The sequence below is a fragment of the Phyllostomus hastatus genome, unplaced genomic scaffold (assembly GCF_019186645.2).
Source record: "Phyllostomus hastatus isolate PE091 unplaced genomic scaffold, TTU_PhHast_1.1 phas_contig_283, whole genome shotgun sequence".
Lineage (NCBI taxonomy): Eukaryota > Metazoa > Chordata > Mammalia > Chiroptera > Phyllostomidae > Phyllostomus > Phyllostomus hastatus.
This window is the reverse complement of record NW_025333833.1, coordinates 5267803-5549116: the sequence shown is the minus strand read 5'-3', so window position 1 is coordinate 5549116 and position 281314 is coordinate 5267803. Positions and strand designations below refer to the sequence as shown.

The window sequence follows — 281314 nt, the reverse complement described above, 5'->3', positions numbered from 1 at the left end:
TGGAAAAACAAATCGTGGTAGGAAGATGTTTAGGGCAGCAGGACTCTGCGCCTGAGTAAGTTCGTGCTCCACTTCTTGCAGGTTTTTGAGAGGATTAGAGCCATCTCCAGTTCTGTGTTACTCCTGTGCAGTTGTTTATATCAAAGACGCCACATTGTGTCAGACACGCTTTCCCCTTCACTCCCTTCAAAACTGACTCAGCCTCGTGTCGCTCCCGGTCAGCGTTCAGGGTTCCCTCGCGCTGCAGATGAAAGGACTATTTTAACCTGTAGGAGGAGGTGGTTCACCTTTTGGTTTGTAAATATGTGGAAGTGTCTACACGGTCTTGATCTGCTTTCTGTCAGCATTTATATTAAATGATAAATTAATGAGGAGAAACCGTGTGGTGTGTTTTTGTACACGAGTCTGCGCCATCTTATTCTAACCCTGGGATGAATTTCTCGCACCTCTTTTTCTTTTTAGGTGGAACACAGAGAACGTAGAGCAGTGAGAGAGTTCCAGATACAACTTAGGATAGAGAGATTTGTCCTGAAAGGTGTGAGCACATGCTTCACACAAATCGGCTGGGTTAGCGGGGTTTGCAGAAAAAGTGCTTTGAACCTGAATTACTTTGTCCGCCTTCAGGTTGTCAACAGCTGGGTAGAGAGACATGTTTGCAGGATTTTTCTAGGCTGCGGGGCCCGCTTGCTGCGGTTGTCACCTCAGGTCATTGTCAGGAAGGTTTTCACACCTGAAGAGGGTGGGCCTTGGAAAGTCCCAGGGGGGTGGTATGATGACCCCAGTGGGGAGCGGAGCCTCCAGCCCGGGAGTGCACGCCGCGTCCCGGGAGAGCGTGGCCTTGTGCTGGAACTAGGAGCTGGACGAGTCAGGTCGAGGCCGGGTCTGGAAAGGTTTTGTGTGCATTGAGTCACTTGGATTTTAGCCTTTAACAACCAGGCAAGATTTCAAGCCCGAGCCCGATGCGATCCTTGGCTTCTGGGGTGGGACCGGGGTCTGTTGCAGATGCGGGGAGGGATTCCTGAGACAGTGTTTAACCGGGGCGTCCGAGAGCAGATGGCACAGGCTGCTTCCCAGAGTTCCCTTGACCAAGCAACTGGGTCTGCTCTCGAGTCATCAGGTTCAAGGGGAAAAGCTACCACCGCGGTTTCAGGGAGGACCCACAGTCCTCTCGGGTTGTCGTTGCCCTCTTGTCCCCCCACGTCCCAAAAACCTGCAGGTTACCGGGATGGCAGCAGTGCCCTCTGGGCTTCCTCGCTCGGCAGGGCCTTTTGTCCTCCTGAGCACGCACTAGGGAAACGGGGGAGCTCCCAGAACCGGGAGCAGCCCGAGGCCTTTGCCTCTGGCATCACTGCCTGCCGAGCTGAACTTACGTAGCCACCCAAGAGGTAGGTGGTTTCTTAGGCCGGTTTCTGTTTGAAGTCCAAGTGCCCTATGCCCAGGCGGCACCTGCTGGTGCTTGTGCTGGCCGTTTGGGGGGGGCCGAGACCCACAACGAGGCCTGACGGTGTGGAAGCTGCCAACCGGCTTCCGTTCCTCGCCCCTGTCTCTGCCTCACCGATGGACATGGTCAGGGTGGCCCGAGCGGGGAGCAGGGACCAGCCACCCAGCTGACCTGTGCTTATCAGAACACACACCCTCGGCCTAAACTAGCTCTGCTCTGGGTTTCTTCCTGTTGCTTCTGGGCCCGAGGTCCACTGCCCCCCCCCCATCCCTCCAGGGAGCTTTCTCCCACCGCCCTGCCCTGCGCTCTGCCCCTGCCCTTCTCTCTCTGCCTCTTTCGGCGCCTACAACCCCCTGCACCAGTGTAGGGGCCATGAGCTTAGACGCCACGCAGTCGTCTCGTGCTCGGCCTCTCAAGAACACGGTCCCCCGCCGTTCCTGCTCATGAGACATGCCAGTTCCTCGGAATCAGGGGGCATTTGTATTTTCCTTGGTAACTTTCCACTCGGGAGGAATCTGAAGTATGTTCCTGTTAATAAATCAGCAAAACTACTCTGATCCTGGGTTTCTTCAAACACAAATATTTATTGAGTACCCAGGACATTCGAGACCCAGTGGCACTGGCACTGGGCATGCTCAGTAAATATTTGTTTTCGTTCGGTTTCCCTGAAACCCACACCGAACTTTCTAACGGTTGTGAGAGTGTGGACCAGTGCCAGGGAGCTGCTTGGGAGAGTTTCTCCAGCAACGTGCCAAACGATACAATGCAGGATTTAGTTTTATGAACTTGATTTTGCCTTGATTAAAATGCCACCTCCACCTGGTCCACTGGAGGACCGGCAGGTGACAACTCCGGCTCTGGTGCCAGGTGTTTTGCCAAAGGTCCGTGGAAGAGCTCAGACTCGAGTTACTCAGTAACCACAGCAGGAACCGTGCGCTGCTGTTTGCTCCCGCCGAGGTCTTGCTCTTGAATCCAAAGAAAAGAACAGCCCGGATGTAAGGCGAAGGCAGGGACCAGCCGAGTGACCTGCTGGTTAAAGCTGCTGCTGAGGCCAGAGGCAGGCTGAGGGGCCGAGGGACTTTTAATTGTGTTACTCACCTTGGAGGAAGTATGTCTAAAAAGGGAGGGTGACGGAATGCTACAGCCTTTCCTCTCCCTGGCTCCCCACATGGACCCCCACCCCGAGCTCGGCAAAGCACAGAGAGTTCCTAGGAGCTGCCGTCAGCCTTTCCTCCACGCAGAAGAGCGAAAAGCTGTGCCGCCCCAAGGTGGAGGACCCTCGGCCGTGACTGGCGTCTCCCTGAGAGAAGCCCCCCAGGCTGCCCCCGCTTCCAGAAACGGCTAGGAGTTGCCATGAAGAGTTTGATTTAAATGTGCTTTTACATACATAAGCATGCACAATCATTAAAACACGTCACAGAATACTGACAACGCTGTGTGTGTGTGTGCGTGTGTGTGGACAGACAGACAGACAAACCCAGGCTGGTGTTCCCCTCTGCATTCAAGCTCCTTTTTCTTCTCCTCCTCAAACCAAACTAAGAAGAACCGAGAGGAGCAGGAGGGACTCCGGCCATCAGAATGCAGAGAGCGAGAGGCAAGGGGAGCCGTGTGCAGAGAGCGCGGCCAGGCTGGCAGGAGGGACCCTGAGGGACCCGCTGAAGACTGCCTCCGGAGTGTGCGTGTGCAGCAGAGACAGACACGTCCCAGCAGCACGTGGGCGACCGAAGAGGAAGGTGGCGGCCCTGGGCTCATCGCCGGGCCGGGTTTGGAGGGAGTCGTGGACGAACGTGGCACCGGCCATGCAGGGAGGAGCCCGAGGGGGACGTGTCCTAAGCCTGGCCCCAGGAAAACCAGCGGACAGTGAGTGTTCATCTGGACGCTGCCTGCACAGCGAGACAGGCAAGACAAGGGTTCGAATGTCCGCTTTCTGACCGGGGCAAGTTCTTAACCCTCAAGAACGGGGCATAACGGTGTCTCCCTGGCCAGAGAGCTGTATAAGCTAACGCCTGCAAAGCACTGAACGTGGATCCTGATGCACAAGGGAGTGGGTTTTTAAAAGAACACACGTGTGCGTGTCTGTGTATATGTGTATGTAAATTAGCTCATTTATTGTCGGTCTCACTCACTAGAATATTTGCTGTACGAGAGCAGAGACTGGGTCCGATTTACCATCCTGCTCCCAGTGTCTGCGCCAGTCCTTGCCACGGAAGTGTCCCTTAAATGTTAATTAACCCAGTCAGGTCCAACGGTTTCCCTTGAACGCCAGGTGCCGCGCAGACGCTGCTGGTGAACGGCGGGGAAATGGAACCACCACAGCAGCTTTTTGGGGGCGTCAGACAGCGGCACCTCCGTGCAGCCAGAGCCACGGTCAGATTCAGTGCATGTCAGCGTCAACTGAGGGTCTCCCCGGAGGACCGCGGTCCAGCAGCCAGGCTGGGTGATGCGGGGATGCTTCACGTTCCTCGGGGTGCTGAGGCCGTCTGGCCTGAGCACGGGAGGCAGAGCTCGGAGGACTGGGGTGCCGGGGGGGACATTCAGGGGCCACACGCATCCTTCGCAGGGATGTCCTGTCGCCCAGAACTTAACCCTGTGCACCCCCACCCCCCAACTGCAGGGCTACGGGAGGCTGGAAACAGATTTAGCTGTGCTCCCAGGAGGAAGTGCAACTGTATTAACTCTGACAACAGACCGATGGGTGATCTCTAATTCTTAACAGTCCCCGAGAGCTCAGCACTCTGTGGCGTCTAAGATTTAACAACCCTGCCCCCGGGGAGGCTGGGCCGCACATCCGACACCAGACAGCGAGTGACTGACTACGTGGCAACGAAGCCAGGGCGTCGCTCCAGGCGTCCTGCGATTTCCCCACCACTTGGGGCGTTAGAGGTTCCAGGCGGTGCAGTCCTTGCCATGAGGCTGACTCTCCCGGTTCACCTGCGCTCACGCGTCAGTTTGGAATGCCCACAGGCCTTGCCCTTGAATATCGTCAATCTGTTTGTTTGCATGCCGTGGTTTTTCTCTAGCGTTCGGTCCTATTCGCTTTTCGATCTTACCAACCAGTATTTCAATAATAAAACAATAATTTTATTATCGAAAAGTACTTTCTTCAATGATAATGCAACAGAACTTTTTGTGTGTTATAGAATTCTGTGATAACTGGGTTCTTTTCTACATAAACATACATGTAGAGCAGGTGTTTAATACGGTGCCTATTATTGTGACCATATTCAAAGAGTTAAAGAGTTTGACCTAAGTGAACGTAAAGTCACAGTTCCATCACAGACGATGGGACATGTACAGCTGCTGGAAACTTCTGGCCGGGCCAGGCGCACCGCGACGCCTGTGCTCCACCTGCCGTCGCCGAACTGGGCTTCTCTCCGTCTCCTCTTCTCCTTGGCCACCAGGCCGGGGCTCAGGGGACTCTCGTTTCTCTTTGGTGTTGCCCACAACCCCTCCCCCTCCCCCCAAAGCCGCTGTGGAATACACAACACCCTCCTCGCTCACAGTCAAGACCTTGTGGGACAGGTGAGCTTCGCCAGGCCCCCAAACAGAAAAGGGAAAATCACTGCACGCGGGAGGGGGTCCTCAAGGGGTCCGGGATCTGGAGCAGCCCAGCGCTGAGGTGCAGCTTCAGTCCCGACAGAGGTTGCCTGTGTAATGATCCGAGAACTCTCCGGAATTCCTGTGGCTGGGCCAACGAAAAGGGGTCTCTAACCACAGAGGGCACCTGCTCGCCCCGCCTGAGCGTGAACGCCGTCGCAGCAGCCCTGGCGACGCTGTTCAGGGCTGTTCGGGAAGAGAAAAATATAAGCGGGCCCTTTGTCTCCACTGGCTGGAGCTTATGGAGTCTCCCCAGTAGCTAAACTGGGTCAGGACAACAGTACAGGCCCACCGTGGTTTGGGTTGTTTGCCTTTAGAGTGCTTCAGAGTTGTGATTTCACCTGCCCCACACTCTGTCTCCTGAGCCCCAGAGGGATCGTGCGAGGCCCCCCCAGCCGGCTCTGCCACCTCGGAAGCATCCTTGGCGTGCCCCTGGGGCCCCTGGGGCCCCTGAGGCCCCTGCCCGCGTCTCTTCAGGGCCAAGTGGAGAAGGCTCCATCTGTGGGCCGCACGTGTGGCCACGGGGTGTCGGGTTAGAGGCCCAAAGGTAGTGCCTTGTTCCAGAACATTCCGCTTCTCCCTACTCTGATTGGAGGCAGTGCACTCTCCCTGTCTCTCCCTTCCCCCAAAGAAGTCTGTGAAAGTGGGGGCATTGCGCGGGGCAGGTAGAAGCCCTGCAGGTGAAGGGCTGGAGTTTCTGGATGTCCCACTCGGCTAGTTACAGTCGCCTGTTTCCCGCCTCCCGGCTTGGTTCACCGGGAGGAGCGATCCTGCGAAGCTGGCCTCAGCCTGGCGCTTTCTGACCAGGCTCTCGAATGTGCAAGTGCTCTTGAGCCCGTCCGTCCGGTTGGGACGGAGCAGAGAGTGAGGGAGGGCGCAGGAGAAAGGTGGGCTCTGCTTTCCCTGGACCTGCCTGAACTTTAAAACTTTTCCACTGATTAAACAACACCTGGCCCCATGCTTTGCTTAACCCTGGCTTCTGGTCATCAGCTTTTGACCTCTGTCCTCCCGTCCTCGCCAGCCCCTCCCCCACCCCAGCCTCTGGAACCTCAGATGTAGAGGAAAGAGCCAGTTTCCAGAGGGTTTGCCTCGGATCACACGATCTCCACCTGCCGAGCCCCGGGGAGGACTAGCGACCATGTTTTCCGGTGGGACGGGATCTGGAGCTGCTGGGAAAAGGTAAGAGAGGTGAACTTGGCCTTCGCTTGCCCTCCCTGGGCTTTCTGACCTCTGCAGGGGCCACGAGGATGACCTCCACACCTGCGAGGGGCCCAGATCCTCTCCCTGGGGGTTACCATTGAAGACCTTGCCCTAAGTCACGCCTCGGGGTCTCACACTGGTCCAGGAGACCCTCCGAGGGGCAGCCCGGACCGGCCATGCCTCTGACGTGATGCAAACTTCATCTGTGAGGACCTCCTAACTTCCTTTTCGCTCCTCCCGCGGGGCTGCCTCCCTCCAAGGTCTCGCTGACCTTTGACCAAAGGACGGCAGCCCTGTTCGCTGTCCTCAACACCACACTACTCCCTCCTCCATCTGTCGGCAGCTGGACAGGAGGCTGTGGCTAGGACGCCTGGGTTTCCCTTCATGTCTAAGCCGGCTCCCAGGGCCGCCCAGCCCCCAGGGCCGCCCAGCCCCCAGCTGCATTTCTAGGTACGGCCGGAGGTCAGAGTGGGAGACGGAGGCAGCCAGATGGGGAGAGGAGGGGCAAGATTCTGTGTCTTCCCCCTGCCCCCGCCTCTCTGCCTCAACACCCCCACGGCCCTCCCACCCTGGGCCTCTGTTTTTCACATGGCCGTGGCACTGGCCTCCCGTCCCACCACGAGGAAGGGGTGCCCCCAGCTGCCGGCCAGCCCCACACTGGCCCAGCGGACTCCTCAGCGAGTCCTCGCCACCCTGTGCGCCTGTCTTCTCCTGCCCGGGGGAAGGCTGGAAGACTCGATGCCCACAGACACGCTGCCCTTTCCCAGACCCGGGGACCCAGGCCAGAGGGAGCCCTGGCCCACCCTGGCCTAGCCGCGGACCTCCAGGAGAGCGTCCTCTCGTGGTCGGTTCGATCGGTGTCCCGGTTCTCATTTGCCAACCTCATGATCTCATTTTCCTTTGAAGTGAGATTGGTTTCATCCACCTTGAGTGAGCCCAGGTTGGGAGCTACTGAGATTTCCCGCAACAGGAAAGGAGGAGGCCCGAACGAAGGCAGAGAGGAGCAAGGGGGAGAGTTAATCGAATCTCCGTCTGACTGAACGAGGAGGCGCCGAGGGAGGGATCCGCTGCCTCCCAGGTCTCCGGACTGGACCTCGGGGTGCCGAGGCTCCCGTCTGCTGAGCTGGAGGACGCGGAAGGAGAAGCGGGTGTGGGGTGGGGGGATCACTGGGGAACGTGCGGGACACGTGGGAGGGAGGCGTCCGGCAAACACTCGTCCAGGGCGGGCGCCGTGCAGGGCTGGAGCTGCCCTGTGGGAGGTCGACGCAGCGCCCGGGGCCCTGGGCACCCGTTCCTTCCCCCTCCTGTGTTCCTGACACCTCTCTGCTGAGTCGGTGGAAATCCTTCCAGGCCTTTACCGCCCAGGTGAAGTTCCGTGCGTCTCCGAGGTCTCCCCTACACAGCTCTGCACATGGCCCCCTGCCGCCCCCACTCTTCATTGGGCTCCAACGATCCCCGCCCGTGTTTCAGGCCCGCCCGCCCCGTCTCGCCAACCGGAAGCTCCACACTCTTTGTTTCTCCCTGCGTGGGGCCCTGGGCACCATCGTTTGCTTCCATAGTCGATTCCAGTTTCAACGTGAACTGTCCACTTGCAAGGAGTCCAGGACTGGACCTGTCCCGGGCCCTTGTGCTTTACAAAGTCCAAGGTCACACGGGTGGGCCGGCACCCTGTCTACGCTTCATGGGGCCGCTCTGTGACGGGCAGTAGGGGGTGGGGTCTCCCCGCCTAGCTTAACTCAGCTTTCCGTCACCTGCAGGAGGGTATGTCTCCTGTCCTTGCTGCTCATTGGCCTCTGGGGCTGCGTGACCTGTCTCGGGAGCCCCGTGGAGGACATCTGCACAGCCAAGCCTCGGGACATCCCTGTGAACCCCATGTGCATTCACCGGCCCCCAGAGAAAAAGGCCCCCGAGGAGGCGGGCTCAGACCAGAAGGTCCCCGAGGCCACCAACCGGCGGGTCTGGGAACTGTCCAAGGCCAACTCCCGCTTTGCCACGGTCTTCTACCAGCACCTGGCAGACTCCAAGAACGACAATGACAACATTTTCTTGTCGCCCCTGAGTATCTCCACAGCTTTCGCCATGACCAAGCTGGGGGCCTGCAACAACACCCTCAGGCAGCTGATGGAGGTACAGTGCGCAGCCCCCGCCCGGCTGCCCATGGGGCCTGGAGCCCGTTGGAGGGGTTGGGTGCTCCCCGCTGTCCTGGTCTCTCCGTTTCTTTTTCCTCTTATCCTTCCTACCCTCCATTCTCTTTCATCCAAATGCTCCAAGGAGCTCGCAGCCGAGGTGGCCCTTGGTCAAGGCTGGCGTCACTGTCCTCCTGGCCCGTGCTGCCAGGCTGCGCCACCAGACTCACCGCCCCTTTTCTTGCGGCTTCCACAGGTTTTTAAGTTTGACACCATCTCCGAGAAGACGTCTGATCAGATCCACTTCTTCTTTGCCAAACTCAACTGCCGGCTCTACCGAAAAGCCAACAAATCCTCCCAGTTGGTGTCAGCCAACCGCCTTTTTGGAGACAAGTCCCTTACTTTCAATGAGACCTACCAGCACATCAGCGAGCTGGTGTACGGAGCCAAGCTGCAGCCTCTGGACTTCAAGGTGAGCCTCACACACGTCACCCCTGACCTCCCAGTTCTTCCCTTTCCACTCAGAGACCACGGAGACAGAGCAGCAGAAGCCAGATGCACACTGCTGAGCCAGCTGAAGGCGGAGGGCGGGGGCTGCAAGTCAGAGCCCCTGCAACACTCTTGCCTGAAACCCGGACGTCAGTGGTATCTGTGGACGATGGTGACGCCCCGAGAAAGTGGCACAGATAATAAACTCTTCATTTCACCCACCAAGTTCTCACATATACCAAATGCTATTTGGGACACGCCAGTCCTGCAAGAGGCCTTATTTAAGTCAGTGTTTTCAAGTTACCACGGTTGAGTGAAGTTGGCATGTGGCGCATGTCGTACGCTCCTGGTGGAGATTCACGAAGCTATTGTCTGAGAAGTCTCACTGAGTTTAGTTCAAGCTCCTTTCTCAGGCTTTTTGGCTGCAAGAACATCCCTCCTGTCCCCTCCCCCCCATCACTCATCAGCTTCCCACTGAACATGGGGGAACCCTGAACTCTTGCCAGACCCTGACACTACAGTAGACACATGAGGTTTCTCCAACCTGGGTGAGGGTGAGGGCATAGCCACGTGGTGGGAATGGGCCTCGGGATTCTGGGTAAAGCGGAGTGCTGCACAGGGAACTGGGGGGGACGGCCGACTAGCACAGGTGGGCAGCTGTGCTTCCGGCTCTCCCCAGGAAAACGCAGAGCTGTCCAGAGCAACCATCAACCAGTGGATATCCAATAAGACCGAAGGGCGGATCACAGATGTCATCCCCCCCGACGCCATTGACGAGTTCACCGTTCTGGTGCTGGTCAACACCATTTACTTCAAGGTATTGACCTCGACCTCTGCAGAGGCCCTGCCACTGGACTGGGCGGCGGGCCTTCCCTGTCTCAGGGAGCCGGAGTTGGAGAGACTCCTCTGGGCTGGCTACATGGAGGGAGGAGGGCGAGGGTGGTGGGAATAAGCAGACTGCTGACCCCCTCTGGAGGGTCACCGCTGCAGGCGGGTGGCGCTGTGGCACGTTTGCCCATCCTGAGTCATGCTCCACAGGCAGACTGCCCCCTGCCTCCCAGCACGGGCCCGGGGGTTAGCCCGTCACTGCTGTGGCCGACCACTCTGCTGCTTGGGGTTTCCGTCTCTCCAAGAGCGAAGTAGGTTGCATGTCCACAGTGTGCACTGGCCTTGACCGTTCGCAGAACACCAGGCCGTTTATCAGCCCTCCCGGTCCTCCTAACATCACGAAGGAGACCTTGGGCCACGCAGACGGACTCCCTAGTAGAAATCCAGACTCTTCCATTTCTGACGGCGTGAACTTGGGCTAGCCACCGAGACCTTTCTCTGCCCCGATTTCTGCATCTATAAAACGGTGGTAATGATACACCTGCCTCACAGGGTTACGGAGGGGACTTAGTTAATACATGCAACAGGCTTGGAGCAGAGCCTGGCGCACGGTACTCGTGATCGCCGGCTCCTCACGTTACAGATGAAGACCCGTCACTCAAGGGGTTAAATGACTGGTCCCAGGATCAAAGAGCTGGGAGATGGTGAGGAACAGCACAACCCAGAAATTTTGAAGGAGTGTCTGGTCCCCCTCCCTTGGAACAGGACTCACCTTCTGCCCGGCAGGATGCCCGGACCACCTCCTGGGGTTGTCCCCTGCGCGCGGCCACTACTCACCCAGGCAGAGCCCGGCAGTTCGGAGGGCAGCCTTGGACAACGAGACTGGTGGGAGTCAGGAGGCAAAAGGCAGTTAGATTTAAACTCAAGAAGAGAGTCGTGAGGAGCCCAATAGGTTGTTCTTGGTTCTAGTTGTTTTTTTTTTTTTCAAGATTTTATTTATTTATTTTTAGACAGAGGGGAAGAAAGGGAGAAAGAGAGGGAGAGAAACATCAATGTGTGGTTGCTGGGGGCCGGGGCCTGCAACCCAGGCATGTGCCCTGACTGGGAATCGAACCGGCAACCCTTTGGTTCACAGCCCACGCTCAATCCACTGAGCTACACCAGCCAGGGCTTGGCTTTAGTTTTTATTTTTCTTGTTATAAATGCAAATAGGCAGTCGCTGCTAAGAATCTGGGGAATACAGGAAAGCTCACAGAAAACACTCGTGAGTCCATCACCCTGGGCGTTCATCTTTTCATGCAGACCCCTCTGGCCAGCTTTCTTGATAAGATGCATACATGATAATGTAATAAAATAATGTGAATGTGCCCAGGTCAGCACAGTCTTCTTGCTTTGTGATTCTCCCACCCGACGTCATCTTCCAGGGCCTGTGGAAGTCCAAGTTTAGCCCTGAGAACACCAGGAAGGAACCTTTCTTCAAGGCTAATGGGGAGTCGTGCTCAGCATCCATGATGTACCAGGAAGGCAGGTTCCGCTTCCGGCGCGTGTCAGAGGGCACCCAGGTGCTCGAGTTGCCCTTCAAGGGGGACGACATCACCATGGTACTCATCCTGCCCACGCTGGAGAAGGGCCTGGCGAAGGTGGAGCGGGAACTGTCCCCGGAGCTGCTGCAGGAGTGGCTGGACGCGCTGGCGGAGACGCTGCTGGTGGTCCACGTGCCCCGCTTCCGCATCGAGGACAGCTTCAGCGTGAAGGAGCAGCTGCAGGACATGGGCCTGGTGGACCTGTTCAGCCCGGAGAAGTCCAAGCTCCCGGGTGAGCCGAGCGGGGCCTTTCCTCCCTTCTCTGCCCCCCAGGCGGTCCCACCAAGGGCAGAAAAGGGCCGCGAGCTGGGGCAGCTGGGCTCCACCCACCGCAGCTCTCCTGCGCACCCCGTTTCTGCTCCTGGAAAAGGGAGGGTGGGCTGTGGGACGGCCCCGGGCCCAGGGGCACGAGGGCCCTGTGAGTCTGTCACTGAGAGGAGACGAGACCAGGTAGAGAAGAGCTTGAAAAGGCACCAGAATGCAGCGCAAGAGACAGATATGACGGGGAGCCGGGGACGTCCGGGTCCCACGCGTGGGCAGAGCGGACACTGAGGAGCTGCACAGGACTCGCGTGCTTTCCTCAAGGTCACCGGGACAGACGCGCCAGACGTCTCCTGGTTGCGATGTTTCCGTCATGGTGGTCACTTGACTGGGCTCCTCTAATGCGCCACCCTTTAAAAATGTGCATCCAAATAGCTTTTTCAAGCATTAGTTCACGACATTAGGTAACTGAACTTACCTTCAATGGGATGACTCTAAACTAGGTCTGAAAACCAATCCCCCTCTTTAAAATGTTGCCAGACTGGAAGGACACACATTCCTACCCGTGGGAGGGAATTTTTCAGTAAGAACAGAGTCCCCTGTCCCCCCGCCCCCCCCCAAGGGCCGAAGCCTGAGACCACACCCACAGGAGCCGGGCTCAAGCAGCCCCAGCACTTGACCGCGGCCAACATGCGTTCATTCTGAGGGTATCGTTAGGTGAGGGGCCAGGGTTGCCTCCTGCTTTTCAAAAAAGCCCCAAGGGACCTCTTCGCTCCAACCGAACTCCTTGCTGCTGGTTGAAGTCAACTTTCTCCTCGTCGGGTCTTCCTTCTAGGTATTGTGGCCGAAGGCCGGGACGACCTGTACGTCTCGGATGCGTTCCATAAGGCATTTCTTGAGGTGAGTACACCGCCTTGTGCTCTCTCTTCTGATTTTATTTTGAATCCCGTGCCGTTCTGTTACTCGTTCATCAGTATCTCGTGTGATTTGTAACTCCGGGGTCTCTGCTGCACTGGCCGTCACAGGGTAGTGACTCACAGGCTGCTCACACCTGCATGAGCAGCAGGAGACACGCGTGGGAGAGCCATGTTTCTGGCGCCCCTCAAACCCCAAGGCCACAGCTCCCTCCTCGGTGGTGGCGGGGGGCTGCTACCCCACAGCCCGGCCCTGAAGCCCTGGGGTCTGACGGTCCCACCTGCCCCCCCCCCCACTGCCCCTCCTGAGGCAGGTCAAGCGGGGACACAAACACTGAGGCGAAGGCGAGACAGGCAAAGGAGCCAGCCAAGGCCCCCGAGAAGGAACCCTGAGAAATATCAGGACAGAGTGAGCGCACAGAAACCCAGGGGGCAGTTTTAAGGAAATGGAAAGCATCTCGTAGGAAGACTGGAAGGTGACCCTGGGCTCCTTCTCCTGAGGCACCTGGACAGGACAGCAGGGGCACAGCCTAGTGACGCGGGACCGGGGCACAGGGAAGGGAGGGCGGGGAGCTGGCGAGCGGGAACCGGGTTCTGAAGCGTGTTCCAGAGAACCGGCGGCGCTCCAGACTCCGAGCAGGCAGCAGAAGCTGGGTGGTTAAACCAGTGCACTCCCTCTTCTTGGGGCACCAATGAGAATGAAGGCGCAGCAGCGTGGGGAAGTCCGAGAGGGTCTCCAGGGAAGAGAACAGTTCAGTGTTTCTTGCTTTCCTGGTGTTGCCCCAACTAAGATGCCACAGCTAGAGACATAGCTGTGGAAAGCTCATACCACGCTGGTTCGCAAACAAATACTGAACCGGGGACCACCAGCGGTGTTAGTTATTGGGGGCTACCCTCTTGGCGAGTCCAGGGTGGAGCCCAAGAATCTATTTTCAAAGCTCCTCCAGGGAATTTTGATGCACAGCCAGGGTTGGGAACTGCTTCTGTAGATTATTCTTTGGGGAACCAGGCTGTGAGGGCAAGGAGAGGTGGGCCAAGGTTAGAGAAGGTCACGGGATCGAGGAAATCGCAAAGCAAGAAGGCTGTGGTCAGAGAGACAGGTTGCAGAGCACGGAGCTGCTAACCGCAGCTGCAGAGCCCCCGCTCGGTGGGGGAGGCATGGTTAGGAGAGCGGAGGTGTCGAGGGGCAGGAGGAAGTCAGCTTGTCAGCTTTGATTGTAACGGGAGTGAGAGAACGAGACGGCTTGGAAACACAGAGGGCTACCATCGGAGGGGGGCATAGCGTGAGTGCACGTCCAGAGGGACGGCAGCTCAGGGAGATGGTCCTGGGCGGTGTGGCCAGGGGACTGGTTCGCTCAAGTGGAGGCGAAGGCAATGCTCACCGGGCTGGACGAGGTGGAAGACACGGGAAGTCAGGGAGCTGAATGGGTCTCCTTCTGAGGTGTTTCAGTTGTCTGGGCCCAAGACAAGCAGGCGCTGGCGGGGACAGAAGGGCGATGAGCTCGGTGCCCAAACCCTCAGTGCAGACATAGGTCCCCCACAGGACAATGGAGGCCTGTAGGGGGGACAAGAGCAAATGCTGAGCGATATAACCTAACAGAAGTCAGAACGAGGGATCTTCCAGGAACCACCGAATTGGAAGGGAAAGCGACGCTACTGTCGCCCTCTTCCAGGCGCATTCTGGGAGAAAGCACACTTAGAAAGGCCGCAAGGGAAGATGAGCCCTCGGGGTTTTAACTACGAAAATCCTCTTTGAAGGACCCAAGTAGAAGTGGCCAAGGCATGCCTCTTTGAGGGCTCTGAGCTGCTCTCGGGGGAGGCAAGGTCTGGATCCACTTCGTCCACCCGAGCCCGCCAACCAGTGATGCCAGCTTCCCGCTCCGTGGCTCTGGGAACAAAGCTGTTCCCCTTGAAGTCCCCGGGAACTCAGTACGCAGGACCCCAGCGGACCGTAAATCTCGCGGGGAGCCATTCGAAACCAGAATCTGATGTGCATAAAAGAATGCTGGTCTTACAGGAGCTCCCGTCTGCTTCCACAGTTAGTCCTAGGAGGACTAGGAAATAGATAGCGTGGGGAGATGGGGGTGGGTAAGGAGGGAGGCAGCGCAAGGGGGAGGAGAGAGCACCGCCAGCCAGCTCCACAAAGCTCAGGCTCCGGAGGGCTTGCATGCAGAGGCCCGGGCGGACTTTCCGTGATATTCCGGGTCCCCACACGACCAGTTTTCTACAGGTGTCTCCTTCTAGACTAGTGATGGTTCTGCTTGTCAGCAAACCCCAAAGCCACCGTTCCGGCCTATTATTCCAAGGAACACTCGTCTCATCCAGCCAGAGCGCCCTCCTTGTCTCATGAGCCCTCGGTCCCGAGTGGCGGTTCGGGGTAGTTACACCCAGGACCCTGATGCTCCAACAGTAAAGCTCTCTCAGTTGTGGAGCTCTGAGCTCGAGTCAGACTCTCTCTCAGCATCAAGTGCAAAATAACCCTCCTGTGACGCCATGTACCACGGTGCCAGCCAAAAATGGGACAACCCTGTCTACCTACAGACTCCTGGTCCCGCTCGCGGTTAACCTGAAGGGATCCAGCCAAAGGCATGGGCGAGCACAAATGCTCACACCCACGCTCACTGGATGGAAGGAGGAGGAACATTCCAGTAGGGTTTCCGAGGGTACTCTCCCCGGGGTAGCAGCCAGCACTCGGAGGAAGGGCTGTCTGTGCGTGACGCCCCCGCGTCCGGGGAACTGCAGAGTGGCTGATGCGGCGTTCGTCTGCTCTCTGACCCGCAGGTGAACGAGGAAGGCAGTGAAGCAGCAGCCAGCACCTCCATCGTGATCGCGGGCCGTTCGCTGAACCCGCACAGGGTGACCTTCAAGGCCAACCGGCCCTTCCTGGTTCTGATCAGGGAAGTCGCTCTGAACACCATTATCTTCATGGGCAGAGTAGCCAACCCGTGTGTTGACTAATGTGTTCTTGTTCTTTGCACCTCTTCCTGTTTCGGTTTGTGACGAGAGGTAAAAATAAATACAGTTACTCCCACCTCCCCAGTACGAATGGACGTTGCCAACCGACGCGAAGACGAGGAAGGGAGACACCGACAGGCGTGCTGCCGGGCGTCCGGTAGAACGGCGCCCTCCTCCGCACTCTGCCAGGGGACGCCTGTGGGTGGAGGCGGTGAGGGCTGTCTCAGCGCCTCCTCCCGAGAGAGGGCGGGCGTGCGGGGGCGGCGGGCGGAGGGCTTGAGATCTCGGGTTCCCACCTTACTAAAAAAATCCCAAAACTTAGAACATGTTAATATCTATGTACAGAGAAGTCAGAGACTCGAATCTGAGTATTAAATCGTTTAATTCTCAAACCACTCACATGCATAATGTTCTTTTACACAGTGTTAAAATAAAGAGGAAAATGTGTTTTTTTATACAAACAGAATTTCAAGTATACATTAATAGACTTTTCAGATTACTCACCAAGTCGCTAAGATTTCATTCACATTGTTCTTAAAGCTGTTCAACGAGAAAGCCTTTGCTAAGCTGCTTTAAATATGTTTATATAAACCCCTATCTTCACCCTTGCTCTGAATCGCCCGCCCCCAGCCCATCTCTGCCCCCCCGCCCCCCGACACAATGGGCTCCTGGGGCTCTGGGAGACATGCAAGGCCACCAGGGACATGGGCCTGTCATCAGGGGAGGGGCAGAGTCTGCGGGAGGAGAGCTGAGGGCGCCTGTCGAACTGCGGGCGAGAACAGAGCGGACGGAGACACGACAGAGTCAGACTCGGTCCGATGGCCGCGTGGTCCCACCGCCCACCTCTCCGAGAAACCAGACCTGGGCCTCCCACAAGAAGTCCCCGACAGGTTGGCATCTGAGGAAATCACTTACCATTGGGCGTTTTCCCCAGTGAAACTTATTTTGAACTTTTTCATTTTGGTTGTTTCTGTTTCCCTTTGGCAGGGGGTGGGGGCAGCTTCAAAACGGATGTTGTCATTTGTGTCTAGGTTAAGGGATTTGGTTAATTTCAGAGTCTGGCAAGGGTCCTCTCCCCCTCAGCTCTCCTCCTGCAGTAACCTGGCTCCAGGGCGGACGGCCACTCTCCCCAGGAATTAAAGTGCATTTTTTCAGTAAAAGGGGTGTGGGGAGGTGCGGTTTACACGTAAGTGATGATGATTAAAAGAGGGTGGGGTGAGAGGAAACCCTACTCCTACGTATAGGTACTTATAATTAGAGTCGTGATAAAACAGATGCTCTCTAAGGAAACACGACGCGCAGACCCAGCCCGGCGCCCTGGCAGGGCAAGGGCAAGGGCGAGGGCGAGGGCAAGGGCGCCGCTGCGGGCCTCGCGGCCTTGCCCGAGGCACCTGCAAGCCACTTGAAGGAATCGCTGTGGAGGAAGGCGCAAACCCCAAGGGGAAGTTTTTTCAAAGGGAAAAAACAGACTGGTAGGTTCTTACAGTTAAAAACTATCTCGCTCCCTTTCAGGGACAACAATATTTTAGAAATTGATTGTCTGTTTTAACATGAATCCTTGATTAGCGAGTCGTGGCGAGGGTCAGGCTCGCCCGCGGCTCCCGGACGCCGCAAACCCAGGCAGCGGGGCGGCCGGGCCCTGCTCCCTGCCGCCCGGGAAGAGCCACCTCCCCGTGATCCGCGACCCGACAGCCACCGCGGACTGTCTTCCTCTCCATGCTTGACTGTTCCGCGGGGAACCACCCGAGAGTCTTCCAAGGGGAAGCAAACGCTACATGATCAGCTGTAGGAGGAAGTGCCGGGCTCGAGGGGAGGGGAAGTCGTCCCGGATTCTGGCCTCTGAGTCCAGTGTGATCTGCTTTTCACAGTGACCAGTGGGAAGGCACAGTGCCAAGGACGGCGGGTGGGGATGGCTGCCGCCCACCCTGTAAGCACCATAGAGAACAGGGGACAGATTGCTTTCAGACCGCATCCATCTGAAGGAGGCCGCGTCCCGGCCATCCGAGCCCGCCCTCCCCTTCTCCCCCCCACTCCCCAGGGAGGGCAGAGGGGCCCCACCCGCAAACCCGAGGGCTGTGCTGGTGGGTGTGCCGCCCCCTTCGCCACGTCCACCAGACAGGCCCCAGTCTGGGTTCTGATCCTCAGATCCCTCAGGGAAGCCACTGGTTCCTGCCGAACTGGCAGCTCTCTTTCAGGTCTGCCGTGCGATCTCAAAAAAATGCAACGGGCTACACCTGAGAGCAGTGCGTGGGCGGGGACAGGACGCCCGGCGTCCGCCTACAGTCTGGGAGCGCCTTCCTTTCTCCTTTCGTGGAGAGGACGGGGCGGGGCAGGGCGGCCCTCTGGCAGTCAGACCGCGTTGGGGTAGCTGCTCCGGGAAGGGGTTCTCAGAGGTCTCGGGGGCATCAGCCAGCTGACGCGGGAGCGTGGAGGAATGCGACCGAACTTCACAGTCCTACAGGGAATGTCTCATTCCTTGCTTAGGATATAGCACAAGGTTATACGTTATTTCTCTACCACTGCTTCCCCGTCCTCCTCCTCGACTCTCCCCCGCCCTCTCCAACCTCAAAATCCAGTGCGGTATGATTTGCATAAAGTTCAACAATGTTTCACAGTACTCCGCAAGGTTCTACAGTATGAGAACTCCGATGCACGCAAGTTCCAAAGGTGACCCTTTCCACTGCCACCCAATGTCAGGAAGCCTTCGTAGTTTTCTAAGGCAAAGGAGGCATTTTCTCTGACATGGCAGCATGTGCACGCTAAGCAAATAGCCAGGCCTTACTGTTACTGGAACAAAATCCCGTAGCCTGCTGCCAATTCAGTCCTCTGCACTAACCAATCTTCCCCTTTCCTTCTCAAACACACCACCTACGTGAAGTTTAAGTGATCAGTTATTTGGAGGCGATATATATGAATGGATTTCTACGGTGCCGGAAGACAGACAGCTATCCCGGACTTGCTCTTAAACACAAAGTTCTTTCATGAATTAGAAATCACCCAGTGGCTCGTTAGTTTGAACAGTGGTTCTCACTTTTCAAGGGAAATCGAACAGTTCTCCCCTTCCCATCACCCTGTGTGAGGCTGCCCCGGGCAGGCACCTTTACCACCTGCGGTGGGAAGAAGGAAAAGACAGGGAACCTCATTTGGGAATTACTGGGTTAGTCTTTGACATCCCCATCTCGGACCAAGGATGCTGAAAGGGCTCATTTCACATTTCATATAAAAAAATTCAGAAATATTTAAGCTTTAGCTAGTGCATTTCATTCACAAAGAAGTAAGGAAAAGGGAAAGTCGCTTTGCACTGAGTCCCCACGGAGAAGACGGCTAGGAGACACACACTCGAGCGGGCCGCCGTCGCCCGGGAAGGAGCCTCTCCTCCCCCCACGGCCGTGAACAGAGCTGCCTGTCGGGTCTGCAGACAGAAGCCACCCGGCTGGCCTGGGCTCGGCTCTTTGGTAAGTGTGAGGGCTCCAGCTGAGCTCGCAGATTGAGGAACCCCCACTCACGTCTCACAGGCAAAGCAAGGAGGGTTCCAGAGGCCAGACTGGGCAAACGTTCTGCTCACTGAAGCGCCCTTTGCACTCGGTCCGGAGGGCACCGGATGGACGGCGGCCTCTGCCCCCAGAACTCCTCTGAGGACACACTGACCACCCTCTCCCCACCGAGCCTTGGCCCCCGGAGGCTGCGAGGTCGGAGGCGCGCCGGGGACGTCCGTAAAGGTACCTGACAGGAGGAAGAATCAGACCGAGGGTCTCCTGCCAAAACCCACTCGGGCTCACCTGGACAGTGCCTCTTCATCCTGGCTGCCCACTAGAATTGCCCCGGGAGCCTTTGAAGCCCGGGGCACACAGTAGGCCGGTTAAACGTGCGTGTCTGGAGGAAGCCCTGGGCATCGGTGATTTCTTAAATGCCCCACATGAAAATAATGTGCAGCCGAGATGGGGATCTACTGGCCAAGGTCAACGGCCCTGCCAGAGAAAGCTTTCAGGCCAAGGTTCAACCAGGTGAGGGGGAAGAAACACGCCTCGAAGAAGTTACCTGGGCATTTCTCTCACCTTCGTGTTTGCTCTGTGTCTAAACAAATCACTTTAGCTGTGATAGGCTGCGTCGCGCACTGTAAATTATGGACTTTCGGGTAAGACTGCACCTCGAGCAGGCTGTACGGACACACAGCTGGGGACAGGCCCCGGACAGGACTCTGGGCACAAAGCAAAGATGAGCCAGAGGGAAGACTTTCCGCAAGCAGGAGTCAGTCCTGAGTCGAGGGTATTAGCATGGCCCATGGGCTGGCCTTATTCCACAGTCAGCCAGAAAGCCGCTGTGGCGAGCAGACTAGATCCGCACCCCTTCCCGGCCTCGTCTCCCTGCGGGGTTGCGGCTGTCCTCGGGCAGAGCTGCTGTCCGTGCCAGGTGCCACCTGCGGTAAGGCCTGGCTTGTTATCTTGCACTTCACTCTGCTGGCATCGTCGCCAGCCCTACCCAGTCCCCGGGCAGGTGCACACCTAGCAGCTAGCGCCTAAAACACAGGAGCAGCCCCTGGAATCTGGAGGTGGGCCGCCCTCCCGAGTTTTCACTGCCGCCCAGAGAATCTCTGCTGGGACACCGCCGTCAGCCGGGGCGCTGGAGAGAAGGGTGGCAGCTGCAGGAGGGCCAGTGGTGCCCCCCGCCGCAGCTGTAACAGATGCTCACGGGGAAGGGGGCCGGACCTGGCTCGGTGCACCAGTGCCCCAAACAGCCAGCCTGCTGAGTGCTGCCCCTGGGCTCAGAGGTGAGGGGGCCTGCCTGGCGGCACCAACTGCTGAAACGACACTTCCCGCCGCTCGCCGCATCCCAGCAAGGCCACCCTGACAGTGATAACAGCATCGGCATTAAAAACAGGAGTCTCTCTCTTTGGAGTGACGAAAAGCAAATCAACGCACCCAGAAATTCATGTCCTGCACACCTCCATGTCTAGATGCTGGCAGAAGGCTCGTTATCAGGGAACTATGGTTTGTATTCCACCCCCCCACCCCAAATGGACTGCAAATGGCAACTGATGAAGCACCAACTCAGGGTTCAAGCACATCTGTCCCATCACTACACGGAGTTGGGCGCATCTTTAAAAACAACAGGAAGACTCCACTTCCGGGCTACTCTCGCCAGACAGAAGCCAGTGGCTAGAAGCACTGAAGCCACGTGTGCTGACACTTTGGTCTGGGCAGCAAAACCAAGCACTAACGTCTGAACGCGACAAGGAGAACTAGGTCCTGCAGCCTCCGCATTCGGGGCCTGGCTTCCCTCTGCATGCGACGGAGAGCTACACTCTTCCTTCAGCCAAGTGCTCAGAGGTAGAGGAGCTGAAGAGAGTAGAGTACAAAGGAGAGAGGCGGGCAGGGGGCAGAGGCTGAGGGGTCCGGCCTCCTGCCCACGGAGCTGCAGGGCGACCTTGGAACATGCTCAGTCTTGAATGGGAGGTAGAGTGTTCGACACTGACTTATCTGCCTCGTCGGACGCGGGGTGCTCACATCCATACATGCAACCATGCACACGTAGCCGGCGACCCACGACGACACTGCAGCCTGCGGCGGCGGCACGCCTACCCCCACACTGCTTCCAGTCCGCCGTTCACACCCACCCCGGCTCTTCTCGGGCGGGTGCAGGCCACGGGGGTCATTCTGAGGTCCCTCCTTCCATCAGGCTTCTAGACACACATTTCATGCTGACACCTACGTCTCTGTCTCCAAAGGAGAGCTGCACTAAGTGGGTGCAATGTGTTTTAACATCTTTATAAATAGAAAGTGCATGAGAGAATTTCCTTGGCCAAAATACAAAGCAAGCAACCAAAAGCTCTCATAGCCTACTGTGCCAAGAATCAGATTTTTACAATCAATGCTACAACTAACAAAATGCTTCTAACACTACTCCCCAGGGCATAGTGGATGAGTACATACGTTTATAAACATACATTTGTGAAAAAGGATACTAAGAAAATAGCCAAACTTCCCACAAGTTATTTGCATGAGCTCTCTTTAGCATACTACTTTGTGTTCAATGCACATGCATATACAATTGAATTATAGTAGTGCTATTTCTATTGGGCCACTTTTCCAAAAAGAAAACCGGCTCATATTAAAAACTTCAAGTTACGTGATTTTAAATCATTTTTGTAAAAATAATACAAATACCATATAAATTCTAAATCTCTCCGCTATCTGCCTGATAGCCATTCTAGAGGTGGGTTTCAGTCACACTCGGCCTTCGGGGGAGACACACCGCAAGCTCTGCCCCGTGCTGCTGGGGTTCTGCTCTGGCGGTGGCTCTTCGAGAACCCCTGGAGGAGCTGGGGCTCCGTGACCTTCTGGGCAGCCCAGCAGACCATCCGCTCCCGACGTAAACGTCTGCTCTACAATGTAGCTATGGGCAGAAAGCCAACCCTTAAATAAGGAATTTGCACTCGCTCAGGTCGCTGTGATTGGCTTGAAATGGTTTAGACTTGCGACGCTGGGAAGAAAGAACAAATGTTTTAGTCTACAAGTTCCCTTTCTTCTGACTTTGTTCTCTTTTGCAACTCAGGACCACAGTACTGAGCTTTTGTGCCACCACCAGATGATTTCAAACTTCAGGGTCACTGAGCATCTGGAGGAGGCCCAAAGAGCTGTGAGATCCGGAATGAGAGACTGTGAAACCCAGAGTGAAGGACAGCGCCACAGATTGCCATAAGATTCTCCATTGCCTGGGAATATTTTCAAAGGCTTTCTCTGTCACAAAGAGCAGACTCTGAGGTACACCAGAGGGCAAAGGTGGATCAAAAAGAATATATTAAGGCTCTTTTATTTTTATTCATTAAAAATGTCCCCAATCTTTACAGGATCAACAGTCCGTCCCTGACTATCCAAAAACAAAGCCGAAGTCTCCTCTCCCCCTCCTCAGCATGCTGTGGAGCCCTAAATGAAGTCCTCAGCCCTGGGGACCCCTTTTCCTTTATTCCTGTATTTGCAATTCCTGAGGCCTGCCTATGGACCGAGGTCTTACTATACAATCGGGGTGGCCAGCAAGAAGCCCTCACAGCTACCTCTCCAGGCATCTCCTGCCCAAGGAATGGATGGATAGTCCTTAACCTTTCCTCTCTTAGAAAGAGTGCTGATTCGAGAATGATCATGTTTAGGGCAGAATTCACGCTTTTCCCCTATGTCTTGTGACGGCACTAACAGTCTAATTATTACAGGCCAGCAGGGGCTACAATAAAGCATCTTAAATCCGACAAATCTAACCACTGGCATACAACTTCAATGATCTGTTATTTTAGGTAAGAGAGGCTGGTAAGCAACCGGCAATTTTAAAGGACTAACAGCGTGTCAAACTGGGCAGTGGACTTCCCCATCTGAAAGGTGATGCAAGCGGGACGGCCCCGCTCACCTCCTAGCACAGCCTGCGCCGGTGGAGGCGGGTGGCCACGCAGACGGGGCTGGGACATGCGGGCAAAGCTTTCAGTCCTCTCAGGAATACGACCCAGCTCGCTGCTCAACAGAAACTCCCGTGGAAAGAGATTTAGTAGCCACGTAAGTTCTCCTACCAAGGAGTCCCCGCCTATTTGTAAACTTAAAACACAGTTGACGTCAGGTTCTGAAGAGTAAGCTTTTCACTCCCCCTGGAGAACTTCTGGCTCAGCAAATATAGTTTCTGTGGCTTCACAACCACCAGCAAACAACAAACAAAAAGTGGGCAAACGCTCACAAGTTGGAACAAAAGGAAAAATGGGAAGCCTGCCGTAAGATTCGGGAGACTCAGGGCAGGCGGCTGACGCGCTCTGCTGCGGGCGCCCGTCTCGCCTCCCTCGCGCTCCTGTGCCGACCGGCCGACGCCGGGCCTGATGCGTGGCTTCGACGGCACGAACACCGGGCCGAGATGGACGACCACGGAAGAGCCAGCACCAGTCAGAAAGCTCAGAGCCATCCCAGGCTAAAGATGGGCCCGTCTCTCACACACCTCCCCGCGAGTGGGAAGGTACTGCGCCTGGGCCGACCAGTGACCACTGGGCCGACACTACTGTATGGCAGTGGCTGCACGCCTGTAAGCCTGACTTTGTGGGGCCTGGCACCCCCTGCCCAGCCTCCCGGACACCTGGGCTGGCACTCTCAGTACGCCCGACTACCCTGATGGGGCGACCGCACAGAGAGTCGCTGCAACACCAGCCAGGGCGAGGAGCTGAACACGACCGAGCGACCTGACTCGGCCCCACCGGGAGCCAGGGACTTGCCGAGAGGAGTCCCCCCGAACTCCGACCCACAGCATCATCAGAGATACGAAACAGCTGTTTGAAGCCACTGAGGTTTAGGGCAGTTTGTGGCTCAGCAACAGATAACTGGAATGCTGTCTTTCAAAGTCTGCCTCGGTAGCAACTCACTCACTCACTCACCATCAGACCTACTGAACCAGCGACGCCTCTGAATCCGTGGGCAACATCCCCAGAAAAGAGCCACCCTTCAACACATGCTCAGAAGAGCTGCGTTATCTTTCGAGGAAATCTCCCATTCTCTAGTTTGTGAATTAGCAGTTCACTGTAAGCAGCACTGTTAGGGGCTGCCGCACACCCCAGTTCACCCCAACTCTGTTGGTAAACAGTCGACATAACACAGCGGAGAGTCTGGGCTTTGGAATCAGGTCGGGGAACAGAGCTGTGCCACGTGCCCACAGTGTGGCCTTGGGCCATCGGTGTCCTCGTCTGCACAATGTGGTGTGAGAACACTCTCAGTGCGGAGTGTCGGCTCCAGGGCAGGGCTGCTGGGGGCCAGCCTGTGTGTGTGTCTCAGCCTCTCCCTCCCTGAAGTGAGCCCGACAACAGTGCCGCCCCCAAGGGGACTGTCGGGGTCAGATGAGTTCCCCCATGTGAAGCACAGAGAACCGAACCTGGCACGTGGCAAGCCTTCAAAAAAAGTCACCTCCTCTTCGCTCCTTCTGTTACTACCTCACAGGGCTGCTTTCTTAGTGCGCTCGATTCTGTCCACCACCCCCTCCGTCTCCTTCTTTTTAACCTGTTGTCTATGTAGTAAAAAGTGCAGGCTTTTGAAAAGCATAGATCCAGACTCCAACCAAGTGGGTTTAGGACTCTCAAGTACAGGAAACCACATCTAAACTACATCTAAAATAATTTTCATTATATAAACTCCAAGCACACTGTCTGGCACCATCCAGTACTTAGTATTTACTTAAGGGTGCAGACGCTCCTGTATGCTACCTACCCCTTAAGGTAAGTGATTTCACACAATAGGAATATTTTCCTATGAGACACTTTCACTTTTGGCATCATGGATTAATTCAGACTCTAAGATTCACAGTACTTATCAGTTATCAATCATTCATCCGACATTGTGCCGTTGGCCACAGGGAACGCATGCTGTGTGTGTCTCTCTCCTCACTGGATGGTGAATTCCAGCCACTGCAACGGGATTTACTGAACAGACACAAGAGAGGCAAGCATCAGAAAAGTGTTTTCTTTTTATAACAAAGCTGCTCTGCCTCTGTAACTTCGCTTTGTTGTTTAAAGCTTCTGCTCTTTGAGCTAGTGGGCCACTCTTAACTGTGTTAAGATGGGAGGTACGTGTTATATAAATACTGGGAAAGATGTGTGATAAGGAATTTACTTGTACATGTTGTGCATGTACCCTCTGGAAGGTAATGTGTATTTCAAGTAATATCTGCCGTCTAAGTCATCGCTGTCCCGTAAGTTTCGGGGAAAGGTAAGGCAGCTACAAAACCCAACCGGAGAGTCGTGCAGGTGTTTCCCAGGTTCTGACACCATTGCTCCCGTCAATAATCACATCCTTTGGAATGTAACCAGGTCATGTACTTCAGAGTACTCACGATACCCAGCTTTGGCTTGTCCTGAGCGAGAAAACCTACTTGCTGCAAAGGAAGAAGACTGACCCTGGAGAAAGCACCACTGAAGAAGAAGAAGACTGAAAACTGAGAAAGAGACTCCGAAACAAAGAAGGCAAACGTAAGTGTGGTAATTATCAAAGAAGCCCCAGAGCTGGGCAAACTCCGCCGTTTCCTCTTGAAACTGATTCGTGTTTGAACGGCATCTGCTCCCCAGACCTCCAACCGAGGCGGACGCAGATGATTCACGGAGCTCAGTGTCGAAATCCAGCTTCTTTCTCGAGTCCAACACCCCAGATCCACCCGAATCCCACATTAGTCAGACAAGCAGCACTCCGAAGTCTCCAGGACCCATTATTACTGTAAGTGCTCTAAGACACAGCGGGGCTAATCTAGGCAAGTAGTCTGGGACCCTACAGAGGAAGGTCATTCTTTACTGATATCCAATTTAGAAAAAGGCAACTTTCAGAACCAACTGTCTAGAGAAGCAGCGCTCTCGCTCTAGGGGGCGAGGTCACTCACCCGAGTTCCGTGTGTGCCGCAGAGCTGCCGTCACAAGGTCAGAAGCGAACTCCTGTGCCGCGTCGGCACGGCCTGGACGCCTCGTTCGGTAAGTGCGTCTAACTCGGACCTCCGCGCACTGTCTGCAGATGGGGAGCAACCACATTCTCCTTTCGCAAGGAATTCTGTTCACTGTGATCCTGACATTTTCCATGTTTCCCACGTCTAGCATAAATAAGCTGTTTGAACAGTAAGAAGGAGCATTCACAAAGCAAATACATAATGGCCCCATATATATTTAGAAGAATGGATTACAGACAGGGATGGAAACTGGAAGATAGGCCCAACAAGAATTTGAAATCCTCAGGTGTGTCATTATGTTTTAAAACATTCATTAAAAAGAGACAAGGAAGATTTGGCTTTTAAGCACTCCACATGGAACAGGGTGAGTTTACTTGAGGAAATTAAAATGAAGATTCATAGTACAGGGAAGAGTTAGAGGCTTCTAATCTAGAAAAACAGTACTTTGGATAAGAAGCAAACCACTTATTCAAAACAGAAATAAAGTTTTAATACTCGTGGGAATAAATTTGTCCTTGCCATCATTATGCAAGCAAGTTCAAGTTAACTCAGAGGAATGGCAAAACTGACTTATAAAAACATTATTTTTTACAGTATTTTATGTAAACACGGTACTCATTTAACCTCACATTATTACACATGGGAATTATTTTAAAAAATTGTTACATCTGTAAAAAATCGCCCTAAAGTTGAATCTACCTGCACCTTTAAGGCAAGGTTGCATCCTAAGGCCTATTCTAAAGGCTCTGAAAGCAACGGAGTTGCTTATAAGTGCGAAGTGGGGTGGGAGGAAAGGAACTAGAGAAAAACGGCAAACCCTTGAAGAGACCTGCACATATGGCAATGTGAATTTAAAACCTCTTTAACCTACGAATTTACAAAAGCAAAATGGCAGGACTGACAAATTTGGGAGGTAAGTCCTCCCAAACTAATTCTGGAGTTGCAGACTCTTCCGTCAGGTAAACACTGTGGGATCGGGCTGCGCAGGGGCTGCGTAGGCCACCGCGTCTCAGCTCTGCGGTGACAGCGGAGAGCAGCCGTGAACGCCACCCAAATGGGCAGGGTGGCCCTGTCCCACCATCGCTCTCTCTGCACACATGGGCAGCCTCCCGCGTGTGGCTGAGGGCTGTGGTGTGTTGGTCCCCTGTCTAATTCATAGTCCTGGAGATGCACTTTGCTCACGGACACCCTCTCAAATTTAGGGGTGAACCTGACTGAACTGCTTGTGGCCCCTTTTCTCAATCGCAGGAACCACAACACTTCACTATTTTGCACTCTTTCCCGTGTGGCGTAGGTGAAGAGCCCCGTTTCCAAAGACTGACTGCAGTAAGGACGTGGCTGTTCCTTGAACAAGTACGGACACAGATGAGGGGGCCTCGGAGGGAGAGGAAAACCCCATCTGCTGCGTCTGAGAAAAGTAAAGCTCCCAGGATTCCACCTCGTTCTCAGGATGACATGCCTTTCCATTGTGAGTAAGAATTCTGTCTTTGTTCAATTTAAATCCCTTTCCATTATCCATTGCTTTCATTTCTTTAAATTAGATCTTCTAGTCAAACAAAATGTGATTTTTACCAGTTAAAAGAAACAAAATCAGTGTCCAGTAACAGCTCACACTTTCGAAAAGTTATTTCTTGACTAAAGACTATTCAGCTATTAAGGATGAAGTTTCCTATTTTTCTCTTCAGCCAGACCACTTCCAACCAAGGCCAAATTCCAACTATGAAGTTCAGAAGGAAATCGTTCATTTCTATCGTCAAACCATCTTTGGGAAGCCCTGTCACTGATGTGGAGGGAACTGGCAACATTAAAAAAATACCCCAAAACAAAATACCACAAAAACTTTCCTTAATTGCCAGCTCCCTTCTTTTCCCATCTTTACCCTTTAGTAATTTATTTTTACATATTCAAAATTAGATTTAATGCTCAGAGTGGTCCGATGAAATGGCCTGGGGGTGGTCTGTAACTGACATGAAATAAAACGCAACTTAGTTCAGAGGTAAATATGGTTCTGAGGAGAGAGAAGAGGTCATTAGAAAGAGCCTTTCTGCCTAAGTACAGTGCCACTGCTCATGCCAACGCTGTCCTTTAGCCGGTACCAGAGTTCACAGGAGAGAAAGTGCCTCTTAGAAGGAAAGTAGGTTAGTATATTACCATTTCTCTTCTTTTGCTGAGCATGTTGGGTAGCTCCTTTGCTATGAAGTGCCACTCAGTGAATGAACAGTCCCAGTGTTTGCTATTTCTTGGCATTAAAGTACTTAACCATGACTTAGCTCTCATTGCTAATGCAGTTCCCTTCCCAAGGTGACATGTGCAAGTCAAGATTTGGTAACGAATTTTCAGCATCAATTAGCTAAAGTCCATTTAGTACACCCTTAAGAGAGGTATCCTCTGTGCACATAACAATATAGCTATTCATTAGTGTAGATAGAACACTACTGACTCCTACAGGGATGTTAGCTAGAAACTAGGACGACGTCACAGTGAACCTGGAGAAGAATCCTGGGTAGTCGTTCAGAATAGCGGTATCTCTTCTAGCTAAGACGGGAGAATTGCTTTCGGAAACTTGAGTCTGTTCAACAGCTAGCCTGGCTGGGAGCTTCACGAATGTCACGGCTCTGGGCTGGACCAACGAGGAGGAGAGAACCAGCACACGCGGTGGTGCGAAAGGGTCCCGCACCACCTGGAAGCACTCTTTTCACAGTACCGACACGGCAAAGGCTGTCAGGAGTGAACACGAGGGGCGGGGGCCCACCAGACACGCACGGCATTTCCACGTCCACTCGGCAGCCCCAGCTCCCTCTGAAGTGTTTGCTGCCAGCCCCGGGCGGAGTGCTGGCTGATGCCGCAAAGCTTCTCTTTACAGAAGTTACTGCACTTCACCGTTACAATTTGGTAATAGTTTTAAAAGCTCCACTTTCTCACACAAAATCTAAGAAACTGACAAAGCATTAAAGAACTTTCCAGCATACTACTTCTCAGAAGTAGGATGGATGGACTTAATATTTTTTTGGCAGGCTTAAAAACTCCATCTAAAGCAGGACATCCCGTACTTCTCACCTATTGAGCAATGGCAAGATCTGCCCACTGGAAGCCTTGACGACCAGCTGAAATGTTCCCCTAAAGATCTGCATCTAACTTCCACTCCACGTTTTCCAGGCCACACAGCCTCGCTGGTCCCTAGCACAGTCCTGGGCAAGAGTTCTTCCCCCTCATGCTTGATGCCTGGCTAAAGAGGATAATGTCCCAGTCTGTCTTCTAAAGAAAAAATTCAGCTTCAACACTACGTTTAAGGGTAGGCTCTTAGCAAATGATAGTATGATTACATTTCTATTGAAAGACACATTTCTGTTTTTCCAGAAGAGACAAAATCACCCTTCTCCAGCGATACAGTGCAGCTGTGTGTGTATGTACAATTCTCGGAGTGCTCAAGTTACCCTTTGCATTCTAACATCCCAGCGTCAAAGAAACGGCATCATTACCCGCCTCTCCCCGCTCCCAGTACACAAAGCGTTCTCAGGAGGGGGCGCACCACTATGGCTGGCTCACAGACGGCCCCCCAGTGCAGGCAGGACCAGCCCTCTCCCAAATCTCTGTTACAATCGCCCATGTCTCTGCACCCAAACAGCTGCTTAAACTGCCACACATTTCAATACTCTTGGCAACGTAACGATGATTAGGAGAAGCTAGAGATTGTTCTTTCTTACCTGCACCGTGAGCATCTACTTGCCTGCACCCCTCACCGACCCCCCCTCACTGTGCACGCACAGCAGGGCATCTGAAGCTCTACACGTTTGGTAAATTCTTTCCGACTCGGTGCTGGATTAAGAATCTCGGAATTACCAAAAAGGTCTCTTGAAGTTTTAAAAAAATCTCAGGAATGATTAAGGAACCAAACCTGATCAAAAGTGATGCCTTGGTCAGGTTATTGCAACACGACTGTGCCCGATGCTGTCTGGGAAATGCCCTGTGCTGTATTATCACAAAGCGAAGCTCTTGGAGCCACCAGCAGCTTGCTGATGGTTGGTTTTTCATGAGTTCCTAGGCTTGCAGACACGAGACACGGATTTAGTGAGGTTCTTCTAGTGCACTGAGAATACAAACTATCGCTTACGAAGAAGGAAATGGAACTGTGGTCGCAATGAGAACCATAGTGTTGAATTTCTTCAATCACAATACTGCAGGAAAAAAACGTGTTTAAAACTTCATATAAAAGTTATCAAATAGGGAGACCTGTGGATTTAAAAATACAATCCAGGCTCATTTCACCGGAAAGTGGCGTTTCTGATGCGTACTATTGCTGTTGGGTGAAACTGGGAGCCGAGGAGACTGGGTGAGACTTTGGTAGTCAGAATTCACCTAACACGTGAATTCATCTGGACCGAGAGCCACTTCCTAATCCCCAGAGATGCGCGAGCGCTGTGGCTGCAGCAGGCTCTCTACTGCTCCACGTTGGCAAACCCCAAACTCCCTCCCCTGCTCCCCTCGCCTCCACCCAGCCCCCAGGCCCCCGAGCCTAGTGGTACCTATTGCGATCACTTGCTGTCACTTCCCTTCCAGCTGCCTAAAGTGCTTCAGGGGACGCTGCCCCAGAACGCCGCCCCGGGATGGCTGTTTCAGGCAACAAGCCAGCACCTCCCGGGTGCCCGGTCAGGGCGAAGATAAGGTCTAACCTTGCAAAACAGTAAGAAGCACCAGGATACTGTTTTTCCCCCTTGACACGTGAAACTGCATGTTCCAGCGGGAAGGGAGAAAAGTCCCTCATCACCACCACTGTGGTAACTTCCTTCTTTCCTGTGGTTGGCTGGTTCCGATGACCAAGGCTCCTGCTGTGTTTTTGAGATCTGGGCAAGTGACAGCCAGGATGACATGGACCGAAAGTACAGTGTTCAAACGTGACTGGTAGATAAATGACCATTTATCATGGTTAAAACTTTTCTCTTTTATAAAGTTAACAAACCAAGGCTGTTGATCCCTGAATTAGAAAGTTGATTTGCTTGATTATTTTCCAAAGTGTGGGGTGGGAAGGAGGAGGGAAAAGCCTCTAGTGCTTTTGTGTATGTTGCTGATCCTCTAGTTTGGCAACATCTTGGGAGCATCTTCCGACCTAGTGACGTGGCATTTTGTGAATCGAAGTACCAGCCCACGGCTCTGATGCTGGCTGCTTACGGCCCAGAGGGGAAGAGGGTCTGCCCCCTCCCCCTCGACGTTTCAATCTGGCCCAGTGGTGGACACGGAGCCCTGGGCCGCTTCCCCGGGGGCAACCGTCTCTTCTTGGGAAGGTGACTCTTCCTCAGCTTGTCCTCGAGATGTGACAGTCGTCTCCGGGGAGATGCTGTGGGGCCCCTCCAGCGGTATACAGCCGGGGTGGTTTTTGCGAAAGTGCTGATTCAAGATGGCCTGGAAGGGGAAGCTCTTGCCACAAACGTGACAGTGAAAGGGCTTGTTGCCTGTGTGCTTGCGGATGTGATACTCCAGCTGATCTTTGCGGGTGTACTTCTTGCCACACATGCGACAGACGAACGGTGTGATCCCCATGTGCAGGCGCATGTGCCGGTCCAGGCTCCCCTTCTGGTTGAATGATTTGGCGCAGTAGATGCAGGTGAGACGGGGGTTGTACCGGAACCACCGCTCAGATACTTCCTGCTCTCGGAGATACTCCACATAGCCGCTTACTCCCATCATGGCTGACTCTTCCACCTGTGCCAGGTGAGGGGCAAGCACAGAAATAAGCATGTATTTCTAAATATGTACTATGAAAGACAGAGTAAAAGAAATCAAATCGACTTTTATTTCTGTTACTAAGCTTTATGCTTATTTTGAGTAGAGATCCAAACAGAAGATTACTACCAAAAAGTAGCGATGTTAACAAAACAACAACAAAAATCCGAGGACAGGGTATTTCATTGCCACAACAGAACAAGACAGCAGAGTTACTCTGTGGCTGCATGCTCACAAACGGCAGGCTTCTTCTGAAAACCACGCTCAACATTCTCTTTTACAGCAACGGGAGAGTCGGAGCCCGCTCGTCCCATCCTCCTGGACTCTGACCTCGTTATGCCCGGGCGGCCCGGCAGGTGCCTGGACAGTGCTGGTCCAGCTGAACTTCCTGTGGTGACGGAACTGTTCCTTTATCCGCACCATCTAATGCAGGGGCCAGCAGCCACATGCGGCTACTAGGCATTTGTAGTATGCTAATGCGATTGAGAAACTGAATTTTTTATTTAAATTGCTTTCGATTCATTAACATTTAAAGAGCCACATGGGACCTGGCTAGTGGCTATTATACTGGCAGTACAGAATACATTACGGCAAGCGCAGTATAAATTACACTTAACAGCAAACTTACACTTATCCCAGAAATAAATTACACTCACACCAAAATTTAACCCAACAGTACCTAGCTTTATAAAAACGTAAATACTTTGTAGGTGACAGTATTGCTTTTTATCCCAAAGTATTTTACTACTAAAAGTATTAGTACTAAAACACTAACTTTGTCCTGCAGACTACTCAAAGTTTAACTGACCCTACAGCCAAGGGGCGGCAGAGCTGGGAAAGCAAACTGGACCGAGCTGTGAATTTACTGACTGGGTCATTCCCTCCTGTGAGCCTTTGGGAAAGTAGTCTTCAGTAAGTATTCACTGACGCTGTCCACCGAATACAGTGACAGGTGCCACGGAGGAAGGAGGGCAAGACCTGGTTTCTGGCTGTGCTCTCTGAAGACGAGACTCTGAACAAAGTGGACAGAGAGAAACGGGGAGACATAACACACACTCCTCGTGACGCTGACAGTTCACTCTTCCAGCTGCTTGTGCTAAAGGGAAGTGTCCTGGGGGTACAGTGCGCAGACACGGTGTCATCTGATTTTACGTATCTGTTATCTGTAGTGCATTTGAATGGACTTAGACTAGAAGTAAATAATCTGTGACTTATATACTATTTCTCTAACCTTAGTTTATAAAGTATCCGCCCAGCCTAAGTTAAATTTCTAACTGTGATAATAAATTTACTTAAGATTGATTATTATAAAAGCAGCATTAGAATTCTGCTGTTGTTAATTAGATAACTAACCCTTTAAGTTATTGCAAAATAAACCCTGTCTTTTTTCTCTGACTTACTTTATGAAGGTCACATGAATTAAGGTAATTTCTTAATATCAAGGACAGAAGACCTTAATTTTGTTTTACCTGTTCTGACCATTAACAATTTCAACAGCCACATATTTAGTACATGAGAGAAACACGGGTGCCCCTTTCTGAAAGCTGGGAGTGCAAATACAATATTCCTTTGAATGGATAACTTAAAACTGTTGGATTTATAAATGCTTTGATTCAAAATTCATATTAAAATATCATCATTCAGTATTGATATAAATTATGTCCACGCTTTGAGTGAAAAGCTTATACATGTATATAACATACGTAGAAGAAATTATATATGTTTAGCAGAGGCTGAAGTATCGATGCAACAGGGAAAAATGTGAAAGCTGACTCTGGATTAACTGGAGAGTCATTTGATTAGCAATTAATCTTGTGCCCTTTTCTTGCAAGTCTGAAGCTGGGCTCTGCCTCCTCACGTGCTGGCGGACAACGCTCCCCGGCGTCTCCAGCAGGACGGGGCAGCTCTCGGCGGGCTTGGGAGGCAGCAGGCGAAGCCCCGCATTAAACAGTGAGACTGTGGTTTTACGTGATTTCCGGTGTTTTAGACAACTTCTCTCTCCGCTTCCACTCCCAGGATACCAGGAATGGAACTCCCAGGAAGAGGGAGCGGTGATCCCACTAAAAGGCCCTGGGTGACCACGCACAAGGGGGCACCACCGCTTGTCTGAGGCTGTTTTCCCTCCGTGAAACGAAAGGGTAGCAAAGGCTCTGCTGGACCCTGGTTCGAACCTGCGTCCTACCGACTGTGTGACCTTGAGCAAGGTACTGAACTACTCCGTGGGGCAGTCCTTCATCTTTAAAATGAGTATAATAGCGTGTAGCTCAGAAGTTGCCAGGAGCACTGAATGAGTTAAAGTGCTTAATGAGGCCCAGTCAATGTTAACTGTTACTAAACATTACAAACCATATTATTCATAATCTGGAGAGTATCAATTCCCTAAAGCAAGCAAACAAACAAACCCTGCCTAATTCTAAGGAAAACGACGTCCTAATGTAACGCCAGGACGGTCCACGAGCAGAAAATACATACAGGGTCCGGCACGAAGAATGCCCTTTTCAAATCACAAAATCCTAAGCATGTCATTCTGTAACATAACAGTATCACACTCAAGCACCCCATATGACATTTTAGGTGAAGTGTTCCAATTGCTGTCCATCTGGTGTGAGACATTCAGTACCCTACCAACCACGCTCAAGCAGGCCTTCCTTCGGCCAGACCCTGTGTGTTTTAGTTATCGGTGATGAACTAGAATCACAGAACTGGAACATTATGATCAATCTCACCTAAAAAATTAGTCAAGTTGCAATAAAATAGCAAATGAATGAGCATAAAGTGTAGATTAGGCCCTTGTCAATGGCAACAATATCTTCAGTAGTTTCATTTTAACAGGGAGCAAGCACCGACGCGGCTGCTCCCTGGCTCTCTCTGACCCCGGGGTGGGGGTGGGGTCCTGCCACCACTCCCCCCACTCCCCGCTCTGCCTTGGCCATTCCCTCCTAGACTGTACACTCTGTGAGCCCAGGGACAGCTGCAGAACGTCCCAGACTCGAGCAGTGCTTGCTATGTCGTTATGTTCAAGAACTATGTGTTAAATAAATTATTCTATAATTCATAAATTCCATGTAAATAAATGATTGCTTTTATGTTCCGAAACAAATAGCTGTCTAGATTCTTGACATGGCCTCCAACGCTGTCCACCCTCCTAATCTTCAAACACCAACCAGAGACTCAAAGACTTGAAAGAACTTCAGAAATCATGTGATTTAGTTCATTAATTTTATTTAAAGATCTCTCTCCAAAACTGGGGATTTCACAGGCAACTAAGTAATCCCCTATTTACTGGGCACCCACTTGGTAACCTTAGCGACTCAGATTACTTAGTGGTTAACTCCTTTTGCGGGATGCACAGGAGAAGACAAGGTCAGATACAAAAATTAAGACAGTGGACTCTGCTCTTGAGGTGATTTCAGTCTAGATGGAGACACAAAAGTAATGCAAATAAAAAAAGAAAGAAAGATTGCATCGTACCATCTGCAAACCATTGTAAACATACCACGCGTGAGCGCTACCATGGTTTGGGGGGAGACAGAGGACCGGGCAGTTAGGGCAGACGGCTCTAGGAGTTGGGGCTGCGGGGGGTGCAGATGCCTGGGAAGAACAGGGCATCCTCGACTGAAGGGGCAGAGGAGCTGGTCTGACGAGGTCCCAACAGGGAAAGTCTGCCTGTTGGGGCGGGCAGTGCATGCTGACGAGTGGTGAGAAAGCTGTGTTAGAAAGGTTATGAATTACTTGGAACTTTAGGCCATGTATTTTACCCTTCACGTGGTAGAAAGAGGGGAAAAGCTACAGAATGTTTTGAGTGAAGAGGGGGCCTCAGTAGTCGGTTCCACTACAATCACCCTTATAAGCAGGAAGCTCTTCAAGTCTATCGAAATTTGTTCTCACTGTCATGAAGTCCATGTCCTGCTTTGGTTCTGTGATGGGGAAAAGAGTCTACTCAGCTCCAAAACAAATTCTCATGCACGTTAGGGTATACATGCACTCTTAGTATCATCTCCAGGCAATTACTTCTGTTCTGTTTCTTTATAGCTGCACGTTCTGCTACAGCCAGGCACACAGCCTTGCAGAATTCCAGCTGTCATCCCCATCACATCTACACAGGGAGTGAGTTACCCTTCCTAACTACTTCATTACGTACTGCATTTAAACTCTCCCGAATAACGACTTTCCTTAAGTGGTTATTGATTCCAGTTAATTGCCTTGTAAGCGCTTCCTATTCCCTCCGCCCTGTCACCGAAGCCTACACAGTCCCATCTACACCTGCCTTGTGTGTCTGTGGGGCTGCCTCGTGCCCCCGTTCAGTTGTACCGTCTGTCTCCTTGTATTTGTTTGCGTAACAGTCACCTGCACACAGTCATCGCACCCTATTTGAAAGACGAGGAGAAAAAGGGCCCTAATTATATCCCTAAGCTTACTTTTCCTCCAAAGCTCCTAACATTTTCTCTAACACCTTATTAAAACTATAAAAATTCTTGTAATAATTACAATTCCTTTCCTGGTACCAAAAATCTGCTGTGATTAATATGCAAGTAAAAATAGTTTGGTAACAATGTCTCGCTGCTGTTACTATACCAGTACATCCGATGTTTAGGTAAAAACCAAACAAGGTACTATCAGCATAAGGCGGAAGCTGCAAAGATGAGCTGTGCAATGCAACCTCATCAACCAGCGGTTCCTTTGAAAGGACCCAAGTATTTGCAATGTGTTGTGTTCTACTTGGTGAGTTCACCATCCTTCTAAAAACCAGTCTTCCGTGACAGAGACCCGTGAGGGAAAGCCAACAGAACTACCAACCAACTACTTACGCTACTTGTTGAGGGCAGTTGCAAAGAAAATAGAAGGCATACTTCCTGTCCTTTCTAGAACATTTTAGTTAAACAAAATATTCAGGAACAAAAACAAATGAAAAGATACAAGCATATAAAAACGCAGAAGCAATTGCTCACAATATGTAACATCCCACAGAGTAGTGATTATGTAGCAACAGCCCACCCACACACAGAATCAGACTTTCTCCAGCCCAGGTCCTACCTTGCCTGCACGCAGTTGTCAGGGGTTACTTTTTTATTTCTACTACAAGGATTACAGACCGGTTCAGAAGGAGCTCCACAGTCTCATCTTTTCTACTTCCCAAACTCTGCTGACACCAAAAGTGTATTTCTTGCATGCTTATAAATAAGAATTAAAAAAAAAAGTAATCAAACAGAGCATTTATTTAACAGGCCACCGTCCCCTCTCCTACATCTTTCCATTCAGACGCCCACACAGTGGCGATTTTCCTCGGCGGCCGCAGCGACGTACCTGGGAGCTGGGCTGCTTGGGCTCGTCCGTCCTCCCGGGAGACTCACTTCGGGCTCTGTGTCTCTCCGCCAAGGGGACGACACTGCCGGAGGGGCTAAACCTGTGGGAAGAGGAGCAAAAAGGGGGCTGATAGGAAAGTGGCGTCAAGGCACTTAAGTCACGGTGACGTCCGTCCTCTGTGTCCGGCGGCTGAGGAAGGGGAGCTAACTGAACACCAGATGACCAGGACACGCTCTGAGGGAGTCAACACACAGGAGTCTGGGTTGAAGTAAGACAAGAAAAGTTTGCCGTAGCAAACTGAATAAGTACAAAATGAGCCCTGGCTGGTGTGGCTCAGTGGACTGAGTGCCAGCCTGAGAACCAAAGGGTTACCAGTTCGATTCCCAGTCAGGGCACATGCCCGGGTTGTTGGCCAGGTCCTCAGTGGCGGACACATATTGATGTTTCTCTCTCTTTTGCCCTCCCCTCCCCTCTCTCTAAAGATGAATAAATAAAATCTTTAAAAAAAAAAGAAAAAGAAATACAAAATGACACAGCAAGGAGACCCCGTGAAGCCAAGGTTAAATCTAAGTTCTATCCTTATGTAAGTATTGGGAAACCATAACAAAATAAAACTGGGTCTGTAATTTTGTTTCTTCTATGTAACTGTTGGGTTTTTGGTTTTTCCTTCCCCAGGCCCCGGGGAAAACTTGTTATATACCAGTATTTCAGACTGTTGGTAATAGACAAAGAGATTCAAAGTCTTTGCATTTAAGTGATTACTTCTCTTTATAAAAAGCTATTTATTTATTTACTTATTTATTTATTTATTTATTTTCAGACAGAGGGGAAGGGAGGGAGAAAAGAGTGGAAGAGAAACATCGATCAGTTGCTTCTCCTAAGCACCAGACTGGGCCCGAACCTGCAACCCAAGCATGTGCCCTGACGGGGGATTGAACTGGCAGCCCTTCGCTTTGCTGGGAGATGCTCAAGCAACTGAGCCACAGGGTCAGGGCGGCTATAATTTCTGATACAGCGCCAACACCGTGGGGCAGTAAGTACTGGGCTCAGGGGTGCGTTAGCTGTCACTCGGACTGGTTTCCCTCGCGTGTCCATGTTTCTCTCCCTCTCGTTCTCCCTCCCTTCCCCTCTCTCTAAAAACAAATAAATAAAGTCTTTAAAAAAAGAGTATGTTTACTGTTAAGAACACAGGAAGGAAAACACTCAAACCAAGGCCGCCTGAAGTGGACACAGCACGTACTTTCTGAGTCTGCAGCGCCTGTCTCTCAAGACTAGGTGCTAACCAAACGAATAGCTGCTTTAGTATTCACTGTGGGCGCAGTCAATCTTAATTGATTTTCAGGAGAGAAAACAAATACTGCCACTCTAAGTTGGCAATATTTCTTTCTTTCAGTTGAGACTTCCGGTGTCCTTGGATGCAAACTATTGCTATTTCCACCCAAGAAGAAAGGCTCTTGCTGCGAGTAGACAGAGGAAAGGTGGGCGTGGGACCCAGTCGCGTGGTGGAAACACTAGGCCTGTGGCGGCAGCTGTCACCGATGAAAGACACAGGGAAGACGCCACAGGAGAAGAGAAAAAAGGAATGAAAACCATCCCAAAAGCTTTTCCTTGGAATAGCTACTGTGGACACACTAATTTAAGAAGAACAATCACGGCTGGTGCCACGCCTCCTCTGCTATGGCAGGTGGGGGGCAAAGGGAACTGAACAGCTCTGCAAAGTACGACTCCTCCGAGACCAATGGCCTGGGTCCCGACACACCGAGGAATGGCAAGGCTGCTGGGCTGCGGGCTGCCGACCAGCCCCCTGCCTGGAGTTCCCAGGAAACCCTGCCAACTGCTGCCGCTAGTGGGTGCAGACGCTGTTCTGATTCATGCAAGTGTCTCCCCTTACCACAGTTCTCACAGCACTGAGTTCTCTGACACTAGGAGCTTCCTGCTTTAAAAAAACAAGAATGCAGTCTTTGGGCACACCTCGTTTCCCCAACATCAACTGCCTCTGGCTAAGAGCTTCAAGGAAGGGAGATGCTCTCTGCACACACGCAGAGGGGAGGGTTGGGTGGGCTAGGTGGACGAAGCATCAAAAACTCACCGGTCAATCTCACTGCTTGTTGGCCGAGCCACCTGGGCTCCTGACAGTCCTAAAGGGTAGCTGTCCTGTGCCATGGAGCCATGGCCTGTGGTGTCAATCACCATGGCTGTGACCTCCTCCGCACTGCTCCCGTCTTCCCCGGAAGGCTGGTTCTCGGGCCCCAGCCACTCCTCTAGATTTTCGGTTTTGATGTGGACTGCTCCCAGCACCCTCACGTCATCGTCGCTCCGGGCCCCTCGGTCTGCCACTCCTGTCTCCACGTACCACTGTCCCGCGCGGTTGATCCGGAGGATGGGCTCGCGGCTCTCCACGTCGGAACTGGGCTCAATTATCTGCGGGCTGGTGGACTCCTCGGGCGGGCTGAGCTCCCTGATGTCCAGCACGGCACTCACCTGACCTCGCCGGCTCCCCTTTGGGGGGTTCTGTCGCGGGCTAAGGGAGCGGTTTAGAGTTGGTGTGACCCTGTGAGACTCGGGGGGTCTCTCTGGATGCTTGGTCCTCGTTTGACTTAATTCCGCTTCGACCTCAGCCACGTTAATTTTGAAGTGGATGCCCTCCAGGATCTGGGTACACTTGTCTATGATGTGCTGCATTTGCAGAAAGCTGGCCGCCGTCAGGTAGCTGATGATATCCGCCAGCTGCAGGCATATCCTCCCCGTGTAGCAGAAAGAAAGGAGCTGTTCGAAGACCGTGGGGTTCTTGATGACTGAAATGGAGACAGTACTCATCTCGTTCAAGGACATGTGATCCCGGAAATAGGGGGAGCTGGCGGCCAGTACTACTTTGTGAGCCCGAAAAGCTTGGCCTTGCACATTGACCACGATGTCACAGAGCCGGCCCTGCATGCGCAGCTGGTTGAGGTGGCTCAGGACAGAGTTGCTGAAGTCAGGGATCTCCAGTTGAATGTTGCCACCCTTCTCCATGGTGGGGCCTGAGGGTGTCGGCAGGCATTCAACCCTGCTGGAAAAAGAAACCACATTCTCATTAACAATTAGAACTGCACTCCCCTAGTGCTTTCGTGTTCAAACCTACTTGAAAACATCATTTGGCAAAATTTCAAAATCTCCCAGTAAAAAGACACCCGCCTCATGTTTAGATATGGACTAGAAGTACTCACAGGTCTTTCAGTTTAAAATCAAAAAGTGATTGTCAGACTGCTAAAAGTTTAAGCTATCCCCATGCTTTCCTTACTAAAAAAGGATGCAGCATTAAAACAGAAGGTCAACAGAATAGAGGAGAAACACAGTTGTGTTTCTTAAAGTGTTAATCACAAGGTGTTTGCACTGAATATAAAGTCCTGTGACAACTTTTCCTTGGAGGAAATGAGTTTTTTGAGTAATGGTAATTACATACAGGTAGGTCAACTAGATATGCCTCTTAATGTTTTTCTACATGTTGTGTCAGCTTATTATTTTGTAAAGTCACTAATATCCCACAGGAATGTAAGCCATTATTTGTAAGTATAAGAGTCAGAGCCCCCACGAAGAGGCTTAGAGTTCAGGACTCTTGAGCACAGGACCCAATCGCAATGCAGAGAAGTTGAAGTTCACTCTCAGAATTAGGAAAGGGTAGGTATACCCGATCCTATCTAAATTATCTAAATTCACACTTGGGAATTTCAGGGTGGTGATGATACTATGATTTGGAAATTTAGTTCCCCAAAGCTGGTAAAAAAAATAGGGCACTTACCAAGTACGGTTAATACTTTTACATTAGAATCTTTTTTAAAAAAATGGTGAAAACACTAAGCCTGTAATTGCATCCAAGAGCCTTCAGTGGTTGAGAGTAGTTTGCATGAACCCCAATAAGACACTGCCTTGAGCCCCATGTGTTTCCATTTATCTGTAAAGTTATGACATTGCATAGTTAGTTACCTAAGAAACTGCAGGAACTTCTGACAAGCTCACAGGGTCGCCCGGCATTCACCACACACTTATCAGTACAGAGGGAAGTGCACCCTGCTTTCAAGAACCAACTTGAGCCAATCTGACCTTTTTCCAAAGCGTTTTTGTTTGTTTGCAAACTTTTAATCCAGTAAGAGCCTCTGTCGATGCCATCCTGAATTCAGATGTGTTTATTTTGGCGCCTACACCAGCGCCTTTTTTGTGTGCTCTTTCCGGCAAAGCCCCAGTGAGGAGGAGACCCCTGGAGGAAGGTCCTTCTCTCCCGCCGGCACTGGAGGGTGAGAGCTGTAAGAGGAGGAATTGGGAACGCGTGGGGTCGCCCACTCCCGTACCTGAGTGGCTTCCGTGTGCGTTAGGAAGCGTGGGGACCGGGGGGCTGGCTGAGCCGCCAAATGTCACCGAGGAGCAGGGGGACAGGGAGAGAGGGCAGCAGCGGGTGGGGCCGGGAGCGGGCCTTCAGGTGCGGGACCGGACCGGGAAGGGGGCGGCGCCCCGGGACCCGGGCCAGTCAGGAGGTGTAGGCGGGCGGGGAGGTGCGAGGGGTGGGTGTGTGTGCCTGGGTGTGGCTGGCTGCGGTGGGGGAGGGGGCCGCCCATCCCGGGGTCCGGAGGGAGGGGCCAGGCAAGGGGGCGGGTCTGGCAGTTCCGCCCGGCCGGGGGCCAAAGGGGTGGAAGGTCTCTGGGTGCCTTGCGGTGGGGGTGAAGGGAAAAGACTGAGCACCCCAGGAGCAGGCTGCGGGAGGAGATCGGGCAGGGCAGCCCCAGGGCAGGACAGTGGGACGGTCGTGCGGGGCCCCAGCCCAGTCAAGGAGCAGCACCTACCTCCGGGGGTGGAAATGGGCCGGAATGGGCCGGAACACCGTCCCGGAAGTGAAACCCCCCGCCCCCTCCCCCAGAGCGGGCGACGTGCCGGAAGGAAATCACTCACCCTTACACCATCCCCCTTACCCCTCCCCCAGCACTTTCCTTCCCTCGCGCCCCCTCCCCTCTCTTGTCTTCCTCCTCGGTCGGTAGGAGGGTGGGAACCTTGCGTCACGCGGGCGATCGTGGCCCCGCCCACAATTCTAGGGGGCGTGGCCAAGGGCGGGCTTAGAGGCAGGAAAGGAGGTGTGGCTGGAGGCGGAGACTGAGGGAGGAGAGGGGGAGGGGCTCAGGCGGACGCTGGCAGGGCAAGTGCGTGCGTCATGACGTCACGGAAAGAAACCCTTATATACAGGTGCCTGGACGCCATCTCGGTCTTTCGCAGATGGAAGTCGGGTTTGGGTATGTGTGTCTTTGTTTACGGTTGCTAAGTGGGTTCTTGGCTCGAGCCCTCCAGGTCACTGCAACTAAGGTCGCTCTAAATTGCTTGGGACTTCCAGGCTAGTCGCAAGCCTTTGGAGGACCCACAGGATGAGGATTGTAGAGGATAGTGTGTTGGGTGTGGGCTCGACGTGAACTCAACAGTCGGGTTGTTGGGCCGAACTGCGGAAAAACCTCGGCTTGCGTGCCCTGCCTCTGATGAAGCTTATGTTGGTAGGGACATCTGAGACTGTTGATGAATGCCAACAGCTCTGATGGCGGCACATGCCGAGTCACCGAATGGGCCTGGGCCTCTGTTAATGACCTCGGCCGGAGCCACTTCCTCCTGGGAGGCGGGTAACTGGGCTAGTCCACGTGGTTCTCTTAAGTGGCTGCATTCTGCAGTGCACCGTTATTTACATAAGTCTTAATTTTAACTGCGATGCTGTCTTTATAAAACGTTAAGTGCACCCGTTACAGCTATGAAATAATGGGCGGTGGTGTAAACGACTTGCATAGGTGATAATAAAAGGACATAATTAGAAGAAAATAAACTAAACAACCAAATCTTTTTCCTAGGAATGTTGCTGGGCACGAGTGCCATGTGGCTTTGGATGGAGTCTGATGGACAGGTAGGATATGGGTAAATGCAGTGGGAAGCATGGAATTTGCTTAGATGAGACCTTTTTGTTAAGCCTATGATGGTTCAAGAGTAGTGGGCAGAAGGGATTTCTGAAAAACTTCATTCTGAGGCTTAAATATGTGTGAGGGTAATGTCGCACGTGGTTGCACAGTATGTGTCATTGGTGTCTTTTGTGTTTTCTAGTTCTGTGCCAAAGGAGGGAGAATGCCTGCTGTGGTGAGTTACCGAAGTTCCCTGACAAAGGAAGGTTGAAAGACCGCATGCGCGCGGTGTGCCACAATGATGACATTTTATTTGCTACTCTTGACTGGGAGGATGACGAGAAGTATTACCACCATTATCCTAACTGAGGCACGCCAAATGGTGATTGAGAGAAGAGAAAGATGCACCTAAGGTGACCTGAAATGAAACTTTCTTTGCAGGTCCTAAAGCACAAGCATCCCACCCTGGCCATGGGCAGACAGGTGAGAAACCTTTTCATAGTTCATGTTTGCCCAGTCCTTTTCGGTTCCTTTTCTAGGGGGTTACCGGTTGCCAAAACTGTGCTGATAAACTTAGGGCTTTCCTCTTTCCCTTTTCAAATGTGAACTTCTGCACTCTTGCTATTTCATGCTGGGTGACATCTGAAAACAGATACTATGATGTTCGCATAGTTCAGCAGATTGAGTCCTGAAGAGATGTACCATTTGTCTGATGTGTCTGGTATAAAATTTTTGCTGGTGACAGCGTAAGGAAAGTACCACTACTGATCTGGCTTCTTTTTGTAGGCCCTGAAAAGAACCAACTGGGAGTTGGGATGGTAAGTAAAATTATACCTTACATACGGGTAACTGGACAGATACGACAGTGCCGCCAGTGGCTTCCTAGGGGTGCCTTCCAGTGCACAGGAAGGACTCGCCATGGCGGGCCCAGGGCATTGTGCTACAGATTCTGGTCCTTTTACCGCTAAGACATCATGATTAGTCAAAGCAGCCTGCATGATGATAAGCAAATACTGACTGGACGTGAAGGTCTTGCTTATTAGCTCTACCTGATTTCGGGCATTTTTGTAGATTTGTGAGGGGAAAAGGCACTTTTAGCTGTTGTAAAACTGCCCTTATTTCTTTAGGTGGACTTGAGTCTTTGATATGTCTGGACCAGCTTTAATTCTTTCTGGTGAGTATTCAGTGCTTAAAAATATTCTAATTGGTTCAGAACTGTTACTGAGAATGCTGATAGAATGCGGTGCTTGACTAACAAGCTACTAATACTTGACATCTGGTGTTTGGCTAGTGAATGCATGCTATGCATGCTCTCTGGGGTTTTTGTAATGATGTCGATCAAATGTCTGACCTGAAATGAGCATGTAGACAGATTTAACACTGAAAAACCCTTCGACAGAGAACACTGAGCAGAGAACTTAATGGTATTAGCATTAATGAAAGATTGTCTTGTGTGCCTTCTAGCTGTTGGACACACGTTTTCCTCTGGATGGCACGCTTGGGGTAAGACATGCACCAGTTTTTGGCTTTGTTACTCAGATATATATTGTTGCTGAAATGTACTGGTCTTGGCAATTGTTAACTGTTAGTGATTTCTGGTGGTAAAAAGCCACGGGCAGTTTTAAGAAATAGTCTAAAGAAATACTTTGTTTTTCAGGTGCCAGTTTTGGAGACATTTAAAATAAAGGTAAGGTATTTTATTAATCTTAGCTAGTTACTAAGCAAGATGCTGTTGGTGATGATTTTTGAAATTAAAAACAGATGGGAATCTCTCTGAAAAAGAATGAAGTTCTCTTTAATAACTGAAACAGTACCTGGAAAGTTTTAGGAATTTGCCTATTACTACCTGTTCCTAAATCTGGGTATATTTCTGCAGGTGTGAAGAGTTAGCTCGTCGAGAAGGTGGCCCGGAACAAAGAATTTCAAGCACGAAGGTATGGTAGTTTCCAGTTTGGTTTCTGTGTTGGGTGGTTTCAAGCCGATACAATGATGATAACATAGTTCAGCAGACTCGCAGTGATGAACAGTACTGTCTTTCGCTCCTATCTGATGTATCCGGCTGCAATAATCATTTATAACCTCGAAGGGGAACCCACCATGATCTCAGAAAACGGTTCAGGGGTTTGGATAAGTGATGTCGTATAAATGTTCTCTGTGATATTATTTTAAGGAGTAAGAACTCATATTTGGAGAAGTGAAGGTTGATTAATTTTATGAAGAAATTTTTTAATAGATTTCTTTTTTTTAGAAAAGGGAGGAGAGAAACATTGATTTGTTGTTCCACTTATTTACTCATTCGTCAGTTAATGTATATGCCGAGGATTGAACCTGTGGCCTTGGCATACCAGGACGACATTCTAATCAACAGCTATCTGGCCAGGGCATTGTAAAAAAATTTATAGAATACGTACAAGTCTGGATTATACCAGAATTATTTAGCTGTTGTATTTTACTTCGTTAGATTTAATTTTCTACTTAGAGTCACAGCAAAATTGAGAGAAAGTGCAGAGCTCCCCTGTGCCCTGTAATTGCACACCTCACTGTCAGCATCCAACCGTCATATAGTGGGTCCTTTGTTAGACTTGCAAACCTATGAGGACACACTGTGACCATCCAGTCTGTAGCTTACGCCGGGGTCCACTCACTGTACTCTCTGGGTTTGGACAAACGTATGACACGTTCACCACCGTACTGTATAGAATAGGTCCGCTGCCCTAAGTGTTTTTCCAGACGTAATAACCGGGGCAGTTAGGTAGGGCACATTTCTAATGACCATTATGTTCTTCATCTCCAGGTAGACCTGTTCCCCTCCAGGAGGTTTCCAGGTGAGTTGGGCATGGGTCTAGTGATAACGTAGACTGTAACCAGTGATGTACTGATTCTGCCAAATGAACTAGAATGATATCACTCATGAAACCGTTCCATTTTGATTCTGAGGTTACTTGACTAACAAGCCCCACAGAAGCTTTTTCTGGTCACCACTAACACTTCATCTTTGCTTTCAGGCATTTATGACGGCGGGCAGGCGGCGGACTGGCCGGCTGAAAGGTAAGCCTGGAAAAGAGCAGTACCGTTTTATTCCAGAATACATGATGATCTACCCCACCTTGAACTCTCTCACTGATTCCTTGATGAATATAAAAGATCTGATATTCTGTGTACTTCAGATGCCACGAGAACTGAAATGTGGAAGTGTGACTAAAAATGGCCATTTTCTTGCAGGCGGCTGGATGGATGCCCGTGAGGTAGAAGATCAAATAACTGAATTTTAATAAAACTTGATGGGTAAACTGTCTGATCAAGTCTGCTTATTTCGACTTAATGGGATGAAGGGAAGAAAATAGGACAGCTTTGTACGTTCGACCCCCTGGCTGCCCCAGTTTCACCCAGAAGACACGAGGTGTGTCCATGTGTATTTTCCGTGATGTCTTAGGTTTGAAAGTGCAGTTTGTACTAAGGAGTAAGCTCCAGGCCTTCCTCAGTGGCCTCAAGTGTTCAGAGTGGGCCATTGTGTTTGTGCAGATCAAATTGCAAAGAAAAGCAGGTGCTGTTAACTGATGCCAACCAGATGTGGGAACTGCAGGAGCTAGAACCTCACATTTGCTTCTAGGCACCGTGGTGCTGGGCCTCTGGCTAAAACTGATGTGTAAGGTGAAGGGACTGGCTGTCTCAGGGGCGGATCACCCCCAAAAGATGCGTATTAGAAAAAATCCTGATGAATAATGGCTAAATGGGTAATAACCTGGCTAAAAATAAGTGGGGAACATTAAATTTTTTGAGGCCATTTGGGGCTGTGGTTATGAAAATGTCCTTGTGTTCAGAAAATGAGAGAACAGATTTTGCAAATAAAGTTCTGGAGACATGTATTTAGGCATATGAGAAGATTAACCAAGGGGGTTACCAGACACTTCTCAAAAAAAAAAACCCCAAAAACAAACCATTAACTTGGGCTTCTGACAGCATTGAAATGCCAAATGACAGCTCACTTCCTAATGTTGCCCTTGGAGCATTGGGTTGCAGTTTCTCTTGGGACTTCCTGCTGGATAACTTAAAAGTTGTAGAAACTGCAAATCTGAATCAGGATAAAGGTGGGCACTCCTTTTCTCCAAATAAAGAAAGGGTGCTGTTAAGGTGATACTTTGAGGGTGTGAGGAAATACTTCAAGCTGTTAACCCCAGCCACACTGACACCTGTCCTTGGAAGTTACTTGGACTTGATGCTTGTTACTCTGCGGGACGGTTCAAGTATCCACATTACTTGTGGCTCCTGGTCCCCACCTAAATGTCCTCCCACGGGCCCTGAGGCCCTGTGTGAAATGGGACCATCCCCACTAGCTCTTAAAACCTTAAATTACTCATGTTCTCACCTACTGGAATGGAAACCACAAAAGGTGTTTGTTGTGTTGCAGTGTTTCCAAGCCTGTCAATCAGGATGGGGTTACAGTGTTAAGAATTCGGTGTGATCAGGTGAAATCTTGGAGAAGGCTTTTGGTGATTGGTTGCTGAAAGGCTGAAGATCAAATACCCTGATTTTGAAATTGGGATAGAGGAAGCTGAAAGCTGTTAGGGGACGGGAAGAAAGGGCCATGGCCACTGGAGACTACATACATGGAGGAATATTAGTCTTGGTCCGAAGAGCCCTGGTGGTGTACAGGGGAAGCCAGTTTGCTGGAAGATGGGGAGGCTTTATGGAGCACACACCCCGTGTCCAGTAGAGGGACTGGACTCCAGCTAGTGTGACCTTAGGACCGTGGGAAGTTGGGCTACAGTGTTGGGTGTGCCCTCAGATTCTAGGGCCCTGTAATTTCTGTAACCTGGCTGTGTGTGGGAAGGTGGTATTACAGCCCCGGTAACTGGTGTGAATCCCAGACACCATCACTGAAAAACGCCACCCATTCATTAAGGGAGCTCTCCTGTAATTCATATGAAGAATAAATAGTCAAAGTCGGTGAAAGTGAAAGCGTTTTATGGAAAAAAATGGACTTTTTGGCTAGGCCAATGAATGTGATAACCCTTTATACAGCATCACATTGTGGCATTTCAGCCATTAGATCTCGAACTTGCGTCGGCGTCATTTCGGTGGCTCGTGTGGCAGTGGGAGGTGCCCATGGAACACTGGGGCCATGACCCGCAGTGGTGTTCTTCTGGGGAAGCCGTGTGCGGAGTCTGAGTCAGCCGAGCTGCCAGCTTTTCCCGTGGACCGCCACCTTCACTCGAGAAAGTTAGGATTGTCTGTATTTGGGTACTTGGCAGATATTTTCTCAAGAAATGAACAAGTACGTGTGGGAAAAACTGATGGTATTTGTTGCCAGTGATAAAATTCAAGCTTCAACGGAAAATGGGAATTTTGGAAAGCTTGCATCTGTCAGTGAGCCCACGGCTCCTCCATCGTTAAGGCTTTTGTAGTGAGCTCAGTGGCGATACTAACAAATGTGGTTTTTTTAAGGATTGGATGATGAAATGTGGCGACTTCGGGAAGGCTGGCATAACTCAGTGGGCTACTAAGTTCCAAATGATGAGTGTTTGGTGTTACAAAATTACTCCGAAGTAAAAGTTATGTTCAGAATATGAGAAGGGCCAGAAGACTTTTGGCAGAGTTCATTTATGATTCAGGTTCCTCTTGGCAAGTAACCTGTGTAGTGTCAAGGAAGAACATCCATAACTACCAGAAAAGGCTATTAAAATCTGCTTCCTTTTTCAACTTTGTATGTGTGAAGCCAGATTTTCTTTATACATTTCAACCAAAACAATCACAGCAGATGGAATGCAGCAGAGATGAGGACCCAGTGTCTTTTAAGCCAGACCTCAAAAAGATGAAATGTAAAACAATGTCACTCTTCAAATTTTTGTTTGTATCTTTTCTAGTAAGAGAATAACTTTTTAAATAAAAATATACTAGTTGTTCATGTATTAATAAGTACTTTAAGAAACCTGAATCCCTACTATAGCAGTGGACCTCTGGACAGCTCTTTGGGACCCCCCAATTTTTAAAGGCCACAGGGAGGCCTGAGACCAAAACTCTTGAGAACCGTGACTACAGCGGAAGACACAGGAGCCCAGAGAGGTTGAGCGATGGGACCAAGGCTGTGTAGCTAGAGGGAGGTAACGCCAGTCATTAAAGCCAGGCATCTCCAGGTCACACGAGTTTCTTTGGCTGAGTTTGATATCTAACGTTTTTATTGTTAGGTAAAATAGTTTTACCTGGTTATTGCTCATGAGGAACTCCCTTCTGAGAAAAAAGTATCCTTAAGGTGAGTCTGAACAAAAAAGCAACAAGGAAGGTGAGCATTGTCAGGGTTCCGGTTCCTCAGAGGGGAATTCTGGGAGAAGACAGCGGCTGTATAGCTGCGCTGTGTTACTCGCCCAAAGCCCAAGAGCATGAGACAGCCCCATCAGACTCATCACCTGACACACCTTCCCAAAGAGGAGAATTTGTTTCCAGGGCAAAGCTCTCTTGAAGCCAGTAACTATCCGTGTTGTAGCTGGCAGTTGCTTGCCTTGTTTTTAATACTTGCAACATAAGATAAATCTAAATTGCCTAGGAGGTTGCGGATTGGATTTGAAATCAAATATTTAAACTTTTACTCCACCTCAGTGATGAAGATCTAAAATAGTGATGTTTCCCTGGATTTCAGAATAAACTTTTTTTCCTTCCAACAGGCAGGACTGAAGAGTGCTGTGCCCCATGAACTGGGTCTCTGAGATGCTGACGCAGGACAGTTGGACTTCTGGGGGCCCGGGGCCTTTGGTTATTTGTAGCCTAGAAAACACCCTACAGATGTGGGGTGTCTTCTGTCACTCATGTCAGCATAGGAAGACAATATTTTTATCAGAAGGAGGCTCTACACAGTGACTAATGAATTTATTACGTTTAGAAATTGGGTAGTGTGTATGTGGGATAAGTGGATGTAAAATTGCATTTTCCTACCCAATAAAGGGCCTCTCTAGAAAGCACAGGCAGAGATGGACAGCCCTTCTTACCAGGACAACCTGCCAGCCAGGATTTTCCGGCTCCAGGGTCCACCCCCAGCTGGGGAGCGACTGGGAAGGACCAACTTGAGGGGAACACACCACCTAACGGGGGGCAGCTGTCTGCAGGGCTGGAGGGCCCTGACGCTCTGCACAGCCCGCTGAGCAGCAGAAACCAGACCTGGAAGTGAAGCGCTTTTACTTTCGAAGAGAAGATTATAGTATCGCGTGGCTTGGGGCCCTGAGAAAAGGAGGCGGGGGCAGAGGCCAAAACTCGATGTTGCCACGTTACAAACCAAGACGGTCGAAGCACAAGTGAAGATAATGGAGAGAAGAACAATCTCCTTCATCAAGGCCTGGTTCCTATTTTATGTTTATTAACTGTAAGCTTTTATTTGGGTCAACAGGACATACAAGAAAGTCACAATGTGTCTCAGTGCTCGCCTTTTTACTCACCCAAGGCTGGCCCAAGGTCAATATTTTCAGAAAAATTGAGCGGAAGTTATTCAGGAATTAATCATTTTTAAAAAATAGAAATAGAAGCAACACTGATTAATAAATTGACTGTTTTTCTTTCACTGCAAATAGTAAGTAGTACCTTATAATCTTAAATTACAGAGCACATAGTCACCCCTGTGTCTGATTCTAGAGGGGAGGGTGGTCTTACACCTGCCACGCCTCTCCATTTCCCAGAGTATTTTCACTCCATCCTCTTGCACACGCGTCGTCTCCTCTGGTCCTGGCAAGGTGCGGCGGCCAGGGCGGGCGGGGACCGCCTGCGTTTCCCACGAGCAGGAGGGAGGCCAAGAGGCTGAGGCAACTCGCTCGGGGTGCAGCAGTGACTAGGGTTTTGTGGACTTCATTGCAGCGGTGTTCTGCGTCACAGCACGTGGCTTCTCCCCCTGTCACGTGGAGAGCTGAAACGTTACGGCCCGGCTGAGCTCATAGGATTCTTGACGACGCCGGTTAAATGGACTCCTCCAGCAGCTCACCAGTCTCAGGGGGCTCATCTCTCACATTCCACACATGACGGGATTCCTTCTGTCCCGAGTGAACAGTCTCCTCTCCAGGCATGAAGACCGTGATTAGGAAACAGCCATTACGTCACTCCACAGAGAGCCTTCTCTCACGCCCCTCCGAGTGAAAGAGAAAGCTCAAAAAAATCCTAATAATGCACGTTATCAAGTGCGAGGCCGGCTACCTTCCGTGTGTCTCTTTGTGGTGAGGAAGGCAGCCCGGAGCCCTTGCACCTAAAGGCAGATCAGATCTGTGAACCTGGGTCTGATTTTAGCCTCGAGGGAGCAAAGAGGATGAAACAGAAGCTCAGCTTTCTGGACGGTGTGGATGAGTCAAAGAGTTCTTCTCCACCTCTGAGTCTGTCGGCCAGGAGACCTGGATGTGATAGGGCTTCAGGTCCTCGGGAGGGATGCCATCGGGGGCGTTGCCCATGAGGTCGTGCCCCCGGAAGGATTTGGGGAAGGCTATGACATCCCGGATGCTGGGCGCTCCAGTGACGATGCACATCAGTCTGTCCAACCCTGTGAGTAAAACACGAAGTTAGTTTAACAGGCGACAGTGCAGTCTGAGGCTGGGAGCGCCTCCGTTCCCCTTAAAGGCTGTAGAGAACTTTTAAAAAAGAATCTTTAACAGACTCCAGCCAAGCACAGTTCCCTGCCTTTTCAGGGACCGTTCGTGTGTTTGAGGTTATTTTCCGTCTCATTTTAGAGAAATGCTCAGGACTGATATTCATGTTGGCTGGGATGCATGGGGACAGCTCACTCAAGGCTGAACAAAAGTTCAGTGCCGTGCGGGCAACTCCAAGGACACAGAGGCGGGTCCCTGTGGTTGAGGAACCACAACCTAGGTGAGCTTTCTAGAGTTTCTCACCCTCCCTGACTTGATCAAAGCGGCGAGGAGAGCACCCTCGGCCACCAGGAGGGCCCTGGCACCCAGCCGGTGGCCAGGCAGCCGGGCCTCCCAGACTCCCACCAGACTCCTAAGGCATGTCCGAGGCCCCAGGGGCTGAGCAGTAGTGACTTAAGTCTGCGCAGTTCCATTCTATTAAAAAAGTTTTCTAAATGCAAATTATCAGTTAAGTTTTAGCTTTATCGTGGTAAAGTGTATTTTTAACATACGCGTATATCAATGAAATGAAAACCCAAACTTAAAATCTGTAGAACCCTTGGGCTCACCCCCTACCTTCCTTACTCCCCCATCCCCACCCTCGAAGCTGGGAGCCCAAATCTGAGACAGTGCAACGGAATGAAATCTGGCTTGCAAACGGACAGGCTGTTTACCTAAGGCGATTCCTCCATGAGGGGGCGCCCCGGAGTCTAAAGCCTGGAGCAGGTGGGAGAGCAACGTCACGTCTTCCTGAAATTCCAAAGACAATTCCACGTCAGCGCACACCGAGGGCCCACTGTGCGCCACACGGTGCGCTCAGGTGCGAAAGGGAAAATAAAGGGGGGGTTAAAAAATGACTTCAAGTTGAGTAAGATAATGCGACAAATCACAGGTATTAAAACCTGCAGAGAAATGCCTAACGCTCAGTAAATGCAGCTACTACTACACTGACCATGCAAACCTAGCAAGGCTGTGGAGGACTAAGCGAGGCTAAGGAGGGGTGGGCTCCGAAAGGCAGGATGAAAGCAGGGAACTGGCCCGTCCCAGGGACTAGGGAGGACAGTAGGAAGCAACAGTGTCAAATGCTGCTGGGAGGTGGGCGTGCCTGAGCCAGGAGAGCAGGCCACTGGATTCCGGTGACAAGGAACTCTTGTGGGGCAAGGTACCTAACCAGGCTGCAGATCGGAATCAGGCAGGGAGCTTTCTGGAACAAACGCCAAAGCCCCACGCTTAAGCTTTTCCTTTAATTGGTCTAGGGTGAGAGGGGGTGTTTTGTTTCCAATGCCTTTGAAGCGATCCTATCCTGCTGAGCGGCAGGGCTGGGAGCTGCTGCTGCTGCTGTGTGGGGAGAGGCAGACACACTCGGACGCCTCTGAGAAGCCTGGCAGTGAAGACAGGTGGGCGGCAGGCTGCCGCCTGGAGGCTCTGGCTCGGGAGAGCGGCCCGAGGGGGTTCGCTGCCCCGTAATGCTGACGGGCATCGGCTGTCCCGAGTTCTCCACTGCTGCTCTGAAAAATCAAGTTCTTCCAGTATACACCACCCCTGTGAGTTAATCTGCAAAGGGACCTTTCAGGATCAGAGCTGGATCTTTCCTTCCCGAAACCCGCCCTAGCCTTCCACAGAATCGTCACCCAGCGGCGGGTTCTGAGCCCGAGCTTGTCCAGACTTTGCAGAACCCTGATCACCCTGCTCTCTCTGTCACCGACTGGGGCAGTGTGGACCGAGTGACATAACCTCCCGCCACACCTCCCTCTCTTCCTCTGCATCATCCGCAGTGTCAGTCCTTCCATTTCCGAGGACGGGAGCTTGGGATCAGGAGCCACGGGCTGGGGTCTGAATCTTGGCCCCGCCCACTCCTGTGCTAGCGTGACTCGGGGCGGCAAATTAAGCAGCCACACGCTCTCAGCTGGGAAATGTTCATCCCCAACAAGTGACAGTGAGAATTCAGTGTGTCAGCGCATTATAGCACTTAAACAGCACGGGGCACAAAATAAGCACTAACAAGCACCGATGACCATTTACTTTTGAAGTCTTACACCAAAGGCAGGAGGATAAGCCAGTACTATGCATGCTGCATCTAGTGAGTCCCCCATCCATAACAAACTTGAACACACAAAAAAGGTCAGGCTGGGAGATGGCTACCTTCAGTAACGTTTCCAGGATGTAGCGCTGGAGCTGAGCGTCGTGAATTCGGATAGAACCACCTCCTATCTCGTGGCCATTTAAAACCAGGTCGTAGTGTTGGCTGCGGACCTAGAAGACACACGAGGTCTTTACGTCAGGAAATGTTAACTACTGACACCAGCCCCGACAACTTCTCCTGGGGCTTTCAGACTGAAGTTGGAAGCTCCCTGCTTTCGTTTCCAGGTTCCCTTGAACTCCCCAGTACCGACAGGGTACCTTTTCGGGCTCCGTGTGCAGGAGGTGGACGTCACTGGGGTGGGGAGCTGTGAACGGGTGGTGGGCAGACTCCAGTTCTCCGGGATGTTCTTCCTTGGGAAGGAACAGCGGGAAATCCACCACCCAAAGGAAGGAGAACAGGTTTGGGTCGCGGAGCGCCACTCCTCTTGCTTCCAGAAGGTCAGCACATTCCAGGCGTAATTTTCCCAGCAAAGAGCACTGCAGACAGAAGATGCGAGCGCTGAGTTAGCTGCCGGGACGGAGTGGTCAGCAAAGGACGCCATCTGGATTCTAAAGCCAGGCTGTCCTTGGAGAAGGGACACCCTAAGCTGCTCAGGAGACAGTGGTCTGAGGCCCATCTGACTGCAATAGGCTGAGAAGAACTGTCAGACTCAGCGGCTGGGTGGCCGGGAGCACCGGCGTCCACTGGACGGACCTGGGTGTGACTCTCAGCTTGCAGCTGACTTCTCTGCACCCTGTCCCATAGTGAAATGGAGATAAAAACAGCTGCTCCAAAGGGCGCTGGTGGCAATTCAGTGAGATGAGGCATGAAGGGGCAGTATGACGGGTCCCTCTTCCGACGACGGTTTCCTCACTGCTCCTGATGGCTGTGCTGAGGTCTGCTGAGTGCCTGGCATGTAGTTAATGCTCAGCAGGTGCTGGCTGCTGTGAGGAAGGCAGTGTGGGTCAGAGGCTAACTCAGAGTGTGGCCTTGGGAACCAGGCTTGGAGGGTTAGAAAAAAAAAAACAAACCCAAAAACCTGGCTTTTCCACTTTCCAGCTGTGTGCAAGCAAATTTTTAACCTCTGAGTCTTGCTTTTCTTATCTTCACAATGGTAACAGTATCAGTACTTACTCTTTTTTTAAAAAAGATTTTATTTATATATTTTTAGACGGAGGGAGAAAGAGCGGGAAAGAAATATCAATGTGTGGCTGCCTCTCACGCACCCTCTGCTGGGGACCTGGCCTGCAACCCAGGCATGTGCCCTGACTGGGAATCAAACTGGCGACCCGCTGGTTAGCAGGCCAGCACTCAATCCACTGAGCTGCATCAGCCAAGGCAGTATCAGTACTTCTTGACCTTTACCATCTACTTCCAGTGCTCGTCTGACTTTGACCCCACTGTTGTGTGTTTTACCATGATCTCTGCAGCTGCACCCAGTCTCTGCGAGCTTCCTGCAGCACGGTGACTGAGCCAGTGCATGGTGGCGCGTGCCCCTCTCAGCGGCTGCTCCTGAGGAAAAGGGCCCTGCCATGCCCAGGTGGGCCAGGGTGTCCGCCAGCCCAGCAGCCCTCCAGCAGTCTGACCTGTCCCTCCGCATTTTCAGGCACGCATTACGTGCAAAAGTTAGTGACCACCAACTTTTCTTCATTTGCAAAATCTTGCAATTGAAAATATGTTTTCACAGTTATACCCTGCGTACCAACAGCCCTCCACCCAAGTGGCTTTCCCCATCCATGTCTGTGTGAGCAATGCCAATGGAGGCTGGTAGTGAAAAAACAACAACTAGTTTTTCTACAATGCATTATAAAGTGCTGAAAGATGTTTTCCATATAAAAACTCATGCAGGCCAGCTCCAGCTTGTGAAGCTGACAATCTCCCTTGTGCGCTGTCTGCACAGGAGAGGACAGCCTCACTCAGCCCCGACAGCCCGGAGCCGGGGCAGCGTCTCTTACCGCCCTCCTGTCCTCCCCGGCCGTGAGCAGGACCACATCCTCCTCCTGGGCCTCCAGGCGCCCGGCCAGGCCCCCTCCCTGTTCCTCCATCACTAACTTGGCAACTGGCGTATTCCAGTCTTGACTGGCTTTCAGGGCCACAGGTAAGACTTCCTGTGATAAAGAAAAAGACATTTGTTTTTCTTACGGTAAAAGATTTCTCGTTCTCAATAGGGGAGAACTCACATGAGATGCTCTATTCCTTCCTGGAGCCCCTTTACAATGATACGAAAGGAATTTAAAGAGTCATCTCATCCTAACAGAAAACGAGGAGAATAAGGGTCGGAGGGATGTCAGCAGATAGATTTCTGCATGTTTTCGGCAGCTCGCGAGCGAATGGAACAGGAACGACTGCAGGAGCGACACGCAGGGCGCTCTGGCCCAGGGAACCATGGAGCAGCCTCAGCACAAGCAGGCATGGGGTTCCCCTGCAGGGTCCTAGAGATGCTCAGGACTCCTGAGGCTTTGGGTCCCCGGGGCAATGGCCCACGGCCCTGCTGCCCACCTGAATCTGAACCTGACCGCTCACAAACCCCGCAAGGGCCCGGCGCTCCCAGTGAGCTTTGCGCACGCTTAGATGTGTGTAATCAACAGTCACCACACACTGAAGAAACTCCGCAGGACAATCCTCTCCCCCCAACACCCCCCCAAACAAATCCGCAACTAAGATAAGAAAGAGCCAAGAGGAAAGAAATGGTTTAGGCACCAAAAAAGGACTTGAAACCTCAAAGGCTGTCACGGATATTTTTAATAATGAAACCAAGTTAAAATGCAGTGAAAAGAATAAAGAACTCCTGGGAAATAAAAATGGGATTGCTGAAAAAAAAAAAAAAAAGAAAAACTCAACAGAAGAGTTGAACAAATCTCCTGGGTGGGGAGGGGGGCGGTGGTGGGGGCAGGGGGAGAGGAAGAGATGGGAAAGGACACAGAGAAAAACAGAAAAAAGACAAGTTACAAAAGGGTCCAACAGACAACTAAAAGAATTCCAAAAAGGGACACCAGAGAAAACGATGAGGTCAGAATAATTAGATAAAAAAGAACTCTGCACCCACGAAAGGCAAGCGCCTCAGTGAGTGGAAAGGGCCCTTCAAGCGCGCAACACGCGGGAAGGCCACCCAGAGCTACACACGCTGAGGCCTCGGAACATCGAGAGTTGGAGGCTGAAAGCTTCTGAAGGAAACAAATTAGGTTTGCCGCGAAGGACTAAATCCACGCAGGCACCGGAAGTCTCAACAGCAGACAGGAGAAGAAGCTAAGACACTAAAACGGCTCCTTCGACGAGCAGGGCCGTGTTGTCTAACGCAGTGGCCGCCCCTTGCACGCAGCTCTATACTTTTAAGTGTAAACGAAACTAGATGTGAAATCCAATTCTGCAGGCACACTAGCCCCATTTCAAGCATTCAAGGGCTGCACTGGCCACTGGCTGCCGCATAGCGCGATGCAGATACGGAACTTCCCCTCCTTACAGAAAGTTCTACCGGACAGCACTGTGCCAAAGGGGTGTGGCCTCCGATTCAGAGTTTCATGCAAAGCAGAACTGTTCGGCAAGTGTGAGGTTCTGAACGTAGAGACATTTTTGGACCTGTAAGGATTCTGAAAGTTTCTCTCTCACGTACTCGCCCAGGAAGGACCTGAGGATCGATTCCTGCACAGGTGAGAAAGAGGAAGACTGGGGTCCAGGAAAGGAGTGGCTTTGACGCAGGAGAGGAATGAAGGAAAGGTCCGGAAAGACAGGTGCGCACCATGGACAGAGTAACAGGTAAGGCCCGCGTCTGGGAGCCTCATCTCTCAGTGCAGGAAGTGAACAGATAAAGTGTAAAACAGACTTTTTAAAAAGGCAGCATGTGGACATGCACGTACTTCTGAGAACAGACGCTCTGGTGTGGGACTGGGGTGGCGCGAGCTACAGTAAATGTGTGTGTCACTGTTACTGTTTTCTTAAAGGGAAAAGGAAAATCGTGGGCATACGGGGCATCATTTATTTTCCTAACCAGGTCAAAGTACCATTGTTTACTTAAAAGCTTACGACTGAACTTACATTCTCATCAATGGTGGATTTTTTAAAAGATTTTATTTATTTATTTTTAACGAGAGGGGAAGAGGGGGAGAAAGAGAGGGAGAGAAACATCAATGTGTGGTTGCCTCTTGCACACCCCCGACTGGGGACCTGGCCTGCAACCCAGGCGTGTGCCCTGACTGGGAATTGAACCAGCGACCTAGTGGCTCACAGACTGGTACTCAACCCACTGAGCCACACCAGCCAGGGCTGAGTAATGGTGAATGTGACTGTTTAAGCTGAAGTCTTAGAATTATACCCAGGGGTAGGGTTAAGTTTAAAAAGAAAAGGAAAAAGAAAAAGTAGAATGATCTGAAATAACAAGGCTGTCAAAACTAATGATAGTGAAAGAGCTTGAGAGATGATTTAAAATATTAAATCTCTAAAAGCAGAGAAAAAAAACTGCTGTAATTAACTCCTTACCTGATTGCAATGGTCAGCTGCAAATTTTCTAATGGACTCAATGTCTTTCCGTTTTAAGTATTTCTGATGAAGGAAAATCAGAGTAAACATGTCAATATGACACTGAGCTTCATAAACACGTTTATGACAGCAAGTGGGATACAAATACACTCTGAGTCTTTCTATCACAACAGTAGGATTCAAATAAAATTTAATTTCTGCTGCCAGATGTCAACATTTTAAAGCTTATAGCTGCGGGGCTATTGTCCCCTAACACGCAGCTCTCCCTGGCAGTAGCCGTGCATGTGTCCCCGTAATCATCAGGATAAGCGTTCAGAACGAATCTCCCCATCGGAACTGTGAACTGTGAAGGAAAAAATGACTTTCAGATCAACAGGAGGATTCAGAATTTAATTATTTCAGGCCCCTTAAAATTCATTGTATCTCACTCTTTGTAAATGATCTCAATGCCTTTCTAGGAGGGACACTGCCGTCGTCACTCGTGTCCACGGGCCACTGAACGCGGCGCGGGGGACGCACGACCCCGCCAGCCCGACAGTCTGCCTGGGGAGGAGCGGACGTCCTCGGACCGGGGGGAAGGCAGTAACAGGCAGTAGGTGTTGGATGAGTTCACAGCTTCCCCGGACACAGTCCTGCGTCCGGACTAGAGAGGGGACACCACCTGACCCTCCACTGAACACACGCAGTGAACGGAATGTGATGAGTTTGAACACGCCGAACACGCGCACATACCCGAATGAGCAGTCTTTCAGAATAGCCATCTCACTCGGCAGCCAACAGGCCCAGGCTGTCCTGGGCTAAGCTGACAGCCTTTGGACAGACTGAGGCTGGAGACAGAGCAGGGGAACGCGACGGCATGCGCATCGCTGGTGGAAACGGTCCCAGACGAAGCAGGTGCGCCGCCGCTTGGCTTACACGGGAAACGGCTCCAGGTCTGGAGCAGAGTCATGCTTGTCAGGTTTTTCTGTTCTCCACTCACAGCTTTCGGGGCGCTGTTAGGCTTTATGTAAAGCATACGCTGCCTTTCGTAGGACCATTTTTACGAGCTTATTTGAAAAGATGAATGCACTTATTTAAAGAGATCGTTCTTTCTGAAGCTCAAGCCTGCCCCCGTTGAACTTACTTAGACTCTAGAGAAAGCAAAGAACTGTGCATCACTTACTGCTCCTTCAGGGACACGTATGGCTTTGACGGCTCCTTGGGGTTTACCGAGTGCGTCTTGAAGAAATCTGACCTCTGTGTTTCTGAACACGTCACTGACGTCTACGATCTGGAAAATCGGTGAAAGAACAAACAGATCTTGTTACATCCACGTGGGCTGGGCGCTGTGGCCAGTGTGAGCATACTTCTTGGTATGCATCCGTGCATACTAATTCACTGCATCCGTGGTACAACATGAGTGTGAGGGAGGCACTCGTATTGTCCCCACTTAAAACGTGAAACCAAGGCACACAGAAGGGGACAGCTTGCCCAAGATGACACAGCCGCTCAGTGGCGGAGCCAGAACCGAAGCAGCCTGACTCAAGAACCCCCAGTCCGAACTCCAAAAGAAGAAAGGAGGGCGTAACCTGGCAGCCAGGGGCTGGCAGTCAGGGCTTTTCGGGTGCTGAATTTTTTTCATTCTAAGAAAGGATCACCGCTACTCATAGATGAGGTGGAACTCAGCTTTTAAGGCATCTGCACCGAGAACCGATACAGAAATGTCACCTGCATTACGGAGACAAGGGGCTGTTGCTAGAAGCAAACAATGCGAGGCTTGCTAATGGAAACTGCACTATGTAGATTCTGCTCTTACCCTTAGTCAAGTATGTATTGATCTTAATAATTTGAATAAGCGTTTCCGTATCTTTGAGGTCTTTAAAGACCATGGAAAAAGAATAAATAACTTATCATTTGCTTTCCAAATGTCATTTTAGCCCTAGAAAACTTGAAGAGGAAAGCACAGGGTTTTTTTTTAAGTTAATTTGTGTCTATATGATTAATAACTTGTCAGTAATACAAACGTTTTAGCAAGAAGCTTGCTCTTTGGAAATGGGTTCTAGAAGACAGTAGACACACAAAAGTATTGTAATGGCAGCCCACTCTGATCCTCTCTTGCTGTAGCTCCAAAACAACAAAAGCAACAGCCCAGATAACAAGAAGAAGTATTCCAGAACCATGTGCATGGCCAGATGCAGATTTCAGAGTGGTTCAGAGACTGCGGGACTCGGGGCGGAGACCTGGGGGACTGGGGCTTAGTACCCTCATCCCGAAGCGAGTGTCGGGCTTGTCTGTTCCGTAGCTGGCCAGCGCCTCAGCGAAAGTCACAGAGGGAAAAGGGACGCCCAGCGGTCCTTTGTCTTTGGGCCAGGCATACTGCAGCAAACCCTCAACGAGACTCTGGATCCCGTTCTGGTCTACAAAAGACATCTCTATGTCAACCTGAAACCAAATAACACATGGAAACGAACTTGAACAGCCGCAGTCTTAACATGGACACACTCACATAGTTCTCTGGTTTTAAGTTACCATAGGGTTCTGGACGTAAATACTTACTATGTGGGGGGATAAATATTATTATACATCTGTTTTCCGTCAGGCGCTGTGCTAACGCTTCGCATACATCATCAGCTTGTTTAGTTCCCAAGACTATTGCATGGCTTATGGCTCAGAGAGGCTAAGCAGCTTGCCTGTGTGTGCGTGGCTAGGAAGTAGGAAAGCTACCCTTGACCCCACATCTGTCCACCTTCAAAGCTTATGACTTTTTCCCCGCACTGATGAATGTGCTACCAAACAGGAACCAAATGGTAACAGCCCTGACAGGTTAAACCCCAACATACAGAAGTGCTAGTTCTCAATGCACCTGTGGCATTTCAAGAACGTTATCACGGCCATTCAACACTGTAGGAACCTCTGGCATCCCTTAGTCAGAGGCCACGCTCCTTCTGAAAAGGACACACGAAACAGGCCAAAAATTAAATAATTAATGCCTTGCTGCAGGTTAGTCCCACTAACTATCTGATGGATACAATGTAACGCGAAGGAAAGCACAGGTAAGTGCTGTCCTGGTCTGGAGACGCCGGCTGCAGCCGGGCTGAGTGAGTGAGGGACCAGAGATCACAGCTCTGTACCTGAGTGAACTCGGGCTGCCTGTCCGGCCGCGAACCTTCATCTCGGTAACACCTGGCAACCTGGAAGTACCTACAGTGGAAAAAGAGCACTCACTGAGGCATGATTCTGCCAAGGCGCACACACCTCTCCCCCGAAGTTCATGGCAGCGCAGGCTGTGAGGTAAATACATACTACTAGCTGAAGGGCACGGAAGAAACCTAACCCAGGCAGACACGGCTGACCCATGAGAACTGAACTATTGTACGTATTGCTTTGGACACACACAGCTGCACCTCCGGACATCCACACATTGGCCTGGCACGCAGGGCGGCCCGTGCTCCATCGAACATCTCGTTTTGGCCGTGGCAAACTACCTGTTGCCACAGGACCGCCCGGAGCTTTCCTGGGCTGTGCCGTTTGGCTCTCGTCGTCACTCGGTGACAAGCGGCTGTTCTATTTCCCCCAATAATACAATTTCAAACCTCTTCACACCGACTCTGCAACTCTCAGTGCACTTCATTTTCGTGTACATCACAGCTGGTTTTCAGCACAGAGCCCCCCTACACACGGAGTCCCCCCAACCAGTCTCCACTGAGGGATGACTACACATTTTTAGGGGGTTTCTTTGCACACATTTTCCAAACTCTCATATACATTTTCTAACCTTTTAACAGCTCAGACCAATTTCTTTCCTTTTTTTTTTCCCTTCCCCTTCCCACTTCCCCTTTGCGGACAGCTACCTGCATAGAGAAAGCTCACCTGTCTAAACCACCAACCATCAGGAGCTGCTTAAACTGTTGTGGGCTCTGAGGGAGAGAATAGAATTTTCCAGGTTCCCTGGATGGGATTACAAACTCTTTTGCACCCTTTTAACAAGAGAGAGAGAGAATGAATTAATGAATAAGTCCATTGATTGTATAAACAGATTAAATATCAAAGTTTAGAAATGTGGGTTCTTAATGAACGGGTGATTTATGTTTAGGGAACCAAGTCGCTGTTGATTTGCATCTAAAAATCTTGAAGAAAACCCATGCAGAATACAAGAATTCTATCTCAAAATATTGACCCATATAATTTCTCAACTCTTTTTTTAATGAAAAATACAGTTTTATTAAAGGATCTAAAGGAAGACTTCAGTGATACCCACATTAAAATGACTGCAATCAAGACCCATCTGGGGTTTTTTCCTGCTTAGTTGTGACATTTGGAAGGATAAAAGCTTGAGAACAGTCAGAAGGCTTCTGAAGAAGTACGAATGGCCTTGCCTTAGCCTGTGTCTAACGTTCCCGGATTAGTCCATCTGCCTCGCATTCGCCTCACTCAACTCTTTTCTTCTTTAAACTGAATTCACTGGGGTGACATCAGTCAGCTCACCACCCCAAGTCAAGTCCCCTCCCATCACCATTCGCACCCCTTCTGCACTCGACTCTTCAGTGCCACTGTGAGCTGAATGGCGGGACGATGCTACTTTACTTGGTACTAAGCTCCTTTTAGCATTTTCCACGTGAAAAGGTTCATCCTGAATAAAAATGCCCGGGAACCCCAGTGCAAATCCAGGGATTAGAGTGTGTGTTGGGGCCTGGGGGCTGGAGCCCGTGGGCCCCTTGTTAGGTGAATGATGCCGAGACCCAGAGAACACAGGCCTGGGAAGGCATGGTGCAACCTGGCTCAGTGAGCTGCTGCACTTCCAGCAGGAGGCGTGACTTCTGCCCAGCCCTGAGTCCCGTTTTCTGTCCCAGACCCGTGGACAAGGGACGGCGGACCCCCACTCTGAGTTCCCAAGGCCCTGCTGGCGGGCTCAGGGTCCTCAAGCATCCACCCTAGCTGAGGGAGGGACAGACAGCAGTGGGGCGCAGGGCGGCCGGCCTTGGCACCTGGATCCACTCCCGTCCCCAGGAGAGGAGACGACTGTGAGCAGTGGGACTCACACACGGCTCTGCCTCTCTGCGTCAGCGACAATCTTCTCCCCTCTTAGCAAAGCTAGTTAACGTGGCCATCCTGAGGGGCAGGAAGGTAAGTGCAAGAAAGACAACCAAGTGGACAGAAATGCAAAGGGGCCCAGTTTCCTGACGAACAGACTACAGTATGCTGATACGCACCCCTGGAGTCCTCTTAAACAAGGTCGGAGTTTCCACATCCACAAACCCTATGAAGAGAGGAACGTCTGAATTTAATAAGTAGGAATTTGTCAAACGTGATGTCTGTGGTACAGTCCAACAAATCCGAGGCTACCCTTTAATTAGGAGTTTTCACTGAAATAAGTTACCAAGCTACCGATGCTGGTTTCTATAAACCCAAGAAGAAAGCTGGAGATTTTCACAAAACCCTATTCTGTTCATTAGATTGATACTTTTGTCATGAAATAATTCTAAATTAATGGATCTGGTCTATTAACTGTTTTGATTTTTTAAATATTCTTGTAGGGCAGAAATAACGCAAATAGAGTAGGAAAAAGCCCCAGGACTGATCAAAGAGTCGGATTTAATTCCCATGACACTCCTGAGCTCACAACAAATGAACATAAGCATGATAAAGAATTAAAAAACTGCCCTGGCTGGTGTGGCTCAGTGGACTGAGCACTGGCCTACGTACCAAAGGGTTGCCAGTCTGATTCCCAGTCAGGGCACATGCCTGGGTTGTGGGCCAGGTCCCCAGCAGCGGGCACATGAGAGGCAACCACACACTGATGTTTCTCTCCCTCTCTTTCTCCTTCTCTTCCCCTGTCTCTAAAAATAAATGCTTAAAATCTTAAAAAAATTTAAAAGACTCCTTTAAAAAAAAGAATTAAAAATCTTACAGAGGTGACGACCCAGGGGCCACCTGACCTTCAGCCGTGATGGGAGGTCCTATAACAGGCGCTCTGGCCCGCAAGAGGCTGTATTTGTGACCCAGTAGCAAACGAAATTATGTTCCAACTCACTAAGTGGTGCTCTAGGACAAGACACCTGGAAATAAAGCTTCAACAACTGCTTTACACATTAAGTGAGTTCCGGCCCTCTGGCGACATCTGACCCCATGACGTGAAGGGGAGGGTACAGTAAAACTCCGGAATAAAACAGAAGAGGCGCTGAAAAGCTCCAAAGGACACGCAGGCGTCTCCCTTACCATGTCGATGACAGAGAAACTCCCGCATTCGCATGACCACCTGGGACCTCAGCCGCAGGTTATGCTGCATTTGGGAACTACGCAGGTCCAGGTAGCGATACTGCAAGCGGAGAGCCTCGGTTTTCTAAACAAATGGAAAGATGTTTATGTTTAAGTATTTTTTTCAAATATTAAGAAGATATTAACTTTAGATACAGGGTTTGAGTTTTCAAAAACTTCAGCTCTGTCTTTAGCTTCCGCGTTTGGGTATACACCGCCCTCCCTGATTCCTCCCGCTTCTGTGTTTGTTATGGGGACAGATTTTACACTGTTTATTATTCATAATTATTAATAGGACCCTCCACTGACTGAAATTTGCCTGTGATACTGAACACTTATGCATTCAGCTAAACCTGTAGTTGAGTCTTGATTTCAAGGTCTTTGAAAAACATACACCAGAGTGAAAAACTGCAACTTTACCACCTGAATGGGACCAAGAGAGTAAGAAATGCAAGGAACAGCAGAGGGAACCTCAGCGGCTGTGCTAGTGGTGAGAACATGTGCTTATATGCTGTGAATCTCTGCATCCCTCTCTGTGCTAAGTTTTAAAAAAGTCCTTTTCCTGGTGTAGCGTATTTCTTTGACTAGAAATAAAAGAACTATCTGTCACTTTTTTCTCTGAAAGCTAAGCTGGGTATTATTCCCCACCACCCCACCACTACCACAGGGCCAACTCTGTAACTCTATTGCTTCTTCTAATTAAAAGATGAAGTACTGGGGACTTAAATGTAAGACTAAATGGCCTCACCGTGAATTTAAAAGTCCCTTTGCATGCCAGTTTACAAACTGGGACCCTGCAGGTCTGCAGCCATAGCTAACTGCAACACGGCTGAGATTCACCCGGGTGCCTGTCCCCAGTGCTGTCTCGCTTCATCACCCCCTCAAACTCTGCTGACGGATGTCCCAAAGCACTGTGACACTGACACGCTGGGGAAGTCAGGCCAGCATCTTGTCCCTGTTAGAGGCTTACACTGAACAGATGCAGGACCTCTTACACTGTTTGGCCACGTCCAAGCTAGGCATAACTTTCCTTTCAAATTGTAAAACAGCAACAACAAACTTGAACAAAATAACACCCTGAATCTTAAAGGCAGAGCCATGTTTCAAGCTGTCTGAAAAAGAGTCCAGGTGCTTAGGCACTGTGACAGCTCCACGATGAGCCGCTGTGCAGAAGGGCTTCTGCAGAAGGGCTTCTAGGAGGTCGTGGAACTAACAGACCAACTCATGATGTATCTGTAGCAGAAGGCTGTTGGTGTGAAAGTTAAAGCTTGTCTTTAAAAAACTCTTAAAATACTTTACTGGCCATTTCCCAGACTAATGACAGAGGACGGCACCTTCACAAAGTCCTTAATTTCAAAGGGCAGCTTCTTGCAGGAATTCAGAAGTTCTGCTGTTTTCACCTGGATTTCAATCTCACCGGTTGGCATTTTCTGAGAGAGAGAGAGAGAGAGAGAGAAAAAAAAACACCTATTTCCAAATTCACTCATCAGGACACATGCCCAGTGAACATTTGCAAAACACACGACTTATGTACACGTGTAGTGTGCACGGGTGCTTGTAGTGTGTGGTCTAAACGTCCGCGCACGATTCTGACGTTCTCGTGCGTCCCCGTGGCTGACGTCATCGTGACCAAACACCTTCGCTTGGATCGGCGTGCGTGCTTCTAGTGAAGACTCTGAGATCCGCAGGTTCGGCCACAGAACTTACAGAGCTTGAGCATCGCACGACCGACACAGACAGTGTCTAGACTACTCACTGGGTTCTCTTGTCCTGGGGGCCGGGAAGTGACGGTCCCGGACACCCGCACCACAGACTCCACGGGCGCGTCACATAAAATCTTCTTCACGGATGCAGCCGACTGCGGAAAAAGAGGGGAGGACAGTGCCAGGAAACACACGAACTGAAAGGAATCTGTAGGGGCGGGGTGGAGGTGGGAGAGGACATAAGGGGGATAGATGGGAATGGGAAAAATATAATAAAAATAAGCTGTTTTAAAAAAGGAATCTAAGCCCTGGCTGGCGTAGCTCAGTGGATTGAGCACAGGCTGCGAACTGAAGTGTTGCAAGTTCAATTCCTAGTCAGGGCACATGCCTGGGTTGCAGGCCACGGCCCCCAGTAACCACATATTGATGTTTCTCTCTCTCTCTTTCTCCCTCCCTATGTATGAATAAAATCTTAAAAAAAAAAAAAAGGAATCTGTAGTAACTCTAGTCTATGGTTTAGAATAACGACAATAGGCACATAACTTAATTGCTGTAAATTACTGTTGCTGTCCTTAATGACTTTATTAAAGAATCTGGTAAACTGCATCCCCATTTTGATTCAAGTTAATACAGCAAGTCAAACTCAATGAAAAGTTTTCAAATGTGTCCCTTAAAGGAAAATACAGAGAGGAAAGCTTAATGCAAACAAGTCTCATATGCCTTTATTTAAAATTTTTTTTATCCTTACCCGAGGACAATTTTGTTTTAGATTTTATTTATTTATTTTTAGAGAGGGAAAGGAGAGAGAGAGAGAGAGAAACCTCAATGTGCGGTTGCTGGGGGCCATGGCCTGCAACCTAGGCATGTGCCCTGACTGGGAATCGAACCTGTGATGCCTGGTTCGCAGCCCGCGCCCAATCCACTGAGCTCGCCAGCCAGGGATCCGAGGGCAATTTTTTAATTGCTTTTGCGAACCTGCAACCTAGGTATCAGCCCTGACTGGGAATCGAACCCGCAACCTTCAGTTACAGGATGACACTCCAACCAGCTGAGCCACACTGGCCAGGGCTACCACGTACTTGAAAGGCAACTGTTTGCAGGGCTGGTCTTAGGGGCAGTTAAGTCCACTAGCAGTAACAGAGGCCAAAGGTTAGCTACGCTCATCTCCGGACCCTGAGACCACTCACTGCTCTGACTTCAGAACACACAGAGCTGGGCAGATCACTTTTCTTAGGCACAAAACATTTGTAAACATCACAGCAGAAACCACCGTTGCCCACCAATCATGCCGAGGATCGTTATTTTATCTAATTTTAATGGTAATTATATTTGAGCAGGTAGTAACTTCACATGACTCAAAATTCAAAGGGGACAGATAAATATACAGTGAAAAGTGTCCCTCCTGTCCTTGTCCTCCAGCCCCTTAGTTCCTCCCTCCAGAGGCACCCAAAGGGTGACCACATACCCCCTTTAACACAGATAATAGCCCTCCACATGCTCTTCTGTATCCGGTGTTTTTCAGGCTAACAACAGACTTGGGGTTTCTTTTCCGTATTAGTACATAAAGACCTTCTTTAATCTTTTTTTCTATGCCTGTCAAAATGTACATTTTTTACTGCCAGTCTCTTATTGGTGAACATCTAGGTTGTTCCCGATTTTTTTCTATTAAAGATAACTGGGCAGTGAAAAGCCTTGTGTCTACGTCATTTTGCACCTGTGTAAGTCCAGGTGCAAGACAGTTGGAAGATAATTGACTGGAAGTGGGAAGGATGGTCGAAAGGATAGATGTGTCACTAGCTGTGATAGTGCCAACTGCCCTCGACGGAACTAGTTACCATTTGGACTCCCTCAGGGGAGGTACGAACACTTGTTTTCCCAAACAGTGTGTCGGCAATCCAGTGTGTCAAGGATAACGATTCTTTGTACTTTTATTTATTTTTTTATCTTTTCAACTGGGGACCTGGCCTGCAACCCAGGCATGTTCCCTGACTGGGAATCGAACCAGCAACCTTTTGATTTGCAGGCCAGCACTCAATCCACTGAGCCACATTGGCCAGGGCTTTTTCTGTGTAGTTTTAATACACGTCTCTACTTATGAGTGAGGTTGGGCATATTTTCATAGGTCTAGAAGCCATTTATATTTTTTTTTCTGTAAATTTTATGTTCATACTTCTACTGGGCCACTGCTATTTTTTTTAAATTTGATTTGTAGTAGCCTTTTAGATATTAGGGAAATTAACCCTTTGTATTTGTTGTGCTCATTAACAAATGTCATTTATATTTATTTAGGTGTATGTTTATGGTGAATATTTTTTCCCAGTTTGCCATTGGTCTCAATGTTGCTTACTTTTTTTTTTAGTTTTCACTAACTTCTGAATTTCAAACCTCAAGCATATTTAGCTTACCCTAACCACAGCATCAAAGAGGCTTTCAGTAATAGCAGGAACCCTTTTATTATTACCTCATCCTGGGGAATGACAACTTGAACAAGTCCCTGGAAATCTCTCAGGACCAGGAAGATGTTTTGCCTGATTAATGAAGAAAATGAACATGTTAGGATAAAATCTCTGAGCCCCAAATTTAAGAAAGCAAAACAAACAAATGGCCCACATAATTTCTCACATTTATTATAATAAATAACATGCACTTCCACTTGTTAGCAAAAAAGGAAGACTGGTCTCTAAATCAGCAGCATGGCTAGACAGAAAAAGCAGCATGTCCGTCACCCTGGAGTTTTGAAAGCATTTTTATACATGATGTAGGGGGAGCAAGGTGTCACAGTAGCCATTCTGAAGGAACTGGCATCAGCTACAGACAACAGGGATGGGAGAGGGAGGAGCGGGGCTACTTGTGGGCTGGGCACAGCCGCTGAATCCATAAAGCTCACGTGTGAACATGAAGTAGAGGTTCCCACTTGGATGTTCATTATAATTCCAACATACATTAAGGAGTGTGAGCAGTCTTTTGTTGGTTTTGCACTGTAGCTGTTAACCAATCAACCCTGTTGTCCCTTCCCTCCACCCTCTGGCCTGCTGTCATTTAATCTAGAACATCTCAGAATTTTCTCCTTGTCAGGACTCTCCAACCTTCGTAAGCCAAGGGACATTTCAGTCCATCGGTGGGTCATACTTCATTATCGTACCCTTCAGCAGATGTGACTGGTACTTATTGAGAGAGACACGATTTGGGTCTTTCAAAACAAAACTAATTTAATGAATTCTGAGAATCTTGCAGGAGTTGCAAAGCTTTTATTCTCTTGCCAGGTTGAAAGTTAATAAAGGTTTGGAACTGCCTTGGAAAAACACCACCACGCATTCTTAAACTGCCACTCACCTCCGGTACTGAATCCATCCACACACGGTGACCTCCTGGCCCAAGTGAGAAGAACGCAACTCTCCACACGTGTTGGTCCGGGTGACAAAGCTACTGAGTTCTTAAAAAAAAAAAAGCCAGATTAAAAATATATCATTTCCAAACTGCTTAAAAATAGACTCTCAAATCACATCATCTTTGGTATTTCATGTCAAAGGCTAAAGTTTATGAAGTAAATCTAAGTATGTCATTTGATTTGATCACTACTAAATTTACCCACAAATGTGTCAAAAGCCAACAGAATAACTGTCTTAAGGTAAATTTTTACCTTATGTTAGGAAATCTAAATTGTTTTGATTACCTAGCATTTGCATTGCCCTAGAATTAGCCCATTGTTAATAGTGCATATATCTTTCCCAAATCAGATAGGATCTTCCAAATCACAGTTTAATGGTGCAGTGACCAGCTTTAGTATGAATCTAGAAAGTCACTATGTACACTTAGAAAACACTACTGAAAGTATTCTCAAGTGTGAATTTTTCTAGACGTGTTAGTGGCATCAACTAAAAGCAGAATAGCTATGTGGCTACGTTTCTGGTCCTTTTAAACTCCAGGATAAAAACAAAACACAACTACATTATAAGAAAGGAAGCGGGTGAATGATCTGCTTCTGCACAGAAGGCCATGCATCCAGCTAAGACTGGGGGGAATGGAGAACAGGAGCAAGTGCTGTCCAGAGACAAGAAAGAGCTCTTCACTGCTTTCACCTGGAACTCTCCGCTGTGAACTCAGTGTCAGACTTCTGGAGAGAGACCCCCAGATCAGCTGGGCGATCCGTCCGGTGGGTGTGGCTACACCCCTATTTAGCCGAGTTAACCAACTGGAGAACATGTTGGAGCTGCAGGAGGGCGAGAGGCGCTTACGAATCCCACACTGCCGGTGTTGAGTGGTGATCAACAATCATTTTTGTAAATACACACGAATCCCTTAAAATGCTAGGAGTTCCAGTCTCTGCTCCAATATTTAACCCCTTCACCGCCGAACACGTGTCTAGGCACTTGATCGATCTGCAAGGTCTTTGAGGCCCTTGGAGAGTGGGTAGAAGAAAGACGTCTGCCCCCCCCCAGCACGCATCAGTATCCGCTTGCATTAACAAACACAACTGCGGCCAGATGTGCGAGAACGCGTCCACACAGCAGCGCAAGGCGTGATCCCGCGAACACGCAGAGACCGAACTGGCCGGTCATCACGAAAGCCCTGCCTTTCCTTCCTTGCACGCTTCCCCGAAGGTTCCTGCCGGAGAAGCGGAAAACAGGGAGAACTCAGCCTCGCGTTTCAAATCTCCTGGCGCCGACCTTGGATCTTCAAGACGAGGAAGAGTGCAAATCCTAAACTTTCTGAGGATCCGAACCCGCTTGCAGATTGCTCAGGGGGTGCCAAGTGCTGCTCCAAGCGCCCAGCGAGTGCCCAAGATTACGGTGGGCACAAGCAACCAATCAGCTCAGAGGAGCTGCCGCCATGCTCAGTGCGGCCGGAAGTTGGAAGGAAAGCTTCACGTCGGTAGGAAAGACCGGTAGTGTAATCAACCGCCGCGCGATTGGAAAAATTGAGGCTAGTGGTTAGGTCGCTCAAACGTGCCCTCAGTAAAAATGGCGACCTTAGTGGCTTCACTGACTTGGAATAGGCGCCCGGAAGGCTTCCGGTGACGGGCCGCGGAGCGAGGCGGGAAACAGTTTTAAACTGAGGCGGTGGCTGGGCACTCAATTGCGGCTTCTCAACGGCGAGAGTTTGCAGCTACCCTTGCGTGGCACGGGAGGGGCTCAGGTGCAAAGTGCGAGGCGGGACACACTGTTCCCCTCCGCGGGCAGAGGCTGACCCGGCAGGAGCGAGGGTGGCGGAGCTGGGCGTCTGGCTGTGCGGAAATGTCCCTCGGGGTGAAGTCGCAGGGCTCGCCTGGCGTCTGAGGAGGCGGAGGTCTCCCTAGTGGGCAAGTTTGTGTCCCTGGTGAACGCGCTCGTCGCGGAGCGCAGGAGAATTTGGGAGGGCCAAGGGTTCCCCCGGCCTCGCCGTGAGCTGCCATTCGGGCGGCCTTCCCTCCACCCCGCTCCCCCAACTTCTGCGGATTTCGGCCTGGATGAAGTGCGGGGTCCAGTTTTGAAGAATGATTCCGGAGGCCGGCCTGGGTGACAGCGTCATCGCGGCACCTCACTGGTAAGTTGCTTTGGATTGGTCCGGGACTGGCAGTGAACTTGGCACGTCCACCTGTGGCGTGGTTGTTATCTTCACCGTTTCGCGCGTTTCGGCGTGTTTCTCTCGGTGTCCCCGGCACCCGGCTGAGCCCCGGCCGCGGGGCGGTCGCCTTCCGCCCGGGTTGGTGGCGATCGCAGAAAAGCGGCCGGAGTCAGGGATGCAGCCGCGCAAGACAAACAAGCGAAGTTGTCATCGTGCGCTCTGTCCAGAGGACTTGGCGGGAGAGCCGGCGAATTTTAAACTAATTTTTAAAATTTAAGAAACTATTTAGTAAATATATATATATATATATATATCCTGTACCTGGGATTTGAATTTTATTTATTCATTTATATTTGGCTGGTATGCAATATTATATTAGTCATGTTCGTTTGGGGTGTCCAATATCGTGATCCGACATTTGCATACTCTGCAACGTGATCATCTCACTGCTTCCAGTAAGCGGGTGTCACCCTGCACCCTTGGACAATGCTATTGACCGTGATCCCGTGACCTTTGTCACCCCTCCCCCGAACCCCCACAGGCACTTAACTTTGTACTGTTTCAATTTCTGGTTTTCTTTCTTTTCCTGTAGACCATGGATTCGTACCACACACCGCAGTCGGTTCCCAGACGAAGCGCATCCTCGAGGCTGAAGGAGTACTGCCTGGGCGCCACCCCGCTGCAGAGGCGGCTGGAGTCCGCGCGGAAGCAGGCGTCCCGCGCCCCGGCCTCGCCCCCGCGGAGGGTCCCCCAGCGGCGGTCGCAGTTGCGGGTACGGCCTGTCGCGTGCCTTCGGGTCCTGTGATGATCGAGAATAGGCGTGAGCTGCACATTGCCGTTCTTGTTGCTCTTCCTATTATTAGTGTTTTCTCGGTCGCTCAGGTAATAAAATAAGCGAGAAACGGCTAGAAGAAACAGCTACTTATACTGTCAATACCTGCTTTGTTACGCCTTTTAAACCCCTTTAAACTGGAACGTTCCCACACTGCGTCTTTTGTGGCGGCGGCATTTCCGAAGAGGACGGTTTCCTCCTCTCCCGGTTTGAGGGAGAACGTGCCTCACTTTGTGTTTGTCTGATGTTTTCCCTCGTGATGAGGGTGAGTCGCGTTCTCTCGGCGGCGGGGACACTCCGTCGGGGCTGTTGTGTCCTTGGGGAGCGACCTCTGGTGCCACACAGGCGACGTTCGCTTTGGTCGTCCCGTCCAGGTGCTGTCCAGCACTCACGGTGTCAGCCCCCCTGCGGCCCGTCGGTGGGGGGACACTCACTTGAAGATGACACAGGCATCGTGGTACTCGCCCAAATTCCCTCCTACGCTGGGCCTCCGTTGAAAATTACTGCTCGCCCCGCCGTCCTCGTGAGGCTTGCAAGATAACACTTTCCATCTCCGTTTACTCCATGCCGCCAACCCGCTTCTGGCATTGTTTTAAGCCCTGCTCACTTCTGCTCCATGGGTTTATCTGTCAGGCAGAACTCGTGAATTCCTGTTTTTCACATTTTTGCAACTCATTACCCAATTATTTTGGTGTTTAAATCGGCCCAGATTTCTCTGGTGGCATCATGCTCTCTTCTGATCATGCGTAAGCGACCCTGAAGGATTGCGCCATTAGTAATTTAAACTGAATTTCCAGGATTTTCTAGTAATTTACACTGCTACTTCACTGCAGCGCGAGATGAGGCCCTAGGCAGTGCGAGCTCGGCCTGTGGCTTTGAGTCGCTGGCGGGGAGCGGGCTGGAAGGCGCTGGCCGCGCCCGCCACTTTGTTGTCTTGTCCGTGCTGGGTGCCCAGTGTCTTCTGGGATGGGAGAAAATCTTTGCTTCTTTGTGAAAACATTCTTAAAGAAGAACCAACGAGTGCTGGTGATGGAAAGTGATGGCTGCTAACCAGAGAACAGACCTTGCGTACAGATGAAAGTTGGGAATGTCCATCTCGGTGCTCCCTTGTGTCTGTGATGCAGATAATTGTGCCATACGTTTTGACAGTGGCAAGAAAAAAGTTTATGATGTTTATATAGAAGTTTATAACCATTTTCATGAGTTCTGTTGTCAGAGCAAATGTTTTTGTAAGTAGGCAAAGGTAGTGAAAGCTCGCAAAGATAGCTGTGAGACTGTCAGGAGGCACGCAGGGATTGTGCCGAAAACCTCGGTTCAGGGTAGAACTGGGAGCCGTAGGGTGTCTGTGAAGACACTGGATAATGCCGTAGGGCCGGCACAGATGAAGCACTTTTGTTCCGGACGGTGCCTGTGGCCCTGACAGAGCATGGCTATACTCCCCGGTACCTTTTATGTAATCTGCTGAATGAGGCATTGGGCCAGAGAGTGTGGGTTTACTGCCAGGCAGCTTAAAAAATTAATTAAAAACAGTCAGATTAGTTGTTCTAGGGATAATTACTATTTTCAAATCTGTAATTTTAAGTTTCTAAAAGTGAAACGTAAACGTTCATTCACTTAATGCTTATTGAACTCCTGTTCTAGATGGCACTGTTCTAGGTGCTGAAATGTAGTAGGGCATGAAATAAACCAACCCCCTGATTTCATCAAACACATGCTCTGGTCGGGAAGACAGACAATAGAAATCAGACAAATCCGTAATATCAGATAGTAATCAATGCTGTGAAAGTTCGGAGTGGGTATGGGTGCTTTAGACAGGGTGGCCTCGAGTGACTTTTGGGCAGAGAGCTGATTGAAGGAAAGGGACACGCCGCGTGGCCACCTGTGGGAAGAGAAGGCCTGTTCAGGGGTCTCCAAAGGGCCTTGCACACTCCAGTGTGTCTGGGCTGCAAAGAGCAGGTACCCAGTCATAGATTTGTGTTAAATACTATGATTAAGTTTTTATTCACTAAAGTTTCCTAATTCTTAAGCCTCTTTTGTTGTGAATTTTTTTTTTTAGGAAGACGTTGATCCTCAAAAGGTTGCATTCCTTCTGCATAAGCAGTGGACTCTATACAGTTTAACGCCCCTGTATAAATTCTCCTACACTAATCTCAAAGAGTACTCGAAACTCCTGAGCGCATTTATTGCTGCTGAAAAGCAGAAAGGACTCGCTGTGGAAGTAGGCGCAGACCTGAACATCAGAGTGAGTTTCTCTGCGCTCCTGGGAGTGAAGGGCACGCGCAGAGACCCTGACGCAGTCCTCGTCCAGGTACAGTGTGTGAGCAGGGCGTGGCTCCGAGGGGGAAAGCATCCGCCTCGTTTGGGGTTGGGAATCGTGGTGATTTTTGCTGTTTTCAAAATTTTTAAGCTCGTGATTTATGACTCTTTTTGTCTTATTTGACCAAATTAAAGTAATTAGATGTGGCCAACTTAAAAAGAAGTTTTTGCTATTATAATACAGGGTGGGGCAAAAGGGGGTTTACAGCTGTGAGTAGGTGAAAGTTTATTCTTGTATAATCATTTATTAATTATTGTATTAATTTCCCTGTGTATACAACTGTAAAACCTACTTTTGCCTCACACTGTATAAGCATATTTATTTTAGAAAACTTTGAAAATACATAAAGTACAAAGAAAGTTGAAAAGCACAGTTTAACATTTTGGTACCCATCTTTTTGTCAGTATACAATCCGAATAGGCCTACGTCTATTAAAGAAATTGAATTAATAATTAGTAACCTTTCAAAACAAAGCACCAGGCTCAGACAGGTTCACTGAACCCTATCAGACATTTAAGGAGAAAGCAGACCAGTTATCTACATTCTCTTGCCGAGAACAGAAGCAGAGGGAATACTTTCTCACTCACTCTGTGAGGTCAACATTACGCCAAACCAAAGCCAGACAAGACAGTAGAAGAAGAGAAAACTACAAACCAACCTTCTGTAAACACAGATTCATGGATTTGGCTACTTGTATCGAGATTGGGATCACAGTGCCCATACTTACTTGCACTATGGCTTTTTTACTAATAATGTTGAAGATAATTACTCATGTCATTAGGAAGTTTACAGTTCTGTGGTTTTTACTGGGATTAAATTCCAGAAGTAGAATTTTAACAAAAATGTAACATATTACACATTGTGATATCACATTAAGTTACTCTCAGAAATGTAACATTTTGCATTGCTTCCTATATGCAATGTATAAAAGTAATATGATTAATGTCTGATTCATTAAAAAATAGGATTTTTATGGCTGGGTAGAATTCCACTGTGTAATGTGCCAGAGTTGTTTTATCCACTCATCTACTGGTGGACACTTGGGCTGCTTCCATGTCTTGGCAATTGTAAACAACACTGCAATGAACACGGGGGTGCTTATGTTCTTCTGAATTAGTATTTTGGGTTCCTTCAGATCTATTCCCAGAAGTGGGATCACGGGGTCATTGATCTAAAAGAGTAAAAGTGGCATCAACTGTACCTGGTTGTACCATATTGGCAGACCCATTGTTAATGTTTTGAGGTGTCTCCACACTGCTTTCCTCAGTGGCCACACCCGTCAAGTTTAATGGAAACATCTATGAATACCTGGAAGGCAGTTTTTTCGTGTCATTGACAAATTTCAAGTCCGAAGTTTTAGTCGGTCTGCTGGAAAATATAATCAAAATTCTAAAAGATCTCAATGGATTGACACAATGGGCAAATGGAAAGAGATCAAAATTTTAATAGGGATAAGTTTACTGTCTCAATAGCGGTTGGGGCGGGGATTTACCTGTTAGCATGAAAATTGAATATGTAGGGCTCTGATTTATGTAAAGCTGCCTACTAGAAACCAGAAAACTGCTGCAGTCCAGCATTATATTGATAGGAGTGTAGTCTAGGTTAAAGCCGATGTAGTCCTGTAATCAGATGTTTTTGAAGAAATTATATTCGCTTATGTTCACCCACAGAGAATTTCAGAGAAGAGTGATCAGGGTTATGTGAGACTTGAACATACGTCACAGGAGACAGGGCCGAAGATATGGGCGATACTGAACTTGGCAGTACACGTGATAGGGATCATCAAGTGTTTGAAGGGCGTTTCCCGTAGAATAGGCATTAGAGGTTGCTCTGTTCTTCGTGCACATGAGGACGAGAGCAGGACCGGTGGGGGGACACTGGGGGCCTCACATGAGAGAACACTGGAAGCGGGGGGAAGGGGCTGCCCTAGGACGTGCTGGAGTTTGCTTCAGTGCAGGAGTTCACGTCATTCCATTTGGTGGCAGTAAAGCTGTCCTTTCTGAAGCTGAGATTTTTTGTGATACTGTACCTGGTTGTACCATATTGGCATCCTTTATTTTGCATTTTGGTTGTACAAAGATCTTGCCATATACCATGTCTCTAGTGTATAAGAAATTAGGGAAAAGCTCAGTGAACTTGATAAACCCTAATAATGATTAAGGGCACTATTCTCTGTGTTTTTTCATAAGTAATATATCTTCTTATTTTTAAATATACTAATTAATTTTGAGATGATGTAATTTAGGAGTAAGTGTACATTTAAAGGGCATTTTTTAAAAATTTAGTTTCTAGAGGGGAAGGGAGGGAGAAAGAGAGGGAAGCATCGATGTGAGACAGGAGCGTTGATGGGCTGCCTCCTGTACGTGCTCCAGCCGTGACCTTTTGCTGTGTGGGGTGGTGCCCAACCCACTGAGCCACGCCGGTCAGGGCAGGAGTAAGTGTACTTTCGAACTTAAAGAGCCTGTTTTTATTTTCATCCTTTGTAGATTCTGTCAAAATCTCCATTGCCATCTGAGAGCGGAGAAGTCAAGGTGCTGTGGACCGGCTGGTTCTGCTGTGTGTTTGGAGACAGCCTCCTGGAGACCGTTCCGGAAGACTTCACCTGCCTGCCCTTATTCCTGGCCAGTGGAGCAGAGACCAGCACCGCCCTCGTTGGAACCTGGTTCCAGAAGACTTTTGACTGCTCTTTCAGCCCCTTAGCCATCAATGCGTTTAATCTATCCTGGATGGCGGCTATGTGGACCGCGTGCCAAGTGGACCGCTACGTGGCCACCACGGAATTCCTCTGGTCCGTACCCTGCAGCCCTCAAAGCCTGGACATTTCTTACGCCATACATCCGGAAGATGCCAAAGCTCTGTGGGACAGTGTCCACAGAGCCCCTGGGGAAGTCACCCAGGAGGAAGTGGACTTATTCATGGACTGCCTTTGCTCACATTTCCATAGGCATTTCAAAATCCACTTATCGGCCACACGACTGGTTCGCGTTTCAACATCTGTAGCTTCAGCCCATACTGATGGAAAAATAAAGGTTAGTTTGAACAAATCTAGTTAAGTAATTTTTCCTTATTGTTTGTTGCCAAGTTCTCAGAGCGTACAGTAATTATATTTTCCACGTGGGAGAAACACACTGAATATCTACCAGTTCAAGGCAGCAGAGAGATTTTATCTTATGCTTTATAAAGGATTTACTAAAAATTCTTCAGCTTTCTCAGTTCAGCTTTATCATGGAAAGAGACTGCATGCTGTGCGCTACAGATTTTAGTAATGATATGAATTATTCTGTAGTAACATTGAAACTTTCAAAATAGTTTCTCGTCAAGCTTTGAAATAATCAGATAGAGTAGTTTATATGTTAGATAAGAAAACTGTAGCTAGAAACATATAACCTGAGATACCATCTGTCTATTTTAGGCTTTTCTATCCCTGCTGGAAAAGAATTAAAGGCGTTGTTTTACTGTTTGTGAAGTCCTATTAGAGGAAGTATCAGAAATCACCTGCGAGTAGGCCCTTAAATATAGTAAAATCCAACCGCCATAAACACACTCAGTGAATATTGGCTTTGTCACTGGGCTGGGAGTCTAATGTGTGCTAATAGTGGTCTTCAGGGTACCCTGCCATTAGGTGTTTTTATCCACACTTTATTTTTAAACGAGGCCGAGATAGGCTTGAGCACACATGCAAGGAAGCTCAGTGAGAGGAGGAGCCACGACCCGAACGCTTGTTTCCCAGGCCCCAAGAAGTCCAGACCCAGTCTGTCAGTGCTCTACCAGTGCTGTCCAAACTGGAGGGCGCAGTGCAGCAGGAGGCTGGGAAATAATTCTGATGGGAAGAGACCAGCTTTCAAACCAAAAGAAAATAGAAATTATAAAAATGAAAGTATCATATGTAGTAAGTATCATATGTGTAGTATCATATGTAGTATCATTTGTACTGGGTCATGATGTTAAATTGATTACTTACCATGGTTTACAGTAAGAAATTTACAAGATTATACTATACCATGTGATTTTTGACATTGTAAAGGAAAATGCCATTTTAGCCCCTCCGAATTCAATGTTCTCGAAGCCCTTATATCACAGGTGGCAAGCACAAGGCCCACGGGCCAAATCCGGTCCTCTGCCTTGTTTCTACCCGGCAGCAGCGCTGAGCTCCTTGCCCCTAGTTAAGGAATAGTTACATGTACACAGTCCTTTTAAAGTTACATTCGGCCCTTTGAAGGCATGAGTTCGACACCCCTGCCTTACATATTTAAAAGTTTTGTTTCCATATGCATACACTGTTAGTAAACTACATTTAAAAACTATTTTATATAATGTATTGTTATCCATCTATGTATATGAGAGTAGTCCTCAAACACATTTATTTTATCTCGGTCTATTCTAAATAAATCTAAGAGCCTCTCTTAATGATGTAAGACTGCAACTGGCTCTGAGGTTCAAACAATCCCGCGATGAAAGCTGACGTTTACTAAGCATCAGATCGTGCCAGGCATTATTAAGCGTCCAGTGCGTATTGTCTCCTCTAGCCTTCACGACAGCCTGTATACGTAGTCTGTGAACTTACACAGCTTATAAAGAGGAAGCCGGGACACGGAGGATAAGCAGCTGCCCTACGATCACACAGCCAGTGAGTGGAGTTGGAATTTGAACTCGAAAGCTTATGCTTTCAACAACAACACTGCACTGCCTTTCAAAAATTTGGAATTAATGCATTAGCCAGGTTTCTGCCATCCGCTTCCTTTCTGCAAGATACATTTGGAATTGTGTATCCCTTTGAGAAGAAGGAAGCTGTGGAACCTCTTTCTAGAAAATGAAGATACTCAATTTGCTTATAAGTCCACGGGGTTCATAGATGCCCCTCCTCCCCTCACTCTCTAGGTGGATGGTTAGCCCAAGCTCGGAAGCCTGGATAAATAAGAACCCCAGTCTGATTACTTCTAGGAACCATTGACTATACTTGTAAGTGTATTAAAGTTTCTAGTCTTCATTCGGTAAAATTTATTTGACTTAGAGCAGCAGTAGTTTTGAATTCCGTATCTGCAAGCTAAGATATGAATAGTAGTATTTTAATAGTATATGAATAATAGGGTTTTAAAGCCATGAATACTACTATTCATATCTTAGCTTGCAGATATGGAATTTAAAATAACCTTGGAGTATGTATCAAATACAAACTGCTTTGTTATCATAATTCTATTTTAACTTTAAATGTCCTTTTTTTTTTCTTTTCAGATTCTGTGTCATAAATACCTTATTGGAGTGTTGGCATATCTGACAGAACTGGCCATTTTTCAAATCGAGTGAGGCCTTGTGGGGACTATATGTTATGGATGATGTACCTTCTTGATCGTTTGCCTAACTGCTGTGCTGAGAGGGACCGCGGGGGGAAACGGGCCCGTCCGCACCTGTGTCCTCACAGCGCCTTTGCAGGTGCCCAGGAGGGAGCCGAGCAGAACACCCCGAAGAACAGGAGGTGGCAGGGGGTGAACCCCAGCCAGCTGCTCCTGCAACAGCCGCGGTGCTCGGGGCGCCGGCCTCCGCAAAAAGGCTGAGTGTGATTTGTTGGCCGTCTTCCTACGAAATACGTAATGTTTATTCTATCAGCTTTTAGAGTTCAAATGAGTTACCTCTGATATTCAGTACTTCTGATTTGTGTCTGTAAAACTTTTAACCCCTTGTAAGCATTTTAGACTTGCGTTCAGAGAGAATTTCTGTCTTGCAAAGACATTCTCCAAGCACCATTTTGCTGGAGAGAACTCGCAATCAAAAAAGTCGTCTGCAAAGGAAACTAAAGATGAGTGTAGGTTTTTAAAGCCACTAATATGCCTCTCTTTTTAATATTCTGTCCTAATTGCAACGTTGAATTAAATAGTCACTTTTAAACTGAAGCAGTGTGTTCATGAGTGTCTGGTGGCAGATCTTTCATGGATGTCTCAGGAATGGGAAGTCTCGGGCCTGATCTCTAGCATGCAGGTTACAAGCCAAGAATTATGCAGAGTCACACAGTTGTCCCTTTGCAAGGCACTGGGGAACCTCTTTTGAGGGCAGAGACTTTCTTAAATTTCATGTCCATAATTTTGCTTTAAGCACAGTGCTTAGTAAATAACTGTAGATAAAATGAATGAATTTTAACCAACTCTTTCATTTTATAGATGAAAACTACGAAATCTACCAACTTTAGAGACTTGCCCAAGAGGTTATATCTAAATCTCTTCTTTTTGTCAATCATAGCTGAGCATAGAGGAAGGTTTTGTTTTATGTTAGAAACCAGGTTTTTAAAAATCTTGTTTGGAGGAAAGTAACTTTAATAGGTTATCATTCTAAAAACAAATACTAGCTTCTGGAGTGTGGTATTATTTCACGTGTATTGGGGTGGGCAGAGGCGGGAGAAGAAGCAGGGGCTTTTGAGCCGGACATTCATTCATTCATTCATTCATTGAACTAATACTAAGCTTCTGCTGGGCACTTAGAGTTGCATCGGGTAACAGGGCTGCAGCAGGGAAGGCAGAGAGGTCCCTGTCCTGGGGAACGATACCCTCATGGAGGAAGGCAAAGGAGAACGGATTCCCGTGGAGACGAAGGCTGTGAAGAAAATGAGGCGGTGTGCTAAGAGGTAGGGTGACGGGCGGGCCTGCCGTAGGGACAGGTGTCCAGGAAGGGCCCTCCGAGGGAGTGACGCGCGAGCTGAGTCCTGGGGGATGAGCGGGAACCAGCCACGGGAAGGTCCGAGGATGGCCGTGCCGGCCGGTGACACTGCCGGAGGGAAGGCCTCGGGACAGGCGAGGGCTCGGCCTGGTGGAGAGCGAAGGGAGTGCATGTGGCTGGACACAGCGAGTGCGAGTGGGGCGGTGTGAGACGACGGAGCCGAGGGGGCGGGGGTGCGGCAGAACCTCTTCCGAGCGCGAGTGCGGTGTCTCCCAGCGGCTGGCTGGGCACGTGGCTGCCCAGAGTAGGGATGACGATTTCCAGCCTTTCTCACTGGTCTCTGAGTTCTGACCCAGGGCGGGTCAGTGTTGTGTAGAGCTTCCAGGATTCTTCCTTGAAACACGGGGTGGGGCTTGCCCTTGTCTTCCAGCTTTGCTGCTTGGAACACGCAGGACTGGAACTCCAGCTGTTCTTTTAGGTCGCAGGGGTGAGGGTCAGGTCCTGAGAGTCGGGGGACAGGGCCTGGAAGGGTTTGTGCCCTGAGGGCTTCTTGAAGCTGAACCCCAGTACCAGCCTGGGTGGTCTTCCTCCAGACTTAGGTGTCAGAGAAGTAAACTTCCCCCGGGTTTCAGCCATTGATGTTTTGGATCTCTTGCCCATAATAACCAGACGGAGTCCTGACACAGAGAAGCAAGAGCCACGTCATCTAAGTTTTTACAGGTCCTGTGAAGAGATGGGGTTTTATACCAAATGCAATGGGAAGCCACTGAAGTTTTAAGCAGGAGAGTAATGTGACCCACTTGTGTTTTATAAGGTGTAGAATGAAATGTAGGTGAACGAGAGTGCGAGAGGGAAAATAGTGACAAGGTTGTTAGAAATGGTACAACATCTATTGAGAACTTAGCGATTGTCAAAATTATGTGTGGTTTACCCTTGGGCCACCTTCGCCGCTTCTGGGACTCTGTCCTCAAAATTGACTGGAGAAATACAAAATGGAGCCTGCACAAGACTGTGTATTACAACAATAAGGCTAAAAGCAATCCAAATGCCCATCAGAGGGGGATTTGTTGAGTCGATTATGGCGTAGCTCCCAATAAATTACTACTTTGCAACTATAAAAGGGTTTGAGGAAGGTATCGAATACCGCGATTGCCAGAATCCATTATGTGGAAGCAAACTGTGGGCAGAGTGTGCAGGATGGAAGGAATGGAGGAATATATTGTGTGTTTCCTTATATTTTTTTAAAAAAAGGGCCCTGGCAGGCGTAGCTCAGTGGATTGAGCGCAGGCTTCAAACCAAAGCATCGCAGGTTCAAATCCCAGTCAGGGCACATGCCTGGGTTGCTAGGCCAGGTCCCCAATTGGGGGAGCATGACAGGCAGCCACACACTGATGTTTCATTCTCTCTTTCTCCCTCCTTTCCCCTCTCTAAAAATAAATAAATAAAATATTTTTTAAAAAAACGAGGGACAAATCAAAAACTAGTAAAAGTGGTATTAATAGGGGAAAGGAAGGAACTGGGGAGGGGAACAGGAATGAAAATCAAGGCTTCTCTGAATGTTCCCTGTTTATAGTGTAGAACCATATAAGTGGTTTATATAATTATGAAACAAAATTAGGTCTAAAAGGAAAAAAACAAAGCAATCCTTAAAAGTTGAAAATGAACTAAACATACTAAGTTCATGCTATCATCACACAAAGAATTATTTTTAGTATCTTTAAATACTTCTGTTTAGACTATACACTGTCAGTGGCCCATATCCTAGGAGAAGAACAGCAAAGGAATCTTAAATCGCATTGTTATATTTTTATTAATAGTGGTATTATTTTACCACTATTTATGGTAAGATAAAACACGTAATTGTAACAAAGTTAGGAACGAGATTTACAGTGTAAGAGAAAAGATATACAAATTGTAAAGTCGGGTAGGCTAAGTAGAAACTATATTAAATTTGAATTGGAAATATCAGAATGAACTCATTTATTTTTGAAATGCAGAAGTTTTAAGTTTTGATAAAGTCTAGTTTATCAGTTTTTTCTATTATTGTTACATCTAAAAAATCATTGCTTAACCTTAATCCTGAAGATTTACTCTTATGTTTTCTTCTGAGGATTTTATCATTTTAGCCCTTAAACTTAGGTCTATAATCCATTTGGGGTTACTTTTTATGTATGGTGTGAGGTGAGCACCCAAATTCATCACCGTGCATGTGCATACTCATTTGTTCCGTCACCATTTACTGAAAAGACAATTTTCCCATTGAATTGTGTTACCTTTCTTAAAAGTCAGTTGGCTATGGATATTTATTTCTGGATTCTCCATTTTATTTAACTGATGTATAATATATCAGTCCTTATGCCACTATCATATCATCTTGATTACTATAGATTTGTAGTGTTTAAAAATCAGAAAGTATGCTTTTCTATCTTTATTCTTCTTTCAAGAATGTTTTGGCTATTCTGGGTCTTGCTCATTTTTATAAAAACTTTAGCATTTGTTGGTCAATTTCTAGAAACAAGTTAACTGGGATATTGATGGTGATTATTTTGAATCTGTGAATACATTTGGGGAGTATCATCATAATTTTACTAAGTTTTCCAATCTATGAATGTAGGATATCTTTCCATTTATTTAAATCTTTCAAAATTTCCTTCAACTGTGTTTTATAGTTTTCAGCATACAAAAATTGCATTTTGTTAAATTTATTCCTAAATATTACTTTTTATGCTATTTAGAATTGTTTTTTTTATTTTGGACTGTTTGTTACTGATGCACAGAAATGCAACTGATTTTGCATATTGCTTTTGTGTCCTGTGACCTTGTGAACTTGTTCATGCTAGAATCTTTAGTGAATTCCATAGGATTTTCTATATGCAAAATTGGTGTCATTTGTGAATAAAGAGTTTTACTTTTTAATTTTAGTCTGAATGCTTATTTATTTTTTCATGCTAAATTGCTCTGGCTAGAATCTTCAGTATAAGAAGAAAAGGAAATGGTGAGAATCTCCATCTTGTTCCTGATCTTAATGAGAAAGTATTTGAATAGGATGTTAAATAGGTGTCTTATAAGTGCCTTTATCAGCTTAAAGTGGCACTCTTCTATTCCTGATTTGTTGAGGGGTTTTTGTTATGAGTGGATGTTGAATGTAATCACATTTCTTTTTCTGCATCTGTTGAGATGATTCATAATTTATTATTTTTTTTTTACTCAAAACTACACTCCACTTCTGGTTTCCAGTGTCTTATGGAAGGAGTTTGGAAGTAGCCATCCTGTCCTAGCCACAAGTGAACAGATGGAAAAAATAAACAACTCTTCCTAGATCCCCAGGAGCGACGAGGACCCGGGGCAGGCTGCTGGCCCCGAGCCTGGGGAGACAAACAAGCAGGCGGGTGCAGGGAGCCCCGGCGTCCTGGGGCCGAAACCTCACGGGCACAGGCGTCGTCGGGGTGAGCAGACCCGGCCCCGCCTGCTGAATCAGTGCTGGAGGCTCGGTGTGGACAGATCTGAGAGGGAAGATCCCCAGGGGTCCAGGTACGGAGTGGCGGAAGTCACTGTGCAAATGAGTTAACAAAACGTTGCTTCACAGCAGTGTCTTTATTTCACTTGGTAAAAACCAATTCCACCAAACACTCTGGCCAGTAATGCAGTTCCTGGGCCTCTGTTCGCAAATCACAGCCACATGAATGCTCCCAGTGGGGACTTCCCTGTTTATGAAGAGTCTCATCCCTAGAATTTTGTTCTCGTTATTCTCCTCCTTTTCTTCCAACATAGGTAATACTCGAGTTTTGAGAAATATGTGATTTTTGCCTTGAAGACTGGCTGTTAATGATGCAGTACTGTAAGGATCTCAAAAATGTTTAGAGTTTTTCAGTGTAACTAACCAGGCTACTTATGGTTAGTGTACTGGTTTCGGGCAGTTTCGGGTGGGCCTGCGGTGGCAGTGGGGCAGAGGAGGAGGAGGAATGGGGGGGAGTCTGGGCACCTGGTTTCTAGTGTTGGTTCTGTCACTGCATGTCTGCTCTGAGGGAGGGCTTCTGGGTTTCCGTCTCAGAGCAAAGAAACACGTGGGTGCGGACCAGCTGACTGCTGAGTCCTAGCTCAACACTGCACGATTCTGAGTCCTACACTGGCAAGTAAGTTCAGTGCTTAGAAAATGTTATAGTAAATATTTATAATTAGTGTATAAAAGAAACATTAATATAAACATTAACATGTTATATATTAAACTTTCTATATAAAATATGACTAGCTGGCAATCCTTTTATTCCTTCAGGTTTGTGAAAGTACTTATAACTTTACACAAAAGAAATATAAGTGATATAGAAACGGAAAATCTAAACAGCAAGGATACAAACATTAAAAATGTTTATGGTAAGTACTATCTTTATTTTAAAAAGTTATACATGCTAGAAAAAAGCATAAATGATACACGTAAACAATTGTTTACCAAATACTTATTTTTTTCCTTGTAAAGGTGCAAATGATTTTTAAATGTAAACACAAAAGTTGCCAAACATTTTTTAGTCAGGGTTGGGGGGGAGGAGAAGGTTATTCCTTTTGTTGTGGCTAAAGTCTTATTTAAAGATTTCCCTGCAGAAGGTCTACGAACACAATGACAACCACTGAGGTTGTACCATTGCCCCTTAGACCTTTCCAACTTGCTTCCCGAGCGCAGCGAGAGAGAAGCAGTAACGGGCGGTGCAGAGCGAGGAGGAGGACCCGGCTGCACAGAAGAACGGAGGCAGCGGCGAACCGCCTCGGTGGGCTGGGCACCACTCCCACGTGCCGTCACCCGGACCGAAGACTGCGTTCCCCGGAGGCCGAGACTGCAGGCGAGCCTCCGCTTCAGCTGGCCCGGGCATCGAGTGTCAACTGCACTGCAGAGGTCGCTGCCGGGGAGGGGACGTCCCCCACGGCTCCTCGGGAGCAGCACGGGAGCTGGAAGGAGAGCCGCCTCCGCCAGCCAGCGTGTTTCCGAGCGAAAACGGGCAGAGCCGCACACGGCAGCATCGGTGGGGGTCTTGGGGCAGGGCGTGAGGGTCGTGTGCTGCTTCCGTAGAGGCACTCACTGAGCAGGGCTCTAGCTCAATCAGAACCGAGGAAAATACTGTGGGAAGAAGAGACTTCAGTACAGCAGGAAACAAGCTCATACGGAAAAAAGAAACAAGCTGCAGAGTTCCACTGATGAAACCTTTCAGAGTCCTGGTTTTATTGATTTAACACCAATTTTTTTGGACCATAAGACGCACCTAGGTTTTAGAGGAAGACAGGAAAAAAATTTTTAAGAAAAAATGTAAAATATTTAATAATATAAATAACATAGGCTGCTGCCCCACCGCCCCCCAGTGAGCCAGGCAAGCTACATTCGCACTGTAAGATGCACCCCCTTTCCTCCCAAATTTGGGGGGTGCGTCTTATAGTCCGAAAAATAAGGTATTTCTTTTGAGTTGTACTAGGTAAAATGAGATGCTTCATTTTTAAAAAGATTTTCAAGTCTTCTGGTGCTTAGTGCAAGAACGACGGTACACACTTCGCATATGACCTCTGTCGCTGCAGTCCTTGCAAGGAGTGGGCGGAGTCAGGAGGACGGAGTGCCTGGAGGTAACAGCTGGGTCATGTGTAGCTCCTCTCCCCTCACTAGCATTTTCAAACTTAGTATCTTAAAATAATATTTTACTGCTTGAAATTTTTTTCTTTTTTGGTTAGGAGGAAAACTAAAAAAAAAAAAAAAAAATCCATGAAAAATTAAAACCAAAAATAAATGCGCACAGAACTGAAAATGACTGTGCATAAATGGCATCCTACGGGTGAAGTACTTTCACTGTGTTGATATTTGTATTTCCATAGGTTGAGGCACCGGCAAAGAATAGAATTTGTTCTAGTGTTTTCTCGAGCCGCGGAAAGCTCCGAAGTCCAAGTGCGCCCGAACACAGCGGGGCACCGCACCGCCGTCTTCCGGACGTTCACCAGATGTGGGACTCACAGTGCGTCATCTTAATCACGCCCACCCCGCCGCCCAGCCGACGGTAGTTCATCCCGCCGTACAGCCTGCAGAGGAGGGAAGAGACAAGTCAGGTTTCTCATCGGAAAGAGCACTTCCCTAACTAAGATGTTACTAAAACATTTTTCTATGGTTTGTATCACAACTAGTATTTTTAGCTCTCATATATATCCTCCAAAGATTAGCAGCTGGAATTGAGCACTGGCAAGTGGCAGAATTATTTCAGACACTGAATGAAACACTCTCACTTACAGGGGACTGTTTTAGGAAGAGGAGGCATGACTTTTATAACTATTACTCTCCACATCGTAACTGCATGACTTTACACCTAGACTGCTAACAATCATACAGAGTCATAGGTTCTACGTTTTTGTGTCTAATCTTGGCCCTGGCTATATTATTTTCATACTCACATTTTAATTTATATGTATATTTACTGAGTAAAAAATAGTAATTTATATTTTATATGTATATGTAATGTTTAATGTTCTCAAAAGGCTGAATGCTAGCAACATAGCAGAAAGAAAACTTGGTGGGGAAATGTTTTGTGGTCACATCCTCAGCACATGAGAAACTGCGATCTGGAAGCCTGGTAACGAACTTAATGCACAGGCTGTGAAAACGTAACGTAGAAGAAAAAGTGCTCCAGTGTCATCAGTCTGTCATTATTGTGACCCCTGAGCCACACACAGCCACAAGAGAGACACAGAATCCGTATATTTAAGTGACATTCCTCGAGGTGAAGATGATAAAAAGAACACGGTAAACTCGCTCGCTGACTCGCAGCCAGATGAGGAGTACGAGCCGGGCGCTGCGGGCTCGGTGCTAGGCAGCGAGCGGCCCCTGAGAGCACAGCGGGGCCGGGCTCCGAGACTGGCCCCTGCGGCGCGGGGACCGTGCAGCGGGCCTCGCTGGGCCCTCGTGGCCATCCATGGGAAGTCTCCCAGAACGCTGCCTCGGGGCTCCCGTCCAGGCCGCGCTGTGGGTGGCGTGGTCACGGGCACAGCCACCCTGGATCCAATTAAGCAAATGAGCCCAGTTTATTGAGAAACACCCCAGGTTGTGTGGAAGGTAAAGCCGTTTCCTCAGAATGCCGTGTTTAGACCTGAGCACGGACATCAAGTGCATCAGACTCACAGTACGGATATTTCACGTTAGGTTTGAGAATGCCTGACATTTTAAGTTTTTATAACGTTTAAGAAGCACTAGCATATTAAAGCATCTATCAGATTAGTTTGTGAATCAAGTATAAAATATGTGATTGAGTAAAGATTTAGACCTGATTTTAAGTTTAGAGGCTTAAGAAAATTTTGCTGAATTTGTAAAAGTTATTGAATATTTAAAATAAATGCACAGGTCACCTGATTTATGTGCATTTATAAGAATCACTTAAGTACGTAGCAAGGATTTGTTAGACAATTAAAGATTTAAAAGCCAAGTAAAATTAAACCGATACAGTTTAACATAATTAACTCTCTTAATTAAGATGTAGCCTCCACCTAAAAGTGATTTTAAATTTACTAGACTTTAAAATAGAATAGTCTAAGTAGATTTTAAAAGCTCAAGGAAAAATATCAATTTTAAAACGAAATAAAATATTTTTAAAAAGTAACTGAAATGTGTTTTCCGGGGCCCAAAGCCGCCCGCAGGAACGGCACAGGCTGCGCGGACAGACCGAAAGCCGAGGCGCTAGCTTGCGGGGAGGGCGGGGGGGGGCAAGCCATTTTACTTCTCGGCGCCGTTGTTTCCTCAGCTAACCGTGATGGGCCCAGAGAGGAGATTTCCCCGTTTTTGCCATTTCTACTTCTGAATCTGAACAGTTACCAAAGAGAAGAATTCTGTAAGCTGTGAGCCGCTTTCAAGCCATTAAGCCCAGTGAGCCATCAGATCCGGGGACTTGAGCGCCTGCAGGGCAAGGCACGAGGCAGCTCCGCGGGCCGACCATGCTGGTTCCCACAGTCAGGGGCCAGGGGCCGGTCCAGCCCGTCCTTTTCCAGGCAGCGGCGAGGTGATCGCAGCAAGGCTGAGACTTACCTCCACGTATTGGCGTCAGGGTCGAAAACTTCAATGGTCTTCAAGTACGTGGTGCCGTCAAAACCTCCTACCGCCATGAGCTGTCCGTTCACCACTGCCAGGCCGACCTGCAGGACCAACACAGACACAGCGGCGCTGGAGGAACGCCCCTGCTGGGGGCGGGGCCAGGAGGGGTGGGGGCGGGGCTTCCAGGCAGCTCTCTCTATTGGAAGGCAGCTCTTCCCGGCCTTACCTCGGGTTTGCTTCATTTGTTGGTTTGGTTTACCTGATTATTTAATAGGTTTTTGTCTGTGGTACACAGGGAAAGGCAAAAATCTATTGAGTGATGGGAACTATCAAATTATATATTCAATGAGAATGTTGACAAGGTTGACAACATGTGTTCATTAAACTTTAGGGAAAGCCTTCACTGGGAGTAAACAAGAACCTCTGACCTGCTTTTTCACTTGCGGCACCTGCCTGTTCTATCCACTGTCTGAACCGCCATGAGAAGTCATTTGAAAACACAGGCCTAACCATGAGGCATGTGGTCGGTCTCCAGAAACTTCCTGGGACTTCCTGCCACCTGAGGGCGAGTCTCAAGTCATTGTCACGGCACCGAGGCCCTCCAGAAACCCGCACGAGCCTGTGGCTGGTGCACCCCGGGCTGCAGCGGCAACACTGGGTGGACCCCTGGTCCCAGACAAGGCCGCACGTTTTTCTCATCTCGGTTCTTCTGCACATGTCGCCGCCTGGCTGGTGTTCCCTTTCCCTCTTCTAGAAAACCTCTCTCCTTTCGTGACCTAGCCTGGGTGCGACTCTCTCTGACGAGTCTCTTCACTGCCCCAGAAAGCATTAGGCATACTCTCCCATGTTGTCCTTTAATTAATGCACAAGCTGCTACTCTAGAATTTGCTTTTTTTCTTTCACTAAAATGGGAGCTCCTCGAGGACCCATTCATCCTCAGTTTTGCTTTCCCAGCATGCAGAAAGCACCTGGCAAATATTCGCTGAATGAGTGAAAGTATAATCAACAGACTGTGGCCGTGAAAACAGCAGGGACGCGACTAAGAGCCTGTGTTAAAGGGCCCGGCTACGGGAACGCCGTGGTTGCTGATGCCCGGCACCGGTGCCCCGAGGTGCACCAGCCACGCCGACTGACTCCCTCTATCCGCAGGGTTCTCCCCTTGTGGTCCTCCATGGATGGACTCCCGCCAGGATCTGGTCTGTGGGTTACATCTCCCTCGCAGCCAACGTCTGGGGGGGGGGGGGGGGCGTGAAACCTATCCCCGCTGGAAGTCTAGAACGTGACCCGGGCCCGCCCCTTCGGGCCTGGGCTGCAGACAGGATGGCCTCCACCCAGCCTGGGGGGGCTGGTGGCAGGGCCAGGCGTGTTTCCGCCCGAACATTCATATGTTCGGCTGTGCCAGGGCCTTGGAATGTCACCCAGAAACGTCAGGCAGGAACACTGAGCGCTAGCAGGTGCCGATGACCATGGATGAAGTTAGTGGGCGGCAGGTAAGGCGGGGAGATGCCTAAGGCAGAGAGCTCTCTAAATACAGGTATGCCTGAACGTAAGACTGAACTGCGTGACTACAGCAACCAAAACGTTCCCAGCACGAAAGTAACAGACTGCTTAGCCTAAGGGGTGCACCTCCGCACGGTCCCAACGCACTGTTGCACAGGTCAGCGTGCCCCCGCCCCTGCTGCGCGCGCTGCCCTCTCGTGGTGCGGGTTCGCACCGAGTCCCGTAGCCGGCACTTACTCCGCTGCGGCGGGACGTCATAGCCACCACCGGAGACCACTGGTTCGTCCTGGGGTTGTACCTCTCGGCACTGCTAAGCTCTGTGGTGTCGTCTCGGCCCCCCACGGCATAGATCATGTCCTGGTACACCGCGCAGCCCAGGTGTTTCCTCCGCGTGCCCATGGGCGCTATGGTGTGCCACCTGTTCTCCTGGGGGTTGTAGCGCTCCACTGCGGGAAGGGGGGGGGCGGAGAAAACCAGTGAGCGGCCGTCAGCCGCGCCCGCTCACCTCTGCTTTTCCTCACGACCACTGGAGGGACGCCGTGGCCACACGTCCTCACTGCGCCCGCTGACTTTTGCTGCCAAGAAGCACTCGTGCACGTGTGGGCGGGCCGCCCTGCTCCCCCCGGGGCCTGGTCCCTTCCCGGCGGTGCGGTGCGGACGGAGGGCTGCGCTGGAGCCGGGCTCCGGGCTCCAGCTCTGACTAGGACGCGATAGCTGGGGGACCTGTGGCCTCTCTTACCTTTAAACAGGGTCAGAGGGCATGACCTGTGAGCGCCCTTTTGTTCTAGTAACTTACTGCCAGAACCAGGCGGCTCCTGCACACCCCCCCCCCCCGCCTGCCCTCCGAGCCCCTGGCGGGCGGGAGGAGGTCTGGCAGTGAGTCTGGTCTCTGGTCTGAGCGCCACACCGACAGATCGCGGGCGGAAACAGACCCTGTCTCTAACTAGAAAGGGTTAGTTAATACATAAACCTGCTTGTAGCTGTGAGTTTTTATTTATTCCCAGGTTATAACACAGAAGGTTGTGTTTTTGTTTTTGTTTTGTAAGGTGAGAAGGGTGAGGGGAGGGAAATAACGCTAGTATGAAAATGTTTATTTCGTTCATTCAAAGTCCGCAGCAGCTTGTAAGGCGGAGGGAGAGAGAGGGACGGGACGTAGCGGAGACCCACTGGAAGATGGGCGCGGGGAGCTGAGGCGGGCGGGAGCCGCCCTCCCGAGGAGGCAGAGCCGCGCCCCCAGGAAAAGGCGGGGGAGCGGGACCCGACCACACCCCCGCGGCGGGGGGCGCCTGCGGAAAGCGTGTCGCTCGCTCGCGTGGGGGACCGTGCGGACTCCGGAAGGCACTCACCTGTGTTGAGTGGAGACGTCCCGTCAGAGCCGCCCACGGCGTATAAGAAGCCCCCTAACACGGCCACGGCCACGCCTAGCCTTCGCGTGCTCATGGAAGCCACGCGGGTCCACTTGTTCTCCTTCGGGTCGTACCTGCAGTGAGAGAAACCGCCGACTGCACGCGTGTTCGCGGTACGTGAAGCCTTTTCCACGAGCGTGAGATCGCACTGCAGATGCCGAGGACACAGGCGTGCTGCGGCCTAGTGCAGCGGGCGCGGCGAGCACGTCTGACGTCGCTGTGCGCCCGCGCCTGGCCGCCCGGCTGGGAGCCGCCCCCACGGCGCCCCGGCCGCCGGGCACCGCGTCGCCCCGCGGTCCAGTCACCGCCGGGCCCGGGCGGCTCCCACGCCTTGGCTACCGCGGATAACGTCGCAGGGAACACCGGGTGCACGTACCTTTTCTGACCAGTGTCCCTGTGTTCCGTGGGTAAACACCCACGGGAGGGATTGCTGGACCCTATGGTAGTTCTGTCTTTAATGTTCTGAGGAAAGTCCGCATGGCTCTCCACAGTGGCTGCCAAGTCCACCCACAGCGCCTGAGGGTCCCCTGCCCTCCGCGCCCTCACCTGCCCGCCCCACCTGCTGGCTGACCGATGGCGGCCACCCTGACAGGTGTGAGGCGGTGCCGCACTGCGGTGGCAGTTTGCATCTCTCCGATGATTGATTAGTGGCGCTGAGCATCTTCCCATGTGTGCGCTGGCCGCCTGTCTGCACGTCTTCTCGGGGAAAAGACCTGGTCAGACCCTCCGCCCGCTCCTAAATCACTTCTTCTGGCTGTGGCGTTGCCGGGGTTCTCGGGGCCGGGCAAGACAGGCTTACAGCTGTGTGCACTTGTTCCCAGTAAGTGGCGGGTAAGGCCACTTATAAATTACTGCGTTGTTTTTCATACGAACTGCAAACCTACTTTTGCCCCACCCTGTATTTTGGGAACTACCTCCTTGTCGAATATATGACATGCAAATATCTTCTGCCATTCAGTAAGTTGGCTTTTCATGTTGGCAATGGTTTCTTTGGCCGTGTAAAAGCTTTTTAGTTTGATGTAGTTCTACTTGTTCATTTTTGCTCGTTTCCCTTATTTTTGGAGTCAGATCCACAAAAATATATTTCCAATTCTAGCTCATGTAGTATTCTCAGATCGTGCATCATTTTCCTAACATCTTTTTAGCATTTATGAAATAGCTGATTACATTTTGATCTGATGTGTCTTCCTGGTGTTTTCACTGTCTACGGAGATGTTATGCTGCTGCTGCTGCTTCTTACTTTTTTTTAAGATTTTATTTTTAGACAGGGGGAAGGGAGGGAGAAAGAGAGGGAGAGAAACGTCATGTGCAGTTGCCTCCCGTGCACCTGCTCCTGGGGACCTGGCCCACAACCCAGGCATGCGCCCTGACTGAAATCGAACCGTTGACCTTTTGGTTCACAGGCCGGCACTCAATCCACTGAGCCACACCAGCCAGGGCACTTCTTACATTAACTTTGTATTGGATCTAAGCTCAATACTTTGCTGTTGCCGATTTTTATACAGAATGAGTTTTCCTGAACTTTTGGAAGGGGAGTGAGTGGTTTGTGGTATTTTTCTAACTTCACGAAGCTCCCGCTTGTTCTCATGGAGCATTAAAAAGTACCCTGGTCGACTCTCGAGACGAACTGGCTTTGTTCACCGCTCCTCTGTTCTTGGCCTTCTCTTTTCATTTTGTCTGTTGTCCTTATCCTGCTTGACTTCGCTTTTGCACCCAGAAGTGTGCACTCTGTCCTGGAAGGGCATTCTGGCTGGGTCTCAGCTGGGGCCACTCTGCCCCCGCCCCCCCAGACATTTGGCAGACTCTGGGGATGGCTGGGTTGTCGCATGGAGCACGTGCTACAGGCACTTCGTGGGCAGAGGCCAAGGGTTCTGTTAAATATCCTGCAATGCACAGGACAGCACAGGACAGCAAGAGTTACCTGCCCCAAAACGTCAGTAGTGCAGAGGCTGAGAGACCCTCTTCTAAGTCCTTGTCCTTCAGATCTTACTGTGGGTCCCTTGCCTTGCTCTGTACTGGGAATGAGCAAAGCCCTCCTTGGTTCCAGCTGCTCATACATTTTCCTCTTCCGCTACTTAGCACATACGTCGGCTGTGCCGGGAGGGCGGGGCATTTCTGTTGTTACAAACGTCAGGCTTCCGAGTGCTTCTCTGTTTTCTCCTCCACAGACGAGGACATCACTGCTGGTAGTCTGTCTATGCCAATTTGGTTTTGGGGGTTCATGGATACACCTTTTCCCTAGTTCATTTTAAATGTCCATAGGGTTTTTTAAATTGTGGTAAATATACATAAAATTTACCACTGTAACCACTTTTAAGTGTTGAGAACATTCACATTAGCATGCAAACAAGCTCCATAACCTGTCCATGCATTTTCAGCTTGGCTATGTGTTGCTGTACTTATGTTTATGTGGGAATTTGGAGAGATTAAAAAATTATGCTGTTGCTATTGTATCTTTGCAGAATCCTCCTGCATAGTTTTGAAAGTGGAGAAATAAGTTTCTTGACAGATAGGTACAAGGGAACTAGAACAGCTTTAAGAGTCACCAGCAACTTCATCTCCATTTAAGACAGAGTTAAACTCTTCACCTCACACATGGTAACCCAACTAGTGACTGCAATTTCAGGAATTCTGGAGTCCTGAGCATCTCTTCTTGAAGAAGGGAGGAGGAAAGACGGTGTGCTCTTGCCAGTAATCACAGCACAGGAGGCTCCGGAATCTGATTTCTAGGATGGAATGACAAAAACTGACGGGGCACGACACCGGGCACAGAATCTATTTCCCCGAAATTAGCAGGCTTGTAAGACTATAGAGGAAACTCGGCAGCTCACAGAGTGCATTTAAAATACGACTCCAACACTTCACGGTGAGGCCCGATCAGCGTAGCATAGAGTTTGAAAATCAAGTTCTATCTCTCCTCATGCTAGACTTCAAGACCAACTGAAAACATTTTCCTTAAAGCCCACGGTAAATCTACTGACTGATGGATCCCTAGTGTGTCCTAACTTGTTTCTTTTAAAGAGCCTTCTATATGCTTCTAACAAACGGAAGTGACTTGGAAAAACTCACCTCTCAACAATGTTGAGGCAGGACACGCCGTCCTGGCCTCCGACGGCGTAGAGGAAGCCTCCGAGCACCGCCACGCCCACGCTTGTCCTGCAGGTGCTCGTGGGGGCCACGTCACTGCTCCACTGGTTGGTTTTGGGGTCATACCTGCCGAGAACGTCAAGACCAGAGTTTGCACTGCACATCGGAAGCACGGCTGGGTTCACCTACGCACTGACATAGGGTACATATATGTTCTTCCCCCAAGTGTGACTGATTAATAACTAAAGCATATGAAAGTCTAATTTATGTTTTCATTTTTATATTTATTTTTACTTAAAGAAGTTACATATAAGTATAATTTTTAAAAGATTTTATGTATTTACTTTTACAGAAAAGGTAAGGGAGAGGGAGGGGGAGAGAAACATCACTGTGTGGTTGCCTCTCGCATACCCACAACTGGGGACCTGGCCTGCAACTAAGGTGTGTGCCCCAACTGAGAATCGAACTGGCGACCTTTAGGTTTGCAGGATGATGCCCAACCCACTGAGCTACAACAGAGCTACACCAGTCAAAAAACATTTTTTTAAAAAAAATTTTCAGACTATTATATATAAAGTAAAGTTCCCTTTGAGTTACACCTGATTTCTGGTCTCTTCCCATTTTCATGAATATCCTATAAGACTTGTCAGTACAACAGTTTTAAATGGTATAGACCTATCCATACATATATGTGCAAGCATGTTTCCTTTACATAAATGACACCACTCGGCAGGCACGAAAGAGTCCGAGGACCAGCAAGCCACTCAGTGGGCCTGCAGCAGCGCGTCCGTGTTCAGGGCGCGGTGGTGCCCAGGGGAGGCAGACTGGAGAAGCAGGGGAGGTCAGCTCGTAAAGGACTCGTGTGTGACGCAAGTGGTCTCGGCCGCGACTCCTGCCCCAGAGGCAGCACTAAAGCAGCAAGTCCCCTCTGTTCTTCAATCAACACCCCAAACCGAACTCTGAATAGCAGAGAAGAAAGTCTAAAACCGACCCTACTCACCTTTCAACACTATTGAGATAGGAGGACCCGTCGTGGCCGCCGACCGCGTACAACAGGTCGTCCAGAACACTGACCCCGACCCCACATCGCCGTTTGCTCATGGACGCCACCATCCGCCACTCGTTGGTCTGTGGGTCATAGCGTTCCACGCTGGAAATGGCATCTCCACTGCACCAACCACCGACTGGGGCAGGGACAGAAGTGGTCAGGAGAACGCCCGCCCCAGAGTGGCGAGTGTGCATTCACTGCTAACCTTTACATGACGTGACCTAACGCCAGGACCTACCAACTGTCTCTAGGAGGAGATCAAAACGTGTTGACTTTTACTGGCTCCCCTGGGGCTGCTATAACGTATTTTACTATTCTAAGTAAGTTAGTGTTAAGTCCATTTACAGAGAAGGGCAAGGACACCGATCCAAATCAGACTGGGAGTTACTGTGACATTTAATGACCAGAACCGTGAATTTAGCTAGAAAACGGGGGCCTGGCCGTTGCGTCTACCAACCCATGTGCTCTTGACAAAACCTTGCACACTACCGATCTGTAAAGTGAGGAATGAAAATCTTAGAGTGAACTAACATACACGAAACTGCTTTCTAAAGCATGAACACTACATAAACGTTATGTATAATCAAGAACCAAAAGAAGCACCCTAATTCATAAGTCTGTTCTTTCTGTGTTTACTGTTACGGGAGAATGACTTTGACTCTTATGACCTCTTACTAGGTCCTCCTGTATCTAAAGAGAATACAAAAGTTTTTATGATTTATATTACAAAGTATTTTGCTTTCTGTTTAAACTGTAGCCTGAGCTGAATTCTATAACATCCAACACAACACTTAAGGTCAGAAAAGGTTCTGAAGAAGCCACATTTTGCACAGGTATCCCTCGGAGTAACAAGGTCAAACTGAAACCCACAGAGCCTCTCTGAGCATGCCCCGGAAAACCTGTGGCTACGGCAGACACAGCGCCATTCTCTCAGACCGTCCAAATGAGCGCTGGATTCTAGAGCTTAGAATGGGAGGTCTAAGGATGCTTTAGCCTCAAAGCATTTGGAAACTGCTGTTTTCTAGGGGATCTCAGTAACTTTCTGAGCTGGACTAAAACAGGAATGTGTCTAACCTTCTAGACGGATTTGAAAATTCATTTCTTCATTTCAAACTTCAATGTGCTGCATACATTTTATTTTATTATGGTACATTTAAGTCAGGATGTTCAGCTAACACTCTAGGTTCCTTTTCAGCAGTATTCTTCCTTAAGGACACTGGTTTCTTGAAGACCTATGTTCTTCTTTGGTACCAAAGAATACAGTTTATGAAATGATGTTAATTTCATTTGGAACCATGGAATCCAGTAACAAGCTGGTTTTAACGGCTTCCATGATTAAATTGTGCCTGAGTTTAATGATTAGGCTATTTGATTTGTCGCAAATGCTCATAACTTTCACATTTGCAGTCAGATTATATTTTGGAATTTAAGATGTGTTCTCCGATACTGAAACTCCTGGCATATATCCTAGGACACAGTTCAAATTAATACACCCCAAGCTCCCTGTCATTTAGTATTAACTGAATATCCTGATTTAAATGAAACCTGATTTTCTTTTCCCCTTAATCATGGTGGGCGGAGGACAATTTCTCATAGCCTTCCTCGGGATCCACACATTCGGGGCAGGTAAGAGTAGCAAAAGGACACGGCAGGTTGCCTTGGGCTCAGGCTAGCTCGGTCGAGCTAGGGCGGAGTATAACTGTTTAATGAAAGGTGATATTTTTGACAGTTTCGTGTAATTATGAGGTAACTTGCACACTGGACTATACATGAATGAATATGATTCATTGTACAAAACATCCACCACAGTGCATTTTCTGTTTTGGAGAATACTGCTGGTGGTCACGAGTTATGAGTCAGGCTACACAGTGACTTACGTGTTTCTTGGGGCAGTGGGCAGACAGCACGGCTGCCCGAAGGACCACTCACGTGACAGTCCCTCGTGTGTGTGTGTGTGGGGGGGGGGTGCAGTGTAGTCACGGTACGGGGAGGCCCAAACCTGCAAACAGCACTTCTCCACACCGGATGGGCTTCCGCGGCCGTGTCCTCGGTCCCTGCATCAGCGGCCGCTCCTGGGGCAGCAGGAGGTAGTTTTTAGCCTCGTCCACCAGATCTCTGTGGAGAGAGTTCTGCTTTATTCTGGGCGCCTCCACAGAGCACTGTCAGCCACACCCCGCGTGGTTCCGCAGTGTGGGCGCTGGCCGAGGGGAGCAGGCACGAGTCAGTCCGGACCGTGAACGCCAGCCCATCTTAAATGGGCCCCAGTGCGACAGCAGGGATGCCAGCCACACGGGGAGTCACGGATTGACTGGTGTTCCCACCGTGGCTTCATATCCCACTGCAGGTCTGGCCTAAAACCCAGCATGCTTGGGGCCAGTAACAACTGGGGGAAAACTGAAAAAAGTTACGACTCGATGAGCGGCCTCCAAAGTTTTTGCTTTCTCATTCATTTTATTAGATTCTGCAGGTTACAGACCTATTTCTCATGTATTTTATTAGATTCTGACAAAGCAACACATCAGCCATGAGCTTGATATTTGCTAGATTAAAGTAATAAAACTAGGCCAAAAACTGAATGGCTAAAAGGAAACACTACACCCCCATTTAATATTGATGTGCTGCCTGGTGCTGTCGGAATGGCTTACTCTCAATAAGTCTACTGGGGATGAAGAAAACTTTTCTTTCTGTCTATTAAGGTGTCTTACCAGAAGGCCCTAGTAATCATACCCGTTAAAAACAATGCAAACTGCTACGCACAGAAGTCCCTTGTGTGAGGCGGTGCCTGACCACTGCATCCATTACTCCGTTCTCTCTCAGCTCTAGAAGCGCTTCCTAAATTATACTGCATTTTCATTTCTCTAGATATTTTATGTTACAAAGAGTAATTTTTTCCTGTTGGACCAGTCCCCAGGCATGACTCAATAATGTACTTCCAATATATGGCTTTGCTAGGCCCCTTCTGAGTTTATCTTCAAAACAAAAATAAAAACAAAAACAAAAAAACCCAAGCTGATAACAAAGCGCTTTCTCTAGCTTCCCCAGCCTTACAAACAAAGACTGCGATCTCCTGATGGCTGGGTTTTCACTGCGTGGTCCAGGGGTTCCTGGGAAGAGGACCACAGAGCTGACGCTCAGCGAGCCGATCCAACTTCATAGTAACGATGACACTCAGAGTGTGTGCAGTGAGGAACTAGCTCACTAATCCCCGCCGAAGCCTATGAAACAGGTACTGTTACATCCCAACTGTAAAGTCGAATGAACTGGAGCAGAAAGAGGCTCAAGTAACTTGCCTAAGGTCACACAGCCAATAAATGGTGAGTTCAGCGTATCAGGAAGGGGCTTCGTTAGTTAACGAGTGTCTTCGTTGAGCACCCTGACTTCCTGCATCAGAATCGGTGCGGTCTGAGTTCTGTTCCCTGCAGGAGGGGCACCTTCGCACTGCTTCTACAGATTTCAGCTCCGCAGCTCCGGTGGGTCTCCCTCTGGTGCGGGAAATGTCTGGGGGGAACTGCCATTGGTCTGCTTCTTGAATTTCCAAGACAGACACCTGAAGGCCCCTCTAACATCTGTGGACAGACCTCAGATTACAGAAGAGATGCAGATGAACCCACGTGTCCTTCCTCTGTCCCCGGGCTCCTGACTTGGGAAGAGGCTTGCTCAGTCACCAAGGCAGATCCGAAGGTCGGTCAGCGTGGCTCAAGGAGCTCTAAGTACTGACTTGCTCTTTCACCTTTGTATCTGGCCCACGCCAGGAAAAAAATGGTCGGAAAAACCAAATGCTTTCAGACTTGAACCCGCATCTTTCAAGGCCATCAGCTGGGGAGAGCGACTGGGTAAGTTTCACCGAGTGCGCAGAACGCAGTGTGCGCGTTGCAGAGGCAGCCCAACCGGGCAGGGGCTTGGTTTGCTTGCTTTGTACACGCAGCATCTGGTGTTTCTTCCGGTCAGCAAACACTGTGGCACTAGTGGGCATCCTCCCACGGCCACGTCAGGAGCGCGGCAGACCTTTAACTTCGTCCGCAGTGTCCGAAAGCAAGGCCGGTCCTGTTCCCTAATGGGGCATGGGATGGGATGACAAAGTGCCCCGGACACACTTCTTGACAGAATCAAGAGCATTGTGTAATTTATCTCAAGGACGAGTATATTAGCAGAGAACTGCCTCTTCAAATTCTCGCTTGCATTACAATCGGAGAGACTACCTCTTTACTGCCACTTCTACCCAATAAGCACCACACCTAAAAAGCTAACGGGATGGAACACTGAAGTTCAGTCCTCTCTTCTTCCAGCTCCCTTGACCCTGGCCCAGAAGAAAAGCCTGCTACACACGGGCCTGCTTTCAGCACTAGGAAACACAAAAATTTAGGAAGCAATACAAATATGGAGATTAGGAGAAAGCTGGGATACTAGGGGGTCGAACTTCCCTACCTGCATTCTTCATCACTCTTGATGAGGGGGTCTGAGCCCACAGTGCCCACCAGGAACTTGGGACTAAGCAAAGGCAGGCGGACGTGCTGCAGCACCTGCGAGATAACAAACACCCTCTTAACCTCACGTGCTCATCCGCCAGGCAGTCAGAGTGCCTAACCCTTGCTTCCTCGGCGCATTTTCATCTGCTCTGGGATCTAACTGAATTAATTTATTAATTGACCTAACTTATCTATAATGAAGAGGGAGGGAAGGCATAAATACTAAAACTAGATTTAAATTTATTCGAACCACCAATTCAGTTAGAATGATCAGGAAACAACACACACTATCACTTTAGATGCTACTTGAAGCTCTCAGCAGTGTTATAAGTGCTACTATACTTGGCTCCTGTAACCGGACTCTAATTTACAGTCTAGAAGAACACCCCATTAAATTGCTAAGGACTATAGTCATAATAATAAGAACATCAAATACTCCATTCCGTGTCCACTTATGCCCCAAATCATCCCTTTGCTCTTCAAAGTGTCGTGGGGTCTCCAAGCCACAGGGAGGGGGAGCACAACAGTGGCCACCTTGCTTCCTATTGTTCCTTTTGTTCCTTTGGCCGCACCATTTAGGTTCTGACCCGAGTCACAGCCCAAACCTAGAGCTGATGCAAAGTGGAGAGGAAGCAAGGGAGCAAAAAGTTCAGTGTGATGAGAACTCATCTCCTTGGCTGTCTGGAAACAGATGGTCTGTCCTGCAGTTTCATGTACGGGACAGTAACATCTGTTTTTCCTCTTTTTCCTGCAAGTCGAATACATATTATCCTGTCCAGTACCACGCAGTTTCGGAGAGACACGTTTCCACGATACCTGAGGCAGCTGAGGACGTCTTTCTTGGATGCTGTACTTGACCCAGGCCATCACCGCGTTGAACACCTGTTCTTCACTGCGAACGTTTAGCTCATCGCTGGATATTATGTCGATGAGCTGATTGGCTGGGAGCAACATGAACTCTTCACTTTCCATCACCTGTTCAAAGTGAGGCAAGAATAAAAGAAAAGACCTGTGATCACTGTGATCATACTCAATTTATTGTCTCAATATTTCCCTTAAGGATTAGGAGGCAAAGCTCTATTCCACAATACAGCCAAAGTTCAAAGTAGTACCAGAGGAGGAAAAAAGTTTAGAAAGAGAACAAAGAAGGGCAGAGCGATTTTTTGGACAATGAAATGATCTTGTACAGACCACAGAAGTGGATGCATGTCCTTACACTCTGTCAAAACACGCACAGTACCCGACAACCTGGGGGCCCTGATGTCGACCAGGGACGTCGGGGAGGGACGACATGTCAGTGTAGGGTCATCCGTCGCGACAAAGGCACCCCTCTGGCACAGGGTGTCGGCCATGGGGAGGCTGTGTGTGTACGTGTGGAGACAGGGTGCAGAGGGACTCTACTTTCTGCTCAGTTCTGCTGTGAACCTAAAACTGCTGTAAAAAGTAATGTTTATTTAAAAAGGAAATGAAAGAGAGTATAGAGGACACAAAATTTAGGGCAAATAATAATTTGTGATTCAAGTAATTTAAGACAAATGACACCTTCCCCCCCTAAAATGAAGTACCAAAATAAAAGTTTATATTCAATGTTACTAAACTAACTATACCAAATTATAACTCCAGGAATATAAAAGGCATATAAAAATTCAAGAGCAGCTTCTGGAGGAAGATTCATACTGACAGGACAGTATCTAGGGCAGAAACACAAAGGGGCCAGTTTAAAAAAAGAACAGGGGTGTCAGCAATTTTACAAGCAAGAATGAGTCTAGTGAGGAGAGTCAGACCCAGGGAAACCTCTGAGGACTAATGCACTCTGATACTTATCTATATATATCTATCTCAGCAGTTCATGTTTGTGTGTATATAAAATATTCATATACTACAAACACACCAATAATTAATCTTTGCCCAGGGTCAGGGAGCTGTCAGAATGGAGAGGAACTGATGAGGGTATTGTCAGGATGGGCGGGGTAGGACAGTTGGAACCTAATTACAATGATTGCGCTTGGACTACAAATATGGCCTCCGTTTGGACTACAAGTAATATGGCGCCTAAACTCTGACCCGGAAGAGGTGGTGACGTCAGACCAGGAGCCACCAATGATATGTTGCTTCTTTGTTCACCAAGAACCAATCCTTGGCTCCGGCGCGAAGTCAAGCCATATAAAACTCCCACCCTTTCCCTTCTCCGGCGCGGTCTTTCCTTAGCTCCTTCTCCGGGTGGGGGAAGCGTCGTTGCCCAGGAGCACAGACTTCCAAAATAAAGCTCATCTGCCTGTTTCCATGGCTAATTGGCTGTTTACTTCCTCGGCGGGGTCTAAGAAAGCCTTGCATTTGGTGCTGAAACCCAGGAGGAGTCATTGTCTGCTGAAGACTGCTCCTCTCACTGCTCCTCTGCCTGCTCCTCTCCCGGCTCCCCGAGGCGGCCTTAAGGCTACCCGACCAGTCTGAGCACCGAACCAGGGTAAGTGCCGCCGTCCCTCAACTTCCTGGTCCCTGGATTCCGTTCCGGGTCCCCATCTGTGGGAAAGGCTGCTTTCCTAACCGAAAATCGTGGCGCTGCGTCGGGGGTTGCACTTCCAGGAGATACTGTTTTCCCTCCGGGATTCAAGAACGGGTGAAGGCTTCCTCGGTCCTGGACCCCCTTTCTGTCTGATTTGGTCTGTGACTTGAGTTTCGGGACACCAATTCTCAGTCACTGATCTTCCGTCCTTGGGACCAGGAATGGCAGGGCAGGGGTTCAAACCAGACCCTAAGTCGCCTCTAGGGTGTCTGGCCTCAAACAGAAATGACTGACTTTTCTGTCTGATCCGGCCTGACCGTTATATCCGTTCAGTAATTGCAGAACCTGGCCCCCTGAAGGCACTTTCGATTTCGTTACCCTTACTGACCTAAATAATCTTTGCAGACGGACTGGGAAAATAGTCCAAGGTCCCGGCATTCAGAGCTTCGGAACTCTGTGCTCCCGCCCGGACGTGTGCGCCCATTGTCCCACGGCACAAGTCCTCTTGCCCCAGAAAAACTCTGAATCTGCACTCTCTCTAAAACCAACTGCTCTGGAGCCTCCTCCCTTTTTTTCCCCTGACTCCTGGAAAATCTTGCTTCCCCCCTTTTCCCCCTCCTTATCAGCTCCTGCCAGTGGCTACTCCAGCCCTGGTCCTCTTCTCTCAACCGGATTTTGCCCCCTCCCTCTGAGGCCCTTTCTCCCTCCTTCTTTCCCGCTCCCTGCCAGCTCCCGCCAGCCAGCGGCCTTTTACTGGCAGAGGCCTATGCCAGTAAAAATGCTGAGGCTGTGCCGGAAAACTTAACCCTTTGTCTCCAGCCATTTGAAACACAGTGAGGATAATCTCACCTTCCGAATTAAGGAAATGCCGTGCTGTGGGGGTGGGGAACTTCAAAGTGCTACGCCTATGTTCGGAAGTAAAAACAATGAGATCTGAAATGAGCGCTCTGGTTCTGCCTGGGCTCCGAAGAAAAGAGGCAGTCCCCGCGGCCCAAATCTTTGAGTGTCCCTACATAAGTGGGGGCCTTGCTGGGGTGTCTAAGGTCAATCCCTGAAACGTGCAGGGGCCTCATAGGGGATTCCAATCGTAGTAATTAAACTCCGGCTGGTCCGGGAAAGTGCACTTAAGGGCTGGTCACCCAGCACTCCAAGCACCCCTGGCTGTATTAGACAGTCAGGGGAGAAACCAAAACATGTAAAAAAGTTAGGAATAACGGCTTTTGGAAGCCCTGCACACAAGCAGATTTCTCTTTCTTCCCTGGTAACACCTAACAACTCAATTTGCATCCAAATACCCCTTGCAAAAACTGAAGGGGGTGGACAATGTTATGTCTGCTGGGCAAATGTCTTGCTTTCTTTCTCTCTCTCAAGAAATCGCCGCACCCCGCGGGCACGGGTCAAGCATTTAAAAGCCACAAGGGCACTTGCAGCAACAAAGACACCTGTGGGAAGTTACATTAAACCTGAACTGGGAAAGAACACTAGGTTTCCCGCCAACTGTAAGTGAATGTCCACGCAGCTAGAGGCACACTGTAAAAGTATACACGGTCTCATCCCTGCGGTACATTCCCCACTTAGGTGTAGTCTTTGAGAAGAGAGAGCAAGATTTTAGCCTGTAGTGGAAGTCCTGCCTTTTCTAGGCTCTGTTCTCCTAACTAGGTATTTTTTGTTCAAATTTGCCTCAAGTATTTCCTCCTTTCTCTGACTCCATTTGCATCTCTGACTACTCTCATGCCTGTCTGCTTTACCAAGTAATTTCTGTGTTTATTTTCTAGCCAGGCAGCCATCAAATCTGTAAAACCATGCCTTTGATCCTTATTGCGTGCGCAGCAGGAGGTGATAATATTCCTTACCTGCCTAACCCAAGCCTTGCATTCAATTTCAGCTTCAATGTGTTTCCCACATTGCCTAGAAACAAGGGTACAAAAAGGGAAAATCTCATTCCCTCCATATCTGTAAAACTCAGAAAGGAAACTGAGGATTTAAGTCTTTAAAGCCCTGGAAACTTCTAAACCTAAGGGCTACTGTAGGTCCTAAAAACAACAGAGTAATTAACTGGCCACCCAAAACAGCGGGGTACCTGCCTCTCCAGTGCTGTAGGGAAGGTAACATTTTAAAGGTGTTTTTTTCCAGCTGTGCCTGAGTCCTAAGCCTGACATCTGTGCAGTTTTTTGGTTTTGTTGTTTTTTTTTTTTCTTCCAGCTTGTGTCCTGAGCAGAGCAGGGGGCGGGGCACCGCAGCACCCAGAGTTTTCGTAATGCTGGCAAACAGCAGCTTATGGTGGGGTTTTTTTCCTCCTTTAAATAGGGCCATACTCAGGTACACGAGCCTTTCTCAATAGCTAACCAGCAGCAGTGCAAGAAAAGGCTAGGAAACTTTTCTGAAAATCCCTCGCAACTCATCAGTAACTTCCATATTTTAGCCCTTGCCTTTATTATGGCCTGGAAAAACCTTTACATAGTTCTAACTAATTTGGGAAGAAAACCCTGCACTCTTCCGCAACAGACCGATAAAGGCCTTTCAGAAATACACTAATATAAACCTGCCGTCTCTAGAGGGACAGGTATTAATAGGGCAATACCTGATAACACAGTCAGCCCCAGACATTCAGAAAAAAAAAAACAAAAAAAAGGCAGAGGACAGTCCTCAAACCCCCATCCGAGATCTGGTAAACATGGCATTTAAAGTTTTTAACAACTGGGACAAAAATGCTGAGGCTGCACGCCTAGTGCGCCTGCAGCAGACGGGGTAGCCCTGCAGACCCAGGCTATAGTAGCAGCCCTAAGGCCGGCCGAAGACCCAGGACATCACAGCCCAGGGGCCAAGTCAAAGTCCGGGCCACCGAAAGAAACGCTGCCAGGAGCCTGCTTCAAATGTGGTAAGGAAGGACACTGGGCCTGCCAATGTCCAAACCCTCAACCGCCCACCAAACCGTGCTCTGACTGCCAGCAGCTCGGCCGTTGGAGAGATGCCTGTCCCCTTAAAGGCTCGTTCCCGGCGCCTCTACGTGGGGGACCAGCTGGCCAAGGTAAGGACTCCTCTCCGGCCTTAGAGCTCCTTGGCTTCATGGGCAACTGATGCGGCCCGGACTCGAAGACACTCATCACCCCTCGCCGAGCCCAGGGTAATGCTACAAATAGTGGGTAAGTCCATCTCATTCCTAGTGGACATGGGAGCTACCTAGTCAGTCTTGCCATCACATTCTGGTCCCCTTACCCCTTCCCAGATCTCGGTCATGGGGGTTGACGGAACTCCAACACACCCCCTATCACTTGTCAGTTTGAAAGCCAGATTTTTAAACACTCTTTTCTGATTATTCCACAATGCCCTATACCACTGCTAGGACAAAACTTCTTGGCCAGACTGGAAACTATTTTAAAGTTACAGGAAGTCTCAGATAAGGTCCTTATAATTATGCTAGCTTGTAAAGACAAGAAGGAAAATAATATCCCAAAGCAGATTTTACAAAAAGTAAATCCCTTAGTTTGGAACTCGGGTTCCTGGCCGGGCCAGCACTGCCCAACCAGTCCAAATCTGCCTTAAGCCGGCCCCTGCCTCAGAAAAGTGGTCAGCGTAGCTCATAGGAAATACCTGAGTCTGCCTTACACAAATACCAGGTTCTCCCGATTAAGTTTTTACTGATCCTCCTCCTTGCTCACCCATGCCTGTCAGAAACCATTCCTAAACTACAAAGCAAATCTCCACATACATTTGGAGATTCTTCATACGTAAGACCTGTAACAAAAATGGACAGGTGGTTTCTCACCCAGTCATTTCTGAGGATTGCCCTCCCTCCGGTTGCTCTACATCCACCCTTCTCTCTGCTTCCAAAAGTAGCTTTAAAGGGCTAGACAGCTGGACTGCCCCGTACGGATGGCATGCTCTCTGTTCCCTCTGTGATCAGATGGATAGTAACTGCAAACTTTGGCTAGACACACATGGAAGGCTGCCCCTACTGCTATTGCAAATACCACGAATGGAGTCCTCTCCAGCCTTGGCGCTTTGCTATTAATGACCCATGGGACTCCAAATGGGAGCAGGGAGTAAAGGGAAAACTGTACCAAAGCCTCTCCTATTCGCATCCCCAGAGTTCCATTGAAATATACCAAGCTCTCATTCCAGGTCCATGGATTAAAACCCTACGCCAAGGTATTTCCCTCCTAAACCTTACTGATACAGGAAATATTACTGACTGTTTCTTATGTGCTTATCTTGACCGTTCTCCAATCGCAGTGGTCCCCATCCCTACTCCTCTCAATGTCACTGACTCCCCCTACTCCTTTCCTCTTAAAGGATGTACCTCTTCTCTAAGATCCTGGACGCCAGCTGCAGGTATGTTATGCCACTGATAGCACCTCCTCCTGCAACCAAACTATTCCCATATCAGGAACCACCACCAGCCCCCCTGTACATTTTTTTTGGTGCAATGAAATGCTGCTGTAGACCGTTAACTCAGCCTCTGCCTTCCCCTGCTTCCTGACCGTGCTGACCCCACAGCTTATGCTTTATGGAGAGGGGAAGCTCAGGGACAAACTAACCAGGCATGAAGAAAAACGGGCCAGTCTTCCTGCTCAGACTAGTAGGTACAACCTTCACCACAACGCTGGCAGCAGCTGGGATAGGCAGCGCTGGGTTAGCGCACAGTCTCCAAGCCACTCGCCAGCTACGGGCTGAGTTGGAGCAGGCCCTCGATGCCTCTGCCACCTCTCTGGCATCTTTGCAGAGACAGATAACCTCGGTAGCCCAGGTTGCCCTCCAGAATCGCAGAGCCCTGGACCTCCTAACAGCAGAAAAAGGAGGAACATGTCTTTCTGCAGGGACAGTGCTGCTTCCACATAAATGAAAGCGGCCTAGTAGAGGGAAATGTCAATATCCTACAGGACCTCAGGGACAAATTACGCCAAGACCCTGCCTCTCTCGAAACAATAACCCCGTGGTGACATTCTTTACTCTTTACCACCCTGGCCCCGGTCCTAGGGCCAGTCATAATAATCTGCATACTATTAACGTTTGGCCCGTTTTCTAAGTTTCTCCAGGAAAAAATTCGTGAAGCCTCCTGGGTTACCTTCAACCAGATGCTGCTTCAGGTCCAAAACCACTCCCTCCATCCCTGATGGCCAACCTCTCGCCCCTCCCCTCTACGCCCATTCTGACAGCAGGAAGAAGCCAGATTAGACCACGTCGCCCCGTGCCCCTTATCCTATCAGAAAGATGTCGGGGATGTCAGGATGGGCGGGGTAGGACAATTGGGAACCTAATTACAATTACAGCATTTGGACTACAAATATGGTCACCGTTTGGACTACAAGTAATATGGTGACTGAATTCTGACCCAGAAGAGGTGGATGACGTCAGACCAGGAACCAGCAATGAGATGTTGCTTCTTTGTTCACCAAGAACCAATCCTTGGCTCCTGCGCAAAGTCAAGCCATATAAAACTCCCACCCTTGCCCTGGGCGGAGAAAGCATCGCCCGGAAGCACAAACTTCCAAAATAAAGCTCATCTGCCTGTTTCCATGGCTAATTGGCTGTTTATTTCCTCGGCGGGGTCTAAGAAAACCTTGCAGGTATCACCTTGTTGCACATGTCAGCCACAGATCCCGAGAGCTCACAGACCCTGCCGGGCCGTGTGGCGCAGGGGGCAGGGCGCGATGCAGGAGGGGCTGCCCTCCACGTGGTGTGTCTCTCGTGCAGAACACTGCACCTCGAGGGCTGCCCTGAGTGCCGGAAGGATGCGGTGAAGAGCTCACACTCCTAGCGTGTGGCCTCTGATGCAGGTGAGGTATTCTCTTGGGATGAGGTTATTTTCACGCTCATCAAAAAGTCAGAATATTTACCAGGATATGAGATAAGCCATAGCAATCTGGGTATTTGATTAAGAATGTTTTTCCCAAGTACGTAAGAAAAAAATGTACATCCCAAAATAAAACAGTTTAGGGCCATAAGGTCAGTTATAGTGGAAAATACTAATGAACACTTTAATTTTTATGGCAAAAGGTTTCAAATCATCCGCGTGAGAAACTTCCCAGGGTTCAGGACGTGAAATAGGTGACCTCTGACTTAGAGCTGAGTTGCTCAGCCAGGTGGCTGAGAAGCTAGAATTATGCTGCATTATGCTAGACTAGAATTAGACTGCATTATACTACTCTCTGCAGCGAGGCTGTCAGATTTAGCGAATAAAAATATAGGACGTAGTTACACTGAACATTATTTGTCGTTTATCCGAAATTTGAATTTAACCAGACCCCCTGTATTTTACCTGGCAACCCCGTGTTGGGGACAAGAAAGTCCAGAGCCAAGTGTGGGGCCCACCCCCAAACCAAGGGTGCGGCCGTCACAGCGTGCAGGATTTGAGCCACGCTGCATCCTCCGTTCCTCTGAAGCTCTTTTCCCTCTGGTTTCTCACTCAAGTGCAAGCAAGGCCGTGCGGACCTCTGTGGAGGAAGGCTCTGTGGAGCCTCAGTGCTCTTTGTGGACTCGGCAGAGCATCACTGTTTCCCCGGCTCGGTGATTGCAGTGCACACGCTAAGTCCCAGTGAGCGCCCAGTTTAAGTTCCTGAGCGAACCAGGCTGCTGACAGCGGCGCCACCCCCTGGGCCCATCAGACAGCAAGAGGACATGCGAGTGTGTGTGAGAAAGTATTTGTCTGGCGCTAAGGACGAAGAGTAAAAATACGTCTGATAAACAAAGCATGGCTAAAATGTCGCTTCTCCTTTCCACAAACAAGGAAAGATATTAATGATCTACCATTCGGGCAAATCTGGCTCTGGAGTCGACCCTTGAGCCAGACGACCAGGTAAGAAAATGATGACCGAAGTGTCTGCTTTCTCACACGGGAGCTGACAGGAGGGCTGAATGTTAAGCCCCACACTACTGGGGTAATTCCTTTCACAGACAGAGGGTTACCCCAGTTTTGTTTCTTCCCGAGTCAGTTTTTGTAAATACATACATTTCCTTTCTTGAAATAATCCCCTCCTGTGCATTTCGTGATCCCACGCTCTGAGCTTTCTGTTCATGCCCAGTCCCCTCTGCCAGCTGCTCTTCAGCCAACCACCCTTCAGCGCGGGAAAACCTCCAGGCTCTGTTCTTCTTTCTTCCCACTAGATCATTTCATGGGCACGGATTTTTGGACCTTGTTTATGGTGCTTTTGCTATTAAAAAGTTTAAGATTTTTATGCAAATGTACCAATCTTTTCTTTCATGGCTTCTGGATTCTATCCTGCCTAAAAAGGTTAAGCCACAGTTTAATTACAGTGACTTAATTACTATGTTGATGCCTCCTAATTTTAATCCCAGCCTAATCTCGCTTCTAAGATGTGCAGACTCCTGTGGCCTGCTCAGCACCTCACCAGAGTCTCGAACTGAACGCATCCAAGTTGGAGACGTTGCCTCCAATGGCTCCCCTCCCGCACATCCGCAGCACGGATTCCCAGAAACGGACTGCTGAGTCGGCTGTGAGCGACAAGTGTGTCACTCTGATAGACGCTGCCAAACGTCCTTTCAAAGGGCTGCGTCACTTTACACTCACTCTAGCAATGTAGCTGTTTTCTCCATGGGCTTGTCAACAGGGTGCAATCAAACTTCCGGATACTTACAATCTGATAGATACAAAGGAGTACTCTGTGTAGTTGTGCTCCGTGTTTCAGTTAATGTGAGCAAGCCCGAGCAGATCTTCATCTGTTTAAGGGCAATCTGAACTTCTTGTTTGCTGACCAACAGCAGCCCGTGGGGCATTAAGGAGATTATTGCCTGTGATATAAATTGTAAACATTTTGCCCCAGTTTGTCTTTGATTTATTCTTGTTTTGTTTTTGCCATGCGGAAATTTTTTAGAAGTCAAATCCATCACTATTTTCTTCTATACCTTTGGGGTTAGTCAATTAGGCCTTCTTTGCTTCAAGACAAGAAAGGAATTACTCTGTGTCGTTTGACGTTTTCATGGTTTCATTCTGTATTTTTAAGTCTTTGATCCACTGGAGGTTATCCCGGAAGAGAAGGGTAATATTGAAGTATAAAATGGACCATGTCTTTTCTTTGCTCAAAACACTTTAATGGTTAAGTTTCAAATTCCTAACATGGTCTGTTAACTCCAGTGCAGCCTGGCTCTGTTCCTTCTGTGAAATCATTACGTGACTCCCTCCCTTTTACTGAGTCTCACTAGGTTTGTTTCTAGTCCTCAAACAAGTCCTGCTTCTTCTTGTCTCAGAATTTTGCACGAGCTGCTCAAGAACCAAAGTTAAAACTCTGTGATGCACTGCGGGGTCACCCAGGGCCGCGTCTCTGGCATGCGCGCCTGTGTCTGCACTGACTGATCTGTGCAACGGCGCGGTCAGCGGCTGTCCTCCCCGCTGGACTGGGAGCATCACAAACACAGACACTGTGGGTCTTGTGCCCTACTGTAGCAGCCTTTGTTCCCGAGCAAGTGGCTGAAACACAGTAGCTTTACAAATATTTATTGAATGAATAAATGAAAACTAACAGGCTTAATGAAAACTTCTTTTGATAATATCTAATTTCATTTTCTCTGATTAGTCACCAAATAACCTCTGACCCACAATTTATTCTGCGGAATAATCTCTGCAATCGGGGGGACACGCTTCATGACAACGGCTGGTGCCAGCTACCTCACCAGACACACGTCCCCTTGTCAATGAACAAACTGTGCTTGGGCTTACAAATTAGCCTTTTGTGAATGTGACTAGGAGCAGCCAACCCCTAAACTTGAACTTCTACTGATAAACACAAAATTGGCCTCTAACGTAAACACCAGGTTTATAATTTATAACAACTTTTTTCTTTAACACTATGAGTTAGACTTGGCAGTGAAAGCATATGTGTGTGAGTTGTCAGAGTGAACCCCCGTTGCTTCTCTGGCAAGCACCCTAAGAACGCATTCACACCACCCTGTGCAACTCACCTCCTGGAAGTTGTGCTGAGTGAACTTGTCTGCTATCCGCAGCAACTCACGGCATGAGTGTGTGTCCGCAAAGGCCCGAATACCAAGGCAGTTAGAAGGATCCAGCTGTCTCTTTAAGAACTCACAGCAGGCTTCCTGGATTTCTGCCAGCTGGAGGAGGCACGCCGCTGGGAGGAGGGTCTGAACGTTGCCCTCCTCCACGGTGATCTGGGAGGTATACGCAAAGTCAATCAGCAGCTCCATGGCCCTCTCGTCTATGTCCCGGATCACTACCTCTGTCTGCCGGCTCTCTGCCAACTCCCCCGTGAACATCGCTCGGAAGTAGGGGCTGCAGGCTGACAAAATGACTCGGTGGGCATATATCTTCTTGGCGCCCACCACCAGCACCACGTCGCACAGCTCCCGGTGCTTCCTCAGGAGGTTAATCACTTCCAGGGTTTGTCGAGGGTGCTTGTCTGAGATATAGGGCATGCGGGCGGGCTGGGGCACCCCTTCGGGCAGTTTGTTGGGGTCTCCAAGGGTGCAGCGGCTTGTCACATCCATTCCAGTCTCTCCTGGTCGAATGCTGGCACACCTGCGGGGAGGGTGGGGGGGGGGGGAGGGGGAGACGGCAGTTTTATTAGAAGCTCACTCCTGCAGGAAGGTGTTCGCAAGTCAAGAGCCAGGGAAACCTGCGGGTAACTGACAGACAGGTTAACCCCAAAGAGCTCCTTTTCTAAGAATTCTCGAACTCGCAGACTCCCCGAAAGTCCCCGGAGGAATGGAGAGTGTTAGCCTCAAACCCGAGCACTGTCACCGTGCGCTCCCTGAAGGTGAAGGGCAGTTCTCCCCTTCTCGGCAGCACTCTGGCTAGACGAGGCCCTGCCTTGCACAACTGCCCGCAACCTGGTAATAAACACTTACGAAAGACATTTCTAAATTATGATCTATGGGCTTTAATTCCTTAACCCGGGTTAGCCAAGATCTTGATAGTTGTCATTTTCCTAAAACATATAAATGTTTACTTCTTATCACTGGGTGACATTTTAAACTGTTCTGAAGTTCAGCACAAAATTTAGAGAATATAGCTCACGTTGCATGAAAAGATCAGCAGGAAAACAGGCCACGGTCCAGAAGTTAACTTTATACTTATGTAGTACTAAATTTCTTTTATCCTAAGATGCCTAGTTTTCACAGTTAATACAGCCAATCGCAATGGTTGTAAACAAGTAAAAAACAAAACAAATCACAAGCAGGGGGTACAAGAAGTAGTAGTGTGTCACTGGGATGCTACAGATAATTGCTTGGGGCCAGACGTACTTCAGTGGACTCTAGTTTGTGAATGAACACAAACTAGAGCTGGGCATAGACCTCTGTGATACTGAACAATCCGGAGGTATCAATCACAGGGGTAGTGTGTGCTACATTGCCAGCTAGTAAGAAAAGCTTTGCATACCTTTAATATAATATTCCCAATTCTAAAAAGCTGTTGAAATCAACTGTGTGCCTTACAAGCAAGGATATATAGTAAATAACCATGCATTTGCATTTCAAAGGCATGCACTTGAAAACCAAGAACACAGTCCTTCCTTTCTCCAATAGCAACCCGTTTTTCCAAAGTACTTGTCAGTTCAGGTTCAATCTTTCTGTGCTTGGCCTCATCCCAGAGGCGGCTGTGCGTTCTAGAGAGCAAACTGTTCGCAATTCCTGGCGTCTGGAGGAAACAGCACTGTGTACACTTGATGAGTGAAAGACCGGAGCATGGAGCTGAACAGGTAAAGGATAATTTTTGCCACCCTACACAGGTACAATCAAGAAGGGTCTGACCACTGTGCTCACTGGTGCCCTGTATATAGTGAATGCTGAAAGAATAAACCACGTGGTTAACAGTGGTACCATCGAGTTTTAAACAAACCCACCATTAAAGACAAGACCAGTTCAAAAACCTTTACTATAATATCGACTTGCATGCAGAAGTTAAAGCATGTCTGTTGCGACCTTAGTTATGCATGTAAAAATGGTACTGTTGAAATCAGATATAAGCAGTTTTTTATTTCACCTAAGTACAATATGGAAGCTAATTTCTACATACCTGCTTCTTTTAAAAGTATAACACAGCATACCAAAAAAACCCCAAAGCTGTTATTATTGTATTAGTATTGGTTCTGGCTTTAAGTAATGGGTAATTTCTAGATCCTTATAAACTGTGTGGTTAACAAACTTGGAAGGAATTCTCTTGAATGTGACCATTCTCTGAAGTTCTGTCCTCTCTGCTCTCTACAGACATGCTTGGGGCAGCTCGTTTAACCTCACGGTTCCCATCACCTGTATGTGAATGGCTCAAGGATTCCTATCTCCAATTTGGGTCACTTCTGAATTCACATCCACAGGATTGCCCCTCCATTACTCAAACTCAGTGTATCTTTCTCTCTAAAGATTGCATTTATTTTTTGAGAAAGGGGAAGGGAGGGAGGAAGAGAGGGAGAGAAGCATCACTTGGCTGTGGGCCACACCAGCCAGGGCTCAGACGCACTGTATCTCAAGGATACATCTGAAACTGATCCCTTGATTGTCTTCCTTCCTCCACGTGTGGCTCTCCTCCAGTCTTCCCCAGATCAGTAAAAGGCGACTTTCTTCTTCCAGTTGCTCAGGCTAGAAATGTTGGAGCCCTTCTTTCCCTCCCACACCTCAACCCAGCCCATGGGCAGCTCCTGTCGTTCTACCTCCAAGTAATACCTAGAATCCAAGCATTTTTCTACGTCTCTACTAGACCCACCCTAATTCAGGGTCTCCTTGCCTTTTAAAATATTATAATAACCTCATAAGTTGTCATCCTCCTTCCACATTTGCCAATTTATATTCTCTTCTCTAAACATTTACTTAGACCTTTTCATTCCAAAGGGCAAGGTGAGGGCCCCCTGGGATGATAAAGACAATTAGAAGTGTCTGGTTCGCAGTATTTTCAGATTTGCTTTGTTCTGAAACGGAAATAGACTGAACGTCAGTGGGAGGACCTGGACCCTTAGTTCGCCAGTCGCCACCAGGGCCCTACGTGAAGCCACGCCACACACTGAGCTGCCCGAAGATCTGTGAGGATTTGGTCTTGAACCCCTCTTCCGGGGGTGTCAGGGCTGTGACAAAGGGACCTAGACTGTTCGGTACAAAAACAGGAATTTTAAAGGGGGGAAGTCTTAGGGGGAGAAAGAGAGGATTATAAGGGAAAGGGAAGGGAGGCTTTAAGACAGTGGCAGGCTGTGATCTAGCAGAACAAGGCAGGTGGGAAAACTTTACAGCCCCTCCCTTATCCCCAGACCCTCAGTGAAAACCTGGGTATTCGTGGCAGCCGCGTGGAGGGAGGTGGAGAGAGACAGGGACCGTGGAGCACCTCTCGAACGGGCCTTGGCTGTGAGGAGGAGAGACAGGCAGTGCTATGTCTGCTTGGAGAGGTAAAGGCTGTAAAATAACTATATACTGAGGGGGAAGTTTAAAAATCTAAGAGGGGGAGAATTAAAAAATGAAGAAAAAAGAACAAAAGAAAAAATGTAACCAGAAAAAGAGAGGGTGGAAATGATGGCGTGAGGGCCTTGAAGAGTGGGAGCGGCGGAGCCAAAACGGGGGGCTGGATCTCAGACCGCGGAGGTCAGAGGAAGGGCCTGGGAGGGGTGCAGGGAGGTTCACCCCGAATGGCCCCTATTTTTTTTTCCTGTGGAGTTGGGAGCGGCAGGTCACTTGCTGCCGGTGAGCAGAGTGGAAACAGGACCATGAGAAGAAGGAGTAAGGGAGTGAAAGAGCTGCTCTGGGGAACGTGTAAGCACTGACGGAGACTCAGAAATATTGTCGGATAACACTGCTGGCCCAAAAGACATTAAAGACTTGACATAACAGCACGAATTCCTGGCGGCCGGTTTTATCCAGCGGCGACCAGCAGCCCGGCCCGGGGAATATGAACGCCTGCCCTGACCTGCAGCCGGGAGCAGCCACGGGCAGAAGAGGGAGGTGAGTGACGGCGAGAACGTGGTCGAAGTGGCTGTGGAAGTGGCTCGGAAAACGGAAGGGGCCGCGGCACGCTCATTCTGACAAAGAACAGATGCAGGGAGCATGCAAGGGATGATGGTCAGAAAACAACTTATTAGGGCTTATGATGTCAGAGAGTTTAACTGAGAAAAAGTAGAAATGAACTGCTGGAAGCGGGCGACGGTGAAAGTGACAGGAATTTAAGGGGTCAAGGAAACGCGGGCAAGGTAAACGGATGGGCCATTCCCGTGGGTGCTGGTGTCTCCTACACTGATCGTCAGGGGAAGAATCACATCACGTGCCGACAAGAAGCACAAGCCAAAGAGCAAATCAAATACATATTTTTCATGTTCACTGAAGGAATATTACAACTTTGGTACCTCCCTAAGTAATTACCCAAAATGTGTGAGTCACCTTCCCATTTCAGAGCTACCCTGTCACCCACTCCTCGGAGCCTGTGCTCCCAAAGTGATATTCCTCAGGGAAGACAGCCATTTTCTGCAAGTGGCTATGATAATTTGAAATCAAGCACAATGAAAAGTTTAGAAAACACAGTCCCTGCTTCTGAAGCACTTATAATCACTTTTACGTCTTCGTCCAAAGACCTGCAGAACCTCTCCTTGACTCAGAATTGTTTCCTGTTTAAACGGACATCACTCCTTTCAGACTTCAAAAATTTTGTTTCAATATGGAAACTAACAGCTTGTTCTTTTTTTTTTTTTAAACAAAATCTTGTTTTTTAATGTTTGAGTGGACTGAAGCCTAGGGAGATTCGACGTGTTCAAGGTGCCCAGCTGTAGACACACAGCTGGTATCTGGGCCCGGACCTGCCCCTTCCTGCTCTGTCTACTGCCCCCGCCACACTCTGCCGCTGCCTCTTGGGCAGGGGGCTCTTCTGGAACCGCCCCGCGATCTTGAACTCAGGAGGGACCTTCAGGAGAGCTGACCAGTGACAGGAGATCTGACCAGGGGTAAAAGGGGGTCAGGATCAGCCTGTTTGGCTGGGAGGAACAGCAGAGGAGGGGGTGGCCCACACTTGGAGGATGCTGGCACAAACCCAATTTGTTTGGGGGCTCTGGGGGCTCTTTTCCTGGCCCTTCCCCTCCCAAGCTGGCAATCATCCAGAGAGACTGTCAGCAACAGCTTGTTCTTAGAGCAAAGTTTCAGCTGATCTGACCCTCAGTTAGAGTCCTACACACACTTGAACAGAGCCAGCAGTTTGAGTACAGAAATCCTTAGAACGAATAACATCTGTTATTGTAAGTGCTAGTTCTGCTTATTAGAAGGGGACCCACTAGACACTACCTCCCATCCCTAATTCCATACCACAAAGACGGGCCGTTGACTCTTAATCTGAAAATAGGACACGGACTCTTCAGCCTCAAGACATCTTACCACTGCTCCTTGGGTAAAGCGAGGGTCAGCATGGGGCGCCTCGGCCCTGCACTCACGGCACGACGCAGGAGGAGGGAAAAAGGCCTCGCAAGCCAGCTGCTCTCCCTGCACGTCAGGAAAGCAAAAGCCTTCCTCGGAGAGCCCTCAGCAGCTTCCCCGACATCTTGTAAAGGGGGCCCCCAAACAGGGATTTGTAATGGGGTCCAGAACCCAGGGTGTCCAAGAAATATTAGAAAAAAATATATACATATAGGATGTCTTCACCCCCACAAGTCTGAGCTGGGGGATGGGACACACAGAGCAGGGCCATTAAGAGTTGTTTTAAATAGCAACAGTTTTTGCAGATAACCTCTGGAATGGTAGTTTCACATATCTATAACCTTTAGCGGGTTTTGCAGATATATTAAACAGCTGTAGCCATGCGTCAACCCCTGATGTAACTGGGAGGCAATTCCCCCTGGTTACAGAGCCTACATGAGAACTTGGAGATGACTGGCTCCACACCACAGGGCCACGCCTGCCCAGACTTACTACGGCAGCCCAGTAAAACTGGGAACATACGGGAATGCTGGCAGCTGTGGCCAATTGTGGGAGGAGTCAGAAACGGTGCGGCAGAGGAAGACTGGCGCTGGGATTTAAACCCAAGTGTGGCAGCCATGCGGTGTCTTTTTGGGAACATGCAGCTTGGGCAGAGAAGAACCACGGACTTCTATTTCTTTTTCTGAGATACGGTACCCCAGGCTGGGCAGAGGGGGAAGGAAGGACCATGTGTTTGTGGGTATTCTAAAGGAATTTGAAATCTCAATGAAGACATTAAGTCATTAATCTTAAGTTTGTATAACTCTTTACATAAATAATCCCTTTCCTTTTCACCAGTCTCTGGCAGTGAGAGATGTCTTTCCCTGGCAGTGAGCAAGGCGAACCTAGGACGGGGTGGGGGACCCCTGGAGCACTGGGGTGGGTCCATTCAGTAAGAGTGTTTCATCTGCACCCCCACCCCAGGTCTGTTCGGTGACAACCTCCCTGGCAGCTGTGTCACACGGCCATCCCAAAAGGCAAAGATGAAGTTACCAAGCGTAATATGTAACTTCCTTGTGTCTGCAGGGGAGGGCGGGAAGGAGGAGGGGTGCTGAGCAAGGAACAGCCTGACCAAGCAGCGCATCTTGCACCACTATTTTTAAGTATACATTTTAGACCGACTAGAATAAATAGGAAATTTTCGCAATATGAAATCTGAATGAGATTTTTTTTTGTCTTTCGAAGTTGAACTCAAGGAGAAAAGCTCATCTGATCTTCACCATGAGTGAAAATCACTGATAAAACTCTAGATGCAAAAAAAGGACCTAAAGCTTCTTACTCATCTTGAATCTTTATAGGATTTCATTTTCGGCTGTGCTGTTAAATACCCCTGGGGCTCCCTAGGGTTCTGTCTTCGGCATCCTCCTTTTCTGTTCTACCCTCATTCACACCTACAACTTCTAGAACTTTCTGTGCACTGATGACTCACAATTTTTTAAAAAATCTCCAACCCAAACTGCTCTTCTTCCCAGGCCCCATACTCCAATAATGTGCTGGCTGTCTCAGCTGGCTGTTTCCGAGGCATAATAAACTCTGTGAAGAGAATCTGGTTTTGGCTTACTGACACCTGTTCCTCTCCCCACCTTTTTTTTCTTGTCAAGGCAGCGCCACCTTTTTTCTCTCGTCAAGGCAGCGCCTCGTGTCCCTAGCTGGAATGCTGTTCGCCAAACCCTCCTGATTTCACTGTTAAACTCCCAACCCCATCCTCTTCTCTCAACGCCCACTGCCAGGGATCTGTTTCAGGTCCTCAGCGTTCATCTAAGCTACTACAACCCCTTTAAATTAGCTTCTTTGCCATCATTTCTTCCCTCTTTCCAGCCCCTGCCCTTGCTTCCTAAATGTCAGCCCAAAGAATGAATCCTATCTGTGTAACAATGTCCAATGGCCCTCAAATGCCCGAAGGGGAAAGCCACACTCTTCCTGCCAGGGCTGCAGCCTCACTTTCCATGACTCTTCCCGCCCCTTTCCCCCTCGGCTCCCCCAGGTCCTCCGCATTCCAGGTATTCCGACCATTACCCGCGTGCCATACACGTTCAGGTCTTGCTGTCTGTTTGTCGGCACACTGTTCTATTTATGGTGCCTTTTATTATTGCTTTTCTTTAAATCCTTACTTTTTAAAGTACATTTTACTTTAAAGCAAACTCCTATCCTTTCTAGAAGATCTAGCTCAAATATCACTGTCTCGGTGAAGCTCTCCTCTTCTCCACAGAGCAGAGATTCCCTCCTCTGCATTTACCTCTCTACTAGAATCCCGTTCATGCTGTGTCGTGGTGTCCCTTACATGTCTTCCCATCACGCCACCTGCATGTATGCAGCGTGCAGGCACAGACCAGGCACCATACACATGTTTGGTGAGAGAATAAACTGATTCCTAATAAAGGCAGGCTCTAAACTGCAATGTCTGTGAAAGGATGCACATGAACTGCTTCCAGGGGTTGCCTCTGGGGAGGAAAACTGAGAGCTGGGGTCAGCACTGGGAGACTTCTTTTTCACTGAATAGCCTATTTTGTTTTTTAAAATTACATACCATGTACACACGGCAGCTAGTTAAATAAGTGAATGCAACTGAGCTTTACTAATAAAGTGTTAATTAATTTCAAAAACCTTTATTCATTAGAATACCCTTAACAATATTTTTTAATCTTTTCTTGTTCATAGCCCCTGCACCCAGGGGAAATATCTGCAGATACCATTCAGTCATTCAAACAATTACTCAGTGATTATTAGGTTCCAGAGGCATAAGGATAGAGCAGACATTTGAGACTCAAGGAGTTCACATGCAAGTAGCAAGAATGAATATGTATCCACATAAAAGCTTCTCCAATAGCAACTATAAACTCAACCTCATCTTCCAGAGACTGCCTTTTGGGTTGCAAGCGGCAAGAATGGCAGCCCAGCAAGGAAGTACCCTTTGGCACTGTGACCATGACGTCATGCAGGCATCAGATAAAAGTAAAACCAGACAGCAAAGTGTAGGCCAGGCTTTGGCTAAGCGACAGTGATTAAGGAAGAGCTGTAACTTAATGGTGCCAGAATTCTCCAAAATGATTTTGAATAAGTGGCAGTATTATGTAATAAAGCAGAAAAAATGGGTGTGAGTAATTGAATACTTTATACAGAAATTACTGATAAAAACATTCCCACGCTGTGCCTTCTCTTTCTAAAGAATAATAAGCTCTTATTTTAGCAATTACATAAGATATAACATTTATGGCAGCTGAGGATGAAAAGCAATCTGTTTTGTTGCAACCCTGTTAAAAGCTGAAGTGACAAGTATTAATATGTGTTGTTAACGTCATGTACTTTCAGTCAAATATTGCTATCATAGAATAAGACATAACTAAGGTAATGGCATTTGTTACATCCATAACATCTTTTCACCTGGAGATCTCAAAGCATGTGCAAGCACTCATTAATTCCCAACATCCCGGTCAGATACATCAGAGCAGAAAACCAGGGCACGGAGACGCGAACTGCTCAGAGTGAATAAAAAACCAGTGACAGATCTGGGAAAAGATCGTCCTGGTTCTAGCCACTGACTTGGAGTTATACATGAACCGTTTCTTTTCTTAAAAGGGTCTGCCACAGTTGTTCATCTTTGACGTTAAATAACAAATGATTAAGTACAGTTCAATTAATGTAAAATGAGTTTAAAAAAATGAAGACATTGAACTGGGCTGATTCTGTTTCAAGAAGGACTGACGTCCTATTTGTTAGAACAGAGAAAATTGAGAAAATTGAGAAAAAAACCATCATTACATTTTAGGGTTGGAAGGGCCTATGATTGTATATTCCCACACACTGTTCTACTTTTCTATGGACTAAGCTACGTCCAATACTTTTTTTTACTCCTCAATCTCCCCTGAAATGCAGCTGTTTTAATGAACAGAACAAATGTATTACTGAACATCAATGAAATAACTAAAACCATAATTAGACACTCGGCACAGCGTATTACAAGTAATCATTATATTGAATAGTTATATAGCAACAGAACCCTCTACATTCTACAGGGAATTGAAGACTATAATAAACCCATATATCACAGCACACTTAATGATTATCATAGAAAATTACCACACAAAAAGGAAAATTTAAATGTTAACAACAACACAAAATTCATAGCACTCTTTAGATTTTTAAGATCCCTATATGACCTTATTATAATAAGGCTACTAATTAAAATGCTACTAATTCCTGATATTACTTTTGATTTATTTTAGAACAAGAATCATTAGTTCCAAGCAGACTTTGGTAAGATTTGTAAACCTTTTTTTTTTCTTTTAAATTCAATGGAGCCCTGATTTATTACATGCTGGATTTCGATCCGCAAAACAAAAGGTTTTTCTCCCTAAACGCCTACCTGCGCATTGGTTTGCCTTCCATGCACCATGAAAAGTCCCCTTGACCACACTCTGAAGCCGAACCTAAAGCAACAGAAAAGCAGTAACTTAATAAAAACTACTTCTGATCTTTCCGGTAACGATCTCTATACAATCATTTCGTTCAGTGACAACAGCGTGTCCTCTTCTTTCACAGGCCTTTGGCAGACGCACGACCGTGCCCTTAACCTGTTACCTTCAGGGTGCCTATCCTCACTCTGGAAGCTAAGCCGGTTCTAAGTGAAGGTGAGGGGAGGGGCGCTCCACAGTCCCGATTGCTAGGGTGCTGTCTCTCTTCGAAAAGTGCTTGGAGACATTCAACTCTGACCTCGCCGTCAAGTGTACCCACAGAGCACTCGCCAGATACCCGCGGCGGTACTAACACGACAAGCATGAACAGGGGATGGGCTGGTTTAAAACAGATCTGAAAGCAATGAACTTGTCCAGAAGTGACAGAGGCATGGTGGGCATTTTGCCCTTAAAAACAAACAACTCCGCTTCCGTCTGCCGGGGCAGCTTGGCTCTTTACCAGCACTTGCCTGTCCCCGAAACAATGTCCACCACCCCCTTGGCAAGCACTCGCTAGGGACCCAGGGTTAAATGGGACGCGTCTCCCGAATTCCAGCCCCTGGCCGGAGAAGCTGTCCAGAGAAGCCCAAAGTCCCCAGACAGGACCGCCCAGCGCTTCCCCAGGCTCCCGGGTAGGGCTGTCAGCCAACCACAGCGCAGTCTGGTGCCCCTGCGAGGCCCGGCAGCAGCCCCAGCCCCAGCCCCGAGCCCCAACAGTCCCTCTTCTGCGTCCCTAACAGGCGGAGGGCGAAGCTCGGCCCTAGCTCCACCCGGCGACTTGGCAACTCGGGACCACAGATTCGCCAAGCGAGCCGGGACGCTCTCCACCGTCTCTCCTCTAGGGCGCCTAACTCACCGGCTCTGACACTTTTCCTTTGCCGCAGCCTCCCCGGCCTCCTCCACCCGCCGTCTGGTCTGCGCTCCCCCCTCTGCTGCCGCTAGTGCCAGTCCGCTGCCGCTCCTCAAGCTATTTCCTTCGGGTCCCTCGCCCAATGTTCAGCAACCGGAAGTGGTCCTGATTCTAAAGCGTTCCTCCTGGAATGCACTTACTCCGCCAAGAGGTTCCGGCGCGGCTCAGGCAGTAGCTGTTCCCTTTGCTGGAAATTTGCATAACCTGTTGCACTGCCGGAGTTCGCGTCCAGTTCCTTTTATCCCGAGAGCCACCTCTTCTTGGCTTTGCTGCTGAACTGGCACTATTTGAATACTGTAGCCTTCTCATTTCTTCCTTGTTGTCCCCAGTAGATGGCAATAGAAAGATGACTATTAGTCACAGAAAGCTAGGAATTTTGATACATTTGTAGCAGGTCAGTCTCCTCTTGGCACACTCTCGTTCCTAAATGTGGGTTGAATGATTGATGGGCGCGTGCATACATGGAGTCGACATATATTTATCGTGCAAACTGCTGAGGACACACAACCAAACCAGAAACGTACCCGACCATCCTGCTTTCCCTCACTTTAGCTTTCAAGACCCCAAAGTTTCATTCAGGATCCTAAGGTTATGTCAGCTTGCCCTTCCACTTAGTATCGACCACCAGACACTTAACGGAACACTTTTGTGAGCTTACTTTAGCATTGGGGTGGGGTGTGGGGAGCGCCTTTCAACTTGTCCTTTGCCGGATTTCCCCACAGCACATAGCCAGCTGGTTTTTAGTATATATTTAAAAACATACAAGTGATAAGTTAGGGGATACATTTTCAGTAGTATCAGTGAAAGACTGTTGCTGGTTTCCTAATAACTATCCTAGGCTAAGAATGAACTTAACCAGATTTTCCTTAGCTGTTCCACACGTGGGATCTACGAAGGTTTGTCCACTTGGTTTTGAAACGGGAAGACTCTTTTGATAATTAGCTTGTAGTGGGGAGTGCATGGCCTTCAGGTCCAGACACCTAGTTTCAAATCCTAGTCCTGGGACTGGCTAGCTTTGTGTTCTTGGTCAGATTTCTTCATCTCTTAAACATTATGTAAAAGGGAAATAATACCTTTTCTATAAAATTGTTTTGAGAAGTAAATTATAATGAGAATCACGGTAGGAAATCCAGAAAAAGACCCAGGGACATGGAAATTTAGTATGTGGTAAACGTGATATCTCAAATCTGGGGACTATCTGGGCTGTTGCATAAATGGTGCTGATATAAATGTGGAAAAAGATAAAGTTGGATCCATTCCATATAAGAAGTTGGACTCCTTTGCAGTCTCAGCAAAGGCCTCTGAAGACTCTGATGGAAGCTCTGAAGCTGGATGACCCTTCAGAGTTGTCCTTGTTGGGGTGAAGGAGTGGGATCTTTATACTCCACGATAACCAAACCCATCAGAAGTCTAAATGCAAATACCGAAACATAAAAATAGTACAAGATGGATGGGAGACATAAATGAATTAATTTATTAAGAGCCAACTTCCAGCCTTGTCTGGCATAGCTCAGTGGATTGAGTGCGGGCTGGGAACCAAAGTGTCCCAGGTTCGATTCCCAGCCAGGGTACATTCCTGGGTTGCAGGCCATAACCCCCAGCAACCACACACTGATGTTTCTCTCTCTCTCCCTATCTCCCTCCCTTCCCTCTCTAAAAAATAAATATAAATAAATAAAATCTTAAAAAAAAAAGAGTCAACTTCCCTGATGATGACTCAAAAAGAAGCTGAACTAAAGTCAGGCTATCTGCTGGCCAGTTTCCACCTCCCCCACCCCGGTTATACTGTCACAACTTGGTTTTTCATCAGATAACATCATCCACGGAAAGTGTTTACAGGGTCATGAGCAGAGGGCTTTAGAAAGTTCTATCCCTGATTCATACAGCCTGTAAGTGAATAAGGGGAGGGTCAGTCATCTCATTTGGAAAGTCACTGGGGATGAAAAGGAGAAAAAACAAAGGTAAGGTGCAATACATAGAGAGATCAGCAGGGATTTTTAGGAACGTCGCACTGACTCAAAGAAGATCGGCTTGCCCACGGCTCCTTGATATTCACATCTTCCCTGTTAATAACATCAGGAAGAATCAGAAGACAGCCAGTGGCTGGCAGGGCCCCTCCCCACAGTCCTCCAAGCAGGACTGAGGTGCTCTGCCTTCAGCGAACTATATTCTGGTGGGAGGAAACACTCTAGTGGGTACAACGTATCAGGTTTAGAGAAATGTAGAAGAAATATGGGTGGGTTGTTGCTAAGCTTATTTGGTGCTATTTAATGAAACAGATTGATAAAATGGCTATTTAACACTAAGCAGGAAAAGCTAAGGATTTCCTAGGGAACAAATACAAAGGTTCTCCTCTTCTGCAACCGGAGGGCAGGAAAAGCTGAGGAACAGGTCCAGGACTTAATTATAGAGCAGCAGAGCCTCATTAAGTTTAGTTCTCAAGATTAAGTTCTCATCATTGGCAAGTCTGCTATGCCAAGGTCAGGGTGCTAGTTGGGAAAGAGTGACCTTTACATATGGGATGGAAATGTCTGGCTGAGTACACACAGGGTATTCAGAATACAAGGTTGAATAAGGGAGACTTAATCTGGAAGCACTCTCCTGGGATACAGGATTTGACCACCTGACAAGGATCTCAGTGGGTGGTGCAAAGGTGCCGCCAGAATGGCTTCATAAGCATGAAGAGTCACGGCCCATGTGAAATGAAGTAAAGATGCCAGGCTTGCCACGGAAGGCAGTGGAACAAGAGATTAAAGAATTCAAAAAAGTGAGCAAGCTAGAGTTCTACAAGGCAATCCTGGAAAATCTGCAAGATGGTTATATTCCATGGGAGGGACCAGAGGATACATTAAAGTAATTAGGAAGACGCTAGTGGAAGGAATACTCAGAATTGCTGATGAGTTCAGGAGTGGCTGCCCTCTGTGGAGCATGTTGATGGGAGGAGACACCGACAGAGATCTGGGCTCACTGATTGCAATGGGGATATGAAGTATGCAGATAGCTTCCTTATTTCCTTCTGATACTTTAAGAGAACATTGATGCGGACCCCAGCCCACAGGGTCCATGTGTTGTGGCCGGTGCGACAAACAAATTCACATGGACTAGGGCAGTCCAGTGGAGAAAAAGGGACAGCATGACCACTCTCTAAGTGAGAGAGAGAGGGCCCTGACCCCTGCCTGGACAGGTTTGTATTGTTTTTCTGGGTACATTACATCGAGGATGGTCCTCATTTACTATGCACAGTTTCGCCGTAGGTGATTACCTTTTACAGATAACAAAGGAAAGAATGTTGCTAATTACTTCAAAGAGAAAAATGTTGCAGATCGATGGGAAAAGTGTTTGAGCTGATTATACTCCATACTTGGGAGGTTTAGCACAGACTTTAGGGGGCCATTTTAAAGATATGCAGTAAGCATTTGCTGCCTCAATCCAGGGTGAGGGAGTTTTAGCAGAAGTAAGTCTCAGAGAAGCCTAGGTACAATGCAGGCCTGATTCCCCACAGGAGAACCTATCTGTGGGCATGGGTCCTGTGTGCCTACCCACTCCCCACTGGATTTTCCAAGTGGGGGCTGAGCTACATTTCCCACGCCACACAGAACAGTTCCCTATAGAACATATTGAAGGCGAAGTAGCTAAAATGTCTTCCCCTTCACCAACTTCAGTAGGAAATGAGTGCTTAGTAAAGCAAATGTGTTGTATGGTGACTGCAGGACCAACCTAGAAGATGACAAAGCTTCTAGACTACAGTTCTTGTCTGCTGTGGACCTGGAGAAGGAATTTCTTGCATATCTGCTAGGAAGGACTCCTTGTGGTAGATGCATAACTGGAGTCTAGCAGCAATAGTTTGCAGAAGCCTCTCACGCATGCTGCATTTCAGGGAAAAGCTGTAGACTCAGATGCCATATCTGCACTGTGCTCCCACCACCTGACTCAACCCTTGTAAAGGAGTTCCTGATATATTTCCACCCACCGATGAGATTTGCCCCATCCAATCAGAAGTGTGCAGCTATATCCTCATTTGCATTTATACTGACCAGTCAGAGTAGCTCCATAATGGCCAATCGAGATGCATGATGCTGACCCATCAGGATAGTGCTATTTGGGCCAATCAGATTGTGCAATTTTGATTCTGTATTTGTATAAAGATGGATCAATCAGGAAACCAGGCTGGAACTTTATATAAATTGGCCTGACCTTTTGATTTCTGCAGGAGGCTATGTCTCTCTGACAAGGGGTCAGGTTTCCCAGGTCTGTAAACTGTTTACCTGAATGAAGTTTCTTCTTTTAACCACAGCCCAGACTGGGGACTCCTGTTGGCATTTGATTGTGGCAGCACCCTGTGTTGACAGTGTAATGTCAAACTCTAAAATTTTGACTACCAAAACTTATTTGAATAAGAAAATTTTAATAATTACAGTTTAAAAATTTTCGAATTCTTTTTTTTTAAGATTTTATTCATTTATTTTTAGAGAGGGAAGGGAGGGAGAAAGAGAGAGAGAGAGAGAGAGAGAGAAAGAGAAACATCAATGTGTGGTTGCTGAGGGTCGTGGCCTGCAACCCAGGCATGTGCCCTGACTGGGAATCGAACCTGTGATGCTTTGGTTCGCAGCCCGCACTCAATCCACTGAGCTACGCCAGCCAGGGCTTGAATTCTTTTATTTTGGAAATTCAGATGAATGGTAGTAATATTTTGCTTGTTTTTTAGGCCAAATGTTCATTTGAAAGCGAGGCTAATCAGCCTTCAGCTCAAATGTTCTGAACTCCTCTAAAATATATAAGGATTTTCTTGCACAAATGGTAAAGGAATGTTTTCCTTCACCGTTGCTCTTCAGTTAAAAAACAAACAAACAAACAAACACAACTCTCTGACTTCACTCTGATCCATGTGAACATTTATGCAATTTCTGGGTAAGCTTGGCCCTTCTCTGCTGGTTTCTTTTGCGACCCCTGTCCCACCCCTATCCCTACCCCCCTTTTAAAAAGTCATCTGTTTTGGCTCTTAAATTCCTGAATCAAGAGAGTGAGTTTCCGAGTTCCTTCCACTCCTGCTGTTGCTGGCACTTGTGAGGTTTCAGGAAATGCTACTTGTTGGTGACAGTGACCATAAACCACGGACAAAAATGTCTAATGCACTAGAAAATTAAGCTGACCATTATAATTACAAGCTCTAGCAGTTTTTAGAATGCATCCTTATATTTCTGGAAAATTCTTCCATTTAGAGGCTGAAGATAAGACTAAGATGGGACAGCTACCAATACTCCCTTATTTTTAAATTTTATTATTTAAAAAAAGATTTTACTTATTTTTAGAAAATGGGAAGAGGAGGGAGAAAGAAAGGGAGAGAAACATGAACGTGCGGTTGCAGCTCTCGTGCTGGGTCCTGGAGACCTGGCTGGCCGCCCCGCCCAGGCATGTGCCCTGACTGGGAATTGAACTGGTGACCCTTTGATTTGCAGGCCCCCTGCTCCATCCACTGAGCAGCCCCAACCCAGGGCTAAATTTTATTTTTAAAATTGTAAAACAAATATACTACATATTACAGGAAACGCACAAGATAAGGAAAAAACCCTCACACCATCTTGCACAACACAGAGATGCTAATCATTTCGATTTTAACCAAACAGTTTCACCCAACCTCGCGTTCCTGCACTTTGCAATTTTGACCTGCGCGCACAGCCTGGAGCAACGCTCTTGGGGCGGTGCTACGGCGCCGGGTGCGTCGTCGCCGTGGTGACCGCAGAAGCCCAGAGTCTCGGCAGCTGCGAGGGCTCGTCCCAGAGTCGAGGCAAGGTGGGCGTGGGGTGAATGGGCATCCCAACCTGGCTGCTCGGGCGGGGACTGGAAGGGAGGGACTCTGCCTGTGCCTGGAGCTGGGCGTAGCGGGTCTCGCCAAGTGGGCAGTCTCAGGGTTTCCGGTAGGTCTTCGCGGGATTCAGGCCGCAAGGCGAACTCTGTCGCCGCGTCCGCTGGACCTTTTGGGTGGTGCGGCTGGGCTCCTGCTCTGCATAGTCTTCCCCAGGCTTCCCCTTTGTTTAACCCTAGGGGCCCAGGTCCGCCTTTGGGTACCCTCTCCCGGAGCTGCGGCTTAAAATTCTCAAGAGACTGCGTTTTAAAGAAGGCAATTGGCTTAAAAGATCCTTAAGATCTGTTCCTCTATTACAACTTCATGCTGCCTTGACTGCCTCTTCGGCCTTTGTTTCTGGTACTCTTGTAACCCGCGTCGTCCTTCTCGTCTCCTTTTAAGATGCCTACTCTTCAATGCTGAAGGGTCACCTCTTCTGGAAAGCCTATCCGGGACCTCCCAACTCTGAGTCCACTTTAGATGTCCACGCTCTACTCTCAAAGCACCCCTTGCTTATCTCCATACATAGTGCTTTTATCCCATATAGCACTCTGGCATTACTCATTTACTTTGGCTTTCCCAAGACTGTAAAGGCCAGTGGGGTAGGGGCCGTGACCTATGTGATTTTCTATCATTAGTGCCTTAGCAGCCTCAAAAGAGTTCATGTGAACTTGATAGTTCAAAGGAAAACTTAGTAGATGGTTTTCCCACATTAATTCAGTAAGGCAGAGCAGGTGCTGTTCTTACTTGACTAATGAGGATAGTGAATTTAGCAAAGTCACCTAATTAATAAATATCAGAATCAGAACCAAAGCGTGGGCCTTCCGACTCACAGTCCATAGGCCGTTCTGTCTTCCTAGTCCAGCCCTCCCTCTCCTCTCACTCATGCTCTCTGTGAACTTGTCGTTACAGGTAGTGGGGTGGCAGTTTCCCTTCATGTTCCACTTTTCATGGGCGAAGAAAGTGTAACTCATTTTTGTTGTGACAGATCTCATTTCTCCCATGAGTGCTCAATTATTTTGATTATTAGGGGAAAAAATAATGGAAATACTCCATCGGATTTAGCTCAGCCTGTGCCTAAGGTTTAGTTTCTCTTCTACACAAGTGTTTAGGGTCTCAGGTAACTTCTCCAATCCTCTCTTTCAGAGGGTGATCCGTGGTTCTCAAAGTGTAGTCTGAGAGGTCCCTGGGGATCCCTAACACATTTTCATGGAATCCACCAGTCAAATGATCTTCCTGTTCTTAGAGGAAGAGTGTCTTTGCACTAATTTTCTCACACGTTACCGTGGTTTCCCAGAGGCTACAGGAGGTGATATCACAGCATCCCGTGACATCACAGTAAATGCAGGAGCAGATAGGAACATCATCTGTCTTCTAATACATGAGACATGAAAGAGATTCGCAAAAATGTAAAATAATGCTTCTCGTCAGTATTTTTTGTAAAACATATTTTACATGAGCTATATTTTTTTGTTAACACATAATTGTTTTAAGATGAATTAATACCTTAAAAATTTCTCAGGTCTAACTTCTAATATGGTAAATATCGATAGACCTAACCCACATCAACAAGACAGTTTTTTAGGACTGTAAAGAGCCCTCAGATCAGAGAGTCTGAGAACTGCCACTCTAACTAGGCTAGTTCTGTGTTGATTTGGAAATTAAGCTCCACTTCAGGGCATACCAAAGGTAGTGTTGAGTGTTCTGGCCTGAGTCAGGTTTGCAGATTTGATCTAGCTTATCTCCAGATCTCTGAGTTAACCTGGGTTCGCACTGAGCGCTAGATGCAGAATCACCTGTGTGTAATCAAGTGTTTGGTGTGGAAGACCTGACAGTTATTTACTCAAGACTCTACACAGGAAGACTGTGTATTAAAAAAAAAAGAAAAGAAGAAATGATAGCATTGACATATTTTTCTTTTGCATCATGGGTGCTTTTGCCGGAGGGTTGATGATGGTTCGATGATGATGATGATAGGTTCTGTTTACCGAGTGCTCGCCACGTGCTTGGTCCAGGTGTATTCATTCTAGAGCGGAATCGAGAAACGTTTTAGGAAGAAGGTAGGTCAATAGCTTGGCCTAAATAGGATTTGGCTGGTAAGAATGGAGGAGATAAAAAGCTATTCTAGGCCTAGTAGCAGGCGTGTGTGTGTGTGTGTGTGTGTGTGTGTGTGTGTTGAGAGGGTGGAGAGTTGGATGCCAGGAACTCAAAAAGATGATTGACTTCCTTAGTACTGTATTTATTCGGTAAAATGAAGGAAACATAAGATTTAGACCAAATCTTATGGTGGAGTCATGGCTGATTGGCTAACTCAACTCACATTCCTAACCCCATATACCTTGCTTGTTTTCCTTACAGAGACAGGAAGAAACTTGCTTTTTTTTTTTCTTTTGTTTCTCTTAAATATAAAGGCACTTGTCCAATAAATCTGGTCTTTGAGATATAATTGGAAGTTTGTTGGGCCTTGGTAGGAAAGATTTTGATTTGCTTTCCTCTTAAAGGGGCTGAACAACACTAGTATCCTTTGGGGGATTCCCCTTTCTTCCTGCCATGAATATAGGCACGATGCCAGGAATTATGACAGCCATCTTGTCACCATGAGGCAATGCCATGATAATGAAAGTCTCACACACTATGATCGAATACAGAAATAGAAAGAGCTTGGATTTATATTTTTGAGCCACTGAGTCATCTTCACCTTTAAATTTCTTATGTGAGAAAATAATCTACTTTAAATTCAGTCTTATTATTTATTATTTGCAACCAAAGGATTCCTAACTTCAACAGCTTGGAAGTCTTACACACATTTAATGAAGGTAGGGATTAATGTAGGGCTATAGTAAAAAGAGATGCTATTCTAACTAGAGTTCCCTTCATTCTGAATGACCACATCTTGCCCATTCCTTGTGTCCCAGCTTAAATGCCATGTTCTTTACTAAGTGTATGATTCCCTTTATTCCGTTTTCTGCATCTTCCGACCCCACCCCTGGGAACACTGTCCAGAATTGTGTTCAGTCTTGGTGTTTCTTCTACTTCTTCTAGAAATAGTGTTACTGAATTTGTATTCCTAAAAAGCATATTTTAATTTTAATGGCTTTGAACATCAGAAAATATGTCTTGGTGTATATAATCTTTTGAATTTATGTTTTTAGTTAATATTACATTGCTAAGATTCATTCATATTGTGCGCCTTGGTGGTTTCCGCTGTGTACCAAATTACCCCGAGACTCAGTAGTTTCAAATAGCGCACACTTGACATCTCGTAGTTTCTCTGCGTCAGGATCCAGGACCAGACCTCTAGCTTCAGGGTCTCTCGCGAGACTTCAGTCAGAGTGTCGTGTGGGGCCACCGTTATCTCAGGGTTCAGCTGGGGTGGGTCTGCTTGCAAGTTCACTCAGTGGTTGTCAGTGAATTTAAGTCCCTCTCGTGCTGCTGGACGAGGGCCTCAGTGTCTTATTGGCTGGTGGTCAGAGATTGCCCCGTTTCTTGAGAGGCAGCCCTCTCTCCATCATAGCACGTGAGAAGCGCCAGGGAGAGAATACCGGTAAGACAGAAGTCACAGTCTGTTGTAAGTGGCTTCTGGGAGTGACATGCCATCACCTTGGAAGAAAGTCACCGTGTCTAGCCTTCGTGATGAGAGGAGGACACAAAGTTGTGAATGCCAGGGTGCAGGGCGAGGGGCTTTTGGAGCCTGTCAGAGCTGCCTAGCACATGATCTGCACGTGGGATTTATTCACTTTCACTAGTCTACGGGATCCCGTGTAAATGTGCTGGGGTTGACACTCCAGTTAATGGGCCTTGTCGTTTCTCCCCACCCAGGATTTTTGCCGTGTGAACAGCGATGCTGTGGGCATTCTCCCATGTATGAGGGGACCATGCCCCTCCTCTCTGAATGGTTCCCAGTTTTGTATGTGTTGTGCCAGGGTGGGCAGCGGTAAGACTTCCTGGATGAGGTCGAGCTGGAATTAATCTCGTCCCTTCTAAATTTCCACAGCACTTCATCTCCTGTGATCCTTACCACCTGTCACCTTGTATTGCACTTATTTTACATGTGTCGCCTTTTCTCCCTTGAAAAAGTAAGTTGTTGAGGACAGGAAAGAAATTTGGTTCTTCTCGGTAATCTGCATGATCCCTACCCCTCACTTAGTCTACAGTATTAGTGAACTCTCAGGAAGCGTTAGCGAGTGACTGAATTCTGCCTAAACATCAGCACCTCATTTTTTCAGATCTTAATAATCTGGCTCCAGTGGTCCAGCTGTGTTTCTTACTTCTCCCCAGTAGGGACTCGTGTTTAGGCAGGTGAGTCTCTCTAGTGTTCTCTTTCCATCTTTTCCCAGTGAATCTAGCCCACGTTGCTCTCTTCTTCCTATTGAATCTACTATTTCTATCCCATAGTTCTCATTTTAGTGTATATTCAGGCAGTGTGTTGACTGCATCCGCTGCTGGCAGGTGCACAATACTCTCCTTAATGGAATGGATGAAGTGTTTTACTTTATAACTATTTTCAGCCAGTTAAGAATTGTCACCCCATCTATATTGTCAGTGCGCTGACTGAATAAATAAATCAGTTCCAATTTGTCTTGAGTAGATTTCTATTACTTTTTTTTTTGTCTCAGGTAATTGCAGAGTTAATGGAGTCAGAGGGACCCCCAGACTCGGAGAGTTCAGAAAAATCAGTATTTTTATCCCAGCAAGGAGAAGGAGTTGAAGAAGGAGAAGAGGAGGAGGAGGAGGAAGAGGAGGACGAGGAGGAGGAGCCAGAGGAAGCAGGCCTGGGGAACCCCCTCTTACGGCCTGCTCTCACGGGGGATGTGGAAGGGCTGCGGGAGGTGTTCGAGGACCCCGAGCACCCTCACCACCACCAGGCCATGCAGCTCCTCCTGGAGGAAGACATCGTCGGGAGGAATCTGTTGTATGCAGCGTGCATGGCCGGGCAAAGCGATGTGATCAGAGCTCTGGCAAAATACGGTGTGAATCTGAATGAAAAAACCGCCAGAGGTATTCCGTCTTTTTTCTCTCATGTGCGTCACTTAGGACTAGCTAAAGACGTAGGTATTATCTTTAAAGTTGGATAAACTGGGTGTGCCTTCTTTATATTGTGCATATATTATAAGAATGTATACATACATATATATATGAATGAATGTGTGTGTGTATATGTCGACACAGTAGAGTGTAACAGTTAAAAACACAGGCTTCACTATTTGCTGTGTGACTTGGGCAAGTTCCCTAGTGATTTTTTGTCTCTGTTTCTTCATCTGCAAAATGGGGATAATTATTGTATTTTCCTCATAGGGTGTGATGAGGATTAAATAAGATAAATGTAAGTATCTCATACTCTGCAGCACATAGTAAGCTGGTAAATGGTAAATGCTCAATAATAATATTGCGCGATGAGTCTTGAAGACGGTGGTGGTCCATCGGACCTGGCTGTCCCCCGCCCCCCTTTCTGTTTGTCAGGTTATACCCTCCTACACTGCGCCGCCGCCTGGGGCCGTCTGGAAACTTTGAAGGCGCTCGTGGAGTTGGATGTTGACATAGAAGCTCTGAACTTCCGCGGGGAGAGGGCTCGCGATGTTGCCGCTCGGTATTCCCAGACCGAGTGCGTCGAGTTCCTGGACTGGGCAGGTGAGGACACACGCAAGGCGTCAGCAGACCGAGTGGCTCCCCCGCGCGCTTTTCCGTGTGTATGTCGTGCGTCCATCAAAGGTCAAAAAGCCATGTGCCCTTTTGAGTTGTACTGACGTTTTGCGTATGTCATTCTCCAGGGCTTTGGAAATGCCCTGGAAGGATTTCAGGAAGATACACTTTTGTGACTGTGCATGCGTACATTGGTTGAAAAGTGAGTAAAGGTGACGTTCACGGCATTCTTTTGGTCAAGTGACTCGCGGTCGTGTTCATAGCAGGCGTTTATTAAATGCTCACGGAGCACTGTTGTGTGTACAACTGGCGGTTCCTGCCCTGTGGGCGGGTGTTCGGCGGGGGATGGTAAGCCATAGGCACACGTTAAGTAAGGGCCGCAGAAAGACTCCGATGAAAGGTTACAATCAGCACAGCAGGTCATATCTGCTGTGAAGTGATCGGAGGCTTGACGTCGGAGCTGTTGGAGTTGGTCTGGGCCTTGGAGAACGCGACGGTGGGATGATATAAAGCACCCCGCGCAACGCTGGGTGTGCGGTCAGCCCTTGAAAACTGCTGCTGCTGTCATCACTGCCAGATGGCTCCCTTCAATATGGGGTTCAGGTTTCCACTTCGTTTCTGTAGTCATTGGGAGCTGGTGAAATTTTTAGGTAGCAGAGAAAGAGGATGAAAGTGATATTTAGGAAGCTTCATCCTGGTGGCAGTAATCACTTGCTTACCAGTGAAAGGAGAAGGGACTGGACAATTAGAAATAAGGAAATTGAGGGAAGGAAGCACATTGGGAAGAAAAAGGTGAATTAGACTTTGCAGACCGTTTCGTAGGTAATTTTCCTCTTGTACTAAATGTTTTCTAGAAGCATTATTTCTGTCAGTGCCTTCAATTTTATAATTAGCTCTGTAAATAAAAAGAAAACAAATTACAAAGAATTTAATGGACCTCCCACTTGAGTAATATATTGTATTATAGGTGAAATTCACATTGTATAATTTAAAAGCCATTTTTGCTTAGAAAACACAATCCAAGGACAAATTTTGCTGTGACTTTTCTGAACAGAAACAGTTTGGGGCTTATGGGTACAGAGTCTCTTTGGTTTCCCCTCTCCAATATCCATCTGTTTCAGTTAGGGTCCTTACATTCTTGGGGAGATTATACCTAACATTTCCCAGTGATGGAGATAAAAGGAGATGGGAATACTATAAACTAGTGTTCTATTTCCAGATTAGTGATAGAATTGTAAGGATTGGAGCTTCAAGTGAGTGTAGCTCTGGAGTGTCGGAAACCCAAACTACTCAGCATAAACTTGAACGTGTGTTGAATTCAGACTTCCAAGTACAGAAACCTTTTCCCTTCCGTGTTCTGGTGATGAGAGTAGGAGGCACCTGGAGAGGTTTTGGGAGCTGGGGACTCTGCACCCCAAAGAGCCCTCCATACTGCTGAAAATTCCACTCTTAGAGATACATGTCTTTAGGTTTTCAAGGTTTGGACACCATTCAAAGAAAAATGTATCATTGTCCTCTGGGCAGCAGTTAGCTGACAGCTCAGAACTCTGAAGGCATGGAACAGGCATTTGTGGAAATGGGGTAGGGTTGTGCTGCGAAAGAGTGGAAGGAAGGAGGGGAACCTGGAAAGTGGGACCATAAATAAACTTAATGATCCATAATAAACTGTGACAGGTGCTATTCTTTGCCATTCCTTGTAAAGGCTGTAGAGTTATCTATTTGTTTGAAGGATTGTTTAAAAAAAAATTTTAACAGTATGTTATAGATCTGGGATTTTCATATACTTCATATATTTCGGGGATTTTTCATGTTTTTAATCAAATCTTCTGTCCTAGCCTCAGATCAGTCACCCAGCTTTTGTTGGATGACATGGTAACCATACTTGAAAAAAAAAGTTGAGGTGGCTGAGCAACAAACTCCAAAATTAAAAAGAAATGTTGATACTCAATTAATCATTTATCATACTAAAACCAGAAAAGTTATATATATATATATATATATATATATATACACATTTTTTTAAAACCTAATTTTCAGATTCTGTTCTTTTTTTTTTAGATTTTATTTATTTATTTTCAGAGAGGGAAGGGAGGGAGAAAGAGAGAGAAACATCAATGTGCGGTTGCTGGGGGCCGTGGCCTGCAACCCAGGCATGTACCCTGACTGGGAATCGAACCTGCAATACTTTGGTTTGCAGCCCGCGCTCAATCCACTGAGCTACGCCAGCCAGGGATGAAAAGTTATATTTTAAACATTGATCTATTCTTTAATATTTCTGCACTATTTTAGCAAAGGGCATCTGAGATGGGAAATGAAGTCTTCTTGTGGCCATAAGATTTGCTCAGGAAAGTAAGAAAAATCACAAATATTATTTAAATCAGAGATTTATTAAAACACTGAAGATTCTGTTCTATGGATTGGTTAATGATTAGTAATGTAGTACATTAAAAAGATTGAAATACTTAAATTTGAAGTAGTGATAGTGTACAGTCTTTTTCCCAGTACTTTGGTAAGTTTGGATATTTTTTTTTTAAATTCTCACTTGAGGATATATTTATTAATTTGAGAGAGAGAGGAAGGAGGTGTGGGAGAGAGGGAAATATTGATGCAAGAGAGAAACATCAATCGGTTGCCTCCTGAGTGTACTCTGAGAGGGAATCAACCCCACAACCTAGGTATGTGTCCTGGCTGGGGATTGAACCCATAACCTTTTGGTGTACGGGGCGACACTCCAACCAGCTGAGCCACCTGGCCAGGGCAAGTGTGGATGTCTTTTTTAGCTGAATAGAAATAACTTTCCAACCCAGACTTTGGAAAATTTCAGTAAAGAACGTAGCAAAAAAAAAAAAAAAATTACAAAGGCTCACAAAAAAACATTTTTAACCTTATATGAGTTCTCTCAATGGAATTCTTGTGTGGTCTCCACGTTGGGTTGAGGTACATTCTCACATGGATGTTTATGGTGCCCTCTCGCTCCTCGCCCATCCTTCCTCTTTGTTTTCCGGTGCTTGGCGGTCTTCGCCGTGGGACGCTGGGATGCCTGATTCAGGTACTCTGTCATCACTGATGTTGTGGCCAACAGTTTGCAGAGTAATTGGTCAATGTCATTGATGGACTGGCTTTCTGGTTCATTACCTGCTGTATCTAAGGAGACTTGTTTTTTCTGCTAAAAGGGGGAAAAGCAGATTATATTATAGGTGTTTTTTTTTCTTACTGTAGTTCAAATTAAGTTTTCTGGATATCCATACTTAAACTTCAAACACTACACATTATTTATTTATACAAGAGAAAGATTACTACAGAAAACAGGTACAAGGGCAGAAGAAATGCTCTTTTGTGTACTTCCTGTGAAGATTACAATAAGTATTATCACCGTCAACAAACATTTAAAAAGTGCTTTTTTTTATAGCTAGAACATTCATCTAGGAGAAAGTATTTGAATATTAGCAAAATAGATCCCTTTACTAAACATCCTCAAGGCATGATCCATAAAACCATAGTCATTTTAGAGCAATCCGATTATTGTAAAGGTCAGTGCGCTTTTGAGATGGCCTCAAAATATGGTGTTGTTGGCAAAGCGGGGAATTAGTTCAAGAGTGCCATTCCCTAGAAAGTTATCCTAAGGTGAGATGTTAGTTTACAGTTCATTTAGAAAATACATGCCAGCCTTTATATACTTAGCTTTCTTGGATCTGGAAGGGGCCTAACAGATACCTTGTTCTCGACCCTTCATTTTATGAGTGAAGCAGTTGAGAAATACCCAATGACTTACTGGTGGGCCCAGACAGATAATTTCATTTCCTGTGCTCTCTACTCACTGTGGCCCACTCCTTTCTTCACGTGTTTTGAAGCTTGAAATAGAGGGGTTGGACTAGATCGTTTGAAGGGCCTTCTAGTTTGGTACACGTTTGCTGAGCACCTACTATGTGCAAGACGCTGTGCTGAGATAGGGGGGCGGTGAGTGGCAGGGGCCGGGCGAGGTTACAAAGAGGAATAAGACGTGGTACTTTCCCTCAGAGAAGCTGGTAATCTTATGTCTTAAACTCCAAACTTCCATAACTGTCTCTACTTGCATCACCAATTTACCTTTTTCTTGTGTTTCTTCCATTTCATCCACAGGTAATGAACCGATAAAGCAGCCAGAATTAAAAAGATAGCTTGTGCTAAAATACACATGAGATATAAAAAGCCTTGAAATATGTCCTTATTGGCAAAATTGCAGCCTAGTTTGTTGATAGGGTGAGGCACACAGTGAGACGGAGAAGGCTGAACTCTCAGATAAGGCATTTCTTCTGGAAAAATCTCCCATCCAACCTTGGCCCAGATAGTCCCATCACAAATGCAGAGACTTTCCTGTAATAAGCAGATAACCAACAGAGGAAAGATTGGGGAGAGTTCTTGAAGGGACATCTTCCTGTCTCATTGGGACAAAAAAGGTCCAGAGCCAAAAATGTAGTTGGAGACAGAGTAGGGATGTCCTGAGCGTTAGTTAACACATGCTCCGAGTGTGGTCTTTGTAGTTGGCAGGTACACACACCACTGATCATTGTTACATATTCAGTCACAGTGATTCAGGGAGAGGCCGTGACATCATAACCGCACTGGAACTAACAGGTGTCACCCAGCCAGTCAGTCACCTTGGGTTTCTTGGGGAAACTTTTTCTTGCTTTTTTTATCAGGATTATTTGAGCGTTTTCAATTTTAGGAAAAACAAAGGCCTCACTAATATCTTGCTGGCTAATACACTGTAATCATATTCATGAAATTTCATGGAAGCAATGAACCCAAACCCTTCAAACCCTTCTGTAGCGTGGCTGTTTTACATCTACTCTAAAAATATCTGTAGCGATACCATTTCACACAACCTACAACCTGCTTCTGTTTTTTGGTTATTTTCCTTTTTTTTTTCCACTCTGAAATATCCTTCCTTTCAAATAGTTAGGCAAGAAAAGTTCTGTCCCCTTTTAACCTCTGTCCCCTCGGTGGCAGTGCAGTGCTACCAGGCTGGGGGTGAGGGGTGGGGAATTGGGCACGGGACGTGAAAAAAAATGTAAGGCGGTGAGGGGGTGTGGTATACAATCAAAAGGTGAGCCAGAGGCCCTGCCCTCAAGTATCTTACAATCTAGGGTAGAAGCAAAAAAACATAATAAAAATTCCAACATGCTGTAGACTAACAACATGAGAGCTAAATCAGATCATAATCATGCAACAGCGGGCAGAGCAATGAGTTTCACTTGGTGGAATTAGGGGTTTCACAGAAGTGTGTTTAAGTAAGCTTTGAGGAGTGAGTAGAATTTTGGTAGGTGGACAAGGCATCTTAGATTGAAGAAACATAATCAGCAAAGAACCTCGGTGTAAATATCCATGTGACAAATATTTATCAAGCACCTCCTGTGTGCTCAGTACTGTTCCGGGAGCTCAGAACGCACATGCAGCTAGGCACGAGACAAAATATGTCCATGGAGCTTCCCTCCGAGTGGGGAGACAGAGAAAACAGTATCTCAGTGTATGTGTCTATGGAGCGCTCTGGAGAGAAATAAAGCAGCGTGGTAAAGGGATTCTGAAGTGGCCAGCAGGAGAAGGAACGAGTGTGCTGTGATGTTATGGAAGGCCCCTGGGAAGGCCTCTCTGAGCAGGGGGTGCTCGGGCAGAGACCCGAGGAACCGAAGGAGCGGGCCGTGCCGACATCTGGGGCGGGGGGGAGAAGACACACGTGATGGGGGGACTCTGTGGGTGCACACTGGAAGGGTTACAGCTGGGCAGAGAGCTGGGGCTGCACGGAGCTTGGCGGGCCCCGTGTTTTCTTCAGTAACCAGCATGGAATCTCATTCAGGGTTCCAGGGGGGAAGGCCTGGCATAGTAATGTATTGAGCACTTTACTGGGCTCCAGACACTGTGCCTGGATACTGGCACGCCTTAGACAACGTTTAGCTGCACCCTTCGGATGAGCCCATGAGGACTGTGCCTTGTTACTTACACGGTGCGGAAGGGGAGACTGCCATGAGAGGGGCGAAGGAATCGCAGTGGTCTGAGTGTTCGTGTCCCTAGAACCTCGCATGTGGAAACCCTAATACCCAGTACGCTGGTATTAAGAAGTGGGGCCTTCGGGAGGTAATTAGGACATGTGGGTGGGGCCCTCGTGAAGGGGATTAGTGTTCTTTTAAAAGGAAAATGATTCAGATGTCAGTACCTGGAAGTGAGGTGCGGCTATGACAAATACATGAGAATGGGGAAGAGGCTTTGGACTCGGTAATGGGCGGATGGGAGAATTTTGAGGTGCATGATGCAGAAAGGCTTGAGTAGGCTGTTGGTGAGAAACGTGGACATTGACGATGCCGCACAATTCTGGGGACCTGATGGACGCCCCAGGGCGCTGTGCAGGTTGAGTGTCATCCTTCCTGAGGTTCAGGGAAAGCAGCACAGACAAAACCTCCCCGCAGTCACTGTGAAGCTCCGGACTTGCCTTGGTACAGTGCACTCGAGCAAATTCATCATCTTACTGTACACTTTACTGCCCTGTTCTCCAGATGCAAGGCTGGCTCTGAAAAGATACATTATAAAGGTCTCTACCACTGTCACAGATGCAGAAAAGGGACCGGGGAGATTCCTTAAAGAAGACAAGGTACTACGGCGTGATCCCCACTTGTCCTAAAGTCTCCTGAGACTTTTGCCTCGTATCTTTCCTTTCCTTTCCGCACTAACACTCCAGAGGTGGGGGGCGGTCCTTCCTGCCCTGTCCTTCCTGCCCTGTCCTCCCTCCCCTTCCTTCCCTCCTCCTCTTCCTTCCCTCCTTCCTTCCTTAATAAACTGCTCAGAATAGATAGACTAATAAAACTCAATGAAATAACACTAAAGAGTGGCAGAGAGATGTACTAAGTATCTCACCCAACAACATGAATGAAGCTTGGGAAAGCAGTGTTCAGCCAAAGAAAATGAGCCAAAGACTACCTAGATTTTTACAGAGCTCAAAAGCAAGCACCATGAAACTGTATTGTTTGGGGATGCCTACCCATGAGGTAAAACTATTTTAAACAGGAAGTAAAGGTATGAGCGCAGACTGTGGTCGCCTCGTGGAGGTGGGCGGGGGATGGAGTCGGGGAAGGTCCAGAGGTAGGGTTCATAGTACCAGAGGCAATCCACCTGGGTCTGTTGTTGATTAGAAGGATCCACTGATGCTCATTATTCCGCTTCAAAACTTAGATGTACATCATTTCTTTCAGTGTCTATGTATATATGCATTACATGCTTTTAAGATATCAAGTTTAACATAACGAGAAAAAGGCACACCAATATAAAGATGGCTCATTGAAAGCCAGCCTGCCATATTTGGTAGCTCGCATGCACGTGGACTGGTTTATTGCTTCGGATGTACACGCACACAAAAGATGCACTCGAGGTATCAGGGATGTGTTTTGGTTTTAGAGTATTTCCTGCACTTCTCTGCAGGATGTCCCGTGAACTTCCCTTACAACCTTCTAATGAAAGAGAATTCGGTGTTGCTCAAGTGTTGATGTCACCGAGTCAGGGAATGTGATCAGTTACACACTTCACTTCTGGTCCGTAAAACGCTTTACAAAGTCCCTTGTGAAACAAAACGCAGGCAACATTAAAGACCTGGAGACATGCAGTGGTAGCCACCGTCTTAGTAGTGCTCGGGGGCCACATGTGTCTTAACGGTGGCTGTGTCAGACAAGGCTGTGTCAGACAACGTGGGTGCAGAATATCATCCCACGCAGGCCTGTCAGACCGTTCTGGTTTAGAGAGACTACAGAGTTTTGTTTTTCGGTAGACCAGTGGAAAGTACATTTTCTGTTTCTGTCTCTAGAATACCATCCTCGGCACCTGCCGCGTGAAAAATGAGTGGTTGGAAACCCATCTGGAAGCTTCGATCAGTGAGCTTGTGGAGCAGAGACAACAGTTAGAAGACATCGTGACTCCTATCTTCATAAAAATGGCTACGCCACGTGAGTTGTGGATAAAACGTGGTTTGAATGTCAGAAAAGATGAATGTTGGTTCCGTGTTGTTAGTCTGAGATACTCTGACTTGTAACAGTCTTCAGTAAGTAGTTACAAGTGCTGACTGAAATGAACTGAAAGCAGCCAGTAAATGAACAAGACAGACAGACAAGAACTCACAGACAGACAGCAGGATGGTGGTTGCCAGCGGGAAAGTGGGGCCGGGGGAGGATGAAGAGGGTGGGAGGGATCGGATAGATGGCGACAGAAGGGGACTTTTGGGGGGTAGCGCACAATGCAGTATACAGGCGACATATTACAGAATTGTACACTTGAAACCTATACAATTTTATTAACTAATGTCATCGCCATACATTTAGTAAGAGCTCAATTGTAAAAAGTGGCTTACTTTTTGTTTTATATTGCAAGGCAATTAAAGGTGATTCTGAATATCTGCTTCCTCGCAGGCCAAGTGAGAAGCGCGAAATCTGTAACCTAAGCCTCGGCCAAGGCCACACCTTCTACTGCGCATGCGTTTCCTAGAAAGCCACACTTTCCTCCGGTGTTTGTAAAGGCGAACCTATTCATGACAATGGAAGCCGAGAAAACAGAGGTGGGGTTTTATAAAAACATTGAAGTATGAAATCGCATGGGCCCTGTTTGTGCTCCCTTTGCCGGCGTGCTCACGTCCAGACCGCCCGGCCTCCACGCTGCTCCCCGCACCCCGCCCCGCACGCGGTCAGCCCCCCCCCCCCATGGGGGTCCCCGTGGCTCCTTCCGGTCAGCGCGCGGCCGTGAGACACAAACACCGCGTGGGAACTTCAGAAGCTGGTTAGAGAGTCTCGTAACTTTCTGTACAGTTGGGACAGGAAATTTCCATCCCATTGAGGAATTCTACGGAAAACGACGCAGTGGCTGCGTCCGGGGAAATCTGTCCTCTCTCTCCCAGAAGGAAAGCTGCGGGGTGGCCCGCTGGAGCAAGGAAGCACAAAGGACAGTTTGGATCAGGGTCCCCTGTCCACACGACTGTTACTTTTTACGTCCAGATTAACATTTACCTGTGAGGTGGGGTACGGTTTCTTAGTGAACCTCTGGTCTCAAACCTCTCCCTGTCTTTGAATTAGTAAACGGAAATCTGTTCAGTTTTAGACTTAGACTTCCTCTGTTCTCCAGGGTTGGTGATGCAGGCAGGCATTAGAACTGGCCTCCAGGTCGTTTTCCCTTCTGTTTTGTTTGATGTTTTCTAGGTTTTAAATATCATTGCTGGTTTCATATTAGTGATTCGGAATAGTCTTTTTCTGTTTGTTTGTTTTTTCTAGTTTATCTAAAAGCCCTTGATCTACTACACTGTGGCTTTCTGGAAATGTTTTATAGAAAGAAAAAAAAAATTTTAAACATATTTACTGTATTTGTTTTTCTTATGACTTTCTCTTTTCCTGCCCAGAAAGCTAGTTGTCATTGAAGGGGGGAAGGGAAGGAAACCAGCAATTCAACCAGTTCCATCTCAACCACGGTTTTGGGGTAACACTTTTACATTTGTCTTACAAATTTTAAAGTTTTGACTTTTTTTTATGTATGAGCAATTCAGTTGCTGTAAGCAAAAGAACAGGGTGGTGACTCCCACCCGCCTCTGCCGCAGACCCCGCGGGTGTCTGGGGAGTGGTCCCAGGGAGATCGGTGTCTGCTGCCTTCTCGTACCGCTGTGGGTCGGAGAAGTCCATTACCTTCAAGCACTTAAACCATGCGGGGAAAGGCCAGGTGCCATTTTTGTCGTTTGTACTCCAATTCTGCATTCTCTGAGCCTTGACCTTGATATGCAGTTACTTTCTAGGCAGGTGGTCTTCGTGATTAGGAAGGATTCCGAGTCTCACTTCAGAGTGCTCGGAGAGACAGAGGCCCTCATGGAGACACCTGCTGCAAACTCCGCCTCTCCCTCCCTTACTCACCTTTCAGGCATTGCTTGCAAACCTTGTGGAGCTTTTGATTCATTTGCTAGTGCTGACTTCTTGAAGTTCTTCATATGGGCACCTTTATGTCCTGATAGTTCTGTTACCTTCTTACAAACTGCTTTTCTAACTCTTTCACCAGCTGCTGTGGTCTGAGTATTTTTGTTATCCCCCAGATTTACATGTTAAAATGTAACGCCCAATGCAATAGTACTAGGAGGTGGGGGCTTTGGAAGGTGGGTAGGTCATGAGGGTGGAGCCCTTATGTGTGGGTTTAGGTTCTTACAAAAGAGGCCCTAGTCCTGGCCAGGTGGCTCAGCTGCTTGGAGTGTCATTCCCATACACCAAAAGGTTGTGGGTTCGAATCTGGGTCAGGGCAGTGGGTTCGATTCGTGGTCCGGGCATGTGCGAGAGGCAACTGATTGGCGTCTCTCACATCAATGTTGCTCTCTCCCTTCCTCTTTCTCTAAAATCAGTAACATATCCTTAGGTGAGGATTTGAAAAAAAGGCCCCAGGTAGCTCCCTTGCCCCTTGCACCACGTGAGGTGACAAACAGAAGACAGCTGTCCAGGAAGCAGGCTCTCAGCAGACACCGGGTCTACCAGCACCACGACCTTGGACTTCCTCACCTCCAGAACTGTAAGAAATAAACGATTTTTGCTTATACAGTACCTGGTTTATCTTATTTTTTGTATAGCAGCCTGAACAGACGAAGACACCACCTCTTCTTCGTCATCTTGCCTCCGGCTCGACTTCCCAAAAGTCAGTCCTGTCTTACGGTTTTATGTGTCGATTCTACCTCAACGAAGCTGGGGGAACAGTCAGCCCTGACCTTGGCGAAGTAGCTGGTGCGCTCCCCCGCACGACCTTCTCTCTGTCTCACGTCAGGGAGAAGGGCTCCCCCTCCTGGGGGCACCATGGTGCTGATGGCCTCGTCCCGTGCTCCATGTCCTTTTTCTCCTGTCCGTATACCCATGTGACTTGTGAGCTTTTTGCGAGTAGGGACTTTGTCTTGCTTTTCTTCATACCAGAGGGCCAGTAGATAAATGAGTTAGTAAATAATAGTCGAATGAATTCTCTTTGGGTGCTACCTTATTCACAGATCTCACTGGACTCCATTAACTTACAGAGCTTGTTCACCTTATAAAAATGACTCCTGGACCCCTATTCTGCATATCCTGCTCGTGCCAGCGCCCCACTCCACTCCCATTCCCCCCAGCAGATGAGCCACACACACCCCCTGTGCCATGACTGTGTGTCTTGTTTCTTCTCTGACCTTCGTCATGGACGCTGGGTTACTGTTGAAGCCTCTGATCCTGGGGATTACCAGTTCTCCCTTCAAGAATTCCATTGATGTGAGGGTCTGAATACACATATGTATCCATCAATCTATACCTTCAGTATGTTTTAAGGCATATACTGCTTCTGACTTATTGTTGCATTGAATTATAGATATCTGCAGAGGGCAGTTAAAACGCCTGCATGTTTTGATTTGAGCTGTTAAACAGGAAGTTGTGTGAACACTTATAGAGTAATTACTATTTTAAGTGCATAGTGTAAGTTCAAGTACATTACTTGAGAGTTGGTCAAGGAGAGGCTAAATTCAGTGTTTTAACTTCTGTGGTGTTACAGTGGCATCGGAGACATTTGTATTTCATTGATTGGAAAGATGGGACAAAATAAAGGGGGGAGCTTGAGAGGACATCATTAGGAAAACACCTACTGACCGCTATCACTCTCATTTAGTAAAAGACATTTTATTGTAACACCGGAAAAGAAGGGACGATGTGTCCAGGTGTGAGGCTCTACCCTCTAAGTTGGCTAAATTGAGTTTTGCTATAGACTGTTACATGTTTTCACTTGGCAGTGTATGGTGGGACTTTTGTCGTGAGTCACAACTGGCCCGTGGTCCAGCCTTTGAGAACTCCTGCCCTAGACGTGGCCAACGCAGGCAGACGGCTGTTCGGGTTAACACGACGCCCCAGTTTGTGAAGGGCTGGCAGTCCACCCCGGTGTTCGATCGGCTGTGTGACAGATCGCATTTTTCACAGCGACCACATCTCTTACCCCGCATGCTCCTCCCGGGGTGTGGCCCTGGCGCGCCTCACCCAGAGAGGCAGGTCTCTGTTCTCTCCTCCGGAATCTGGGCAGGCCTGGGCTCCCGTGGAAGCAGGACTGTGCGATTCCCACGGATCGTAGACGGCGGTAAGAGGTGATGGAGTGTCTGCCCGGTTCTCCTGCGATGGATGCTCGCTCCCAGAAGCCAGCCTGTGGGGGTGCCGTGCGGACGGGAAGGGAGGCCCCAGCCCGGAGCCCTGGTGGAGCTCCCGCCAGTGGTCATTGCCCAACCTGCCAGCAGCTGAATGGGCCGTCTTGGAAGTGGGGCCTCCCATCGAGCCACGGAAGCTGACGCCGCATGGAGCAGAGACAAGCCTTCTCGGAGGGCCCTGCAAAACTGCAGGTTTGGGCCGGATAAATGATTGCTGCTGTTCTAAGCTACTGGGTTTGTGTCTGTTAGTTACACAGCATTGTGCAACAACATTGGGAGCCTGAAGTGAGAAATTCACAGCAAACCCTAAAATACGTGGCATTGCCCTTTTAGGACGGGGAGGGAGGCGGAAACCTGGAGGACCCGGCGGAGAGTGTTGCTGAGAGCCCTCAGGCCATCAGTAGATCATTAGCAGAGTCTTTCAGGGTCTCTAGGAGGCCATTTGTGGGAGCTTATAGGAGAGAAAGGAAAAACGCTGTTAGAAGCTGCAGAAAAGGGGCCCTTGCTATGCGATGAAGGTAAGTTTGGCCCCACTGTGTTCATAAGTAGTGAACTCAGTGATCCCAATGAGGACTTTTCCACACAGTGATCAAGTGCTATCAAGTTCTAAAATGGGAGAGGAGAGAGAGGAAGTGAGGAGGAACAGTCCAGTTTTCAGGTAAAACTTCCAAGAAATATCAAGAAGCTGGTACCTGGTGCGTTTGGAAAGGAACTGTTTCTCATTCCTAGCCTTTCCAGACAGCAAAAAAGTTCTCAAACTAAGAGATGGCTTCTGAGACGAGATGAAATGTCAGGTGGGATGGTGAGGCCACCTGGGAAGACCTCTGAGGTACGTAAGGTGGTGCCTCGTGGAGCATTTGGTGAGTGTGGCTTAGGGACGAGAGAACACAATTTCATCGTCTCAAACAACGTCCTGGAAAGGAGACTAAAACTTGATCAGTCATGTTCATTGGTTTAAATTCTTACTGTATTTGTTTTTAGTGATTAGGGTTGAGGCAAAAATACCTAAATGAGGCATCACAGAATTTGGGATGCATTTGCTCTCTGGATGAACAGTGGGTGATATTGTTTCTTCAAATTAAGGACCAAAAACCAATGTAAAACAGAAGTCAAGGAGGGACATGGGGGTGAGAAATTCCCATGGAAAAGGGAGCGGTAGAAAAAGAAAATGGAAAGGATCAGTGATAAAGTCAGAGAGCAGACAAGATAATGTTGAAGGGAGTTAGGGTTGAAAAAGAGAAAGTCTGTATTTTAAAAATCTGGGAGGAGGTTCCATCTGCATGGTCAGTGACCATTTCAGCTGTTATTTCAGGCAAAGAAAATCAGTTAGGACCGTTGTGGCTATGACACAGCTTGAGCAGTAAGAGAACAAGCTTCCTTGGAACTGGGTCACTTAGCTGCTTCTGGATTGGTGGTGGGGTGATGTATGCAGCCAATCAGAATGAAAGTGAGTCAGGAAGAAACCAATAGGACGTAGGCATGGATGGACACAGCTTTCAGTGTGGTATCAGTTGGCCGGACTGAGCCCGGCAAACAGACGCAGAGCTGAGTGACCTTTGTTCTTTGTGTTTTTCTACAGCCTCCATCTGGATTTCAATTTGGAACCGTCTGAGCCTTGGAAGCAGACACCACCGGTCTTGGTGGTTTGGAGAAGAGCTTGATCTGAGAGTGAGGCTGTAGTGACAAGCGGGTAGATGACAAGGACCTGAAGACAGGTGAAGCTATTTGAAGACGTAGCCTTTTGAATCTCTTTTCTGCCCCACCTCCTGCTTCCCCCAGAATCACTGTGGCTTGTAGACCAAAGAGGTGCAGAACAGAACCAAAAATGAACTCTAAATCTTATTGGGGATACTTCAGGAACTTCTAGGAACTTTTAGGTTAAGACTAGGTGCAAGGAAAACTCAGACAGGACGGGTCCTCAGCACCACTGGGCAGGCTGTGTCCTTCGCAAGGGCGCCAGTGCGTGGCAGTGTTGAGGCTGAAATCCAGTCTGTTGTTCCTGTGCCGAGCCATGTGCCCAGTTGTTAGGCAAGGGAACCTTTTCTCATTCACTCAAAAACACCATATGATCAAACCTCATCTTTAGTTCTTCCCTTTTTTTCAGGTCATCCATACCCCTCTATTTATACCCCTCTTTTCCTTCCCCACCTAACTGGTGTGGCTCAACTTTGACCTTGGTTCCCCTTTGCCATTTTGGTTTTGGAGGGGTCCCAGAGAGGAAAAGGGGACATAGGATTGCAGTAGTAGCAGGGATTTCCAGAATGATTTGTACCCATGGAGGAAAAGTTCCCCCTTAAAGAGTTCAGTTCATCAGCTATTTAGGGAGAGCCCAGCCTGAAGAGAAGTGGATATTTAGCCCTAGCCCTTGAGGAACTCACTGTGCAGAGGGGAAGGCAAACGCATCACCGCATCACACAGTGGCAAGGGCAGTGCCACACAAGGCCCTCTGCCATGTGCACGTAGCAGTCGGAGACGCACTAACACTGCTGTCTGTTTCCTGCAAAATGTTCCCGGGGCAGGAGCTGGAACGGGAGGTGTCCATGTGTGCCCGTGGAAAGACACGCGCTCCCCTCTGCGTGAGGCACAGTCTTAGATGGAAGGAGCGTGTCTGCGTTGGGTCCCGGCAGGTCTCATTTTCTCCTTTGTGCACATCATCCCAGGTCAGTCTGCAGCCGTGAAAGTGTCGGTGACAACTCACTCCTGAATTCTCCAGGAAGGCCTGAAAAAAGCAATGTCAAAATTAAACTCTACCTTCTGGGGGCAAAGGGAAAGCATCAGACCCGATTTACTCTGTGGAAGGTCAGCGGACTACCTGGTGGCTCCAGGGCACTTTGCAATGCTCGCCTGTTCCACCATTGTTCTGGGAGGTAGGTGGGAGCTTTTCAATCTCACCTTTCCTCTGCCCTTGGTGCCCTGACCAGTAATCACAACCACATTCAAAGAAGGGCCCAGTGAAGTCACAGGCGTAAGTGCTGTCAGACTAGCTCCATTTAATTTTAAGTAGCGCCCACCCTATGTTCTCTGACTCAGTGACATTGGCCGAGCACAGCGGCGTGGTCGGCACAGGAGAATAAGACAGTCCTTCACCTCCAGGAGTCCTTTCGTGGGGACAGCGGGCAAACACATCGTTACAATGCAATGTGGGCAGCACGTCGCAAAGGCACGGTCCTCGGTCTCCATGGAGGAGGAAGAGCCTCACTGAGCTATGGCAGCCAGGGCAGGAAGGGCCTCTTAAACAATGGTGAAGAATTCAGTGGGAGCGGTGAAGGCTATTCATGCAGATAAAAACATTCCAAATGCAGGTGCTTGATCCCACAATTCAATACTAGTGATTAGAGAAGTTTCTGGTCCACTTTAAAATTTTTTACTTGGGAAAAATGTCAGCTGCTTTAACATCCTTTCCTGGATTAGGAAGTCTGTAAAGAAACAGACAATGAAGCAACCGTGCATTAAAAAACTTGAGTTTCCCTCATTGTATCAGGGAGTGAAATTGCTTTCTCTGGGGTCTTTAAAAGACAAATGACCTTGGTGCCTGTGGGTGCTCCGAGTGCTGGTGACCATGAGCTTTACTAGTTCTAGATCTTTGACGATTCCATAGAGACAAGTGGTCCAGCAGTAAAGGGCGTTGCAGAAATAGTTTGAGAAACACTTCCTTTGGCCTTACGAACAAGAAGTATTCCATAAATACTTACTGATCTGGCTGGATGTCCCTCAGTGCAGAGTCTGGGATGCCAATGACTCTTGCCTGAGGCATAAATTAGTTGGATTATGGTCCCTACAAACCTTCTGGAGGAACGGAGTCTTAGAGCAGACGGTTTCAAGGCGAGAAGAGGCACGCAGACAGAAAATGAACAAGTGTCTGTGATGACTTGTCTGGTGAAGGCAGTTTTCACTGTGGGTAGCGCTCGGTTAAAGGTATTTCTGGCTTTCAGGAAAACTGTCCAGTATGTGTTTCTATAGTTTGGGATGAGTAGTTATTAATAGAAAGTGTGCTATGTAGATATGAAGTTTGGCTTTTCATAATTTTCTCATCAGTAGAGCCATAGGTGAGTGACATGGGTGGGCAAAGGGGAGGTTTTGGGAATTTCAGTATTCTCCAGATTCACCTCTAAGAGGTGCCTCTGTGTGTGGGTCCTACACTTAAGAGGCAGTATGGGTAATGAGATGACACTCAGAGGAAGTTTTTTTTTTTCCTGTTAATTATTTATTCATAATAACACTCAGAGTACATTTAAAATTAAATGGAGAGAGGGGATATGAAATTGTTTTGAACTGATACATCTGTCTAAATAACACATGCCTTTATTTCTTTTAGGATTTTTGAGGGCCTTTTTAAAGAATTCTGAAGTCACTGTCTTGACACTCCTTTCCATAACTGGGTTTGTGGTGGGACAGCTGGCCTACAACTCCGTTGAGGTAACGTACGCACCACAAGTTAGGGAATCAGTGAAAGAGCGAGGACCCCAAACGAGGCGCACTGCCAGGCAGCCCTGAATGTGTGGATTTTTTTTTTAATGTGAACAGCTGCTGAAAATACTCATCTGGTAGTGAAAATTTTTTTTTAATATTTTATTTATTTTTAGAGAGGGAAGGGAGGGAGATAGAGAGAGAAACATCAATATGCAGTTGCTGGGGGTTATGGCCTGCAACCCAAGCATGTACCCTGGTTGGGAATCGAACCTGAGACACTTTGGTTCGCAGCCCGCGCTCAATCCACTGAGCTACGCCAGCCAGGGCTTGGTAGTGAAATTTTTGAAAGTGGAAAACCATTCGGTAAAGGAGACCTAGCTGAGAGATGCCGGAGAAGAAGCACCCACTTGGAAGGGAGGACAATCTGGTGGCATTCTTGGGTTCCTCATCACCTTCCCTGGGAGCTTTGCCCTGGTTTCCTTCCCTGGGCCTGCACCGGCTTCTCCCGTGCTACTTACTGCCTTCAACACCTGTGCAGACTCGAGCGACAAAGACAGAAGTTATGGTCATGACGCATTATGGCTGCCCTCTTCTGTCGGCTTCTGATGTTGCGTAATAGAGCAGAGCAGAGATAGATATGATACATGCCATATATAATGTAGATAGCAGAAAAATTTCATTAAGTTGTGAGCTTATTAACTATTGATTTCAAATGCGTAGCAGTGTGATCAATAACAATTTGTCTCCGTTCTTTTATTTTTCAAACACAGAGACGATGCTTCTACCCACCACTGCTAGCTAACACCATCCGGGTATTTACTGTGTGCCAGGCTCCCTCTTAAGTGCTTTGTATTTGTTAATTTATTAATTTGTTATTAACTCTTGAGTTCATTCATTCATCCTCACGATGACCCAATGGAAATGGTCACTGTATTCCCATTTTACAGACGAGGAGACTGAGGCACATAGAATTTAACTGATGAAGATTAAACTATGAATTGGGCCAAAAACCTTTTAGGAGGGCATATTTGTGGTACTTCAGTCATTATTGCTATGTTATCTATTCACAATCTGTACTATTTTCTATATATTATTGTTCTCGATCTGACTCATTGAAAGATTTTAAAATCCTAAGCAAATGTCTATAAAATCACAAGTACCTGTGCAAAGCTTTTTCCCCCTCTTAATGTAAATTAGAATAAATATCTAACAGCTGAAAAAGACTTATCTGTGAGCCGCCTAAGATCGCCTCGGAGGCTGCCAACGTGGGGTGCCCACGTCCGGCGAACACCGATCACTTGTCCCAAGCAGTGTTCGTGGGGCCCAAGCCCTGCCAGTAGGGGACCGCATGGAACTCGCTCGGACAGTTAGATCAAGAAACCCCCTCAGGACCCCCAGGACCGGCCTTGTAGATGATCTCTCGTACCTTGTCATGCATTGCAAATCGCGTTATTCTAAAATTTACATGAATGGGCATACCATAAACCCAATCGCTAATGCTTCAAGATGGCAGCAGACTAATTTCTCGTGTGCTTTTGTTACTTCAGGTGTTCCACATTATCTACCCGCTTCTAAGGACACCGAGTTTTTCGCTCTATTGTTACATCGCTCCTCTAATTATATTTCTGGCCGCCTTGGATGTGGACTTTTACATCCTCAAGAACATGCTCTGGCAGGTAAACGACGCGCTTTAAAACAAACTATGGTCCGTGTTTGTTCGCGCTGGCAGAGGGGATGATGGAGGATAAAGAAGGGCAGCAACTCACAAACGCCCGGTGCTGGTTGCTTGGCCCTCCTTGCCCTGCAGAACCGTCCTGACAGAGCGTTGAGGGGAGGGAGGGGTGTGAATGGTTGCTGAGTGGTCGCTGTGACCTGGCACTGAGTAAATGTCACCTCCGTTTTACATACAAGCCGACCTCAGTGCAGACGGCACAGACCAGGCCGGCGAAGGGCCGAACCTGGGTTCTGATTCCATAGCTGACTTGATCTCTGGGTGTCTGTAGAGAGCAGTTTCTGTTGCTCAGGTGGTTTCCTCTGTGCTTTCTCTCTTCGTTTTTCTTAACCATGTTTGCCAGACTGTTTTATTTTTCCTTTCAAAGAAAATTTTTATCTTTTTGTGTGTGTGTTGTGTACATTTAAGGTTTTAAATTGCCCTATACTACTTCTTTAGTATAATCCCACATGTTTTGGTTGTTCGTGTTTTTATCACCATCCCAAATGTATCTGCATTTTATTGTACTTTTTTCTTTGCCTCATTAATCGTTTAGAAATTGTTTTGAAGTTTTTCCAAGTATGGCTTTTTTTAAAATCATTTCTCTCCTCTCAGTGGGCCAGAGGATGTGCTTTGTATGCCAGACCTTGTGTTTCATGAAGATTTGCTCTGTGGCCTAGTATGTGATCGGTTTCCAAAAATATTGTGTTTGCTTTAGAAAAATGTATGTTCTCTAATTGTTGAGTGCAGGGGTCTAAATTTGCTTAGTAGATTGTTTTGCTAATGACGAAGTTGGATACGGCGATGGAATATTACTTAGCAACAAAAAAGGAACGGAGTTCTTATAGGAATAGCATAGGAGAACTTCAGAAGTGTTGTGCTAAGGGAAAGAACGCCAGACTCAAAGGCTGCGTGTTGTATAATTCCACTCCCACACCTGCCTTCCAGCAGAGGCAAAACGGCAGGTTTGGAGAACAGATCATTGATGGCCGGGACTGGGGCTGAGGGAAGAAATTGACCACAGAGGGGCGGCATGGACAGTTTTTAGGATCTGTCCCAAAGCGGATGGATACGCTTTGGTTCCAACTGTGGTCATGGCTAAATGACTGTATGCTTTAGTGGAAACTCAGATAACCGTACCCCCCAAAGAATGAATGTTATCATTTGCAAATTAAAGGTAAGTTTTAAAAACATCAAAGAAAACAGATTTGCATTTATTTCTCTCATGTAGTTTTTGTACTTTGTATTTACCATAGTTTTTAATTTTTTAAATTTTTTAATAATATTAATGTTAGTGTCCTTAGATTTTTTTAAAGATAATTTTTTAAAGATTTTATTTATTTATTTTCAGAGAGGGAAGGGAGGGAGAAAGAGAGAGAGAGAGAAACATCACTGTACAGTTGCTGGGGGTGTAGCCTGCAACCCAGGCATGTACCCTGACTGGGAATCGAACCTGCGACACTTTGGTTCACAGCCCGTGCTCAATCCACTGTGCTACGCCAGCCAGGGCTGTATTTACCATGGTTTTCGTTTGCTTTTTCTGACACTTTTTCCCTTCTCAGTCAAGTTGGCTCACTGTTCTTTATCCTTTCCGTCCCTCCTACTTGTTTCAAAGCTTTACATTCTATTTCCATTTCTGAGGCAGGCCCTGCCACTTGCCTATTTGAGATGCATTCTCCTTTTTCCTCAGTAACAGAAATTTACTGTTTTTCGTTTGGTGTGGTAGCGGGCCTACTGTAAAACACCACATTTTCCAGCATGAGAAAAGCGTGGCCAGTGAAAGGCACTATACAAGTTTTGCTGAATAAGCTTTCTCCCAGAATGTCTTTAATCAGGGGGCCCAAGCAGTTTAGCAAGTGCTTTTTGCCCTTTGTTTTATTTCCCCTTCCCCCTGGAGGCCTTCAGAGACACCGAGGAAAGCAGGAAATGTGAAATGTCGTATGCAGAAGCAGGGGAAATTTGCATTTCGTTTTAAGAACGTCATTTTAATGTCAAGAACTAGTAAGCTGGAAGAGCAGCCAGGAAGTGGGGCGTTGGTCTTTTCACGAGAAAGCAGAGTCCCATTTGTTTGGAAGGGATGGTCTCTTTGAGGCAGGTAAACTAGAATACCTTTCGCAGTGATCCTCCAGAGGAAATGTAGAAAATGCATATCCCTGGGATCTGATGGCTACGTGAGGACATGCAGCCGTGCCGTCTTTAGATGGTAAATCTAACACTGCGCGATGATTTGGCTTCGCAGGTCTTACTGATGGGAATAATCAGCTTCTCTACAACGTTCATCATCACCGGCATCGTGGCTATGAAACTCAACAAGGAGTCCTGGGACCTGCAGTGCTGCCTGCTCTTTAGCATGACCATCGGCATCACGGACCCCATCCATTCTGTGAGGTCACTGAAAACCATCGGTACGTCGGACGTATCTCTCCCTCACCTTGCAGATGGGAGAATAAGTCATCTGCCTCGGGTTATATTTTTCTGGCGCAAATTGTGCCCACAGCTGAGTAGATGCGCGGGCTGCTTTTCTTGGAGATAAGAGCCCTGGCTGGCTGGAAGGATGCGGTGCAAACAAGGCCACTCAGGATTTGGGGTAAAGCACACCGATTATCATCTCCAGGGATTTATTCCAAGGAGGAAATGTAGCCTGTCTAGGACGTGAGGAAAAGTAGCATTCTTTTTCCATTCCACTGAGTTCTAAGCTCTAAGGTTAGAGACTGCTTTTTGCCCCATTGAAACTCTTTCAGGGCCTCCTCCCTCTTGTTGGAACTCCATGTCGAATGAGCTAGCCTTGGGCAGGTGGTTGTACTTTACTGAAAGGAACACATTATTCAATGTGAGCTTGTTCCCCAGAGGGTCTGGAGGGTGGGGGATGCTGTGCTACTCCTCTGATTTGGGAGAAGATGCGTTCACTCTGAGATTCCTTCCTTTGTCGTGTTTTATTGACTCAGCAATACAAATACGAAATAGATGTTCTGGTTTCTGTTTTTGACTCAGAAATATAACCAATTTTCAGGTGTTGGTTATATATTTTTTTGGAAAGATACTGGCTTATGATTGGAGCAGGACACCTCCAAGCCCTCCAGCAAGTGACAGTCCAATTTTTATTCCCACTTGTCCCTGCAGTTGTGGAAACAGAGGAGGTTGTAAGACACCTGTGACGCAGATATTCTGAACACTCAGTGAGTCTGGGCCTGTCCTCTTCTCTTTCCGTAGTTTTTCTAAGTTCATCTTTTTTTCTCTCTCTTGCCTTCACCTGCCTTTTTCTTTTAGTCACTTGCATTTGCCCCTTGTTTTCCTCGCCTCCTCCTCTCTCTGCTCCCCTTTCCACAATCTCTGGACTCTAAGTGGCCATAATAAACTATATACTTTATTGCAGTTTCCATATTCAACAGTGTTTTCAGCAAAGGAGTCGGAGAGAAAGTCCATTTGCCGAAGAGACAGCTAGCGAAGGTATCTGGCTCTCGGTCAGTATTTCCTTAGTGTCAGGAAGGCTTAGGTGCTGCCTGGGCTCTGGATCCAGTGACCTTTTTCCTACGAAGGCAAGCGTGCCTATTCTGGACATTTCATGTAACTCAAACCACACAATATGTGACTTTTGTGTCTGGCTCCTCTCACTTAGTGTAGTGTTTTGAAGGTTCATCCACAGCTGCAACATGAGTGAGCTAGGAACGAGTCTTCATTCCTTCCTGCGTCTGGGTGATACTCCGCTGCAGGGCGAGGCCACAGATGTTGGCGCATGCAGCCGCTGGCGGAGGTCGGGTCGTTTCCACCTCTGGTGCTTACGAGCGATGCTGCTCTGAACGCGCATGCGCACGTTTTTCTGTGAACTCGTTTTCCGTTCTCTGCGGTGTACGTCTAGGAGTGGAATTGCCGGGTCCCGCTTTGTCCTTGTTTCTAAAATGCGATTCTTTGGGAGTCTAACGGTTCATGTGTATCCGAGCGAAATGTCACGCCCTGCGAAGTGTCTGGTCTCGTTCTGGGGCTCGAACGTGGTCGGAGGCCACCACGGGCATCTCAAGCAGTGCCGTGCCCGTGCGCCTCTGCCACTGGAGACGCAGAGGCACCGTGGGGAAGTGAAAAAATGCTGATTGCGGTTGCCCTACGGTTGTGGCTGCCTGCTCTGTTTTCCCTGCCTCCTCTTTGTCTTCTGTGCCTGTGTTTCATGGGCGCGAGCAATGTTTTCATTTACTGTATTAAATTATATTTTATATTTCCTGTTGCAGGCATTTCCAAAATGTATACCGACATCATTCGAGGAGAGTCGATGATCATGTACTGCATCACGTGCATGTTTTTTGGAATTCTTCGGGGCAACTTAACTCACATGTTCGTGTTTAGGGGTAGGAACTTTTTTTTTTGTATATTTAAAAATATCATACTTTCGTGGTGCATTTCAATCCATCCTGAAATTAAAACACATTCGAGATATTTTTACTGCGTTCTCTATACTTTACTCTGGGACCAATTAAAATAGCCTATCAGGCAAGAAGAAAATAGTTACATGTCATCTACGTCTTTTCTTGGACAGGAAGACGGAAAGAATGTTAAGTTCGTCCATCTCTCCCCCTCAATACGCATGTGCGCATGTGCACACACTGAAGTTCCATCTCGCGCGGAGTTACTCCTTCTGAGGATCAGCCTGGGTCTCACTGCGGGGCGGCGGGCCGGGCGGGGGGGTGTGTGGGTGTGTGTGTGTGTGTGTGTGTGTGTGTGTGTGTGTGTGTGTGTGTGTGTGTGTGTGTGTGTGTGTGTGTGTGTGTGTGTGTGTGTGAGTGTGAGAGTTGGCTTGGTCCTTGTGAAAGCAGAGTGGTTCAGGCAGCACTGGAGCAGCAGGTCCGCACAGTGCTAATAGTCAGATGCACATGATTGAAGTTCACTGGGCGACGGAGCGGTCGCCCGCGATGGCGATGGAAGAGAAGAAAGGGGGAGCAAGCACAGCATGGAGAGGCCAAAGGTGTCCTCCTGATGCGTGGATATGGCAGCCGTGGGTGGGAAGGGGGCTCAAAGGGGAGAGAAGTAGTGGTGGTGCAGAGGGGTTTGCGGTGCTTCACGGTAGGCCCTTGGGGTGCGGCAGACTTTGTCATTTAGGACGACCCTCAGCCTTGCCTGAAACTTGCTCACTAACTGTCACTGCTATCCCAAGTTACTGTGACTAGAGAAAATTTCCCTTGTCCATTCTTCAAGTGCCACCCAGGCTGGGGGCAGGGGTCACACGTGGACTGCAGGTTGGTGGGGATCCTGGACAGGGTTTGCTTGGTCCTGATATCGTTTGTAAAAAAAAAATTGAATTTGGATGGATATTCAGGTATCTTTTGGATGGATATTCACTGTCCAGCTTGCCTGAGACTTTTCCCATAATTCTCTCTGACTGGCTCCTGAAGACGTTTGAGCTTGCTGTCCCTGGGCGAGAAACCTCAGGCTGCAGGTGGTAAGGGAATGTCCCCAGAGAGCCTCTTCGTTCAGACTTTCAGGGGAAACCCCATTTGCTGAAGGTCAAGGCCTCCATGCAAAGTCTCCGAGCAAACCAGAGTGCATAGACCAAAGTGCAATCAACAAAGGAAACAAAAGTCCTAATTCAACTTTGTTTTTTCTCTCTTTCACTTTCTAGAGCTCCACATAATCATAGACTTCTCCTTGAGCATTTTGGGAAGCATAGTATTTGGATACTGGTGTTCGAGAATCATTGAGTTGATACTGACTGACCTGTTCAGCAACACGCTGACTAATGTCATCCTTTGCATTTCAATGGTGTACATGATTTTCTACATCGGTAAGGTGGAAGCAGACCCAGCGAGTGCACGCCTCCGCGTGAATGCTCCACGTCTCCGTTTGCCCTTGACCTTGAGTCCAGTCGCTTTTCCCCATCCGCCTCCCCTTTGTTGTGGCCCCTCTGTGCATGTCATCATCTCATCTCTCTGCCACCTCCCGCTCTTCCCTGGTCTCTTTCAATGCCCCCTTAACTTCAGCGCCGTGCCCCTTCCCTTTGTGTTCTTCCGCTCTGCGGTGACTCTGTCATTCTTTCTGGGCTCCGCCGTTTGATTTCACCTGGAGTCACTGGCAGGCCCTGAGGAGCAATCGGCCCTCGTGGTTCCTGCTCTGACCCTCGGCCACCCGTGTCTCAAAGCAGAGGGTCTGGAGAGGTGCCCCGGAGGCCTCTTCTGGCTCCGCAGTCTTTAACTCCGTGAGCCCCGAGCTGAGGGGACTGCAGACGTGGCCGCCCTCACCTGAGGCTGCGGCAGGGAAGGGGAGGTGCGCCTGTGTCTCAGGAGCCAGAGTGCCGGGCACTGGCACGCTCGCCCTGGTCCTCTGCTAGTCCAGTCCGGTGAGAGTGGGGGAGTTCTCAGTGGCCTGGTGGGCGTGGCCAGTCCCCAAGGGCCACAGTGGCTGTTGGGAAACAGCTGGCCTTGGCCTCTTCCCTGGCCTTCTGTGGCGGAAAAATTCTGAGAAGGCAAAGAAGAACCACCACCACCTATAAAGCTATGCAATAAACGTGATCACTGATACATTTTGGTGCACACTGGCGCACCTCGGCCTTTAAAAAACACATATAAACATACATACATATATTAATGTCGGCATTCATGCCCGATATTCAATGGCATCAGGGTTATACCAAATAAGATGACTTCAGTTTTAAGATAAAGTTGTTTGATGGTTTTCTTATTGCAGAAGTTGTCTCTTAAGTAGTGACTGTTACTGAGAAGGACTGTGATGCGCTTTATAATCTAGTAATGTAATGATAGAAATTGGAGATAAGATTTTGAGAGACATTTTCCCCCTCCAAGTCCCCAGCGCTACCAGTTTTCCTGCCCTTGGTTACTTGAATTCGGTTTAAATTCCGTCTGACGTTGATAATGGTCTCCCTGAAGGCCCTGCAGCTGAGAACTGCCGCTGTGTGCGGTGTTCAAACCCCCCGGAGCTGTGCTCCTGCCCCAGACGACCCTTACACACTGTGCAGAGCCCCGGGGGGTCTGTCTCAGGCAGAAGAAGAGCGTCTTCAGGACTCGTTGTCCCTGAGCTTGACCCGCAACCCCTGGGACGTCCCCGAGATGCTGGGCGGAGTTTGTTAGGTCTGTTTTTCTCTTAGCCCTATCCTCCATGACCCTCTCACGGGAGGGGTTGGCAAACTATGGCTTGTGGACCAAACACTCCTGTTTTCGCACAGCTTAGGAGCCAAGAATGGTTTTTACCTTTTACAGTGGTTTAAAAAAAATACTCAGAAGAAAAATATTTCCTGGTATGTAAAAATGATGGGAAATTCAAGTTCCTCTGTCATTATTTATTGGGCCCTCATGCCTTTGCATGATACCTATGGCAGCTTATGTGGTTCAACAGCTGCCTTGCGTATGTAGTTTCCATGGGGGCCATCTGGCCTGCTGGGGCTGTATTCTCATTGCCTGATCGCATACAGAAGAAGTTTGCCAACCCCTGAGCTCCAGGGGGAGGCCGATCCCTTGAAGCAACTTTCCAAGAAATATTTCTCTTAAGTTCCCCACCAATCTTTCACTCAAGATAAAGTGCCTCGCTGTGCAGATTTGAATGTAACTAACTTTGTTATTTTTTTCTCTCTAGTGGAATTTTTAAAAATGTCAGGTATGGTTGCTTTAGTGACCGTAGGACTGAGGTTAGATTCCTTAAGCTTTAAACCGAAGATGGAGTTAATAATTACTAAGTAAGTCTTGTGTTCTCGGTATGTGGATCTCATAGAATTTAGTGCCTAACTGGTCCTGCCTTCCTGGGTGCTAGTAAAACTCCCTTTAGAACTTTTTTTTCTACCTTTTCATTTTTAATTTCACTACCAGCTTTATTGGAAAAGAAACTACCAACGATGATTGACACGAGTGAACGCTCCCATTCTGAACAATGCACCGGTGATTCAGAGACCATAGCTGTTTTGTACATTACTCTCCGATAAAAATGTATTTTGAATTGTGGGAAGTTGTGGCAGAAAGACACAACTCCAGCAAAACTCTCATCTGCGCTTTCTGCCCGGTAAAGGAGAGTTTGCCTGCCTACTCAGACAGACGGCTTAGCCTCCCTCTGAGAGGCTGCTGAGCTACAGAACTGGTTTGGAGTCACTTCACACCAAATCCTAGTCTAGTGTGGAAGTTCTCACATTGTATACAAGCGAATGTGAAAAGGAGAAAACCAAGCCATAATCCAGAGTTTTCCCACGGAGATTCATTTCTTCGCTGGAAGAGAATCTCCATGGTTCTGAAATAACGGCCTTCCTGCCTTTTTGGTCTTGAAAATATTCTTTCTTTTGTGACATTCCAGAGATAGAAGATGGTACTTTTTTTTTTTATAGCTCTACTGGGCAAAATGTTAAAAAATTGGCACCTATCACTATACTAGTTTTGGGTATATGTGAATGACACTTTATTGGTTATTCAAATCCAGAAGCTTGGGAATAACTAATTCATAGGACATATACTTTTTGGTCTGAACCTGGACAGTTTGCTGAGCTTCGTTGTGCTGCCTGTCAGCATCATCATAAATTACTCACTCTCTTGATTCAATTGCTTATTCTTTCAGCTGTTCAGGCAATCCTTGCTTAATGTCTAGTGCAGCCTGGACCTTGTATCTTACTTAGGTTTGGGCTAGGAAAATAAGTCCCTTGTGAGAAGGCAGTCATTGTTAAGTGGTGGATGCATGTATGTAAGAAACTAACAAGTGTAAATAATTACATGCTCATCAGGATCCTGCTTTCCCTAAGGAATATGTGTAAGGTCCTGTAGAGACCTTTTAACAAGCACTGTTCTCAGTCGGTTATTCCATCCTTGCTAAATTTTCAGAAAACCGAGCATTGGGACTCGAGGCCCCACTCATACCCTTCCCTTCTCAGAGTTTGGAATCAATTGAATCAAAAGACTGGATTCAGACAGAGGATCAGACAGAGGATCAGACAGGGTTTATATCTGCAGCTACAATGAGGTCTCCTAGTGCTTCTGTCCAAGTGTAGATGTTGAGCCCACCTCCAGGGAGACTGGTTTGTGGGACAGACGCACTCGCCCAGTCAGCTGAAGGGGAAAGTCCCAGTAGAGGACCCAAGAGGAGAGGGGACTTGAGATCCACCTGTAGGGGTCAGAGCTGGCCCTGACCCATGCGTGTCCCCATGCAGAACCGCACAGCTCCGCTCCTGAACCGCTGGGCTCTGATCTCCTCAGTGAGAACCTCTGAGGGCCGGGCTGGCACACGGATTCATGGAGAGCAATCTGGGTGATGCTTCATGCCCTTCTCTGCTTGTGAATGGTGTAGATCAGGGGTACTGTAGGCATTAGGAGTATGACCAACTCCGGAGATGCCGCTTAGGATGGTTTTGTGTTGAATACACAAGTAGAGTTGGCCTTGCAGGATATTTAGGAAGTCAGTAGGTGGGAAAGCAGACAGGAGAGAGTTTCAAGGTAAGGGACTTGCAGGTAGCCCACAAAGGGAGAAGTCATGCAGAGGGCGCTGAGGTGATCCAGTCCGTGCTCTCAGAGTCAAGGTTAACCAGGTTTGGCTGTGGCAGGCCCACAGTTGATATGCTGCCAGCTAATACCAGCAAAACTGCTACATCACCAACCTGGGGGCGGAGGGTAGGGGTAGGGATCCTTATTTTTCTGCCTTGCTCTTATTATTCTGCTGCGCAAGGCAGCCCACAGGTACTGGCGCGATGAGGGTGATGGGTAATGGGGAACAAGGTGTATTTTACTTCCCTCAAACTTTTCAATGCTGATAGTGAAAGTGACCGAAGCAAAGGCTTCCGCTGGGACAAGAATGGCAGGTAGGTGATGCAGGCTTTTATGTGAGAAGGAAGCTATTGAAAAAATACACTGCTGAAAATGTGATTTCCTTTCCATTCATTCTAGGTTCTTAACGATGTTTTCATCCGTATTCCAACATATAATATACACTTTCTTTGGCATTGTAATTGGATGCGGGAAACCCACCTATTTTCGATTTCACACTATAATCTTCACGTTGATCTTATTTATAACACTGAATTTTGTAAGGTATGAATTCTATTTTATTTTTATTTTTTTTAAATTTTACTTATTTATTTTTAGAGAGGGAAGAGAGGGAGATAGAGAGAGAGAGAGAAACATCAATGTGCAGTTGCTGGGGGTTATGGCCTGCAACCCAGGTATGTACCCTGACTGGGAATCGAACCTGCGACACTTTGGTTCGCAGCCTGCGCTCAAACCACTGAGCTACACCAGCCAGGGCTTTGAATTCTATTTTAAAGTTTGCTTAGTGGCCTTAGGTTCCCAAGCTCACCACGACAATTGGGATGCAGTGGGTTACCGCCAAAAAGGGGGCTCTGGACGTGCAGTCAGGAGACCCGTGCTGTCCTCCATGTCCTGGGCATCGCTGGCTGTGCCCCGAGGGCTGTGCGTGTCTATTCACTTGTCAAGGGTTCGCCTGTAGCATGAGAAGGAGCAGAACAGCAGCATCCGCAGAACCCGTGCGCCTGGTAGAAACACACCGTCAGGGGCCCATCCCAACTTGCCAAGTTGAATCTCTGGAGACGAGATTCGGGGAACTGTTTCAACATGCTCGTCAGCGTTTGAGCCTCACCGGACCTGACTGATGGCTTCTACCATTTGGGGGACTCTGTTAACTTTCATCATCACTTACCATCATCATAGCTACGACAAAGCCATTTATTAGGCAGTTACCATGTACATTACGCCACTAATGCTAACACAGTCCTAGGAGGTGGGCATTGTCATTTCGCAGATGCCACGTAGAGAGGTTAAAGCCTTGCTTAGAACCACCCGACTTGCAAGGGCAGAATTAGGATTTAACCTTGACCCCCACCAGCATGCTTTTTCTAAGTCTCTGTGGCCCATGCGTGGTAGCTGGGACTACCGTAAGAATCGATGACAGTGTCTTTGAACGTTGTTACTGTCGTTCAGGATGGGCCACTTGCTAAGATGTTCTCCTGGGACACGGCTCCTGCTGACTCCGCAGGCGCTGCCCGCTCCTCAGAGAGCCCCTCTCCCGCAGAAGGCGGGGCTCGAGCTTGCTTCCTCTCAGCCGTGGGAGCCCGTGTGCAAGCTGACGGAGGTCAGAGGGCCGAGGAAAGACACATTCCGTTTTCCGTATCGGTTGACTCAGCTACATACCCATGGTCTCATTTCACCTTCCTGACAGCAACTGGGTGATGAAAATTATTAGCTCTATGTTATAGATGAAGAGACTGGCCACGAAAGGCAAAGTGCCTTGTCCAAGGTCAAAGGCTAGTGGGTTCCAGAGATGCCAGTGTGACCTTACGGTTCCCCCGCACTAGGAGAGAGGCTGTATTGGAGAGAGGCATCCCAAGGGGTCCTCCGCTTATGGCTGGGATTTCCATATGGGACTGACTTGTTGAGAAGAATATTTCAGAGAGGATGAGTCAAACTAAGGCCTGGACGTAATCATTGTTGCTAACGTACTGAGCACTGACCACATTCAACATGTCATTGCAAGTGCTAGGAATGCCGCCTCATCTAACTGGACCTTCATAATGATCCTCTGAGGCGAGTACAATCATTGTCATCATCTCCATTGTACAGAAGGGACCGGGGCTTGGAGAGGTTATATAACATGCTTATGTTTGCGTCATTAGTGAGAGAAGCTTAAATTTGAACCCAGGTAGGACGCCAGAGCCTTTGCTATACTGCTTCACCGTTTTTGCTACTAGGAGACAACCCAAGTTCTATTTTTGGCTGGACTAACTGGCATTTTAGAGAAAGATGATTTAGTTAAGGCTGAACAAGTTGGTAAGAATTAACTTCGCAAAAGGCTTCAATGCAAGGCAGAGGAATTTGTCCAAATTAATCATACACCTTATTGATGGCAATTACCGGTTTTCTGTTTTGCAGTGAAAGGGGCTCTCTAAATTGTCTTGTGAAATTCCCAGCGTAGCCACTGATACGCAATATATTTTTTGAGGCTCAGAACTCGTCAGTTTCACTTCTACTGAAATCTTATTTGAAGGACAGTTCTGATATTCTTTTGGTGCAGATTCCCTAAAGATGGAGTCTAAATTTCGGCGCAGGATCCCACAGAAAAATGATCTGTAGAGAAATAAGGCACAGATGGAAATGACGTGTTTGGCATTCGGTGTATGGTTCTTGTGGGAGCAGAAGAAAAATGTGGTTGAGCCAAGTTTATTTATGTTTTATTTTTGTTTTTAAAGATTTTCTTTATTTACTTTTAGAGAGAAGGGAAGGGAAAGAGAGAGGGAAACATCCATGTGTGGTTGCCTCTTGAGCACCCCCCCACTGAGGACCTGGCCCACAACCCAGAAATGGGCCCTGACTGGGAGTCGAACTGACAACCCTCTGGTGCGCACTCAATCCACTGAGCTACACCAGCCAGGGCTGGTTGAGCTAAGTTTATTAATGCGTCTACCGTCATTTTACTTTTGGATCATGATCTGCGTGTGCTCCAGCCTAATTTCCGAATGCAGGCATGGCTTCTCAGGGGGGAGACAAGCTTGAGGGTGTGAACTGAAGAAGTTTCCCTAAGCGAATTGACTACCAAATTCGAAACAATACACACTAACGTAAAGGATGATGCCTTCGATTTTTATAGAACTTCCAGCATTATTTTTCAAGACTTGTGTATTATGTGCACGATAGTAGATTCGGTTACTTCCAGAAAGTTTTTGAGTTACTTATCAATAAACTGGATTGTCTTTCATTTCGTGAAAAATTGTATATGAGATTCAGTGTTTCTGTGCAAGGTTTCTACCATGAATAACATTCGTGCATAAAGTGTAATTGAAATTTTTTTTCTCTCCACAGGTTGTTTACTGTTGTGTTAGTGAGCCCTATTCTGATGCATTCCAGTTACAACTACAATTGGAGGTGGGGAGTTATTATAGCATGGTCTGGAATTAAAGGCATTTTCAGCCTGCTCTTGGCTCCTGAAATTTATAATCTGGCTGAACATAAAAACAAGGTGCCAGAAATGGTAGGAGAAATCATGTCTCATGATCATTCATGTTTATCCATTTGTACTTACTTTGTAGGCTTGGCATGATGCCCGGTGATAGAACTAGACTTGAAACGTGTGTTCAGTAGAAGGGAACTTGCAGAGGAAAGTTTACTGATGTCGACAGCGTGAAAGGGACCACCAGTCAAGTGGAGATGATGGACGTGGGGGACAGGCAGACTGGGGATCAAATCCCGGTTCCACCGTTCACAGACTGAGTGACCGTGGGCGAGTTGCTGGCACTGGCTGACCCTCAGTTTCCAGTCGAGGATTGAGATGATGCTCAGTATAATACCTGACACTCAGTAAATGCTCAACAAATGTTATTGAGTACATAAAGGCTATTGTTTAATAGCTGCCAGAAAGCATAAAAATGTACCCTATCTAGAGCATTCCAGCCTCAATAGCCACTGGAGAAAAACCTGAAATGCTAGTTAAATATATGCTAAGGGAGGGAAGACTTTTAAAAGTTTGAAAGCATGTCCGATGCTCTGTTGTTACCATTCGAGCCTGGGAAACACTCCCCGAAGGACATACTACTATCGACTCTAGTTTTCAGTGAAGGACGCCAGGGCTCCAAGTGATTAACTGGCCCCAAGTCCCGTGGGCAATCAATAGAGGGCCAAGAACTGCAGGGTGGCGGTGTTTCTGTGGCTGTGTGGCCGCCTCCAGCCCCCAGCACAGCTCCTGCCTCCTGCAGAGCCTCCTTCCTGTCCGGTTGCAGGAAGTGCTTGTGGCAGGCACACTTGCCTGTCCCACGCTGGTCCCCGCTGCCTGCTGTTGCTGGGGTCTCTGCCCCACCCTGTCTTTGACAGCTCCCGCCCTGCTGGCTTGGCGTGGCTGCAGGCTCTCAGCGTTCTGCTCCCTCCCAGGAGCTATGACATTTACTGTCTTCTCACTCAGATTGAAAACTGATCTCTGCCCTATAGTATATGCAAGCAGTGCTCTCAAAACAACCCTTTGCTTCAATTATCGGAGGCAGGATTTACAAAATGTGGCTTAATATAGAATTCTGGTTTTGGTTAATTGAACAATGATTCTGTTTGGAGAACTTATTAATGTTTTGGTTCTGTTTGTATGTTTTGTTTTTTAGTTTATATTGTATGTACAAGCAATATCATTAATGACTATGGGAATAAACTCAAACATGATGACTTATTTAGCCAGGAAATTAGGTAATGTACATCTATCTTTCACTAATTAACTGGGGAGAATAATGTAAATAGATTATTGCTGGGGGTTGTGGGGACATTTTTGTGGAGCTCAAGGAATTGGTTATGAAATCATGCATTTTCTTTCACTTGTTATTTATAGATTCTGTATTAATTGACATATTGGTTCAGCCAGTTTAACAGATACCACATTAACAGTGGCTTCAATAAGACAAAGTTATTTTTCCTTTCCTTTTACCAAAAAGTCCAGAAAAATGAGCTATTTCTGCCGCACGAAGTTGTCCAGAGAGCAGGATTTTTCACTTTCGTTGTTTCTCCGCTTCCTGGGGCTGCTCTCGCCTGCAGGGGAGAAGCTGGTTTATCACCTCTGTGTCTTCAACACAACCACCTGGAAGGAGAAAATGGGGGAGGGTGGCCATGGAGGGTAAGCAGCTTCCGTTTTAGGGCACAGTCCAGATGTTAAGTGTGTCATTACCACTCACATCCCATTGGCCAGAACTTAGTCACATGGGCAGGGGAAGCTGGGAAATATTGTCTTTACTTGGCTGGCCATGAGCTCAGCCAAACTCAGAGAGTCTATTGATACAGGAAGAAGGGGAGAACACAATCAGCGTTCACAGTCAGTAAGCTCTGCCACAGTTGCCTATTTCTAGAAGCAATCTGAGGCCATTGATAATCAAATGCGTAAACGCGATAGCATCCAGGATAAGATAGTTGGGGGCAGAGGGGTCCAGGCGGGAGGGAGAGAGCAGGGTAGGGCTGCACACAGTTTTCTCATGGGGCCTGAACATCATCCAATAGCCCGTGGCCCTGCCCTTGGCTTGCTGATGCAGGGAGCTGATTCCGTCAGAGTATCTAGAATTGGTCAGTGGGGGGGGGGCTCTGTGCTCAGTCTGCCACGGATGAGAATAAGTCTACCGAGACATGATCTGCTTGGGGAGGAAAGGTGGCTGATCTCTCAAACGAGAAGGACCAAGAGCCTTTTCCTCAATAGGCTTTTATCGGGTTCATTTTGCACAGGAATATGGGTAAAGACCATCAATCTTTGTCAGGCAGTAAGGATCAAACAATAGATAACATACAAAGAACTATGAGGGTTTATTCCGAGTCAGGGTCTGTTAGCTAAAGGGCTACAAAACTTTGGGAAACAAACTCATTTCCCACTTGGACCCTTATCAGAAAACTGAGAGCATTCTTAGCAAAGCAGGTTTCACAGGATTTTATGTATTCTTTCTTAGGCCCCATCGCCTGGAGGAACCCACCCTTTCCAGCACAGGGCTGCACCACCCTCTGTCATTGTTTCAGGCTTAAGTCAGGCAGGGGAAGTAAGGCAACCAAGAGATTAGGAGACTTTTTGCAGAAAGAATGAAGACTCAGGCTATTTCAAAGCTGAGGGGCAAGGTCCATCACCCCCTTTTTCTATAGTCTCCCAAGTCCTTCCCTGAGGGCCCTTTCTCGACCATGCCGGTCTTAGGTCGTCTCTCCCTTGAGGAATCTTACCTGTCATTGGCTAACCAGTCAGCTGCCCAGGGCCAAGCAGGGTGAAGTAAAAGGGGGCAGAGGCAGTGCCCCTGCCAGGAAGATAAGCTTTGTTTCCTTAGTGGCTTATGGTCCCAAGGTCTCTTTACTCAGCCTTAGCCATAGCGGGGGCAGGGGTTGGTGGTTACAGCTTCTGAAACCAGGCAGGGCGGCTCCCAACAGATCAGATTGCTGCAGATTTATATACACTGCACTCCCACGAGAATATGGATAAAGCATATAATCAATGCATTAATTCATAATGAGGATGATTTCATTCGCTGTCTGAAATAAATGTGATCATTATTCACAGTACTTACCTTTAAATACCAATTTCCTTGATAAACCAAGTTAGCAATCAGAAGGTTTCTTGGAAAACATGGAGTGGAAGAATAATGGCAAAGGCGAGTTCCTGTAAACAGGGACACAGACTGGGGAATCCTGCCCTCATCCCTCTGCCTATGTCTTCTCACGAGCCCCGCCCGTTCCTGAAGCTGTGCCCTATCGCCACCATGGCAGAACCTCCTGGGACTGCCCACCTCACTGCCAAGGGTGCTACTCCGTGAGGAGGGCTAGTGCATGGGGCTGAGTTCTCCAGCGATGGGTTCATTCTTTTTTTTTTTTAAGGTTTTATTTATTTATTTTTAGAGAGGGAAGGGAAGGAGAAAGAGAGAGAGAAAGAAACATCAATGTGCAGTTGCTGGAGGCTGTGGCCTGCAACCCAGGCATGTGCTCTGACTAGGAATCGAACCTGCGATGCTTTGGTTCGCAGCCCGAGCTCAGTCCACTGAGCTACGCCAGCCAGGGCGCGATGGGTTCATTCTTGCTTGCAGTGGCCAACTGTGCTGGGATCAGCAGCAGCCTGCCCTGGAGCACGAGCGACCTTAATGTGACCCCCGAAGGCTCGCCACAGCTCCCTTCCCAGCAATCTCTGCGACCCCGGGGACCCAGACCTATTCTGCTGTCTTTACTTAGGACAGAACATCTGGGTTTCTCCAGGCCCCCTTGCTTGTGGTTCCTCTTACTAGCATACTCAAAGGCAAGATCGACGAGGGGTTTTACTGTCACGGTAATGGTTTGTTTTTTTTTTTCCATCTGTTACGAAATTTTTATGGACTAAACCTCAGAATTTTTACTACGAGACAAAAATACATGGCAAGTCCTTTATCCTCTCAGAATCCATGCTCGTCCTTTCTAGAAATACTGTGTGGCACATGTTTGAACAGGCACTTGATAGAATCGAGTTAGTTTTGTTGTTATTTTATTTATTTATTTATTTTTTATTTTTTTGGTGAGAGTTTCAAATCAACTTTCCATCTGGTCTAATACTAGCTCTTAAGAGATCCCTCCTCAGCTCTTCCAGGATCCGCTTCACTATGGAGTTCATCCAAACTTCCTGCTGCCACCTAGTGGCCCACGTGCACATCACCTTTCCCCGCAGCAACTGCAAAGGGGCTGTGGGGCCGTGCAGGTGGGTAGGGTGTAATCCGGCACAGGCAGACACTCTCCCTGTGTGGTCCCAGCCCCGGGAGCTTTACCTCCAAAGCTTACACCTTCTACACAGAGTCAGATGCATCCTCGCTCGGGGCTGTAGGGAACCGAGAGGGAATAGGCCTCCAGACCTGCAACCCCCAGAGTTTCAAGCATGTCTGTGGCACACGGTGCCCATAGAGAAGGCAGTCAAGTTAAACCGAAACACTGAGAAACCACATGCAATTAGGAATAAAGAACAGTTTCCCTGGGGCAGACCTTCGTGTGCGTAGGCTAAGCTCACTAATTACAGGGATGTTAAATTTGAGAGATCTCTATTGCAGTGGCTTTTACATTTTATTACCGTTAGACTTAGTCGGAGACTTGCAAAAAATGCGAGTTCCCAGTCTGCTGCTCCAGCTATGGGACGGAGCCCAGGAATTGGCATGCTTTAATAAAGCAGCCCTCCTACCTGTAGAAGACACAGGGAGTTCTCCCCACTTTGGGAAACACCCTTTGGGTGCCTTGAAGTAGCGAGCCCGTCTCTAGCTCCAGGGAATGAAGGGAAACTAATGAAACATTCTTTAGTAGTTGAGTCAGAGAGTTAAATGATACAGCCAAAAGGAAACAGCTGAGTAATTTTCTGGAGTGTTCTGGGCAAAACGTCGTCTTTGCCCCCCCGCCATGCAGGCAGTGCCATGGTTTGACTACGCCGCGGAACGTTTTTGCTTCCCCTTGCAGTCAGTCTCCCGTGCCCTCCGTTCAGGCTCGTGGCTTCTCTGCTGCAGGGATGTGCGCGATTTCTCTGCCGAGACAAATGGCCATGCGAAATGCCATTCTCCACATACAGGAGATAATGCAAAACACAATAACGCTGTCTAAAACGGAGAAAATTTTGACGAATGTTAACTGGACCTTAGTAGAAGAAAAAACGACGATTAAATACAGCATTCCTGTGAGTTGCTACCAGCCGCCCACCGCCCCTCCCCCCACCCCGCGCCCCGCCCAAATAGTCCTCCTTTCCTTCCTTGGGTCCGCCTCTCTTGCTTTATTATAAAAAACTTGATTCTGCTCATTAAATGTCAGAAAACTTGGGGGGTGGTAAATATATTTACTAGCTTTACTACCTTGGTGAAAAGACTTCTTTGAGTTCTGTTTCTAAAGAGAAGGCCTTGGTGGTCTAGCATGTTTGTCAAATACAGGAGAATTATTGTTTTTACAAACTGGCTGAGCAACTGTGAATCAACTCAGCAAACTGATGCTTCCTACCGACTCAGGGACTGAGAGGTGTCTCCGCAGATAAGTCTTAGAAAAAGCAGAAAAACAGGCTGCTTCAGAGAGGAGTGGAGCACAGTCAGGTTGGGGGAAGCATTTCGCTGCGACGCCTGCCCCCCCCCCCCGCCCCCCCGCGTGGACAGTAGCTACTTTGCCCCACTTGACAGCACCATGTCCCAGATGCAGAAGGTTCGCCATGTACTCGCGGCCCTTCATTTTTAAATTTTTGATTTCGATATTGAATTCTCTGTCCAATGCCTCAATAGTTTTTACTTCTTTTTAACTTGATCTCTGTATGCTTTTAAAACTTAGTCCAGTGCTTGTCAGCTTCCCCACGTGTCGCCCGGGGAGGAACATCAGGAGTCCCCGACAGAGGAAGTGTTGATAGAAGAGGCCAGACTGCATGTAGCTATAATACAAATGGTTGGTACCACTCACCTAATCTGCTTTGAGTTTTGTTTTTATCTTGCAATGCTTTTCATTCTTGCATATGGTTTATTGGTGACTTGAGGAATGTTTTTTTCACCTTTTGGTAGTCTGTTGGCCATTAAATTGGTGTTTGATTTGTGCAAGTTAAAGAATAAGAATTAAAAATCTAAGGCTTTAAAGTTCAAGTAACAAGTCTGACTGTTCTTTTTCTAAGTCTAGCAGATTTTAGTAGCTCACTTTTCAGGGGCCTTTGAGTAATGCTTGGTGCTGCTTACATATTCAGTAAAGTAAAAATCCTCAAATATTTGAGACTTCTTTTATAAATTTAATGTATTTGAGTTCTTTTTATACAAAATTCTCTCACGTAATCATTAAATTCATAAATCCAATAAGTTAAGATAAATCTAGTCAATCAAAATTCTCTTAAAACATTTCAAATGTAATGTTCCAACATAAACACAGGAAGATTACAAGGTAAAATCAAGGTAAATCAATTTGTCAAATTGTACATATTACATTTCGGTTATATTCTAGTAAAACCTTATGCTCAATAGTACAAGTATATAAAATACTCACTCTTTCCAGTCGTCTTTTTCACTTTCATTTTAAGATGTTACTATGAAAAACTTCTAACGTATACAAAAGTAGGTGTGGTAGTTTAATGAACCCCTACGTACCTGTCTTTAAAAGCCATGCACGCAGGACCAGCCTGCCCCATCCACACCCTCACTCACTCCCACACCTCCCACGTTATGGTGATATCATAGCATTTCATTTGCAGATATTTTAGTATGTACCCGAATCTCTAAATTTTAAAATCTTTTAAAAACCATTGTAAAACACTAATCTGTGGCACCTAAAAATAACAATTCCTCAATAACATCAAATATCAAGTCAATGATCACATTTCCAGTTGTCTCCTGAACGTGATCAATGTGCATTTTCACAGTTTATATTTTTAAACCCAATTTAAACGTCCAATGACGTTCGCACATTGCAGTTCATAAGTGCGTCCTTCTCAGGGTTTGCAAGGCCCTTCGCTGGGGCAGTCAAGTACGGTCACCTCCTTCCCCCCTCCCAATCTGGGCTGTTCTCATCACTTGTTTTGACCAATACAATGTGGGGAGGGTGACTTTCTGGAGCCTGGGCCTGGGCCTGGGGAAGGTTCGCAGCTTGCACAGGGAGCGCCTCATGAACAATGAATAGAGCGGTGCATACATTTATAAAGCAAGAGAGTGTGCTCAGCGTGGGAGGAGGTTTGGTGAGGAAGTAGTCCCCGGAAGTAACTTTAACCTCCAGGTTTAATATCCATGGCAACGAAAAGGTGTGACTTTTCTCCTGGTAGTTTTTCAGGGTGAGGGGTGACATGAGCATACAGTCCAGTTATAAGGTACTGCATGTGAGATAAAGGGAAGGAATTAAAGGAAACCATACAAAAAATAAATAACAAAGGGAGACAGCAAGAGAAGGCAAAAGGAACAAAGGAACTAAAAAAAAAACCCCAGTGAACAAAATGGCAATGATTCTCATAATTATCTATCAATAATTACGTTAAATGTAAGTGGACTAAATTCTCCAACTGAAAGACAGAGTGGTTGAATGGATTAAAAAAAAAAAGGCCCAACTACGTTCTGCTTGCAGGGAACGCCCTTAGCTCTAAAGACACACACGGGCTGAAAGTGGAGGGCGGGAGAAAGAGAATTCGTGGGACGGCAGCCAGAAGGGAGCAGAAGTGGCTACACTTCCATCAGATAAAAGGGACTCTAAGTCAACACTGGTCGCAAGAGGCAAAGAAGGTCTCGATAATGGGAACACGTCAGTCAAAGTGAAACCTTTCCAACGTAAAATAAGTCCCAGGGACCTAATGCACAGCACTGTGGCTACCGTTACCAATACCGTGTGACATACTTGGGAGCTGCTAGGGGAGTGGATCCGAAATATTCTCACCACACATAAAAGAGTATAATTGTGAGGCGATCAATGTGTCCTAACCTTACTGCAGAAACTATCTTGTGATGTGTTTGTGTATCAAGTCATCGTGCTGTGCACCGAAAGCTTGCACGATGTTGCATGTCAGTTACAGCTCCATTAGCCCGGAAAAAAGTTGTGAGAAAAGGACAGTTGACTCTTATCTCTTGGTAGTTCTTGGTGAAGCTGAGATGATTAGTTACTCTTTGGATCAACAGTTTGCGTCATCTGTTCTACGGTAGAATGATGGAGCTGCTGATGCTATTTACGTCGTTGAAGTAGACTCTGAGCAGGGCAGATTTTGAGTTTCCTGAAGCCGGGAACCTTTGTATCTTTTAAAACATCAGGGTCAGTACTTTGCAAAAAAGGAATATTCAGTAAATGCTGAAATTGAGTCAAATGTATTTCCTGCGATAGCAATGTTTTGAGTGAAGAATATTTTCGTGTAATGAGTTCACTAATAGTAGTATTAGTAATATAGCAGTAATACTATAAAGGTCAAACAGAGTTCACTGCATTTATGTTTCGGCCCTCTGTAATTTTTATTTAACATTGTATGTTTAGAGTAGTTTTGAAAAACAGTGTCAAGACGGAATCCTCGATATAAAAGCAGCCCGGATATTAATCGGTGCAACCAAAAGCTATTGCCCCATCCAAGGAAAGTAAGTGTAGTGCTTATTTAACTGATATTTCCAAAATTGAATGAGCATGTGATAAGGAATGAATGAACTGAGAGTTAAATGTCCAGATTGATCAATCTATTTATCTCATCTCTCCTCATTTACTTGGTTGTCCACCCATCCACATGTCCAGCCATCCATCCATTTATCTACTTCCTATTTTAGTTGGTTGAATCCCCCCCCACCACCCCAAGGTTGGTGACTTGAGGGGATTATGGAGGAAGATCTGAGTACAATGTAATTAGAATAGCGATTAGGAGAGTCATGAAAGAGCCCAGGTGGTTTCATTACTATTATAATTACTTTGTATGTCACACTCACGAAATTGCTGGGTAGGGGAGCAGGGAAGCCTGGAGGCCACTGTCAGACTGCTCCTGGAGGTGGAGCAGGATCTGGAGGAATTGACTCCGCTGAGGATGCTGACAGACGCAATTAAACCTGGTGGGAAAGGCTCAGTATCTCAGAGATACATTGGTATCTGGTCACAGTCCGGGCAAGCGTTAGCTAATGGATGGTCCAAGACAACGACGACAGGGGATTCTGTCTCGGGGACAGCTAATGGTTCAGCCGTCTGGTAATCCATCTGGGAGGCCTAGTCTGACGCTAACCTTGTTCCTGGACCATGACCATGAGTGGGGAGTGGACGGATGCAGAGGCTCAGCGTGTTTAATATGCCCATGTCACATTTATATCTAGTATAACTCTCCCTTTTATACTAACCCCAAAGGCTAGCACTTGCTCTTTATTAAAACATGTCTGTATATTTTTCTCTGTTAGATTCATGACTATTCACGATGTTTCAACTTATGTAAAAGCTAGAAGTTGGCTTATCAAGTTTAAAAAAATTTTAACTGTCTTGGAATATCGTAAAGATAAGGCACAATTTATTCCATATGGGTAAGTATTGTGAACCTTTAACAGCAATATACTGGAAAATACGACTTTTCTATACATTACCTTGATTGTTCTTGTTCAAAAAAACAACTAATATTATGGTCGACTCTTACCGATTGAGAGGTGACTGAGCAGAGGGCTTCCTTCTTTTTAATTTTTATGTATTGAGTTTTAGAGAGAGAGAAGAAGAGGGGGGAGAGAGAGAAAGAGTGAGAGAGGGAGCGAGAAAGACATTAAGAGAGATGGACTGTTACACTTACTTGTGCATTCACTGGCTGATTCTTGTATTTGCCCTGACTGGGGATCAAACCTGCAATGTGTGGGGCGACCCTTTACCCAACTGGGCCCCGCGGCCAGGGCTCCGTGACTTCTCTGTGGGAGAGTGGGCAGGAAGACACAGAGGGTGGCCGCCTTGGGGTTCCTCGAGTTCTGTTTGCCGTGTCTTAGGGTCATAGTGCATACTCAGCTCCTTGCTGGTATTTTCTGTGTGACACTGAGCTGGGGGAGGAGTGTGAAAGCACATGGCCGTGAGCTCTCGCTCAGTTCCGTGGGTGCCTTACGGTGGTACTGTTGGTGCCTGCAATTTGGAAACACACCCCACGGCATCCCTCGTGCCTATCATCGACTTTCCCAGACAGCACCGGGTGCAGGCGTTACCTAATTTGGGTAGATTCTTTGCTTCGCTATGTAAGTTGTGAACCTGTATACCCTTTAGAGCAGGAAGACGAGGTTTTTCGACTGATAGAATGTGTCGAAAGCAGCCAGGAGCGTGGCTACTACATTTTTAAGTGGGTGTTAACATAGCTTTCATAACACATTTTGGTAAATTTTACTTTCTTCCATTTATTAAGTTTAAAGAGAAATATAAAAAAGTGAAAACCCTAGGGTCTTGACATATAAAGAGTTGACTTTTAGTTGGGCTTCACTTTAGATGGGTTGAAAACATTTAAAAATTCATAATGGTGATGATTGAATAGAATATTTTTCCATTTTTCATTTTAGACAATGTTAATGTTTTTCTCTAAATGTGTTACTTTCTTTCAATGTATTAATCTTTGCATTTTTTCCTATGTATGCTTGCTTTAGCTTTAAAAAATGCTCTCTGTCCCTGGTGTAGATTAACAAAACTTTTTTTATTTCTCCATGATGATTTTTATGTATAGAAAGTATGTTTTAGATTTTTACTTATTTGTTGTTTTATATTACTTATACTTTCTTTAAATTACTATTAATGATTTGTTGATGCAAATGTTGAACTTCACATGTTATACTTTGAAAGTGATCTGACATTGTATTCAATTTCTCTTTTTTCAGGAAAAATAAATTTGTGAAATTTACATACCACCTTGTATTTTCAGAAGAATTTGAATATACAGGACATATCATATCATTAATGTACATTTATCCTATTATAATTCATCTATGGCCAGTGGCGAGAGAGTTAAATGTGTTAGCACTGATAGTAGTAAACTACTATATTATATTTTTATATGCATTACAGTCGGCATTGAAGGTACTGTTTAAAACAGAAATGTATCCTATAAGAAGAACAATTCAGATACTGTGACCTTAGTTTTGTCCTATTTTTTAAATAACTTGATACTAGAAGCCACTTGCTGTAGCTGTTGATAGAATCCTAGAATTTTAGTAATCTTTTTGAATGTTGTGGGTTTAATAAAAACATCAGTATAATAGCCACAGTCTCAGAGAGCAGGCAGATAAAGCAGCTCTCATAAAAGTGGTGAGAATCTCAAAGAGCAAGTAAAGAGAATTGAAAATACAGACAGGGGTGTTTCCCTCAAGTTCTCTCTGTAACGAATAAGCAAATACAAGCGAACTGGTTTGCTAGGTTCGCGCCATCATATGAGAACCACCTTTTCCTTCACAGACAAGATCGATCAGATTACCGTTCTCGTACTTTAGTTATTATTAATCGTTCCACAACGAACCTGTGCACTGCTCTTTTTCGTGGCTTGTTTCTGTCATTTTAGACTCATTATACATTCTATATTTTGAATTAAATTATGATTCTTGGTATTGGAAATTTAAAATATTTTATTTTGAAATTCCACGTGAACAGCTGAAAACCCAACTTTTGGAATGTAACCCCTTGGTAGTCGAGGATGGAACTGTTCATTTCTAAGGCACTCCCGTGCCCCCCCCCCGCCGCCCCACATCACTGTACAGGCACTCTGAAATGACATCTGTTCTTTTTGTTTTCTAAACAGATAATAATTTTGAAAAGGAAATATTTTCATCAACACTGGAATACTCTGGAATTTTTAATCTTGATCATTGGAATTGTTGATATCCTTTGTGTATACTTCGTCAAATTGAGACCAGACAACATAATTCTCATTCAGTTTACAGTAACCATAGGCTATTTAAGAATCATTCGATTTATTCCTCTCATTAAGGTAAATCTTCACGTTTGACAACGCTGGGTCTTTTGTGCGCACTGTTTGGCAAAGGTGTTAAGAAGCCCGAGCTGTTTTGAGATAAGCCAGGGAAGGCACCGTCTCTCAGCCCCGCTCGCTGCCCCACCCCCCACAGCCCTGGAACCCCCTCTCTGCGGGGGTGGGGGGGGGAGGGGGTCTGCTGGGTTCCTGTCTCACCTCCTTCAGGTCAGTGCCCCCATCTCTGCCTCCTCCAGAGGAGGCCTTTCCTGACCCCCAGGAAGAAAGGCACCCGCCCTCTGTACCCCTGGCTTCCCGCCTCCCCCCCACCCGTGTCGGTTTATCCTTTTCCCCGCTGCGTGCTCCCCTTCCCCCTGCCTGCTCAGCACACTGTCCTCGGGTAGCCTCTTTGTTTCTGTCGTGACGTCACCCTGCAGCTCGAGACCGAGGACTGACCTGCAGTGAGCACTTCATAAAGATCTGTCGAGTGGATGAATGAGAATTCGGGTTCCCTCTGCAGCAGGGTAGAACCAGAAACAAGTTCTCCAAGTTTTAGTAAAACTGGCTCGCAAAGCCTTACCCGTGCAGAGGCATAGAAATGTTTCCTTGCCCTGGCCGGCTGGCTCAGTTGGTTGGAGCATCGTCCCGTACACCAAAAAGTTTGTGGGTTCAGTTTCCGGTCAGGACACGTGCCTGGGTTGTGGGTTCAATCCCCAGTCAGGGCACGTACAGGAGGAGGCAACCAATTAGGGTTTCTCTCTCTCACCCCCTTCTTCTCTCTCTAAAAAATCAAGGAACATAGCCTCGGGTGAGGATTTTTAAAAATTCTTTACTTATCACCCAAACTCCTACAGCGTAATCCCAGTGGAATTTAATTTTACTGTGGCCTTCAAACTCCTCAAAAACAGCCATTCCTTCTTTCCCTGGCTCTGGTTTCAGACTCTGAGGGTAGACTTCCAGATGTTCGGTTTCTCCTCCTAAGCCTTCTCTCCCTCTCTCTTTCCAACGGGGTGGCCTCATACAGGCCTTTAACTTAGGAGCTGTAGATGATTTCACTCGCCACCCCATTTTCCGTGGGCCGTTTGATTCTCGTTACGTCAACTGACCCAATTAGTGTGTATTAAAGTTATAGAAGGTAAGCATTTTTGAAGAAGTTGCCGTAAACCCTGAGGGCAAAAGGTAAACATCAGAATCCTCCGTGGAGTCCCTGTTTTCAGAGATGCTCAGCAGTTATCTTAAAGGGAGAATTATTTAAATGCCCAGACTTGAGTGTGTAGACGTTCCTTTTGGCTCCTTCCTCGAGTCTGTGTGAATGTGGCCAGACTTCAGTGGGCATGAGAGATGTAGAGCTACGGCACGGATGAGGGGTAATTTTGATTCCCTGTCGTTTTTGCCTCATGAGCTGAGATTGGAGCTGAGTGCTCACGTAAGGCGTGACCCTGCCACCATACAAACCCCTCCAGAAATCAGAAATGTGGCTAGGTCTCACCGTGGAAGACGGAAGCTTCCTTAGGTAATCAGGTTTTAGAAAGAGATCTTACGCGGATGAATAGGAAATAATTATTTTGGAAGTAACACTTTGAGGAAACTCTCTCTGAGTTGACATAGATTTAAAGATGTCTCACTGTGGGCGTGGACTTGACTCGAGAGTGTGAACCCCATTGCCTCTTCCTCCCAGCACACTGACGAATCTCAGTGAAGCATAGTCAAGGAATTCATATAATTAATGTCATCACCATTAGCTTATTTTACTGAGCACTTCCGGTGTTCTAGGAACACGGTACATTATCTAATGAAATCATTCCAGTAGCCCTGGGAAGTGGGTGTCACCCCTGTGTCAAGTTAGTTAGGTGCTTTCCAAAGAAGCACATCTCTATGGGGGAGCTTGAAATGATACTGGAGACTTGAAGAGGTCGGATCCTCTCAGGAACAGCTGGGGGTATCAGGGCATCGTGGACCACAACTTGTAGAAATCCTCTTCAAGGCATCCCCTTCCGTGCAGAGTTTCACGACCAAAACAGCAGCTAACCACACCTCCCCCTTCTCCGCCCCTGCGAGTCCTGCACTGGGGCTGGGGTGTTCTTTCTCTGGTCCCCTCTCCCTCCTGTGTGACCTGGCTCCCCAGCGCCCGCCCTGCGCTCCCCGGGACTCTGTCTCTGCGGCTGCCTGCCCTGCTCCACTGGAATTCTGCCGCCTAGGTGTTGTTGCCCTCACCGTACAGAGGAGGACACTGGGTCCCCAAAGTCACCGCGCAACTGCGCACACGGTCACAGAGATGGTATCTGAACCCAGGAAAGTTCCTATTTAAAATCTCAGTCTCCTCAGTCACTGCCTTCTCCGGCCTCCACTTATGATTCAAGAAACCTAGTGCTAAGAGGCATCTTCGGTCCCCTAAGCTCCCTGTCTTACACGGGAAGAAACAGCTGCAGATATGATTTCTTCCATTAGCAACTGTCACCCAGGCTATGGGACCCCCTCTCTTGTCTCCTGAAATCTAGGGGTATGGAAAATGGGGGCAGGTCCCCATCACAGCTCCGGGGCAAGTCACTCACCGAGCTTTCCTTTCTTTAGAGAGCAGCTCTCGGAGTTGAGAGCGCAGAGTCACCTGAAGGGCTTGTTAACCACGCCCAGTCCCCCGGCCCCACCCCCGGAATTCCCGTCCCGCAGGTCTAGTCTGGAGCGGGGCGCGGGGGCCTGCATTTCTAACGCGCCTCTGGGTGGCGCTGTTGTTGGCCCGGAGACCACACGTGGAGAGCTCCGCCTTAGACAGTGGTTTTCCCTCTCTATTACTGCAGACAATCATCCCGCTGCTGATAAATATTGCCAACGTGCAGATCAAAAAGCGCCTCAGCTTGATGTACAGTATCACCAAAGGCTACGTCAAAAGTCAAGAGGACGCCAAATTTTTAGTAAAACAAATTTCTGGCCAAGGATCAATATATCAGGTAAGAGACAAGCACCGGTCCTTTGGCAAAAAACAAAAACAAAAACAAATAATTTGTAAACTAGATGAGGCTTCTATGACTGTACTTTTCCCCTCGGAAAATGTACTTGCTATAACAAATTAATGCTTTCCCTAACTTCTTACAGAAATTGTATGAAATTTTGGAAACCAACAAACGAGATGCCATCAGAGAGCTAGGTAGGTCGCTGGAGAATCTGATTTCCTGGAGTCACACCTTGTGTGTGTGTGTTACCCGCCACTGAGGCAGCTCTGACTCCTGGGGACCCTACCATCGGATGAGTGACGTCCACAGTGTCCCGTCCGCAGCAGCTCTGCTGGGCTCCCGGGCACTCCTCCCTGTGGCTGCTTTTACGGACACAGTCCATCTCATATTTGGTCCCCCCTTCTCCTGGTGCCTTCTGTTTTCTTCCAGCATGATTCTTCCCCAGAGAACTCCCGCTACTCACGGGAAGCCCCAAGCAGGACAGCTTCCGTTTTGGCATGACTGCCCCCAGCAAAGCTTCAGGCTTCATCTGCTCTGGGACCCACCGTCCTGTCATTGAACCCAAGAAAGACCGGTTCATGCTTTCATTCAGTCACACGAGCATCCGTGCACCCATCCCATCCAACCAGCACTTACCGAACACCTGTGACGGGCCCGGCGTGTAAAGCATGCAGGGCCTGGAGGAGGGTGTGAGCATAGCAGTAGGTGACTGCAGAGAGGGAGAGGAGCCCTAACACCTGCCGTGGGAGCACAGAGGGGAGAGTGAGGGGAGTGGGAGATGGGTTCAGGAGACAGGCTCAGATTCCTTAAGGTCGCAGGAAAAAGACATGCGAAAGTTGCCTTCGTGTGACGAAGGGAGGTTTGGTCTGGTCTGGTTTTACTTTGTTTGCAAGGATGCTCAGGGGTGTGAACCTGCGAGGGGCGTCACTTCCTGAGCACCCACAGGCACCCTGCTTGAGCTGAAGCACACAGCAGGGGCCCCGGCATCTTACACAAAGCGTCTTGGGCCTGCTTTCCTCGGAAGGGGCTGTGGGCCAGGCTTCCAGTGTCTGGGAGGAAGTCTGGAATGGCGTGGGCCCTTAGTAGACGGAAATTATTACACAAGGAAGAAAGTAAAGCCACTCTGCATTTGTAACCACCCTGTAAGATGCCATGTGGACTAATAAGGATCATACTTTCCAAATCAAAATAGAAATAACATTGTCCAATGAATGGAATTTCAACTCTGGAGACTCTAAGTCAGAATACTTGGGCCCCGACTCAGAAAATCCAGGGCCCATTTACATGTAGACAGACTTTGATTGCTGTGCTTTGTAAGATTAGGGGCCTGGGAGCTGCTCCCTGAACATGACGTTTTAGATTAGTGTGAAATATTACAAAGTTTCCTTGACCCAGTCCGGCACAAGGGAATGTCTCTTCCCACATCGTTACTGCAATGGATTATTGAATGCTGGTTGTGCCAGGAATGTGCTAGCAGCTCTATTTATAGACATTATCGCATTCGCTGCTCATAACTACTCTGTGAGGTAAACACTATTGCCGTCTTCATGTATGGATGATGACACAGGCTTAGGGAGGTCGGGCTGCCCGAGGTCACATAGCTGGTCAGTGGCGAGTTAGACAGAGCTCAGGCCTCAGACAGAGCTCCTGACGCCAGAACCTGCTCTGGACCCTCCTACTCTTCATGTCGCTGCTCACGGTAGTTGAAAGGGTGACTTGGGCACCTTCCAGGAGTCCGGCATTGTGCCGAACATTCGGATCACAAGGACTGAATGGTCCCAGTGTAAGCTTCGACTCCAGCCCTGCCCATGACTTCTCAGGCCCCGCCCATGACTTCTCAGGCCCCGCCCAGGACTTCTCAGGCCCCGCCCATGACTTCTCAGGCTCCTGAAAGTGGAAACAACACGGGGTTGGGTCTCCGACAGACCCACCAGCCGAAGTCCAGGGACTCTCTGATCCGGTCCTGTATTTGCCTGCCCACCAAAAATTACGTAATTTCTCTAACGCTGTAATTTATATAAAGTTATACGTGGAGAGTGAGACCAGTCAAGTAGGGACGCTGCAGTGGAATGGGTTTCCTCCCAGAGCTACTGTATTTTGCTGGGTATGACGCACACCCACGCTTCATGTGCATTGTGCACAGGAGTATTATACCCATTATTATACCCATGGTATGTGGTCGCATACCCATGTAGAATGCACATCCTTACTTTTCCCTTGAAAATTCAGACAGAAAACTGCACATTATACACAGCAAAATACAGTAGGTCACAGTGCCACCGGCGCTGGGCAGAGAACGGTGTTCTCCTGGCTGGTGGGGCGAGCCCGTTTCCAGTTCTCCCATCCACAGATCAGAGAGGACACTAACTCTGGTCCCATGGCCTCCCACGTTCCGCATGAAACAGGAACGGAAGGGTGTTGCTCCAGCCCTTTGGACGCCGCAGCCCGTTGTACAAGTGTGGGTCGCTGTCGTGGCCACTGCACCGGGGGCTGACCGAGGGTGTCGCCTGCTCCAGGGCTCATAGAGCACGAGGGGCGTGACGTCGTTATCGCTCTGAAGACCAGGCAGGCCATCCAGACGGTGATCACCAAGTCTCTGAAGCACCTCTCCTTCCTGTGGTCCAGGGGCATCATCGATAAGCACGAGGGCGTGGAGATGAATAAGGTAGTGAAGCCATGTTTTCTGCTGCTCGATTCCCTCAGCCAGGCGCCCCCGCCTGCCCTGCTGCTCTAGCCACCTCGTGTCCACCTCTCTCGTGTGCCTGCAGCCTTTGTCGCTGCCAGGGCCACCAGCCCGGGTGCCGCCTGGTGCACCTCAGGTCCAAACAACTTGGTTGCAAGTGAGACAGCAGCCTGAGCTGGGTTCAGCCCAGAAGTGGGTTCGGGAGACTCAGTGTAAGGACACAGAGAGCCTCGCAGAGCCCACAGCCAGGCCAGGTGGTCAGGCCTGGGGAAGGGCCTTGAGTGAGGACTGACCCACCTGGCCTCTGTGGCATCTTCTTTTGGCTCCCTCTGCAAACTCTAGATTTTTCTGCTTCTCTCTCCTCTGGTGGGCCGTGGACCGCCCAGTTCCCCCAGCTGTGGCCGGGGGGTGGGGAGTCACACAATGTTAGCGTGATGGGGAGGGGCCCACCTGGTGTCCTGGTGGGGTCCGGGAGGGGGCTGTTGTAAGGGGAGAGGAGCAGGGGAGACAACCTAGTCAGTCAGCCGATAAATGGACTTTTGGAAAATTATAAACGCATCTGTGAAAAAATTAGGAACATATGCCAGAGGAAAAAATGTTGCATTCTAGCACTCCACACACTTACCATCTGGACTGTGTGTTTGTGCCAGTAAGATTGTTCTTTCTCTCTGGCACAAGGGGCTGTCTGCTTCTGAGCGTAAAGCAGGAAAGTGGAGGTTCTGGCCCTGCGTCCTTTCTGTGTTGTCCACTGATGAGCTGCTTCTGGGTGTCACAGGCTTTTCCTGGCTACGGATAGCTCCCAGCCACGGCCGACAAGCCCTGGGCTTCTGGACAATCTCTGGACAGAGTGCCCCCTAGTGGCCTCAGCGGGGAAGTGGGGGTGGGACAGGCCAGCTCTCTCCTTCCTGGCTCTGTCTCTTCAGTGTCTTCAGCGTCCTGGCAAAGGACCGAACGGGTGACACGATTTCCCCTTTGTGTCTGTGAGAGGAAAGGAAGGGCCACTTTAGGGTGTTCTTCAAGTTACACCTCTGCACACTTTGTGTTTTGTATTTTTTGCACTTATCACTTTGAAGGCTTTGAATGCTTAATACTCATACATAAATAATAACCCTTATGAGGAGAGAGACTTATTGTTTCCTACTGGTTTGTTTAGAAAGCTCGTGGGTAAACAATCATTCCATAGCTAGTGATTAAGTGCCCACTGGTTGTCAGATTGTCAGCCAAGGAGATGTAATTATTGATCCCAGGGCATAAGGTAGCAGGTAAATCTATTTGACTTAATTAAGTAAATATGTATTGGATACTTACTATGGAGCTCAGGATAATTAACGAATACAATACTGACCCCAAAGTTCACGGGGTCACTTAGGTATTTGTTCATCCAATCAACGAAACTTACGTAGTGCGCAGCGTGAAACACATACGTGAAAATGAAACCACTACAATGCAGTGAGTTCCGCAAGGGAGACCTGTAGGAGGTGCCGTGGGACTCAGACGGGTAAGTGGTTATCTCCTACCTGCTGAGACAAGCCAGAGAAGGCTTCTCAGAGTCCACAAGACTGGAATAGTATCCTCCAAAATTAGAAGGCTTTAAAGAAGCAAACCATACACATAAAAAAACCCGAGAGAACGTGGCATTAAATCACAGAGTAACCAACTATGAAGTTTAGACAATTTGAGAGGAAGACAGGGGAGAATATATATGTCTGTGTGTGTTAACTGGAGTGTAAGGTAAGTTGAATTTTGGATAAGTCAGTGAAAATAGTAATAAGGGGAGAACATGGACCAAAAAAGTTAGAGGACAATTTAAATGGGGTGGAGGAAGCTCTGAGTCAAAAATCAAGGTTAACTTTGCGTAACAGTTGTTTATTTAGATTTCCTTAGTTTTAACCTAATACTCCTTTTTCCGTTATAGGATCTGATTACCATCATTTCACTCGTTCATTTTTAGGTACTTCTTTCCAAAATAAAGACGTTGAACAACTTCCCCATGGCCATCCCGCCCCCTACGCCTGACAACTACCTCCATAAGATTGTTTGGCTGGAGAACAAAGAGGTTCTCATTAAGTTCTTCAAGGTAAACCTTCTGTCTTCTCTTCTGGCTCAGGTGTGGTGCTCATTACTTTTCATGTTTTCCACTCCTTAATGCAAAATTAACAGCAGCAATCAAAGAAAACTAAAGCAAGGATCCCGTAATAGCCAGCAAAGGGTAAGTTAAAATGGAGGCCTAGCAAAAACATTTCATTTTGATCCTAAAAGGCAGATTGTTTTTGTTTTTGCTTTCACAATGGATTATCTGTTTGGGATGAGCTATCTCTGTTACCTGATTGTTACTAGTCCCATCTTATTTTATGCTGTAGAATTCTGGACTTTCAGAGGCACACTCTGGAAAAGACTTGTTAGAGCAAATGTGAATAACCATACAGGCCAGGAGGGCAATATAAAAGTAAAACCGCTGGGTGTGGCGTAGCAGGGAGCGGTGAAGGCTGTCGTGTATTCAAGAGGTCACACGTGGTCTGAAGGCAACTGGGTGTTGCTGTTGGAATCTGGGCTCTTCCAACAAGTATGTATTGAGTATCTTCTATGTGCCAGAGACTATCTGAGGTTTGGGGGAATGGCAGTGAACAAAATAAATGAAGTCCCTGCTGTCATGGACTGTATATTATATGGCTGGAGATGGATACTGACCATACCAACACATACATAAATGCTGTGTAGAAAAGGAATATGGTTGGGCAGCTACTTTATATGAAGTGGTCAGGGAAGCCTGCTCTAGAAGATGACATTTACAAAGAAATCTTAAGGACATGAAGGACCAAGTCATGTGGAAGGGGAAGAACTCCCCAGGCGGGTGCAATGCCCTGAGGTGGAGTGCACTTGGAGGGCTCAAGGACATCACCGAGGCCCCTCGGGGCTGGCGGGGGCAGGGATAGAGGGAGGAGGTGAGGCGGGAGCTGCTGGAGAGAGCCTGAGGTTGCAGAACTTCGTAGGCCGTTGCAAGGACTTGGGCGTTTTGTCTGAATTAAATGGGAACCAGCTGGAAGGTTTGGAACAGAGAGGTGACATGATCTAACATGTTTCATAAGGACCATGTATTGCCGTGTCGAGAAAAGGCTGCGAGGGGTCAAGGGCAAGCCAGGGAGACTAGTAGGAGGCAGTTACAGTGAGGGAGGCAAGAGGTAATGGCAGTTCAGACTTGCAGAAGTGGTGGGAAGCAATCAGACTCTGGATGCTTTCAAGAGAGAGCTGATAGATGCTGATGGAGTGAGTGTGCAAGGGAGGGAGCACGACGTCTAGAATCTTTAGTCTGCATAGAATGGAATTACCATTTAATTAGATGGGGAAGAGAGGATTTACATGATGGTGGTGGGGCAAGAGTTTGGTTCCGAATACATTATATTTGGGAAAACTGTTAGAGACCCAAGTGTGGAGTAGGCGGTTGAAGGGATGACTTGATCCCAGGTGGGAAGCCAAATTGGGGGCAGACATTTTGGAGATGTCAGCACAGAGGGCATATCTAAAGGCTCGAGACTTGAGATAACTTAGGGAATTATTATGGACATCCAAATATTGAGTCCTGGGCTACCCAGCATTTAGGAGTGGGGAGATAAGGAAGAATTAGCAAAAGGAACTAAAGCTAGAAGAAGAGATCAGATTTGTGGTTACCAAGAGTGGGAGGCAGAGGAGGCTGGGAGCATTGGCGGAAGGTGGGCAAAAGGTACAAGCTTCCAAGTTAGGACGCGGTGTACACAGCATGGCGGCTGTGGTTAACCCCGATGCACGGGGTATTTGAACGTTGCTAAGAGAGTAGATCCAAAAAGTTCTCATCACCTGTTAACATCTCTGTTTGATTTTTGGAACCGAGAAAACTCTGGGAGAAAGAATGGCACGTGCTTTACCACAAATGTGCTTGTACTGTGTCTTGTGTGTGATCCAGGCAGGTAGATACACGTGAGGCATCTGTTTGACCATCATGAGGACACGTTCCCTGGTCCCCAGTCGCCGTGGGCTCTCCGGAGCTGGGACTGTCTGGTTCCCTGTGTGCCATTGCTAGTGTTCTTCTTCGTGCCAGACATGTTTGAAATTCTCTTTGGAAATCGGTACTAGCAAGTGCTAACTGTTTTACTATTAAAACATTTTCCTCTACCTAAAAGTTCTTATATTCCTTCTGATTTTTAAAAGGAACTTGAATATGGTTGTGAGTCCCTAAAACGATCGTGAACCTTGGGCACCGTGCCTACGGGGGCTCCATGGGAGACTGAGCCCTGGTGTCTGCCGCTCCCTGCCTGGGACACACTGAGTCCCCGAGCCGCGCCGGGTCCCTGCTTACCTCGAACGGGCGTTCTGTTTGCGTCCAGGCCTTTGCATGCACCGAGCGCTCCACCCTGGATGGTCTTCGGCTCATCGAATCTTGGCTACCTGTAACTCTTCCAGGAGGCCTCAGCTTAGGTGTTCCTTCCTCTGTCAAGTCTTCCCTGGACACCCAAGACACAGTCCTGTGGCCTTTCTGGATTTTTCCAGAATATCCTGTCTCGGTCTCTTTTATCAGAATTATCACACTTTATTGTAAACATCTACCCAACCTAGCATTTATTGGGCGTTTTTATCAGTCATTGTGGTGGGTGCTAATCACAAGTTCTATAGTTTTTTTGTTTTTTAAAATTTTATTTATTTATTTTTTGAGAGAGGGGAAGGGAGGGAGAAAGAGAAGGAGAGAACCAATCGATGTGAGAGAGAATCATCAGTAAGTTTCCTCTCACATGCGTCCCGACCTGGGACCAAACCTGCAACCCAGGCATGTGTCCGGACCAGGAATCGAACCAGCGACCTTCTGTCCTGTGGTACCATGTCCAACCAACTGAGCTATGGTCAGGGCCACAAAGTCTATAGTTTGCTTGCTTGTCCCTAAAGGATAATGAGGCATGTCAGTATGTTATTACACTTCATTAACAAACCAAAGAATCTATCTTTTCTTCATGCTACTGAAAAGCCATTTTTGCTTTCAAATCTTAACTTCTACTTAGAAAAATAGACTATGAACCTTTCGTGTTGATTTTTTTTCTCTCACCTTTTTCCTTTCTTTCAGGAAAGAGCCAGACTCGCCTATTTTGACTACGGAGATGTCATTTGTAAGGAAGGTGAAATGCCACAAGGAATCTACTTAATCATTTCAGGAATGGCGATCGTAAGGAACCATTTATTCTTTACTTAAAACGCATTCGAACTGTGTAACTATAACATAAGGAGAAATTGGGGAACTATGACAGTTTCAAAATTTTAACATGATCTCTTGTGCGAGGGAAGCCATTTCGGAGTGAACCCTGCGGCCGAGAGATGGCGCTGGACCCAGTATCTGGGAGGTGCTCCCTGTTGACCGAAATGCTTGCGTAGTCACTACTCATCCCTCCCTGCGGCACTGGGAGGAAGCAGGCTCTTCCCTGACGTTCGACTGAGGAGCCCAGTACTCAGCATGGCTGAGCCCCTGACCTAGAGGAAAGCAGTCAGGACCGAGGTGGCTCATCCTCTTGGAGGTCAAAGTAGGATGAGGATGGAAAACACCACCTTTCACTGACCCATGGGAGGCTTGTGGGTGACCGGAGAAAGATGGCATAGAGGGGCAGGGACAGGAATCCCTGAGAATCCACACGCTGGTAGCCCCATGGGGGAGCCCCAGCTCCCGACCCACGTCCTTCCCAGGTCAGGTGCGGTTCCAAGTGACAAACCCTTATTGCGAAGTAAATAATGTATTTGGCTCTCTGTTTTTCCGAGTGGGTATTTCAGACCTTAAAGCCACCCAAGTTGATCAGGGAAGTCAGCTGTTATGATAAGCCTGGTATAATGCAGACGCGTGCACTTAGTAAGCTTCTGGCACTGTCGAAGTCGAGCACATGCTGCTTCTGTGCTGCCACGCAGCGGGCTCTGCGCCATCTCGGCACAGAGTTGGCAAAACAGACAAAGGTCCCTGCCTCCTTAGAGTTTCCTTTCTAGTGGATGCATGGAAGGACATGGGACATGGAACAGAATATGTGAGTGAAGTAGGTAGTATGTTAGAGGCGATGGACAGATGAGGAGGCTGGTTGTAATTTTCGAAAGCGCGGCCAAGAATGGCGACAGGTCGTGACATTTAATCCTTACGACAGCCTTATCTTTCAAGGCAACTGGTGTGCACAGAGCAACTCACGTGTCCCTCAAGGGCCCATCGTGAGAGTCCAGGGGGGCTTCGAGCCCAGGGGGTCTGTCCCCAGTCTCCGTGTCTGTGTCCTTAGCCACTGCATTATGCTGCTCTCGTCCGAATCCACGTGCTGATCGGCTGCGCTGAGCTCCTGCCGGAGTCTGTGCCAGAAACCTACCGCCACCAGTGCTTGTTAGATGAGTCAAGTCAAACTCTCAAAAGCTGCCACACACGCGTTCCTTTGGGGAGTTTTCCTGCCACAACGAGACTGACTGAGGCTTCTTAAAATAGAAGTCCAGGGAGACTTTGGCTGAAGATGTTACAGGAGTGTTCTGTACGAGCCAAAACAAACCACCAAATTCGGCGGCGTGGTCTGTCGCCTCACTGCCCCGTGGGCCGGAAGTCCTGCGGGCTCAGCTGGGTGTCCTAAGACGCTTCCGTGGGGTCTCACGAGGCCAGAGTCAAAGGGTCCGCACGGCAGGGTTCCCTTCCGGAGAGAAACCGGGTGCCAACTCCGTTTCCAGCTCCCCTGGGGCTGTTGGTGGCATCCAGTTCCTTCCAGCGGTGGGACAGGCATCCCTGCGTCTTTGCAGCTGTCGGCCGGGAGCCAGCTTCAGCTCCCAGGGCTCCTCTTGGGCCCTTGCACACGTGCAGGCACACGCACATCTCACACCCTCCCGTCTCTCTGAGGAGCCCCGCTTCCTTCCCCGCCGTAGAAGGCTCTTCTGATCTCGGTGGGCTCCCCAGGGTCATCCGGAGTCAGCTCTTTAAGACCAGGGGACTGGCAACCTGGATGCCGTCTGCAAGATCCTTTCACAGCGGTACCTAGACTCGGGAGTGATGGGAGAACACAGGGTGGTCGCGGAGGGGCTCCTTTAGAGCGCTGCCCGCCCCCGCTCAGCGGGCCTTTGAGTGAATGGCATTCGGGATGACACGTGAAACGTGCAGGTCCTTAGGAAGCATGAACGCCTGGGAGAGCCTGGATGGGAACCCCCGGGAGCGGGTGTGCTTTTCACAGCGACTTCTTCAGGGGCCCTCCGTTCCCTGTTTTTCCTGTGTCTCCAACGATAGTCTTGCCCTTCGATGTTTGGAGCTAAGCTTTCTGGAAAATTCTGTCGTCTTTCTGGTGGACTCCTGCAGCTTTCTCCTGAAGTCCGAGACCTCTCTTTTCCCCCACCCCCCATGCCTGCCAGTCCCTTGCCCGAGGGAACTCAACCCTCTGTGTTCACCCTAAACCCTTTCTCTTTTGTCAGCTCCTGGCAACCATTCTTACGCATCTTAAAGGGGAACAAGGCTTTTAGTGAGGTCATGGCTCGGTTGGGAGGCTTATGAGTTCATGATGTCTGATTTATGCATTCTTGCAATCGAAAGGTTTTCTTTTTTTCCACCCGAGCCACTCACCCATTATGATCAGACTCTCTGACAGACTCAGAGAGGGAGTCACCTCAGTTGCGGGTGGCAATTACTACTTTTGGCGGGGGTTCACCCAAGGAAGGCTTGTTAGCCGACAGCTGTAAAGCTGAGGACTGGAAGCCATCCGTGCCTCAGAGAGTCGCGATGTGAAAGGAGCGGCGACTTCTGCGAGGCCTAATTCCCACGGGACAGGATTCACAGAGCATCTTTTCCTTCCACTGGAAACGTCGCCAGCAGGAGTGGGGGTCCCCAGCGGGCAGCTCGGGGGTGCCTCACGTTGCGTTTCCCCCTGCAGCTGCACAGCCCCCCTCCTTCCTTCGGAATCAGCCACGCCGTGCAGGCAGACAGGACGTCCCAAACCGTGTTCACCGAGTACTGCACCTGCGGGGACATCATCGGGGAGCTGAGCTGCCTGCTGAAGCGTGAGATCGAGTACACCGCCATCTGCGAAACCATCCTACAGGTGGGGCCCCGGGTCTGTGCGTGTCGTGGGTCATCCGTTAGCGCCTCCTCGAGGACGTGAGGCACCGTGGTGTGTTTCCCTCCTTGGGGTTCTGGTGTATTCATTCTTCAGTCACCGAGCAGCGACTGCCGAGGCAGACCCAGCGTCTGCCGTCCTGGCTGCGGGGTCCGGAGCGAGGTGTTTTTAGGCCCTGTGGGTCTTTGTGTCCTTGTTCATGAGAGAGGAGTTCATCTAACTTCTGCTGTCATGAGGACTGGGGAAAATGCCCGTGTGAAGCGCCTGGCGCTCAGCAAACGGCCCGCATTACGGAAGCGGCGTTCTCAAAGATGGCCTGTTTTCAAATCCCCTTTCTTCCGTTTCTCACGTGCTGTGTAGGGTGCCGTCTATTCGACAAGTCAGTAACCCGATAGTCCGCTAGCTGTGGGGGCGTGCAAACAGAGTTCCTGCTGACGAAGAGTTCTCAAGCTCTGGGGACTCCCAGAGGGCGCGGGCGGGACCAGGGTCTGCGGGGTGTCTGTGAGGGGGTGCGGCCCTGTCCGGTTTGCGCCGCCTCCTTTCTGGAAGAGGCGAGAAGGCACGCATTTGGTCACGGGGCTGGGCCGAACTCACTGAGGTTCGTGGAGTGTGACTTCTGAAAGCGCGGTCTCCCCGACTCCAGGCAGCAGTTGCCTCTGGAAACGAAGAGTAGACGTGAGCCCACGTTCCCCGCTGTGGCGGTGAAAGGGGGCAGGTTATGGGCTTAGTGAGCTCCCGAGTCCCGGGCCCGGGAGCCCTGTCCACATCACAGCCGTGGACGAGTGTGCGTTTTCCCGGCCTGTCAGCAGGTCTGTAGCTTTCATCAGATGGCCACTTGTGTTCCTTTGCACACGACAGACAGCGTCTCCAACAATACCATGCTTTTGAATGGCGGGGCATCATTCTTACACTGGAGGTGATGCTTTTCTGCGAGGCGCGGTGCAGGGTAAGCCTGCAGGCGTCTCGTGTCCTGCGGGTCCTGTGTCTCTGTTCCGGAGCCAGCCCGCCGCTCGGCCCTTGTGGTTGCAGGCCTGCTTCATCTCCCTGGAGGACTTGTACGAAGGCTTCGATGTCTTCTGGCCGTTCCTGGAGTACAATATCTGGCTGAAGCTCGCTCTCATGATCGCCCACCAGTATTGCGAATCGGCTCTGATCAACGAGGTAAGTTCCACAATGAACGTACGCGAACGAACTTTCATTCACGGCGCTTCTTTTTACAAAACGCACTTCGTATTTTGGGGGACAAAGGCAGAAAGGAAGGTCATGCCGGCTCTTCTAAACTCAGATTCCAGAATTTATTTGCTTGTGTGTTTGTTTCTTCTAATTAAAGTAACCCGAGCCCCTGTGCTGGTTTGCTGGGCCCGCCCTGACAAAGCACCACTTGTGCACAGAGCCTGAGCGCTAGAGCAACAGAGGTTTGTTGTCTCCTGGTTCCTGGGGCTGGGAACCTGAGACTGAGGTCTTGGCAGGGATGCTCCCGCCTGAGGGCTGTAGGGAGGACCGGCCGGGGCCTGCCTTCTCGGCCTGTAGGTATGTCTTCATCTTCCCACGGAGTTCTCTCTCGGTGCTTGTCTGTGTCTGAATTTCCCTTCTGTGTAAAGACTCCAGTCATGTTGGATTCGGGGGGCCGCCCCCCTCCAGTGGGACCTCATCTTACCCCTCAGCAGTTGCGTCTGCAACAACCCCACTTTCAAACCGGGCCATGCCCGGAGGTCCCGGGGGTTAGGGCGTCAACGGAGGAATTGCAGGGGGACCCAGTTCACCCCATCACAGCTCCCTTCCAGCTCTGATGTCTTTGGTTCGGAGCCTCGAAGTGCGCCTCCAACTGGTGGCCTTGCTGTATTTGATTTGGCTTTTCGTCCCGTTTGTCCTCTTGCTCGGCTGGATGAGTGATTGCTCGCTGCACAGCAAAACCTCTGTGTCTTTGACTCTGGTTCTCGTGCGAAGGGAAATCCAGGAGGCCCAGCTCGCTGACTGGCCTGCTGCGGCCGCGTGGGGCTCACGCAGGCCCCCACGCCAGCCTGGGCCACCCTGGGCCACCCTGGCCAGGACTGTGCCACAGAGACAGCACAATTCTGGGTTCAGAATCTCGGCGGAACTCTCCGTAAACTCTCCGTCTTGGTCCGCAGGCTCCTACGCCTTTTGACACCTTCAAAGAACTCAGCCACATTGCGAGTTTTCTTTCTTCTGGGTACCATGTAGCATTGGGTACGGTTTGTAGGAAAAACGTAATTTCATTGTAGGACTTAACGTTTGAAAAGTGCGTGTCACTCAACGTGGCGTACGTGGAGACATTGTCCACTTGTAACGAGATGACTATGAACTACGCCATCATGAAGCTGGTGATTGTCGTGTACGGCAGCGTCATTGACACAAACACAGAGGTGCCGTATCTGGCACCTTGCATCCTACCTAAAACCTGTGAGCAGGTGAGGAGGGCCCTTTCTACGGAGTCATTTGTGTTCCACGGGGCCCCGTAGTGACTCTAAAACTCACCCCACCCCCTGAAAAACCTGCAGTTCTCACCTGCCCTTCACACGAGGGTCGGAAGGCACCCAGGGCTTCGTGTGCTGGTGTGCGGGCTGTGCGGGCACTAGGGTGTGACTGAGGGGCAAGTGGGGGCCGGAGTGGCCTGCTCTCTGCTTGCCACGCCGCGTGCCCTGGTGTGGCGCCGTGCCTCCCCAGGGGAAGGATGCCCGGGGCGTGCCTTTCCTAGTTCCCACCAAGGCAATGACACCGTGGGCCCGCGTGGTTCTGGACGTATCTGTGCTGATGGATTGATAAGGGAGCGGAGTCGGGGCCAGGCCACTTTGTGGCCACACTAGGGGCTGTGGGCACAACTGGGCAACAGGCCCTGGGCCTCACTCACGTCTCTGTAACAAAGGGGAGGTGTGAGCACCGAGCAGGTAACGGGGCCTGGGACGAGCAGACGCAGGGTCCCTGGTAGGCCACCCGCTGATGGATCATGGGGGGCGGGCAGGAGGCCTGAGAAGAACTGACGAGCTCTAATCTGGTAGCGGAGTTCCCTGCCCACACTTTCTGCCTGGTCAGCCTGGGAAAGCCATCCATTTCATGAAAGTCTGTGTCCTGGCACCAGTGGTAAACCTCCTAAAAAGTGCGTTTGCCTCATTTTTAGCATCTTTATTTTGTACCTCTCGACAATTCAGAGGATGAAGGCAATGTTTTTTTTTTTTAATGGAAAATGAAAACCTCTTTAGCTTTGAAAGAAGGGGAGTGAGGGGGGGACCCCAGCAGAGTGCCCACGGTGGGGGTTGCAGAGGCACCAGGGTGTGGGGGCAGGCATCCTCGGACTGAGGGCCCGACCCCTGTGCCCACAGGGTGCGTGTGCACCAGCCAGCTGCCTCTGGACGCTCAGGGGTCGCGTTAGGAAGGTGAGGACAGTAGCAGCAGTGACCTCGTAAGGTTGTTGGGAGGGTTAAATCAGGTAGCATGCGGTATCTAGAAATGACAGTTACTGCCACTTGTCTGCTGCTTGTGTTCTGGGAGGGCAGGTGTTGCGGGAAAAAAACACCAAGACAAGAGGACCCTCCTGCCCCGGGGGAGGAGGTGGGGCCCTGAGCCCCTGGATGTCTGTGTGGAAGTCAAGGCAACTTGGTGGCGCCTGGGATTCTGCTTTAAACCAGGAATGTCCAGTCCGGTCACAAGTCAGGTGCAGCAAATTCCTTCCTGGTGTCTGTTTGTGAGCAACAGCTAACTTGCCAGTACCAGGCTTTCCAAAGCAACGTTAACGAGGATGTGTAGTGAGGAAGACAGAGCTTCGTTAGGCTGGAGGCCCAGTTCTAGGTTTGGGCTAATTCCTCGTATGCTTCGGAAAGGTTAGGAAGCAGCCAGCTTAGAGACCAAAGAGTGTGCCTCTGACTAATTTGGACTTTTCTCCTTTAGGTTCAGGGAACTTCAGATTTAAGCAAGCTTCTGGTTATCCAAGCATCTCAGCCTGCCGAAGGTAGTAACTCCAAGGTCATGGGTAAGGAGGGGGGCCTTTAGTGGTAGGAAAACCATGGGGAAGGAATTTAGGTAAATGGAAAATTCAGTCAGTTTGAAGACAATGGTTTGAGGGCATCGTGTGGGCTGACCTCTAATCCCCATTCTCGGCCCGCCCTGACGGCCACCTGGCTTCTGGGAGGTCATGTATCAGAGAGTTCCAGGTGGTCCTTTCCGCTCTGTGACCCCCCCCTCCTCCCGCACACACACACACTCTTGTTAGGGAGGGCAGGGCACCTTCTACCTGTGACTCCGTTCCTGCCCTTGTAGGCTGGAGCCACGCAGCAGGATGGGGCGGAGCGGGAATGGGGAGGGGACAGACTCCCATGGTGGGCCCAGGCGTGGGCAGCTGGCTTGCTCCCACCAGCCCAAGGGACAGTGGAGCCCGACCCAAACCACGGGCGATGCCACAACTCAGAGGACTTGCTGTGCGGTGGACTTCGATGGTCACTAAGCAGTCACAGTCCCTGAATGTGTGTGAGCGCCCAACTGCACGCAGCACAGTGCTAAGCAGCACGCGAGGAAGCCTCGATGGGAAGGCCTTGCCCCGGAGGAAAAGCACTCGAGGTCTTTCCTTCAGCGCTGGCAGCCCTGCCTTACGGAGCCCATAGCCCGTTGGCATTGTTCTCCCAGCTGCCCCAGCTCCAAAGCACTGGCCCTGGACTTACTCCGCTAATTAGCACCATCCCCAGTGGTTCCAATTCGTGTGGCCTGCTAGCTTAGTCATGATGCAGTTCTTAATGAACGGTTCATTAGGGGTGGACAGTGTCCACGATTTCAAATCGTGTGCCTAAAGTGACGTTTCGTTAAGAGTTTACATCTCATTAGTTCTCATTTGCATAATCCTTACAAAATGTGGCCTCATCGTGTGCTGGGCACCATGCCGAGCACTAGTTGGTGAGCGGGCCAGACAGGGCTCTGTCCTTGTGGTCAGGGAGACAGACGTTCACTGTGTGATTTCAAGTCTCCCCTAGAAGTGAGTCCAACTCAGACGTGCTGGGGGCTCGCTTCCCGGGCCCTGTTCTGGGGTTATACGCAGCAGCGTCTGAGCTGGCGGAGCGCCCTCTGCTGTGGGGGTCCCCTGTCCAAGCTGAGCTGACCGCTGTCCCGCCTTCACGGTCCCTTTGGGTCTGCCCCATGCTGCTCCGGAGCGCTCGTGGGGCATAGCCCTGCGGCAAGCCCCGGACAGCTGAGGGCCGTGAGTCGGAGGCCTTAAGTGGAAACAGGGGACAGGACCCGCTCCTACTGGGTCTGGAGGCCCCCCTGCTTCCCCAGCGACTCCAGAGACGCGGAGGGAAATGCGGCGCTCTGTGTGGACGGGGTCCAGCCCACACGCTGGATTTGACCCACATGCGTGTTTCCTTTGACCATTTTAAAATTAGTTGCCGAGTAGAAACATTTTTTAAAAATCCAGATTTTGAACTTTTCTCGAAAAAAAATCAGAAAGTCCGCCGACACTTGGTCCTCACTGCTGTAAGTGGCAACAGTCAGAGCTGAGCACCCGCGGCTCCCACTGGGCACATGGTTGCTCCCCGGGTCGCCCGGCCGCAGCTCCGCTGCCTCTCCTCGCAGGCCCAGCCCCCCGCGACCACGAGGCCGCCCTGCCTGCTGGCCGTCCAGTTGCTCAGTCCTGTCCTGGACTTCCGGGGTCCCATTTACCAACCTCCCTGCGGGGAGAAAGTCAGGAGCCCGCTTGGACGGGAAGGAAAGGGGAGACCTACAGGGAGAAAGCAAATTGATACTTCAAAACATTCCGCCACTTTGATTCTGAAACTCCTAACTTGCCTTTCCGTTTGGTGCATGTTTTTGAATAGGCACAGTCAACACCAGTCCTCACATGACCAGCAGAGAGTATAACTGGAAGAGAAAAGAGGAGGTAATGAACTGGACACTTGGATTAGATTTTTTCTTATTGTGAATACTAAATGACCAAGCTGAAATACACGGTGAAGTCACGTAGCAAAATGTGGCGGTGGTAAGAGACTATTAGTGGCGACTCATTGATTTGGAAAAATGAGGACCAAGTTCACCTGAGTTACTCAAAAATTAAAATTGCAGCATATTTTTTCAAAGATGTCATTTTGCCCCACCTCCCCTCTCTCCCCCTTTCTTTCCACCTTCCCCCTGCCCCTGATGTTTACTTTAAAAGCAGGGACCTCTGGGGTTAGGGTTGGGGAGGGTCACTAGCATCTGAGTCTCCCTGGTCCCCCACTGGAGTCTGCATGCCCCATGCATGTGCGGGGCAGTCACGGACCCAGGGTGCGGGGGGCCCCTGGGGCCGCAGGCTGATCGTGGGCACCTTCCTAGAAAGTCAGTTTTCCTTGATGATCTTTGCAGGAAAACGTTAACTCATTTAACTGCCAGGTTATTGAAAACATTTTATATGAAAACAAGCATTTTAGAGCAGGATGACAAATTTGCATGGATTTTTAAGATAAAACAGGAGGCCCCAGAACACTTTGTTATGGAGTCACTTCCGCTTGGCCCCCTAGGTCTTTTCCTGCTTTCCTCGGCTGTCGGGGCTGATCTAGAGAAGTTTCAGACGTGCTGGGAGCCCTGCCTGGAGCTGGCGCGGGCGAGGGCTGGTCGCCTCGGGCCGGGACAGGTGGAGGCCAGTCTGGTGGGGGGAACGTAGCCTGCAGGGCACATCGCTCAGGGGTCTCTGCGAGGCACCCCGGCGGAGCGCACTGGGGCCCGAGCCCACTGATGAGTGGGGAAGAGGGCACTCGGACCGAGTAGCTGGGCACTCAGCAGAGGCCGAAGTCGACCAGGCAGCTGTAACGGTGCCATGGACAGGCTTTGGGGGCAATCAGCACCCTCCTTCCCCTTCTTGCCCAGGGACCCCAACTATGCCCTCTGAGTATGGTGTGCTTGAAGCCCACCACACCCCCAGCCTGGGCCCGCCACGGTCATTTCTGACAACCCAGGTGGTCTGCGGTGTCTGTCTTGGGGGAAGGAAAGTGGCATTGTCCAAACTTAGGGCTAATGGTCCCTTTAAACAAAGCGACTCAATTCTTTTTAGGCATCTTCTTGTTTCCTCTAGAAACCGTATATCGTAAATGGGAAAACAACTTGGGAGTCAAGTAACTGGGTTTCTTGTTTGTCTCTGTTTTTTCCAGGCTCCATTGTTTTTAAAAATTCTCCTTCCAACTTAGGAAAGACATTCCCAGTTACTCTGTGATCAGTCACAAAGTTAACTAGAATCTAGTTCTCCTACCAATTCTCTTTTCCTTAAGAGACAGACTGCCTGAATTGAATGAATGTAGCATCCCTTTAAAGCTGACAGTGGGCAGCATGGAGATGCACAGTTATTTACTGACACTGTATCGCTCCAAGTCCTTAACATGTGAGATCTCTTAGAGGGAATGTTCCAGATCATAAAATGGAAACTTTTCCTAAGTTTTCTGGTTGTACTTAGTTTTTTTTTTTTCTCAAATGCCCTTAGTCTAATATTTTACTTTTGCCTTTCTTTTCTAGTTGGAAACTGGACTCCATTATAGAAAACGATACTAATGGTGCTTAATGTGATAAGTGAAGTCAGTCAGGTTCAAGACCAAGCCAGCATCCTGGCTCAAGGGCCGAAGGATTATCTGATGAGAAGTTTACTTAGAAGCTGCTGAAACAGTTCACTGCTGCATTTATTTTATAAGCAGTTGGTGGGCTGCTACAAAAGTTCCCATTTGAAGTAGCTGCATGATGCCTGAGCTGTTTAAAAATTCTTCAGGATGAGGTAGCCCCGGACTCATGGCCTGCCAAGTGAAACGCTGACAGCAAGTTACAGTAGAACACAGGTTGTTAAAAGCACCATACAATATATTGCCATCTAAAGCATAGAACCTATAACTCTGATTTGTGATATTGGTAGAATTAGTGCCCTGCTAACATTTTCTAAAGTTACTCCCTTCCTCCCCAATTCAGTAACTATTGAAAAAAAAATGGAGCGATGTCTCATCTTAGGTACTGAAAGCAAAGCTGAGAAGTTAACAGGCTTACATTACATAATACACTGTTCGATACTCTTTTTGTTTTATTTTTAAAAGTTGAATAAAGTTGAATTTTATGGTGTGTTTACTAGACTCCATTGTTTACCTACAACAAAACTTTGGAGGAACACAAGGCCCTCTACTCTAGGGAAAACCACAGGAGGAGGAGAAACAAGGGAGAAGGCCCTGCCTGTTTATGAAGGACCTCTGGGACACCCAGCATGTGGGGCAGTGTGTTTCGGAGTGGCTGCGGAGTGAGTGCCCGTGTGTCAGTCATACTGGGTGTGGCTGCACATTCCAGAAACCCCGTGTGGCTTCGTTCTTCTGCTCTAACCAGAGGTCTGGAAACAGGCAGGCCCGGACCGGCGCGGTGGCTTGTGGAGCAATCACAGCCCCAGGGTGCTCTCGGCCTCCCCCTCCTGCGTCCTCGGCCGGTAACTTGGATTCTCAGGCCCGAGTGACCTTCATCGGTAACTCCAGGCATCCTGCAGGCGTTCCATTCGGACGCGTGGCTTTCTCCTCCGAGGTTTTGCCTTTTCCTCAGGAAGGGACCCCACCCAGGGCAGCTCTGTCACATGCCCACACCTAGCACCTTAAGATGAATTTTATCCAGTGCCTCCCCTTGCCGACCTCCATACGACCTGGGTGTCTTTAGTAAAGCAGGGGAAATGGATACTGGGCGCGGTGCCCGCTGTGCCAGGCATCACGGTCACTTGGGTGTCAAAAGTGCGGACTTCCGGCCACTGATAGAAGCAGTCTCTGGGGTGGGCCCGGGGCTCTGCATTGTAACACGTTCCTCCCGTGCTTTAATGCGTTTGAAGCTTGAGAGCTGCAGTCCGGGGACTGAAGTAGCAGCAAACAGATGTCTGCCCTCCAGTCTCCCGAGGGAGGCCCATCGCCCTGCGCTGGAAACAACTCCAGGACGATGCCGCGTGCATGTCCACTAGGACGCTTTCGGCCGCAGGGACCAGGAAGCCCAACTCGGAAAGGCCTCGACGCTACATACAGGGATATATTATTTTATGGTGTGGAAGTCACGAGGTAGGACAGTTTGCAGCCCGTAGTCTCAGTGAAGTTGATCAGAATTTTTTTCCTCTCCACTCTGCTGTTGACCTTTAGTCCCTTTGCACGGCTGGCTCCCCGCTCCCAGCAGCAGTCAACGCCTCGTGTTTTTCTCATTCACATTCAATACGAGACTAAAAAGAAGGGTTTCCAGTTACTTTCAAGAGTGAGAAAGACTTCTGCCAGAAAGTCCCATGATCCTCTGTTTTTCTCCTCCCGGACAACTGAACCAATCACGGAAAAGCAGGTGGTGATGACCTCTCACCCAGTTAATGTGCCATTTAAGCGAGAACCAGCTGTGTTTCCTGAAGTCACATTGCCCCAAAGGGGTGGGGTCCAATGGAGTAAATCACTAAGGCCAGTGCACTGCACCCAAACTGGCATCTTGACCTGGTCTTTTAGACCCAGCCAGTCTGGCTCCTCAACCCTTCCCCGAGCTTCTCAATGCAAATTCCTGCCCTTAGGTTGGAGGTGAAACCAGGTCTGTGGCTAGTCCACACAAGAGCCGCAGTTAATCCTTTGCTCATCTTCTAAGACTATCTAGTAGCCAGAGCAGGTGCTGCTGCTTTGAAAAGCCACCTGGACTGCCTCTCAAATTCCTAATGCTTCTCTCAGCCACCACGGTCACAGATTAATTCACTTGCAATTAATCAGTCTTTGCACACACATGCACTTTACTTTCTGTGAAAACTGAATGCAACACTTCTTGACAGGGGGTGTCTACTCTCCATTGTCCAAGTGTGTTAAGATATACTTAGGATCAGCCCTGGCTGGCGTAGCTCAGTGGATTGAGCGCGGGCTGCGAACCAAAGTGTCGCAGGTTCGACTCCCAGTCAGGGCACATGCCTGGGTTGCAGGCCATAACCCCCAGCAACCGCATATTGATGTTTCTCTCTCTCTCTATCTCCCTCCCTTCCCTCTCTAAAAATAAATAAATAAAATCTTTAAAAAAATATATACTTAGGATCACTTCTACCCAGAAGTACATTCATCATGTACTCTTTTATAATTGGAAAAGTATTCATTCAACAAGCCTCCTGGCTGCTTGGTAGCACAGCCAGAACTCAATTTGAGGGCACAGAAACCCCTTTTCTTTGAGCCTTTAAAGTGTTTTTATGTTGACATCAATGAGTAGTGTGGATACAGGTGAACGAAACACCAAGGGCTGGCGCCCAAGTGAGGGGTGGGGAGGGGCAATCATCTGTTGGGGGAAAAGTTGATGAATTCCATTTTGATTTTGCTCATTCAGTGGCCAAGATCCTGGCAGTAAAGACTCAAGTGTGAATAATTAACGTTGGCTATTCAGACATTGAACTGTCACTATGATGAGGACGTCACTATGGCGTGGCCGACGGGCAGCAGAAGAGAGAACAGCAAGGGACCTAACAGGTAGGTGACCGGAGACAGAGCCAGGGGTTCGTCATAGAGATGCTTTCGGGACCAGAGAGCGTTCGTTGAGGATAAAACACACTGTGACCTGAAGAGAGAGAGCAGTAAGCCAGCCCTGCCGGTCCACGTCAGACCAGCGTTCCCCAGGATCCGGTGAGGACTTGGGGTGTTTACCTCCGTCCTCACCTTTATAGCGTCAGCCACCTCATCAAGGAAACGAAAGGCCTAATGACTTCTCCAACACCTGGCACCAGGGGTGAGGGCTTACGGCATTTTACTCAATAAAAACACGGAGGGCTGCCTGCAAGAGGCTGTGCCAGGTGTGCGGCACTTCTTTCTACACCTGGGGTGGACTAGCACTGCGTGGGTCCGAGAGACCATGAGTCTGGAGTACAAAGCACGCGTGTACCATTAAGCTCAAGATTCATATTCTGAAGCTCCGCAATCCCATTAAGGCATTTGGAGAGCTTGTGACAGCAGGAGTCACACACTCAAGGGACTGCAGGACCCAGGCAGGTGCCTTGAAAGAGCAAAGTGGGCCGGGTGCCACGGTGAAGTCACAGGAGGTCAGCTGCGCCTGCCTGTTCGTCATCAGACATTTCGAGTCTCTGCCTTCACGCCCATCGAGGGAACCTCTGCTCTCAGGACACCAGGCTGAGTGTTGCAAAATGTGACAACAGAGTTCTCTGATCCAGTTTTAACGAAGGGTTTATTTGCTAGATCCCCCAAAAGCAACGTACCACCCCACCCCTAGCAAGGACAGTTCTATAAACAAACATTTTCGGTCATCCACTCCTCCTTTCCCCAAGGCGACCCCTTTCTGTGTCCGCTGCGACGGAGCGAATGACCCCCGGAAAAACTAGCTGTGAAAGGCACGTGGCACTGTCGTTCTGTTCCGACACCTGTGCAGGTAAGTGGAGCCTTTCCTGTAGCCTCCCTCTTTTGATAGAAATTTATTGAGAAATTTTCTTAGCAAAATATTTAAACGCCCCTCCCCCTGCTGACCCCACGTCAGTTACCTGCCGGAAAAGTATAGAATTGAAAAGTTTTTTTCTCCCTTAGCTGTGATCAAAACACTGAAAACGGAAGAATCTCTGGTTACTCTGTCTTCTAGGGTCATGTACGTAAAGAGACTGACAGAGGAAAAAGAACCTCAAGTTCTGCGGCTCCCCAAAATGGGAAACGGAAGAGAGGGTTTGGTAAGAGCAGCTCAAAAAACTGACGGTCACTCCGGGACGGGTCCTCCCTCATCCATCAGAAACCCTGCAGAGATCCAACAGCATCCGAGTCTCAAGTAATGACCACATCTCAAAGAGAGCCAGGAGAGAGCGCTGAGATAACGGAACCGAACAGAATGCGGACGAAGGCACGAAGCAAAGAATCCCGTGGAGTTTTTTTTTAGTGCCATTTTCATTTAATAAGCCAGTAGGACAGCAGCCTAAAGCCCGTGGCTGTGACCACAGCGGGATGTTTTGACGGAACTGCCTCAGGACACAGGCTGGAGAGGGTGGGCGGCTGGCACGCCCTGGCTCCCAGCACCAGCCCCCCGGGGCAGGCCTACGGCTGGGGCGTGTAGCGGAGGTATTTCTTGCCGGACGGGAGCTCTTTGGTGAAGACTCCTTTAGGGAAAAGTTCCTTGGCTTCCTCTTCCGACATGGTTGGAATGACCATCACGCTGTCTCCGACCTAAGGAACGACATTGAGAACGGTGAAGTTCAACGTTCAAGCCGGAAGGCAAGCGTGAACTTCAGAACCCCAGGCTCGCTGGCTTCCCCGTTCCCTGAACATGCCGGGCTTGCTCCCAGGCAAAGCCTCCTGCCCTAGGGGTCCGGTGGCAGCTGGACGGAAAGACCGCCTCCCCACCTCTGAGCTCCCATCGTCCCCTCCTCTCTCGATGATTCTGCGGCACTTATCGCCACCCAGTGGACTGTACCCTGGCTTACTGTCTGGCTGTACCCGCGGGAATGTGAGTCCCAGGGGGCTGGAACTTTACGGTTGGGTCACAGCTCTGTCTGGGCTCCATAAACGTATGTTCAGTGAACGGATGGAGCATTTTAATCGATCTGCTCAACAGAAAAAAACGAAACCTGGAATACAGGTTAGCGTATTTCCAAAAGGTAGCAACATGAAGATACTCTCGTGCTATTACCCAGGTCTTACCTACTGCAGAGATCCTGGACATTACAAGCTTAGGGACAAGTGTCAGAGAATTCTACAGGGCTTTCATGAAGCTTAAGGGAGGGAAATCCTTTGGAACAGTGAAAGATACTGAGTTTTCCAGCCAGGATTTAAGTTTTGTTGTAAGCATTTTGCCATCAGGGAAGGATTAAAGGTTTAAGAAAAGTCCTCTTATTAGGAAAGGACACCATTCTGACCAATTCATTTGTCCCAACAAGCCAGGAGCTAGAAAGCAATACAGGAAGCCTGTGTTTTATATAATAGTGTTCAAGACCTTGAACATGGCCTCTGAGAGGAGCTTAAACTCACGAGGAAATGAGAGCCATAAACTCACGAGAGCCACGAGGACACACCCCCCCAGTGGACTCGCACGCTGGGAAAGGAGCCCTGGGCAAGAGGAAGCCCGGGGCGGCCACCTGGACGCCAGCCCCGCAGCCTTCCCCGCCCGCTGGGGGCGCTGGGGGCGGCTCTCTTGGCACCTTTACCTTCCAGTCCACCGGGGTGGCGACCTTCTTCTCCGCTGTCAGCTGGAGAGAGATAACCACTCTGAGAATCTCGTCGAAGTTCCTGCCCGTGGTAGCTGGGTAGAGGATAGACAGCTTCAGTTTCTTGTCGGGGCCAAAAATGAACACCTGCAGAGCACACAGACGCATCAGGAGGATGAGTCCTCTGAGTGTTTTTGCTGTGAAAGCCCCTCAGAACGCTCGCCCGTCATTAAAAATGCTCAAGGGGATAGAAACAAAACAAACGAAAAACACCCACACATCTGGAATGACACACCACACTTAATCGGGGGGTGGGGGGAGGGCTGGGATCCCGATCCTTTTCTTCTCCTTGTTATTTTTCTTTTTTCTTTTTTTAAAGATTTATTTATTTATTTTTAGAGAGCGAAGGGAGAGAGAAAGAAGAGAAACATCAATGTGCGGTTGCTGGGGGCCGTAGCCTGCGACCCAGGCATGTACCCTGGCTGGGAATCGAACCTGCGACGCTTTGGTTCTCGGCCCACGTTCAATCCACTGCGCTACGCCAGCCAGGGCTTTATTTTTCTTTAAAAAAAGTGAAAAAAAAAAAAAAAACCCCACACAAAAAAACCCCAAAACCAAAAACCTTTTCAATTACAGTTGACACTCAGTGTTATGTCAGTTTGAGGGGCACGTCCCGGTGTTCACGGTATTTTTCTGCACTTGGCAGGGAGTTCTGTTTGGTCCTGGCTGTCCCGGTACAAAGAGCTGACCGGGCAAGGCCTCAGGCGGGTACTGCATTAAGTACGGATGACTATCACAGAAGTAATACTCACGGGAGTGGATCCTGGCCCCCGCCTGGCTGCCCCGTTTGCAGACGAGGGACTAGGTTGGCTCCCCAGTGAGGAAGGGCAGAACAGACGAGAACTGAAACCCAGAGCTGCCTTCTGAAGGGGGACAGGACCCACCCCTCGAAAGAGAGGGCTGTCAGGAGAGCTAGAGGACAGAGTTCCCAGTTCTGGACGACCCCTTATCCTAATGACTTATTTTACACGGATTTCCAACAGCGAGGAAGTGAGCAGTTTGGCAGTTTAGCTGGGAATTCTGCACGAGCATCTCGGACCATCGGTGAGATGGCCACCAACACGGTCACACCGTTAATGGACGTTAACAGGCATCTTCCTGTCTCCTCCCGCTGGTCCAAGCGTGTCCTGCGACGTGCAGCCGGCCGGTCTCGAGGACGACAGACCGGACCTGGCCCACTCACCACGCGCGCCGTCACGGGCATGCCCTTCTCGTCCTTCTCGGCCGGGTCCAGCATGCCCAGCAGGATGGCGAGGTCCCGATTCTTGTCGTCAATGATGGGAAAAGGCAACTTCTCCGTGGGCTCCTCGCAGTTGTAAGCGTTGATATCCTAAAATGCAGGTGAAGGGGAAAGAGAAAAATGGAAACCAGGCTCGTCCCCTGAATTCAGTCTGGGAGCAGCCGGCCCACTGCAAGGCAGGGAAGAGGACTAGAATCATAGCCGTTATCCCAAGCAATTTTAATAAGCAGATGAATGAATGGAAGGTCCCACCCCAATCGTTCACGGACAGGAAGAGCACAGGCTAACACACTTCCGTTACAACCACAGACCCTTTTCACGCCCAGGTCTCTTAAAACACAGCTGGCTTTCACTGCTTTCAGAAACAGCAGTGACCTCTCTAAAAGCTGAGTGGGGTGGCGTCAGATCCCAATCCACGGTCACCTCTGGCTTCCCCAATATGGTGAAAACCACCAAAAATAAGGGGTCCCTTCAAGTCCACCGCCCCTAGAAACAATGTCACGTGCGAAGGTCATTCTATAGATCTGCTCCCCGTCTCAGAGGCACCCTGACCCCGACACTAAGCTACTGTAAGACAGTAAGAAATGAAGAATAAAACCACGAAACCGAAAGCAAATGTAAGAATGGAGAGCTGAATGTATATTTCAAGGACAAGGACAAGGACAGGGTGAACCTCCTGTGGGTGAAAGGGCAGAGGGCAACGTGCACCCGGGTGGAACGCACCCGGAGAACAAAGTGCTTCAAGTAGGAACTCAAGGACGACAGTGTGCTCGCCTTTTCTCTTTCTGCCCTCCTCCCCTAGTAAAACTTCACTCGTTTCTGCTTTTCCTACCCCTGCAAGTTTTTTTGGGGGGTGGGGTGGGGGGAGAATCTAGCTTCATTCTTTGATCTGACAGGGCACTGACACAGTGCTTTAGTGGGCTCAGGGCTGCGGCGAGCACACGGGAGACCCAGTTCCTGTCTTCAAGGGAACTTGCCCTTTGCTCAGGTGACTTCACAAACGGCAGGTGCAGCCTGTGTGCACTGCTCTACAGAGATGCTGAAGGAGAAAAGGGGAGTTAACGCACTTTGAAGTGGGTAACAACAACTTTTAACATGTCCCTTAATTTTAGTATCTTCCCTTCCCTTCTGCTGTCACTGGCTGCCTGTCAGGCCACACCATCAATTTGGTGGAACGGTCACTTTGGTTCTAGAGGCACTTTGGGGTTCCCAGGAAACTAGCCGCACGCCAGTTTGGGCACTGCTTCTGACGCTCGGGGCCTGCTCCTATTCCATGCAAGCGCAGTTCTGGACATTCTGCGGCAGAAGTCACCAGCTATAAAAGCAGCCCGGGTGTGCTCCTGTACCTGTAAAGGTGTTACATAACGGGCTATGAGCTCCTCCTCCAGCCATCCGTTGTTTAACTACTGCTAGGCAGCAATCCTCTGCCCCGCCACTTGCCTGACAGGTGTTACATCACACCCAGGAAAACCGAAGAGCCATGTGCTCTGGCTTTATTCCCCTCTAAACCAGGCTCATTCCCACTCCCTGTGATCCGATATCAAAAAAGAGCACTGGTTTGAGGTTCAAGTTGCGGCGCCACCGTTTCCCAGCAGGGCGTTCTTGAGCAAGTCCCACCGACTCTCCGAGTGAAATGCCCTTCCCTTTTTGATGTGACCCTTCTAACCTCAGACACCTGGGATTGGCTGGCATAGAATGGCCAAGGGTTACAGCCCCAGGGGCCCACTCACAAGGCAGTACCACACCTCCTCTTCAGCCGCACCATGAAATGTCTGGCCCGGGGCCTGGCACACATGGTCAGCATCCCTCCCATGCTACCTATGTCATTGGTCAGCAGCACGCTGGATCACGGTCAGTAAACTGTTCTCAGGTTAAGTATTGACAGCCATAATTACTGCCCAGGTAAATCCTCCTGTTGAAAGAAGACAATTCCTTCAGCTGATTCGTTTATGATCATCTAGACCGACCGCCTAGGACGTGCTGAGTGCCGAGCACCGGGCCAGCAGAGCACAAGGCAGGGGTGTGCCCCGGAGAGCCTCCACTCTGGTGGTGAGAAACACACAGGCGAAATCGCACGTGCGAAGGGAAAACCCAGAGGGGGACGGGGAGCACAGAAGGGAGTTATAATTTTATTTTATTTTTTTTTAAAGATTGTTTTTTAAATTTTTATTTTTTTCTTTTTTTAAAAAGATTTATTTATTTTTAGAGAGGGAAGGGAGGGAGAAAGAGAGAGAGAGAGAAACATCAATGTGCGGTTACTGGGGGCCATGGCCTGCAACCCAGGCATGTGCCCTGACTGGGAATCGAACCTGCGATGCTTTGGTTCTCAGCCCGAGTTCAATCCACTGAGCTACGCCAGCTGGGGGGAGTTATAATTTTAGAGAAGGAAGCCAAGAGCAGCCTTGAAGGTGTCATCTGAGGTGAGACCTGAAAAGAGATGATGGCGGGGCACAAAGATACCTGGGGAAAGAGACCTCCAGGAGGGATTCCGGATGTGCTCTGCAGGCCCAGCCGACAAGTGTGCTGATGAATTAGACACGGGAGGTGGGCCAACCAGGGGCATTAAAGAGGCCTGCCGGATCTGAGGCCTGAGCAACTGCAGAAACTCGGTTGCCATTAGCGGAGGTGAGCAGGACCAGGAAGAAGAACAGAACTGCAGTTCCGGACAGGTTAGGTTTGAGGTGATGGGAGATCGGGCAGATGCTGAGCAGGCAGGGGCTGAACCAAGTGGGAAGCCAGGAGAGTCTGGCCTAGAGATGAAAACTGGGGAGTTGGTGTACAGATGGGGGTGGATGAGCTCCCCGAGAGAGAGTGTCCATGAGAGAGGAGAGTCCAAGGAACGACCCAGGGCGACTCCAGCATAAATCAGGGGCTGGGAGATGATGACAGAGCTCAGTCTGAGCCTGAGCCTGAGCAGGACCAGCTAGAGATGGGGTGTCCTGCAAGCGAAGAGAAGAAAACCTGGGGTATGCTGATAGGCTAAGAAAGATGGGGGCTGAGCAGTGGCCCTTGGATTGCACACGGTGAAGGTCACTGTGCAATCCAAGGCAGATTTTCAAATGATCAGTCAAGTCCGAACCTGAGGTTTCCTTAACCCTTCCTATCGAAAAGACCAAGCCCCTCTGTAATTCGTAACCTGGTTTGTAAGCGCACGGCACATGCCCGTGGATACGATACCTTGCTCCACGCAAGATGGTCTTCAACACTGTCTATGGAGAGAGCGACCAGCTTAACGTTCCTCTTGGCAAATTCCGGGGCCAGCTTTGCAGCTCTGCCAAGCTCCGTGGTGCACACGGGGGTGAAGTCCCGGGGGTGGGAGAAGAGAATGCCCCATCTGCAGTGAAGGAAGGGAGGGTTACAACGGAATGAAGAGGTTATCACGAACGGCATGTTCAACAGAGTAAGCCACACACCCGAGATCGAAAGTGACGTTCTTTTTTTTTTTATGAGTGACCTTCTTCTTCTTCTTCTTTTTAATGAATGCTTATAAAGACCATTACTTTTAAACTTTTCTGTTGAGGAATGCTTCTTAATCTTACCCCCAGAAAAACCGATGTTTAAAGCCCAGTTAAAGCAAGGATACGACACTCAAGATGACACATATTTGAAAAGACTAATTTAAGGGTGTTGCCCCTTTTCATAAATTGTGGAGCCACCCCGACTCCTTTTTAGTAATAAAATCTGTGTGACTCAAACCAAGTAGCTCACTGAAATGACTATTTTTTTTTCTTACCCTCTTGTAAATTATTTTTTCTGAGCACATCAGCCCCGGCATTCAGCTCCAATAATGGGTGTCCCCTTCGGTCCTGAGGCCGAACAGATGCCTGACTGCAATAATAAACAACTTATGTAACCTGAAATGAATAGGCCTGTATCCTTTGTGTGTACAGAAAATTAACGCTGACATGTGGCTTCTTTGAAGTGAATGGGTATAAAACCTTTCAGGAAAGAAACTGCTTGCCTGAGCTAACCTGCCGAACAGGTCACACAGTCGTTGTACCTTGATACAGGAGCGCTGGAGACTTTTACCTGTCTCTTCATTTGCGGTGTCCTTCTTGCTTCAGAACAAGTGGGCATGAAAACTGACAACCTACCAGCTAGATTTCTAGAACTACAGATGCTTAGGTGAACACTATTACCTAGGTCATCCCTGCCTCAGGTTAAACTTGTAGAGATTTTAAGCACGTTTCAGGCTAAGTCACAAGAAACTTTGGAGGATCGTCTCATTCTCCTTGGCAACCCCAAACACCTCTCTCTGCTGGGGAGGAACATTGAACGCTCAGTTGTCCACACTCCCAGGGACTTGGGACATCACGGCAGGGCCCTCGCCCAGACGAATCTAGCGTAGGTGCCAAGCTGACCTCTCCAACTCTGCCAAGCTTCCTGAAGCACAAAGAACACGGCAGAGACAAGGGTACCCCCTTCCCACTTACATCTGCCGCCCTGCTCCCATGGCTTTGGGAGAGGAAAAGATCTTCTTACGAAAAGGATGGGGGGTGCCCTCGGGGAAAACTGGGGAGAAAGGGTCATGTGGTTAAGACTGAGGGGGTGTCTGGTATGTTTACTTGTTTGTAAAGGGCAATGAGAGGGGCATGAATCTTTTGAAATAAGTAGCTCTGAGTAACATCCAGGCCTTAGAGTCTATGGAACAGGATCTGTCTAAAGCTCAGACAAGACTTTTGGGAAGAAATGGAACGGGGTGTATCTTCTTGTTCAGGGAGCAAGGAATTGGGCAAGTCGGGCGTTCTCCTTCCACTTCCAGGTCCCGCTCGGGACCTTGTTTTAAGCATCTCCACACCCCCTCCGCCCTGAGCGGCCACGCTCCAGTTCACCACTCGGCTTGGAAAAGGAATAAACTCTGAGAGTTTCTGGCTGCAGCCTGCGCCAGAGAGAACGTCAATTACACGATCCCATTTCCTTCCTTCCTTCCTCATTTTCAAAAGACAAAGGGTTTCCTCCTTTGAGAGAACGGTTCCTACCCACTAACCCCCAGAAAGCCCCAGGCACACACGTCTTGTTTGGTGCAGACGTACTGTGAAGAAGTAGCTTCTATCACATGCGCGAAGACACAGTGATTAATCCTGAATAAACTCACCAACACAGCCCCCAAGCCCCTTAGCTGTGACCAATTGTCTGGGTGGGTGTCTGTAAAGTTTAAAATTATTTTAATTTTTTGTCCCCCTGTAAAAAGAATAATCTGAATCAAGAGTTAACTGTCTGGCCCTAGCCAAGTAGGTCAGTTGGTTAGAGCATTGTCCCAATACGCCAAGGTTGTGGGTTCGATCCCTGGTCAGGGCACATACGAGAACCAATAAATGCATACATAAGTGGAACAACAAGTTGATGTTTCTCCTCTCTCTCTCTCCGTCTCTCAAACACACACAAAAATGACAGTTTGAATTGAGATCGCACGCAGAATGGAGTCTGGAAAATACAGAGTCTGGCAGAAGTAACGCCTGCTTGAGTGTGGTTGGCCGGGTAACAATCTGGGTGTAATAATTTACAGTTTTAACTTGAACACTTCACCTAAAATGTCATGTGGTGTGCTTGAGTGTGATATTGTTATGTTACAGAATTACATGCTTATGATTTTATAATGAAGAAAAGGGCATTCTTTGTGCTGGACCCTGTATAGTAAGCAAAAATCCATGCATTACAATGATGTAAAGGGCTCAGAGGTCTTCTGGGGGTGGGGCAGACTTGTACAGTATTTTATAGATGCGGGTATTTTTCTCATCTTCCCACCAGTGGGTCGCTGAGATGGTACCACTTTTAATCAAATCAAGATAGATCCAGAGGCCAATAAACTATGCCAACGACAACAAAAATACCTAAGAAAGTAGTTAGCTTAAATAGTGACAGTATTTATAATTGTTGCTCTAGGAACTATGCTTCCTGTTAATATTCATCTTTAATCCACACAGCCTAAGAGTGCCGCTAAGATTTTTCTGTTTTACGGGGGTGAGAGCTGTGGGTGGAAATGGGAAGGAACAGGCTCTGAAAATCCCGTGGAGTTTTGGAGAGATACTAACGCCTCGATTCCGAGAATGAGACTGTATCTCTGAAGCCTGTTCCTGCCTTCATGGCCTGAATGTTCCCGCCTTCATGGCCTGAATGTTCCCTTTCTCCTTCTCCTAGCTGAGTCCTCTCTTTCACAAAGGTTAGCTTTTCCCTTAATGAGCGGCTGGAAATGGACTTAATGATGGGTTGCAAGGGTTAGGTCTAACTAACATACAGAATCTCTCCCAAGTCCTCTGCACAACCCTGTCCGATCACTGATTCATCCCGTAAATTCCTTTCTCTCCGTCTATACACAGAGATCCCCGAGCATCACATATAAAATCAATTCACTCCTAGGCATACGGTACAACTGCCGGACCACGTGCTGCTGGAAGCAAGGCAGAGGGGGGGACAGTGGGGTCACACCGCCGGGAAACAAAGGGTCTCAGAGAGCCGAGGTGCACCCTCCTAGGCCTTCCCTGGCAAGAGCGGGTCACTGCACAACTGAACAACCTCAGAAGGCCCTTCCCCCAAACTGTTGCGAGTTCTGGAATGAAGGACACACCTACATACAGAGCGTTCTTGATTCCTCCCACAGCAGTTATCAAATCTTATCCTGGCTAGCCAAGTCTTTTGGCCACGTATCTGGCAGCTGGTGGTTTTAAATTTTACATTTTGTACCAAGAAGCCTGCAAATGCCAGGCAGCAAACAGAATGCTCAGGTGAGTGTCCTTGGACTCTGGCCTTAATCACCCACCTTCCCCCTGGGAGCAAATTCCAGAACCGAGGGAGGGAGGGGACACGATCCCGGGCACGAGTCCCGGGAGGTGACCGCTGAGGGGGCCCAGTCTCTGCCCCCACGGGGCTTCAGCTGGACCGAGCCACCTGCACAGTTTACCAAACCAAGTTAAACAGACAACAAACCCGGCTCCGCACGGACCTCCGGTTCCTGGGACCTGCGGAAACCCAACCTCGTTCCCCTCCCCCTCCCCCGCCTGAAGCCAGCCCAGCCACGCTGGGAGGCTAGGGAGAGGGAGGCGATCAAATGGCCGAAGCGGGGCTGGGGACACACTCCGAGAGGCACGTGCAGGAACCGGTGTAGGCGGGGAGGAGGTAGGCGGCGGGCAGAGGACTGCGCGGCGGCGAGAGCGCGAGGGGAGAAGAAACGGGGAAGGCACCTCCAGGTCTGGGTGTAACCAGAGGCCAAGGCAGGCGGAGAGGTGGCCACTTACGAGTCTCCCAGATAGTCGTGGAAACGGATGCGGCCGATGGTAGTATTGGCCTCGAAGTTGGGAGCCTCGTCCCCGAGCAGGAGACCTCCCGGCATGGCGGCAGCAGTGACGCGGGACGGAGAGAAGGCGCTGCAGCGGCTGGAGAAGGAGGTGCTGGTGCGGAATAAGTGGGGCCTGGAGGGGCGGGGCGGGCGGGGCGGGCGGGGCGCAGCGGGGCGGTGGGCGGGACCTAGGCCAGTTGGGCGGGCCCAGGGGCGAGGGGCGGGGCCAGGGCAAGGAAGCCCTGAAGCTCTCTGAAATCCGCCGCGTTCTTGCCCCTCCCTGCCTGAGCCTGGGAGTTCGCCGCAGGTTTTGACCCTGCAGTGTGCTCGGGCTTTGGAGGCGGAAGAACGCGCAACGCAGTGGGAACCAACGTAGAGAATCCCACAGCCACCCCGGGAGCCGCAAAATCCGCACAGACCCTCCTGCATACCCACCATCAGGGCGACCTTCCACTCCCCGCTCTGATAAGCGCGAGCATCTGGAGTCTGGCTGGGCCAGCCCCCCTGGCCATCATGAACTGTGGCATACGGGAGGATGTGGCAAGACCCAGCCATATGGAGCATCTTATGTCAAAGGAAGTGGCTTTCTTATTGCAGCAAAAATTCTCGCACCGAGTTATTCAGCGCTTGGGGAAATGTAACCAAATTCTTAATTTTTATTCCACTCCCCACTCCCAGGGCTCACAATGAACCTCAAATAACACAATACATCTGAAATCTAAATGTAAATATTAAGATATGTGATCTTCTGTGTGCAAGTCAACTCTGCCACCCAAGGAGGTGGGAAGCTTAAGATTCATTCATTTGCTTTCTATGTGCTAAGCATGACTTAGGCAGGAGGACTTTTCTTGGAGCTTTTGTTCTAGTGGGGGAGACACACTTTTAAAATATATTAGACTTCTCTGGCTGACAGTGGCCAGAGGGGACCTGAAAATGGTTCACTATTCACTTGACCCAGAAAACCCCACCAAACCATGCAACTCAAGAGGTTCAAATCTCCGTGTTTACTTTAAAAACACTCATGAAACTGCTCAGGCCACCAAAGGTATGCACATTCGAAAAGCCACCGGGGATCTGAAGGATGTTACCTCTCAGAGCAACATGTACCCGTCTGTCGCTACAACGGGGTAGTCGGCGGGTGTGCCCGGGCCAAACACTGGGGCTGGACACAGGGTCAGGGGCCCAAAGAGAGTGCCAAGTTTCTGCTGCACATGCTTAAAAATGCAGCGAGCTAACGCTGAACTTGAGGGTTCAGATGCAGAGTCTCCGGTCGTGGGGCCCGCCCCGGTGGACAAAGCTCCCGAGAGTCAGTGCGGAGCTCACGGGGCTCCCGGGCGGACTCCCCGACACACGGGAGCCCTCCCCGCCGCCGCACTGAGACGATCCCACCGGGAAGGAGCAGGTGGCGCCTCAACCAGGGGAGGCGGCTGCACGGGAGAAGACGACAGCCCAGAAGAAACCGAAGAAACCCAAACGGGTGGCCCGGGAGTAGCTTCAGCATGAAATAAACGCTAGTAAAAGTAAATATTGGATAGCAGTAAATACTATTCAGAGGAATAAAATAAGGTGTGCTGGAAGGGACCCGGGTGCTGCTTTGGATTGTATGGTACGCTGTGGGATAGCCTCCAGCACACTGTAGGTGAACTACTCAGCACATAGTGAGTGCTCTGGAAACGGTAGCTATTATTTGGATGATGATAATGGTTTACACAGTTGTGCTTGCTTCGTCAGCTGTAAGCTAGGCATCAGGCCTGGTGATGCAACAGAGAAGTGTGGTCCCCAGGCTTCCAGGGAAGGCCGCTTGGAGGTGGTCATGATGCAAACGCAGAGTAAACGCGGTTGGGGGAGGGTGCCAAATGGTGGGAGTTCCAGAGTGGGAAAAGTGCTCCGGACGGAGCCTCTCAGAGTCAAGGAAGGCACATGGCGATCTTTGGAGAAGTGACTCACAGACTGTTGATTTCAGTTTTCATCATCGTGGTGTGTTCACCCGTGTGGGTGCACCCTAATCATGTTTAATCAGCTCTCCTCTGAAACAAGGACTTGCAATAAGATTATTGCTAAAATTTCTAGCCCCTCAAGAAAACAGTAAAGCTGCTGTAATTGAATCTCTAACCTGATCTGATGCCAAGCTTTGGTTCTAGAAGCACGATGTCTTAGCTCCTTTTTGGGGGAGAAAGAAAAGAAAAGGAGAGTAATTTGACCTCTGGGGACTACCAGTAGTCTGTGGAGATAGACTAGAAAACACAGATATACCACCAATACTGAGAATGAAGACAGAAATGGATTCTTCCTCCCCATAAAGGGCACAATTATAGAAGTATCTAGTATACATTAAGCAAGTACAATAAAATAAGAGTCTGTTGGACTTCACAGTACCAGGCACTGCAGCCTGGCTATCCTATCCCACCGTGCAAACTTGTCCACTTTAATTCTTTGCAGCATTTTCAAATCTTCTGAATTAGCTATCAACCTTTACAAACATGATTGTTTCCCTCACAAACATATCTGGATGTCTGTCTCCTAAACGTCGGAAAATCTAGCCACGCTGGGCCGATGTTCCACTTGCCAAACACTGGCTAGAGAGTAGCCACCTTAGAATTGCGTGTTCCCGTTTGTTCAGAAAGTTCTCAAACACTTGCTGACATTGTCTATTGTCATTTTAGCTCCACTCTTGCACTGTAATTTTTATTAGACTAGAACTGGGAGGACAATGAATCCTATCTTACTATAGCCCTATCTCTGTCAAGACTGTGCAAATGGAAGGTGGACCGAGGCCTTCGTGTTCCAAGGAGGAACAAGATAAAGCCCATTTCTTTCTAAAAGTGAAGGATGTTCCCACATACGTGATATGCAAACACAGTTGGAAGGAACCATCTGTGCTGCCTGGCCCCTGGCAGTTGGGGTTCACCTCTGAACCCCAGTCTAGAGGGGGAAAATCACACTCCTTTCCCAAGGGCTTGTGAGAACGGTGCCATGGGACAGGAGGGGTGGGGGAAGGGCCGGGGGGAGGCACGCGGGGGAGAGAGAGTCCAGAATACGTAAAAGGAAAGCGAGGCTAAGGGAAATATCTACTTTACAGAGTGGGCGGGGGCTCTGGGATCAGAAAAAAAGTTGTTTTCAGGCAGCTGTCAGGGTTGGGGAGAAGGAAGGCCATGACTGCGGGCCCGTCGAGTCTCTCTGCCCGTGCTGCTTTGGACAGGTTGAAGGAGAAGGGGAAAAGATGGGCAGTGGCCATTTGGGGGAGGACAGTGCATCGTGACGTCTGCCTGTCTGTCTCTCTCACTGGCTGGGAGCCCCTGCGTGGGGCCTGTGAGACAGAGTGGGCATGGGGCCAGACTGCACCAAGTGTCGGAGAAGCACCCAGCCACCTTCCTGCAGCCAGGGCAGCGGCTCCTCTGCCTACAGCTGGGAATCAAGGAGCAACGTGCCCCTCCTCAGAGCTGTAGCCGGGTAGAAATTCTTATGCATGTGGGTGGAGATAAATGAAACTTGTAACTGGTTTTTAAAAGGCAGGGTTGTGTTTTGAAAACCAGTTTGTAGAAGCTTTCTTGTTAAACTTGAAGGTCTTTTCAGGAAAAAAAAAAAGAAAAGAAAGGTCTGGAACACACAGTGGTGGGGGCGGGGCTGCTGTCCCTGCTGCCGGGGTGGGGCTGACCCTCTGGCCCCCCACCCCACCCCCACTCTTCTCCCTCCGGTTCAGTGTGGTCACTCCCCTTGTCCCCATAGGGCTGGACATCTGCCGTCTGGCGGGAAATTACAGCAGGACATGTTTCAAAGTACTTTATATTAGACTTATTAACTTGAAATAGATAAAAAGTGACATTTATAATAGTGATGGTTATAGTGTTGAGATCACCTGGTTGGTGACATTTATGTGTGTTTCTTAGATTTGCGGGAGATCTGCCAGTGCTCTCCTCGCTTTCTTCTCCCTAGACTGAGCCACGTCGGGGGCCCGACGGGCCGACAAGCCCAGATGTGTCATATTCGTAAACGTAATTTATGCATATTTTTAAAAGACTCAAACTATAAGTAGAAATAATTCTCATTTTTATGCCAACACTACTCAATTTATAAATAAAATAACACTTTGAAGTTAGTCTTTTTTAAGGAGGGGTTTAAACTTTTAAAACTAGTTTTAGCTCAAAGAGTCTTTAATCTAGGTCTCAAAATGCACAACTGTAACACACCCACTGCCAGGTAAAAGCCAGGAAGCTGTCAGGGCACCTGGCAGTGGGCAGAAGCCTCTCTTTCACATTAAAATTCCATTGCTGCCCTATCTCTGCAGGGGAAAGTTCTGGAAGGAAGAAAGGACAGTGACTACCCCAAGGCAGGAAGGATGATTGACATTTTGTGGTATATTCTTTTGTACTTTTTGAATTTTTAAAACTGTATGTCCGATATCTTTTTCAATAGGAAATAAAAACCACTTAAAAAACTGGCCTGCAGAGAAGCTGGGCTCTGAGGCTAAGAGAAAAGCCCCCAGTAAAAGGGGGGAGGAGAAGAAAGGGGACCCCGGGGGGAATAAAAAGAGGTGAGCGGGGGTCGTCGTTTCCTGTGAAGAGTGCTGATGTCTTACGGAGTGCAGAAACGGAGCTTTGAGCCAGCTACATTTCTCATCATTTCACAAATATTCCAGGGGCCCCACCCAACTTGCCCGTAACCTTCTCTCCCGTCCAAGTCGCTTGTAGCTCTGCCCCAGGGTGGGGCAATCTGGGCCGACCAATGCCCGCCGGCCTGGGGCGCAGGCTGGGCCTCTGCGGACCTCGTGACCCGGGTACAACCAGAAGTTGGAACAAAAAAGTCACAGGGACTGTCTTCCCGGGCTCTATCTGGGCTCGCCCATCTCACAGCACTTGACACAAGTAGGGGCTCAGTAAATGTTATTCCTCTTCTTCCTCCTGGACACAGTGCTGAAATTCTTGGAGGCGAATGTCCACACCTTCCCCGGGGAAGTGTTGCAGGCAGGAGGCGTGTGTGGCTCAGAGCAGGCCTGACCCCCGCCGGGGGGAGGCAGCGGGTCCAGAGAATGCTCCTCCAGGGTGGCCTGACCAGGCCCAGTGCAGCCAGCACCACCTTTTCCTCCATAGCAAGAAAAGTGGAGTATTGTAGATTAAGTCATAAGCTAGTTAATAATGACCAGTTTTCGACCAGGGCTTTACAGCTTACACAGGACGCCCCCATGGATTTTCTCATTTAGCTCTTGCAGCAATCTTAGGCAGCCAGTCACCCATTTCGCAAGAGGAAAGCTACTCATGAAGCGGTTTACCCAAGGTCAAACCCATGATGATGGAGGAAGGACTCCAACCAGGTTTCCAGACATTCAATTTGATGGTCTTTAGAGGGTCCGCACGGCTGATGATGGGAGAGGGGTTTTCCTGCTCCTTGGGGTTGCTGTGCATAGATAGCGCCTGGCGGGGAAATGCTGGATCAGGCCTGACAGACACATCGGGCTGCTCAGAGGGTCATGCTTTCCTTTGGCTGAGCAGCTTTCTCGCAGGAATGCCAAGCGTGCGCCTGTACGTTCTGCATGCCCTCGGGGGACTGACCTTTGAAGCGAGTTGTAAAAGAACCTGTTTCACTCCGCGGCCTTTCGGAAGACTCATGGGGCCCCGGGGACGGCCGCCTGCGGCTGAACGATCGGTCATGAACGTTCTTTGCTCTGCACTGGGCCTGGTCAGAGACACGGGGAAGAAGGCTGCTGCTGTAATTGCTTGGATTTCTTTCATAATGAGAACATTTTAGTGCTCCGCTGAAGAAAGTGTGCCAAGGAGTTCTGGGCTTAGAAATTGCTAAGTAAACCAAAGAGCTTGGACACAGAATAACTTCCAAAACGAAGACCGTCATGGCTCATTAAACAGACTCAAACCAGCCAACCGGCCAACCCTTAGAACTCAAAGCACAACCCAGTCTTCACTTTGTCTGTACCAGAAGCTGATATAAATCCAATGTGGATTCCAGACCTAAAATTTAAGTGTGAGATATACAACAAATCGAACATAAAGAAAACATAGAAGAAAATATACGCAATTACTGTATGGTCTTTGAATGGGAAGACTTCCTAAGTGTAAAGGAAGAAACCGTAAGGAATAGATTTGCAACAGATGGAAAAACTGTAAATCTCGGATATCAGAACATGTGATAAACAAAATTAAGAAGCAAGTGTCATGCTGGGAAAACACTTCCAAAGTGTTATTGTTCTTAATGTAGAAAATAGGCAAAAGATCCAGTTCACCAAGGAAGACATATCACTAGCCAATAAATATATGTAGAATCATTTAAATTCATGGCAAGTCAAAGATGTGCACATTAAATTCATAAATACTTTTTTACCTGTGCAGATTGGCAAGGGGGCATTTTCAGTTTTTTTTAAATGGTATTTTATTGATTGTGCTGTTACAGTTGTCCTGATTTTTTCCCCCATTGGTCCCCCTCACCCAGCACCACCCACTCCCTCAGGCAATCCTCCCACCTTCGTTCATGTTCACGGGTCAGGAGTGTAAGTTCTTTGGCTACTCCCTTTCCAATACTGTCCTTTACATCCACATGGCTACTCTGTAATTACCTATTTGTATTTCTCAATCCCCTCACCTCTCACCCATTCTCCCCCGCCCCCTCCCATCTCTCTAACCTTTGACGTTTTAATCGTGATGTGTCTTGGGGTGGGGCTCTTTGCATCTGTCTTGTTTGGGACTCCACTTCCTGGACTTGCATGTCTATTTCCTTCACTAAATTAGGAAAGTTTTCTTTCATATTTTTTCAAATAGATTTCCAATTTCATGCTCTTTCTCTTCTCCTTCTGGCACACCTATGAAGAGAATGTTGGATTGCTTGAAGTTGTCTCACAGGCTGCTTACGATATCCTCATTCTTTTGCATTCTCTTCTTGTTGTTGTGATTAGTTGTTTTTTTCTTCCTTATGTTCCAAATCATTGATTTGATTCTCAGCTTCATTCACTCTACTGTTGTTTCCCCTGTAAATTATTCTTTATTTCAAATAGTGTATTCTTCATTTCTGATTGGATCTTCTTCATGCTGTTAAGATCCTCACTAAGTTCCCTGAGCATCCTTTTAACTAATGTTTTGAGCTCTGCATCTGACAGATTGCTTATCCCATTTCATTTAGCTCTTTTTTCTGAATTTTCAAACTGTTCTTTCATTTGGGCCATGTTTCTTTGTTCCCTCATTTCAGCAGCCTCCCTGAATTTGTTTCTATGTGTTAGGTAGAGCTGCTATTACTCCCTATCTTGGTGGCAAGTCCTAATGTAGTAGGTGTCCGGTAGGTTCCAGTGGCGCAGCCTTCCCTATCACCTAAGCTAGGTATTTGAGGTGTGCCCTTCATGTGGGCTGAGTACACCCTCTTCTTGTAGTCGAGCCTTGGTCGCTGTTTGCAGATCAATGGGAAGGATTTACCCAGGCCAGTCAGCTGCAAGGATTGGCTGTGACAACTTACCACCAACCCCCACCCTCCATGGAGGGTCATCTGTGCAGGGGCAGAGTATTGGTGCTCTGACATGGCCTGTAGCTGTCCACTGGGTGTGCTGACCCTGGCGTTTTCCAGGTGGTGAAGGCCAGGGTCAGTCCCCACCTGTGTTTTGCCTGGGGCCTCCTTTCCTGAGTTATAAAGCAATCTGAGATGGCTCCTAATTGTGCTGGGCTTGGAGATTCTAGGCAAAGCCAAGTTGTGAATCTAGGCCGCTAGTGCCGGACCTGAGGCTCCCTGAGGCCAGGTGCTGCTTATTTGAGAGGATTTAGGAAGCTGTGCTGTACAGCCAAGACCAGTCATTCATATGGAAAAGTGGCTTGGGTGGGCCCATAAGTTGGGTGGGATGGAGTCTCTGGGGATCTCCAAGGCAGGTCAAACAGTGGTTGCTAGGTTGATGGAATCTTACATACAGTACCAGTCTGCTGGCTTTCTGCGGGGAGGACCCAGAAAAGGGACAATGGCTTCTGTTCTCCTTGATGCTAGACACCTCAGCCTCCTCCTGCACACCACTGATGCCTCTCAAGCCACCATCCTGGTGCTGGAGCCCAGAGGGAGTGACTCTGAGTAGGTGAGTCCATGTGTGGGTTCTTTAAGAGGAACTGCTTGGGGCTCCAGAAGTTTCTTCCACCAACTCAATCCCTGTTGGTTTTTGCAGCCAGAAGTTGTGGGGACTTATCTTCCTGGCACTGGAACCCTGGGCTGGGGGCCCTGGTGTGGGGCTGGGTCTCCTCGTTTCTGAGATATCCCTTGGAATTTTTATCCACGTGTGGGTGAGGGACCAGCTCATTCTGCGTCTGTGCCCCTCTTGCCAGTCTGGATGGATGTGGTTTCTTTAATTCTGTAGTTGTCAGACTTCTATTCAACTCAATTTCTGTTGGTTCTGAGTGATGGTTGTTCTCTATTTTAGTTGTAATTTTGTCGTGGTTGTGAGAAGAGGCGAGCCATGTCTGTCTATGCTGCCATCTTGACCAGAAGCCAACATTTTCAGTTTTATATGATTCTGGTAGAAGTGAACATTTCCTGGAGATAATATAGCAATGTGCATAAGAGCTATAAAAATTCTTATTCCATTGAGGTCAACGAGATACTTGCTGGACCTATATGAAGAACATTAACTTAAAAACTCTAATATACACTTTTAACTGTGAGGTATGCTACGTTTTTTCATATAAAGATTCAGTTTTGTGAATATATCAATTTTATGAAAATTAATTTTTAAGTTTAATGTAATTCCAATGAAAAACTCTAGTAGGATTTTATTTGGGGAGGCTGATGGAAATTAATAAAGTGATTTTTTTCCCTTTTTAAAATTGTTATTCTATTACTCATGCCCATTTTTTCCCTCTTTGCCCTTTTCCGCTGAGCCCACCCCCAACAGTCAATCCCCACACCATTGTCCATGCCCCTGGGTCATTCACACATGTTCCTTGACTAGTCCCTTCCCCTTCTTTCCACCCTTATCCTCCTCCCTCCTCCCCGCTGGCTGCTGTCAGTTTGTTCCATGTTTCCATGTTTCTGGTTCTGTTTTGCTCATTAGTTTATTCTGTTCATTAGATCCCTCTAATAAGCGAGATCATATGGTATTTGTCTTTCACTGACTGGCTTATTTCACATAGCATATAATATTCTCCAGTTCCGACCATGCTGTTGCAAAAGTAGGAACTCTTTCTTTTTTTCTGCTGTGCGGTATTCCACTGTTTTGTACCACAGATGTTTATCCACTTCTCTGCTGATGGGCACTTAGGCTGTTTCTAGCTCTCGGTTGTTGTAAATAGCGCTGCTATGAGCATAGGGGTGCGTACATTTGTTTGAATTGGTGTTTTGGGATTCTTGGGCTATAATCCCAGCTGCTGAAAGGCAGTTCCATTTTTAGTTTCTCGAGGAAATTCCATACTGTTTCCCACAGTGGCTGCACCGGTCTGTATTCCCACCAACAGTGCACTGGGGCTCCCTTTTCTCTACAGCCTCACCAGCACTTGTTGTTTGTCTATTTATTAATGATGGCCATTCTGACAGGTGTGAGGTGCTATCTCATTGTGGTTTTAATTAAGCATTTTCTTGGGGTGCATACAATTTTATTATGGAAGAATAATAGGAAAGGGAGCCAAGAGGACTTTAAGCAGGAGCAGTAAGCAGGAAAGGCATGTGCAGTGGGATGTGAACATGTGTTATAAGGCCACGGAACTGAGGACAAGGGACAAGGGTGGTGCAAGAAGAGACAGATCGGCTGAACAGAATAGAATGACCACACATACAAACTCTAGTCTCTGTGGGACTTTAGCCTGTGATAAAAATGTAGAAAAATACAATGATTCAAAAGATGGGGAATAATTTGAGAACCTATCTGGGAAAAAGTAACACCAGATTTTTACCTAATAGCGTATAGGAAAAATTCCAAATGCAGTCATTTAAATGGGGGAAATGACACTGTAAAAAACTAGAAAATAAAGATGAATACCTATAGGATTTTAGAGTGAGAAAGACCCTTTTAAGTAAACAAAAAAACATGAAAGGAAACATCGATAGAACTGATTATACAATCCTTTAAAACCACTACAAACGGAAGGAACAGCCAAGTAAATGCTTTACAACAAAAACACACAACGCTGGAATCCATTAAAAAGAAAAGTCTGGCGTGTTTGTCCTTGACCCCCTGCAGGGTCGATAGTTCACTGGAAAGACACGGCACCCGGGAAAGCACAGCAGTGGGGACAGGAGTTATATTGTAACAAAAGGAAACAGTAAAATTGCAACTTAGGGCAGAGACTGGGAGGGCAGGGCTTCTGCTTGTCCTTCCCCGTGGCGTCCCCTCCTGGCCCCCATGGGTGACCGTATGTTCAGAGTGTCGGCAACTAGGGAAGCTCAGCTGAGTCCTCGGTGCCCGGGACCTATCCCGGAACATTTGGGTGCACTCCAGGGGACTTTCAACAGCCAGTATTTGCTCTCTGTGCCTGGGAACTTTTCAGTAAAACTCTGGCTCCTTCTCTCTCTTTTTTTATGCAGAGGGCCCCGTCTCCTCCCTTCAACCAGCCATCACATAAATGATTCTTGAGGTTGCCACTGATTTGTCCTGCCCCAGCAGGTGGGGTTATTCTGTGGCATTGACACCATGTCCAGAATGTCCCTGCATGATTAAGCTCCAGCTGCCCCTGCCCCGATGGCTGGCTGAGTGCCACCCTCTTCACCAGCCGTCTTTGTTGCTGGGTACCACCAACCCCTTTCTCTCCTTAGACTCTGTTGCTCAGACTTCTTGCACTTGAACCCTTGCCTCAGGGTCTGTGTCTGGGAGACACCAAACACAGCATTAAAGACTATACGCAGAGGAACATGAGCTTTTGGGCTAGACATTCTCACCCCCCCCTTTGCGGAATATAAACTGGTTCAACCTTGTTGGTGGGTACTTTGGAGATATCTGTCAAATAGGTTTAAAATGTTCGTAATCTTCAATCTACATCATCATTCTATCCCTGAGGATGTTTCCTGAGAAATAGCTAGGGATGTGTCTAAGGTTTTGGGCTTTAAACAAAAAACTACTTTCAAAAGGAGGAAAAAGACCCTAAATGAGACCCTTTATAGGCAAAATTTTGTCTCCCAAATTTAAGGTAGGATACCATGAATAATTGTGGCAACTTTCCTTCCTCCAGCAACTAACAACCTTTACAATTTTTTTTTCTTCAGAGGTAGATTAACTTTGGTTGAATACAGCTGTCAATGAGAAATTATTAGATTTTATTGTGCATTGTATTAGTCAGTGTAAGCTGCCGTAACAGATAAGCACAGACTGGGTGCCTTAAACTATAGAAATGTATCGTCACAGAGTCCTGGAGGCTGGGAGTCCAAGGTCAAGGTGCCCACAGGGCTGGTTTCTGGTGAGCTGTCTCTTCCCGGCTTGCAGACAGCCCCCTGCCCCCTGTGAGCACATTTCCTGTGGGTGCAGAAATGGTGCTCTGGTCTCTCTTTCTCCTCTTGCAAGGACCCCAGTTCTATCGATCAGGGCCCCACCCTTGTGACCAGCCTCCTTCCACCCTAATGACCTCCTTCAAGGCCCTGCCTCCGAACAGAATCACATGGGGGTTAGGGCTTCAACACAGGAGTTGGAGGTCGACAGGGGACATAATTCAGTGTAGAACACTCTAGTTCTCACTGCGAGTTTCTAATACAGATCCAGCTGCCTCAGGTTTGGCGGGATGTCTGAGAGAGAGAGAGAGAGAGAGAGAGAGAGAGAGAGAGCTGGTTAACAGAGCTCCTGACAAATTTGATTTTTTAAATAATGTCTCAGTGCCCCAGACAGGCTGTGACTTTGACCTGCTGCCCTTCTGGCCGGCCCCGGGCGCCACGCCGCTCACCGAATGAGGAGCAGTGAGAGCACGTGAGTGAAGGAGAGAGAGCGAGAGAGAGAGAGACAGAGTGCTCTGATTGCACTGGGAGGGTGCCATTCAGACAGGAAAACCGGGCCTGCAGCTGACCATGTCCCTAGAAATTTGTGTGCTGAGCGGACGCTTGACAGTGTTAGAGAGTTGTTGCTAATCTGGGTGAACCGTCTCGCAATTAATTTTTACAGTCGCCTTTGGCTATTAGAATGGCAGGTGGAAGTGTTTACAGATGAAATAACGTGTCCGTTTGCTTCCCAACGATGCGGGGAGGACCCAGGTGTGAAGGCAGGTTGGACCGTGAGTTGGTAGTTGCTGAGGCTGGACGGAGAGCACACGGGGTTATTATTCTCTCCGAGTGTGGGCACGTTTAATTCTTCCGTACTCAAACGTTTTTTGAAAAGAAATATTATGAAAAATATCTGTTTCTATGAAAAAAATGTGTGTGTGTGTGTTTTTTTTTTTAGAAAGAGAGAAAGTAATCTCCTTCCCATAGTCCTTCGTCTCTCCAGAGACTTGCTGGCATTTGACGTGCTTAAAAATGTGATTCCTGTCTAAACAGAAAAGAAAACACGCACAGAATTTGCTTACTGCCTGTTAGGTGCCAAGTAAGTATTAACCGACCCTTTGCTTGTGAAGAGAGCGGCTGTGAGGGCACCACCCCACCCCCTCCACGCCCAGTCCCTTACCTCTCTGTGGCTCCAAGGAGGAAATGACCCCAAAGGCTGACCCAAGCACTGGGCACAGGCTGAGCAGCCCCAACCGTGCCCACCCCCCACCGTGAGAAAAAGACCAGGTGGCTCGTTGGCCTTTGACCCCCCCAATGCACACCGCGGCTAGTCTACCAGTGTCTGCAAAGGCAGCGAGGAGTTTGATTTCGTGGGTTCAGTGAACATTTTAAAATTATTTTTAGAGAGGGGGAAGGGAAGGAGAAAGAGAGGGAGAGAAACATGGATGTGAGACAGAAGCATCGATCAGTTGCCTCTCGTACACGCCCAGCCAGGGACCGAACCTGCGACCCGGGCGTGTGCCCTGACCAGAGGGATTCACTGGCGACCTTTCTCCCTTCGCAGGACGATGCTCAGCCCACCGGGCCACACCGGTCAGGACCACGGGTTTGGTTTTCTAAAGAGTGTGAATGAGATTGCTCACGGGGCTTTAGCAATGTCTTCCAATGCTCCCCAGACACCTCCGCTGCAGATGCGCTGCCATCAGAAAGTGGCATCACATCATTCGGGGGAGGAGGGGGGTCCCCGAGTTAGCAAGAGCTTTCCGGGGTGCTGCTGGGCTGAAGCTGTCAGCTGCGGCTTAAGTACACAACTTGTACTTAAATAGCTCCTCCGACAGGCCCACTCAAGTTTGCAGGTCATTTTTAATCTTTGCCACAGCCCTTGGGACAGAGTGTGCAGGGCCTCACCCACGGCCATGGGGTCAAACCCTCACCTAGAGATTGTCTGCATGGCTTAGCTCTCACGGTGTGTGCCCCTCACGGAAACGAGTGTGTGTGTGTTGGGGGGGATACTTCTGGAGGAGATGGGTATGTGTATGGCTATATTGTGGTGACGGTTTCACAGGTGAATCTCCAAGCTCACCAAGATGTGTACATTAAACATGCCTATTATTTTTTTGCATAGCAATCAAAATAAAATGACTTTTGCTTTTTAAAGAAGGGTTGCACCTTGGCCCGGTGACTCAGTTGGCTGAGCATTGTCCTGTGTACGCCAGAAAGGTTGCGGGGTCGATTCCTGGTCAGGGCACATCATACCTGGGTTGCCGGTTCATCCCCGGTCGGGGCGTGTGTGGGAGGCAACCGATCGATGTTTCTCTCTCCCACTGTCTCTTCCTCCATTCCTCTCTCTCCGAAACCAAGGAGCATGTCCTCGGGTGAGGATAACAAAAGAGAAAAGGGAAGGGTAGCTGAGCTCACTACGGGAAGGGACATGGGTCGAAGAACCCAAAGGCCACCGGGGAATCCAATCCTCAGGCCGTGCCTGTACACAACAGCCCAGCTGTCCCCATGGGCTTTACTTACCCAGCCAGGTACCCTACACAAAGGATTTTGTTTCACCCTGAGGGAGCAGGTAATTTAAGCCAGAAAAACAACTCGGGGTGGGCTGTTGAATTTAAATTTTGGTGATAGAGGTAGCCTTGGAAGAGTTACAGAAACACGAACAGCAGTGTGGGAAAAAAATGAGGGAGGTTTTGATTGTTTTTCCAAAAGAGGTAAATTAGCAAGGAAGGTAGATTTGGGGAAATAGCCATAGGAATTCACCTTGCAGGGACACGGTCTGTCTTGGCTGGGCCCAAAAGGGTTTCTTCTTGTTAGGCGGGCATGGAGACAAGGCTTATTTTATGCCCCATGAAAGCAGCTGGCAGGTGACAAGAACTTCCCGGACGGATAAGGAGGCAGCGATATGATGCGAGGGAGGGGGCTCCAGTGGGCCCGGGGTTCGGAGCCCGGCAGCGCCTGCCAGGTGTTAGCCGGCCTCGCTCTAGTTACTTGCTTTGCTGGGGGGCTCATTTCTTACCCATATTTCTTACCCAGAGAAATAGGGGTCGGGTTGCCAGTTTTACCAAATAAAAAGAAGGGATAAAAAAACGCCCAGTTCCATTCGAATTTCAGATAAACAGTATTTCTCTGATATAAATGTGCCCCGTGAAATGTTTGTGTCTCATGCAATCAGTATGCCCCGAATAGTGTGTGGACAAGCTTACAGTCAGTATCTGAAAGTCAGAGGTACCTAACTGGGCACCCTGTTTTTTATCTGGCGACCCTAAATGGGGAGGGTGATGTACAGAATTATCTTGCAGGGCTGTGGCAGGGATAAAATAATGCCACATTTAAGTTTTCACCCAGTCGCTGGTGATTAGTCAAAACCTGAGCACAAGGATATGACTAGTAATAGTGAACATTCCTAAAGGTATTTATTTTAGTTGTAACATTTCAGCTGTCTTGTGGTGTACCTGACACACGAAACTGCAAGATACTTACAGCGGACATCCTGGTGATGGGGTGTATGTAGCTAGAAAGGATTCCCCCCCTCTGGTTCGTTGACACCTCCCATAGTTACCTTTTCTCCGCCTTTCTGTGAGAACATTGAACTTCTACTCTCTCAGAAAACTCCCAGTCCAACGTTCCCAGCTCTAGTCGTGCTGCGTTACGTGAGATCCCCGGGTCTTCCTCACGCAGGAGCTGAAAGTCTGCACGCTTTCGCCGACCTCTCCTCCCTCTCTGCCTTGACCCTCCACCCTCCTTGCACCCTTCCCATCCCGGCAGCTCCTTTTCTGCTCTCTGTTCTGTGAGTTAGACTCAAAAACCAAACACTCCACCTCTAAGGAATACCATGCCGAATTTGTTCGTCCATCTGTGGCTTATTCCACGTAGCATAATGCCCTCAGCGTCCATCCACGTAGCTGCAAATGGCAGCGTTTTCTTTCTCGTGGCTGGATACCGTTCCCTTGGGTTTACACGGCATAGCCCATGTACCCGTTCATCCACTGATGGACACTCCGGTTGTCTTCCTGTTGCGGCTGTTGCAAATACTGCTGCAACCAACGTGGAAGTACAGCTATCTTGTCGATATCCTGTTTCCACTTCCTTGGGATGCACACACAAGTGGGATCACGTGGGCTAGCTTTATTTTTCATCTTTTGAGGAACCTCCATGCTGTTTTCCTTAGTGGCTACGCCAATTTTCATTCCTCCCAATGACGCAGAAGTTTCCTTTCCCCCACATCCTAGCCAACACGTATCTCTTGTCTTTCCCATGGTATCTATTCTAACAGGGGTGAGGTGATATCTCTGTGGGATCATTTGCAATCCACTGTTATTAGTGATGCTGAGTGCCTTGCCACATACCTACCTGCCACTTAATATGTCTTCTTTGGGAAATAAAAAACAGGTATTCTGTCTCTCTGCCCATTTTTAAATTGGATTTTTTTTGCTAGTGAGTTATATCAGTTATTTATATAATGTGGATACTAACCCCTTGTTAGATCTGAGATTTGTGAATATTGTCTTCCACTTGGTAGGTTGCCTTTGCTGGGTGGAAGGTGTTCATTGGCTGCAGCCTCACCTGTTTACTTCTGCTTTTGTTGCTTCTGCATCAATCCAGAGTCCTTGCCAAGCCACCGTCAAGGAGATTTTTCTGCATGATTCCTTCTAGGAGTTTTATGGTTTCAGGTCTCCTGTTCAAGTCCTTTATTCATTTTGAATTGCTTTTGTGTTGTGTGGTGTAACACAGGGGTCCAGTTTGTTTCTTTGTCCCCCCCCCCCCCACAGGTGGCTATCTGGTTTCTCCAGTGCCATTTATTGAAGAGACTGTGCTTTCTCCATTGTCTAGTTTAACCCCTTTGTTGAAAACTAATTGACCACGTATGCATGGGTTTATTTCCGGGCCCTCTATTCTGTTCCGCTGGTCTGTTTTTGTGCCAGGATCGTGCTGTTTTGATGACCGTAGCTCTGGCATACAGTTCAAAATCAGGAAGCAGGCTGCCTCCAGCTCCGTTCTTCTTTCTCAAGATTGCTGTATCTGTTTAGGGCCTTTTGTGGCTCCATCCACAATTGTGGACTGTTTTTTTCTGTTTCTGTGAATAATGCCATCGGAAGTTCAATGGCGGCGGCACTGACTCTGTACAGTGGTATAGAGTCACTGTATATAGTGGTATACAGACTGCACAGTCTATACCACTGGGTGCTACAGACATGTTAACAAGATACATTCTTCCAGTGAGTTATGTAATTATTTGTGTAAAAGATTTTCTTTAAAATTTTGTTCCCTGGAGAATCGGTAAAGGAAAAAAAAATACTCAGTGACACTTGCTAATGATGGGAAAGCAGATTTTACTAAGGACCATTGTGACAGGTACAGGGACCATGGCAATGAGATTTTCCAGGGGGGCTGGGGAGGGCGATTGGGTTCTACTCGAGACATACAGCGTGGGAAAGTGGGGGGTTACGGCCAAGGAGCCGGTGGGGCCAGTGGAGGAGGGATCACCAAGAGGAGCTCCTTCTGTGAGTGGCCTTAGAATTACTCTGGGTTCTCTGCCAGGTGACCTCTGAGAATGGTTTGCTATTCACTTGACCCAGAAAACCCCACCAAACCATGCAAATCAGGAGGTTCAAATCTCCGAGTTCACTGTAAGAAGACTCGTGAAGCTGCCCAGGCCATCAAGGGTACGGATACGCTAAAAGCCACCGGGGACCTGAAGGACGGCGCCTCACGGAAGCGGGGCGTGCCCTTCCGTCGCTACAACGGTGGAGTCGGCGGGTGTGCCCGGGCCAAACACCAGGGCTGGACACGGGGTCAGGGGTCCAAAGGCCCACAGGGTCAGAGTGCCGAGTTTCTGCTGCACGTGCCTAAAAATGCAGCGAGTTAGTGCTGAACTTGAGGGTTCAGATGCAGAGTCTCCGGTCATGGAGCCCGCCCCGGTGGACAAAGCTCCCGAGAGTCAGTGCGGAGCTCCCGGGGCTCCCGGGCGGACTCCCCGACACACGGGAGCCCTCCCCGCCGCACTGAGACGACCCCACCGGGAAGGAGCAGGTGGCGCCTCAACCAGGGGAGGCGGCTGCACGGGAGAAGACGACAGCCCAGAAGAAACCGAAGAAACCCCAACGGGTGGCCCGGGAGTAGCTTCAGCGTGAAGTAAACGCTAGTAAAAGTAGAAGTGGGAAACAGAAAGAAGAAACATTACCAGGAGGAAATTCCAGGGTTAAGGGAGGTGCTGGTTAAACTGACCTAACAGGATTCTTGCTGAAGGAAGACAGGCCAGGGCGATGGGAAGTCCCTGAGCAAACACCAAAGGCGATTAGATATTGGGGCGGGGGTTCTGGTTAGACCGACTGACCAGGGTTCTGGCTAAAACCGGGATTTTGCAAGGAAGTGCACCCAGAGGCCTAAGAGAGGGTTCCGGAGCATGGTCAAAGTCTGGTCAAGCAAGGAATCTTTGTTAGTGTCTTTTAAAATTTATACTTAGTTTACGATAGCCACGTTAATGTGCTTGTGGTGTTAGGCATTCATTTTGTTTATTATAGTATTGTTTTTTTTAAATGGACGGAAAGCATATTTAGCTTTATCTTAAGGAAATTGGATGGCCACGTTTGGTCTGATACTAGGTTCTTCTGGCCTTTCCTGCCACCTGGTGGCCATGCCCTCTTACTGCAATGTGTTCAAGAGAAGTCCGTGAAGTCAGCCTTTGAACTTGGCCAAATCCTGTCGACACCGAGGCCGTGCCATGACATTAAGAGCCACAGTCACAAACAGCTGTGTCCTTTCCCACACTCTCCTCTTTCCCAAGGCTTGAGGTTGAGGATTAGCAGCTGGCTAAGGGAGGCAGAGCCGGGAAAACGGCGAAGTCCATGCCTTCCTCCTCGCATTGGGTGTTTCAAGCCCGAAGTGCAAAGCCTCAGAGGGAGGCTTTCCATTGAGCGGAGGGAGAACTGGCGGCTATACCGGGCTGGTCTTTCAAAGGCCTCTTTGTTTCACGGCCAAAAGTGGCTAGAAAGTCTATGGCAGTGCTCTGCTTTCATCCGCAGAGAAAGCACAAACACAGATAAAGGCATTGAAGGGACAGAGAAAAAAAGAGAAAGAAAACGTGCATCGTATTTGCATCCTGCTGCTTGCAGCTCATTCGATAAAATGTGTCGCAAGGGCCTAAAAGCAGCGTGAGAAGAACCTCAGGGGAAGGAGGCACAGCGAGGCCACGGAGGACCCGGCCTCGCATGTCACACACACACGAGCGAATCAAGGTCCAAGTCAGGAAAGGCGTCACTGCAGGGTAAGCAGCAGAGGCAGCTCCAGGACTCAGAGTGAATCTGTTGTTAAAACTGTGCAAGTGCCCGAGTCCATCAGAGCGGGGGCGTGAGTGGCGCTCCTCCCGGCCTCCGACCCCGACCCAGCCCCGGCCCCGGCAGGGGGAGCTATCCTTTGCTCTGTCTTCTCCCCGTGGCTCTTCTGCAGACACTGCAGGGACGGCTGGCCGGCCGCTGGTCTTTCCTGCACACGGGTCAGCCGGGCAACGGCTCGGCGAGCTGTCTCTGCCGAGCAGCCTGGCGCCGAGGGACAGGCGAGAGTCACACATGGGAACCGTGCTGTTCACTCAGCTGTGACCGATGCAGGGTCACTCGGCGTAGAGCGTCGACGCACATGAATGTCCTGCTCGCGCTCTGACAGTCTGAGAGAAACACAACACGCACACGGCCGTCAATGGGGGGTGGGAACCCGAGTCCCAGGGTCTCAGGCTGCAGGTCCAGGAGACAGCGGGGTGGGGTGGGCGAGGGAGCCGTCAGTGTCCCGCAGGGAAGGACCTCCGAAGCCGGGTGGGCGGCAGGGCAGGCAAAGTCCTCCGTCCAGCAGGACAGAGCCCCCAGTGGCCGATGCCGAGGGAGATCAGCGTAGCGTGGAGCAGCACCCTGGGGTGCGGGGCTCGGCTGTCTCCGCAGTGGTCTGGAGCGGCCTCAGTTATACCTTGCAGGTGGTGGACTCCACCCTTCTGGGTCTCTTGAGGAGTGTCTTGGAACCCCTGACACCAAGTGTGGAATCCCCCAGGAGCCCAGGGGTGGTACATGGCCGTGCTGCTTGGCACCCCTGATGGCGAGTGGGGGATTTCCCCAGGGGCCCATCTATGGGTGGTCCCACCCTGCAGACACAGCTGTTCTGATCACGGGTACAGATATCTTAGGTGTGTCTCCTTGCCAGATGCGTCTGCTCTGACTTAGGTAGTTTCCTTCTTGAACCAAAGTGTCCTGGCTGGCTGGCAGCCATCTTGGTTGACATGAGTGACTGCATTTTGTTTTATAGACTTTACTCTATCTTGATCGGACCAGTGCCATTGACTGGTGCTGCTCTCCACACACCTCCTCCCTCTTCCTCAGCCTTCACCCTTCTCTCCTTTCCATGAACCCCCTCTCTTCCACCTGTGTGCCCTCCAATCATGCCTCACCTTTAAACTTGGCCTGGCAGGCAGCCCAGCCTTTCACGCCCACCAACTCAGTGAATGCTTCCCGCCTCTCAGGGAGGCATTAATGTCTCTGTTTGCATTGGAGGGTCCCGAGACAGGGGCCGGACTTGCGTGAACTTGCCCAAGGCCATCACACGTCCCTCTGTCCCTTCGGCAGTACATGGCAGGGCCCCAGTGACAAGGTAGCCCTTGGACCTGAGTCCAGGCTTCTCTCCATGCTATTTGCTGCCTTAGCGTCTCTACCTTTTGTTTCTGGCTTCCCATTTTGGAGTCTCTCTGTTTTTTTTTTCAGTGTGAAAGTTTTCAAGACGCCCACGAGTGGAAAGTGCACCCCCCCAGCCCGATCGAACTCCGCCGGATTCCTTACAGCTGTGTGCGTCGAAATGACTAATGAGAGAGCCCTCCGCTGCCGGTGGAACTTTCACACACAGCGCTGTCGCGACTGTTCCCCGGGACCCGCCCTGTGTATTTACATACCGGAGTCACCCCAAAAGCCCCCCCCGGCCAGGGGATTTCCGGGATGTAATGAGAACCCCCGCTCTGAGCCTTGGAAGGGGCGCTATCTGAGCGCCCATCTCGCAGGGCAGGGGGGTAGCACTGCAGACCCACCCTCCCTCGCCACGGGCTCTTTTCCTGGGAAGATGCCCAGATTCAGTCCTGTGGCCACTGGTGCCAGGGTGCTGCGGGCCAGCTCTGGAGCCCTCGAGGTGCTGGGGACTTCTGCAGGAGGGAGGAAGTCGGGGCCCCGCACGCCAGGCCCTTCATGCCTGGTCAAGGCAAGGGACAGAAACGCCCGGGTCATCTCAGGGTGTCGCGGCGCGTCCTGTAGCACAGGTGGGGGGGAGCTCAGCAGAGGGGCGTCTAATGTTGGGGTGGTCGGGGGGGGCTTTCTGGAGAGCGTGATGGCTGAACTGAGTCTTGAGTAATTTTGTTTAAAGTGCTTTAAAAAGGTAGTCCCAAAGGTAACACATCTCCTTGCCCATCATTTAAACTCTGTGGAAATGCGTTCCTGCAGAAGTTTAGGGGCTGAAGAGGAAGGAAGAACATTTGAGCAGGAGGAGTTCTGCTCAGGCGAGCAGGTGGCTTTCTTCCGGAAGGGAGTCGCGTGTGAGCCTGTGCGTGTGTGAGTGTAAGGGCGTGGAAGAGTGCCGAAAAGAGGGCGACGGAGACTCCAGAGAGACCTTATCCTCTGGCCAGAAGCTTTTTGCGATAATGCCAGGCTGGGTGAGAACCTGGCCGGCCACTCACTGGGTACCCAGCCCTCGGGGATTCTGGTTTCTCCAGCCCGATTTTCCAGGTTTCGATCTTGGCTCTTGCTGTCTTGTAACTTCAGAGGCTCATGTCTGCCCACTCCTCCAACCGGCCTATCAGAGTGCCTTCCTGGAGGAAACTGACCTCTTCCGAAAAAGAAGGATAGGGTCAGGTTGAAGACAGTAGCAACAGGTGACCCACTACGACACTGACAAGAGCTCACATTTAACGAGGACTGTCTTTGCACCAGGGACATGCTGAGAGCTTTCTCACTCATAACGCGAATCCTCGCAACAGCCTGATGGAGTAGGTGTTTCGTCATCCCCTTTTACAGATGACACCACTGAGGCTATTATTTGCTCAAACCACATAGCTAATAGTTGGCAGAGCCCGGCCCCTTGCCCAGGTCGATTTCTGTCTCCTGTCGGGGCTCACGGACGTGATCCTCTGCTGTGATATCTCTCGGACACATCTGGCCCCAGAGCTGGCTTTTAACTGTGCGCCCCTCCTGTCTCAGCACGACTCTTACCCTTCCATGCAACACGGCTGCGGAGACGCTGCCCCAGGGAAACACTGTGCCCTGTCTGTGTGATAGAGATGATAACACAGCCTCGGCGTTGGGACGGTTAAAGCATGTTCTACATGATGTGTGCCGAGGTTACATGCCTTCTACTGGAAACTTCCGTGTTTTAAAAATAGCACTGGTCGTGTCCTTGATAAAATGAAGTCGTGTTCTGGCTGGGATGAAAATAAAGATGACAGTTCCTGGGCCCAGAGACCCGGGTGCCTTTGGTCCCCTCGCCTCCCCTGCCCTCCAGTGCTGTCCCCCGCTGCTTGTTTCCCAGGAGTAGTGACTCAGTCACCTGTCACTGGGTTAATGACTCAGTCACCTGTCACTAGGCTTGAGTCCTCCTCTGAAGCACACGGCTGCCCGCTCACATCTGCCCTGGAGCCCTTTTCAGATGTGACTGTCCCCTGAGCCCCTCCTGGAGGCCAGGCCCCTGTTACTGACTGGCCAGGCCACCCATAGCCCTGCCACCCCCACGGCCCGATGGCCAGGCCTACATTTGCCCTGGGAACCCTGGTGCCGCTTCCCCACCACCCGCTCTGTCTCAGCAACACTCGTGGAGGTAAGGACCGCCCTAAGAGGCGCCGGAGTTGGCTGCACCTCCGTGGACATTGACCTTGTCAGCTTGTGGTCCCCCAAAGAGGCCGGTCTCCTGGCCTGGCTGGTTCCCCACCTGGCCCCAGGACCTCCTGCCCATCAGACGGCTCTGAGGCTGTGCCCGGGAACCAGGTCAGGACATTCCTTTTTTCCTCTCCACCGCTTTTGCACAGCTGTCACTTTCCTCTCGCACTTCCAGCAGTCCGGTGGAGGTGCGCGTTGGGATAAGACGCACTACAGACAACACATAGATGGGCACCCGCCCAGCTCCGTGGAAACACCATTTGCATTCTTTTCAATAAATCTCAGCATTGCTAAAAAGGGGGGGGGATCCTTTCACGTGGTTCTCTGTTTGCTCCCGTGAGGGGGGTTGTTACTCGCACCTCACACGGGGAGAGAAGGAGCATCAGGAAGCGTGACCTCGTGCAACTAGATGCGACCAGAGCCAGAACAACCGTGAAAGTCGTCCAGGGTTTGTTTCTCTGCCAAAGGCTGCCCCTGGGGCCTGGGACTCTCAGGGGGCCTGGGGACCATCCTGGTTGGGGACCATCCTGGTTGGGGCCCTTTGCTTCTGGAGTGGCCCCAAGTGCCAGTTAGTCGTTCCACCCGGCTTTGATGTGTGTGCCCAGCTGCACCCGCTCTCTTCACTTTATCCTTCTCCCTCCTTCTGGTCCGAGGTGGAGCCCGCCTGCGGTTCTGGTTCTTCATGGGCATCGCGGTGCTGTAGGCGTTTCCCTGCAGCTGGTCCGTGGGGTTCTCTGCGGACCCCCAACCACCCACCTGCTCTCCCATCTCTTGACAAAGTACCAGCTGCCCCACAGGCTAAGTGTTGAGGAGACATCGAACGAGAAATGTCAGATATGGGTCTCCCCTCTAATCCATTGAAAAATGATTCTGACCCTTGTTAAAAATGGCAATGAAGTCCTGGCTGGTGTGGCTCAGTGGACTGAGCGCCGGCCTGCACACCGAAGGGTCACCGGTTCAGTTCCCAGTAAGGGCACATGCCTGGGTTTTGGGCCAGGCCTCCAGTAGAGGGTATGCGAGAGGCAACCGCACACTGATGTTTCTCTCCCTCTCTCCTTTCCCCTGTCTCTAAACATAAATAAATACAATCTCTAAAAAAATGGCAAAATCACTGATTTTATGCAAAATCAGTGCAGTAGGTGAGAAAATAGAACTTGATTCTTACTACAACACCGGGGACTTCCAGCCCATGGGCAGGTGAGGGAGTGGGTGGGGCATTAACAAGAGGAATTTGGTAAAGTATCAGGGTGCAGAGAGAGGAGCCTGATTGGCTGCCAAGGACTGGGCGGGGCATTCTTGATCTACTGGCCTGCAGGACCCTTTGCTAAAAGTGGGCTCAGCGCAGGCCAAGGAGGCCCAGTGGAGGAGAGGGTCCCCAGGCACCTGAGCGGCGTTTGGTCCGGGAGGGGTGCTGTCGGCACCTGCAGGGTGGGGCGGAGTGAGGCGGGACTAAACGTGACGGCCTCTGGGATGGGAGTCGGGGCGGGGTGATGCGCTGGCCGAGGCCTGGCCGGAGCTCAGAGAGGCACCGGGGGGGGGGGGGGCGGGGGGGTCTCTGGGCTGTGCCAGCCACGAGTCCGGGGCCTGCAGTCACGCCGCCTCCATGCCCTGCCCACACACTTCTCACCTGGTGCTCCGCGGGCGTGCCTTTCTCGGGCTTGAAACTCCCGCCACAGGCAGGACTGGAGAGGACAAGGACTTCACACAGGCCTCGGACATGGGTTTTAGCCTCGTGTTCCTCTTCTGCGACACTGGGAAAACACCCGTTACGGACCGAACTGTGGCCTCCAAAGCTCACAGACGGACACCCCCAGCCCCCGTGGGAACAGGGCCTCTGAAGAGGTGATTGAGGTCAAACGAGGCCGCAAGCACAGAGCCCTGACCCAGGGGGCCTGCTGGCCCCTGAGGGGAGGAAGTGACACCCGTGATTTCTCTCTCCTGCACACACACAGGAAAGGCCGTGCGAGGGCCCGGCGGGCAGGGGGCTGGCTGTGAGCCGGGAAGAGAGACTTCGCCAGCCCCTGCATCTTGGACTTCTGGCCTCCAGTGCTGTGAGGACACAAGTGTCCGTGGTTTAAGCCCTCCCGCCCCTGCCACCCCCTCTCCCCCCGTGTCCGGTATTTTGTGACGGCAGCCCTGGCAGGCTGAGGCACTATCATCTGGTGGGTAACCACCACACTCGTTAGCTGAGTCCCTTTTCCTGTCACGTGACTTGTGCGGTGGTCAGAAGGGCTTGTTTACTGAGCCTCTTCCCTGTGACCACATGACGCATGGGAAATGCCTTCGGTAGAATCCCTTCTGTAGGTGTGGGCTTTGTTTGTCCACGTTGAGTGTAAACCAGTACAGATGAGACGAGGGGAGTTTTCTGGAAGCGTGCGGTCACGTCCGTTAGGGGTCCTGGTTTCCAGCAGCGCGAACAAGCTCTGCTTGATTTCGGCCCAAAAGGAATGACCGAAAGAGACATTGAACGAGGCACGAAACTGTCAGGAAGCCTGGAGCCCGGGCGTGGGACCTCCCTGGGCGAAGGGCCCAGCGTCGCGTGTAGACTGGCGTCAGGGCCACAGGGCCACACGTTGGGACGCCCACCACTGCGCTGGATCCTGTGACAGCATCTGCGCAGCAAGACCACCCGCCGGGGTGGGTGCGCTTTGTGGTCCCTGCGGGTTCGGAAACAGCACTGTCTGTCTCCTTGGAGGGGTCTATACCGCCCACCTGTGCGTGCTAGCTGCAAGGAAGGACGGGAAAGTGAGCGTTTGGCCTTTGCAGCAGCAAGGACAGTGGGTGGTGTCTCTGCCTCCCTGCAAGATTCGTGAGGTGGGGAACTTCCCCAAACAGCAGGAGGAGGCTTAAAATGCCAGAGGGCATAAGACAATGAAAAATTCCCGCAAGAGACAGGGGAATCTCGCAGAGCCCCGAAGCAGGAAGTGCGGGGCCACTCAGGGGACCCAGGACCCAGGAGCGGGAGCGCCAGGACCCCGGCCGCTCGGCCTGTGTCTCCCTGCGATCCGCCTCTCTCTCCCCCTCCCCAGGGGCCTCTGCGCTTTCCGGATCGCGCTTGCTGGTGGTGACAGCCACCTCCGTCAGACCGATGGACATGAGTTGTCTGTCTCTCTTCTCTTAGGATACCTGGTTCCTCATCTTCCAGAAACTCCTCCCGTTTGAGGTCCCCTCCTCTGTCCATTCTGCTCTGGGTGGGCTCCACCCCCAGCCCTAGGAATGAACCATGTGACCCAGGACAATGCCCGTCATTGTAGTCGGGGGCCACAGTGATTGATCCAGGAGTGGGCGTGTGACTTTCCAGCAGCCTGCTCTTGGACGTGGAATCTAACGAACAAAATAGAACAAAATAGAAACAGAGGCCTGGGCACCTGGAACAGGGGCTGGATGAAGGAAGGGGGAGGGATTAAACAAAAGAGCAAAACAAAACTTATCACATAGACAAAGACAGCAGTGTGGTGATAGCCCAAGGGGGAGGGGTATGAGGGAGGGGCGGGGCTATGTGGGGGAAAACGGGGGGCAGAGACTTTGCTTGGGGCGATGGGTGTGTGATGCGGTGTGCAGAGGACGTTTGGTTGAAAACCTGTGTAGTTCTGTGAACCAACGTCACCCCAACGAATTCAATAAAATGAAATAAAATAGTGGAACCTCTAACTTCCATGTTGTAAAGCGCACAGATCTTAAGAGTACGGCTCCGTGAATTTTACGTATCTCTACACGTCACTTTGTGTTTATATAAATACCAACACGTAAAGGTATTACGTGTTGTCTAAATATCTGTGCTGTGGAACCAGCACTGAGACACCACTTGGGAGCATCACCAGCAGCTCCGACACTGTCACTTTCTGTCAACGCTCCATCCAAAGATGTCACTCTTCTGACTTCTAGCACCACACACAGACATCTTACCCTTTTCTGAACCCTATTTAAGTGGAATCTTGCAGAATATAATCTTTGGTGTCTGGCTTTTTCGCTCAACATTATGTCTGTGGGATTCATCCGGGTAGTACCGGTTCATTCTTTTTCAGGGCTGTATGGTATTCCCGTATATTAATTAATAATACCACAGTTTATTTATCTGTCCCACTGAGGATGGACCTTTGTGTTTTTTCTGAGTTGGGGCTATTAAATAATGTTGCTATGTACTTTATTGTATGTACCGGGGTAAGTATAACACTCATTTCTTTGGGTGTATATCAGGACTGGAGTTTCTGGGTCATAGAAAAACATACATCATGGTGGTAGGTATTAAGCAATAGTTTTCTCAAGGTATCGATCGTATCAATTTATACTTGCTCTGCATCCTTTTCTGTACTTATTATTGTCAGCATTTTAAATTGTCTCCATCTTGTTTGGATAGCACAGTGTCACGTTGTAGCTTTATTTTTATTTTCATTATTTTTTTAGAGAGATGGGGGGAGGGAGGGAGAAAGAGAGAGAGAGAGAGGGAGACATCAACGGTTCGTCTTCTGTATGCGCCCTGACCAGGGACAGAAGCTGCAACCCAGGCACGTGCTCTGACTGGGAGTCAAACCGGTGACCCTTCTGTCTGTGGGATGACACCCAACCCACTGAGCCACACCAGCCAGGACTCACACTGTAGTTTTAATTTGTATGTCCGTGATGGCCAAGGGTGCTGAATACCTTCATTTGCTTATTTGCCATTTGGATCTCCTGTTTGGTCAAGTGGCTGTTCAAGATTTTGCCCACTTCTAAGTAACATTGGGTTGTTGGTCGTTTGTTAATGATTGGTTTCCAGCAATTCTTTACATACTGTGGTTGTGAGTCCAGATACAGCTATTCGTGTGATACACATATGGCAAATACATTCACCTACCCCATGGCGTGCGTTTTCTTTCCCTTCATGGTGTCTTTTTAGGACCATCAACTGTTTATTAATCTCTTCTATGGTGAATGCTTTTTAACTTATCTGTTTAGGAAATCTTTGTTTCCTTGGAGATCATGAATCAGTTAGCAGCTTTGGAGGGAGGTAGAGGAAAATGGATTCTTTTTTGTTGTTGCTGAATTGGAGGCTGTGAGGTGTAAGGCTGAGCTGGAAATGGAGGCAGCAGCAGACAGACCTTCAGGCTGGCCTTGACCTTGAGGTGGGCACTGCCTGCGTCCCCAGCTTCCCAGGAGCGGCCCACTGTGGCTGTGGCTGAAGTCGGGAGGCCGGCCGAGAGAGTGTGGCAGGGCCACTGATCTCTGAAAAATTCCTTTAGCTATTCCTTTTTTTAAAAAAGAGATTGGATTTATTTATTTTTAGAGAGAGGAGAAGGGAGGGAGAAAGAGAGGGAGAGAAACATCAATGTGTGGTTGCCTCTTGAGCGCCCCCCACTGGGGACCTGGCCTGCAACCCAGGTATGTGCCCTCACTGGGATTCAAACTGGCGACCCTTTGGTTCACAGGCCAGCACCCACTCCACTGAACCACACCAGCCAGGGCTCTTTAGCTCGTCCTTGATGCAGTGTCGACTGAGGGCTCATCCTGTAACATGACATTCTCATGGAACACACACACAAGAGGATTTGGGAAATTATTTAAAAACGCTTCCTTATATTCCAGGTCAGGAAGCCAAGATGAGGACGTGACCATTTCCTTGTCATCACAGCCAGGGCACGACCACAGCTGGGCTGGAGCCACAGCGAAAACCCAGGTGTCATGGTTGACCCCCTCCTCTTCTCCATGCCCCACCTTCTAGTCTAGCAAAGAGAGGCCTGAGAAGTGGCGACCGTGACCATGAATGCCACCCCCAAGCCTGTCTCGGGGGGTGGGGGTGGGGGTGGTGGAGGTTTTGATCCCCCCTCCCCCCCAGTCTGCAGGGGCAGAGACTTCAGGAAGCCCCCGCCAGTCCAGGGACTGGTACCAGCAGGGGGAACTCAGAGGGACTTCCCCAAGGTCCTTCCTGTCAAAGAAAGAAGCATCAACGACCTTCGTGAAGGAAAAAAACAACACCTCAAGGACTCTTCCAGACTGAGTAAGTGCCTCCTTCCTGGGACGGCTACCCCTTGGGGTTGACCCCAGGACCCTGGGCTCCACCCGGCCGAGGTCAGTCCCAGGAATCCGGGGTTTGTGCTGGTTCGCACGACTGCAGTGAGTGAGGCTCCTCGCTGGTCACAGGTGGGAAGTGACAGGCACTCGGCTGTCTCTCGCCGCACCACGTGGGCTCACTTAGGCATGTGCACAGCTGCTCATTGGAGTCTCCATACCGGTCACGTCTGTTCACAATACGCGTCTGTTGCACGTTCCCTCGCATTACTAGTGGAGAGTGGTGCGTTTCGGCGGCGATTCCTCCGTTTGGGCGGGTGCTCTGTGCCGGCTGTGTGGGCATCCCGCCGGCGGGTCCTGGCTCGGGCCTGGGAATCCGAGATTTTAACACAAGCCCCCCGGCTGATTGTATTAGAACAGATGATTCTGAAACTCATTTTGCTATTTAGGGCCCGGGCCGTGACAGACCTGGGTTTCAATTCTGGCTGTGCTTTACCAACGGAACAAGTGTATTTTCTCACACACAAAGAGCTTCTTGAGCCTTCGGTTTTCCTGTCTGTGCAGTGGGGAGGGGGGTCCCAGTAACATCCGTCCCACAGTGTTATTATGCAGCATGAGTGGGGGGGGCCAGTGAGTCATCACATGCTCACCATTATGATGGTTACATCTCCTTCGCCGCTGTCTCCAGTGGTGTGGCTCCTTTCTCTGCCCACGCTATGTATTAACGCTGTTTAGTTACAGAAAACTTCCCAGGCTAAATTTGACTTCTTGTGCACAGAACAAAGTATGTATTATGACTTTGAACTTATAGCTGAGGAGTTAGGGATGGAGAAGTGGAGGAATTTACCCCGAATCAGGTAACTCGTGTCAGCGCTGAAGCCTGAACGCGGGCCGTGGGATTCTACAGCCGAGAAGGGCAACGTTGAGACAACTGTCCATCCACAGCCATGAGACGGGACGCCGCTCACGCCCTCCTCTCAGGCTTTGTGTCTGGAGAGCGTTTGTGTGATTGTAAAGACGCACAAGGACTTCAGCGGTCACTCACGGGTCTGCCAGCCCACCGCTTCCCCATGCCGGGGAGCGGACGGACGGAATGAGGGCTGGTCTGCAAGCCTGGCTGAGTGGCTCGACTGGGGTGCAAGCCCAGGCCCAGGCCGTGCCCACGATTTTGAACAAAGCGACCAGGTTTCAAGTCTGAAAAGCATTAAGAGGCAGACGCACGTGCGTTGTGGCACTTGGTCAGATTTTATTCTTTTTAACGGCCGAGTAATATTCCATCACCTATATGTAGCACTATCCAGTTGTCTATGAATGCGCACTCGGGTTGCTTCCACATCTTGACTGTTGAGAATAATGTTGCAATGAACACAGGGGTGCATGTTATCTTTTCGAACTAGTGTTTTGGATTTCTTTGGAAAAATTACCCAGAAGCGGACCACACGGTTGAACCTAGAGGGTATTATGCTGTGTGCAATAAGTCAGGCAGAGACGGGAAAATACCACTTATTTGTGGGGTCTAAAGAACAAAATAAATGAACACCCCAAACAGAAACCGACTCATAGACAGAGACAGAGTGCAAACTGGTGGCTGCCAGGTGCGAGGCAGGTGGGGGGACCTGCAGGAGGTGAAGGGGTTAAGCACAAACTGGTCATTACAGAATAGACTTGAGAGTGTAAAGTACGGCATGGGAAATATGGTGAATCATATTGTAATAACTATGTATGGTGTCAGGTGGGTACTCGGCTAATTGGGGCATCACTTTGTAAGTTATGCAAATGTTTAACCCCTATGCTGTACACCTGCAACTAATATAATGTTGAACGTCAACTGTAAATGAAAAAAAAAAAAAAAAAAGGACAGAACCATTGTGCGGAGTAAGAGCCCAACCTGAAGAGCGGGGTGCAAGGACTCGCACGGCGGCAGGGTTTTCTGGTTGGGGACCTGAAATTCGTGGGTGAGAATCATTCGCCCTTGGTGAGGAGGGAGAGGGCCGGCCCACTTGGACAGGTGTTGGCATAGGAAGTGCTTCCCCCCGCCATCCAGCACACGGAAGATGGGCCCCTTCCTTCTGCCCACGTCCTGCGGAGGGCCGCGGCCAGCGCTGTGGGCACGCCAGCAGCCCGTGAGCTCCCTCAGACACGCTCCTAACTGTGAAAGCATCGCGTTGGCCCAGTCCCTCTGTGACATCGGATCTCGGCGTCCGCCTGCCCCTTTTGCATAAGGTGAGACGGAGAGCCGGTGCGTGAGCGGGTGTCCCGGCTCCCCTGGGCCCCCAGTGGCATTCCGCCGGGAACTCCTGTCCAACTGCAGATGCGGAGCTTCACTGCGGGTTAGTGTTGTGGTCCACTGTTGACCCGAGAGAGTCAGAGATGCAGTTCTGATAAAGCTGCCACCCGCTGGTGTTCATGACGGAGTGTGGATTGTCGAGGATCAGGGACTATGGATTTTTAACGGTGAGTGAAGTGTGACTTGCGTTCAGAAAAGAGCCCAGATCGTCTGCGCGCAGGGTGAGGGATTACACAAAGGGTGTCGCCCAGGGGCCAGCTCCTCGATCGGGAAGCAGATAACGCGAGAATTGCAGAAGCTCCTCACCCCTGCCTTCTCCTCACTACTTCCCCTTTTCCTCCCACCTGGGTAAACAGAGGCCTTGCTTCTCGCTCTGTAGATGAGTCATGCAGGTGGGAGCGATATTTTTATGTCAGAAAAAAAAAAAAGACTTGATTTTAAAAAAATGTTGTAAATCACTGAGAGCATATGTCCTTCAGGGAGTACGCAGTAGTTCTAGATACATCTTCTGTAATGCTTGGCTTTACCGTACAAGTTGGAAGATTTTTCAACTGAATTTGGTCTTCTTGTTTTAAAATAATCTCATACTTAAAGAAAACTGGCAAGAATAGCTTGATAATTCCCCCCCCCCCACCCCCGAACCACTGAAGGGGAAGTTGCTAGTATTGAAGCTTTGTCTCTGAGCCCCCACCCCCTTCCTGCCGCCAGAAATATCTCAGTGGGTGATTCCCTGACAGGCACAGAACACAACTTTCAAAAGCTCAGAAAAATGACCTAGATACACTGTTACCCAATGACCTGCAGGCGCCACTCAGCGAGTCCAGAGTCACGTGCTGCATTTCATTGTCTCGTCTCTTTGGTCTGCAGAGTAGGAGAGCTCCTCAGTCTTTCCTTGACCTCCAGGACTTCTACATGTTATCAAGTTACAGGGCATAGGTGTTTTGTGGAATGTACCTCAGCGTGATTTGTCTGATGTTTCCTCATCAGTAGATCTAGGCAACGCTTTCAAAATGTTATTTTTGGACGAGTATCACAGAAGTGATGGTCTTCACACTGCCGCCAGTAGGTGGCGCACAATTTCAGTTTGTTAGTGGTGCTGTGAGCTTTGATCAATTGGCCTGGTTTCCTAACTGCAAAAAGCCTTATTTTTTCCCTTTAAAATGTGTATTTTGTGAGTGGTACTTTGAGGCTGTTTAAGTTTCCCATTCTGCGTCAGATGTTTACCCATTAGATTTAACATCCACTGATTGTTCTCGTCTGAGTCAACAGTGTTATGATGACGGTGGCCAGGGAGCGATTTTCTGATTTAACTTGACCATTCATTCATTCTTCATTTATTAGTTGGCATTCTGCTGCAAGGAAAAACGGTCTCTAATCCCTATTAATCGATCAATTAACTCATTAATTCATTTATATATGTGTGTGGTCTCATGGATTCCTATTTTATTCATTGGTTTCTCATCTGTTGTCATTGCTATTTAGCCAGTCTGTCTTCAGATTGTCTCTGATTTGACCACGTTGCCATCATTCCATGAATACTTTCTTGCTTTCTGAAATACCTGGATATTTCAAACTCACAACTCACCTTGTAATGTCCCTGACATTATATATAAAGTATTTATATTCTGTAAGTTATATTTATGTTATATATAAATATATTCATGTCATATAGATTATATTTATATATTGATTCTATTTATGTATGCGTATATAAAATCCTCACCTGAGCATATATTCTTCCTGATTTTAGTGGGAGAGAAAGGGAGGGAGAGAGAGAAACATCAGTCAGTTGCCTCCTGAATGCGCCCCGACCAGGGCTTGAACCCACGGCCTGGGTATGTGCCCCTGACCAAATGGAGCCTGCAGACTTTTGGTGTGTGGGATGATGCACCAAACCACGGAGCCACCTGGCCAGGACTATCGGCCATTTCTTTTGAGAGCCCTGGGTCCTCTTTGTGGAGAATGGTGTTCAGGAATGGAAATGTGGGTGGTAGGAAAGCCGATCACCATTGGGATGTCACTGCTCCCACGCCCTCTCAGTGGACAGAGCTAGGAAGCATGCACACAAACACATTCACACACATATATACACACATGTACACACATGCACATGTACCTTTATGTCGACATTTATATTTATATCTGTCTCTGTGTTCGAAAGGCATAAGTCCATACAGATGCTGGTCATTCTACCACCACAGAGTCACCCTAGTTTTCTCTCTTTCCATGTTTGTAACTCTTTCTTGTGACTGTGTGAAACTGCTTCTCTTGATCCTCTTGACTCCGGCTTGACACCTGCGTGGGCCTGTGCTAACATCCTCTTCATCCCACCCGCATCCCCCACCCCATGCCAGGTTGTCTCTGCTGCTCCCCTGGCCCTTCCGGAGGCTTTCCTCACCCCCTCGTGGCGTCCTGATGGACCACCGCCGCCACCTGTGTAACCCAGCAGGCAGGGGCCTGTCCACCAGGCACCTTGCCGAATGACCCAACAATTAATGCTGGAGGGAATAGGTCTTTATTTACAATATCCCAACAATGCGGTGGGGCTCAGAGCACTTCAGCTGGAAGCCCTCCTTTCCCACAAGACCCAGCACTTCCTTTGCTCCCCAAAAGGCTGTAAGTCAAAAGCCCCCAAAGTCCTCCATCTCCTTATCTGAATTTAAGCCGGCTGCGCAAACAGTCTCGCAGCAGCGCTCTCCTTCAGGATCTGGGGTACATTGTCCGCCGCCTCCGTGTTATAGTGTGGGAACGCATGTGCCGTGTTGCCTGGATCATGGTGGAGGCCAGGAAAGGCCCAAGTCCCAAGAGTCCAGATAGGGTCTGGGTCTACAAGGCAGCAGGTCAGCGTCTTGCAAAGGAGAGTCCTTGGTGGCTTTGGAGTCAGCTAGTGCAGGCACGATCAGAGCAGCAGCAGCCTGCTTTCTGACTAGCCCACGGTGAACCAGCTCCGACAGCCCATGTGGCTCCTGTCTCACTGCCAGCAGCCTGCTGGAATCTGCCTTTGCTCCCTGTTGCATCATGGGTCTCTTGTGGCTCCTCTACTGCTGTCCAAACCTCACAGCCAAATCCCTTGTGGCTCTCCACCCTTTGTTCAAATCCTGACTCGAAGCCTCCTGTGTGACCTCATCTCTGACTCCTCCCACAATGAGCAGCAGCCGCCAGTTCTACTTTATTCGGCTGTCCAAGAGTGACTCAGTGATCCAGGGGGAGCCAGCCTCCCCTGGCTACACCACCAGTCAGGATACGTCCTTAAAGCCACGCCCACCTTGCCCCAGGCAGTCCCACGCTACTGAGCTAGGCTTTGTTATGAAAAGCCTCTTACAGCCTGTGATCCGCTCCTCCCACCCCCCAAACTGTGGTTTGTGGGGGTTTTCTCCTACTTTCCCAGGGATACCCCTCACCCTGGGCCCCACTATACCTGTGCTCCCTGACCCCACTCAGGCTTCGACAGCCAGCCTTGGGCTGTGTGGTCACCCTCCTCGTCCACTCTGCCTGCTCTCCTCCCACGCCACTGTCGCTGGGTCCCCAGTCTGCAACTGGATCCTGTCCTCACCCTGCTCAGAACCTAAACCCCCAACAGGCTGCTGTCACTGTTCCCCACACACCCTCCTTGCCTCATTGCCACAGCCTCTGCCCCCCAGTTTAGAATCTCTCCATAATTACCACCTCCAGACTCCCACATCTGGGGTTCTGCTTGTCGTCTCCACCTACCTCGCTCAGCCTCTTTGGATAACTTTTGGACTGAGTTATCGAGGACAGAGGCAGGAAGGTGGAGACCGTCTCGGGCTGATACAGGGCTGGCTTCTCCATTAGTCCCCATAGACACAATGCCCAGGGCTGGTGCAGACTCCGGCCCTGCAGAGTCTGCGTGTTGTGGAGGAGGTGAACAAATTCACCAGGACTACCGAGTCCTGTGGAGGAAAAGAGAGGGCACAGCCACTCTCTCAAGAGAAGAGCGCCCCGACCCTTGCCTGCACAGGCTTTTATTGCTTTCCAGTCACATTACATCTCATTATTTCTAGATTTAGTTAAGTGATTACTTCTTACAGATAACAAAAAAAAAAAAAAAAAAGAAAAAGAAAAAAGTTGCAAATGCAAGGGAATGACAAAAATGATTGATTTGGTTACATTTCATCTTTGGGACATTTAGCACAGACTTAGGGAGTTGCTTCAGAGACATACATTAAACGTCTACAGCCTTAACTCAGGGCGGGGGAGTTTTAGCAAAAACGAGTCTCATAGCAGCCTGGGTACAGTGCAGGCCTGGTTCCCCAGGGAAAGCTGATCTGCCCACCTGGCCTCTGTGTGCTGCCTTGCATTGATCGGTTTTCCAGATCAATATTGGGCTCCATTTGCCACTGCCATGCTGGTCGGTTCCCTATAATCCCCCCCTTGTTTTTAGTTAGGGCTGCTACAGAAGCGAGGCCTACAAAGCTTGCTACTTGCTGTTTTCTCATACAACCCTGGGAAAATAATGTGTAAATGCAGCAAAATACATAGAGCATTATTAGAATCAACAAGCCACCGTTGGCTCCAAGGGCCCACACTCACAGGTCAAGTCCATCATACCAATTTTGGGTGGTTTAGGCAGCCGAGATTATCACGGAGGGTTTTATAAACCTCCTGCTTGGTCAAGCGTTGAATGTCTTGTAACTGCTGGTGCAGCTCTAGCTGCAGTTTATCCATTGGTCCCTTTAAACTGGTAGAAAAAGCCCCTCTTAGGTGATGTTGAGTGTCACTCCAGGAGTACCGGGTGGAATTCCACCTCATCTTGGAGAATCCAGGATCACGGGTCAGTTGCTGGCGGGTCCCTAGTGCGTCCTGGTGCTCGCTGGTCCAGTCAAGTGCTGATTCAACTGCAGAGAGGCGAGTTGGGAACTCTTGGTCAATCTGGGCCCGTCGAAGCAATACTTCTAAAGTAGTATTGGTTAGGGGAACATCAGCAGTATGAGCAGTCTGAACGGAGTCAACGAGGGAAGAGCGGTAGCAGTTGCCGTGGCAGCAGCTGCTGCGACAACAATCGCAGAGACGATGAATGCAATTAAGGTGCCGGTGAACTGTCGGACTTGTAAGGAGGACAGCGTATTCTTGAGTGCTACTATGCCATTGGGGTCCTCCCATTCTCTGGTTGCATCAACTGGCACCCATACTTGAGTTTGTCTTCTATGTAAACCGTAGTGAGGTTTAACTGAGCAACATTGAGACGGGTAAGGCAGCTGGCATATACAGAGCCTGCAGGGACAGGCAGAGAATATGTTTTTGCTGATTCACTATAAAAGACCTGAGCTGTCCCTGGGGTTGCTAAAAATAGGTAGGGATGAGAGGTACAAATCGTGACCCAAACCTGTTCTGGAGGGTCAATTTGATAAACACATCCATGAACACCTTTAGGGTCACATACAATTCTTACATGCAGATGCTTTCTAGTAATACAAGGCAAGCCCATTTTCTAAGAGTTATAATGCCATGGACTAGTGTGGTTAGGAGGAACAATTCTGATAATAGGTGCTCTGGTGCCAGGCCCCTCCCACCACACACTAGTATTTAGGAACAGAGGCAGAGCCGGAACTATTGTTAGCTAATCAGGCTTAGCTAGTATTCTCCAGTTAGCTCCCCAGTTCTCCACTACGAAAGGACTTTTGGGGAGAAAAGCAATGGTGGCATTCGGTCCTCGGCATGAAGACCAGAAGACCGAATCTTTACGGCTAGTGCCTAAGGTTCAAGGAGGGCCCGGATGGATGGGGATTGAAAGTACGATAAACTTCCCTTTGGGTACGCAGACCCACTGCGGTTCCCGTGGAGAGCTGATAGTAATGACTGTACTGCTCCTTGCTTGCAGCATGAAATTGCTCTTTTATAGGTAAGCACAAAGGGTTCAGAAGAACAGAAAAACAAACTGGTAAGTGTTTGGCAACATAAACAGTATTGTTTGGCACCGGTATCCAGTGTTTGTCTTCTTCTAATGGGCCATCAGGGGGCATACATACTTTTTGGGTCCACTGAGTAAGGGGAGGTTCAACATCCCACCAGGTATGCAATTTAAATACTGGTGGATCAATAATGTGGGCCCAACAAATATAAGAGGACTTAGCTTCCACAGCCAGGCCCTGCCCCCCAGGCAAAGTATAATGGCAATTAAAAGCAAAGTTTTAACCGAATTGGCTGACGGCACTGCTAGGTAAGCGATAAACCTGTTTTCTGGGGTGCCGTCCCCTACTCTTGTTTCAGCAAGAATTTCCTGAGCTCGAGCATTAAGAGCCTTCATGTCCCCCCATGCAGTGGGGGCATGCCTAAAGGGAACATTATGGGGTACTGGGGGGTTGTCGCCCTCCGCAGGAGGTGCCTGAACCTCGGCCCCTGTCACTGGGGCAGGCCCCATCCACCTCTGTTGGTGGGCCCAGACCCATGTGTGACACTGTGGGTGTCCGCGTTCCTTCTGGTTGTTTGCTGTCAGCCGGGCCACCGGACCTGCAAGCTGATTGGTTCTCGCCTCCAGGTAGCGGAGCTTGACGTCTATCCCGCTCATGATAAGGCTGTGCTCCTTTGGCTGGCAGCCAGACAGGACCTGCAGGGATGGAGACACATGTGTTTCTTCTTCCCCGTGTTAAGAGGTCTGCAGGGACCTGCCAAGAGCCATCTCCTAGTGGATCTCTCTATAAAACCTGAGGGTAAGGCGGCTTTGAGTCTTTTGTCTGCAAATGCTTCTCATTTGGAGTACAGAGTGATTCACCCCAATTAAAAAAGTTATAGGTGAACATGGCTAACATAATCAAATTTTGGGGGGTGGACTAATGACTCCTGTTGTTTTTTTTTTAAGTAGACTTTTAAAGGTATGATGAGCCCTTTCTACAATTGCCTGACCGGTTGGACTGTAAGGTATTCCTGTTTTATGCTGGATATTCCAGTGCTGAAGGAAAACCTGAGTAGAATAGTCAAGGTGTCCAGGACCACTATCAGTTTTAATTTGCTGGGGCCGTCCTAAATGACTAAAGGCCTCCAGCCAATGGGCTTGTGTATTTTTTTGCAGATGCTCCTGTTAAAGCAGATGCATGTAAGGCTCCAGAGTAAGTATCCATAGACATATGATTGTAGTTGAATTTTCCCAAGGGAGAGTGATGAGCGACATCTGTTTGCCAAATCATTTGAGAACTTAGTCCTTGAGGATTAGCTCCCATAGCTGGAGGTGCCTTGGCAAGAGCCTGGCAGTCAGGACATTCTTTAATAATTTGCTTAGCTTGGGAGCGAGGAACGTTGAAGTGCTTTTGGAGCGCCTGGCTATTTTGAGGAAAAAAAACTGGTGAGAAGCTAGCTGCTGCCTGTTGAAAAGCAGTAAGGATGATAACTAAGGCATCTGCCTTGTTGTTACCACCCACCAAGGGGCCAGGCAGGACTGAGTGAGATCGGATATGAGTCATGAGTCATGAAGAGGGGGTGTTTTCACTGTCAAGGAGAGACAGTAGGGTTAAAAATAAGTTAAGTAGGTTGGGGTGCATAGAAGTCTTAATTAAGGCCTGGTCTAGATACGGAATAGTATAAACAGTATATCCTGAGTCACAGACTATGTTCAGAGCTTCTTGGGGCCATTGCCGCAGGGCCATGATTGCAGCGAAAAGCTTGGCCCTTTGAGTGGAGGAATGTCCTGATGATACAGAGTTTTTCCAGCCATTGCCTCCTTTCCAGGCAACGGCAGCCCGTCTGGTTTTCCCGGGCCCGTCAAGAAACACAGTCTTTGCTCCTTTTATCGGTATGGGGCTGATTTTTTCTGCTAGCCTTATCTGGACGAATGGGATGTTTTGAAGCAGTCTGTCTGAGGGTAGATTAATCTCCAGCCCTCCCCCAAAGTCAGCTATGACACACTGACATTCCAAAGACTGAGCTGTTAACTGTTATAAATAAACCTGAGTTAAGGGGACATGAATAAAGGCGGGATCATATCCAAATGACTGCTGTGTTCACTCACGCCCCTTTAGGATAAGATGACACGATCCAGTTATGTAGGTGGTAGTAGTGTGTTGTGGCTGGTGAGACAGGGAAAGCCACTCTATCGTAGCTAAGTGGGGTGACAGCTGTCCTATAAGACCCACTTGGGTGCCTACAGTTGAGAAGCAGAAAAGCCAGACAGAGGAGACTGTGGATCAATTCTAGTTAGTTGCTGCTGCTGAATATGTTGATTTACTATAGTCAATTCTTGTAAAGCCTCAGGGAGTAATTCTCTGGGGGAATTAAGATCAGGGCCCCCTTTAAGGGTGTTAAATAAATTAGTTAGCTGTTGGGTAGGTATTCCAAGGCTGGGTCGGACCCCCCTTGATTGCTCCTAGGAGTTGTTGGAGGCAACTGAGGGCTAAATCTTTACGTGGATCAATTTGAAGGAGTTGAGGCCAGATTGTCCTATTAAAAAGAATATAGTCTAAATATTTCCAAGGCTCTGAATGCTGGATTTTTTTCTGGAGCAATTTCTAGTCCAGCAGAGGCCACAGAATCTTTAAGAAAGGAGATAGTTTTTGCGAGAATATCTCGTGAGGGACTGCGTTCAGGATGTCATCCATATAATGATAGGTAATAGAATTAGGGAACTGATCTCTCATCGGCCGAATGCCTGTATTAATGAAATGCTCTCAGATAGTGGGGCTGTTGAGCATTCCCTGAGATAAAACTTTCCACTGAAACCACTTTAAAGGCTGAGAGTTATTCACGGCTGGGAGGGAAAATACAAAATACCCCTGATGCTCTCCTGCTAAAGGGATCGTAAAGAGACAGTCTTTTAGGTCAATAATTAGAAGCGGCCGATCTTTGGGAATACAAGCTGGTTTAGGGACCCCCGACTGTAGGGGGCCCATGGGCTGGAGGGACTCATTGATTTTTCTGAGATCCTGAATAAGCCTCCATTTGCCAGATTCCTCTGGCACAACAAAAATAGGAGTATTCCAGGGGCTGTTAGAGGGTTCACTATGACCTGCTTCTAATTGTTGTTTAACGAAGAAGCAGGTCTGCTCAAGCCGCTCTCCTTTAAGTGGCCAGTGACCAACCCATAGCGGCATGTGGGAGAGCCAGGTAAATGGCAGGGGAGCTGCGTGAGCAGTGGCCGTGCGAGAAAGGGTGGCAGGGAGATTTGCGTTCCCCACTGACCGAGGAGGTCACGGCCCCAAATGTTAAGGGGCACAGGCAAGATATGTGGTTGAATTCTCCGTACCTGACCTGCTGACCCCTAACATCTAAGAGACCATACGCTGACTTGTGGTTGAGAGACGCCCCCCATGCCCGGGACAGGCATTCCGCTGTCTATTGAAGGCCACTGGAGAGGTCAAAACTGTTTTGAGATATCAGAGACGGCAGCCCCCGTATCTATGAGGCCATGAACAGTTTTCTCTTTTATTTTTACTTGTAAAAGTGGTTTATCTAACTTGATCGATTCTGTCCAATAAACTGATGGATTGTCTGTACTGCCAAAGCTTCCTTCCCCGCTCCCTGTATTTTGAGTCTTTGAGACTATGTAGGGGAGCAGGAGCAGCTGGGCCATGCGCGTTTGGGCAGGAATAACGCTAGAGCCGGACGCTTTAAACATAATTTTAATTTCCCCTCGATAGTCTGAGTCAATGACTCCTGGCTGCACAAAAATGCCCTTCATAGTAATACTGCATCTCCCTAAGATTAGACCGAATCTTCCTGGGGGCAGCTGTCCCCAGACACCTCTAGTGGGAGCTACAGTTACTTGATCCTGTTCCTTTAAGATGAGCTCGTTGGTGGCGACCAAGTCCAGCCCTGTGCTTCCGAAGGTGGCTGCCCGAAGTCGGAAACTGTGCATTTCCCTGCATTCCCTGATATTGATTGCTGTTCCGAAAGCTCCTATTGGGGTTGGGGGTGCCGGAGCAGGCACCGGCCTGGAAGTTTCCCTGAATGAGCTGACCGTTTTTGTCAAATTTAGAGTGGCATTCCTTTGCCCAATGTTTGCCTTTGCCACAGCGCGGACAGACCTTTAGGGGAAGCTTGTAATGACCTTTCCCCTCCCGGTGTGGATGAACAGTCCTTGTGCAGGTGACTGGGCTTTCCACAACTGTAACATTTGGGATCCCCCTTAATTACAGCAGCTAAGAGAGAAGCCTGATGCTGCTCTGTGCCGACATCTCAGCAAGCCTTGATACACTCACTGGTGTCTTCGGTGGTAGCTTGCAGGGGTCCTGTGATGGCCCTGTAGTCCTTGCTAGCATTTTCAAAAGCTGGCTGGCACCAAAGAGCTTAGGCTGCTCTGTCATGATCTATTTGCCTTTCAATAGCTTCTGGGAGGTGATCAATAAAGCCAATATATGCCTCCGTGGCACCCTGACGGATGCTGGCGAAGGAAGAAGAGCCCCTGGCCTGAGCATCAGGCACGGCTGTGGGGCTCTGAGAGCAACCTGAACACTCCGACTGTAAGCGTGAGGGTCAAGCCTGGCTTGACGCGCAGCGGTGGCAAAGTCACCAGACCCAAGCAGCATAGGGAGGGTGACAGGGTTGCTCATTTGTGCGTTCTCAGCCGCGTGGGTGCCGGCCCTGTGAGAGTGTCCCCAATGCCAGACAGTAACACTGAGCAGGGGTCCACACAGTCCTGGCGAGGCCAACCCGGTCACAGGGGGCCGTCTCATAACTGTCAGTGATGACTTGCAGTAGCCTGTTCGCATACAGAGACTGAAGCCCATTTTCTTTATTGTTTTTCCTTAAATCCCTATAGAGAGAAAAGGGAAGGGGCTCATGGACGTGTCTCTGACCCTTCATTATAACGGGGAAGGCCGACAGGGCATCCACACCCCCAGCCCCCGCTGCCTGCCGCAGGCATGGCGGCATAGACCTGATCGGAGTCTGCCTGGGTGTTCTCGCCTTCTCGGTGGTGACGCACCCTGCGAGGAGGAACGCTCCCAGAGTTGGGGCCAAGAGTGATGATGGCACGCCAGGTCCTCCGGCGGGACGGGGGCGGGACTCCCGTGGCCTGTTCTCCTGTCCATCGTGTATGGCTTCCTCCTCTGAACTAGGCTCCTTATCCTTTTCTATGGCTAACTCTGGTTTTTTAGCCCCTATGGGCACGAGAGCAGTCCTAACTAGTCCCCACGTTAGTAAGTTTTGTTCACTGATTGAAACACCACTGCCCTGTAAAGATTTTAGCTTGCCACCTGCCTTTTCCCAAACCTCAATACCTAAGGGTCCCTTATCAGGAAACACAGGGTAGTATTCCTTTATTGTTTGTAAAACTGGAATGAGATGCTATTCCTTCACCGTACACCCTGCTCCCCGGAGGAGCTGCCGTAACACAGGCAGGAGAACTCCCTGCTGTTTGGATAAACCAGAGTCCATTCTTGTTATTCAGAGGGCCCTTTTTTACTTTCAGTTTTGTCCTTTCAAACTTTGCCGCTTGAGCTGAATTCTAGCTAGCTAGCTGTTGGGGGGTATAGTGTAGTGGGTCAAAAATGCACTGTTGGTGAAAGACCGTCAGGAAGGGCTGCTGAGGATTCCGGGTGCCCTAACTCCGCTTATGGGTCTCAGGTTCCCCCCCAAGTGTAAAACACTGCGGGGGGAGGGGGGCTCGAAGTGCTAGGTGACCAACCTTTATATCGCGCTTCCCTGGATGAGCCGAGAGTTAAAAGACTATGATTGGAATTCCCTGTGTGGCCTCTGCACGTGTCGGGGATTGGCCCCAGACACCTCTGCAAGGCCCCTACTCACGTAGGAGCGCCTGAGATCTCAAGCCGGAGGGAGGAATGTCTCTTATCTTCAGTGCTCAGCAAGAAGCTGAATCACTCATAAATAACCCTGTAAAACAAACACTGAGTTCTAAACGCGATCTTCAGAGTCTGGTTGAAACCGAAACACTCATTTACTCTCTGCTTTTCTGTTTACAGGAGGGCGGAGGGAAAAGGCAAAATCAAAAGGGTTGCAATCAAAAGGAAGCAGCTTTTAAAGAAAGAATGCGTTGAGGTGCTTGTATTATTAAAGCTAATTGAAAGGAAAATTCATTGCTCTCTCTCCCAAGCCTAAAACCTGATGGAGGGTTGTGCCTCGGGGATGGGCTTGTGAGTGTTTTTACAGCGTGCCTCTCGTTGTGTGGACTTTTGCTTGCAGTTGGCAGGAAACCTAGTGTTCTGACCTGGTCCACGTACCAACGGATCCTCTCACGGGTGACTTCCAGTGGCGGGTGCCCTTGTGGCTCTTAACTACCCCACCCGTGCCCGTGAAGTGCAGTGATTGCCAGAGAGAGAGAGAGCAAGGCTTCTGCTACTAAAGAGCGTGCGGTAGCAAGAGAGAGCGACCTTGGAAAAATACTCTTTTTCTCTGAAATCCAGTGCACCCTGCACCTCACCGAAACGCACTCGGTGTCGTCGGCCCTCACCTGGGCTGACCACGTGCATTGCAGCCAGGTTGGTGTGTTGCCCACAACTGCGGCTCAGTGCCTCTGGGCCCCCTTCCTGGCGCCAGATGATGCAGACTCCGGCCCTGCAGGGTCTGCGTGTTGTGGATGCGGTGAACAAATGCACACGGACTACCCAGTCCTGTGGAGAAAAAGGGAGGGCACGGCCACTCTCTCAAGGGGAGAGCACCTTGGAGCATGCTGGCCACTCATTCAAGGGGAGAGCGCCCCGACCCTTGCCTGCACAGGCTTTTATTGCTTTCCAGTCGCATTACATCAAAGAAGGTTCTCATTATTTCTAGATTGAGTTAAGTGATTACTTCTTACAGATAACAAAAAAAAAGAAAAAGAAAAAAGTTGCAAATGCAAGGGAATGACAAAAATGATTGATTTGGTTACATTTCATCTTTGGGACATCTTAGCACAGACTTAGGGAGTTGCTTCAGAGACATACATTAAACATCTGCAGTCTTAACTCAGGGCGAGGGAGTTTTAGCAGAAGCAAGTCTCATAGCAGCCTGGGTACAGTGCAGGCCTGGTTCCCCAGGGAAAGCTGATCTGCCCACCTGGCCCCTGCGTGCCGCCTCGCGTTGATCGGTTTTCTGGATCAATACTGGGCTCCATTTGCCACTGCCATGCTGGTCGGTTCCCTGTACAGGGCCTGTGATACTTTTAGGGGCCCACAGCCAGGTTGTAATTTTAATTTTTTTGCACTCAGAAGACGTACTGAATATAAAATGAATCTAGTCTGAATTATATGGATTCTTATGCTAATGCCAAGCACACATTTTCATCTCTTTCTGAGGGAAAAGGGCAGAAGTGCTGAGGGTCCCTGAATGCTGTGATGCAGCCCTGCTCGGTCAGTGGGCCCAGTGCCTTGTAGAGTTTCTGGAACATACTATGCACTCAGCAAAGTTTGTGAAGTAAGTGAAGGAGCCAGTGGCCAACCACTGGGCCTTCTGTTTCTCGTTTTCCCCATGGCAGACAAGAATAGAACAGAGTAAATAGTATTTACTGACGGCCTGCTTACTAGGATGAATGTTTTATTTTTCCCCCTCTAGTAGTCAAAGATATTTCTATAGCCACCCATTCACTGAAATATTTACTGAGCACCTACCGCAGGCCAGGGCCCTGCTCCCTCTGTGTTTGGGTTTGGGGTGGAGCATGTCTACTGTAGTCTTAAGACAGCAGGGTGTGCCTATCAGAGCAAAGCCCTGAACTGACCCGCCAGGTGGGAGCTGAGCTGGCCGCCTCTCCTTAGCTGAGCACTCGAATCCGCACGGCCCGCAGGTTACAAAGGTGCCAAAAATAATCCTCTAGCCCCACGAGGCCTTTTCTATACTCCGGAGATTAGTTAGTGCCTTCTTCTCTCAGTATGAGTCCCCGTCAAAAATGCCCACATCACTGCGACTGATTTAGCTCCTACCTCCGCCTGTAGCTTTTTAACAATGATAAAATCAAACCCCAGACTCCTGCAGAGAACTCGTTTTATTGATAAGGTACAAAGTGAATTGGGCGAGGTGTTTGGGGCCAGAACTGCCTTACCAACTACTGTTTTTCTCAACGCTTCCTCATTCCAGCCTCGCTGCTTGAAATGTGTGGCAATGCAGACAGGGGTAAAGTGAGCTTTTCCTCGGTGCTGACCACGGCCAGGTCCTCGGCAAACACAGTGACAGTGTAAACACGGTTGTGTCAGGAATGCCTCAGGTACCTAACACAGCGCTTTGGAGCACTCTCACGCTCTTTGGCACGGAAGCGTCCATGCGTACGGTCACGTGTTCTAGGCCAGCGGCCGGCAAACTGTGCCCCCGGACCAAGGCCAGCCTCCTGCCTGTTTTTGTATGTATGGGCTGTGAACTAAGAATGTTTCTTACATTTATAAAAACATGTTTTTATAAATTTACTGATTTTAAAGAGGGGGGAGGGGTGAGAGAGAGCGCGAAACATCATTTTGTTATTCTAGTTATTTTTGCATTCATTGGTGGATTCTTGCATGTGCCCTGACTGGGGATTGAACCTGCAACCTTGGCAGATTGGGACAGCACTCTAACCAACTGAGCTGTCTGGCCAGGGCTGTTTCTTACATTTTTAAGCGGTTAAAAAAAATAAGAAAGTAATATGCGGCAACGTGTGAAGATTATATTAAATTAAAGATTCCACGTCCAGAAGGTTTGTTGGACACGGCCACACCATTTGCTTCTGTGTTACCCGTGGCTGTTTTCAAGTTTCAAAGGCGAAGCTGAGTAGCTGCAACGGAGCCTGAATGGCCCACAAAGCCGGACGTATTTGCTGTCTGAAACTATAGAGAAGCTGCCCTCCCCCGCTGTAGGTACTTGGGGGTCTAACACGACAAAGACCCCTGTGTCGGAGGAGGTCACGGAGAGGACGTGACTACGGGTTGACCCGAGAGCTAGACTGGGGCAGTCGGAGGCCCTCGCCCTTGGGATGGACATTCCGTCTGCTGTCCCCACAACAGTGGGAACTGTTTCCAAGGATGCAGGCTCGAGAGAGAAAGGGGGTGGCAAGGCCGTCTGGCCTGAGTCCATGACGGAGCCCTGTGAAGGCCCCTCAGTTAACTCTTCAGATTCCAGAGGGCGGGGCGCAGAAACCTGGTCCTCTTGTGGTCACCCACGACCAGCCTCGCACTAAGTTCCCTCGCTTATCATGCCTGCCACCTAGCAGCCTGGAGTGATCTTTTTCTTTCTCCTCCTGCCCTTCTGAGCATGGTTGGGTGTCGGTGGGGCGGGCAACTTTGAATCTCCCCCGGGGAACTCCCAAGGATCCAAATGAACCCCCTGCCCTCAGGAGTCTTACATTCCTAGGGAGTGCCAGTCAACAATAAACACAAGTAAATTATAGACAGTATGTTAGAATGTGATAAATGTGAAGGGGAGAAATTAGAGCAGGGTAAAGTGGATAGGTGTTTTTATTTTTTTGCAGGAGGAAGATGCCACAGTGGAAAACAGAGCAATTAGGATGAGCCTCACTGAAGTGATATTTGAGCCCAGGTTGGAAAGAGGTGACGGAGTAAGCTGTGCGGCTGCCCGGGGAAGAGCATCCTAGGCAGAGAGGGTTGTTACGTAGGTGCAATGGGCTAATGAATTTAACTAAAAATAGTGTCGGGCACATGGTAAATTCTCAGAAAATCACTTTTTGTAGAAGTCGCAGGTGGCTGGAGACGACGTCACTTCCCTCCCTGCAGCGGGCTGTGCCCTGATGGACTCCGCGGGCAACCCCTGGAGCGGAAAGGGCACACGGGGACACGGGGTCCTGTGTCTTAGCTCTATCCATCCCAGAGGGAGTGCTCATCTCTGGACCCCTGGAGCCTAGCCCTCAGGGACACAGCTGTCCCCAGAGACTCAGGGGCCCAGGAGGGGTATCTGTGGTCTGCATAATTACAGAACACAGATCCCGGAATTTATCATCACCCACAGGCACAGGGACTTGCCCCAAGGGCACACAGTAGGTCAGCAGGGAAGCTTCTATGGAAATAGTACCTCTTGCTTCCCAATCCAGAGCTCTCTGTGCCTGGCCTGCCCTCCTCACCGTGCAGGCAGCCTAGTCCTGTCGGTCTGTGTCTCCCAGGAAATCCTCAGGTCTCTCTGCATGGGGACCACGTCCTACCCTTCTTTGTTTTCTCCTTTAGAATCAGGTGCCAGCAAACAGACAAATGAACAGAAAACCAACACTGTCGACAGCACACTTAGTCCTTTAAACTGTTTGATGTACCATGTCAGATCTTAATTGCTGTGTGTGTGAATCTGTCGGAAGACGTCCATGTGGAACTGACTGTCCCCTCTCCGTGTGTTTGGAGGAAGCCTGGGAGACAGACTGTCTTACAAGCTGGGGAGCTCCTGGGAGCCGTCACAGACACGTTTTCCGTCCTTGTATGTTGAAGATCTTGGAGCATAAAAAGCATTCATGAGCTTTGGGCTTGGATGAGCTCTACAAGGCGAGCAGTGGTGCCAGGCTGCCAGACAAGAGAAGGCATGTGCAGGGCAGAAGAGTGGGCAGACGGGGGAGGACAAGTCCTTGGTTAGCTGCTGCCTACGTCCAGGTGGTTCTCAAGGTGTGGCCCCTGCCCCAGTGGGGTCAGCATCAACTGGAAACGTGCTCTGCAGAACCGAAACCCCGGGGGTGGGGTCCGGCAGTCGGCGTTGGAACAAGCCCTTCAGGCTACTCCGCACCTGAGGTTCCAGCGTCACTTGACTCTTTCAACTTTATGGACTTCCGGCCGGGACTCACCCTGCCCTGCCAAGTGCCTGAGTTATGTGCTGGGTGAGCAAACGGCTTCTTTTGTGGAGCCCGGGGATGCCCTGAGGCAGGAAAGCCTGTCTGGGGGACGTTGAGACTGGACCACTCTGTCAGTGGGCTTACGTGGCGATTTTCAACCTTTTCCATCTCATGGCGCACATAAACTAATGACTAAAGTTCTGCGCCACATTTTTGGCAGATCTGACAAAAATAGGTATAATTTTGATGGATTTACAAAAAAAATAGTAATTACCCACCCTTTTTGCTCCAAAGTTGCTTTTTATTTATTTATTTTGGTATATTTTACTGATGCTGTTACAGTTGTTCCAAATTTTTCCCTTTACCCCTCTCTGCCCCCCCTCTGCTCCCACATCCCCTCCCTTCCAGCAAACTGCATCCCCCCCACCCCCCTGCCCCAGCCGCTTAGTTCAAGCCCACGGGTCATGGTGCGAATTCTTCGGCTTCTCCCTTTCCTATACTATTCTTAACATCCCTGTCTATTTTGTCCCTACCAAGGATGCTTCTTGTTCCCTGTACCCTTTCCCCCTTTCTCTCCCTTGCCTCCTTAGGCTGATAACCCTCCAAATGATCCTCAGACCTATATTCTCTTCCTGGTCTGGTTGGTTTCTTAGTTTTCGCTTTTGTTTTTATTTTTTAGATTCAAGTGTTGATAGTTGTGAGTTTGTTGTCATTTTAATGTTCATAGTTTTCAGCTTATTCTTTTTCTTAAATAAATCCCTTTAACATTTTGTATAATAATGGCTTGGTGATGATGAACTCCTTTAACTTTACCTTGTCTGGAAAGCACTTTTTCTGTCCTTCCATTCTAAATGATAGCTTTGCTGTATAGAGTAATCTAGGTTGTAGGTCCTTGTTATTCATCACATTAAATACTTCTTCTTGCCGGCCTGTTCTTGCCTGCAAAGTTTCTTTTGAGAAGTAACCTGCCAGTTTTATGGGAATTCCCATAGGTAACTCTTCATAGGTAACTCTTGGCTTTTCTCTTGATGCTTTTAAGGTTCTCCTTTACCTTTAAACCTTGGTATTTTAATTATGATGTGTCTTGGTGTGGTCCTCTTTGGGTCCAACTTGATTGGGACTCTCCATGCTTTCTGGACTTGCATGTCTATTTCCTTTACCAAATTAGGGAAGTTTTCTTTCATTATTTTTTTTCAAATAGATTTCCAATTTTGTGCTCTTTTACTTCTCCTTCTGGCATCCTGATGATGTGAATGTTGGACCTCTTGAAGTTGTCCCAGATGCTGCTTATCTTACCCTCATTTTTTTTATTCTTTTTTCTTTTTGTTGTCCTGATTGGTTGTTTTTTCTTCCTCATGTTCCAAATCATTGATTTGATTCTCAGCTTCATCCACTCTCCTCTTATTTCCCTGTAAATTGTTCTTTCTTTATTTCAATTAGTGAATCCTTCATTTCTGACTGGATCTTTTTTATGCTGTTGAGGTCCTTACTAAGTTCCTTGAGCATCATTATAACTAGTCCAATGAACTCTGCATCTGATAGGTTGCTTATCTTCCTTTCATTTAGCTCTTTTTCTGGAGTTTTGATCTATTCTCCCATTTGGGTCATGTTTGTTTGTCTCCTCATTTTGGCAGCCACCCTGTGTTTGTCCTATGTGTTAGGTAAAGCTGCTTTGACTCCATGTCTTGGTAGTGTGGCCTAATATATATAGTAGGTGTCCTGTAGGGTCCAGTGGCACAACCTCCCCTATCACCCATACTGGGTATTCGAGGTGTGCCCTTTGTGTGGGCTGAATACACCCTCCTCTTGTAGCTGAGACTTGGTTGCTGTTGGCAGATCAATGGGAGAGATTTACCCAGGCCAGTCAGATGCAAGGAGTGGCTGTGACCATGTACCACCAAACTATGCCCTCCTTGGGGGATCAGCTGTGCAGGGGCAGGGTGGCAGTTCTTCAGAGTTGTCTGTAGCTGCCCACTGGGTGTGCTGGCCCTGGGGTTTCCCAGGTGGTGCAGGCCACAGTCAGCCCCCACCTATGTTTTGCCTGGGGCTGCCCTTCCTGAGCTATAAAGCAATCAGAGATGGCTGCTACTTTTGTTGGGCTTGGAGATTCCCAGGGGTAGCTAAGCTGTGAAACTAATGTGGCTGCTGCTAATGCCAGGTCTGGGGCTCACAGAGGCCAGCTACTGCTTAGTTTGATAGGATTTAGGAAGTTGAGAAGCATGAACCAAGATCAGCCATTCATATGCAAACGCAGCATGGGTGGGCCTGAATTTGGGTGGGGCAGATTCCCTAGGGATCTCCAAGGTGGGTCCAACAGTGTTAGCCAGGTGGATGGAGTCTCAAATATGACACCAGCTTGCTGGCTCTGCGATTCTGCAGGGGAAGGGCTCAACAAAGGGGCAATGGCCTCTGCTCGCCCCAATGTCAGGCACTTCAGCCTCTGACAGTATGCCACTCACGGCCTTTAGGCTACCACCCCGGTGCTGAATCTCAGAGGGAGTGAGTCTCCGAGGGAGTAGGTGAGTCCGAGTGTGGGTTCTTTAAGAGGAACTGCTTTATGCTGCTTTGAGTTGGTTCTCCCTGCTGGTTTTTGCAGCCAGAAGTTATGGGGACTTATCTTCCTGGCACTGGAACCCTGGGCATGGCAGCCTGGTGTGCACTGGGCCTGCTTGTTCCTGAGATATCCCTTGTGAATTTTTATCCACCAGGCACGGGTGAGAGACCAGCTCATTCCGTGTCTCTGCCCCTCCTACTAGTGTGGATGGATGTGGTTTCTTTAATTCTATAGTTGTCAGACTTCCATTCAACTCAATTTCTGGTGGTTGTGAATGATGGGTATTCTATATTTTAGTTCTAATTTTGATGTGGTTGTGGGAGGAGGCAAGCCACATCTGCCTATGCCATCTTCTTGACCGGAAGCCCAAAGTAACTTTTTAAAAAAACCAGGTGCCTATACTTGTATGTAAGGATTTCTGGTACCAAGAAATAATCAACCAGACCCAACCTTATTGTATGACTTGGTCAATAAGATTTGACTCTATTATATAACATATATTTACAGTTCAAGACAGGGCATTCACACCGGATGGCTATTGTGTTGGCTGTTGTCATGTTTTTGTTTGATAACTCAAGGGGAAAGAGGTCAGTGACCCTGACTATATAGTCAGGTATTGCACATTCTGAATGTCTTGTGTTACACTGGTTGGAAATCTCCGGCTTAACACATTCCCTCTGACTAATGAAAATGGAATACATATTGGCATGAAGAGTAGCCCAGAGCATTCATAATTAGGTCCGGTGTTGAAATAAAGGGAAATTTCAAGTCCTCAAATATTTTCTCTGCTTGGGTTTTGGTTGTGTCTGGAGATGCGCACCAGCTGGGCTGCGACAGCAATGGTGTGCAGTCCCAGAAGCTTTGCTCTGCTTTGGGCAGGATACTTGAAAAATCCTCTTGCAAAGCACAGAAGGGCAACTCATAGTAGGTATATGGCTTCTTCAGGGTCTGATGGCGAATTGGGAAGTAGAGGTAATTATTCTAGCCTTAGGGAACAGCAGCTGCAGTGTGGCTTTGGCTGAGATGTGGAAAGAATAACCCAGAAAGGCATCCTTGGACCCAGGATCAAAGACATTGACAAATTTTACCACCTCTCCCCCACATGAAATGTCTGAGCACAGGAAATGAAGCCCAGCATTTCAGACAAATGGTTAAAAAAATCCTTATTAAGAAACTATGGGTTTTCAAGACATTATTCACAAAAGAAATGCACGTAAACAACAAGAAAATGACCGAGCTCTAGCTAGACAAGCTTTCTGTGGGCCATACTACAGGCAAAAATACAGGTGAGCTAACCAGATCTGCAGGCAGTTGACCACAAACTCTGACATTGTCCACATTTTTCCAACACTGGATTTATTCTGAATGGCAAGCCTTGCCCAGATACACAGTGTCCCTTAAAATACGAGTCAGCAAATAGCACAACACCAGCTTGATGAGCAAAACCTTTGAAAACAGAACACAAAGCGACCACTTTAGTGACGTTTGGAGTTATCTGAAGTTATGTGAAGTTATCCACAAACAGGTCAGTGTTTGACAGCATTTCACCAAACCCATGTAGATGTTTCTTGCTTGTAATGGCCAAAGATGGAAGGCTACAGACCACAAGGAAGAACCGTGGGCTTCCTGGTGGAATATAAACGTCTGAGGTCATTCAAAGGAAAAAATGGGATGAAATTCATTTTCATTCTGTGTCAGGAAATTCTACTGGAAACGATGTGGACAATGGTGCTACACAGCCTATGAAGAAAGAATCCTTGGGACACATTAGTCTGAGAAGCCTGTTTATAATAACTGAACAGAAATATAGATGTTTCTGATGTCTCAGCTAATGGTAAGTGTTAGATTTTGTTTCTGTAGTGGAATTCGGGAAGGACAGCCCATTAGAGGGGCATGGCTGTAACATCAGCGGCTGGGGGTTATGGTGGTGGAGACCCACCCTCACTCTCCAGGTGCTGCTGGTGTCTGGCCTGGGCTGTCCGGAGGAGGTGGCGATTAAATGGGGAGACAACAGGCGTTATTCCTCCTGCAACTTGATGTTGCCTGAGGTCCTTCCCTGGCTCTGCTACTTGGATTGGGAGGAAGAGCTGCCCGAGGTCACCGCAGGGTCCTTGCTACAATGATAGTCTCCAACCTGTAGGTCGGGCCCACTGAGGGCACCCTGCCAAGCTGTCCATCCTGATTTTATCCTTTGAAAGAGGAGAAAGAGTTACAGGTTATATGAACTCCCAGGGGACTGCTGTGAGTGCCATTGGGGTAGAATTCTGTCACCTGACTCCCTTAAGTCCCTGCTCAGACTGGAATATTCTACGGTCTGGACCTTGCAGGTCCAAAAGGAATTAGTATTAGCTCAGCACGAGGCAGGATAGTAAGAAGCTAGGAAAATTCCTTGGCAAGTGGAATGGGGAAGCTGAGACAAAATAATGAAACAATTTGAACAATTTACAGACAGCTAGTGAATCTCAAGACCTAACCAAGGACACTTGAGAGCAAGTGGTTTATACCTCTCCTCCCCGACCAGAGAATAAAGAGCTTAGAATGCCCTAGTCCGGGAGATAGAAAAAGGAGACCCAATTAATGCCACTTGTGGTAGCCAAATCCAAGGACTAATGAAGTTAGGGGAACAAATAACAAATAACAAAAAACCTGATTAGAGCCACACGGACCCAGGATAGGGGTAAAGCATTGAAGCTGACCAGGTAATAATCCTAAACTCCCCTGTGTGCCCTTCTGATGGATCAGCATGTCAAAAAGGCACCTGGAAAGCTGATGAGCATTCTGCTGAAACCCTCCCCGGAGACCTCCCCAAGGATACCTGCCCCCAGAAGGGACATAAAAACCCTCAAGACAAAGAATGCCAGCGGGGGCTCTCTCTGGAGCATCTACATGTTTTCTGTCTGGGGTGTGAACTTCCTCCTGAAGCCTAAGTGCCCCCACGAGACTTGCAGCCAGGGGGGCAGCATGCAGTGGCCGCTCATCTTGGGCTGACCCCTGGACCTGTCTCTGAGGCCCCCCTTTCCTCTGACTTTTCAGTGAGCTAGAAGCAGCGCTGCCTTGCCTCATTTCTGTCACCGTGACTTTCACTTCTCAGTGAGTCCACGCAGCCCCCCCCACCCCCCCTTGGCTCGCTCCTTTCCTGCGTTTCTAGGGAGCCAAAGCAGAGCACGGCCCAGGCTCTGTCCTGTTGCTTCTTCGACTCCAAGCCCTCCCTTTGTTTCACTGTCCCCAGCCTTAGTAAGCACACTCTCAAAATCACCTGGACCCGCGCCGTGAAATCTTTCCTGCACAAAGCCAACAACCCACACGCTGTCAGCAGGCTCAAGGCAGACCCACTTTGGGGCTGGCCCCTGTCTAGGAACAGGGTTTGAGTGTGGGATGGACTAAGTGACTCACTTCTAGTGAATTGTATGCGGTGGACTTGACATTGTGTGACCCCTGAGACTAGGCTGTAAGGACACGGCCTCCTCCTTGTCCTCTCTCGCATTGCTTGCTCTGGAGGGAGCCAGCCTCCATGCCATGGGGACACCCAAGAAGCCCTCCAGAGAGAGGCTCATGTGGTGAGGGACGGAGGCCACGTAATTAAGCCATCTCGGAAGTGGAGTTTGGTTTCTTTGGCAATTTATTGAGGTGTAAAGACACTGTAGAAGAAAAGGCCAGAGCGTGTATTAGAACTTCTGTCAGTGGTGGTCATATCAAGGCCCAGAGTCAGTTTGCCTCAACAACACATAATGCCTTAATAAAGTCATACCATTGGTAAGGGATCTGACTTCAAACCTTGCTAAGGGCTTTTCTTTCTTTCTTTTTAAGGTTTCATTTATTTATTTTTAGATAGAGGGGAAGGGAGGGAAAAAGAGAGGGAAAGAACAATTAATGTGTGGTTGCCTCTCACACGGCCCCTACTGGTGACCTGGCCTACAACCCAGGCATGTGCCCTGACTGGGAATCAAACTGCCAACGCTTTGGTGTGCAGACTGGTGTTCAGTCTACTGAGCCACACCAGCCAGGGTAGGCTTTTCATTTATGAGGAACTGAATCCCCTTGCTCCCAGGTTCTCCCCATTCCAAACCATTATCTTCAGCCACTGAGATTTTTCTGTATCATTTATCTGGTCATGCCATCCCCCAGTTTAAAAAATGCACCCATGCCCTACCAACTCCCAGCACCTCAGGAGAGAATCCAGACTTTACTTGGTTTATAAGGACTGTAAGTACTGCCATGATGTGAGATTCTGGTCACTTCTCTGGCTGTGGAATATTGATTTTGAATCTCACGCAAGAAAATTTTTATGTTTCACAAGTTCTATGTGAAGCAGAAGACACTATAACCTTTACCTTGACCATTTTTTTGTTCTAGAAATGAGTACTTATTTCATATCACTGTTTCTCACATACACAGAATTAGTGGACCAAGAGACCAAAGTTTCTGGTAAAGAAAGAAGTGACTGTTTTCACACCTATGTAGTGGGAAAAACTGAAACTCTATGTGCAGTTGAAACTGGACAGGATAGCAAAAAGAAATTGGTGGAGCAATGTATTTCTTCTGAAAAGATTACTGTACTAAATTCTTTTTTTAAATCCTTATCCTCATGCTTATTTTTTTTAAAAAATATTTTATTTATTTATTTTTAGAGAGAGGGGAAGGGCAGGAGAAAGAGAGGGAGAGAAACATCCATGTGTGGTTGCCTCTCTCATGCCCCCAACTGGGGACCTGGCCTGCAACCCACGAATGTGCCCTGACTGGGAATCACACTGGTGACATTTTGGTTCATGGGTTGGCACTCAATCCACTGAGCTGCAGCAGCCAGAGCCATACTTATTAATTTTAGAGATGGGGGGAAAGAGAAAAGTGAAAGAGAGAGAGAAAGAGAAACATTGATGTGAAAGAGAAACATTGGTCATTTGCCTCCTGTCGGTACCCTAAGAATTGAATCCACAGCCTACATATGTGCCCTGACTGGGGATTGAACCTCCAACCTTTTGGTGAGTGGGATGATGTTCCAACCAACTGAGCCACTTGGCCAGGGGTACTGTGTTAAACACAACAATAGCTATCTGATGTGAATTAATCACAATTATACTTATTTTTTGTCAGATTAGCAAAAGAATAGAACTTATTTTTTGGTGTGCTGCCGAATTTTAGTAATTAGTCTATGTGTGCCAGGAGATGAAGAGGTTGAAAGTCACTGGTCTACCATAGGGGGTGGAAAAGCGATTAGAGCATGGTATGTAGACAATGACCGCATGCAGGTAAAAGTAGATGCATGCTTTAAAAAGTGTGGTATGGAAGGTACTAGATCAGAGGGTTAATAGTGACCATCTCTGGGGCAGGGGCTATGAGGGGAGTTTGGGGGGGTACTTTTTACATAAAAGGGGATTAATAAAACAGGATTCACTTCTGAATTTTAAAAATGGTATAAAAATATACCCTTTTATAATTGAAAAAGACAGTTCCATTTTTAGAGATCAAAGATCACAACTAGGAAGTTGAAACGAACACTTTTGTCTTCACACAGACTCTCATTCAAATCCTCCTGGATGACGGAAGGTTTGCTGTCAGGGTTTGAGTGCTTCTTCACACCACACCCCACAGGTACCCCTCAGACCTCCTAAGCAGTGAACAACACTCTACCTGTTACTAAATTCTTCCTCACAGCTCGTCCTAACCCTCACATTCCCCTCCATACATTCCCCTCCCAGGGTTCAGTTCCATTTGGGAGAAAAGACTTTTGCTTAACAAGGATTTAGTGATTTTAATGTTCTTTTTGTAGCATGTTCCTCTTCTTCTAAATTTCTTACTCTTGATCACTTCTTGGAAACACCACAGTGAAAAAGAAGAGCGTGGGGGTGTGAGGTGGGCAGAACTGGCCTCACGGCCAGCTCATTTAGCAGTAGGCTACCTGTGGGTAAACCACTGCCTTGGATCCCCTGAACTTCAGCTTCCTCATCTACACAGGGGGATGACCCGACAGAGAGGAGAGCGGGAGATAACGCAAGTGAGAGTGTGGTCAATGATAGTATCTTGCAAATGTGCCGCTTAACCCTCCTCTTCCTCCTTTCTCGTTTTCCTTGCTTCTTTTCTTACCAGAGTCATAAGAACGCAGTATCCTCTTCTGTAAAACAGAATGGAAATAACCCCTGCCCTACAAAGTGTCATTTCTGTAAGAATCAGCTGGTCAGCACTTGCTCAAGCATGTTGGAAAGCCTAGGTACCCGCGCCAGCTGTCTTGGTGTTTTGCCACATGATGACCCCGTGAGTGAGTCTGCCAGAGCGGACACCATCTGTCCCACTGGACAGACAAGGATGTGGAGAGGCTGTGACTTGACCATGGTCTCACAGCACTGGAACCCAGGTTCCTGGACTATCAAAGACCATTTCTAAATTGTATTTCTCTCCTGGAAATTCGATAACCTCAATTCTTTCAGTTTTTCTTCAACAATTGTGCACCTCAACATAAGCAACAAAGAAGAGCAAGGGAATTGTTCTTCTTTAGAATTTTGCTGCTGAAGTTGAGTTGAGTCAGTGACCACTGAGCATAAGCCAGCCCTGTGCAGGAAGCCCTGTGGTCAATGAGAAGACATGTTCTTGCCTTTATGGAAGGCCTGTTCTGTGGGGTTGCGGTGGTGTGAATGGGTGGTGAGCAGAATGTAAGTAAACAAGAGAGTGTCGGGTTAGTGATAAGCGTTTTTGAATCAAATAAAGCATAGCAACCTCAAGGGGTGACAGTGTATTGGATGAGGAGGTGTGACCTAGGCTGAGTGGTGAGAGGAAGGTTCTGGAAGGAGATGACAGTGGAGCTGCGGTGTCAAGGAGAACAGGGACTTCGTTTTCACCATTGTGTTCCCCTTTCCCCATGAGTAGACCAGTGCCCGGTAAATAACATGTGTTCAGTAGGTACTGATTGCATGAATTAATCAGTGAGTAGAGGAGCCATTCATGCAAAGGTCAGGGTGTGCTTGGCAATGCTTGTGCTGTAATAACCAATACTCACAGCTGCTCTTGACTTTGCTTTTGTCATGTGCCAGGAACTTGTGCTTATGACTGATATTTATTTAATGGTTAAATCCTCACAACAACCCAAAGAAGTAATTACATTATCACTCTACTCTCCCTGATGCCCCTGGTAAGTTCTGTAGTGACATCTGTAGTGAAGGGAACAGAATTTTGTATTTTAAAAATCTTAAATTTTCTTGTTACTCCTTTTAATCTCAAACACTTTAAGAACAACACTTGGTCACGTTTTAGTCAGAATGCTGGGAAACGAGATGTTCTGATTCAACTAATTTTCTGTCAAAACATGTGTTCAAAGTCTATATAAAATAATAGTTTTTCTACCTGCTTTGCTCATGTGCTAGTTATAATTCAATCACAGAAAATCTGAATGGAACGTAATGGTAAAATTCAAGTAGTCTAACAGGACTGTTTTGTATAGAACAAGACTTAGACATCGAGAAATTAAATTAACTTTGTTTTTCTTTTAAAGACTGGATTTTTGGAGGATTTGGAGTGAGTGGAAGTCTAATCGCAACAATGGCTATCATTGTGAAGCTCACCAATCACGTGCTTTACAGTTTATTTGCTCTTTATAAGAACTGCAATGACACAGCTGTTGGAGTCTCTGCTCTACTGATAAAGTACCTGAGGCTCAGGGACCTAAATAACTTGCTCAAGGTCAGACTGACAGTCAATAGCAGACCTGGGGTTCAAGGTGAGACATACTCCTCCAATATACTTTGCCGCTCAACACAGAGTAAGAATATTTTAGAGATCAACCACAGAAATCAGAGCAGTTTGGAGTAAGTGCTTACTTATGCCAGGACACTGGAAATTATGTTGATTTTGCTTATTGAGGAAGGGGGCGCAGATTTCCCTCCACCTAAAAGTAGAAGATAGAAAAATATTCCAGTCGCTTACTTATGCTTTAGTTAATGCACGTAGCATCACACATCCAACGATCCATGAAATCCAGTTCCTTTGGTTGGCGAGACAGTCAGTTCTCAGCAACTACAGAGAGAGAAACTTGACAGAGACTCTTGGGGAAGTCCCTACACTAAGAAAAGTCCTCCAGGCCAACCAAGTGCCCCAGGGACCCTTGAGATACTCCCTGGGATGACAAAGTGCAATCTTAACATCAGTGACAGAGGTCACTGATACTATCTTTCTTGTCTTAGCTGGATGACTAAGGATTTCAGACTTTCTTCTTCTCTCCTCCTCTTTCTCATAGGAAGTTCCTGGCTGGAGAAACCCTTAATATGGGTGAACTCTGGGTCTCCTTTGTATTATTCCAAGGGGCTTTAAAGATCAACTTTAGCCCTGGCTGGGTGGCTTGATTGGTTAGAGCATCATGTGCCAAGGTTACAGGTTTGATCTCCAGTCAGGACGCATACAAGAATCAACCAATGAATACATGAGTAAGTGAAACAACAAATCAAGGTTTCTCTCTCTCTCCCTCTCTCCTCTTTCTTCTCTCTCTCTAAAATCAATAAATAAAGAAAGATTAACTTTATCTTTTATCTATCTATCTATCTATCTATCTATCTATCATCTACCATCATCATCTATTTTGAAGGAGGCTGGGGATTATAATAAGCAATTGCTGACCACTTACTGAGCCTAGGGATTTATTGAGCTTGGAGAATGGATCAGTAAACACATGCCTTCCAGAGAATGGGAGAAATCAGCCTAAATTTTAGCCATTTGAAAATGCGTTTAAACTTCACTTAGTCCTGGTAGCTGAGGAAGCCCTCCACCATGACACGGTACTCCACTACCCTTACCCCAACACCCCTACCCACTCCGGGGACGTGCAGGAATTCTAATTAATGTAGTCATCGCAAGTCTGAGAACACAGATAAACTCTGCATTCATGATTACAAATTTAGATTATTTCTACAAAATCACGGTTATGCATCGTCCCAGAAAAAGCCTTAATTCTAGGCTCATAGATCAGTCAATACAAACAGCAATGATGGATTACCTACGGTGAATCTTCTGGTAAAACAGGGTGAAATTTAGGAGTTCGGCTGTCCTAAACCAGTAGAAAAATATTTTAAGGAAATAGGCAGAAAAAATCCTCAGTCCCCTGAAATCATGTAAATTGTTCCTATCCAGCTAGCCTGTGGGCATCTTCTCATCAATACCCGCATGGCATTCCTCTCCCAAGTGCATTACTATAGCTTTCTGGGCCACAACATCAGTGCAATGAGACAAGAACAAAGATATCTACATTTCATAAGTAAAAATATCAGAATTTACACCCCTCCTCTCATCCCAGCTCTTCCCCAGGATACATGCCTCCACTGCGGACTTACTGCCCTGTTCCGTAACCGCTCCTTTGCCTGGCCCTCTGTGCTGGTCTTAGATGGGATTCCACCAGGTAACTTTGATGGGAGGTGGGGTAGTCTCATGAGTACCTCCTGTGGGGGAGTGAAGGCAGTAGGATCTGCTGAGGGGAGAAGAGTTGAAATGCGAAACAGTCACCACGAAGGCCAGGTAAGAGCCAACAGACACTTTAGGTGACTCGAAAGCTGGGATGACACCTTCAGAATCCTTCCACCTGAAGGCAAGGGAACCGGGCTGTTGTTGCTCATTGCGTAGTCATTGGTTGTCCCTGTAGTGAGGCATGACCTTGAGCAGGGCAACGTTCATGGGTCGAGGGCAGTTCCCAGAGGGTGACTCAGCCCAGAGCTGTCGGCCGCTGCCCTTACTCCTGGGGGGATAATAAGTATGCTTCAATTCTGAATTCGGGACCTCGGGTGGCACCCCATAGCACGCACCACCATGCTCAATGACTATTATTAAATAAATGGTGTTAGAGTCCAGTCATTTCTTCAAGTGACTGGTGCTTATTTCTTCACATACATGAGTGGAATTAATAATCTGGGGGTGTACCATGCCTCCCTGTCAGTGTGGAAACCACTTTAGGTAGCAGTTCCATAGATGACAGGTTTCAGCGTGAATTCGGACATAAAACTCATTTCAGTTCTCCAGTGTGATCTGCTTGAAGAAGCTCAGACTTGAGTGGAGGAAGACCTGGGTTCTTCTTAGAATGCTGCCCCTTCCTCTAGGGCAAGCCGTTTGACCTCTTTGTTTTTAGCTTTCTCGTCTGTTAAGATGACAACAAGTGGCATTCTGGCTGATTCTTTCACGGGGTTGTAATAAACAATAACAAAGATGATGCTTATCCAAGCCTCTTGGAAATGGCTGATAAGCAAAGGTCTGAAGAAGCTGTGGAAACCAACTGCAACTTCTGTGGAGTCCTGGTTAGCAGGGGGAGCCCCGACTTGGAGGGCAGTGTAGACACAAGCGTACATGGTACCGCAGAGAGGAAGGTTGCGAAGGAATGGATGAGGAAGGATGGTGGACTTTTCCAGAGGTGCTTCAAACCATCTCCTCCTACTTCCCTCAACCGAAGTGAATTCAAAGCAAAACAGAACCAAACCAGAGAGACAGACCGATCAGTAGACTGAATTGCATGCATTAAGTAAATATTTCTTTTAGAACTTGTTTCTCCCTCCCGGTCTCAATCATTATTGGAAGGAGAGGCAAACCACTGAGTTTGTTTCGTTCTGGGGTTCTTGGCTACAGCATAGGATCTATCACCTCAACACCACTTTGACTCAACTTGTTCATCCGAAAGCAAGTGGGTGTTCATTTCTAAGTCTGTCTTTATCTCTCTCTCTTTTTGTTGTGGTCGTGGTTGCTTTGGTCTCATTTTTAATCTTTCTCTCTTGGTCCCTGTCCTGAAAGCAAGTGATCATCCTCTAGGTCAGCAAAGAGTTAGCATGGACTTCCCCAGACCCTGCCCATAGCAGCGGAAATGTTTCCTTTGAGTTTTAAGCTTGTTCAGCCCTGACTGGCACAACGTTGGTTTTGGCTGGAAACTGGAGAAAAATGGTATGTGGCCCCCCATGGAGATGGAGTGGACTGATTTCTAACCAGAGGCGTTTCCCAACTGGTTGCACGAGTGGCTAGTTTTCCTTGTATCTCAGATGCATATTCTACTCTTCTCTCTCTGTTCTTTCTTCTCACAATCCGTCCATTCACCCACCTCCTTCACTCCTTCCTGGTGAAGAGGCGACTTGGGTTGCTCTGCATATTTCCTATTCCCTTCCGTAGCTTCTTGCTTGGGCCAGAGGCGGATGGACTCTGCCTTCAACCTCCACGCCTTGCTCCTGGGACCTATACTTTTTCTGACTTGGCTTCCATCTCTGGGAGCTGGTGACTGGCCAGAGTTTGTTTGTTTGTTTGTTTATTGGATAGGATATTGGAAACTTCAACTTTACTCAAAACTATCCTTAACAAAACCAATTTTACTGGAGGCTAACTGATATAAACAAGAGTTCAGTTCCTACATTATATTTCTGGCCACCAAACCATCACTGTACTTGTTTGCCAATGAACTGGACATTGGAACATGGGTCTCCTCTTCCAGTTGCCTGAGAAGGAACAGATGTGGCAACATCTGCTTGCCTGGGTACCACCTACCCAGGGCTCTGTGTCCCCCCTCCCTGCTGCACCCCCAAGTGCTGAGAGCAAGTGAGTGTTGGGTTCTCACATGTGATTTTGCCTCTCCATCACTCCTGTCCATCTAGACCATCCTCGTTGGTGCTTCTGGAAATTGTCAAGCACGGTCGTTTCCATGGGGGATGCTGGCTGGCTGTGGCTAACAGTGGTCAGCCAGAGATAGTGAGCTGCTGGGAAACATGTCTTTTTCTTGTGCTTCCCCGTGTCTGGTGGGGGCTTGTTGCTTAGCACCATGTCCATGCTCTCAGGAGTCTTCCCAAGCTTCTTTTCTTCCCTTTTTCTGTCCTTTTTCCTGCCCCTAACCCCCTTCCAGTCTTCTCTGCTGCCCGTTCAAAAGTCCACCGCATCCCGCGTCGCTGAGAGTCCATGACCACTAGTGTGAGGCTTAGGTAGCGTATCCATTTATTTCTTGGTGAATGTGTGGGTTGTTCTCAGCACTTGGCTGTCATGAATAAAGCTAAGAATATACAGGTATAGGTTTTGGTCTGGAGATATGTGTTCATTTTTCTCGGGTCATTACTCAAGTGTGGAATTATTGGGAATTATGGTGATGATATAAGTTTAACTTGATGAGAAATGACCTGATAATTTTTTTAACATGGTTGTATTTAAAAAAATTTTTTTTAAAGAGAGAGAAAGAGAAACATCGATGTGTGGTTGCTGGGGACCATGGCCTGCAACCCAGGCATGTGCCCTGACCGGGAATCGAACCTGCAACACTTATTTTTTAAATTTTTACCAGTGATATATGAGGGTTTCAGTTGCTTCACATCCTCACTAGCACTTTTTATTGTCAGTCTTTTGAATCTTAGCCATTTTAGTGGGTGTGTAGTGGTATGTAGCTGTGGTTTTGTGTTGCATTTCCCTGATGACTAATGATGTTGAGCATCTTTTCATGTGTTCATCAGACATTTGTGTAATTTTTGTGACATGTCTACTCAAATATTTTGCCTATTTAAAAAATTGGGCTGATCATCTTCTTAGTGATCTGTTGTAAGAGTTCTCTATATACTCCACATACACAGTTTTTCATCAGTTATGTACATTGCAAATATTTTCCTCTTTGGCTTTCCTCCCAGTCTGCACTTTTGAAGAGCAGAAGATTTTAATTTTAATTAAATTCAGTTGATCAACTTTGTCTTTTATGGTTCATATTTCCTGTAAAAAATCTTTGTCTCCTCCAAAGTCATCAAGATATTTTCATCTATGTTTTTTTCCTCTAGAAGTTTTATACTTTTAGCTCTTATGTTTAGGTCTATGATTCAGTTATATTTTGTGTCTGGTATGAAAAGGTCCAAGTTTGGGGTTTTTTTTCCCCTCCAAATAGCTTGTTGCAACACCATTAGTTGGATTTCCTTGCCACAATTAATTATTGTGGTGCCTTTGCTGGAAATAAACTGCCCACACAGATGTGGGTAACAGAATGGGTCTGCCTATTCTGCTTGTGGTTCATTGAGGTTTTTGGGCCTGTGGGCTTATAATTTTCATCAAATTTTGAACCATGATTTCTTCAAATATTTTTTTCTGGTTCAGCTCTTTTTCTACTGCTTCTGGGACTACAGTGGCACTTGCGTTTAGCTTTCTTGGTATTGTCTTACAGATCCCTGGGGCTTTATTCATCTTTTGCACATTTTCTCTTTCTGTGCTTCATTGTGGATGGTTTCGATTGCATGTATTTAAGCTCACTTCTTCTTCTGCTATGTCTAATTTGCTGTCGACTCCATTCAGCAACATTTTCTATTGAGATACTGCATTTTTCAGTTCTTGAAGTCCCACTGGGTTCTTTTTTAAATCTTTCATTTCTACTCATTATGTTCATGTTCTCTTTCACACCTTTGGGCATATTTTTAACAGTTCTTTTACTCTGCTTGGTTCCTAATTTATAATCATTCTTATTTCTTGCCTGTTTTTAACTGACTTTTCTCCTGGTTATGGGTCACATTTTCCTATGATTTGCATGTCTAATAATTTTAGCACGTAACGTTTTACTAGATGTTGGACATTACGATTGCTACATTGCTGAGTGTCTGCATTTGGTTGTATTTCTTTAGAGAGTGTTGAAAAAAATTCTGGCAAGCTCATATATTACTCATGGACCAGTTTTTTCTTTTGTTAATTACTTCAAACCTTGTTAGACCTTAAAGTAGCCATCACTAACTCACATGTCCCTTCACCTCATGAGAGCTCTGGGAATGTTCGATCTTGGAGCTCTCCCGCCAGTCTTCGCCCAACCTTCTAACATTTTACCGTATGCATTAAGAGCTTACAATTTAGCAATGGACTAAATGGGACAAATATACATATTTCTAGAGCTTTTCCTACGCATCTCTGGCTTTTGTCCGGGATTCTGCCTTGAACAGTAGGAGAGTATAATCTCTTTAGTACCCCTCTCCACTGCCAGAGCTGCTTCTCTGCCCCTCCAGCACACTGAGGCCAGCTGGTCTCTGCCTGGGTTCTCCTCTCCCCTATCGTCTGCAAACTCCTCCAGGCAGAAAGCCAGGTGAGCATCAGGTTTTCCTAGTTTATTTTTGTCCCGTCATATAGGTCTGTGTTACCTGTTGCACGGTTTCTTAAACCATTGTTTCATATATTTTTTTCCCAGTTTTATGAAGTTTCACAGTAGGAGGACAAGTTTGGTTCTGCTTATTCCATCATGGGAGATGGGGAAGTCTCATTGGTAGCATTTTAAAATTATTGTTTAGTTTTAAACATTTTTAGATTTCTATTATGATTTATTTTAGTCTGTGAATTACTCACAACTCTGTTTTTAAATTTCCAAAAGGTACGAGTTTCACATTTTTTGGTATTGATTTCAAACGTAATTGCATTGTGCCCTATGTAACAACAAATATCTAATGTTTGTTAGAATTTGACATATAGTTTGCTGTCTTATAAACATTTCATGTGTATGTGAGAAGAAAAGTTATTTTCTAACTGTCAGGCACTGGTTTGATGTATGTCCATTACATCGGTCTTGTTAATTGAGTTAAAATCTTTTATATCTAATCTAAATCTAAATCTAATCAAAATCTAATAATTTTTTTTGTCTCCTTAGCTATTTATTAATAATGGTATATTGATATCTAATACTGGGGTAATTGAATTGTCAATTTCTCTTTATAGATCTATGAGTTTTTGCTTTATGTATTTTGACACATAAAAATCGGAGATATCAATTATGTACAGTAAAGTACACAAGTGTAATGTGTGTAGTTCACAGAACTCTTACACACCAACACCCATGGAACTACCCCCTTGGTCAAGATGCAGAACATTTCCTGAACCACAGAAGTTGCTCTTGTGTCTACTTCCTGTCAATGACAACTTAAACCACTATTTGAACCTCTACCAACATTGATAAGTTTTGTGTATTTTTGAACTTCATGTAACAGAAATAAACAGTATGCATGTTTTTGTGTCTGTTTTTTGCTCAGTGTTATAGCTTTAATTTTTATGTATGTTATTTTGTGTACTAAGAGATATTTTTGTTGTTGTTGTTTTGAAGCATTCCATTGTATGGATATTTCTCCACTCTATTATTATCACTCATTTAGTGTGTATTTCCAGTTTGGAGCTATAAGGAATGACCCTTTGATGAGCATTCTTGTACATGACTTTGGTGGAGGGAATAAGCATTCACATGTATTGGTAAATGCCCAGGAGTAGAACTGCTGTTACAGAGCAAGTATGTATTCACCTGAGCAGATACTGCCAAACAGTTTTGTAAAATAAGTGTACCAAGCGACTCTCCCACCCGTACAATGCTGTATGAGACTTCCAGAGGCTGTACATGCTTGCAAACACTTAGGATGGCTTGTATATTACTTTTGATGATTCTGGTGGGTGTGTAGTGGTACCTCATTGTGGTTTCTAATTTGCATTGCTCTGATGACTAATGATATTGAGTGTGGTTTCATATGTTTATTGACCATTTGGATGTCTTTTTTTAAAATTGAGTGACTATTTGAATTTTGGTTTATTTTGGATAACTCTTTGTTAGATATATGATTTTAAAAGATATCTCTGTGTGTAACTTGCCTTTTCATTATTTTAAGAGTGTCTCTTGATGAACAAAAGTTCTTGAGATCTGAAGGAAGTCCAATAGAGTAATCTTTTCTTATCTGGTCAGTGCTTTTTGCATGCAGTTTAAGAGATTTTTGTCTTCTCCAACTTCAAGAAGATATTCGTCTATTTTCTTCTTTTGGAATCTTTATTGCTTTAGCTTTCATGTTTAGGTCTGTGACCCACTTGGAATAGGTCTTTGCATATGTCATAAAATTAGGGTTAAGATTAATTTTTAAAAATGGGCATCCAGCTCTGGCTAGGTGGCTCAGTTTGTTGGAAGCCAATCTGTACATCAAAAAAGGTTGCGGGTTTGATCTTGGTCAGGGCATATACCTAGGTTGTGGGTTCCACCCTTTGCTGGGGCATATACAGGATGTTTCTCTCTCACATTGATATTATTTCTCTCTCTCCCTCACCCTTCCTCTCTCTCTAAAATCAATAAACATATCCTTGAGTGAAGATTAACAAATAATAATAATAATAAAGATACCAAATTGATCCAGCACTATTTATTGAATTGACTATCCTTACCCCACTGAAGTGGCGTCTTTGATGTAAGTCAGGTGACTGTATGTGTGTGTATATATGTATTTCTGTATCATTGCTATATTCTTGTGCCAATATAAGAGTGTCTTAATTTCTTCAATTTCATAATGTCTTGATGCCAGATAGCGCAAGCCCTCCAGCTTTGTTCTTCTTCTGTAAGATTGTTTTGGCTATTCTAGGCCCTGGACATTTCCATATAAGTTCCCTATACATTTTAGAACTAGCTTATTCAATTTGAGACAAAACTCTCCACTGGGAGTTAGATTGGGGCCAAATTGGATCTGTAGAATGGTTCGCTGTGAGATATCTCAACAAGTTTCGTGTTTATAATCCAGGAGCATAGCGTACTGCTGGATTCTATTTCAATGTCTTCTGTAATTTCTCTTGGCTGTGTTTTGTTATCTTCTGTGGCTACTTTGTTAGTCGCAAAGAAGTTGATTTTTAAAAATATCTTCTAGGTCAACGGAATCTTTGAATCTTTCCATGGCTTTTTCTTTTAGGTCAGTTGCCGGCAAACTTTTTTTTTCCATCAAGTGCCAGAGTAAATAGTTTCAGGTTTGCAGGCCACGCAGTCTCTGTTGCAGGTGCTCACCCCTGCTCTGCCGTTGCAGAGGGAAGAGCCATAGACAATATGTGAACAAAGGGCACGTTTGTGTTCCAGTGAAGCCTTGTTTATGCAAAATAGGCAACGAGCCTCACTTGGCCAGCAGGCCATGGTTTGCGGACAGTCTTCAGTGGTTCTCTTATAAATAGCCTACCACTGGTTCTCTGTAAATAGGATTTAACTGAATTTTTAAAAATGTAAGTACACTATGTGTCTTTTCACAGTTGACTTTCATCTATCATATTTAAAAGATTATTCTCATGTGTATGACGACCCCCTTACATCTTACTTTTGCCTCGTATTTTTTCTACCTTTTTAATGATTTTTTCTTGTCTTTTTATCAATTTAGTTTTCGTTTATTTTCTTCCAGTTCCCCTCTTTGTTTCTGTTTCTTTTGTGGATTATCTTTGTTTTAATTAGTGTATCCTTCATTTCTGATTGGGTCTTTTTTATGCTGTTGAGGTCCTCACTAAGTTCCTTGAGCATCCTTCCAGATGGTATTTTGAACTCTGCATCTGATAGATTGCTTATCTCCATTTTTCATTTAGCTCTTTTTCTGGGGTTTTGATCTGTTCTCTCATTTGGGTCATGTTTCTTTGAGTCCTTGTTTTGGCAGCCCCCCTGTGTTTGTTTCTATGTAGGTAGAGCTGCTTTGATTCGGTGTCTTGGTGGTGTGAGCTAATGTGATTAGTGTTCTTGTAGGGTCCAGTGGCACAGCCTCCCCTATCACCCAAGCTCGGTACTCGAGGTACAGTCTTCATGTGGGCTGAGTACTCCCTCCTCATGTAGGGATTATCTTTGAAATGTTACCATCGTATTTATCAAAATCTACCTTTCCTGAACAATTAAAAGACCTAGAAGATTCTAATTCCATTCATGTGTCTATTAACTTATGTGGGAGACCGTTCTGCGTGGTGTGGGCCCAGCTCCCACTCGGAGATGCACAGGACCCACGCCCATGGATAGGTTCTCCCATGGGGAATCAGGCCTGCAATGTACCTAGGCCGCGTTGAGACTTGCTTTTGCTAAAACTCCCTCACCCTGAATTGAGGCAGCAAGTGCTGACTGTAATTTCCTAAAATCCATGCTAAAACTCCCCAGTATGGAGTATAACCGGTTCAACTGCTTTTCCCTTTGCATTTGCAAATATCCCTCTTCTGTGACGTGATTAGTGGCACTGGCTTTTTTGTTTTCTGTGAAAGGTAACCACCTAAAGCGAACCTGTGCATAGTAAATGAGGACCATGATGTAATGTGCCCAGAGATAGGGAATAAAGGCCTCTGGTGGCAGAGGCCAAGGCTTTGGCTCCCCTTGAGAGAAAAAGCATGCTGCCCCTTTTTCTTCACAGGACTCAGTAGTCTGTGTGAATGTCTCTCCCCCATCCACAATGTCACGGACCCCATAAGCTGGGGTCCGCATCAAACATATATACTACTGTTGTTACACTTACCTAGAAAGGCATCCTTTTGAAGGATCAGGAAGAAGAAGTATAAATTCACTCATTCACCCAATCATTAGTTTAAACAGCTAATTGAATATCCATTCTTTACCAAGCACTGTGCATGGTGCTGGTGATTTGGTAAACAGGAGAGTCAGCCTCACTGGACTCATGTGCTAGGAGAACTCAGAAACATATTCTTAATTTCAAGTTACCTGGAAAGGCTAGGAAAATGAAAATGGGACTGGGGTCTCCCATTCCAATGATCTGAGATGACTGAAATGAGTAAATCTCATGGGGTGCAAAATTTATTTCTGATACAAGAAAGGGTCTGACTTACACTAAGGGTTATATAGGATTTTTGGCCCCCATGCTTCCCCTAGTATAATCCCCCCTCTTTCACTCATGATGCTGTTTCTGCAAGAACCTTTTCACAGAGCTTAAGTGTATAAGTGATGGTTAAGAACATGACATTGGGAATCAGACTGGCCAGGGCTCAGCCCCAGTTTTGTCACTGATGGGCTGTATATCATTTGCGTAGCTAA

The 281314-nt window shown here is 48.5% G+C and overlaps 9 protein-coding genes, 1 long non-coding RNA gene and 11 other non-coding genes across 24 annotated transcripts; 15 read left to right on the top strand and 6 right to left on the bottom strand.

Annotated features, from left to right (window-relative positions):
- Window positions 1-6060: 6060 nt before the first annotated feature.
- Window positions 6061-15789, top strand: SERPINC1 (serpin family C member 1). The gene is made up of 7 exons (XM_045838453.1): window positions 6061-6217; window positions 7996-8365; window positions 8621-8836; window positions 9533-9670; window positions 11106-11496; window positions 12361-12425; window positions 15221-15789. The coding sequence occupies exons 1-7, from the start codon at window positions 6177-6179 to the stop codon at window positions 15395-15397; spliced, it is 1398 nt and encodes a 465-aa protein (XP_045694409.1). The 5' UTR covers window positions 6061-6176; the 3' UTR covers window positions 15398-15789.
- Window positions 15790-30378: 14589 nt separating this feature from the next.
- ZBTB37 (zinc finger and BTB domain containing 37) lies at window positions 30379-41672 on the bottom strand. Its single transcript, XM_045838673.1, has 4 exons — window positions 41668-41672; window positions 38943-39902; window positions 36854-36953; window positions 30379-31528 (listed from the first exon to the last, which is right to left on the bottom strand). Exons 2-4 carry the CDS (start codon window positions 39863-39865, stop codon window positions 31040-31042), a joined length of 1512 nt encoding a protein of 503 aa, XP_045694629.1. The 5' UTR covers window positions 39866-39902; window positions 41668-41672; the 3' UTR covers window positions 30379-31039.
- Window positions 41673-42072: 400 nt separating this feature from the next.
- LOC123818409 lies at window positions 42073-46045 on the top strand. The gene is made up of 12 exons (XR_006785614.1): window positions 42073-42108; window positions 42706-42758; window positions 42953-42985; window positions 43192-43233; window positions 43537-43568; window positions 43878-43924; window positions 44215-44253; window positions 44408-44437; window positions 44627-44684; window positions 45545-45575; window positions 45756-45798; window positions 45973-46045. It is a non-coding gene; the product is annotated as an uncharacterized LOC123818409 (long non-coding RNA).
- Window positions 42332-42411, top strand: LOC123818588. The gene has a single exon (XR_006785657.1). It is a non-coding gene; the product is annotated as a small nucleolar RNA SNORD74 (small nucleolar RNA).
- Window positions 42820-42881, top strand: LOC123818599. Its single transcript, XR_006785668.1, has one exon. It is a non-coding gene; the product is annotated as a small nucleolar RNA SNORD75 (small nucleolar RNA).
- LOC123818582 lies at window positions 43042-43123 on the top strand. Its single transcript, XR_006785651.1, has one exon. It is a non-coding gene; the product is annotated as a small nucleolar RNA SNORD24 (small nucleolar RNA).
- LOC123818597 lies at window positions 43403-43470 on the top strand. The gene has a single exon (XR_006785666.1). It is a non-coding gene; the product is annotated as a small nucleolar RNA SNORD77 (small nucleolar RNA).
- LOC123818589 lies at window positions 43742-43805 on the top strand. The gene has a single exon (XR_006785658.1). It is a non-coding gene; the product is annotated as a small nucleolar RNA SNORD44 (small nucleolar RNA).
- LOC123818598 lies at window positions 44074-44138 on the top strand. Its single transcript, XR_006785667.1, has one exon. It is a non-coding gene; the product is annotated as a small nucleolar RNA SNORD78 (small nucleolar RNA).
- LOC123818584 lies at window positions 44478-44563 on the top strand. Its single transcript, XR_006785653.1, has one exon. It is a non-coding gene; the product is annotated as a small nucleolar RNA SNORD79 (small nucleolar RNA).
- LOC123818590 lies at window positions 44729-44808 on the top strand. The gene has a single exon (XR_006785659.1). It is a non-coding gene; the product is annotated as a small nucleolar RNA snR60/Z15/Z230/Z193/J17 (small nucleolar RNA).
- On the top strand, window positions 45613-45690 carry LOC123818587. The gene has a single exon (XR_006785656.1). It is a non-coding gene; the product is annotated as a small nucleolar RNA SNORD47 (small nucleolar RNA).
- Window positions 45832-45907, top strand: LOC123818583. The gene has a single exon (XR_006785652.1). It is a non-coding gene; the product is annotated as a small nucleolar RNA SNORD81 (small nucleolar RNA).
- A 4039-nt stretch (window positions 46046-50084) lies between the features above and the next one.
- DARS2 (aspartyl-tRNA synthetase 2, mitochondrial) lies at window positions 50085-70697 on the bottom strand. The gene is made up of 17 exons (XM_045838811.1): window positions 69953-70697; window positions 69207-69306; window positions 68335-68401; window positions 65927-66028; window positions 65505-65600; window positions 64132-64255; window positions 63126-63172; window positions 61786-61892; window positions 61047-61116; window positions 60178-60357; window positions 59099-59206; window positions 57937-57999; window positions 55419-55571; window positions 53742-53960; window positions 53484-53594; window positions 52016-52091; window positions 50085-51256 (listed from the first exon to the last, which is right to left on the bottom strand). The coding sequence occupies exons 1-17, from the start codon at window positions 70074-70076 to the stop codon at window positions 51042-51044; spliced, it is 1962 nt and encodes a 653-aa protein (XP_045694767.1). The 5' UTR covers window positions 70077-70697; the 3' UTR covers window positions 50085-51041.
- Window positions 70698-70938: 241 nt separating this feature from the next.
- Window positions 70939-82547, top strand: CENPL (centromere protein L). 2 transcript variants are annotated; one of them, XM_045838581.1, is made up of 5 exons: window positions 70939-71396; window positions 72010-72189; window positions 74306-74557; window positions 77053-77595; window positions 79799-82547. In XM_045838581.1, the coding sequence occupies exons 2-5, from the start codon at window positions 72013-72015 to the stop codon at window positions 79868-79870; spliced, it is 1044 nt and encodes a 347-aa protein (XP_045694537.1). In that variant the 5' UTR covers window positions 70939-71396; window positions 72010-72012; the 3' UTR covers window positions 79871-82547. The 2 variants fall into 2 exon arrangements, with proteins under 2 accessions (XP_045694537.1, XP_045694538.1); XM_045838582.1 differs by lacking the exons at window positions 70939-71396; window positions 72010-72189 and adding an exon at window positions 72210-72299.
- A 3029-nt stretch (window positions 82548-85576) lies between these two features.
- Window positions 85577-123086, bottom strand: KLHL20 (kelch like family member 20). Its single transcript, XM_045838753.1, has 12 exons — window positions 122952-123086; window positions 122008-122071; window positions 112179-112752; window positions 101576-101734; window positions 100719-100813; window positions 98293-98408; window positions 96246-96429; window positions 95228-95371; window positions 92099-92232; window positions 90990-91198; window positions 89247-89353; window positions 85577-87259 (listed from the first exon to the last, which is right to left on the bottom strand). The coding sequence occupies exons 2-12, from the start codon at window positions 122028-122030 to the stop codon at window positions 87175-87177; spliced, it is 1830 nt and encodes a 609-aa protein (XP_045694709.1). The 5' UTR covers window positions 122031-122071; window positions 122952-123086; the 3' UTR covers window positions 85577-87174.
- LOC123818592 lies at window positions 87695-87814 on the bottom strand. The gene has a single exon (XR_006785661.1). It is a non-coding gene; the product is annotated as a small nucleolar RNA SNORA32 (small nucleolar RNA).
- Window positions 123087-128712: 5626 nt separating the features above from the next.
- ANKRD45 (ankyrin repeat domain 45) lies at window positions 128713-145015 on the top strand. 3 transcript variants are annotated; one of them, XR_006785619.1, is made up of 7 exons: window positions 128713-128795; window positions 133464-133845; window positions 134308-134475; window positions 141015-141109; window positions 142313-142451; window positions 142911-143056; window positions 144880-145015. XR_006785619.1 is itself a non-coding variant. In XM_045838643.1 (6 exons), exons 2-6 carry the CDS (start codon window positions 133479-133481, stop codon window positions 142940-142942), a joined length of 801 nt encoding a protein of 266 aa, XP_045694599.1. In that variant the 5' UTR covers window positions 128713-128795; window positions 133464-133478; the 3' UTR covers window positions 142943-143172. The 3 variants fall into 3 exon arrangements, 2 of the variants coding, with proteins under 2 accessions (XP_045694599.1, XP_045694600.1); XM_045838643.1 differs by lacking the exon at window positions 144880-145015 and having other exon boundaries at window positions 142911-143172; XM_045838644.1 differs by lacking the exons at window positions 128713-128795; window positions 144880-145015 and adding an exon at window positions 128864-128920 and having other exon boundaries at window positions 142911-143172.
- On the bottom strand, window positions 137387-138897 carry TEX50 (testis expressed 50). The gene is made up of 2 exons (XM_045838593.1): window positions 138574-138897; window positions 137387-137653 (listed from the first exon to the last, which is right to left on the bottom strand). Exons 1-2 carry the CDS (start codon window positions 138895-138897, stop codon window positions 137387-137389), a joined length of 591 nt encoding a protein of 196 aa, XP_045694549.1.
- A 4375-nt stretch (window positions 145016-149390) lies between the features above and the next one.
- Window positions 149391-198833, top strand: SLC9C2 (solute carrier family 9 member C2 (putative)). The gene is made up of 27 exons (XM_045838752.1): window positions 149391-149526; window positions 150975-151075; window positions 152617-152745; window positions 155020-155185; window positions 157001-157117; window positions 158386-158547; window positions 160350-160449; window positions 162629-162772; window positions 165554-165722; window positions 166837-166918; window positions 170692-170858; window positions 171506-171601; window positions 174140-174237; window positions 175033-175152; window positions 176464-176662; window positions 177378-177566; window positions 180341-180490; window positions 180636-180687; window positions 183010-183158; window positions 185128-185253; window positions 188263-188361; window positions 191057-191224; window positions 192269-192400; window positions 193483-193668; window positions 195143-195203; window positions 197056-197117; window positions 198719-198833. Exons 1-27 carry the CDS (start codon window positions 149391-149393, stop codon window positions 198752-198754), a joined length of 3396 nt encoding a protein of 1131 aa, XP_045694708.1. The 3' UTR covers window positions 198755-198833.
- A 4233-nt stretch (window positions 198834-203066) lies between these two features.
- On the bottom strand, window positions 203067-213040 carry PRDX6 (peroxiredoxin 6). Its single transcript, XM_045838788.1, has 5 exons — window positions 212871-213040; window positions 208816-208972; window positions 205582-205728; window positions 204339-204485; window positions 203067-203361 (listed from the first exon to the last, which is right to left on the bottom strand). Exons 1-5 carry the CDS (start codon window positions 212963-212965, stop codon window positions 203233-203235), a joined length of 675 nt encoding a protein of 224 aa, XP_045694744.1. The 5' UTR covers window positions 212966-213040; the 3' UTR covers window positions 203067-203232.
- Between the last annotated feature and the right edge of the window lie 68274 nt (window positions 213041-281314).

Excerpts from the sequence above, each read along its gene's own strand:
- ANKRD45 (XM_045838643.1), top strand. The coding sequence starts at position 133,479 with ATGGAGTCAGAGGGACCCCCAGACTCGGAGAGTTCAGAAAAATCAGTA. Across the intron at positions 133,846-134,307 it reads GAATGAAAAAACCGCCAGAG|GTTATACCCTCCTACACTGC; the intron begins GTATTCCGTCTT and ends TCTGTTTGTCAG. Across the intron at positions 141,110-142,312 it reads GATTCCTTAAAGAAGACAAG|AATACCATCCTCGGCACCTG; the intron begins GTACTACGGCGT and ends TTCTGTCTCTAG.
- TEX50 (XM_045838593.1), bottom strand. The coding sequence starts at position 138,897 with ATGTCCCTTCAAGAACTCTCCCCAATCTTTCCTCTGTTGGTTATCTGC. Across the intron at positions 137,654-138,573 it reads GGAAGAAACACAAGAAAAAG|CAGAAAAAACAAGTCTCCTT; the intron begins GTAAATTGGTGA and ends TCCCCCTTTTAG.
- SLC9C2 (XM_045838752.1), top strand. The coding sequence starts at position 149,391 with ATGTCAAAATTAAACTCTACCTTCTGGGGGCAAAGGGAAAGCATCAGA. Across the intron at positions 149,527-150,974 it reads TTCCACCATTGTTCTGGGAG|GATTTTTGAGGGCCTTTTTA; the intron begins GTAGGTGGGAGC and ends TATTTCTTTTAG. Across the intron at positions 171,602-174,139 it reads ATGTAGCTATAATACAAATG|AGTAGTTTTGAAAAACAGTG; the intron begins GTTGGTACCACT and ends TTGTATGTTTAG.
- ZBTB37 (XM_045838673.1), bottom strand. The coding sequence starts at position 39,865 with ATGGAGAAGGGTGGCAACATTCAACTGGAGATCCCTGACTTCAGCAAC. Across the intron at positions 36,954-38,942 it reads ACAAGCAGTGAGATTGACCG|GTTTAGCCCCTCCGGCAGTG; the intron begins GTGAGTTTTTGA and ends CTCTTCCCACAG. Across the intron at positions 31,529-36,853 it reads CCAAGCAGCCCAGCTCCCAG|GTGGAAGAGTCAGCCATGAT; the intron begins GTACGTCGCTGC and ends CACCTGGCACAG.
- PRDX6 (XM_045838788.1), bottom strand. The coding sequence starts at position 212,965 with ATGCCGGGAGGTCTCCTGCTCGGGGACGAGGCTCCCAACTTCGAGGCC. Across the intron at positions 204,486-205,581 it reads TGCCCGTGACGGCGCGCGTG|GTGTTCATTTTTGGCCCCGA; the intron begins GTGAGTGGGCCA and ends TGTGCTCTGCAG. Across the intron at positions 203,362-204,338 it reads CCACCCCGGTGGACTGGAAG|GTCGGAGACAGCGTGATGGT; the intron begins GTAAAGGTGCCA and ends GTCGTTCCTTAG.
- DARS2 (XM_045838811.1), bottom strand. The coding sequence starts at position 70,076 with ATGTTCTCCAGTTGGTTAACTCGGCTAAATAGGGGTGTAGCCACACCC. Across the intron at positions 53,961-55,418 it reads CCGGGGAGGACAGGAGGGCG|TGCTCTTTGCTGGGAAAATT; the intron begins GTAAGAGACGCT and ends TTCTGTCTGCAG. Across the intron at positions 51,257-52,015 it reads TCATGGAGGAATCGCCTTAG|GGTTGGACAGACTGATGTGC; the intron begins GTAAACAGCCTG and ends TTTTACTCACAG.
- SERPINC1 (XM_045838453.1), top strand. The coding sequence starts at position 6,177 with ATGTTTTCCGGTGGGACGGGATCTGGAGCTGCTGGGAAAAG. Across the intron at positions 6,218-7,995 it reads TCTGGAGCTGCTGGGAAAAG|GAGGGTATGTCTCCTGTCCT; the intron begins GTAAGAGAGGTG and ends CGTCACCTGCAG. Across the intron at positions 8,837-9,532 it reads TGCAGCCTCTGGACTTCAAG|GAAAACGCAGAGCTGTCCAG; the intron begins GTGAGCCTCACA and ends GGCTCTCCCCAG.
- CENPL (XM_045838581.1), top strand. The coding sequence starts at position 72,013 with ATGGATTCGTACCACACACCGCAGTCGGTTCCCAGACGAAGCGCATCC. Across the intron at positions 74,558-77,052 it reads CTGACGCAGTCCTCGTCCAG|ATTCTGTCAAAATCTCCATT; the intron begins GTACAGTGTGTG and ends CATCCTTTGTAG. Across the intron at positions 77,596-79,798 it reads ATACTGATGGAAAAATAAAG|ATTCTGTGTCATAAATACCT; the intron begins GTTAGTTTGAAC and ends TTTTCTTTTCAG.
- KLHL20 (XM_045838753.1), bottom strand. The coding sequence starts at position 122,030 with ATGGAAGGCAAACCAATGCGCAG. Across the intron at positions 91,199-92,098 it reads GACGTCTCCACTCAACACAG|TGGAGCGCTACAACCCCCAG; the intron begins GTGAGTGCCTTC and ends CCCTTCCCGCAG. Across the intron at positions 89,354-90,989 it reads TGACGTCCCGCCGCAGCGGA|GTCGGCCTGGCAGTGGTGAA; the intron begins GTAAGTGCCGGC and ends TTGGTCCTGCAG.